The sequence below is a fragment of the Bos indicus x Bos taurus genome, chromosome 7 (assembly GCF_003369695.1).
Source record: "Bos indicus x Bos taurus breed Angus x Brahman F1 hybrid chromosome 7, Bos_hybrid_MaternalHap_v2.0, whole genome shotgun sequence".
Classification (NCBI taxonomy): domain Eukaryota; kingdom Metazoa; phylum Chordata; class Mammalia; order Artiodactyla; family Bovidae; genus Bos; species Bos indicus x Bos taurus.
The window spans coordinates 83,839,808-84,083,600 of NC_040082.1; the positions used below are offsets into that span (position 1 = coordinate 83,839,808).

The window sequence follows — 243,793 nt, forward strand, 5'->3', positions numbered from 1 at the left end:
GTCACGACGGTGTCATGACTATTCCTGCTGTATTTCTTTACCATAATTGCCCTGTAACTTTCTGAAAGAATAGAAGTAAGAATATGTGCTGGGTATGCCATCTTAAAGCATAAGTCTTCATAAGAATATGTATATTCAAGAGCTCAGCAAGCAGTTATTTGGATGTCTTCTCAGATGAAACATTTCTTCAGGGAAAATAAGAAATGTGATCCTGACCTGGGAACAAGCTTTGTGACTCACGTCACCTTTAGCATGTACTTTGGCTTGCTGCAGGGCTTCCCTGATGGCTCAACTGGTAAAGAATCTGCTGGCAATGCGGGAGATCTCAGTTCAATTCCTGGGTTGGGAAGATCTGCTGGAAAAGGGATAGACTACCCACTCCAGTATTCTTGGGCTTCCCTGGTGGCTCAGCAGGTAAAGAATCTGCCTGCAATGTGGAAGATTTGATCCCTAGGTTGGGAAGATTCCCTGGAGAAGGGAAAGACTACCCACTCCAGGATTCTGGCCTAGAGAATTCCATGGACTGTATAGTCCATGGGGTTGCAATGAATCAAACACAACTGAGCGACTTTCACTTTGGCTCTCTGCATTCAGGTTATTTAAGTAAAATTAAATTAATCCCTAAATAAAAGAAAAATGAATAGACTCTCACATATAGTTTCAGGAAGTCCCAAAGATACCTAAGTATTGACATCATATACTAGTTTTAGCCATTTTGTAAGTATTACATAACATGTGGAATGTAGATGGAAATTGTTGTTCAGTCACTCAGTCGTGTCTGACCCCCTGGACTGTAGCACACCAAGCTTCCCTGTCCTTCACCATCTTCTGGAGTTTGCTCAAACTCTTCCACTGAATCACTGATGCCACTAATGGAAGTTACAATTTAACTTTTACTAATGAAGAACCTAAAACAAGGTTACGTGATTTAGATCACCGAGAAATTCAAAAGGGAGCCAAAATGTTGTGTCAAAATCTAGTACAGTGGATATAAAGATACAGAATACGTAGTGCCTCACCTTCACGCCCACTCATTTTTTGAAAGAAATGCTTCATAAAAGGAGAATCAATTTAAAAGCAAAACTAAAACACCAATGTCTCATTCCAACCTATAGATTACTGCTAAGATATCTTTCATTTTTAATCTTTACTTTCTCTTCCTTAAATTATAGGGGGGAGGTGGAGAAGCCCATTAAAATGTTTCGTCTTTGAGTTGCCAATAAAAAAGCTTCCTGCAAACAAAAATCTCTAGTGGATATAGCTGAAGTATCCTTACCATGAGTTCTTGTAGTTAGAATATTCTGGCAATAAGAGCTTTCTATTCTAGAAGGAGGAGGGAAAGGGAATGAGACCATCCCAAGCTTTCAAACATCTCATGAGAGCTTGGTGCCCAGCAGGTCCTGTGTAGGGGAGGGTGGTGAAGCCCTCTCATTTAACCACCTTTTCTTCTGGGTCTTGGCTGTGATCACGTCCCTTGTCCCTCCCGTGGAGTACCTGAACATGTTAAAAGACCTTGGTGTAGGGGTCTCAAGTATTTGACATGGTGAGAAGGCTGACCTTCACCGTGCTAACCCCTGTCGGGGATGCTGTCCCACATGATAAGTGTGCTCTTGATGTGTGATTTTATACAGGTCAGTGATGTTTTGGGTAAAGTGCTAAGCCTAGCTGTGGATTCTAGCCGAGCTGTTACGAATGTCTGTCTGGTTGGAACAGGCAGCTTAACCTTCATATGAGCTGTTTCTTGACCTATATGGAGGGGATTGTAATACCTGCTCTCTTCACATGAAGTAATAGATATACCAGAGTCTCTGTGCCTGAGTTTGAAAAGCAGAAAGCTCTCTGTGCATGTAAGACAATGCTATTGTGGCTTCCCTTACCCCTGCTCCAGTTCAGCGCCTGACCCTGCCCACAAAAACCAGCTGCTCCTGTTTCTTCTGTGACCTGTGATGGCACCTAGAGCACTCATGCGTCATGCATTCAGCTGCCTCACTGTCTGCCAGCAATCACTGGGTAGGTCACTCACCTGTTACGCCCTTCCCACCTGTGGGGCTGGGCGTCCCCGTGGCAGCCTTGGCTCCGGAATTAGGCTCTGCCACTTGGTCTGCCCATTGTCACACGCCAAGGCTTCACAAGAGTACAGTCACCTCTCCCAGGCAGGGTCACAGGCCCTGGGGCCAGCACTCAGCTGGAAAGGAACAAAGAGTTGCAGGTCTCTCAGAATATTCAGGGAGGTGCTGAGTGAGTCTGCGTGTGAGCAGACTAGGGTGAGGCTGAGATGAGCTCACGTTTGAAGAATTTGAAGAATTGGATGTAGGGAGGGGATGTAGAAAGAGGCTGAGGGAATGTGAAGAGTGAGTTGGGTCCGTTTGAAAGCAGCTAATGCTGTGTGAGCGAGGAGGAAGCAGGACCAAGATACGCGATCTGTGAACTACTAGTGTTCCCCCACTGTTCCCGCGGTTGGCGCGCAAGCTTCCCTCCGTTGTGTCTCTTCCCCCAGTGCCATCAGCTGGAAGGGGGATGGGAGGAAATGTGCTCAGCTGCCGGAGGGGAGAGAGAGTTGCACTGCCCTCTAGCTGCCACAGCAGAAACTACAGATATAACTTGGGTTTATGTCTGGTCAGCAAGAAACCTTAAAAAAAAACTTCTCTTTTTTTGCCTGACTCTTGGGGAATTCAATTTTATAGGCTTCTTCCTGAAAGGAAAAAAATGAGCGAATGTGATAAATGAAAAATAGAGGCATAAATTTAAAAATGAGTGTGGGAATTCCCCAGGTGTCCAGTGGTTAAGACTCTGGGCTTTTATGGCTGAGGGGCTAGGTTCAATCCCTGATCAGGGAACTAAGATCCCACAAGCCCCGCGGTGCAGGCAAAAAAAAAAAAAAAAAGATGATGATCATTTATGACTGAATTTTTATTGTGGTTTAAATTTTCGTTTTTGTTAACTAAAAACATGGCGTGGGTATCAGATAAGACCATCATATCCCTTCTTGCAGTGAGTCCATCTTATTGTTTCCCAAGGGTTGAGTAATATGGCCATCAGCAGCAAAAAGGCATACTGGTGGAATTTAAGGGTATGGGATCCCTTTCACTAGCAGCCTGAAGCTTTCCATTACATTTTCTTCTGACCCACCCAGTTCCTGAAGTTCTTCCTGTTTATCAGGAAGCAGATTGGAGCTGGAAGGCAGGGAGAGGTGAATAAGCCAAAGTTAAGCTGGAATGATGAAACTCCAATGTGGACAACTTGGAGTGCAAAGGCTTGGAGCTGGATGAGGTGCCCTCCCTCTTCAGTGCTCAGCTTCCAGGCGGGAAGGCAGAGAGGTCAAGGGTGAGAGACTGCCTCAGGGAAGGACTCAGGTGAAGTTCTCCTCTGGGCATCCCCAATCTTGGAATTAGTTGATCACCAGAAAGAAGAGAAATCATTGAGTCTAGATGTTTACAAAGTGAAGTAGAGGAAAGGAGAGAAGGAACAAGTTTTAAGTCTGTAAGGAGAGGAGAATGTGCAATTAACTGAGCACCATAATATGGGCTGCCATCTATGGGGTCGCACAGAGTCGGACATGACTGAAGCGACTTAGCAGCAGCAGCAGCAGCAGCAGCATTATATTCTAGGAGTCTTAGGTAATCATATTAGTTATCCCTCCCAGCAGTCTGGTAAGCAAGGTAGTTTTATGATGCCATTTTTCAGATGAGGAGGATGAGGCACAGAGCGTTTTTTTTTTTTTGACCAAAGTTGCGTGACTTTATGGGCTTGTGGGAGCTTTATGGGGCTTCTGGCCTCTGTTGTTCCAAAGCTGGTGTTATTCTCCTAATGGGAAGCATATCATAGTCCAATTGTCCAATAGTGCTATGCTGTTTCAGTGCTGAAGAAGTATCTGAGGCCATCTACTCTGCCTCTTTCAGTATCTTCATGTCAAACTTGAAGAGACCAAATTGACCAGGGTCAGGCAAGACAGGCTTGGAATGCTTTCCCATCTCAGTAAGTGGCATCCTCATCAATGAAAGTCTTCAAGCCAAACATCCAGGATCCACCTTGGTGACTTTCTCCCACCTCACACAAGGGATCCATCTTTAAGTCCTGCAAGTTCCAACTCTAAACTATGAAATCCTTCCCCTTCTCTTTCCTGAATTTAGGCAGCAGTTTCTTAATTAGTATTCCTAACTCCAGTCTCCACCCAGTAGACATAGTGATCTTAAAAAAAATGGAATCTGTCGCTCCTCTGCACATCAAATACTTCCTACACTCTTAGATTAAAATCTAAACTCCTCTTGTGACTCCTGGGCCCTCCGTGAACTAATCCTTTTCTACTGAACTCACAGAGGGTCCCTTTCTATCCTGCTGGCTGTCTCTGGCCACACTGTCTTCTGTACCTTAGACATATTGTGCTCTTATTCCTTAGGATGGTTTTGGTGGTATTAGTCGCTAAGTCGTGTCTAACTCTTCATGACCCCATGGACTGTAGCCCACCATGCTCCTCTGTCCATGGGATTCTCCAGGCAAGAATACTGGAGTGGGTTGCCATTTCCTTCTCCAGGGGATCTTATGACCCAGGGATCAAACCCAGGTCTCCTGCTTTGCAGATAGATTCTTACCATCTGAGCTGCGAGGGAAGCCCATCTTAGGATAAGATGCCTGAAATGTCCTTCTTTAGAATTTGTAGTACCTTCTCATCCATCAGGTCTCAAGCTTAAATATCAGGAAAGCCTTCGCTGACAACCATATTCTTTTCTCCTGCTTCAGGTAGTATCTATCAGATTACCCCATTTCTTTCTTTCTTAGCATTTATCATTATCCAAAATCTTCTCGATTATTTGTGTACTTGTTTATTGTTTTTCTCTGTTGGAATGTCTGCTTCCTAAAGGCAGGAAGTCTGCTGTCTTATTCACCATTGATTTCTAAGGCTTAGTTCAATATATGACTCTTAGAAAATGCTTAAAAATACTTATTGAATGAAAAAAAAAATGACCAAATAAGTCTGGGCCTCAAGCCAGTGTTCCTTCCTTCAGGCTTCCCTGGTGGATCAGCTGGTAAAGAATCTGTCTGCAATGCGGGAGACCTGGGTTCAATCCCTGGATTGGGAAAATCCCCTGGAGAAGAGAATGGCCACCTACTCCAGTGTTCTGGTCTGAAGGATTCCGTGGACTGTATAGTCTATAAGGTTGCAGAGAGTCAGAAAGTTTTCAAAGGAAAGAGTCCCTTCCTTCTCTAGCTGACTAAGATAGAGAATTTGTGACATATTTAGGAAATTGAAAACAGAAAGTCTGCCCCCAACAGTTAGAGTCAGGAGAACAGAGAATTGGCAAGGAGAAAGAGAGCCAGAGCACAGGATGAGGAGCGTGGGAAGGGAGATCAGGGGTTGAGTCTCTAAAGCGGCCTGTGCCAAGATCCCCAGTGAACATTTCTTGACTTACCCACAAACATTTGTAATGGAGTCTCATTACACATAACTGCAAATTCCAGAGCAGCAGTGACAGCAGAAAAGAATGAAAGGCTATGGAAACAAGCCCTGAGAAGAGGAAGTAGCTTTTGGACAAGAGTTCCTTCATCTCAGCGTTTTTCATGGATTTCAAATATTTCAAGAATAATATTTTTATTTGCACATTCATCTTGAAAATAAAAGTTATCTAGTCTCAAAATGGAACTGATTAAAGCACACTTGGAAGCTTTTATTACTATTTTATATTTCTAGTAAGTACAGTGGTTACCACCTCCCCAGCCCCCACTACTCAGATATTATAAGCATATTCTGAAGTATTGAAAATTATCTCCCCAACAAAATTATCTTATCCCTTTTGCTAAAATTTCCTCTGACTAGCTGGATGCAGCTTTAAAATCCTAAGAAATGGTATCAAAAAGTACTCACTGCGGATTTATTATGTTCACGTTTGTGAGCATTTGACCGTGCATCATACTCAGACTTGGAGAATCTCAGGGACAGGCTTTATGTTCTGTTTGTTCTGTTTATTGTAGTGTTTCAGGGCTGGGACATAGCAGGCCCTCACAAAGTATTTGCTGCTAATATGGTACTATGCTAGGTAGTTGGGAAACAGTCACTGTCCTCGGAGTACACAGTCGATGTTCCATACATTTTTTAAAAGGTGTGTGTAATGAGAGAGCAGATAGGAGATTGTAGCATGAGGTAGTGCCAGGTGAATACCCCAAGAAGAGAAGAAGTCAGTAATTTGGAGATGAAAAGGAAGAAATTATGACTTACGATTTCAGGATCAAAGAGGGTTTTGTGAAAGGAAAGTGATGATAGAAAAATCTGAACATTCACTTACTAACCCAGTGAATGTAATTTGGCCAAGGGCAGAAAATCTGAGCAAAAAGCCTAGCGAGCATAGGCGGAGAAGGCGATGGCACCCCACTCCAGTACTCTTGCCTGGAGAATCCCAGGGACGGGGGAGCCTGGTGGGCTGCTGTCTATGGGGTCCCACAGAACTGGACACGACTGAAGTGACTTAGCAGCAGCAGCAGCAGCGAGCATAGGATTCACGCAGGAGAAGAGCAGCCAGTGTCTGGGACTACCAGTTCAAGGAGACTGTGCTGTTGAGGCTGAGACACCAGTAGAAGGAATTGGTACTGGTGGTAGGAATAACTCCTAAATCAAAGATGGAGTGTGCACAATACTTCTCCAAGCCTTTATCCCACCTCACCGGAAGTAACTTCCATCTTCTCGTTGGGGATTCTCTTTCCTTCCCTCAATATCTCAGAAACTTTTGTGGTTCCTCAAATAACAGAGGAACTGCCCCTACGTTTTGGCTCATCATGGTAGTCCTCTTGTCAAAGCTGTCACAGCTGCTGAAATGGCATTGGTTCTCTTCCTGTGCTCTTTAGGGGCTGCAGGAATATTTCTTTACGTGGGAACCTGTCATCCAGGGTACGGCCTCCTTCATTCCACCACACAGTCATGCCCCTTGGAGGCCCCATCCTCTCACCCAGGTACTATCAGGAGCATGAGGGGTGCCCACTGTTTGTGGACACCACCGTACTTTTCTGGTACACGGTCCTGTCCTCTCCTTTGCTGTGCCTGCTTTTGCCTCCCTCCCCCAGCTTAGTACACTTGAGGAGTCGAGCTCCACACAGCAGGCAGGAGGAGAAGTGAGTTTACCATCAGGCTTCTACCACAAAACTCCCCTGAAGTACCAACAGGTAACCTTTCTACTTGCTTAGAATAGGGGAGGAAAATACTGGTCATATGAATTAATAGTTCAACAAATTATCTTACATATTATTTTTAAAAATTTATTAAAATTAAAATTTATTTAAATTAAAATTTTTTTTATATTGGAGGATAATTGCTTTATAATGTTGTGTTGGTTTCTGCTATACAACAGTGTGAATCAGCCACAAATATACATATATCCCCTCCCTCTTGAATTTCCCCCGCAGCCCCCATGCCACCTCTCTAGGGTGCCACAGAGAACCAGGCTGAGTTCCCTGTATTATACAGCAACTTCCCCCTATCTTGTGTGTGTGTGTTAAGTTGCTCAGTTGTATCCGACTCTTCAACCCCATGGGCTGTAGCCTGCCAGGCTCCTCTGTCAATGGAATTCTTCAGGCAAGAATAATGGAGTGGATTGCCATTCCCTTCCCCAGGGAATCTTACTGACCCAGGAATCAAACCCAGGTCTCCTGCATTGTAGGTGGATTTTCTACCATTTGAGCAACCAGGGCACTCTCTTACACATTCTTAAGTTGAGTGGACAATGAAAAACCATTGAATGTTAGTAAGAAATAATATTCATATTTATGTTCTTTTTTTTCCCCTTCCACCATGCTAAGGATGAGAGGAAAATGCAAACCAAAAATAAAAACATGGTGTGGAGGGTGTTAGAATTTTGTGATTTAATAGATACAGTCTTAGAGGGAAGCTATTTAACATAGCCTGGCTGCCCACCCCCATTTCCCCTTGCTTTGTATAACCCAATAGTAGGGTTGACAGTCTTCCTATTGTATCTATGTATCTAAAAAATCAACTCTTCATTTTTCCCCCTGGCTTTATATTAACTTACAGGCTGTTTAAGAAGAGATTTTACCTAAGGCCATTTTCAAAAAGGGCTTCTGGGTAGAGAGAAATTACAGTAGACCTCAAGAAATAGAAAATGGTGACAAAAATTAGAGGTTTTATTATTCTTACTTCCATGTGGAAGTAGGACGTCTAGAGCTGATACTGGGGCTCCATGAAGCCCCCAGGGTCATCCTGTATCTCTGCTCGGTGATCCTTACCTTGGGGCCTCAAGGTCCCAACACGGTTACTCCACCTTGAATGAAATGTTTCCGAGCAGGATGAAAGGTAAGGACAAAGCATCCAGGCAGCCGAGTCTATTTACCTTTTAAATAGATTTAAAACACCTTCCCAGAAGTTTCACCTGCTGACGTCTACTTATATTTCACTCACCTGAACAGTGTCGCTTGTCCATTCATAGGTGCAAAGCAAGCTGGGGAATGCAGTTCTCCCCTGGGCACACTAAAACCTTGAGAAAAATTAAGGATCTGTTAGGAAAGAAGTGGGGAAGGATGCTGAGTGGGTAACTAGCAGTGACTGCCACATTCCATACTGTTTTGCCCTTTTATTTAAGTTAATGCGCCTTCTGGAAGAGCAAACCAACTTTCAGCAAACAGAAGTAAATCTTTCGCAAACTCTGCTGTCTTCTGTGTACCCACCCAAAGGCACAGTGATTTTTCTGTTGGTAGTTCATATTATGCATATTACAGTTTCCCTCTATCAGCCTAGATCATCCTGAATTGATAATATTTGTGGATGCATACATGTGGTTATTTATACAACTGCCTCTAATAGATAATTCATTATTGAGCGTCTTTTAGTGCTTTTCTCTGTTCTCACTCTACTTCTGTATGTGTGGTACAGCGCAACTATATAAATACTTCAGCAGCCACTTATTTCTAGCTACCAGATCTTGTAGTTGGAGCCAGTCCTCGCTCATGACTGTGTAGTCTGATATACCTAACTCCATTTAGGAAAAAGACTTAGTTTCACAGGTGCCTTAGTTTCAACATGCCCGAGGTGAATTCATGGTGTTTTCTTCACAAAATTCCACCTCTTCTGTGTTTGTTCATCTTGATGAATGCCCATGTCCAGGCCAGGAACCTGAAAATCATTCGTGTATCCTCCCTCGCATTCCTTTCTCCCCACAGCCATTTGATGTTAGAGTCTTGTCCAGGTAGGGTACTGAAAATTCTCCTCTTTGCCCTCTTTTCTCTAACTCACTGCCACCTCTTGGGGTCACCTAGTTCAGACTCGGAGAAGGCAATGGCACCCCACTCCAGTACTTTTGCCTAGAAAATCCCATGGATGGAGGAGCCTGGTAGGCTGCAGTCCATGGGGTCGCTAAGAGTCGACGACTGAGCGACTTCACTTTTCCTTTTCACTTTCATGCATTGGAGAAGGAAATGGCAACCTACTCCAGTGTTCTTGCGTGGAGAATCCCAGGGATGGGAAGCCTGATGGGCTGCCGTCTATGGGGTCGCACAGAGTCGGACACGACTGAAGCGACTTAGCAGCAGCAGCAGCAGCAGTTCAGACTAGCTGCTTTTAGCTATATTGTTGCCACATTAAATACCTGTTAGATTTCTTCATTAGCCTTCCATGTACTCCAGAATCTGTAGCTCTCTGTGCTATTTTAAAAATTACTTTGATTTTATCTAGATGACATTGAAAAAACATAAGCAATTGTGGATCACCTGAATGGTTGTCTTAGAACTGAGTACTGCCGATAGATTTTAGTGCCTGCATGTGTATTTGTGTTTTTATTGTACCAATGAGCATTACAGTAATTATCAACAACCAACACAAAAAAGAAAGCAGAGGGACTTTGTATCCCAAAATGAAGCTTTTGGGACAGATGAAATTCAATGAAGTCACTGTCTTTTGTTATATTAACAAAGGTTTATCCTAGTTTAAGTATGGAAGACCATCATGTGGTCCAAGTAGTTTAAGTTGCTAAATTCAAAAGAACCTGTACTCAGCAGCCAGTCCCATGTTAGGAGTGGAAATTTGTTTTCATATGAAAGATGTTATCTGTCATATTGAATTAATACCATTCATTTGAATGTCAGTTTTGCATAAATTTAATATGCAAATTTATATAGTTATGTAAGAGCAATAAGTATGAAATGCTTCCAGCTAGTTTTAGGTTTGCACAAATATAAGTATCAATACACTGAAGATATCTGAGTGGCACTTCAGGTCTTTGAGAAGTTTTTTAAAGAAGGTACATACAGCAAAGGAAACCATCAACAAAATGAAGACAACCTACCAAATGGGAGAAAATATTTGCAGATAGCACGACAGATATGAAATTAATATCTAACACATAAAAGCAACTCATACAGCTCAACAGCAAAAAATAACCCAATTAAAAAATGGTCGAAGAACTGAATAGACATTTTTCCAAGGAGGAAATGCAGATGGCTAGCAGGCACATGAAAAGATGATCAACATTGCTAATCATCAGGGAAATGCAAAGCAAAGCTACCAGAAGATATCACCTCACACCTGTCAGATTGGCTATGATCAAAAAGAACACAAATAGTGAATTTTGGTGAGGCTGTGGAGAAAGGGAACTCTCAGATATGGTTGGTGGGAATGTAAATTAATGCAGCCGTGGAGGAAAACAGTATGGAGGATTCTCAGAAAACTAAAAATAGAATTACCACATGATCCAGCAATCCCACTCCTGGGTATATATAAAAAACAAAACAAAACACTAATTTGAAAAGATACATGCACCCCTGTGTTCATACTAGCATTGTTTACAGTTGCCAAGACATGGAAGCAACCTAAGTACCCATCAACAGACGAATGGATGAAGAAGATGTGGTATATCTATACACAATAGAACACCACTCAGCCATAAAAAGAACAAAATCTTGCCGTTTGTATCAACATGGATGGCCTTGGAAGGCATTATGCTAAATGAAATAAAGTCAATCAGGGAAAGACATACTGTATGATACCTCTTATATGGGAAATTTAAAAAATATAACATACTAGTGAATATAATAAAAAAGAATTAAACTCATAGAACAAACTAGTGGCTACCAGTGAGGAGGGAGAGGGGCAGTAAAGGAGTAAGGGTGTAAGAGGTACAAACTATTAGGTATAAAATAAACTACAAGAATATGTTGTACAATATGGGAATATAGTCAATATTTTATAATAACTTTAAATGGAGTTTCAGAATTGTGAAGCACCTCCTCCTCCTGCCTTCAATCTTTCCCCGCATCAGGGTCTTTTCAAATGAGTCAGCTCTTCGCATCAGGTGGCCAAAGTATTGGAGTTTCAACTTCAACATTAGTCCTTCCAGTGAACACTCAGGACTAATCTCCTTTAGGATGGACTGGTTGGATCTCCTTGCAGTCCAAGGGACTCTCAAGAGTCTTCTCCAACACCACAGTTCAAAAGCATCAATTCTTTGGCGCTCGGCTTTCTTCACAGTCCAACTCTCACATCCATACATGACTGCTAGAAAAACCATAGCCTTGATGAGATGGACCTTTGTTGGCAAAGTAATGTCTCTGTACAACAATTAGGCTTCAATAAAAAAAAGAATAAAAATGATGTATACAAAAACAATAAAGAGGATGCATATATTTCTCAAGTGGATTGGAGCAGGGTCAGCAAACCTTTTATGTAAAGGAATGGAAGATAAATATTTTAGGCCCTAAAAAAAAAAAAAATATTTTAGGCCCTGATGGCTGTATGTCATCTATCAGAAGCCCTTGGCTCTGATGGTGTACTATGAAAGCAGCATGAATATTATGTAAAGAAATGAGCATAACTGTGTCCAACCAAACTCTGCTTACAAAACCAGGCATCAGGCCAATGTGGACTTCATGTCCAGTTTGCTGACTCCTGGTTTAGAGAATACAATCCCCATTCCTTGTCTTGAGGTACACCTCTGTTCACCTCTCTAGATTTATCTCTTCCCTCCTCTATCAAACCTTCTTTGTGCTCCAGTCACAGGGAACTGCTTGCCTTTCCCAAGCATGTCACAGTTTCCCTGATTCCACACTTTAATCAATGGTCCCTGTGACTTCCTTCCCCATCTTCTCAAACCAGCTGACTCCTACTTACCCTGATTTAAAAATCGCTTCCTCTCAGAAGCTGTCTGAGTTTTTGTTCTGTCTGCTCCCTTTGTGCTTTTTTATATTCACTCTTCTCCCCTATCACTCTCATTGATCTTGTGGTTGGGCCCTTACTGGACTATTTTACTATCTTCTCTTCTAGGCTGAGCTCCCTCTTCTCTGCAGTATGTGCTGCCCCTCACTTATAGTTATGACCACCTATCCCCACATTGAGAGGATCAATGGAAAGAACAGAAGGAAACAAGAAAGAGTGTATTTATCCAAAGAAACTGAGAAAACCCAGAAATGTCTGCTGCTGCTGCTGCTGCTGCTAAGTCGCTTCAGTTGTGTCCGGCTCTGTGCGACCCCATAGACAGCAGCCCACCAGGTTTCCCCGTCCCTGGGATTCTCCAGGCAAGAACACTGGAGTGGGTTGCCATTTCCTTCTCCAATGCATGAAAATGAAAAGTGAAAGTGAAGTCGCTCAGTCGTATCCGACTCTATCGACCTCATGGACTGCAGCCTACCAGGCTCCTCTGCCCATGGGATTTTCCAGGCAAGAGTACTGGAGTGGGTTGCCATTGCCTTCTCCCAGAAATGTCTGAGTTTTCTTTAAATTGACAAAGTTAGGTATTCTCCCATCTATGGCAATGGAGGCTTGTGAGCTAAGTCAGTTTTGAAGAAGTAAAGGGAGGTTTATGTTTGTACCTTTAGCTTTTGTGACTAAAATTTATGCCTGTGATGGACGTTATTTAACGTTGACAAATGGAGTCAGCTGAAAAAAATCAAAGATAATGAAGAATAAAAAGAAGGCACACTGTATATGTTTGGGGTGTCGGTAAGTGGAGAGGGTTTGAGGTGTAATAGACAGTGGGTAAGTGTGCTGTGGTTGCGTTCCCTAGGCAGAAAAATACCTTGGAAAATTTACAACCAAGTTGTAATTGAAAGGTTTAAGAAGTGATTTCTGAGACTAGGCTGGATCCTTGACTAAATCTCTGAGCAGGCCTTTTTCTAGTTGTGATTTAAATCTTTCCATGGGAGTGTAAATATTACATGTATACTCACTCACCGGACAGATCACATACATATCACTAATGAACAGGAGGTAATAAACTCTTCAGTGGGAAATGTCACTGGACACATTTCACTGTTAAGGTTACCATTTCTTATTTGGGAAATAAAAGAGCTTGTTAGCTGATGGTTAAAAATCAAACTCTTTTGCCCTAAGTAGTTCCCATTAGATGTGATGTTAGTGATTTTACACAAACATGTTGACATTTTGCTATATTATATTTCTAACAGGGTCAAACTTCCAGGCAGTATATATATATATATATATATATTTTTTTTTTTTTTAAGTAAAGAAGACCTAGGTTCTTCCTTGAGTCAGTACAGGGAGTTTAGTGGTCCTGCGTTGGAAGCATCACCATCACACCTCTGAGAGCTTGCTGTGGGTCAGACATTGCATATGTAGCAACTCAGTGCCCACAGCAGTTGTAGAAGATGAGTTCTCTGATCACCCATGTCACAGATGTGGAAGTACATCCATAAAGTGCAGGTCACTTGTCCAAAGTCACACAGGCGGGGAGCAGCATGACCAGATCACATCCCTGACAGTCTGGTTTCTGAGGCCATACACTTCACCTCCACACGTTCCTTCTTCTTAGGATTCCAGCTTCCCAAGTGTGCCGACTTCTAATTTGCTGTGGGATATTCATTCCCAGTTGGTGTCTACTTATGATCTATATTCACCTTCCGTGAATAAAACTGACAAAGCTTTGTCTTTATAAATGACCTATGTTAATGTCTCTTGGCATTAAGATGCTCACAGGGAAATAGAAATTATATTTTGCAGCGCTTGTCTGGTTTCCTCAGTAATGGATTATGTCTACAGGATATGAATTCAACCTGTTGAAAAAGTGAAAGAATCATCATTAATAGTGGTACAACTGACATCATATGGCTCCTGATGTGATACATGGAGAAGGACACAATACCACCTATGTGATGGTACTGCCAAATGTGTCACCTGAATCTAATCATGAAGAAACAGACAAACCCACATTAAAGGACAGCCTGCAAAGTAGCTGGCCTGGATTCTTCAAAGGCATCAGTGTTAAGACAGACAAAAAGGCTGAGGAACTGTTTAAGATTAGAAGATAGAGAAGCAGAGCCATAAAATGCAGTGCATAATCCTTGTTTGGATTCTGGGTCAGGAGTAAAACCAGCTATAGGGGAGGTTATTAGGACAAATAGGATGCTTTTAAAATATGAACTGTATATTAAATGGGTTTCCCTGGTGGCTCCAGGGTAAAGAATACACCTGCCCACGTAGGAGACACAGGTTCCATCTCTGGGTTAGGAAGATCCCTGGAGAAGGAAACGGCAACTCCTGCCAGTATTCTTATCTGGAAAATCCCATGGCCAGAGGAGCTTGATGGGCTATAGTCCATGGGATCACAAAGAGTCAGACACGACTTAGCAACTAAACAACACTACCACCACACATACGTAGAACAAGTTAACAGAATGTTAACAATTAGTGACTCTAGATTAATGATAAATTGGTGTTATACTGTTCTCACAACTTTTCTGAAGGTTTGAAATGTTCATAATTTAAAAAATATATATAGGAGTAGAAAAATGAGTCAGGGTATAGGTCAAAAAAGATTAGCCCGGAGTTGGAGCTAAGTGTTGAGTACAGAGAGGTTCATTATATTATTCTGTCTACTTGTCTTTATATATTTGAAGTCTTCCCTACTGTTTCAGTCAGATTTCATGGTGCTGATTCTCAGTACATGATGAAAGTAAACTGCCATGACAGATTCTGTCTCTGCTTTTCTGTATTTTGACCTCATCCCCACTCTTACCCAGCCCAGCTACCATTTTCCCTTGCCAGCATCCCAACTCCACCTCCCATTTTATCATTCAGCCGGAAGCCAAAACGATTTTTTTTTTAATGCAAAATTGACCTTTCCAGGCTCCACTTAAAACCCTTTAAGTTCTGTCCATTGTTTTAGGAGGAAACTTACCACTCCTACAGACTTCCCTGGTAGCTCAGATGGTAAAGAATCTGCCTACAATATAGGAGACGGGGTTCAATCCCTGGGCTGGGAAAATCCTCTGGAGAAAGAGAATGGCTACCTGCCCACTCCAGTATTCTTGCCTGGAAAATTCCATGCACAGAGGAGCCTGGCATTCTGTAGTCCATGGGGTCAGTAAGAGTTGGACATGACTGAGCGACTAACGCTTTAAACCATTCCTTCTCAGTCTGCCCCTCCTCACTCTTCACCTCTTTCCCCTAGGTTCTGGGTGCACAGTCCTTTCAGCCCTCCGATTTTTACCCTGCCCTTCTGCACTCCTCTGGAGAGGCTCGTCCCTCTCACTGGAATGCCCTGTTCTCTCTTTACCTACTTAGTGCTTGTTCATTCTTCAGATATCACTCCTTCACTAGATCCATCCTTGGTCTGTCTGTTTAGAGTGTTGTCTCCTATGCTGGTAGGCACATTTCTCTGGTAACATTTATCCCAACTGAAATTACAATTCTCTGTGCTTGGACTAATGCTTCCTCTCTCCCTAGGCTGCAAGTTGTCTCATGTACTTCTTTTGTTTACCACTGTGTCCCAAATAGGTGCTTGGTATTGATATATGATTTTAAAATATATTTTTCAAAATAGTTCTCTTCCACTAGGAATATTTAGAAGTTTTTCCTTTTATAGAATTCCATTGTGCTTATCTTCAAAAGGATAGGAGACTGTCTCCTGAAGTTTAATTTCAGTTCTTAATTTCATGTGATCCTTCTGACAGTATAGAAACATTACTTTCACAACGCTCCTTGAGAAATTGGTTAAGTCACTTGGCCCCTGTTTTCTTTCACAGTCAGTATGACTTCATGCAAAATGATGCAGCAGTTCACATCATTCTGTCAGTCCGCATCAAAGAAATACTGTCTTCCAAAATTAAAATTGTGAATCAACTCACAGGAGGATGTTGTCAGATAAACAAAGAATCATCGCTTATATCACACTGCCAAGTTTTTGATAAGCTTAATTCCTCTAAATGCATTTAAATTTAATGAAGAGTAATACAATTTAATAACAACATAAAATGGAATCATTTATCTTCCCAGTCCTAGACATTGGGCACATGTCTTCTCCTTAATACGTTGTTTCAAAACGCAAAAGTTTTTTTTTTTTTTCCCCTATCTCCTTTAGATTTGTCTCTCCTTATTTCTATGTGTATAGCGTGGGGAGTGATCTATATGTACATGTTTAATTAAATCACTCATCAGGCTGTAGTTTTCATGGTTGGAAATCTCAGGAATTTGTTGTTTCAAGTTCCCAAGGCGATGATATTTACATAGCCCAATGGAATTTGATAATTATCAGTATATTAGTCAAGTTTATTTCAATTGCAAGTGATATAAATCCAAATTCGAACTGACTTAAAGAAAAATGAGAATTTACTGGCACATGCAACCGGGGAGACCAAAGGTGACTGCTGGTTGAGGGCTCAGGTGAGGAGGCCTCTCATCTCCTCACTTGCTTTCCTCTCTGCTAGCTTAATTTTCAGGTAGGCATGCCAGTAGGATGTTCATGGAGCAATAGTAGGTTGTTCATTGACGAGGCGGTGATCTTTAAATATTTACAAATGAAGTAAGGAGCTCTGGCTGAGCAGAAACTGGGATCTGGAGTCTGCCTGGGTGTCTGTTTGGGTGACCTCACTTTTTCTTTTTTTTTCCTTTTTCTTTTTTGGTTTAAAGAGATGTTGTGTTCTAAGGCCCTGGGGAGAGGGACAGGTGGTGAGGCATTACTTGGTGCTATCTCCCACATGGCCCAAGGACTAATTTTTGAGCCCTGTGAAAAGCTGAACTATGACTGATGATGAAGTCATTGTTTTTATGAAGACTTTTATAAACTATGAAGGGAATGCAGCACAGTTATTTGGTGTATTAAAAGCGTGATAGCTTTGAATTGCTCCCGGGAGGCAACATTAGTGCAAGACTGGACAGCATCTCAGAGGGAAACCCTGATGATCCCAGAGGCTGTAGTTTCTTTGCTGAACACCTTTTGGAGGCTTCCAGAGACACTTGAGTGTCTGGTACATGGAGGCAGAGCAATGCGGATTACAGTAACAATAAATTTAACCCCCTGTATTGTGGAGGATGATCCTAATACATTTTATATGGATGGATTATTTGACTCCAAAAAGTTTCTTATAGAGAAGAAATAGTGTGAAGACACTGTCAGAGTTAAAAAAAGAGTAGGTGAATGTGAGAATACAAAGAAACAGGGTATTATGTGTTGACAAATATTTCAATTTGATAATTCAAAAAAAATGCAACTTACGTAGAAAGTAGTAAGTCTGTGGCATTATCCTGGGAACGTTTTCACTTATTGCCTCTAGGAAAGTCATGTTATTGCTCTGTATGGGCTTTCAAAGACAGAACCAGTGTTAGAAGAGCCATTTCCAACATGTTGCAAATAACTGAGCAACATCAAGATTCCTCATCGAGAATACCTCTTCCTGTTTAACCTCTTTTCTGGTTAAAAGCATTTCAGACTTTTAAGAAACATATATAATGGAATTGTAGAGATTTATACATTCAAGTGAGTTGTGTGATCTGCAAAAGTTAACTGTAAATTGTAATCTAGGTAAAAGCTTCTCTTATTTTTGTTTGTATGAGCTCGAGTCTTAAATAAAGCAGCTGCCAGCAGAATGCTGATTAAAGTTAAGATTCCAAATGAAAAGTTATTGAATTAAAAATGGATAAACATCACTGCTGCTGCTGCTGCCGCCAAGTCGCTTCAGTCGTGTCCGACCCTGTGCGACCCCATAGACGGCAGCCCACCAGGCTCCTCTGTCCCTGGGATTCTCCATGCAAGAATATTGGAGTGGGATGCCATTTCCTTCTCCAATGCATGCTAGAATCATCTGAAGTTATTAAATACCAGTTTAGTTACTGTTTTCTTTTAACTATATTCTTTATTCAAGTAAACAGTATAAGGTATTATGTTTGAAATGAAACTGAAAGATATCAGTCAATAGTAATTTTCCACAGACATTTAGAAATTAATGATCTGCTGAACAATGGTGATGTGTTTGGGTCTTCGTTGCCCCAGATTCCTTGCCCTCATAAAAAATATAGCCTACCTCATGTCTGTGAGAGGGAAAAAGATTAGGATGAGGTTAGATGATAAATTTTTAGCCACTAGCATCTGGCCAAAAGAGCCTAGGTTGGCCCTATCACATTCCCCATGTATATTTATGTACTGTACCATTTGGGTATTATAATAAAAATTTTTATCTGTCCCTGGAGGCAAAATTGAGTTATATATTAAATGGTTATTTTCTTTGTTTTCTGCTTAGGTATGCATGTAATGTGGTAGCATAATATATATTCCACACTTGTTTCATTCCTGCAGAGAGATAATATTTTTGCAGCTGACAGAGTAAAGACATCCTGTGCTTCCAGAAAAGGAGAGAACATATTGGCAGTATAAAATACAGATGTTCCCAGTGTTTGTCCCACTTCATGGTTGTATTCAGCAGAGGTTAACTTTCATGGACATATTTCCCTATCCTTGTTTAGGCTGTTGCACATAGGAATCCACAGTAAATTCAAGATTGTAAAGACGGTTTCAAGGAAAGCATGTCAAAGTGTTTTCAGTGGGAGGAAAGTCACTTAAAAATGTCTTCCCCCTTCCTCTTCACAAGAGACTCTTTTCATAAGATTGTTGGAAACAGAACAACCTTCTTTCTTGTCTATAAGGAAGGAGCTTGGACTATATCCAACTTTTGTTTTAAAGAATTTTAAGTAGGAAACAAATATAAAATTTTCTTGTCACAGTATAGGAAAATAAATAGAAACTGCTGTGACAAAGATGGTATCCTAATTACATGTTTGCTGTCTTCTTCTTTCCCGTTTCATAAAGAAACAACCCAAGGGATGTAAAAAAAATATAAAAAGATCATTATGTGATATGATCAGAAACTTCTCACCTGAATCTATGAAGCTTAACAGTCAGAGATGGAAATAGCACAGGTAGGAGTGAATGAGGGGATCACTGGTGAACCACTATTCACATTTCGGGTGTACATCTTGGAAAAACTAATTCTTCCTCTCTAAGAGAAAAATTGTCAGGGAAATTGAGATATTCAGTAGTTCAAATGAAGGGAATCAAATGTTGAGCACTCAGATTAAATACCTTCTAGTAAAACAGCGGAGAAGGCAATGGCACCCCACTCCAGTACTTTTGCCTGGAAAATCCCATGGACAGAGGAGCCTGGTAGGCTGTAGTCCATGGGGTTGCTAGAGGTGGACACGACTGGGCAACTTCACTTTCACTTTTCACTTTCATGCATTGGAGAAGGAAATGGCAACCACTCCAGTGTTCTTGCTTGGAGAATCCAGGAACGAGGGAGCCTGGTGGGCTGCTGTCTATGGGGTCGCACAGAGTCAGACACGACTGACGCGACTTAGCAGCAGCAGTAGCAGTAAATCAGAGATGCTGTAGAATAAAGGGAAGAACTTGAGGGTGGGGGAGCTAATTTTCTTAGGTTCAAAAAGCATCATGTATTAATTTTGTTTAAAATTTAAAGTAAAAATAAAGAAATTAAAAAGAAGAGTAACTGGGACTTCCCTGGTGGTCCAGTGGTTAAGAATTCACCTTTTAATAAAGGAGATGTGTGTTCGATCCCTGGTCAGGAAACTAAGATCCCACACACCGCAGAGCAACTAAGCTCGCATTCCACGACTACTGAAGCCCATGTACTCTGGAGCCAGTGAGAAGCAACTTGAGAGCCTGTGTGCCACAACTATTGAGCCCATGTGCCGCACCTAGAGAGTCGGTGAGCCACAATGAGGATTCCACATGCCGCAACCAAGACCTGATGAAGCCAAATAAATAAATGGAAGGAGAAAAGAAAAAGCAACTATGGGACATTCTTCTAGAACTCTGAGAGTTGGAAATTCAAGAGAAAAGTTGACAGTCAGAAAAACTTGAAGCAGGAGAAGCAATATTGTTACAGGAGTTCCAGAAAGAGAAAATAGCATGAATGAATGAAAAACAATAATTAAAAATAATTTCAGAGTTGACGGATTCATTGTTTACATGGAGAAAGCTTACCAAAGACTGGGCAGATATAATGAAAAGGAATCATATTCAGATGGTTTTCCATGTCTTGGATAAAGAGAAAATGCTGGAAACAGCCAACTGTAAAAAAAAAAAAAAAAGAGGGGGAGTCACCAAAAACATGACATTAGTTTTCTTATTTGCAACACTAATGCCAGAAAACCTCAGAGAGAATGTAAAGACTTCTGAAGCAAAAGAATTATGTTCTAAGAATTATAGACTGGACCAAGCTATTATCTAAATGCAAGGCCAAATGAAAGTCTGGTTCAGATTTTTAAGAATTTAGAAATTATATGACTCATGTATGCTTTTCGGAAAAAATGTAACTTAAAGTAAACCTTAAAGAAAAAACTCATCAAAATATAGAATTTAATAAAGATGAAGCTATGTTTTTAGAAAAAAGTGCAGTGAGCAATAAAACCTTAGATTTAAGTCTAAAGAATTGTTTTTAATGTGGTTGTGAAACTAAGTCAATTTATAACAAAGAATTTTAAAAAGACAAATGTACACTATAAAAGAAAATTTCCCTAGAAATATTGGGTGAGGAGAGAGGTGGAAAAGAGAAAGTAAAATATGGTAAAGTTTCAATGTCAAACAAGGAGGATCCATATTTGTAACTGTAAATTTGACATTGATATTGATACAGGATAAATTAAAACATGTTTAAAAGTTTTTTTAAGCAAAATCAATTTTCAATGAGGCTGTGAGAGAAAAAAACCACATAGAAAGCATTATTATTCCAAAAGTGTCAAAGTGTAGGTGTATATGTGAATGTGTTTAGTGGGGTAGTAGCAAAAAATAAAATAAAAAGAACTGATGAAATAAGATGCAAGGAGTAAAACAATGAGTCTCCTCTTTTAGACATGTACTTCCAGGCTGTCATGGGGTAACTGCTGTTGAATTTACTCTTCCATTTTAAAGCTGAACAAAATATGTGGTGGCTCTTTTTATTAATAGGCATTGGATAATAGGCAGTGCAGGACTAGAGTCCTGAAAAGTCCAGACGTCATGAGATAAGCACACATTCAACCTTGTTTTATGGCTATGGGACCTTCCTTGCATGTGGCACAGGGTTGTGAAGCCCAGGTGAAAAACATCAGTCTCACTGAGCTGAGGAGGTAGAAATTAAAACAGAGGGGTTGTAAAGGTTGCTGGAATTAGCAGAATAGGATTTCTGAGAGAAGTAAGCTGTACAGATGAAGGTCTCAGAAGTCAGTGCACAGAGTCTCTATAGCTCTTTGACTAAGAGCTGGTCTGAGACTTACATTAAGATTCTGCAAGAACCCGAGATCCAACAAGACAGCAGCTGATGTGGAGTTAAGAAATGAGTAGAAATGCCAGAGATTATGCAGAGCTAAAAGACATTGAAGTTTTGGTTCAGTCATAGTGGAAAAACTTCACTGAGCACATCAGTCATTAAGCTGAGACCTCAGAAAGGCCACTCTTTAGGAGCCAGGAATAAGACTATATCCTATAGTTAAGTCAAATGAATATATACTTGCCCAAACAAAGCATAAAATGAAGCCCAATGAATCAGGAGAATTATCCAGCTATGTAGTTGCTGGTCAGAAAAAAAGTTGTAGCTTTAAAGGAGAGACAGCATAATCCAGATGCTCTACACTATATTGTCCATAACATGCAATATTCAATAAAAGCACTACTACATGTGCAAAGAAGTAGGAAAATGGGACCCATAATAAAGACAAAAAAAAAAAAAACCAAGCAAAAGAAAGAGATCTTGAGATAACTAAAATTTTGGAGTTAGGATTTAATTTTTTAAATGGTAACTATAAACATGTTCAAGGATTTAAAGGAAAACAGGGACATAATGAGCAAACAAGTTGGAAATCTCAAAAGAGAAATATAAGTTATAAGAAAGTATCAATTAAAAAGTATCGAACTGTGGTGCTGGAGAAGACTCCTGAGAGTCCCTTGGACAGCAAGGAGATCAAACCAGTCAATTTTAAGGGAAATCAACTCTGAATACTCATTGGAAGGATTGATGCTGAAGCTCCAGTGTTTTGGTCACTTGATGCAAACAGCCAGCTCTTTGGAAAAGTCCCTGATGCTAGGAAAGATTTGAGGGCAGAAGGAGAAGAAGCCATCAGAGAACGACATGACTGGATGGCCTCACTGATGCAATGGACATGAATTTGGGCAAACTTTGGGAGATGATGAGGGACAGGGAGGACATATTTTTCAGATGACTCTAAACTGAAAGACTTTGTTTATAGTCGTCACACACTAAAAGAAGTGCTGAAGAAGGTTCACTGGGGTGAGGATAAAACTTAGAATTATAAGAAGAAATAAAGATTGTTGAAAATGGTCAATGAAATATATTTTATTTTTAAAAAATTTTAAAAAGATGATTCAAGCAAAAATAATAACTGTGCTGTAGCATTTCTAACATATGCAATGGTAGATTATGATAGTAGTGTTAAGAATTGGATGGGATAAATGGAGTTCTATTGTTGGAAGATTCTTATATTCTACATGAAATAGTATAGTATTAATTAGAACTAGCCTGTGATAAGTAAAGGATGTGTACTATAATCCTAAGAGCAATCACTAGTATACACATCCATATACAGAAAGAAAGGGAGAGAGAGAAAGAAAAAGAGGCAATAAAATGGAGTAATAAAAGTATTTTATTGGCCTAAGAAAGCAGAAAAGAACCAATAAAGAAGCAAACATGAGATGGGACAAATAAAAAACTAATTGCAAGATGGCAGAATTAAGCCCATTAAACCAAATTAATAATTATGTTCAATGCAAATGCACTAGATGTTCCTGTTAACAAATTTCACAATAGAAAAGTCAGTTTGTCAAGAGGATGCAACAGTCTAAATGTGTATCCATAGCTCTTGGCACATGTAAATACAATTAATTTAAGGATAACTCAACACAAGGAATCCATTACTGAAATTCACTAAGTAGATAGACGAAAAGAGGAAAACTTCATGACATTTCAATATGAGCAAAAATATATTTGTTGAAATACAACAATCACTCTTGATTAAAAACAAGTAAACAATAAGTCTTGGCAAGTGATCAATAGAAGGAAACTTCCTTAAGTTGGTAAAGGTTAGCATGTACGCTCACTTTTCACCGTCCTGCATTGGAGAAGGAAATGGCAACCCACTCCAGTGTTCTTGCCTGGAGAATCCCAGGGATGGGGGAGCCTGGTGGGCTGCCGTCTATGGGGTCGTACAGAGTCAGACACGACTGAAGTGACTTAGCAGCAGCAGCAGCAGCATATACCAAAAGCAAATTTCATACTTAATGTAAAACATAAGAAGCATTTCTGCTAACATTAGAAATAAAGATAAATTAGCTCCTAGCATTGTTACTCTTTAAGTGGAATCAGACTATAATGCAGTAAGGCAAAAAGAATAATATATATATATATATATATATATATATATATATACACATACCCACTATAAGACAAAGACACAAATATAATTATTTGCATAAAAGATTACTTGCAGTAAAGAGTTCAGTGTGATGACTATATACAAAGTTAGCATAGGAAAAAATTAATGCTTTCCTATATATTATTGACAATACATTAAAGAATAAAACAGAGAAAATGGAATCCATTCTCAATAACAATAAAAACTATAAAGTGTCTAACAAAAATATAAGACTCATCTGTTGGAAATTATAAAACTATAGGAAAAAAGATGTAATAAGATTCAATAGATGCAGATAGATAGCCTCTTCCTAAATACACAATATTTTTGAGATATTAATCTTTCCCAAGTTAATTTAGAAATGTAATACAATCCTCATCATTCTTGTTAGACTTAACAAGTTCATTCTGTAGGTCAAATGGTAGTAATTGCCTGGAAAATTCTAAGAAGAAATAAATGGGATAAATTTCTTTTAGAAATTAAAACATTTTTGAAATATAATTGTGAAAATATAGGGTTGGTACAGATACAGACAGAGATATTGATTAATAAGATTGACTAGAACTTAGAAATAGGGGTATACACTGCTGTTTTATATAATAGTTAAAAACTCTGAATCACAAGCCAGGCCACAGAGTAGCTGTGCATTCTTGGGAAAGTTAATTAAACTTTCTATGCCTCGATTTCCTTATTTGTAAAATAAGGACTACTACGTCACCTGTATCTTATTATTGTTGTGAAGATTAAATATGTTGATATACATAAAGCCCTTAGAAGAGTGCTTGGTCAGAACTTAGAAGAATATGGTCAGAACTATGTAAATACTAGCTGCTATCAATGATAAAGATGGTAAATTAGTTGGAAGACATTGAATTACCTTTTAACTCAGGGTGAAGTTCAGTTATTTATTTTGAAAGAAATATAGTTGAGGTAATTAGTTGTCCATTTTGAGAGAAATAGTTAGATACATACCTTATGCTATATACAAAGACAAGATATAAAAGTATCAGACACAGGCATGCATGCATGCTCAGTTATGTCCGACTCTGCGACCCCATGGACTATAACACACCAGGCTCCACTCTCCATGGAATTCTGCAGGCAAGAGTACTAGAGTGGGTTGCCATTTCCTTCTCCAGGGGATCTCCCTGACCCAGGGGTTGAACCCACATCTCCTGCATCTCCTGTACCTCCTGCACTGGCAAGACACCCTTTTCCCACTGTGCCACCCGGGAAGCCCCATGAAATTATCAGATAAAAATGTAGAAGAGACATTAAGACATTCATAAGCTTGAGGTGAAGAAATCGTATCAAAGATATAAAATATTAAAGTCATAAAGGAAAATAGTCACATTTAAATATATAAAAACTAAAACATCTGTACACAAAGAAACAACATTAGTGGACAACCCACAGCCTAGGAATATATCTATATTATATTAATAAAGGATTAATATCAAAATGAGTCAATAGGAAAAACACTCCAGTAGAAAAATTAGCAATAGGTATGAAAAGCAATTTACATAAAAGAAATACAAATGTTCAATAAACTCCACAAAAATGCACAAAGTCATTGGTAAATTAATGATACATTTTAGTCAACCTTCATGCATCAGATTAGTAAACATATAAAAGCTTAATAACACCCAGGGTTGATAAGGATGTGGCAAAGGGGCACTTTGATATTCTATTGATAGGAGAGTAAGAGAGCAAACATTTTTTTGAAGATAAATTTTTCAGTATTGAGTAAGATAAAACTGCCCATTTTTGTTGAGTTGGCAGTCTTTATTCTGAAGACTACTTCTTATGCACATAGACTTGAAGCTTTATGTACAGCAATGATCACAGCGGAATATTTATTATAGTGAAAAATGGGGAAAAGCTAAATATTCATCATCAGAAGAGCAGTTAAATACCATACAGTTATTGACAAGGATATAGTACATGAATTTCATATTTTAATATATATGTGGAAAGTGAAAAAAAGTAAATTTCAGGATCATACCTCCGTTATTTTTACACACATATGCACACACATGTGTGGGAAGTCACAGGAAAAATACTGAAATGGAAGTATTAAACTGTTAATCATGGTTAACTCTGGTTATGGGGTGACAGAGAACCTCGTATTTTTAGTCTTTACACTTACATATAGTTTTAACTTTAATAAAAGCATTGTCACATACATCTTATATAAAAGAACAATGAAACACAATAGAAGAATAATGACTTGAGATGAGAAGTTGCAGAAGCATCAGGATGCAGATTACTTTCTCCTTGAATGCTCTTAATTTAGCAATTAATTCATATAACCTTAAAACTGTTATAGAGCAAACATATGAAATATTTTAATTTAATATGGTTAACATAAAAAAAAACCTGACAAAGATAACATATAACAAAGCTACAGTTCATGCTCATAAGTACAGATGCAAACACTTAAAGTAAAACACTAGGAAATACAGTTAAATACCACTTTGAAGTAATGTTATTATATAAACGTGAAAGTATTGTAATACTATGACAGCTCTTAATGCTTTTCACAGATTAAAAGAGAGAGCATCTGACTGTCTAGAGGTGACCTGCCCATCATTGATCAATTCATTCATTTAACAAATTTCTATTGAGGCAGCCATTCTTTTCAGTTCTGGCATAAGACAAAATGCTGTTCCATACCACTAGGAACATACATTGTAATGAGAAAAATAGATAACTAGACAAAGGCTAAATGATAAATAATAAAGTATGAAGAGGTATTAATATTTAGATAGGGAAAAACTATAAATAGGAGAAATAGATGGTCAAGTGTTTGCTGAAATCAGTAAAAATAATGTTGGAGAAAACTAAGATTATATCCAAGTTGAAAGCAACACAGCCACTCTCTCTTATTTTTAGAGATGTATTTAACAAATTCTAACCAATGTAATGGGATAACTAAAAGAAATATTATACATATAAATTATAATATACAATTATAATTGTGCATTTATATGATTGTCTATCTAAAAAACTGAAGACAGTTGAAAAATATTAGAAATGTTCAGTAAGTTGGCAAGTTATGAGAAAATATAGAAATAAATAATACAAATTTTATAAATAATAAATACAAATAAATATAGAAAAATTGTTATATACTATTAATAGTTATAATACATAATGGAAAAAGATGTCATTATAATAGCAAAGAGTAATATAGCATGCTTTGACACACACAATGGAAAATGCACAGGACATATAACAAGATGATAAAACTCTGAGGACAGAAATAAGTCTTAACCATATTTTTAGAGAGAAATAATTGGAATTATAAAGAAGTCAATTCTTCCTAAGTTGTTTATGTATAAACTCAGTGAAAGTCTAATGAAAATAATGATGGAATTTGGGGGGAATTTAAAAACTATTTGTCTCTAAAATTTTAATCTTTGTTTTTGTCAGAATTACACATACTTTAAATATGATGAGTTCTGCTAGCTTATTATAATAGTTCTCAGCTTTACTCTTTTCAGCTTCTGATTCCAACTCCCAAAGTCAACAGTTTCCAATACTTTGAGCAGTTTTTACTTCTTTCTTTCAGTTTTGAAGATTATCACTTCACTTCCTATTGTGAAAAGTAAGGTTTAGGTTTCTGATCCACTCCTCAACTGCTCCTCCCCCCACACAAATACACACCACATAAACGAGCACACATTTCACCTTCTTCTCACTGACAATATTTTTGAGTCTGTCAGTATCTAATGTCAACATTAGTATGTCTCTGTAAATATTCTTATACAAAGTGCCCTATAATTTCCTCTCATATACAACTTACTTTTGGAGGGAGTTAATAATTGCTCACTTTTAAATTTGCTTTGTGATTGATGCAGTTGATGGGCGGGGGGCGGTGGGAGGGGTGGGGGGAGGGGAAGGAGGAAGGGGAAGATGGTGAGAAATGAGGAAGAGAGAGAGAAAAAAACCAAATGGATGAACCTCTAAATTCAGTCAAGCACTCATAAAAAAGTATAGGAATTCAGTTCTCGAAAATATGCATCCTGGACCATCTTTTCACTTCACACTGGACTTGGTTACTCTCCACACTTGCTGTCACACTTATTCAGGACCTTCTGTTCATTGTCATCCTAGGAACATTCCTTTTCCTCATGTGGGAGCATCCATTTGTGGGCTTCCATGTCTCTTTTATGGTTTATACCCTAGTTTGTGGGGAGCACTTCATCTAGTAGATTCTAGAAAACTGTGACATGGAACTGGCCTAGGAGAAACGCTACTGCCACAGCCCCACCAGACGCTGGAGAGAACTGCCACCGGCTCTGCCACTCCATCTCACACCAACCACTGGCACCTTCTGGGAAGTGCGGACTGCCTCCACTGCCCCCCATGATGCCCAGAAGGCTCATGTGCCTGGAACAGTGCTTTAAAATTAGCTGTCAGAGCCTTTAAATTAATCTTTATAAGCCATGTTTCTAAATGTTAAGAAAGGTTAATGTTAATAAAATCTCCTTCATTCCTTTTGCTCAGGTTGGAATAATTTGAGATAGATCAGGTGGTGTCCAGATGGGTTTAGTCTCATCAAGTTGGTGGGTAACACCAACATGTTAGACAAAATGTAGTTTATAATTTTAAGCAAACATTTACAATAATTTTAAGCAAATATTTTAATTTTAAGCATACATTTCAACAAAGTAATCCATAACACATGGTCTAATTTCAAAGTTGAAAGTCAGCATTTGGTAGAATATTAAAAATAAACCTTCAAATATTTTAATAAAGTTCTGTCCTTAGCCACTAGACTTATGTAGAAACTCAGATTTTCAGTGACAAGATATAGAATGTCCAGTTTTCATTTAAATTTCTTTGTAATAGGTATGTATATAATTACTAAATATCCATTTATAAAGTTGTGATTGCTAGCACAAGGAATAAAAAGAATTTCACCTTTTCACATTTATGAAAAGTTAAAATGTGCTTCTATGCATCAGTAGAATTTTTTATCAATGCTCAACTATAGAATATATTTAACATAGTGGTGAAATATAGAGGTTAAATTATTTTCTGCATATGCAAAGGTTTAACATTTTTTAATAGAAGAATGATAACAGAAATAAGATACAGAACCATCAATCTGATACTCAACTCTGCTTTTCTAGTTGTGTTCAGTATTCGTGATTTGTGTAGTAAATTCGCTTCCCTGTGGAATGAAAATGGAAAATTTTTCTTAATTTCAGGATAGAGACCAAATGACATGAAGAAGAATGATGCAATGAAGAACGTTAAGAAATAAGAAATTATATGATGACAACAGTTGTTTTTAAGCACTGTGCCGCTTAAATTCTACAAGCTCAGCCAGAGAAAAGAGTGGTAAGAACTTTCACATTCCAAGTTAGACCCACTTTGAGTTGCATATTATCCATCAGTAATGATTTAAAATGTATTCTCTTCTTCAGATTTGGAGTGGTGTGACTTTGGAAGACATGTAAGGAAGAAGGCTTAGGGTGGTGGAACAGAATATATAAGCATTTCTCTGAGTTTCTCTTACCTAATTATATATCCATTTTTGATCAGGAAGACAGTGGTAATGGAGTGGTTGAAGGCAAGAGTTCTATACTAAGCCTTCCCATCAGGATTGCACCCATGAGCCTCTAGTAATATAAATTCCATTCATGAGATGGTTTAAGCCTGAACTTTGAACAATTCCAGATGAGAGCAGATTGCAGAGGAGGATTTGACAAGGTGGACTGTGACCCTCCTTGAATACAAGGTTGATAAATATTGGGTGGGCTTGGGAATCAAGATGATCATGCTTACCCTGCCACTCAGGGTAAGAACGAGGCTGAAGAACGAGTTCTGCCTGAGTGGGAGGTACACTCCTTGGGCTATGATTTTCTCCCTCCATAACTTCTTTCATTTTCCCAGAATCCAACAATCTTTATTTTGAACTTCCATTCTGTTTGTTGGTGGGAAATTAATCCTGTCAATTCATCATCCTCCTAACGCTTGAGGGATGTAGGTTGGGGGAAGGGAAGGTATAGCCCAGGTCATCAGCTGTCCTGTGTGGCATCTGCTGGGACGTAGGAGACCATCTGGTTCCTGGTTGTCATTACCCTTCTCTCCTGATGTCTGCATTCCTACCTCATCTCTGGTTTTGTGTAGTTCTTGCCTCGTGCCTTCTCATCCTGGCTGCCAGTCGCCTCCAGGTCCACCAGCCCCAACTTGGCTAAATTTCTCAGTTTTTAGAGGTACCTTTTACATGATATTTCATGCCAGTATGGGAAATTAAGTAGTTATCTCATGCCCTTTCTGCCTGGAGGGCCTCCATTTCAAAGTGGCTCAGGGCATAAATTAAGATGTTTCCAGTGATAACAGGAAAGTTACCTCAAATTGCCTTGAGGCAAGTTATTAGCCCCTTTTAGAAGTCAAGAGGTGAGGTGAGCTTCAGAGTGTCTAGATTCAACAGTTAAAGAATTGGGTTTGCTCTGCTCTGCCTTCTGCCAGTCATCTTCAGTCTAAGGCGGGCTACTGTCTAGGTTATATGACAGCTGCCTGCAGAAACTAGGGTTTTTTCTTTTATATAATTGGTCTTTCATGCTTATTACTTTCTTTTTTTTTTCATACTTCTTTCTTAAGAATGAAGAACATTCCTAGAAGTCTCTGGCAAACCCCTTTTTAGCTTTTGTTTGTATAACTGGGCCACAGGCCTATTTCTAAACCAATTTTTAGTAAGAAGAATGGAATTACCCTTAGACCAAAATCAGGCTGAACCCTGAAGCGGAGGCAGGAAGGGTGGGGGGAGACTCACAGTCTTGTCAGGCATTTGTCTATGCTGGGGAGGAGTGAGGACCTGAATGAAATATGGAACTTGTTAGGAAGAGAACAAGGAGACTGGATGTTCTCTAGGCAATAATAACAGCAAGGGTTTAGTTAGGAAAACAAATCACTCTAGGAATTTCAAGCAGAGCGAGATTTAACCCAGGGAATTAAGCTCCAGTTTTGCTGGAAGGAATGAAAGAGAAAAAAGGAAGGAGAGGAAATTGGTGTTAGTCAGTGTTTAGGGACTCCAGGAAGCTGCTGCAGGCCCTATAGGGGATCATACATGTCTCATCCTGGATTGCTCTGACCTGTGCTCTGGTACCCCTGCAGAGCCAGTGCAGTTGCTAGAGGGGTGCACTGCTCAAGCTCCCTTCTACTTGTGGCCCTGCCTTTCTTCCTCACCTCCTATTTTTAAAAAACAGATTTGCTCAGATACAATTTATATAGCATGCAGTTCAGCCATTTAAAGTGTATAATTCACTAGCTTTAGTATATTCAGAGTTGTGCATCCATCACCACAGTCAATTCTGGAACATTTTCATTATCCTTGAAAGAAATTCCTTCTCCTTAGTTGTCACCCCTCAACACCCCCCTCCCCCCTCCCCCAGGTAAACATCCCTCTAGGTAAACTCTAACTGACTTTTCATCTCTATAGATTTGACTATTCTGAACATTTTGTATAAATAGAATCTTAAAATATATCGTCCTTTGTGGTTGGATTCTTTTGCATAGCCTATTCTCAAGGTTCATGCATGTTTTAGCATGTATCAGTATTTGCTTTTATTGATGAATAATATTTCATTGTATGAATATACCACATTTCATTTATCCATTCATCAGTTAATAGGCATTTGGGTTATTTCAGCTTTTGACTATTATTGATAATGTTGATATTATAACATTATCATTATAATGTTATCATTATAACATTCATGTATAAGTTTCATATATATGTTGGGTATATAGTACCTAGGAACTAAATTGCTGGGTCACATGGTAACATTGGGCTTCCCAAGTGGCTCAGTGGTAAAGAACCTGCCTACTGAGCAAAAGACACTAGTTCTATCCCGGGGTCAAAAAGATGCCCTGGAAAAGGGCATGGCGACCTACTCTAGTATTCTTGCCTGGAGAATTCCATCAACAGAGGAGCCTGGTGGGCTTCAGTCCATAGGATCACAAAGAATTGGACATGACTGAAGTTCCTTATAGTGTATATGATTTACAAATATTTTATCCCATATTGTGAGCTGTCTTTTCACTTTTTGATAATGTCCATTGGCATCTGCAAGTTTTTGATTTTGATAAAGTCTAGTTTATTTGTTAGTTTTTCTTTTGCTGCCTGTATTTTGTTATCCTATTTAAGAATCCATTGCAAAATCACAATTTTATACTTTTACTTCATGGAGTTAGGTCTTAGATCCATTTTGAGCTAATTTTTATATATATGATTTGAGGTAGGGGTCCAAATTCAGTCTTCGCTTGTGACTATCCAGTTGTCCCAGCAGTTCACTTTAATCTTGTACAAGTTCTTTCTACTCACAGGTCTTGAACTGAAACCTGCCCACAAAGCCTAGGTGGGGGTAGGGTGGGGGGGTGGGGGTGGGTGGGGAGATGGTTGGGAAATGTAGCTTTCAGACTTCTAGCCCCTGTGATATAAGGGAGAGCTTAGATGGGTGGGAACCAACCTGTAGTACTCAGCAAACAACTAACACATTAGCCTTCTATGGGGATTTGCTGTGTCTTTATTGTCTAGACAGAAAGCAGGCCACAAGTCCCCTGTGTTTAAAGATTCTATCTAGAATCCATTCATCACCCTCAGGTCTTTGGAGGGCTACAGGATATAGGGCCCCAACTTACTTTATCCTATTTCTCTCCTTTCTGTTCTTCCCTCTCCCTAATTAAAAGAATTCTAAAATTGAGTCTAAGAAAAACTCTGTCACATTTCTTTCGAGGTATTTGTTTTAGGGGCTTCCCTGATAGCTCAGCTGGTAAAGAATCTGCCTGCAATGCAGGAGACCCTGGTTTGATTCCTGGGTTGGGAAGTTCCCCTGGAGAAGGGATAGGCTACCCACTCCAGAATTTTCGGGCTTCCCTGGTAGCTCAGACAGTAAAGAATCTGCCTGCAATGTGGAAGACCTGGGTTTGATTCCTGGGTTGGGAAGATCCCCTGGAGAAGAGCATGGCAACCCACTCCAGTATTCTCCAGTATCCAGAATCCCCATGTACAGAGGAGCCTGGTGGGCTGCAGTCCATGGGGTCGCAAAGAATAGGACACAACTGAGAGACTAAGCATATTTCTGTTTTACATGCTTTTGTTTTCTAACTTTATCTCTTCCCTATCCTAGACTAAGTCTTCAAGCCAAACTGCCTCTACTAAAAAGTAGGGTCTTGATAGAGAAGGGGACAGTATTGGATCAATAGTTCGAAGTATTGTCCTGCAACATATGGTCATGCTGATAATGGGGTGAAAATAGAGATGAGGTGAGTGTGAAGTGGGGCAAATCCTTATTAGCAGTTGCTAAAAATTATAAAGTAAGTGCCATGCTAAGACAAAAGAGCAACAATGAGATTTTTCTACTGCTTTAAGAAATATATATGGTACTAGGGATTGCCTACCTTTAAAGACATATTGCATTGCTTTCCTTAATTTTGAAACAGTTTGAAACATACCATGGTGAGCTTTTTAAAAGAATGAAAAAAATCAAGGTGTATGAGATTATTTTAGATAGATTATTAGACAATAGAAAGTGACATTTTGCCTGACAGGTTGGGATATGGTTCTGTGACTGTGACAGTCCTCCAGAGAGAAGGATGAGACTTTAGGAAAGGAGGAGAGATTCTCAAGGGGGAGGTAAGCAATTACAGATAAGGAGCTGAAACTAAAGAGTAAGTAAGACATTGATGCTTTTGCTAGAGATTTCTAGTTATGACCATGTAGGTAATAGGGGTAACTTGGCAATGCTTTTATCAGTATATTTTATAATAAACCATAACATATTACTATATACTGAACGGTTTAAACATCTTGGGAACTTTAATTTATTCAGCTTAAAGAGCTTAGTTGAAGGGAAAAACAATAATGGAAACTAAGCTGTAGGATTGCTTTTCCTGAATTCTAAATTTAGCTTAAACATATTTCTAATCCTCTGTGCCAGGAATATTTTCCTGAAAATCATTTGAATTGTATGATTTGATCACATTTATTAATACAGAGATTTAGATGGGCACAAACATATTCACTGTATTTTACTGTGTCGATGTTTAGCCTAGGTAATCCTGTAAATGATTAATTATATTCTGTCTGGTTATCAAACTACTTAACTGAAATCCAATATGATCATAAAAGATGAGTAAATCTTTTGTGCCAATAGAGGAGATTCTACACATGGATTATATCTAAGAAGACAAAAGAAACTGTACCATGTGACCAGAACCTGAATAAGATTAAATTCATGTTACACTGAAGACATAAACCAAAAAGGTAGAGACTGTGTGAAGAGCAATACAAATTCACAGCCATCCTTTTGAGTCTGTATTACTGAAGACAAATATGCTTGCTCTCTAATCTGATTCTCTTATGAAGCTAGGTGGGGAACATTGTCTTGCCAGCTGTATGAAATATCTTTCTCCATTTTTAATTTAGGTTTAGATGACTTCACATTATGTATGGGTGTAAATGGAGAACTTTAAAATGAGCAATAGAAAAGGAAAACATTATGTAAGAACTCAAGGGTGTGATATTGGTATAGCTCCCAGGGAAAAGGGAACCCTCCTACAGTGTTGGTGGGAATGTAAATTGGTGCAGCCACTATGGAAAACAGTATGGAGTTTCCTTAAAAAACTAAAAATAGAGCTACTGTATGATCCAGCAATTCTACTCCTGGGCATATGTTCAGAAAAGATGAAAACTTTAATTTGAAAAGATACATGTACCCTAATATTCATGAAAGTGAAACAGGAGAATGAAAAAGCTGGCTTAAGACTCAACATTTAAAAAACTAAGATTATGGCATTGATCCTATCACCTCATGGCAAATAGGTGGGGAAACAATGGACACAGTGAGAGACTTTATTTTCTTGGGCTCCAAATCACTGCAGATGGTGACTGCAGCCATGAAATTAAAATACGCTTGCTCCTGGAAGAAAAGCTATGACCAACCTAGACAGCATTTTAAAAAGCAGAGACATTACTTTGCCAACAAAGGTTCGTCTAGTCAAGGCTATGGTTTTTCCTGTGGTCATGTATGGATGTGAGAGTTGGACTATAAAGAAAGCTGAGCACAGAAGAATTGATGCTTTTGAACTGTGGTGTTGGAGAAGACTCTTGAGAGTCCCTTGGACTACAAGGAGATCCAACCAGTCCATCCTAAAAGAGATCAGTCCTGAATATTCCTTGGAAGGACTGATGCTGAAGCTGGAACTCCAATACTTTGGCCACCTGATGCAAAGAACTGACTCATTTGAAAAGACCCTGATGCTGGGAAAGATTGAAGGCAGGAGGAGAAGGGGATGACAGAGGATGAGATGGTTGGATGGCATCACTGATTCGATGAATGTGAGTTTGAGCAAGTTTTGGAGTTGGTGATGGACAGGGAAGCCTGGTGTGCTGCAATCCATGGGGTTGCAAAGAGTTGGACATGACTGACTGACTGAACTGAACTGATAGATGAATCACTTTGCTATACACTTGAAACACTGTAAATCAACTATACTTCAAAAATATATATATAGCTCATAGGGGAGATTAAAAAAGGGAACCTGTGTATTCAGTGTCTCTCATTTGTAGATAATACTATTTTTTTTGTCTTCATGATGGACCTAATAGGAAGGCATTATTATCTCTTAATGTGGAAGCTAGATCAGAGATCTAATTTGTCTGATTCCAAATTATATGCTCTTGTGGTCATTACATTTTGACAGCATCCTTTTAGGTCCAAAGACAGAAAGAAACACTATTCAAATTAAGTCCGGGAAAATAAGAAATATATTGGCTCATAAAACTGAAAAGTGTAGATATGATCCTCCTCATTCAACCATGCGTGCTACAGGCATGGTTGGATCCAGGGGCCGAATGGGTCTGTGACTCCATTCTACTTCCGTCTTTGTTACACTCACTGTCAAGTGGGCTCTCAGGAGTTTCAGCTTCAATCCCAGGGGAAAAGAGAGCCTCTTTCTAAGTTGGAAGAAAAGTCACAGTATTAAATTTCGTTATCATAGCTTGGTCTACGTAGTCCTAACCACACACTGTAAGCAGTTTGAAAGAAAAGTGAATGATCAGGGCCAGCTATTTCAGAAAATGTGAATTCTAACTCTTAAGCCTTGTGTATATATGTTGAAGATGCAGATATGGACTTCAGAATAACTACACAACTTCTGAGATTTTTTTCGTTTAGGTCATGGAGCTAACCTGATAACTATAGCAACTGCTATGAATCATAAGGATTTCAGAAGTAAACAGTGACGTTTACTTCTCTGCTGTAGGAAAGGTATTAATCACACTGTAAAGTCATACATACAGCTTCATTCCATATTTGTTTATGATAATATGTTGCATAGCATTCTTTAAAAATACATATAAAGGAGAATAGGGTTAACATTTATCCTATAGTATATAGGTGGTACTGTAGTAGTACTAGAGTATACTAGTACTGTATTAAGTAGTATAGTACGTAGTAGTACCTGCTACATACAGGAAGAATGTAGGCACTTTATATCTACTTTTTAAAAAATGTTTTGTTTATTTGCTTAAAAAAATTGGTGTATAATTTCTTTACATTTTGTGTTAGTTTCTGCTGGACATCAACATGAATCAGCTATATATATGTATACATAGATCCCCTCTGTCTTGAGCCTCCCTCCCACCCACTGCCCCGTCTCACCCCTCAAGATCATCGCAGAGCACCAAGCTGAGCTCCCTGTGCCACACAGCAGCTTCCCCCTAGCTATCTGTTTTACCTATAACAGCGTATATATGTCAATGCTACCCTCTCAGTTCGTTCCCCCTTCTCCTTCCCGCTGTCTCCACAAGTCCATTCTCTACATCTGCATCTGTATTCCTGCCCTGCAAATAGGTTATCAGTGCCGTTTTTCTAGATTTCATATATATGTGTTAATATACAATATTTGTTTTTATCTTTCTGACTTAGGTCACTCTATATAACAGGTTCCAGGTGCATCCACATCACTGCAAATGACCAAATTTCATTCATTTTTATGGCTGAGTAATATTCCATTCTATATATGTATCACATCTTCTTTATCCATTCCTCAGCTGATGAACATTTAGGCTGCTTTCATGTCCTGGCTTTTGTAAATAGTGCTGCAGTGAACATTCGGTTGCGTGTGGGGTTTTTTTGAATTTTGGTTTTCTCAGGTTATACACCCAGTAGTGGGATTGCTAGGTCATATGGCAGATTTATTCCTAGTTTTTTAAGGAATCTCCAGACTGTTTTCCATAATGGCTGTGTCAGTTTATATTTACACCAATAGTATAGGAGGGTTCCCTTTTCTCCACATCCTCTCCAACACTTATTGTTTGTAGATTTTTTGATGATGGCCATTCTGACTGGTCAGAGAAGGCAATGGCACCCCATTCCAGTACTCTTACCTGGAAAATCCCATGGACAGAGGAGCCTGGTGGGCTGTGGTCCATGGGGTTGCTAAGAGTCGGACACAACTGAATATCTTCACTTTCACTTTTCACTTTCATGCATTGGAGAAGGAAATGGCAAACCACTCCAGTGTTCTTGCCTGGAGAATCCCAGGGACAGGGGAGCCTGGTGGGTTGCCTTCTGTGGGGTCGCACAGAGTCGGACACGACCGAAGTGACTTAGCAGTAGCAGCAGCATTCTGACTGGTATGAGGTAAATACCTCATTGTAGCTTTGATTCGAACTTCTCTAATAATTAATGGGGCTTCCCTGGTGGCTCAGATGGTAAAGAATCTGCCTGCAATGCAGGAGACCTGGGTTCAATCCCTGGGTTGGGAAGATCCCCTGGAGGAGGGCACGACAATCGACTCCAGTATTCTTGCCTGGAGAATCCTTATGGACAAAGGAAACTGGCAGGCTACATACAGTCCATGGGGTTGCAAAGAGTTGGACACAACTGAGCGGCTAAGCTTTAATAATTAGTGATGTTGAACATCTTTTCATGTGTTTGTTGGCCATCTGGACATCTTCTTTGGAGAAATGTCTGTTTAGGTCTTCCATCCATTTTTTGATTGGGTTTTTTTTTTTTTTTTTTTTATTGTTACTGAGCTGTCTGAGCTCTTTATACATTTTGGAATAATTCCCTTATCTGTTGCTTTGTTTACAAATAGTTTCTCCTGTTCTGAGGGTTGTCTTTTCATCTTGTCTATGGTTTCCTTTGCTGTGCAAAAGCTTTAGGTTTAATTAGGTCCCATTTGTTTATTTTTGGTTTTATTTTCATTACTCTAGGAGGTGGGTGTGATTTATGTCAAAAAGTATTCTTCTTATGTTTTTCCCCAAGAGTTTTATAGTGCCCTGTCCTACATTTTGGTCTTTAATCCATTGGGTCATTTCTTTTAGTATAATTATTTTAACAGTTTGAAATTTGTTCTGGTGTAATATACAAGAAAAAGATTACTTTCATTATTTTTAGGTAGTTAGATTGTAGAGAATGTTTGCCATTTGCTTTGAATTCATTCACCTTTTTTTCTCGAAAGAGCTGTTTATTTTCATTTAGTGATCTATAGTCCTTTCATTTTCTGGTCATGTGTTGTGAGTAATACAGAAGTAAAACATTATAAGCCTGATATTTAAAATTTTCTTCTTGGCTGAAAAAGAACTGGAACAGAAACCATAGTCTTCGTTGGTAGTTTAATGGCAAGTTTAAAGAATGGGAGTTGGCCGAGATGTGAGCAGATAAGCCCTGTTCTAGCCATTATATCCTATTCATAGACAGGGGAAAAAGTTTAGAGTGTTTTCACATACCTGTCCTGTAAAACGAAAGTTAAAGCTGAATGTTTATTACATGTATTATATAAAGAAATGGAGTTTCTATGTCTGTTTCCTGAGAAGACTGTTTCAGTCACAGCTCAGACAAGAATAGAAAATGCACTGTAGTTGTTTCAGGCAGAGGCTTTAATACAATCAATTAGTGCCTGCAGAGCCATTACAGGGGCTGAAGGAGGTGAGACAGAGAAGTACCACTAGCCTTGAGGTGCACCACCACGGAAGTTACAGAGCCTCTGTTGGTAGCGTTAAGATCACGCAAGAAACTCCTATCTGGGAATTCCCCGGTGGTCCGGTGGTTAAGAATCTGCCTTTCAATGCAGGGGATATGGGTTTGATCCCTGGCCAGGGACCTAAGATCTCTGCTTAGGGGCATGATGTGGGGCAGTAAGCCACGTGCCACAACTAGAGAGAAACCCAAGCACTGCAACGAGAGCCTGTGTGTTGCACCTAAGACTTGACACAGCCAAAAATAAATACATAAATATTTAAAAAAAAAGAAAAGAAACTCCTATCCATCTCCTGGTGCTTTGTAGCTTCAAGATGAGTGGAATAGCAGGGGAGAGAGAAGCCACTCCAGAAATTCGCATTTAGAAGGCTCCTGCTATGCCTTTGACTGTTGCCAGAGAGCAAAGAAAAATGACTCCGGCCTTCCTGCTGCCTTTCAAGTATCATACTTGAGTTTTTCTGTAAGATAGAGCCTACATATGCATTCAAAACTTTGCTGCCTAAGGTATCAGAGAAATGTACTTCTCAGGTTTACAGCCTCTGCAATGTAAGGAAGAGATAGAAAGATTTTTCCAGTGGACTGGATGTCAAATAGACAAACCCAACAGAAGGAGTGAGGAGCTTTCCTACAGTATTCAAATACTTATTTTAAAAATCATATACTGACGCATATATATGGAATCTAAAAAGATGGTACTGATGAATTTATTTGCAGGGCAGCAATGCAGAAACAGACATAGAGAACAGACCTATGGACACAGGGGGAGGGGAGGAGGGAGAGGGTGAGATGTATGGAGAAAGTAACATGGAAACTTACAATGCCATATGTAAAAGAGATAGTCAGTGGGAATTTGCTGTATGACTTGGGGCACTCAAACAGGGGCTCTGTGACAATCTAGAAGGGTGGGATGGGGAGGGAGATGGGAGAGAGGTTTGGGAGGGGGGGACACGGATGTACCTAAGGCTGGTTTTTGTTATGTATGACAGAAAACCACAAAATTCTCTAAAGCAATTATCCTTCAATTAAAAAAATAAGTTTAAAGAAAAGGTAGTATTGAAAAAAATTCAAAGCATTGTTGATTTGAAATTTTGAAAGTAGACTATGTAGGAAAACAAATTTGTTAGAATATTTGATGAGGAGAACAATATGACGTTATAAATTACGTTTGTAATAGAGAATTGGTTTCACCCACCAACTGGTAAGAATTAACTTCCTGTAACATCATCTAACCTAGCAAGAGCTTCTTATCGGGTGGGTCAACCAGTCCTGCGGATGCTGCCGAGCAGGGCTAGGTGGCCACAGAAGCCTTGCCAAGGACTCCAATTCCCTTGTGTATCCCAGGATGCTGTATGATCGTAACTGTCATCTTAGTGTATTATGAGAAAGGCTGTAAGGCGCTGCATTTTAGTAAAGCAGTCTTCTGTTGTTTCAATGTGACTGATATTCCTGAATATGAAGGCTCCGAAGTGAATTAATGTACAAGAAGTATAAGCAATGACTCTTTCAGGGCACTTGCTCTTCACTTGTGTGAATACATCATGGCCATATAAGGCTGTAAATCTCTGGATAGAATATTGATATTCCAGGGAGTAATGCTAGGTAAATAACAAAGCAGCTGATAAAAATTCCCTGGGTTTTCAGAAAAGTAAAAGCCTTGATTAATTAATTCTTTATCTCCTCCTCCTTTTCTTGACTTTTATAGCAAGAGTAAGATAATTATTATAGTCTGAGAGATAAGACTAAATCTTCCAAGAGCCGTATTTGTGCAACTCTGTGGTTTGGGCAAATTATTAAATGAATTAAGGAAATTCATGTTCAAAAGCCTCTGATCTTAAAATAATTTCCACTTAGAAGAGATAATTTCCAAGTGGAAAGTAAAAATCCTCTACCAAGTTAAATTTTTTTTTTTTGCTTAAAGTATATTCACTGTTTTTGAGGAGTTAATTATGCACAAAGACTCCACTTGGTGCTTGAAATATATCTGTAAAGAAAATAGACAAAGAGGCCTGTCCTTGAGAAGTTTATATTTGAATACGTAAAATATGAATAAATTATATAGGCTATTAGAAGGTAAAAGCAATATATAAAAAAGAAAAAGTAGAGCATTTTAAAGGAGATTAAATGTGTCAGGGCAGCAGGGATGAGTTATGAGAAGGCACAATTTGGGTTAGACATAAGATGAGGGACCAAGCTACACATGCCAGGCAGAGAGAATAACAAGGGCTCTAATGTGGAAACACGGCTGGGGTTTGAGGTAAAGAAGGGAGGCCAAGGTGTCCAGAGCAAGGTGGGCAAGAAGCAGTAGAGTATATAAAGAACTCCTATAACTTAAAAAACAACTTGATTAAAAAATGAGCACAAAACTTTAATAGACATTTCTCCAAAAGCGAGATACAAATGACCAAGAACCTGAAAAGATGCTCAGTATAACCAATCATTAGGGAAAGGCCAATCAAAACCCCAGAGAGATAGCATCTCACACGTATTAGAATGGCTGCTATTTTTTTGAAACAAGGGAAGAAGTGTCAGCAGGATGTGGAGAAACTGGAACCCTTGGGCACTGTTGGTTGAAATTGTAAAGTGGTACAGCCGCATGGAGAACAGTATGGCAGTTCTTAGAAAAGTAAAAAATAGGACTGTCATATGATCTGGCAATCCCACTTTTGGGTATTTATGCTCCCAAATTGAATGCAGGGTCTCTAAGGTGACTTTTGTCAATCCATGTTCATAGTAGCATTATTTACAAGAGCCCCAAATTGGAAGAAACCGAAGCATCCATCCACAGATGAATGGTTAATGAAATATGGTAGATACCTACAATGCAATATCATTAGCATTAAAAAGGAAGGACATTCTGGCACATCCTATAAACGGATAAACCTTGAAGACATTATGCGAAGTGAAATAAGCCAGTCACAAAAAGACAAATAAATACTGCATGATTCCACTTCCGTGAGATAACTAGAGTAGTCATATTCATAGAGGCAGCCAGGGGCTAGGGGCAAAGAGGAATAGGGAACTATTATTCAATAGGTATAGAATCTTAGTTTTGCAAGATGAAGGCATTACGGCCATGGATGGTGACTGAAATAGCGAGAATGCTCAGAAATAGTGTTGAGTGACAGTGAGCCATTTTCCCACCCACACTGGCTCATTCTCAACAGGATACACAAACATTGTAGTTCCTTCTACCCTAGAAAACCTTCCTTTGATCCTGCATTCCTAAATAATTACTCTCACTTTTCTGCTGCAGTTGAGAGCAAAATTGGAAAGACTTGTCAGTACTCTGTGTCAAATACCTGTCTTTCTATTGTCTTCAATTTCCTACAAATAGACTTTCAATCCATTTCTTCATTGTCAAAACTCCAGACGTAGCATCTGTAAAAAACAACCAACCCAGAGCACTGACTGTACACACACACAGTAAAATCAAGCTGATATAGGAAGGTGTTCTAGTCCAGTCATTTCATTAAATTGCATCTACTTTTCCCCCTCAGTTAGTCAAATGGAATGGTCTGGTCAATTTGTTTGTCTTTACTGTTACTGTTTTCAGGATAAAAATGGGAATAACTTACTAATATTACTTTTAATTTCATAATGCATATTTTGGTAAGATAATTTTTGATGTAAGTATTAAGCAGCTTTAAAATGATATGCACCTTTTCTTTCACAAATACTTGACTGAATTATTGTAGCAATTGTGAACAAATGATGGTTCATTTTAACATGAAAATATAGAAACATTTTCATAAATCTCTGTTTTGTTAAGCATGAGAAAGTTACTTCATGAATGAGGAGGAGAGTTGATGTAAATCTTTATGTAGTGTACTTATTTAAACTTTTAATGGTTCCAAGTAATTCTGTGTGATGACTGGAATGTGCCTACCCTGGGTCATACCTCTGGGTGCCTCCATTCATTGGAGGCCAAATTCCACACGTGGTGCAAGAAGAGAGACTTTCCTACTGATGGTGGTTGTTTCACACTAAGTGATTGTTCAAGAAGGTCCAAGTTTTGCCTAGTTTTTATTCACTTGCCCGGGGTCCATGATAACATTTCTTTACTGGTCTTCATCAAGCTATGTGCTCATTATCTCTTAACCATATTTTCCTCTAAGCTGAACATCTTCCTTTATATTCCTGTCATCTCAGCTGTTGTGTTTGAGAGCAATTCCCCTTATGAGCAGGGTTACTGCATAGAGCTGTATAGCCTGTGCTCTGCACACAGGCTCCCAGCAGAGAGGGCAAGTGAGGCTAAAATCCAGGCGTGCTCTGTCCCCTAAGCCCTGATGGTGGCATGTAGGCAATGGAGAAAGGAAATACTCTTTCTAATTTTGTCAACTGGAGGCATGCATTTTCTTCATTTGCACAAAGCACTGTAGAGGCTAATAGCAATCCTGCTTGTGAGAGTTGATCAGAGGAAGAGCCTTTCTTTTGATATAGAAGCACAAAGGACAAATACTTGCTTCTTCGGACCCCTTTGCCACTGGGTTGTGGTATTTGCCCTGGACTTTGACTCGGTAACTGGGACAAAGGAGAATTCTTCCCCACAGCTCAGGGGACGCAACAGCTTTCCTAGAGGCAGTAGTGATCTCAGTAGATGTCTAGCTCTGGATGCACTGGCGGAAAGACCTCTGGATCCAGCACTGGGGCAGGGCTTCCTGAGACTAATTCCACAAAGTGATTTTAGCTCAGAGTGTGGAATCTCACTATCCCTGGGCACCTTCCCAAGCCAGTCCTCTGACCTGCCTGGCGTCTCACCAGCTCACCCCAGTAGCTTCTCAATAAATTCTTTTTCTGCTTAAATTAGTCAGTTTCTTTCGCCATGTAACCAGTTTACTGGAGAGTCTGAGCTCAGTGGGATCCTAGCATGAAACCGCTTCATTTTCTTTCTCTAGGTGTGCTTTGATGGAGACTTGTTTTCTGTCCTTTCACAGCATCTTGCGCGGCTCCTGTAGCATTTCAGACTTTCAGGTTTTGGAACACCGGGGACAGTATAGTCCACTGTAAGCTCGAATCTCACATCCAGTTTCACACTCCTCCCCTCCCTTGGTGCAGGTGTGACCAGTCGTGCAGATGGTCCCACCCTGGGGGGTTTGGTGTGCTTTGCTTATCTCCCCCTTCCTTCTCTTCCTTCATCTTTCGGGTTCATCTTGGCTGTCTCTTTCCGAGTGTTGGGTCCTGGAGGCAGAACTGAGGAAGGGACTGACATCGGATCGTCAGTCCTCGGCCTGCAGAGGAGACATCTAGATATGGCAGAAGTGGAGTGCATGCATGGGCTCTTCAGGAAGCCTTGCAGAGGCCTCAGTTGCCCAGGCCTCCAACATGAGTGATTCTTCACAACCCAAGTTCTTCTGCCCTCTGTGCTTTCAGCTCCTGCTCCTCCACTGCAGCCTCCCACTAGCAGTCAACCCTTTTAGGCTAGATTGTGACAAAATTGCTTAAGTCTAGCTACCCTCCCGTGGTATCCATTTGGCCCTAAGGGAACCTGAGCATTCTTTTTTAAAGATTAATTATTTCCCTGGCATTCTCATATCATCAAGCAGTGGGAGTGGGAGTTTCACTCTGTTGTCCCTTGACCACACCTTTCCTCCTCTTCTAACACGTGGGGAGAGCTGCTTGCTCTATGTAAGCAGAAGTCTGCCTAGGGGTGGAGATGCCAGCTTCCGCCTCTGGCCAGCACTCCTCATCTTGTGATTGTTTTCCTTGCCTTCCCCTACATCTTCAGTTAACTTGCCATAGGGAGGGAAGAAGTAGTTCCCTTCCCTCTAATATGGGGAGGAGAAAAGTCACCATTTGGGTGGCAACTTCCATACAGCAGGAATTCTGCCAACTCTTCTGGAATTCTTTAGTTTTTTCCTATGGGGGTAAAAGGATAGACATTGTGTGTGTGTGTGTGTGTGTGTGTGTGTGTGGTGGGGAGGGGAGTGTGTTGTAGTACATGATAGTGCTATCAGAGCTTGTCTTTTTTAAATTATTAAGTTTTATGAAGGTTGTGTCTATATGCATCCTTTAAAGTGTGTGTCAGTCAGCCTCTATTCTCTTTGTGTCTGAGACTATAGATTCGATTCCCAAACAAGTGGAAAACCTCCTTCACCATCCTGTTATACTTGCAATAAGTGCCCTTGCTGATTCACAGTGCTCCGTCATGTATAGTTTTTTTTTTTAATTAACTAATTTGACTGTGACGGTCTTCATTTTCGCATGCAGAATTTTTAGTTATGGCGTGTGCACATGGGATCTCGTTCTCCGACCAGGGATGGAACCCAGGCCCCCTGCACTGGGAGCATGGAGTCTTAGCCACTGGACCACCAGGGAAGTCCTTGTCATATGGAGTTTATTTGTGGTTCAGCACCTATTTCCTCTTTACAATGGCACGCTGATTTACTTTTGGGACATTTCCTCTCCCTACCTTTTTATACTCTTAGAGGAATGGTATATCAAATCATCCTTCTCCCATAGAAGGATGTTCATGGGATAATACTTCATTTTATCCCAGGTCTGGCAAGAGGGAATGCAAAACCCAAGTTCAGCCAATGGATGCTCTCTCTGGTGACTGTGATCTTGAGAGTGTGGTGTGAAGACTCAGTAAAAAATTATTCAAGTTCATGAATCCAGGCGGAATATAGCATGACCAGGCTGTTTCTGCTCTGAGTCTTTGGGACCCTCTAGAGGAAGTCCTACTTGAATTCAAGTTTAGCCTCTTCCAATTTTATTTTAATTAAGTTACAGTTGACATTTGTTACTTGAAATAAGAACCTTGACTGATGCATTGAACACTGATAAACTGCAGACTAAAGGAAATCACCCCATACTAGCAAATCACATACACCACAGGGATTTTTTTTTCTTTTTTCCTGGTATTTGTCTCATTGCCATGGTCACTTTTGGTCATCTATGTAATTTTCTTTTCATATACAGTTATGAAGATCCTTATTATGAATAGCAGTTAGATTTATATATTCCCAATTGGAATAGATTTATTTATTGTGTCAAATGTTACAGTTTTAAAAAGCAAGGTCAGGAAGATGTCAATCTCTTTACTTCAGTCACTTTCTGGCCTTACTATATGGAAGATGCTGTTGTTTTCTGTTGAAAGCCTTCCAAGCATGATACCACATCACACATAGACTTTTGCAGGAATATCCTAGATAGCCATGTTGTTGATTCAAGAGCTTCTCCAAGCATAGTGTCACAGCTGGAAATATACCAGCAGTGCTTTTACAGATTGATAGTCCAGATACACTCGAAAGTTTGAAGAGTGATTTAGTACTTAAATAAAACAAAATAAAGTGAAAAAGAGCTTAGCTACTCAAGGTGCACCCAAGAGACATGCATATCACCTTAGGAGTTTGTTAAAATGTAGGCTCCACCCCAGATACCGGATCAGAATTACATGTTAACAAAATCCCTAGCTGTTTAACATGTACATTGACATTTGAGGAGCACTAGAGTATAGAGAATATCAGAGGACATTACATATAGTAAGTGTTGTTTGATGAAACTTGTTCTGATCATATACCTATTAAAATATGAATTTGATTATGATAAAAAATGTACTTCTTCCTGTGGATCACAGTAAAAAAAAAAAGTTGGAGAGAGTGACATAGGGGAGATAGCTCAGTAAGGTTCCCTTTATTATATTCCCACCTCCCAACAACAATTTGGCTCCAGTTCATAGACAAAAGTGGCCGCAGAAGCTGTGGGAGCTATTATCAAACACCAAAGGATCTGGGAGGAGTCTCGCCCACCTGTGCATCAGGTACTAGGCATACCGACCTTGCTCTGGGCTGCCGACTGTAAAGTGGCCCATGAACCAATTCAGTTCCTCTTAGCTGAGGTCCAAGAGCCCCTGGAGAATACTGCCTTTGTCAGTCACCCACTTTTGAGCAAGCTTTTGGAAAATTCCAAGTGTCCAGTGGGGGAAGTTCTAACACACCACTGGAGGAAAAAATAACCCAAGACTGGACTCATTGGAAAAGATAAGAGAAATGTTAAACGTTATCCATGTCACCCTTCCCTCTGCAGCAGCTCAGTGCCAAAGGAGCCCATAATTACTCCCTTGAGAGAGAGAGTTTGTGAGGGAGTGCCCCACTTCCCAGCTGAGAAGGATGCTACCAAAGAGACCCACTTCTCTTTAGCCTCATCCAGAGTATTGAATGGTAACCTATATGGGGTGGGGGGCAGTGAGCAGATAGGAAAATGGCAGCCAAGGCTCGAAACAAATCAGAGGGAAGCAGAAGCTACCAGCCGTCCACTGGGAGGCCTGACTGTCAGCCACTGGGAGGTGTGTTCTGCGAACACAAGTAGATTGTTGTCACTAAGAAAGCTTTTAAATCATAGATTTGAAGACATGATTGAGAGCACTACAGAGAGGAGGCCATGGCTATAAGAAGTCAACCTTGTTCGCTAAGAAGCAGACCTGCTAGGCTGACTTCACTTTCTTTACTGGAAATATTATCAGACAGGTAAACTGAAGGAATGAGAATACATTTGGATTTATGAGATAATTGAAAAAAGTATCCCATGACATCCTTGTGGGTCAGATGAAGAATGTGGGCTGATGTAATAGAGCTGTAGTGTTTGTAAGTGGTTAAATGACTGTACTATGGGATGAAAAGAACTGTAAATGGAAAATGAAGTCCTTGTCAGAATATGCCTTTGACTTTCACCTGCTTCCACATGTTTAATAGGTATTTGCTCAAGAGCTTTGTGGCCTGCTGATCAAACTTCAAATATATTGATTTTGAACTCCCTAGCCAGTATAGTAGGATAAGAATTAGCTCCTCCAAGATATCAACAAGTTCTAAAATGGACTGCATATAGAAAAATAGAATTTCATAGGGCTAAATGAATAGTTCTATAAAATTACTATGAAAGCTACAACTAATTATATAAATAATATTTTAAAAAGTCAGACTTAATAACAACCATGAAGAATAATTGAAGTTTCAGTAGATTCTAAACTCTATAGTATAGTTGACAGAATAGTATAGTCACCAATTAAAAACCCCATTTAATCTTATATGAATAATGCTTATGGTATTCAGAATAAAGGTACTAAAAGTTTCACTCTAATCCAGGTTGTTCAGGCTTTATCTGAAATGCTTTATGTGTTCATTTTGGCTACCACATGTGTATTGCCCAGAGTTCTCAAGCAACAGAAACCAAGTCTATCCACCTCAAGGAAAATAAATAAAAACATACCAAACATGCGAAGTAATTTGTTCAAAGAGTAGCTCCTAGAAATCAAAGGCAAAGAATTTTTCTGTCCTTAAACGGTTAACTAGACTGGTCTTAGGATCCTGCTTTGAACAACTGAAGTGAAAACAGTTCTTTTTAGACACTGGGCAAGAAGATTGTGGTCCCAAAGGAAAAATAAGCAAATGAGGTGAACCCTGGAACCACTCTGGCTTTCTGACCAGAGGTATTTCCTGGAGCACAGTGCAGGTGAGCACAGGAGACAGACACTGGAATTCAGAGGCTGCGGTGGCTGGAATTTGGAGAGCAGTGTACTAAAGAGGAGAGAATTAAACCAAGAGAAACCTCCATAAACTTGCACAGGGTCCTTCTGTTGCTGAATAATAATCCAGGATGATTAGGGTGAGACTGTATAAGACAGGTACACACCCATCAAGAAGCTGTAAGCTGAACAATTCCCAGAGGCCTTGAGGGACTCATAAACAGAGTGAAGGGTGAATGGTCTTCAGTGAACATCTGGGGACATTCAGTAGAGATCCCAGAAAGTTCACACCTTATAATGTACCAAGTGGAAGCGAAAGTTGCTCAGCCATGTCTGACTCTTTGTGACCCCATGGACTGTAGCCTGCCAAGCTCCTCTGTCCATGGAATTCTCTAGGCCAGAATACTGGAGTGAGTAGCTGTTCCCTTCTCTCGGGTATCTTCCCAACCCAGGGATCAAACTCAGGTCTCCCACATGGTAGGTGAATTCTTTACCAACTGAGCCACCAGGGAAGCCCAAGAATACTGGAGTGAGTAGCCTATCCCTTTTCCAGGGGATCTTCCTAACCAAGAAATAGAACTGGGGTCTCCTGCACTGAAGTTGGATTCTTTACCAGCTGAGTTACCAGGTAAGCCCAATAATGTCTGGGTCCAGTTAAGAGATAGAAACCACAGTGGGTTAAACGGAGTTGGGGTAGTTCATGTAACGAATTATTCACTCTGGTAAAAAGTGACTATTAGATACAATTCTGGATGGTGTTCTAGGGCTGACAAAGTGCTTAAGAAAGAACAAAACTGGAAGGGGTTCAGACCTCATTGGAGAAGGTATAGTTCAATCCTCTGGTGAGCACAGAAGTTTGCTGGTTTGCCCAGGCTGGAGCTATTCTACCATCTCTAAGCCATCAGAAGGCAGCCCTCTGCTGTGCTGGTAAAACACTGGTAATTAGTGACAGGTGGGGCTTCCCTGGTGGCTCAGTGGTAAAGAATTCCTGCTAATGCAGGAGATGTCAGTGCTGTACCCTCTACAACTCCCTGCAGTGCTTGCCTGTGAACTAGAAAGCATCTGCTGAGCTGCTGCTCACTCTCCAGGTCCCTATGTGGCTCATTGTGGTCCAAAGTGTTCCCATAGAAATACTACTCTTCCTGCATGCCCATACTGTTGTTGTTTTAGCTGCTAAGTTGTGTCCGACTCTTTTGTGACCCCATGGGCTGTAACCCATGACTAAAGCCCATGACTGTAGTCCATGACGAAAGAGGCAATTGGAGAACCAGTGTGGGCAGGAGGCTTTAGAGGGATGATACAAGCAGAAGACCTTCAGGGCACTATCTTTAACAGAGAGGGCTGCAGGACATTCATCACTATGCTAAAATGGGGCTATGAGGTCCATTGAATAGATAAAAATTTTAATGAATCTCTTGCCTGACAAAGAGTCACAAGAAAATAAAAATATAGACCAATATTCTTTCTGAATATAGACACACCTGAACAAAATGTTAGCAAATCAAATCCAATAGTACACAAAACCTGTCATACACATCGGCCAAGTAGGCTTTAACCCAGCAAGGCAAAGGGCACTTTTGACAATCAATTCAATTAACGAGAAAAAGGAGGAAAACCATACAGTCATTTCAATTAATGCAGAAAAAACATTTGATGAAATTCAACAGTCATTTATGGTAGAAACTTTTAGTGAAGGGATTTTTCAATCAATAAAGGGTGTCTATGAAAAGCCTACAGCTAACATCCTACTTCCTGGTGAAAGACTGTTTATTTTTGCTCTAAGACGGAGAACAAGGCAAAGATTTTAACTTTTATCATCAGTAACATCTTATTCAACATTGTCCTGGGCATCCTATCCAGAGCGATAAAGCAAGAAAGAGAAATAAAAGTAGCAAAATTGTATTTATTTGTATGTAGGAAATCCTAAAGAATTTTAGAAAAACTGCTAGAACTAATCAGTAAACTTAGTCAGGTGGCGACATATGAAGCTATTGTACAAAATTTCATTGTATTTTTCCATGTTAGCAACAAACAGTTAAAAATTGAAATTCAAAAACAAGTCTGTTGACAGTAGCACCAAAAGTTTAAAAATATTTAGGGATAAATTTTTTAAAATATGTGAAAAACTGGCATGCTGAAAACTAAAATATTGCTGAGAGATGTTAAAAATGATCTAAATTAATGGAGCGATACAACATGTTTATAATTGGAAGATTCAACTAACATGTCAGTTCTCCTTGAAGTTATCAGTATATTCAAGGCATTATCAATTAAAGTGAGTTTTTAAACACTGACAAGCTAATTCTGCAATTCACGTAGGAGATTTAAAAAAAAAACCCAAATTTAGGAAAGCGAAGCAAATCTTGGGAAAAAAGCGAAGTTGGAAATCAAAGTCTTATTATGTTGTAGTTGTTCCTTCACTAAGTAGTGTCCAGCTGTCTGTGACCTCATGGACTGCAGTATGCCAGGCTTCCCTGTCCTTTACTGTTTTCTGGAGTTCGTTCAGATTCATGTCCATTAAGTCAGTAATGCTATCTAACGATCTTATCCTTTGCCTCCCCCTTCTGCTTTTGCCTTCAATCTTTCTCAGCATCAGGGTCTTTTCCAATGAGTTGGTTCTTCACATCGGGTGGCCAAAGTAGTAGAGCTTCCGCTTCAGTATCAGTCATTCTAATCAATATTCAGGGGTGATTTCCCTTAGGATGGACTGATTTGATCTCCTTGCAGTCCAAAGGACTCTCAAGAGTCTTTTCCAACACCACAGTTTGAAAGCATCAATTCTTCGGCACTCAGCCTTCTTTATGGTCCAATTCTCACATCTATACATGACTACTGGAAAAAGCATAGCTTTGACTAGATGGACCTTTGTCGGTAAAGTGATGTCTTTGCATTTGAATATTCAGTCTAGGTTTGTCATAGCTTTTCTTCCAAGGAGCAAGTGTCTTTTAATTTAATGGCTGCAGTCACCATCTTCAGTGATTTTGGAGCCCAAGAAAATAAAGTCTCACTGTTTCCATTGTTTCCCCATCTATTTGCCATAAAGTGATAGGACCAGGTGCCCTGATCTTAGTTTTTTGAATATTGAGTTTTAAGCCAGCTTTTTTACTCTCTCACCCTCATCAAGAAGCTCTTCAATTCCTCTTTACTTTCTGACATCAAGGTGGTATCATCTACATATGTGAGGTTGTTGATATTTCTCCTGGCAATCTTGATTCCAGCTTGTGCTTCATTCAGCCTGGCATTTTGCATAATGTACTGTGCATAGAAGTTAAATAAGCAGGGTGACAATATACAGCCTTGATGTACTCCTTTCCCAGTTTTGAATCAGTCCATTGTTCCATGTTTAGCTCTAAATGCTGCTTCTTGACCAACATACAGGTTTCTCAGGAGTCAGGTAAGGTGGTCTGGTGTTCCTGTCTCTTTATGAATTTTCATAGTTTGTTGTGATCCACATAGCCAAAGGCTGTAGGGTAGTCAATGAAGCAGAAGTAGATGGAGCAGACCTAAACATAACAGCTTAAATTATAAATTTTGGAAGAAATAGTGGGAGAAAATCTTCATGACCTTGGGGTAAGCAAAGATCTCTTAGATAAAACATGGAAAACACAGCTGTAAAAAAAAAAACTGATAAATTAGACTTTGTAAAAAAAATTATGTTGCTTGAAAGAAAGATTGAGAAATTAAAAGGCAAGAGACAAACTGAAACAGTATATTTGTTATACACATATGTGACAAATACCTGATTTTCAGAATATGTGAATTCATACAACCCAATAACAAGAAGACAAATGATCTGCTTACAAATTGGACAAGAAACTTTGGATACTTCATCAAAGAACTAATGGAATGCAAGCACATGAAGAGGTGGCAAACATCTTTGTTCACCATCATTAGTCATTTTTTGTTCTTATTTAGTCTCTAAGTCATGTTAGACTCTTTGCGACCCCATGGAATATAGCCTGCCAGGCTCCTCTGTCCATGGGATTTCCCAGGCTAGAATACTGGATTGCATTGCCGTTTCCTACCCCCAGGAGGTCTTTCTGACCCAGGGTTTAAACCCCCCGTCTCTTGCATCTTCTGCATTGGCAGATTCTTTACCACTTTGCCACCTGGGAAGATCATTAGTCATTAGGGAAATGCAAATTAAAGCCGTAATGAGACACTACTATATACTCAATGGAATGGTTAAAATAAAAAGACAGACAATATCAAGTGTTGATGATAATGTGGAGCAACTGTCATACATTGCTATTGGGAACCTTGGAAAACAGTTAATCTCTATTATATATGTAAACACACACTATATAATCCAGTAATTCCACTCCCATGAAAAAGACTTACATGGAAGTTCCTAGCTGCTTTACTTATTATAAACCTAAATTGAAAACATTTGGTGGCTGGGCAAATGGCAGTATATCCATACAATGGAATAATACTCACCAATAAAGAGAAAGCAACCTACTTTTACAAACTGTTTTGATGAATTTCAGAAACATTATGCTGAGTGAAGAAGTCAGACATAAAGGAATACATATTACATGATTCCATTGTAGAAGGATCTTCTACAATGGCAAGAAAGACGAATCTATAGCTACAGAAAGCAGTTGAGTGGGTCAGGGATAAAATGAGGTCGGTAACTGAATTCAAAGGGGGTAAAAGAGAAGTTTCTGGGAATGATTGTTCATTATCTTGACTGTAGTTGTGGTTCCATGGGTGTGTACATTATTCAAAACTTCTCAAACTCTATCTTTGATATGACAGCAATATATTGAATGTAAATCATATCTCAATAAAGTTAATTAAAAAATCAAAGGAAGTGGAGTAACCAGGTTTCATAAAATATAAAGCAGGGAGCTTTGGGGTACAAATGGCATGACCTAATGGCCAGTCTCTAGAACACTGTCATATGGATCAATCAGCACTAGATTTATTCCTCCTTGTGCTGCTCTGGCCAAAGTTAGTATTCCTGGAAGAGAAGGTCTGAGGGGACTAGCTTAGGTCAGGTGCCCATCCTTGGACTCAGAAAAGCTGGACCATCCTGAATGACCTTCCCATCCAGAATGCCCTAAATGTGGCAGGGGTGGTGCCTCAAGAAAAAGGAAGGAAGGTACTGTTAACCAGAAGAAAGGGTGATGTTATCTGGTAAACATACAAACAGAAACAGTCTTCCACTGTTTATTTCCAGGGGTTACCAAGGAGAATAGTGAAGGGCTTCAAATATACATGCTCATTCATTCCATTCAAGTATAACTTTGAGCATGGACTGTTTGCTCTGTACTGTTACTGACTGGGGTTGCATACGCTTTTGAGGTCTCTCTAAAAAGAAAGAGTTTATATTAATGTAAGGAACAGGAGTGCCTCATCTGGTGTGAATATGGAGCACAAGTCTTTTGGGGAGTGGAGAGGATAGAATTCAGCTTAATATTGAAAAAAGAAAAAGCTAACAACTTTCCGTGGATAAGAAGTGTGTATCTTCTCATGTCATTCTCATGCAGGTTAATTGTTTCCTAAGAAAGAGGATGGTGATCAGAGAAGGAGATTCCAAAATTCGTGTCTCCCCAAATACCCAGATAGGGAAAAGCCTTTTCATCCTTATCGCTTTTCGTCTTTGGGTCTCCTGGGGTCTCCCTGGAGAGTCGGCAGAGGGAGCCATTCCCCAAGAAATCTCCGCCCGGGAAGTCTTAGCTGGCCTGGAGGGATTTTGCTGCTGGCTCGTGGAGTTCTCTCTCCGCTCCGCCTCCGTAAATCGGACTCTCTCACCCCACGCCCCACCTCTCCAACCACTTTGTTGCTGCAGCGAACACTTTTGTACCGCTAGGTCACTCCTCCCTTCTATGTCCCGCGGTTGCGCTCCCTCCCTGGCACCGCTGGGGACGTGCCATCCCCTCCTGCTGGTTGCTCGGGTGCTGTCCCCACTCCCCCCAATCTTCACAGGGGCTCCAGAACCTCTGGGGACTTTGACACTGGGGCCCTGAGAGTGAATTGGGACTCAGACGGGCACTCTCTCCGCTACCCCTTGGTAAACCCCACGAGGTAACCCCAAGGTGTGCCAGTTTAGTAGCCAGACTATTGGCGCAGTCTCTTCGGGCGGTGGAAGCCGCTCAGGACAGGGACAACCCGCGATCGGGGCGCAGGAACTGGGCCGGGAGGATCCTGCAGATCACACTAAGGACTGCCCGCCGCGCCCAGAGACCCCCGCCCCCCAGCAGTCTCTGTCCCGGCGGCAGCAGCTGCAGCAGCGGCAACTGCTCGCATCCCGCGCCAGGCTCGGGTTACTCCCCTCCTCCTTCAGCATCTCGGGCCAGACGGAGAAAACCTGACTCAAGTTTGCAGCGAGTACTTTCTCGGTGCGCGAAACCGGGGGTCTGGAAACGCACTCAGACCCGTCTTCGTTCCCGAGCCTCTAAGCCTGAACCAAGACTCCGAAGTATCGCTCTTTTGGGGACGCTGCTCGGAACCGAGCTGCGCCTTTTGGAACAGATTCTGTTTCTCCGCTGGCGCTGCGTCAAAACCCGGGGGAAAGTGTTGGGCTGTGAATCTCAGGATCTCGGGTAAGAGTTGGGCAAACTCCCTTCTGGCAGCCGCCGGACCTTGGCCGGATTGGGGGCAGATTTTCCTTAGCCAGGATACCCCGGGTGCCCCGTGAGGTGGGGCAAGATGGGCTCGGTCTGGCTTGTTTACTGGTTTCCAGGGTTTATTGTTAGTGTTTGGATTTGGTCTTGTACCGGGAGCTGGGTAGAACTTCTTGGAGTATTTTTCGTGAGATGCCCCCCTTACGCATCTTATTTTGCATAATTTCTGCCTTTGTATTTCCTTGTTTGTGTTGGTTCTCTGTTGACCAGTGTCATAGATGTGTGTAGGGAGATTTGGGGAGACTGGGAATGAAACAGTTTTGGCGGGGTCCTTGCTGTCAGGTCCACTTTGCTTGTCCTCTGGGATCTTGTTTTCTAAACTTCTTTTTCTCCAGGACTTGCTATTCAGATTGTGTGGTCGGAGTGGAATGTTCCCTCCTCCTGTGTTCTCACGGTCTTTTAGGGGGCATCAGGATCACAGGCTGGGTGACTGAAGGCCTCTCTTACCTGTTTGAATACCTGGTACCTCAGGGGATGTTGGGAAGGGCGGTTCTTCCAGCCATGTGTGAAAGTGTTAGTGGCTCAGTCGTGTCTGACTCTTTTGCCGCTCCATGAAAGGTAGCCCGCCAGGCTCCTCTGTCCATGGGATTCTTCAGACAAGAGTACTGGAGTGGGATGCCATTTCCTCCTCCAGTATAGTTACTATGCAAAGAGCTATCTCCTGTTGGTCTTTTTAATTCCTTGGATCTAGGACTTTTAGCCCTGGTTTAAGAAAGTATTTTGTCTTTCTTTCTGGAAATGAGTGATACCACGGAGTAAATGAAATGTAGTGACAACTTTGATACTTCTTTAGAAAATATCCCCACAGGAGAATCCAAATTCTTCAGGGAGAGTTAAAGTTTGAGATTTTATTATTCCTAAAATGGGCTTCCCTGGCCTTTCTCCTTTATATTCTGAGCCTCACTTTGTGTATAGTCTTCACTGTATGTGATGTTTCACTTCTTATGGATGAAAAGACCGGATCATTTTTCTGATGTGAACACTCCAAGAGGTCAGCTTGCAGGGTACTTTTTGCTGTGCTGCTCTGAGGTCAGAGTGTTCAATAGAGGGGATGCTCTGGGACCTGGGGGCCTGGGGGAAACCACTAACTCTGCCACTATCCAGTTGTATGATTTGGGGTATTACTTAACCTTTCTCTCCTCAGCTGCAAAGTCAGAAAAATCATAACAATGCTCATACCAGAGGGCAGTTCAAAGGATTAAATAAGTTAATGTGTGTGTGGAATGCTAACATGCCTGGCAATAGTAAGCACATATTAGCTGTTATTAGCATCATCATCATCATTATTATTCTAACAGTGTTAACTCGTATAGTGATGATATAGTTTTTGTTAGTTATCAGTAAGTGTTAGCCATTCTTTCTGTTTGGATGAACTTTGAAAACTGTGCTCATGTAGGCTTCATTCCCACCTAGAATGTGATGCATTGTCAAACTTTGCTCCGACATGGTCTTTGTATTGCTTCCTGCTGGGGCTTGTTTAGAGGAAAGGTGCAAATTGCAGGGCTGGGGTTTGTAGAGGACGGGTCATGGTTGAGTGTCAAAAGGTGCTTGGTACAGGTTAGCAGGTGGGAGGTGTACACTCAGTTTACAACCTGTAAACTATAGTGCCTTAGAAACTTGTTGGATTACTATGCATCCTTAAACCTATTTTTTTTAAGAGTGTCAAATCATTTGTTCAATAAATATTTATCAAGCATCTATTACAGTTCAAGCACTGTTCTAGGTTCTATATTATTTAAATTTGTGTGCTTCATTTTAGAAATGGAAAAGCACAAGTATTTGCTTTATGCCTACCCCCTCCCCAGACACACACACACACAAACACGTTTAGAACTTCATGTGGCATTATTACTCTATAAATTAAGTCTCTAACACTTTTTAGCTCTAATGATTTCAATACCTGTTAAAATGAAAAGCTTATATCACTGAGGGATTGAACAAAATATGCAATATAAACCTCTAGAAGGGCACTTTTCCCATTAGCTTCATCATGTGTGGGGAGATAGGGAAAGAACTGGGTAATCTCTGGTGTTCCTCTGGCTCTAACATCCTTAAATTAGCTGCCTTAGTTCATTGGTGGTTGTTTTTTGAATATCCTCTTTTTCTTTTAACTTTTGTTTTAGGTTCATAAGTTATGTCACTTACTTCATTCCATGTCAGTCAAAGTGAATAATGACACTGCTAATAAAAAAAGAAAAGCATTTGACTCTGCTTGTATTTCATCAGCTATTCTCAGATGTATATCAAAAACATAGAGGAGGACTTGTTAAAAGTATTAGATGGACCTGTGAGAAACTGCTAAAATTTGACCATTTTTGACCCTGGTAAAATTGTGATTTCATGTATTTCTACCGAATATAAATCCGTGCTCCCTCCTCTTGGATTCAGGTGCAGTAAGTCCTGGGTGAGATGTGAAAAGTCTGCAGTTTTACAAGTTCCCCAGATGGTTCTAATACTAACCCAAGCTTGCACGTGCTCATTTAGCAACCGCCGATTTACTTTCCTCATGATTGTTTAATAGAGTATTTGTAAAATACACATCTGATCGTGTCATTTCCTTATTTAATAATCTTTGGCAAGTCCTCAGATGGTGTCGTCAGTGTCACCTGGGTACTTATTGAAAAATGCAGATTCTGGAGCTTCACCCCACATGTAAGGGCCAGAAATCTGCTTTTGAGCAGATCCCCAAATGAATCTTATAGAGGTGACCTCAAATCACATTTGGAGAAACACTGACTTATGGCATAAAGCCTAACCTCTTAATACCATACATAAGACCAACTTGGCATCATCTTCTTAGGTTACTTCTCTGCTACCCTGTGCTTCAGCCTTTCGGCCCCATTGATGTTGATCTTGTTACTATTTCTTAAAGAATGCATTGCCTCATTCACTCCTTGCTGTGTATGCTTTTCCCTCTGCAGGAAATGTCTTTTCTCCTCTTTTTGGTCTAACTAACTTCTTACTACCTACTCATCCTTCAAGATGCAGTTTAATTAAGACGTTTCCTGTGGAGCTTTTCCTAGTTATTTTACATAAACAGTGGTATCTCATGTGATTCATATTCTGCTTTGTGGATAATTTTAATATAGCATCTCTCATACTGTGTCAACTCTGTTACCTGAATTATTTTCCAACTGATTGGTGAGTTTATCATTCCTTATTCTGAGCCTCTATCCAAATGACTGGCACATAGTAATTTCCTAAAAAATACCTAAAGAATGTGGAGGAAGGATGAATGAATGAATGAATGAATGAATGCATTTGACTTTTGATTGACACACCAAGGGTTTGAGTTAGTCAGACTGTGGACAAGCCATTCACGAATTCACAATTTGGCTAGACAGAGTCTACAAAGTTAATAACATAAAGTGGAAAAAGGACAAGATAGAATATCCTAAGAAGATTTATGAAACACCAGATGCCCCTGAATTAATGTTGTAAGTTCAAAACTGTATTCGTATTATGATTCAAGAGCTGAATTTATCACACCTTTGAGATAGTTTTGGTTGTGAATGTCAGGGCGCTGTAGTGGTTTACCCTGTGCTTTTTAGTCTATAGAACACCTTTCCATTGGTTTTAATATTTGACCAGAAACATGGTGACTCATTCAATATTGTTTTTCTTACTTAAGTAGAATAGGATGCAGTCCTAAAAACAGGTTCAAAGGTTGTGCAAAATCTTACGTGTTATAGGGGATGCTGGGCCTAGAGAGAAAAACATATTATAAATTTTTAATTACATCTTGCCACTTAAGACACACTATTCAGTGTTTTCTTCTTTTTCTTTTTCTAAGTGCTCTTTAATTTTGATATTTCCTCCTGTTTGAGTCCCAGTTAACTTGTTCAAATTAAATAAGTACCTGATTCAGACTAAAGATTTGCCATTTGGGGCATGCCTAATAACTCCCATCTTCATTTCACGTATTAAGTTTATGAGACAAAGTCTTCTTATAATTATGATTATGCTTTTAATTTTTTCACTTCCCACTCATTTTTTGTAATAATGGAAATATGTAATACTATTTTAACAAATGAACAAATTGCAGGGTCATGACAAAGATGGTGATGCTTCAAAAACCGAACTTTTAGCTCATGGGCAGCACCACCATAAAATAAACAACAAAGCAATGTTCATTCATAGGTTGATGTAAGAGATTTCCACTGACATAGAGCAGGAAGGTAGGAGCATCAAAGAATTAATTACAAATGTCCAAATTCTTTGGACTTCAAACAAAGCAATATTAAGAACTGCCTTGGCTCTCATTTTGTCAAGGATGTGTACCCAGAATTTCATTAAAAATATTAGCTTTAAGAATTAAAACAGGACTCATTGGCTTCTGTTGATAAGTCTTCTTTTTCAATTGTTTCCAGTATGAACTTTTTCTGCCTTAATTTAAGCTTGCATCTGGCTGTACTTTCATAAGTCTCTTAACTGATCTCCTAATCTCTTTATTTATTCATTCATTCATTTATTCCCTCTCTCTGAATTTCCCAAGATTTTATATTTATCTCAACTCTCTTTTCTTCCCAATTTAAGATTATTTTTCACTATAATCATTCTCCTTTTCAAAATAGTTTTTGCAGAAGATGAATGTATAGAACTTAATAAAAGGATTTCTTATACTATCAGGAAAAACTAAGATGCAAACCAATGTTATTCTCCTTGATACAACTTTATTTGTAAAACTGCAGGTCACCCTGCGGCTTCTATTTGATGACGTATACTTTGTGCCATTAGCCAGTCTGGAAAGTGTGAATGTGATAATATATCCTGTCATTATGGATGTTCATTACTAGTGATTTCCTCTCATTTCATTTCCAATGATTTATACTCCTAGATAAAGAAACTATGTAAAGCATTTTAACCACTTCAATTTCCTATTCAGAGGGCAATAAATGGTACCATCCCCCTCTTCCCAAGACAAAGAAACACAGTATTTCAGTATAGAAAGCCTCATCTTGATACATGTGTGCACAGGATTGGGAGCAAGGAGGCCCCATCTAGAGTGTGACTGCTAAAGCTAAAACTCCAGTACTTTGGCCACCTCATGCGAGAAGACTTGACTCATTGGAAAAGACCCTGATGCTGGGAGGGATTGGGGGCAGGAGGAGAAGGGGATGACAGAGGATGAGATAGCTGGATGGCATCACTGACTCTTTGGACGTGAGTCTGAGTGAACTCTGGGAGCTGGTGATGGACAGGGAGGCCTGGCGTGCTGCGATTCATGGGGTCGCAAAGAGTCAGACATGACTGAGCGACTGAACTGAACTGAACTGAACTGAGCACTTTGTCCTTGACATCCTGTCCGAGCTGGCTGAGCTGCATAGACTGGCTTAGTTCTAGAACCTCACCACAGATGATCATTCCTGTGATGAGTCTTTGAAATACCTTCTAGTAAAGGATCATGCTTGTCTTTTAAAAAAAATATGGCAAATTGAAAATCAAAACCCCACAAATTTAGTTTGTTTCACACAGAACAAAATAAAAGTATGAAATCTTTGTTTTGGGTCTAGAGGATTAATTCTACAATCAAGACAAAAACTTTCGATTATCTACTCCCACTGATATTTTGTGAAGGATACTTCATTTTTTTTCTTTTTTTTTTTGCACAAGGAATCAGTGATAAAATGTGACTTTTGTTCTGTGAGAAAGTAATTAGAGTGAGTTTTATTTTGCCTCCATCAGATGTGTGTTTGGTGTATATAGGACATAGGGATACACACTATGTGTAAGTACCAAGATATTCGCCTTAAAAAATAGATGACAAAACTGCAGTGACGGTTTAAAGCTGGATGTAGCGAGGGCCTGGTGTGCAGTTCTGAGAGCTGCTCTTGAGGGCTTATCCTAGAGAGAGGGCTGTGTGCTCACCAGAGGCATCCTGACAGTGCGGGGCCTTGAAGGAGAGGACTTGAGTGAATGAGGCATTTTAGACAGGGAAGTGTAAACACATGGCCGCAGGGATTTGTAAGACACCTTTAAGCAATAGCGACTAAACCCTCCCATAGGAGTAATGAGTTAACATTTGAGAACTGTTTTATGACGACCACGTCTGGGACTATAGGACTGGATTCTCCCTGCTTCCACAACACTTCTGTGCACTAAAGGGGCCCCTCACATTATACTGCAATTATTTTATTATATAAACCCAGTGTGCGTTAGGGCACCCTATTGAGAGTCAAGTAAAAATTGAGCCCCTGTTCCATGAGAAGGTATGAAATGAGAAAACCGTTCTTTCAGCCATTGTAGAGCTTCTTCGGGGGTGTGGATGGAGACAGGACTTAAGTTTCTTCTAAGATCACCTAGATCTGAACTCATATTTTCCCTTAAGAAGTTTAATTTAGGGATGACCTTGCCACACCACTGGACTTTTAGCATGAGGTCATCAGCCCAACCATGGATATCATTTCATATCTACTTCATTTCATACAATATCACCAAACATTCAACTCTAAGTGGCTGACTTTTAAGGCTGAAAACTATGGAGGAAATTCCCATCTTAAAACTTTGAACTAAATATGCAACATGCTCGCTTGTTGTCATCTGTTCAGCCCACCACTGGAGCTTTCTCACGGCTCATCCTTTGCTGAAGGTGCAGCCTCTGCCAGCTTGCGTCAGCACCTCCTTTTATTCTCCCCTTATCTCCCTCTTCTTCCTCCTACTGTTCCTACCCCCAACTTCCTATTATCTTCTCAACAGTCATTATTATTAGTTTTTAACTTTCCTGTCTCATTCCCCACATTACTTGGTGCCCTCATTTTTCTCATCTCTCTCCTCCCAGTCATTTCTCCTCACATGAAGACTGGATCACCACAGTGTGAAGTACATGCTGTTTCAATATCCGAGCTCCTGTGTGTTCCTTGAACTGATAGGTGTGCAAAATCAGGCCATCAGCGAGGTGAGAAATGCTTGAGGCCTCTGCTTTCAAAGTTTAGGGGCTTAAGAATCACTGGCAGATACTGGCTTACCTCTAATTTTGATTTAGTAGGGGTGCAGTGGAGCCCAGGGCTGGGTATTTTTTAGTACTGTGGACGTCCCCAATGTCTCAGTGGTAAAGAATCTGTCTGCAATGCAGAAGATGCAGGAGATGCGAGTTTGATCCCTGGGTTAGTAAGAAGGAGGAGGAAATGGCAACCCGCTCCAGTATTCTTGCCTGGAGAATCCCATGGACAGAGGACCCTGGCAGACTACAGTCCATAGGGTTGCAAGGAGTCGGACATGACTGAGCACACACTTGCAGGCAGGTGTGCCGTGTGGGGCCCAGGGCTGTGTATTTTTTAGTATATGTGCTGCCGAAGTGAGCACAGGGATGGGTGTTTCTGGCAGGGTCTTCTGACACAGGTGGTCTGTGGGTACGCTAATAATCCTTGTTAGGGCTGTATTGCTCCAAGGGCACAAACGTTCTTTCCTTTTCTTTTCTCTTCATTTCTAATATTTAGTGACTTGGTCAGAGGGGGTCGGAGAGAATAGCTGGTCTGTGAGAACCCGTGCCTCTCCGTCTCTGCTTGGAGGGACAATGGCTGTAATACAACGCCGTTCATGTGACAGCCGGAGAAAGGAGCCCATTGTTCAGGGCTTGGCTGATGCTCCATTCCTCTCTGGCCAGCCATCCAACTGAGCTTGGTAGCCCCAAGGAAACAGACACACTTGAATCAGAGAGACAAAGAAAGGAGGTCAAGGCCTTCCACAGTTAAACTACTTGAAGCAATGTGTCAGATGTAGGATTTGGGAAAGAAGAAAGTGATTTTGTGGAAGCATCATTAATCTGCTGGTTTGGGGGTATGAGACATGGTATTAAGATCATCTCGGGTGGCGCAGTGGTAAAGAATTTGCCTGCCAAGGCAGGAGACACAGGAGATGCAGTTTTGATGCCTGGGTTGGGAAGATCCCCTGGAGAAGGAACTGGCAACTCACTCCAGTATTCTTGCCTGGGAAATCCCATGGACAGAGGAGCCTGGGGAGCTACAGTCCATGGGGTCACAAAGAGTCTGACATGACTGAGCAACTGGGCACACATGATATGGCATTAAAGGGACACAAGTCTGTTAGAAGCCCCAGCTGATATCTGGCCAAAGAAGAGTTGTTTCCTGCTATACCCAGTGACTTCTCTTATGGAAAGATTTTATTATTGATTTTAAAAATGTGAGATGTTCCTCACATCTCACATGATTTGAGGATATCATATAGGCAAAGGTACATTTCTGGGCCTCTTTTCCCCAGCTTCATCAAAGACAAGAATCTGATCTGACCTAAATAAGGCCTCTGATTTCAGAGAATGATTCTTTATTCTGTGGTATGGTCACCATGTGTATGATGTATTAAAATTTTCTCTCTAAATCTAGATTCAAATGTTAGTTTAGAAGCTGAGAATCTTGTGAGATTGAAATGCAGTTAAATGCATTAGAAAATTATTGATATGTTAGGGCAGTTATCGGAGAAGGCAATGGCATACCACTCCAGTACTCTTGCCTGGAAAATCCCATGGACAGAGGAGCCTGCCAGGCTGCAGTCCATTGGGTCGCTAAAAGTCGGACATGACTGAACAACTTCATTTTCACTTTTCACTTTCATGCACTGGAGAAGGAAATGGCAACCCACTCCAGTGTTCTTGCCTGGAGAATCCCAGGAACGGTGGAGCCTGGTGGGCTTCCGTCTATGGGGTTGCACAGAGTCGGACACGACTGAAGCGACTTAGCAGCAGCAGCAGTAGGGCAGTTATGAGGTTGGGGGACTCCCCAGATGTTAGGTAGATACCATTTCTTACCCCCAACTTTCAGACTGGATTCCAGCCCTGAAGGGAAAGGGTTGTAAACTTCCTGTAAAGATCTAATCCAGAGCCTGACAATTGACTACATTCTTTGCATCAGAAAAAGATTCAAATTTAAGGTCAGAGCCTCAGGAAAGGTCATGGACTTTTCACACAGGATTGGTCTTTTAGCCTGATTTATGAAGAAGTATGTCATTCATTCAGCCTTTGCCTCTGGGTTTCTTTTAAAGGGAAACTCAGTCCCTTGTTCCTGTGGATATTTGTAGGTGGCTATTTCCCCGCCCACCCTCACCCCCCCCCCAACCCTCACCACCCCCCCCCCCCCCGCCACCCCCCGCCAGTTAGGCAAAGAGTACAGCTTTGAGTGAGGCCGAATGGCAGAAGCCTTTCTGGTTGTGAAGGGTTGTGGAGAGCCCATTTACACAGTGTTCAGGCAGCTGCTGCTCAGTGGCTGTAGGAATCCTTTCGTGTCTGAGATAAGAGGTTTTCTGACTGGGAGTATCAGGCTAAAAGAGGCAGGTACCCAGGAGAAAGCAATACATGACTCGCTTGAGGTCACTTAGAGCTTCTTGTAATTGAGTCCATCACGGCACCTTGATTACAGACTATCATTGTGAGTCCATTAAAGGAGGAGAAGCCAAGTGGATTGCAGAGAGGCAAGTGGTTTATTTATTCATGTTTCCACTCCCCCACCCCCTTGCAGTTTGTTTATCCTTTACTAAGTGGATATTTGGTTTTTACCAAGGATAGAGATGCCTTTGAAGTGGAGAAGCGGAAGAGGAGACTGTTCTTTGCAGGTGGCAGAAGAATTGTATTCAGCACGCTCCTGATTAGTTAATGAATTCTCAATTCGTTGTCATTAGGCCTGTTAATTTGGCTCCATTCCTGTGATTTAGAGAGGCTCATCCCTCGGTACTGCGAGGGATGCGTACTGTGCTCTGCTTGAAGTTCTGTGTAGATGCTGCTGCTTGTGCTGAAAAAATACAGCAGTGATGGGTTGTCACATTATTGTGCTCATGTCCCAAGGAGCACATTTGATGCTAAATGCACTTTTTAGGCACAGGGTGCTTGCTGGGACTTATTTTTGTGTTAGGATTAAAGCTCTGGCCTAGAAGGGCTTCTGAAATGCTCATATTGTTCTGTTTAATCTGTTGTTCAGTCAATAAGTCATATCTGGCTCTTTGCAACCCCGTGAACTGCAGCACGCCCGGCTTCCGTGTCCTTCACTATCTCTTGGAGTTAGATCAAACTCACTTCTGGTGTCATATCTCTTTGCCTTTTCATACTCTTGATGGGGTTCTCGAGGCAAGAATACTGAAGTGGTTTGCCATTCCCTTCTGCAGTGGACCCTGTTTTGTCAGAACTCTCCATCATGACCCATGCATCTTGGGTGGCCCTGCATGGCCTGGCTCATAGCTTCATTGAGTTATACAAGGTTGTGATCCACGTGATCATTTTGGTTAGCTTTCTGTGGCTGTAGGTTTTGTTCTGGAGATGTGGGATTATAGTTCTTGCTTCTTCTGTCTGCCCTCTGATGCATAAATATAAGAGACTTTTGCAAGTTTCCTAATGGGAGAGACTGGCTGTGGGGAAAACTGGGTCTTGCTTTGGTGGGCACAGCCATGCTCATATGAAAAGTGAGTGTTAGTCACTCAGTTGTGTCTGACTCTTTGTGACCATGGAGCCCACCAGGCTCCTCTATCCATGGAATTCTTCAGACAAGAATATTGGAGTGGATTGCCAGTCTCTTCTCCTGGAGATCTTCCTGACTCAGGGATTGAACCTAGGTCTCCAGCATTGCAGGCAGATTCTTTATCCTCTGAGCCACCTGGAAAGCCCCTTGGGGGCAGGGTAAATGGATGTGTTCAGCTGATGAGAATGTATTGAGCTATTTAATTTTGATTTGTATACATTTGTGATATATATTTTATACTTCAGTAAAAAGTTTGAAAAACTTTTAAAGCATCATGTTTAATACCAAATTATAGCTGTAACAGTGATGGAAAACAATAAACTCAGAATCCCAACTGTCACAAAATTTGGGTCTTGGAGGGGCTAAGGAGGCCTGAAGATTTAAACATCCTTTAATTTGCCCTTACTTCTATAGCCAGAAGAGCTGTGTGTCAGGAAGCAACAGACCAACACCATCATAGTTGATTGTTGTACTTTTCCAGGCAGCAAATCCAGTGCCTAAGAGGTCAGTAATGTCAGCAGAGCCCCACTCTTCAGAATCTAAAACAAAATCACCTCTCCAAGTTGATCGGCTAGCAAACCTTCTCATTCCTGCTTTCCACTCTTCTTCTGTTCATTGTAATCTGTCAGGAGAAATCAGAGAGCAACTCGGGGGCATGGATGTTTTCCTGAATCTTTAGATGATATCTCTCTCAAAGTCTAATATTGAAATGCTTTCATTTATTTCTTTTATTTTCCTAACTGGGACATAGTAAGATGTTGGCTCACCTCTCTCACTTTTTTCAGCCATCACTTCCTGAGCTGCAGTGAGCTCCAGGAGCAATACCTGTGATGGTGGAAAGGCCCTATGAGCAAAATGATGTTTTTAGCATGTGGGTGGCCTGTGGTCCTTTTTCTGTGTAGAAGGCATTATTCATCATCAATGTGGATTGTTCCGTGTACCTATTAGAACATCCTAACTTGCTGTTACCACATACAACTGATAGACTCAGATGGAAAAAATAGTTTGTTTTTTTTTTTTTTTTTCATTCCTGAAGGAGATTTTGGAATTGTTGGCTTTGAAATGGTTTTAGCACATCTGTGAGAGGTTTGAGTATCCATTCTGTACACTTCCTTTGGGCATTGGGCTTAAAGGTTCACTGTTGATTTTACACAAACACGTGTGATTAAAGTCATGAGCAAGGAGACAAGATGTTGATGGTTGGGGTCTACTCCTGGCTGACCTTGTGATTTACTATATGAAATGTGATAACCCTGGTGAGGGTCCGATCTCCAGTCCAAACCCTTGTGACCTTGGCAGTCTACTTATCTTCTCTAAGCCTCTTTTCAACCCCTGTGAAATGCCAAGAGTATATACTTCAAAGGGTGTTACGTAGGTATGTAGTAAGCTCTCAATAAATCTTAGTTATTATTTAACACCAAATAATGTTAAATTAACATGTCTAGGAATCAGGTTTGCTTACGATTTTATGAGAGAATTACCCTTGTGCTTAAGTATGATTATATTAATTAAATACAGAAGTTAGAAAATATGGCCTATGATATACTATGATATAAACAATAAGGAATTCAAAATATTGTGGAATCAGCAACAATTAAATTTGCTTATGGACCTGAATATTTTTTAATGATGATAGTATTTTACTAAGAGAAAAGTTATTTATCTCTACTATAGAACCAGGGGCTTCCCTGGTGGCTCAGACAGTAGAGAATCTGCCTGCAATGCATGAGACCCAGGGTGGATCCCTGGGTCCAGAAGATCCCCTGCAGAAGGAAATGGCAACCCACTCCAGTATCTTGCCTAGAGATTCCATGGACAGAGGAGCCTGGCAGGCTACAGTCCTGGGGTTGCAAAGAGTTGGATATGACTTAGCAACTAGCACTTTTAGTCAATGAATTTGTTATTTCCTAGTAAGATGTGAGCAGACTTCAGAGGGATTTGAACAAAAACATGTGGCAGCATTACTCACGAAAACTAAAAGATGAAAACCCAAATGCCCACCAACTGATGATTGGAGACTGGATACGCAAAATGTCATATCTCTATACAATGGGATATTATTCATCCCTAAAAAGGAATAAAGTATGATACATGCTAGAATATGGATGAATCTTGAAAACATAATGCTCGTGAAAGAAACCAGACATGAAGGCTACATGTTGTATGATTTCATTTGTATGAAATGTCAAGCACAGGCAAATCCATGGAGCTAAAAAGTGGATTAATGCTTACAAGAGGTTTATAGGAGGGGAATGAACAGTGATTGGGTCATGCAGGATTTCTTTTTGGGGTGATGAAATGTTCTGGAAGTAGATGGGGGTGATGGTGGTACAGTGTGGTTAAATGATGAATTTTACATCATGTGGATTTTACTTTAATTATTTTTTTGGCCTTTATTAAAAAGAAATGAGCAAATGTTTTGCCTTTAGATGAGATGTATCTGTATCAGTCAGTCGATCTCTCTTCACGATGTGTCTGAACAGCCAAGTCTTTGCTGCATGTTGGAGAGGATATTCAACATGTCAAGGCCTGGTACCTGCCCTCAGCACACTGCCAGTCTGGGGACAGGAAAGAATAAGGAAGCAGGTGATATGTTCTAAGTGAACCTGTCTTGGAAGAGGGAGAGATTACTGTGGGTTTGTTGAGAAGGCTTCTTAGAAGAGATGGGGCTTTGAAAGATAAGTGAGCATCCTGTAATGGAGAAGAGGGAGAGAGTAACCCAGCTGATAGAAATTCAGGGCTGGGTGAGAGTGGGTGAGGGTAGGAACAGGGGCAGGCAGAGATGAGCAGAGTGGCATGCTTGTTAACAGAGATACCAAGAAATAAAGTTGCAGGAGGTTGGAGCCAAGTTGGGAAATCTTTGAAAGCTACTTACATTTACTAGGCAGTGATTATTAAAGGGTTATCATTGCTGACAGGAGTAGAAAATGATATAAAAATGGGGAAGACAATAAAGAAACTAATATAGTAATTTCACTAAATCTAATACAATCTGTTATTTATTTATTTAATAAATATTCATGGACTACCTGTTATGTTCCATGCAATTTTCTATGCATTACCTAAGAGAAGCAAGGTCCCTGCCTTCTTGGACTTAGATTCTAGTTATACATTTCAAACACTGATCACTCTGTCCAGTGGACAGCTGTAATTGAAAAGCTAAAGCACAGGTTGTGCTATAATGTGGTTTAAAGTGTGGGTTCTAGAACCAGACTACCTGGGTTTGAATTCTGGTCTGCTCCGTGTTTACTAGATGTATAACCATGAGCCAGTTACTCCAGACTTCAGTTTCGTTATCAATTAAGTAGGGAGAATATTAACTTTCTCAGAGAGCTGTCCTGAGGATTAATTGAGATGATAAATGGGGAAGACTTATGACTTATCTGGTATATAGTAAACACTCAGTAAGTTTTACTTGATTGTATTGGATTGATTGATTTCTACTCAAGGATTTGTCTAGGTCATCGCCATTTTTAATTCAGTGAGGCTGTTGTGGAATCCTGGTGTGTTGCACCTCGGGTCTACGCTGTCTTTCATATGCTGTACTATTTTGGATATTGAACGTGTTAAATCAATAAGCATAGAAACTCTTCCTTCAGAACTCAGGAAAACAGTAGAGTTCCTCTCTCTAACAAGCTGCAGTTCTGATCTTGGCTTGGACAAAAGTTTCCAAATAATGTTCCTCTTGCAATCTGAATCACGAAGTCTTTTTGAACATCTTGGCCTGACAGATTCTGCCCTTTCAGTATTAGGAGTCTAGTGATAAGGAATGTGGTTGGTGCCTCAAACCTTATGGTATTGTCTCCCTCTGGAGACAGAGGCACACTTTGAGTTTAATTTCTTTATGTTACCTCATCACAAGTGCCCTGGCCACCTCAGCTCTCTGTGCCTCTGTGACCCTTTCTGTTGAATTAGGGTAAAATAGCCAGCCCCCGCCCCCCATCAGAAGGTACCTTCTTGGAATTTTTCTAGAAGTAATCCTTGGAGCTTGTGGGAAAAGACTGCGTAAAGTTTGAGGGCCCTTCTACTCTTAGCATAAATTAATTCTAGAATATAAATTTCCTGAGCACATGCGATATGTCTGGTTTACCATGCAGTCCCCAAATGGTCAGGCATAATGCCATGGACTTGGTTGTGTCTCCCCAAATTCATCTGTTGAAATCCTGTCCCCTCAGTGTGACTATATATAGAGATGGGACCTGTGAGGAGGTGATGAAGACTAAATGAGGTCATGATGTGGGGCCCTAATCATGTAGAGCTGGTTCCCTTATTAGAAGAGGAGGAGACCCTAGAACTCTCTCTTTCTATCATGTAAGGACACAGTGAGAAGGGGGCCATCTGCAAGTCAGGCAGAGAGTTCTCCGCAAGCCTGAATTGGCCAGCACCTTGATCTTGGACTTCCAGAACTATGAGAAATAACTTTATATTGTTAAGTCACCCAGTCTGTGGTATTTTGATATGGCAGCCTGAGTAAACCAAGACATGTAAACATTTTCTTTTTTTCTTCCCATTCCCTCCCTTACTTTTTTCCTCCCTCCCTTCTTCTTCTTGCCTTCCTTTCCTTCTTTCTTTCATAGAATAGGAACTCAAGCATTTGTGGGCTTGACTAATTTTGAGATTATTCAGAACTATGGGTATAGAAGAATAACATGAAGAAGAGAACCTGACCCGCCATCCTATTGAATGGATAATCTTGACCTTGTCTCCCACTGTACACCAGCGAGGCCACGAGGTAGCATCATTGCTTGATGAGAAACTTTCTCCAAGACCTCATCTTTCCTCTACTGGAGATGCTAATGAGTGGTGAATAGTCAAGAGTGAGTGAGAACCATTGTCTGAAGGATGTGCGGGGAGGGAAGGGGTAGACAATTTGTGCTTTGGACTTTCAGGTTTTGAACAGTTGACTTCCTAGCTATCCTTTCATAGGAGGCAGAGGGATTGAAGTGGTGAGAGTGTAAAGGGAGGGTCAATAATGGAGGCTGTGCCAGCCAGACAGCACCTCACCTGGGCGAGGAGAGGTCAGGTGGATTCTTCCACGTAGGACATCCCCCTTCCAAAAGGGTGCGAACTCTGCCTAAGCCCAGGCAAGGACTCAAGTGCAGAGAGTTCCTGGGGACAGCTAGCCAGATGGTCTACTTTTATTTTGGTGAAGACCCGCCTGGAGCAAAGACACTTTTCTTCCACTATTCAAAAACAAAAGCAAAAAGCTTATGATGTGGAGCTCTGCCAAGGTAGGGCAGGAAAAAAAAAATCCTGGCCTTGTTTTTTCAAGGCAGGATGCAAATGATGCTTTGTAGTTTGGTTTGTGCAGCCACTGGGGATCATTCCGTGGGCCTCCCCGCAGCCCATCACTGCTGTAGAGTAATTTTTATGATTGTGATCATCATCCTATAAGCTAACCCTCTAGGTCCATTTGTCACCTTCCAGAGTAATTGTCTTTGATTGAGGATATTGTATTGTTACAGCATCCAGAGAGCTTCTGAAAGTGATCCCCTAAATTCGCTTTTAGAATTTGAAGTGGGTACTTATGTGCAGTCCCCTCCCTAGAGGACAAAACTCCGTTCTTTCTGAATTTGCAGAGTTCAGGCGGGGCAGACAGGGACTTCTCTCTATCCCTGGAGGATTTCTTAGAGCTTGATCCGAGGAAGCTCTTGTGTAGTTGGGAGAATTTGAAAGAGCCTTTTTCATTTCTTGGCTAGGTTGTACTGTGTGTGTGAAAACGAGGCCGCATCATTAGGGCCCCGGTGGCATGTAGATTCCTCCCCTGGCACAGGAGGAGACTGCGGTGTTTGCATGGGTTGGTGGGTGCTGCACCTCGTCCGTTTCCTTTGTTGGGGAATGTGTCAGGTTCTGCTGCTGAGGAGGGTGGCAACCACAGCCTGGCAGGCAGATTTGCAGAACAAAGTGTCAGTCAGTAAACACAGGGTTTTGGAAGCCAGGCGAGTTTTGTCACAGAGTTCTAAGAACCAGTTCTTTAAAACAAAAACAGCTTCGCCATCTGTCTAGGCATTGGATCCACCGCAAGGAAGACTGGAGGCAGAGCAAACCTATGGGGAACCACGGCGGGCTTTCTTCTGTGGCCTCTTCTCTGAGATGTGAGATGACCTCTGCCAGGCTTTGACTACTGTGCCCACAGAGAAAAAGCCATGTGCAGTGACCGTCCCGCTCGTTCTTTGTGTGCTGCAGTTATTGGCAGCTGAGCAGATGGGAAAGTGAAGATGCCTGTGGGAGGTCAGAGTCAGGCCCCAGGATCATTGTTGAAGGCCCAGCGGGAACCCCATGGTTAGGGGAAAGAAGTCCAGATGAAGCAAAATTGCTTAAAGAGAGGGGGGCTTTTAAGAGTTTCACTTCATTGATTTGGTTCAAGCTTTACCTTAAATGTACTTCCTGCTGAGTTGTGGGAGGTGGTGGGATCACCCAAATTTGAAATTCCAGCATTACTCATGAGTGTAGCTGCCCACTTTTAGAACTGTATCACTTTGAGGTAGTTTTTTGTGCTTTCTCCTCTTGGTGCCAATGAAAAGCATACACGGTAATGTGAATCTCAAGATTAGTGTCACTAATCCGTATCTATCTGTCTGTCTGTCTATCATCACACACACTGGAAAAGGGAATGGCAACCCACTCCAGTATTCTTGCCTGGGAAATCCCAAGGACAGAGGAGCCTGGTGGGCTACAGTCCATGAGGTTGCAAAGAGTCAGACATGACTGAGTGACTAACACACACATATACACACACACTTGCATGGCCTTGAGTGAAATAAGCAAATACTTCTAGAGTACGGGAGCATGCTCAGAGCCCTACTAGGTGGTCCAGAATAGTAGGGTGATCAATGAATGCATCTGGAGCCTGGAGCTCTTGACTTGAGATCTAAATCCGCCACTGTTTGATCTTAGGCACCTAAAAACCTGTCTCGTGCCTGATTTCCTATTTATGAGATGAAGAGGTCAAAAAGGTCCCTTGCAATGCCATGACCTTGACCAGGAAGCCTCGGGGGCGAGTCTGGAGTGCAGGATATGGCTGAACGGGCAGGTGAGACTAAGGTGGGTGAGGCTTAGTGCTGGCAGCGAGCAGAGCTGTCTGAGGGGCTTGGCACCGAATGGAGGAAGCACGATTGTGTGGCTCACAGAGCTTGATCCCCGTCCCTTCTCTGCCCTGGAGGAGCCTGGGATGAGTCTGGGGATGGCTGCCTTCCTGGGGACCCTTCCTCTGTACTGGCTCCTGGTTACTGCAGAGCTGGGCCCGGACATATGGAACTTAAAGCACAACTTTAGCAAAGTCCTCCGTTATGGCTAACATCACACCAAATCTAAACTACCTTCTTCTATCCACGATGGATGTATTTTCTTCTACTTCGTTATGACAGATCTTCAGGAAAAACAGGTACAAATGTGCTTTCTGTTTCTCTTAAAAAAATCTACACATACATTAAAAAAAAAAAAAGAAGAAGAAAAGAAAGTGTTAGCATTTAAAATCTGATATCTGCTACTGTTCCCCAAGAGACTGTGAAGAGAGTGTCTGGTGGCGGCACAGAGCCCTAGTTCAGGAGTGTGGAGTGGAAAGGCCAGTCCTGCCCCTCTGGGTAACAGAGACCCGGGACTGTCTAATCCACGCCACATGCAGTGACCTGAACGGACCCTGCAGAACAGAAGGCTTGCTGTCTCCTTGCCGAGCAGTTGCTCCGAAGCCCCGATACAGCTGTGGCTGGATTTGTGGAGAAGTGCAGTGGGACTTGATCTTTTAATCTCCTCTCTCCCTTATAGGTATTATAAATAACAACTGTTCTGTAGGAGTACCTGCCAGAAGGGATTGAGATGTGCATTCTGCACTCAAAAAAGCATTGTTTTGTGTCATCTTAACTTCATTAGTTATTAGACGAGTTGGCGGGGGTGGAAGGGAATAAAACTCCAAAGCAAAGCTACTTTGTTTTGTTTGACCCAGAAAATCCAAGCGCAGGAATTTAGAATTGAAATTGAGGAAGGTAAGTTACTCGGTTTTAACCTCAAATTCCTGATAACTTCTCCGAGAAAGTAAGACGTGCACACCAGTCCGCATCCCTAAGTCCATTCATTGCGAGTTAAACAAGTGAAATGGAGTTTTGAATTCAGGCAGACAGGGGTCGAGAGCTGGGATTCTGACAGGCACAGGGGCTTCAAAATGTTAGATGCCCTTTGGTTTCCATTTGCTTAAAGTTGAGAGAGAGCGCGCTAAATTGTCTATTTTGGCTTCTGTTGGTGGGTTCCGGAGGAATCGTCTTCTGTTTAGAGCTCTCTAGGAGAGCAGAAAGGGGACATTTTGCACCCCTAATCCTGCAGAGTGGGACTTCCCTGGTGGAATCCTGCAGAGAAGGCAGTGGTGGCACTGAATAGGCACAGGATCACTCTGTTGTTATTGTGTTACTGACGTGTCCCTCCTTCCACCCTTGAGTTCTAGCGACTGGCTTACGGTCCCGTGATCTGTGGAAGAACGCACAATGTGTGTTTAAATCATGCAGACAGGTGAAAAATGAAAGGCAAACAAGAAGTCCCTACCTCTTGGGCAGGTATCTGTTACTCACTCCTTAGAACTTGGCTTAGTTCCTGTTACTTCTTTTTTTAAATTGTGGTAAAAGAGGTGTAACGTTTGCCATTTTTAAGTGTACTGCTCTGTGGCATTAGGTTTACTCCTGTTGTTGTGCAACTATCGCTGTCACCATCTGCAGAACTTTTTCATTTTCCCAGATGGAAACTCTTCACCCATTAGACAGCAAATATCGATGTCCCTGTGACCCCCACCCCTGGCAACCACCGTTCTATACTTTCTGGCTACTGATGTGACTACTTTAGGTATCTCAGTCAGTTCAGTTCAGTTCAGTCACTCAGTCGTGTCTGACTCTTTGCGACCCCATGAATCGCAGCACGCCAGGCCTCCCTGTCCATCACCAACTCCCAGAGTTTACTCAAACTCATGTGCATCAAGTCGGTGATGCCATCCAGCCATCTCATCTTGTCATCCCTTTCTCCTCCTGCCCCCAATCCCTCCCAGCATCAGGGTCTTTTCCAATGAGTCAACTCTTTGCATGAGGTGGCCAAAGTGCTAGAGTTTCAGCTTTAGTATCATTCCTTCCAATGAACACCCAGGACTGATCTCCTTTAGAATGGACTGGTTGGATCTCCTTGCAGTCCTAGTATAAGGGAAATCATACAATATTTATGCGTTTGTGGCTGGTTTGTTTCACTTAGTGTAATGTCTTCATTTCTTTCATGTTGTAGCATGTGTCAGAACGTCCTTTTTTAAGGCTGAATAATAAGGAATGATGCTAAAGCTGAAACTCCAGTACTTTGGCCATCTCATGCGAAGAGTTGACTCATTGGAAAAGACTCTGATGCTGGGAGGGATTGGGGGCAGGAGGAGAAGGGGACGACAGAGGATGAGATGGCTGGATGGCATCACTGATTCGATGGACATGAGTCTGAGTGAACTCTGGGAGTTGGTGATGGACAGGGAGGCCTGGCGTGCTGCGATTCATGGGGTCGCAAAGAGTCGGACACGACTGAGTGACTGAACTGAACTGAACTGAATATTCCGTTGTATAAATATACTGCATTTTGTTTATCCATTTATCCATTAGTAGACATTTGTATTACTCCTACTTTTTGGATATTGTGCATAATTCTGTTATGAACATTGGTGTACAAATCTGTTTGAGCCACTGCTTTCAAACCTTTTAGAGTATTTACCTAGAAGTAGAATTGTATCATATGGCAATTTCATGTTTATTTTTTTAGTTAATTGAAATAGCTATACTGTTTGCCACAGCAGCACAGTGTTTAACCTTCCCACCAAGAATGCACATGTTTCCAAATTCTTCTCATCCTTACCAACACTTGTTATTTTCAATTTTTTTTTTTTAGTTTTGTGTTTTGATAATAGCAATCCTAATGGATGTGGAGGGGTATCTCATTGTTTCAGTCTGCATTTTCCTAGTGATTAGTGATGTTGATCATCTTTTCCTGAGCATATTGGCCAATACTGTATCTTCTTTAAAGAAATATTTATTCAAGTTCTGTGCCCATTTTTAATTAAATTATTTTTTGTTGCTGAGTTGTTAGTCTTTGTTTTTTTAATAGTCTAGATATCGATCCCTTATCAGATATATAATTTGCAAATATTTTTTTCCCATTGGGTGGGTTGCCTTTTCTCTGTTGCTAATGTCCTTTGATTAAAAAATAAAGTTTTTAATTTTTATGAAGTCCAGTTTACCTCGTTTTTCTTTTGTTGCTTGTGCTTTGGTATCATATCTGAGAAATTATTACCAAATTGCTTTTAAGTATTTTAATGTAAAGCTTCTTTCTCTGTAATACCACAAAAACCATTATTTGTATAATTTTATCTTTTGAATGAATATTGCTTTGAAATTGCTCTCTTTTTGTTGTTGCTGTCAGAGTAGACTTTATATAATTTCAGAATTGGTTGATTCCACTTCCACCCTGCTCTACTATCTCTCTTCTTTTCTTAGGGGATCACAAAGGCTCATTGTGGATAAACAGAAAAGAGAATAAGGGAAAGGCTTAGTTTAAAAACGAGCCTCCGTCATTTATATTATAGGGATAGAGGAGAGAAAGGCCACATTTCAGAAGTCGGGGGAACGTGAGAGGGCTCTTCAGCAATCATGACTTGCAGGAAGTGTGTGACACTGAAATGGACTGCCGTTTGTCTGAGAAGCCTGAGATCTGTTTCCTAGAGCCCGTTTCCTCCCTCCCCTCACAAGTTGAAAAAATTGCTGAAAAGTAGGCAGGCGTTATGGGTGAACCTCTAGGGAACTGACAGTCTCCATCCCAAGGCAGAGAAAATGTCATATCTGAGATGCCTCCAAATGTATAGACAGTGACTTTTATACATGTTCATTCCTTTTCAGAGAACCATACATTCCTTTTATTTTTATTAAATGCTGCTCTGATTTTTCTAATAGAGTAGAAAGTCCTTTTCCTGCTTGCCAACTTCTCATGGTTTACTCACTGTTATTTCTGAGTTATAGTCTATGCACAGATCACCATTGAGAGTAACCACATACCCAAAACACCATGGGTATTGCTTGGTATAAAAATGCAAATGGGGAGTGCATCATAAATTTATATAATCTCATCCTCTAAGAGCAAATTAAACACAGAGAGAAGGCCTCAAGGACATTCTTCTTTATACTTGATTGTTCCGGAAGAATATTTAAGAGGTATACACGTTGTAATCTTTTCTCATCTCGTACGTTACAACCATATGTCACAACTTCTCTAGCACTGGGTCATTGTTTACTTTAGACAGCTCTGGTTAGGTGAGTGTGTGTTTGTTTCCCTACCTGGCATGTGTTTGGGTAAGAGGTTTCCTGCTTGTATGTCTGGTCTGAAGAATGGTTTTCTGTGCTAATAATTGTCCCAGTGCTTCTGCCTGCACAGTAATTTGATTTAGAGATATAGAGAGCACTGGGTGTCTGGATTTTTGCAGTTTTAAGTTGAAGGATGGCATATTTTTAAAAGGCAGCTGTTTTCAAATGAATTGCAGTTTAATTAGTAGATGCCCACTTACCGCCATACACAGACTTGGAAGAATCAGTGAGCAGCTTTCCTGGGGACACAGAGAGATGGCTTTAAGTTTCCCTAATATATATGTTAGAAATCCCCAATGGCTCAGATGGTAAAGAAACTGTCTGCAATGCAGGAGACCCGAGTTTGATCCCTGGGTCTGGAAGATACCCTGGAGAAGGACATGGCAACTCACTCCAGTGTTCTTGCCTGGAGAATTCCATGGACAGAGGAACCTGGGGTGGGGGGCGGGAGGTGCAGGGAGGAGGGGGAGTGGCTGCAATCCATGGGCTCGCAAAGATTACAGAATGAGATGATAAGTTCCTAAAATTCAATTTGGTGGTTGGTTTGTAGGGCACAAGGCATCCAAGGATCTAGGGGTCCTGAGAAGACAGCATCCTGGTTTTGCAGATTAGATTCATGTTTTCAAGTCATGACTAGCTCTGCTGCTGCTGCTGCTAAGTCGCTTCAGTTGTGTCCGACTCTGTGCGACCCTATAGACAGCAGCCCACTAGGCTCCTCTGTCCCTGGGATTCTCCAGGCAAGAATACTGGAGAGGGTTGCCATTTCCTTCAAGTGAAAAGTGAAAGTGAAGTCGCTCAGTCCTGCCTGACTCTTCGAGACCCCATGGACTGCAGCCCATCAGGCTTCTCCGTCCATGGGATTTTCCAGGCAAGAGTACTGATTAGCTCGGTAACTAGTAAATGCACTTCATTGGTAGGATCCCATCAGAGCTCCTAATGTGAGTGCCTGCAGGTAGGACCACAACAGAGCCAGAGCTGGGCCCTCCTGGTCTTGCCCTGCTCTGTCCTCTCTCCACTGGGCCTGTTGTTTATCATGGGCCTTGCTGCTGCTGCTGCTGCTAAGTTGCTTCAGTCGTGTCCGACTCTGTGTGACCCCATAGACGGCAGCCCACCAGGCTTCCACGTCCCTGGGATTCTCCAGGCAAGAACACTGGAGTGGGTTGCCATTTCCTTCTCCAATGCATGAAAGTGAAAAGTGCAAGTGAAGTCGCTCCGTCGTGTCCGACTCTTAGCGACCCCATGGACTGCAGCCTACCAGGCTCCTCCATCCATGGGATTTTCCAGGCAAGAGTACTGGAGTGGGGTGCCATCGCCTTCTCCAATCATGGGCCTTAGGTGAGCATGATAGAAATGGAGTCCACAGGAGAGAGAGAAAAAAAGAAGTCAGAGCAAGCAGCCCAGGCCGTGCTTCCAATTTAACTGGCACCAGGGAAAAGTGCCTTCAGCTGGCACAGGGGCTTGTGCACACCAGGCTGTGACTGTTGGCCGTGGAAATCCTGGTTGTAACAGAGGCTGCTGCCATTCAGGCAGCGAGCGAGGAGCTGCTTTCATGGGGAGGCTTTTTTGGCACCGTGTCCGACATACACTCCAGTCAATCACGGTAAAGTGCCTAATAACAGATGTGGTAATTAAGCCTGAAGAACTCCGTCTCTATTTTTTATTGCAGGGAATAACAAAGTGCCTCATTAAGCCTCCAATCCCACTGATTTTTGATTTGGGCATCCTGATGTCGTCAAAAATGACATCTTTGCAAGGGCTTTCTTCCTAAGTCCTTATCAGCCTAGGACGCAGCCAGCACAGGTTGGATCAGTTTTGGGAGGATAGTTCTATCCTTTCTGATCTGCCCTTTGCACTCCAGTACTGAAGCGTATGCAGATTCCTGGGGTACCATCAGATTCCTTAAAGTACCTTGGATATGAATAAACAGTTTTAGCTTTTATGTGCTTGTGTGAATATAAAATGCTCCCTGAATATCTTCAGTTCAAATTATGCTGTTTATAGCAAGAAATTAACTTCAGCTTTCAATCCCAGAAAGGTTTCAAATAACCTGAAACCATGGTAAATTACCATATTTTAATAAGATAAATTATCTTGGAAAATAATTACATCTGAAAAAGTCTGTCTTTGTGGCAGTTTATAAAGCAAATGTCTTCGTTAATGTTATTTTTCCTTCTTTTTTAATGATGAACATGAGTCTGGCACATTATTAGAGAAAATGAATCTAGTAACTAGGGACAGGTAGAAAAAGTGTCCTCAATAGTAAGAAAATGTGGCTTGAAACTTTCTCTGGAGCACTTCCTGAATTATTTAGAGCTGGGTCTATTGGTGCTCTTGGGAAAGACAGCCAAACACCGCTCATTGTTTAAACGTTTCTACATGACTCTTGGATAGTGTAGATTTGAAAACAGCATTTATATCATGGAGATGATTTTTTGTTTCTTTCTAATCCAGGGTGGCCATAAGCTTAGAGATGTTTAAATATTTTGAAAAGGCCCTGGATCCCATTTTATAAAATTATTGGTTCATTTCTGTGTCTCCTAATGCATAATTTTGAGTTTTTCAGGGTATTTCCAAGAGAATTTCTGGTTGACTATATTCTGAAATTCCGCTCTTTTAATCTAACCCTGTGAAGCAGATGATTCATAGCACAAAGTCAGGATTTAATTTAGTTTCAAGCTTGGTATTAATAAAGCATAAACTTGACCTGCTCATCTGATTATGATTAGCCTTGAACCAGCAACTTGTATGTACTTAATATTTGTACACAAACATCTATGGAAAGGGATACCAATGTTAATGGCAGTCCATATTTGTTTACTCAAAATGTGTTAGTCACTCAGTCATGTCTGACTCTGTGTGACTTCATAGACTATAGCCTTCCAGGCTCCTCTGTCCATAGAATTATCCAGGCAAGAATACTGGAGTGGGTTGCCATTCCCTTCTCCAGGGGATCTTCTGGACCCAAGGACTGAACCTGAGTCTCCTGGATTTCACGTGATTCTTTACCATCTGAGCCACCAGGGAAGCCCCTTGTTTCCTCAAATGACATCCAATACTTACTAATCACATTTTACCACCTTTATCCATTTAGAGATTTTCTCCCATTGATGCCAAACATATTTTTGCCAAATATAAAGGTAGGCATGTGCAAACTCAGACCTTACCACATTAAATCTATTTTTAGAAACCATCTCTATGTATGCCTTGCATCAAAAAGTGAGACCTCCTAGCAAAACACTGTTGCTAGGATTATACAGTTGCTGGAAAAGCAAAACTTTTCTTTAAATGAGATTCTAATTTGTTTTCTTATATTTCCCCTAACAGCAAGATCTGGGATGACAGAATTCATGTTTCTATAATTTCCATCGCTGGGTGAATGTTTCTACAGGTTCATAGCGTCACCCTTTGAACGAAGCGGAAACTTGGCCAAGAGTGGTCCTGAGCTAAAGCGCCACCTCCTGGTGGAACGTATCACTTCAGGGATGGTTTCTCAAAACTATTCAGGGGTTTGTTTTCCTCAGGTATGGATCCCATTCTCAGTTTATTAATCTCAAGCCTCAAGCCTCTAGACTCATATCAACTGTCTGGGACTCACAGGATACAATCCCCTGGCTGCCCTTCAGCCTCTCAGATCACTAGTTAATTTAGTGTGAATGCTGTGTGCCCCAAGTTTTGACCTATTTCAATTAACAACCGTTTGTTGAACCTCTGTTGTATTCTGGCAGATGGGGAGAGTAGTAAAAATTAAAGAGGACTGGAATAAAAGACAAGACAGTGACTTGAGCTCTGCATTTCAGGAGTTTGTAGCTAGTTGAGGAGAAGGGGTTGGCTATGTGAAAAGATGACCAGCAGCCCAAGGTAACTTGCTGTACCAGAAGAAGGATGGGGAGAGTTGGTTCCAGCAGAGATTTCTATGCAGTTTTTAGTGAGAAGAGTAAAGAATATTTTTGCTTATGTCCTGGAAACATTGTTAATTAGACGTGGGATGAGAGAATAAATTATTGCAAAGAGAGAAATAAGTTTACAGGAAGCTTATGTAATGGTTTGAATTTCAAACAATTAGGGAGGCGTACATGTTTGCCACAGGAAATCATAGAAATGAATCATAGACCCTTTCAAATTAGCAGGGCAAGAAAAATATAATCCATGCAGGAAACTATTTCCATCCTCCGTAGATTCTTCAATTGAGATAGGCTTCATGTATACTTTAAATTCATTAGATTTTATTTTTCCTTTTAAAATTAAATGATTAGAAAGTTTAAAACCTTGAACAAATGACAGTAATATAGTTTATAGGGATATTGTCATAAGAAGGAAATTAATGTGTTCAGTATGATAGGGTCAACTTAATCTTGAACGCTTTCTGCTGTCTGTAGTTTCAATATTTATGATAAAGTGAAGATACTGCTATTAGAGATTTTGAAATTAAACACAGAGTCAAGGAAGGGTATTTATAATAAAGGCAAAAGGGAAATAACATTTAAAAAACCAAGAACAGAGGAAGGAAAGAGATTAAAGAAAATGTCACAAATTGAAAAGCCTGTAGTCCTGCAGAGTTCAGAACACATGGCTTTAGTTCAGTTACCTTGAGCGTTTTTGGTCCAAATTGCCCTTAAAGAGTTATTAGAATCTGCTTGAAAGTAGAGGTATTATTCACCATGAAACCTGTCTATATCGATGTTAATGTTACAGTTTATTTATTTATTCTTAACATTATATTTGATGTGCGTTCATGTCCACCTGTGCTTCTCACTTTCTTTCCTTATTTGGGTAATGAACAAACACTCATGTGCATTAGGAGTGTTCTGTTGCTTGTAGTCACAATAGGACCTTCATCAGACACTATTGAAGACCTTAGAGAGTTCTCAAAATTAAGCCTAAAAGTATATGGATCCCTATCTTTACTTTCTATATTTCAAGTATATATTTTGAATTACTTTATAATATAAGCTTTCCCCTTTTTTAAGGTTTGATTGGTTTTTAATTTATTTATTTTTAATTGGAGGATAGTTGCTTTACAATATTGTGTTGGTTTCTGCCAAACATCAACATGAATCAACCATAGGTATATGTATGTCCCCTCCCTCTTGAACCTTTCTCCCATGTCCCACCCCATCCCATGCCTCTAGATTGTCACAGAGCACTGGATTTGAGCTTCCTGTGTCATATAGCAAATTACCACCAGCTATCTATTTTACATATGGAAATATATATGTTTCCATGTTACTCTCTCAATTCATGCCACAGTCTCCTTCCCCCACTGTATCACCAAGTCTGTTCACTGTCTGCATCTCCATTGCGCCCTTGCTTATAGGATTATCAGTACCATCTTTCTAGATTCCATATATAATAGGTATATACCGTGAAGAAACCATAATTGAAAAAGACATGTACCCCAGCGTTCATTGCAGTGCTGTTTACAATAACTAGGACACGGAAGCAACCTTGATGTCCATCGACAGATGAATGGATAAAGAAATTGTGGTACATATATACAATGGAATATTACTCAGCTGTAAAAAGACCACATATGAGTCAATTCCAATGAGGTGGATGAACATAGAGCTTATTATACAGTGAAGTAAGTCAGAAAGAGAAAAATAAATATTTTATATTAACCTTTTTCTTTTCTAAACTTTTTATATTTCACTTCATGAACTCATTGAAGTGTGGTGATTTTTCAGTTATTATAGATGTAATAATCTGCTAATTACTGAGGGTTTGTTATAGTGTGTTCCAGATATTGTTTTTCTGGTGAAGTTTGCTAAGATGGATCTCTCTACCAACCCACACAGAAAGGCCCTAGGAATTGTACTCTTCAGCCATAGGGACTCAACTTTTCCCAAGTTCTAGGCACCCTACTCCAGTACTCTTGCCTGGAAAATCCCATGGACAGAGGAGCCTGGTAGGTTGCAGTCCATGGGGTCGCTAAGAGTCGGACAGGACTAAGTGACTTCACTTTCACTTTTCACTTTCATGCATTGGAGAAGGAAATGGCAACCCACTCCAGTGTTCTTGCCTGGAGAATCCCAGGGATGGCGGAGCCTGGTGGGCTGCCGTCTATTGGGTTGTACAGAGTCGGACACAACTGAAGCGACTTAGCAGCAGCAGGCACAGCACAAGGCTCACTGAGAGTTTGATTCCACTGTTCCTCTGTCCCCGACTCCTGTACCTTCCTTCGTTCCTTGTATTGCCTGAATCTCAGCACATCCTGATTTCTCTCTTTACCACTCCCAAATATATGCTCATGGTCACCTCCCTTTGCCCACAGCTGAGATGAATATGGATCCACAACAATCATGACCAAATGCAGCCATGTTTGAGCAGGGCCACATACTGAGAATAAAGGAATGCCAATGAAAAGAAAGCCTTGAGCTTTTAAATGAATTCACAGAATAACTAACTTTAATTAAGTCCTTGATATCTATAAGCTCTCTATAGAAGCAACACTTTTTTTCCTCTAATTAGAGCAAGTATTTTTCTAGTAAAGCTTTCATTGGTTTTCCGTGTTTATATTCACTAGTATTGCAATCATTTTATTTCAACTCCAGGATTTCCTTTTGCAGTAGTCGAGTTTAACAATTAAATGGGATAAAACTTAGACCTTTCATTTGTTTTTTTTTAATATTTGGAAAAATATTTCAAGATCCAGGACAACTGATGTACATATTCTGAGGTTTATTTTTTTCCTATGGGTCATTAATTCATTCAATCAGTGGTTAAGAAACATTATTGAGCCCTGCATATATGGTAAGAACATGTAGAGATGATGTAGAGATGAATATGTAGAGATGAATTCCCTGTCAGGGAATTCACCAGCTAGTGGAGACATGAGTAAGAAAATGGCCAAGAAAATAGTGTGGTTTCCCTCTGACAAAGTCCACATCATCTATTCCCTGATGCCCCAGGGTTATGAGGGCAAAGAAGAAGAATGTTTAGATTGGCCTGGGAGCTCTTCTAAGAGGAAGTACCTTTTGATTCTTGAGGAACTGGTGAGAATTAAGTTGACCAGATAGTTACAGGCATTCCAAGAAGAGAATAACATGGGGAAAGAGAGAGGAGTGAGAACATGTAATATTTGGGGAAATTCAAGTAGCAAGGATTGCTCAAGTGATATTTAGAAGTGATAAATAGCTGTGTGAACTTGCTGGGTGATGGGTCACTCAGATCATGTGGAGTGAATGAAGGCCAGTTTGGACTTGACCACAAAGGTGAGTTCTCAAAAGCTTTAAGTATGAAATTCTGACGTTCTGATTTGTGTTTTGAGAGAATTGGTGACAACATGGAGGACGAATTGGAGGTTAATTGGAAAAAAAGATAAGTTGAAAAGCTTGGCTTTAAAACCTACTTTATCTTTGCAACAAAAGGTCAAACTAAAAGACCAATATTATTGAACTGTTCGTTGTTGTAGTTAGAATGAAGAGAGAAACTAAGTTAATAATAAATGATAGAGGCATATATCTCTCAACTCTTTATTTCAGATATCAATATTAAAATTTAAAAACTTAATGACTCAGGAAGAGCCAAAAAATATTGGCCATTTCCTCATTCCTGATAGTTTTTTGCTAAGATATAAAAGTGATAAAGAATTTAAAGTGCTGGGACCATTCTAAGTATTGAGTTGGCCAAAAAATTTGGTTGAGTTTTTCTGTAAGATGTTAGATACAATTGGCATTACTGACTGAAAATGAATTTTAAAAGTACTTTGGAAAGCCGATAAAATTGCCAAAGATTATGTTAAAAGATAGTTGTAAAATCATCCTAGAATATACAAAGCTTATAAATACTTGAGATAAGAAATGAGAACTCTCGCAATGATTTTGCCATTGGAAAATTGCCTTAAGCCCTAAAAAGTAATGAAAAATAGATTCACAAGAAACATTTCCAATAAGAAGATCAAGCATAATTGGCTGAGAATGAGAGAGAAAAATTAAATACCCATAAGAGTTGTAAAATTATGCCCTATTTCAAAGTAACCAAGTCTTCCACCAGAATTTTTTAAAAATAAAAGGAAGTTAAAGTTATATAAGAGATGCACAATGGCCTCATAGTACATAAACATTATTAGTTCTTGAAAAACCCATGATTTGGAATATATTTGCTTTCAAAAGATTTTGATTTGTTCAGTTCGCCAGTTCCAAATCTTGCTTGAGAAGTCCTACCAGACCCAAACCTTTTTTTTTCAAGCTAGTCTTTTTAAAGTCTTTAGTTAAGTCTACGTACTTGACTCTTCTCTGTACTTTATTATTCTTTGAATTCATTTAGTCACTTGTTCTTCATTCATTCTTTGGCCCTCCTCTCTGTGAGGTGCTGTTCTAGGTACTAAGGATATCACAAAGAACCAAAAAGGCATCATTGTGCTGAGGATTTGGAATGTCCGTTTATCTTTCATCAACTCCTTTGCCTCAGCCAATAGCAAAGCTTTTTTGAGGCTGTGTCTACTCCTCTCCCTCGATGCACAGATTGGGTGGGCATAACCCACTGTGAGTAAACTCCTCCTCCTTGGAATGAAAAAAAGCATTCACTAGTTACCTGATTAAAGTCTTGGCCATTTTGTCAGTATTTTAGTGACAAACTTTTATAGGAACTCTGGAGCCTATAATTTGTGTGTTTCTATTCTGTTAAGACTGGCATCAGTTGCAGGGGAACAAAAATAATTTCATCTTTATTATCTTTATGTGTAGCAAGTCATAATGTTGTACAAGGATCTTGAGAAGCTGTTTATCAAGTAGGTTTGTGACCTTGGGTGTACACAGAATTTCACTTGATCATGGCATCACTGTCCATGACATTAGAGTATTGGACCAACTTCCTGTTAACAGCTATTTTCACACAAAAAGTAGATGAATCTTAGACATTCTGGAGGTTTATAAGAAAGACACATTGGCATTAAAGCTCCTTTCCTGGCTAATATTTCTGAACTGGAAGCAAAGCAAAGTGAGAATGAGTGAATTCATTAGTGATTGAAGTTTGACTCTGGGCCAGATTACAATGTCAGTTGCTATACCTTTCGGTCCCCGTAGCATCCAGATTCTGAATTTCCCTGAAAATGGCAGAGAAAGACAAATAAGGAGATGCCAGGTAATCGGAAGGGATTGTTATGGATAATGTGAATGAAGGAAGTAGTACGGAGAATGGCTCTTAACTTTCCTAACAACATGAGATTGTTTTCCAACTATTATTCCGGATCAGACAGGGTCACTTCTTGAATAATGACCTGTCTAGACACCACGGGAAGCGGTGCTTCTGCTTCAGCATGTGTCACTTTGTCTACTAAAACAAAGTCCTATTTTAAGGGCCATAAAGTTGGGGTTTGGGTTGTGGCTTCTCAGATTTGCATATAGATGCTGTTGGTGAGGAAGTGGAGATGGGAGGGATGACAGCCCCTGCGTTTTCTCCTGAATGTCCTGGCCAAGTACAGCTTTGAGTAATTACCTTCTGCCTACTTGCACTTCCCGGTGGCTCAGACAGTAAAGCATCTGCCTACAATGTGGGAGACCTGGTTTCAATCCTTGATTGGGGAAGATGCCCTGGAGAAGGAAATGGCAACCCACTCCAGTACTCTTGCCTGGAAAATCCCATGGATGGAGGAGCCTGGTAGGCTGCAGTCCATGGGGTCGCAAAGAGTCAGACACGACTGAGAGACTTCACTCACTCACTTGCATTTCCTCAGCAGTTCCCTCACATTTTGTCTGAAAGCTTCAAAGCTTTTCACCATGTGGGTTTAAAACCACGAGGATAAATGTGTCCAGACTTTTTTTTTTGTGGCAATGCCTGCTGCTCGAGATGTCTGTGGTCACTCCACATCCTGGTCTGGATTAGCGGTTCTGAACTGAGTAGTCCAGGGAAGAATGGCCATGGAGTTGTGCTGTCACGGAGTTTTTGAAACATCTGGGCAGTCTAAACATGGAAATACCTTGTATACTTTCTAAATTCACATTTTCAGTTTTGACCAGGAAATAGCTTAGTCACTTAGAAATCTAACTTTGAATGAATTTGCATTTTAAGAGGTTCCAGTGCACAGATAGAGTATTATTTTAGAAAGACTATGACTATTATACCTGATGGAGAGGTAGTTTGACTGGAGTTAAGAAACCTGAGTTCTGGTTTCTAGTTTTGAACCATTCACAAAGTAGCTCTGTGATCATGGTGGAGTCATCCATCATTAGGGCTTCAATTATTCCATCCATAAAATGAAAGAATTTTGATTGGATTCCATAAAGACTTAAACTGTAACTTTCTGTCCCATTTTTTTTTTTTTAGCACAAAAGCTCTGTGGACCCAGGACATATACAGTGCCCTGGAAAATCTGGGGGAGCCAAATAAATGTTAAGAACTTCAATTATATAGCTCGTTATGAAGTATTAAAAGTAGAGCAATACTCTATGTGTGTTTGCCTTAATAGAATCTGCTGCTGCTGCTAAGTCGCGTCAGTCATGTCTGACTCTGTGTGACCCCATAGACGGCAGCCCTCCACGCTCCCCTGTCCCTGGGATTCTCCAGGCAAGAACACTGGAGTGGGTTGCCATTTCCTTCTCCAATGCATGAAAGTGAAAAGTGAAAGTGAAGTCTCTCAGTTGTGTCTGACTCTTCTCGACCCCATGGACTACAGCCCACCAGGTTCCTCTGTCCATGGGATTTTCCAGACAAGAGTACTGGAGTGGGTTGCCATTGCCTTCTCCTAATAGAATCTAGATGTATGCAATTGACAGGGAAATTTTCTAACATCTTCAGTTCAGTTCAGTCGCTCAGTTGTGTCTGATTCTTTGTGGCCCCATGGACTGCAGCACACCAGGCTTCCCTGTTCATCACCAAGCCCCAGAGCTTACTCAGACTCATGTCCATTGAGTCAGTGATGCCATCCAATCATCTCATCCTCTGCCTAACATCTTAATTCCATAGAAACTCTTCTCCTTATGGGGTTTGCATTCCTCTGTATTTTCTATTCTAAGAAATGACCTTGGAGGAAAAGAAGGCTTGTCTTGGATTGCTCAGATGTGCCTAATGGTTGAGTAGCTCAGGAACTGAGGATTAGCGCAATGACCTAGAGTTGGGCAAGCAGGTGACATGTAAGTGTCCCTTTGTCATGCCAGCGATGGTGCAGAATGACCATCATCTATCCTACTATGGGCCACTGAAAAGGACCCTTCTGAGAGAGGGATTGTGCAAATACTATTATCTTTTTCTTTCTCCTACCCCCGGGTGCAAGAAAAGACCTAAGGTTCTGCTGACACTCACGTGTCCAGCTGCACATCAGAGAACTCTATTTCTCCTCTTACCGTCCTAGGTGGCTCAGTTGGTAAAGAATCTGCCTGCTGTGCAGGAGTGAAAGTGAAAGTCGCTCAGTCATGTCCGACTTTTTGCGACCCCATGATCTATACAGTCCATGGAATTCTCCAGGCTGGAATACTGGAGTGTGTAGCCTTTCCCTTCTCCAGGGGATCTTCCCAACCCAGCGATTGAACCCAGGTCTCCCACATTGCAGGTGGATTCCTTACCAGCTGAGCCACTAGAGAAGCCCAAGGATACTGGAGTGGGTAGCCTGTCCCTTCTCCAGGAGTGCAGGAGACCCAGGTTCAATCCCTGTGTGGGGAAGATCCCCTTGAGAGGGAAATGACAACCCACTCCAGTATTCTTGCCTGGAAAATACCTTGGACAGAGGAACCTGGTGAGCTATAGTACATGGAGTCCCCAAAGAGTCGGACATGACTTATCGACTAAACCACCGCCACCCTTTATTTTAATTTGACTTTTCCTTTTTAAAGGAGATTGGCTTCTTTTGTTATTCATTCTGTTTCCATTGGATTTTTTTCCTCTTTGTATTGTGTCAAGGGATTGGTCAAACCTGAAATGTTCAGCTTCTTTAATCAGTGTTGTTGGTTGAAAGAAAACAAAAAGCAGTAAGTCTCCCTTTCTTTCTGGGCTGATCAAATTTTATTTTCTAGTTCATTTTTCTTACACACATTTATTCTTAGACTGCCTGAGGTCTCATGCTGTGTTTGGATATTTTATCTTGAGTGAATCTTAAGCCATAACATTCAGTACCATCCCTGGCCTGTCTCTATAGTTCCTCTTCCGTTCACAAGCTTTTCCACTCTGTGGTCCAGACAGACTTGCCCATTGGCTCTCCCCTCTGGGAATCTGCTTTCTGCTTTTGCACCTCCTAATTCCTTCTGGTGCAACCTCTTCTGTGCCGTCTACCCAGCACAGTCCTCAATATGGCACCTCTTATCCCTGCTCGCCAACTAGAAATACTTTCCAAACTCCCATACTTATTTTGTTAACTTATTTGGACCCTAATCACAGTTTTCATTGTCTTATTATGATACAGCCAACTCAGTGGGATCGCAGAGGGTCAGGCGTGACTTGGCAACTGAACAACAATGATATACCTCTCACATTATGTTGTGAACTCATTGAGGGCAGACATCACCTTCACCACTGTTTGCTGATTGAGACAACCAATGTTTGTTCTTCAGCAAAGGCTTTGAAAAGTGTCTGTGTGAAAGATTGTTAAAATAATTGCATTATTAGGACATAGTGAAATTTGAAATAGGTCTACATATTAGATGGTAGTATGGCATCAGTGTTAAATTTCTTCACTTAGACAATTGGATGATATGGGTGAACATTCTTATTCTTAGGAAATGTAAATTGAAGTATTTAGAAGTATTAGTATATATACTGTTTACTCAATTTACTTTCAAATGGTTAATAAAATCTATATATATTGCCTTTGTATGTGTGGGTTCAGTTCAGTTCAGTTCAGTCGCTTAGTTGTGTCTGACTCTTTGCAACCTCATGAATCGCAGCATGCCAGGCCTTCCTGTCCATTACCAACTCCCGGAGTTCACTCAGACTCACGTCCATCGAGTCAGTGATGCCATCCAGCCATCTCATCCTCTGTCATCCCCTTCTCCTGCCCCCAATCCCTCCCACCATCAGGGTCTTTTCCAATGAGTCAACTCTTCGCATGAGGTGGCCAAAGTACTGGAGTTTCAGCTTTAGCATCATTCCTTCCAAAGAAATCCCAGGGCTGCTCTCCTTCAGAATGGATTGGTCGGGTCTTCTTGCAGTCCAAGGGACTCTCAAGAGTCTTCTCCAACACCACAGTTCAAAAGCATCAATTCTTCAGCACTCAGCTTTCTTCACTGTTCAACTCTCACATCCATACATGACCACAGGAAAAACCATAGCCTTGACTAGACGGACCTTTGTTGGCAAAGTAATGTCTCTGCTTTTGAATATGCTATCTAGGTTGGTCATAACTTTTCTTCCAAGGAGTAAGCACCTTTTAATTTCATGGCTGCAGTCACCATCTGCAGTGATTTTGGAGCCCCCCAAAAATAAAGTCTGACACTGTTTCCACTCTTTTCCCATCTATTTCCCATGAAGTGATGGACCAGATGCCACGATCTTCGTTTTCTGAATGTTGAGTTTTAAGCCAACTTTTTCTCTCCTCTTTCACCTTCATCAAGAGGCTTTTTAGTTCCTCTTCACTTTCTGCCATAAGGGTGGTGTCATCTGCATATCTGAGATTATTGATATTTCTCCCGACAATCTTGATTCCAGCTTGTGCTTCCTTCAGCCCAGCATTTCTCTTGATGTACTCTGCATAGAAGTTAAATAAGCAGGGTGACAATATACAGCCTTGATGTACTTCTTTTCCTATTTGGAACCAGTGTGTTGTTCCATGTCCAGTTCTAACTGTTGCTTCCTGACCTGCATAAAAATTTCTCAAGAGGCAGGTCAGGTGGTCTGGTGTGTGGGTAGATAGTGATAAAGTGAATGTGGAAAAGTGTTAGCAACTGGTGAGTCTCTGTTATATTTTTGTGGCTTTCAAGTACATTTGAAATTTTTTAAAATGAAGTGTTAACAAAATGTAACAAATTTTATATGCCATCTAATCAAAGATAATTATAGAAAACTAGAAATAAAGGAAAATTTATTTGTAGATGAAAAATTACCTAGGGAAGATTCCAAAATCCATTCACTTAATATTTTACGAATGACATTGCCCAGAGCACTTGATAAACTAAGTTATTGTGAAACAGGTCAATTCCTCTGGATAGTCTAATGTTAAATGATTAAGAATAAAAAGCAGGATAATTTGGGACAGTGCTTTGTGTGGAAAAGTCGCAGATGTACCCACTCCAGTGTTCTTGCTTGGAGAATCCCAGGGACGGGGGAGCCTCATGGGCTGCCATCTATGGGGTCGCACAGAGTCAGACATGACTGAAGTGACTCAGCAGCAGCAGTACCTTAAAACACAGGCTTTGTGAGGTCATGCCTCTGGGGACACAGTAAGTTAAACTGCAACTAGAAAATGGTGAGCTCTTGACAGGAGTTTTAATGCAGAGAAAAGATTTCAGAAGCATTGTGGGTGGCTTCTTCCATGGACAACTGATAGTGAAGATGCCAACTAATGGTGGCATTTTTGAGAACTGTTTTGGATGTCAAAATACTTCCTATATTAGCCATATTTGAAATATAGGCATATTGGATATCTATTGCTGCGTAACAAAATACCTCAAAACTTAGTGGCTTAAAACAACAAACATTTATTATCTTGTAGTGTATGTGGGTCAGGAGTTTGAGAGAAGCTTGGTTGGTGGTTCTGGCTCAGGGTCTCATGAGGTTGTGACCAGTATGTCAGCAAGGGCTGCAGTCATCTGAAGGTTGACAGGGGCTGGAGGATCCACTCACATGGCTATTGGCAGGAGGCCTCAGTTGATGCTTGAGTGTCCTACTAACATGGCAGCTGGTTTCCTGCAGAGGTGATCCACGAAGCAAGATGGAAACTGCCGTGCCTTTGATGACCTAAGTGTGGAAGTTATACTGTCAGTTTTATAATATCCAGTTGGTTACATAAGTCTGTTCATTGTAAGAAGAGTTTACACAAGACAGAATTCATTGATGGCCATCTGGGAGGCTGGCTAAAACAATAGGGCGTAACTATTACTACTACTAAGTCGTTTCAGTCGTGTCCAACTCTGTGCGACCCCGTAGATGGCAGCCCACCAGGCTCCCCCATCCATGGGATTCTCCAGGCAAGAACACTGGAGTGGGTTGCCATTTCCTTTTCCAATGCATGAAAGTGAAAAATGAAAGTGAAGTTGCTCAGTCATGTCCGACTCCTAGCGACCCCATGGACTGCAGCCTACCAGGCTCCTCTGTCCATGGGATTTTCCAGGCAAGAGTACTGGAGTGGGGTGCCACACTGCCAAAACATAATTATTGTAAAAGGGAAAGAGTGTGTCTTATAAAAGAGATTACAGGGCTTTTGTTGTTGTTGTTTTTGTACAGGCCAAAAAATTAGTACTTTTCATAGGCAATGCCAAAGAATGCTCAAACTACTGCACAATTGCACTCATCTCACATGCTAGTAAAGTAATGCTCAAAATTCTCCAAGCCAGGCTTCAGCAATACATGGACCATGAACTTCCAGATGTTCAAGCTGGTTTTAGAAAAGGCAGAGGAACCAGAGATCAAATTGCCAACATCCCCTGGATCATTGAAAAAGCAAGAGAGTTCCAGAAAAACATCTATTTCTGCTTTATTGACTATGCCAAAGCCTTTGACTGTGTGGATCACAATAAACTATGGAAAATTCTTCAAGAGATGGGAATACCAGACTACCTGACCTGCCTGTTGAGAAACCTATATGCAGGTCAGGAAGCAACAGTTAGAACTGGACGTGGAACAAGAGACTGGTTCCAAATAGGAAAATCAGTATGTCAAGGCTGTATATTGTCACCCTGCTTATTTAACTTCTATGCAGAGTACATCATGAGAAACACGGGGCTGGATGAAGCACAAGCTGGAATCCAGATTGCCGGGAGAAATACCAATAACCTCAGATATGCAGATGACACCACCCTTATGGCAGAAAGTAAAGAAGAACTAAAGAGCCTCTTGATGAAAGTGAAAGAGGAGAGTGAAAAAGTGGCTTAAAGCTCAACATTCAGAAAACAAAGATCACAGCATCTGGTCCCATCACCTCATGGCAAATAGATGGGGAAACAGTGGAAACAGTGGCTGACTTTATTTTTGGGGGGCTCCAAAATCACTGCAGATGGTGACTGCAGCCATGAAATTAAAAGGTGCTTACTCCTTGGAAGGAAAGTTATGACCAACCTAGATAGCATATTCAAAAGCAGAGACATTACTTTGTCAGCAAAGGGCTGTCTAGTCAAGGCTATGGTTTTTCCAGTAGTCATGTATGGATGTGAGAGTTGGACTGTGAAGAAGGCTGAGCGCCGAAGAATTGATGCTTTTGAACTGTGGTGTTGGAGAAGACTCTTGAGAGTCCCTTGGACTGCAAGGAGATCCAACCAGTCCATCCTAAAGGAGATCAGTCCTGGATGTTAATTGGAAGGACTAATGTTGAAGCTGAAACTCCAATACTTTGGCCACCTGTTGCGAAGAGCTGATTCATTTGAAAAGACTCTGATGCTGGGAAGGATTGAAGGTGGGAGGAGAAGGGGACGACAGAGGATGAGATAGTTGGATGGTATCACCGACTCAATGGACATGGGTTTGGGTGGACTCTGGGAGTTGGTGATGGACAGGGAGACTTGGAGTGATGCGATTCATGGGGTCACAAAGCGTCGGACACAACTGAGCGACTGAACTGAACTGAACTGATACTGGGAAGAATGGGTAGGAATGTTACTGAAGAATGTTAAATTGTGAGATGTTTAGGAAAATAGATATAATTTTATTTAGTAAATTCTGGACTGAGAAGTAGTATTTGAAGTCTTTTTCTATTAAAGAAGAGATGTATTTTTTTTTCCCAAAGGGAGATTAAAATAGACCAGACTGAGAAAATATAACTGGGATTCAAAATGGTTTAAACCCAACATAACTCTCCCTAATATTGACCCTATTTTCTGTTGTTTCTCCCAAATCTGCCAATGCTTTCTTTCATTGGTTTCTCATGTATTTCCTATTCCTTAGACGACCAACAAACCTTGGACAGGCAGTTCCACACTAAACCTGAATGCACCCATTTTCCCTGCAGAAGGCTGATGCCGTTTCCTTGGTTGGATTTTGAACACCTACTCTGTGTTAATGTCTAAAATGCCTCTGTTATCAAATAATGCACCCTGCTCAAAGACTCAAGTGTTTTCCACTGTAGACAGGATACAATCCATCTAAACTCCTTAGCCTAAAGTTCAAGCCCCTTCATCAAAAAGCTCTCCTTCCTTTCTAGCACTGCTGCTCACAGTTCCTTATAAGACCTTCTTTGGTCCACTCTGAGGCTTGGCTCATACTTTTCTCTCTGCCTTATGGGCCCTCCCCATTGTATTCATTTTACCCAAAGTCTTCCTTTAATCCTGAAGTAATGCCTAGGGCAGATAGCAGGCATAGCAGTCACAGCCAGCCCTGTTTATTTTTATTTATTTATTATTATTATTTTTTTTTACTTTACAATATTGTATTGGTTTTGCCATACATCAACATGCATCCGCCACGGGTGTACATGTGTTCCCCATCCTGAACCCCCCTCCCACCTCCCTCCCTATACCATCCCTCTGGGTCATCCTAGTACACCAGCCCCAAGCTTCCTGTATCCTGCATTGAACCTGGACTGGTGACTCGTTTCTTATATGATATTATACATGTTTTAATGCCATTCTCCCAAATCATCCCCCACTCCCTCTCCCACAGAGTCCAAAAGACTGTTCATACATCTGTGTCTCTTATACAGGGTTGTCGTTACCATCTTTCTAAATTCCATATATATGTGTTAGTATACCATATTGGTGTTTTTCTTTCTGGCTTACTTCACTCTGTATAATAGGCTCCAGTTTCATCCACCTCATTAGAACTGATTCAAATGTATTCTTTTTAATGGCTGAGTAATACTCCATTGTGTATATGTACCACAGCTTTCTTATCCATTCATCTGCTGATGGACATCTAGGTTGCTTCCATGTCCTGGCTATTATAAACAGTAGCCAGCCTGTTTAAATCACTGCTTCTGCTGCTGCTAAGTCACTTCAGTCTTGTCCAACTCTGTGCGACCCCACAGACGGCAGCCCACCAGGCTTCCCCGTCCCTGGGATTCTCCAGGCAAGAACGCTGGAGTGGGTTGCCATTTCCTTCTCCAATGCATGAAAGTGAAAAGTGAAAGTGAAGTCGCTCAGTCGTGTCTGACCCTCAGCGACCCCATGGTCTGTAGCCTTCCAGGCTCCTCGTCCATGGGATTTTCCAGGCAAGTACTGGAGTGGTGGGCCATTGCCTTCTCCGGTTTAAATCACTACTCTGTTTTAAATGATGTCAGGTAAAGCATTTAATCTCACCCAATGAAATTACATCTGAGAGGTGTGAGGGGTATATTCAGTGATTTCTAGTTCTTTTCCTTTTGAAAACTTCCTTTTAAGTTTGACCTCTTTCATGAGCCTTCATTGCTTACATTGATTTTTTTTCCTCTTAAAACTCTTGGCATTTTCTTTCTGCAGTGACTCATCTGGCAAATAATTTTATTTATAATCTTTCTCCCTAGTAGATTTTGAACTATTAAAGCTAGAGACCATGCCTTATAAGACGTAATACTCCTCATAGTTGCTTGTGCTTAGATCCTCAGTGAGTATTGTATGTAGATTTCCCCCCATATGTTATAGGACATGGATTTATAGGGATGTTGTAGGATACTTTCCAGAGTTGATGATAAGCAGTGACCATGGCCTCCCCTAAACTCCCCCTGAATGCCACTTAATTACACCTGTGGGGTTGGCTGCTTAAGTAGGTAAGGTTATACCTCTGTGTTCCCCTAGCAGCTCTTTCAGTCTTAATCCTTAATCATGGCTGTTCCTTGAGATGGTCTGTTGTGGCCCCCTCACTGCGTGTGGTGTGAGCCCCCTCAGGTAATTCAGTGGCTGGCATCCTCAGGGGTTTGCCCAGTTTTTGCTTGATGTAAAGTGCTCAGTGAATGCCAGAATACCCAGTTCATGCTAATGTATAGGGGTTTTTATTTATTTGTCTGTTTTCTGGTTGATTATGAAACCTTTTTAAGTGTATAAAATAGGACTTGAGAATATTTTTCTTTTATTAAATGTTAATAGCCACACTCATTTACCTTTTGTTTTTGGAAGCTTCCAAGGAATACTGGGTGGCTGCCATTGCAACGTGATTTAGTTTGACTTAGAAGCATATCTTGGGTGTGGTATTTGATGTTAGCAACATGACGTGAGGATGCCCAGACAAAAATGGATAGCATTGTACTGCCTCCAGTGAATAGTTACGCTTGAGTAAAGTAAAATGTTGTTAAAATAACTAGCTTTGGATGGTGAAAATAGAAATCAGGACAGTGCCTCAAGGATTCCTTTGATCAGTGAAGTAGTATTTCCATGGAAGTTTTCATCTGAGGTTATTCTTGGGGCAACCGGGCAAGCATTACTCTTTTGACATCTTAAATACCCTGAAGCTGGACCTCTGATATGCTATTCACAGGCTCAGAGCTCCAGGAAGAACACAGCTCATCTGTGCAGCCTTTCTGTGTGGTTCAAGGTAAAGTTAGTACATCCTTTATAGATAACATGAGGGCTTCCCTGGTAGCTCAGATGGTAAAGAATCTGCCTGTAATGTGGGAGACCCAGATTCAATCCCTGCATTGGGAAGATCCCCTGGAGAAGGAAATGGCTAACCACACCAATATTCTTGCCTGGAGAATTTCATGGACAGAGGAGCCTGGTGGGCTACAGTCCATGGGGTTTCACAGAGTTGGACACAACTGAGCAGCTAACACTTTTAACACTTGTAGATAACATGATACAGTGATCAGTGGACTAGGTGGCTCTTTGGTACCCTGGGGGAGGAGTGTGAAATTATGAGAATGTGGCTGTTTGTAATAAATCACTTCATCTAGAGAACTACAAGAGCATTTTAGAGTCAGTCAGTTCAGCTCAGTCGTGTCCGACTCTTTGCAACACCATGAACTGCAGCACGCCAGGCCTCCCTGTCCATCACCAACTCCCGGAGTTCACTTAGACTCACATCCATCAAGTCAGTGATGCCATCCAGCCATCTCATCCTCTGTCGTCCCCTTCTCCTCCTGCCCCTAATCCGTCCCAGCATCAGAGACTTTTCCAATGAGTCAACTCTTCGCATGAGGTGGCCAAAGTACTGGAGTTTCAGCTTTGGCATCATTCCTTCCAAAGGACACCCAGGACTGGTCTCCTTCAGAATGGACTGGTTGGATCTTCTTGCAGTAGTGAGCTTGAAAAAACACTGGGTGAGGGCCCCCACATTATTTCTATGTGTGCACTTAATGTTTCTCACAAGGAGATAGATTTTCAAGCCAGAAAGAATTGTTTGGAATCATTTATCCTTCTGTTGTTGCTAAAATAAATTAGCAAGTCAACACCCTGTTATTTATTTCTCCCTAACACACTGATAGAGAAACTGCTCCCTGTCATCACAACGCAGACTCATCCATTGTGATGATTTTATTCAACCTGATTGTTTACTGCGGTTTTTGTATCAGAATGGGCAAAGCCTGCCTTCAGAGTAGGTGGTAAGAGTTAACTCTGCCTGCTGTGTTTCCTCTTTCTAACAGGAGCACTTAGCAATGCTAATCAGTTGTACTGATTTTCTGTTTTGATTTTTCCATCATAATTAAGTGAATGATATGGAATGCAATCAAGTTTGACACTAGGGGGTTCATGCAAATGACTATTTTTTTATGTTTAAAATTTTGTTAAACGTAACCACAAGGAACGTTATTTGAAGGCAAAGCCTGGGTAGGTAGGGGTAGTTTAACACCCAATTTAGAGTTTTGAATATTTTTAAAATGTTTGTTCCAAGAAAACATATCTGTGTTGCCTTTTTTTTTTTTTTCAATTGAACTAATGCAATTTTTAAAGGATTGTATTTTGTTTTCATGCACACCCTAAAGTGGAAAGATTATAGTCTCAGACAAGATGATACAGTTTAAAAGAGAAATGAAGAAAAACGTTCATGGAACTTTCTTCCTTCAGGGTAGACACAAAGACAGAAAGGTACACACATTTACTCCTCAAAGCCTATGAAAGAAAACAAATCAAATAGGGAGAGAGTATATGAGATGCCCTATCCACTTGTTTTGATCGCCTATCAGTGACAAGACAAACAAAAGGAAGGACCGCCCGTGTTTCTGAATACAGGGAAATGTTGCATTTCTACACTCCTTTGTAGCTCATTGGCACATTTGTGAAATGTCTTCTCCCTCTACCATGTATAATATTTGAATTGTTTGCTCAAGTGATTTTAATCACTTTGTGTGAATTTGCACCTTCCCTTCTTGATCTAGCAATTTTTTTGCTTTGAACGTTATATACTTTAATGTAGATTGTTCTAAAACTCAGTTAATTTTCTAATTTTGATTTGGAAAATCCTTCAGGAATAAGGCTGAGCTATATATATTCACTTTTGTTATAAATGTACTGATATTTTCCCTTCCATGAACACCACCAGCAACTTTGCAATGCAGTTTGATTTTTCTCTGTGCTGAATTTCAGAAGCACTAAGGAGATGACCAAATTCTGCTTTTTCTTTTTTTTCTCTGACATCCCTGTAGAAAGGTTAAAGCCTTCACAGGGCAGTGCATCAAGTGCAAAGCAAAAAGAGATACCAAATTAACGCTAACATTTTTTGCATTCAAAGAGAACAGACTCTTCCCTTTTCTTGGCAGTTTGGTTCATTGCTTCCAGCAGTTTCCAACTTTGTACAGACTAAACATTTCTAATTGGGAAATGGATGGGTTGAGGCTGAGATGGTGACTCAGGATATAAACTTTCCAATTTGGGATAATTGTTTGTGAGTGGATGGCAGATTACTGCTGACTGGCTCTTGTTTTGTCTCCGAGAAAAGGATGAAAGTTAAGGTGCATACTTCATACTTCGTTGAAACAGAATATTTACCTGGTATAGATAAGGCAATGAGACAGAGATATTTGCCATGCTTGTTTGTTACAACCAAATCTAGTATATGAAAGGATTACTTTTTTGATGGATGAAGAAAACATTACAATATATGATGTGTCTTCAGCTGTGAAATGGGGATGGTAAAAATGCCTACTTAAGTTACTGCATGGATTAAATAGATAATTCACATGAAAGGTTCAGTACTGTGCCTAGCACACAGTAACCGGTCAGGAAATGTTAACTCTTGTTGTTTATCATCACCATCATTATTACTTTTTATTTATTCCTGTTAAGCAGAATAGCTTCTGTAATTATATAACATTAAGCTTCAGATTTTACAACTTCATGATGATTAGCCTGTGAGAAACATCTGTGATTTGAATTAATTTATAAGCCATATTTTGGCTAGTCATTTATGCTTTGTATGTTGGAATTACTTCGTGATGATTAGAATCCCCCTTTTAAAGATTTTACTGCTTCTCATAGTGGCTTACACTATATTTTAATTATCCTGTGAATTCATGACGTTTATCCATATTCCAAATCAAACATTTTCTTTCATTTTAGCCTTTGTGGATCAGAGATAGATAACCTGTCATAACTGGAGAAGGAAATGGCAACCCACTCCAGTATTCTCGCCTGGGAAATCCCATAGACAGAGGTGCCTGGTGGGCTACAGTACTAATACGCTATATATACTTGTGCTTATAAACAGTTTTGATTTAAAGAATTTAATGTTTCTTCATTGTTCTGTTTTCTTGAATTTGAAGGATAAACTGTTACCTAAGGTTCAGTGTTTGCCTGTATGGTTGTTTATTACTTATTTAAGATAAACTGGCCTTTTAAAACCCCAAGATTATCACTCAATAAATATTGTCCCCAGATACTAAAACCTGGTAACCTCATGGTGTGGAAAGTTAGTCTAACTTTTCAGAATGCCAGCTCTCACCCAGAAAGTAACTGCTGGGCCCATAATCTGGTCCATTTTTACTAGTTTCACTGGTTTACCAACAAGAAGGCTAATGCTTGCTTGCTTTTTAATTTGCAAATGGATCACCTTTTTGGAGGGAGTTGCGTGGCATGTGGGATCTTACGTCCCTGACTAGGAATCAACCCTCCCCTCTCCCCCTGCACTGCCCACCCCTTGCATTGGAAGCGCCGATTCTTAACCACTGAACTGCCAGGGAGGTCCTGGATCAGCTATTTCTAATTCCATGTCTATTTTTATAATTATTATATGAAGCCATTTTATATAGTGAGACAAACTTTTCCTCCTCATTAAGTGCCAAGTTTCCCCCACCATGGCCCTGCCCTGCCTCTCAGGAAGAGAGCTCCTGTGCTTCCATCTCCATGAGTGGCTCACCCGCCACTCAAGGGGCTCTAACAGGCGTCCCTCCTTGCTCTGACTCCCACATTCAGTCACCAAATCCTGTCCATTTCACCTCCTGAAAAACTCCCAGATTCCCTCAGTTCCCTGCAACCCCAGTGTTACTTCCGTATTTCACCCTCAGTTGCCTCTCACCTGACCTCCCTCTAATAGTCTGCACCTGCAGTTCATGCTCCCCCTGCAGCCAGTAAGATTTCTAATGTCACCCTGCACCCTTCCCTAGCTCTCTGTAATCCTTGGATGAGGTTCACATCCTTTGCCATGTCTTATAAAATCCATGGTGATGTGCCCCCCACCCCATATCTTTCTCCAGCTGAGCTAATTTGAGCTCATTAAGTGTGCCTGATCTTCCCTCACCTCTGTCCCCTCTGCCTTGAACATTCTCCTTCCTCTTCTATCTCCTTTGTGGGCCCAACTCTTTTGTAGATGTGTTGCTATTTGTTTTTCCTCTTTTGGTCTTTCCTCCTCTCAACAATAATACCAGGTTCATTTTTTTCTAATACTGACCTCCAAACAGCTTTACACTTTTTATCTGTACACCTATGTAGAAACCTCTATAAAACAACTGGTTTAGTTTCTGTTCAGCAGATGGTGGGACAGAAGCACTAAATATAAGAAATGTGTGTCACGATTACTAAATTATAAAGATCGTAGTGGGCAGGAACAAGAACTAGATCTGTGTTTTATGTGCCGTGTTTGCACGGTGCCTAGGATAGAGTGGCCATTCAGTGAACATCGAATGAATTACTGAATGACCCTCAGTTTAAGCCTGAGGTGCCTCTCTCTTGAGTCAATGGACCTTCTGTTCCATTATTTATCCTCTAGGACAAAGGAGGCCAGATTTCTCTGTGTGCCCTCTCCTTCCAGAAGGGAAATATGCCTGCTGAGAGAATCTGGAAGCCTGTGTTGCCTTGAGTTGTTCTGGTAGATTCCTTTAATGTCGGTTGGCATGGATGAGAAGGTCTTTTGTTATAGTGGCAATTAATGATGATTTGCACTTTTTAGTAATTTACAAAATAGTGGCCATCCTAACAACATAAGAAATACCTCTCTCTCCTGGACCATGAAAGCTGGTGACCCATCTATTTAAATCTAAGACTCATTATTCATGTTTCAGCCCTAGTGACAATTGGCACTTTATAGTTACCGTACTGAAAAGAATTCTTTGGGGGTCATTTTAATGCATTTTTAATTTGAATTTCTTTTTCTCGTAGGTTGTTCTTCAGGAACAATGGTTATTTCCTCGAACTCATGTTCGGGCTTTATCTGTTTATTGTTATGCCACTGGATCAGGATGGCATCATCTCTAAACCTTGAAGATCCCAATGTGTGCAGCCACTGGGAAAGGTAATAGTTTTGAGAAATAATATTTCTCAATATTCTGAGAAATAATTTCTGATAGATTCCTTTGTATGCTATCAATATCAGTACAACATATAAAATTAGAATCTGAGAAGAGATTATAAAATTGATTTCATGTAAAAATCTTTCATTATATGTAATAAATTAGATGGTATAATTCACCTTGGTCTTAGAGAGTATGCTATGCTATGCTATGCTAAGTCACTTCAGTCGTGTCCGACTCTGTGCGACCCCATAGACGGCAGCCCACCAGGCTCCCCCGTCCCTGGGATTCTCCAGGCAAGAACACTGGGGTGGGTTGCCATTTCCTTCTCCAGTGCATGAAAGTGAAAAGTGAAAGTGAAGTCGCTCAGTCATGTCCAACTCTTAGCGACCCCATGGATTGCAGCCTAACAGGCTCCTCCGTCCATGGGATTTTCCAGGCAAGAGTACTGGAGTGGGGTGCCATTGCCTTCTCCGTTAGAGAGTATATGTTATGTATATTAAGCTTGAGATATTAATTCTAACAGAGGTGTATTTGTAAAATAGGGGAAAACATTATAGATTCATAGATCAATTAAAATGATCTCCTTGAGGTCTTACCTCTGCTCTGTATCTATTTGCAATGATTTGGTGGAGCTGAACTTATGGACATATGGATTATGGTGGAGTTCCTACTTACGCATGGGAATCAATGAGAGAGCAGTGAAGATGGTGTGGAATAATGTCCTAGAGCGTTGAAATGGATGGCATAAAAAGTTGTGTGGTAGGTGACCTGAAAGGAAAAACTTGATTTCTGGAGTAACTGGCTAGGCTGCATGGAAGTGGTGTCACTTGAGATGTCCTTGAAGACTTGAATAAGACCAGTGGATGACAGTGATTGGCAGGCGTTCTAGGATGGAAGGTAGTTTGAAACCAGTGCCATGCAGACCACTAAGGACTGTACCCAGTAAGTCTAGCGTTGATACAATACAGGAGGAGGGCAAGATTGACTACATTATATGAAAGCAAATGATGTAGTCTCCAGATCTGGGTAAACTTACAGTCCTTTTTGGAATACAGAAACAGCACAAACTATCTAGTGATACTGAAGTGCAGTCAAATGCAGTTCACTCTGTTACTTATCTTCCTAAAAAAAGTGTGGACATGTTTCTTTATCCAAAATGAACATTGCATTTGCAGATTTTTCAAACAAATAGAAGGTGTCAAGTACTAGAGAGTAGTATGTAGTTGTAATAGCTATAAATGCAGTGACATTAAACTCTTAGCCTCTTTTTCCTGTCACCCTCAGTACCAAGAAGAGTACAGCACACAGCATACATCCCAGTCACTGTGTCACCCACTGGAAGGATGCTCAAAGCTCAGAATTTTTCCAGCATGGCAGCTGAATTATTCTAGGGCACACTGATTCCTCATTCACAGTGTTAGTTTTCAGTGAGGGCTCACCCCCATCTCTGCTGGCAGTATTATGGCAGGGTAACAAAACGTATTCTCCTGATTGATCAATAGAGTCTTCTATCATTATGAAACTTTAAGTGGAAATATGTATATGTAATAAAGTTCTATATATTTGATATTAACTATATTATACAGAATTTAAGGGGAGGGAATGCCTATTATCTTTATAATTTTCATAGACCTTCCCATAAAACATTTCACCAGCAAAGTACATAATAGGTGGGGTTATAATAATAAAAATGAATTGATGAATACATGAATTAGGAACATATCAAATTTAGAAAAGGGAGAGTCCATTGGTAGTTGAGCTTCTTGGAGGATGATAGTTTTGAAATGGGAGAAAAAAATCAAATTTGTTAGGTACTGTGAAATAAAAATCAAGAGATCTTGGTAATACATTAACTATGGATGTGAAAGAGGCAGAAAAGGCTGAGATTTAGAACCTGCTGTGTGGAAGAGTGGGCGTGTCATTGGACACTGTTGTTGAGTTGCTAAGTCGTGTCTGACTCTTCATGACCCCATGAACTGCAGCACGCCAGGTTTCCCTGTCCTTCACTATCTCCTGGAGTTTGCTCAAACTCACGTCTCTTGGGTCAGTGATCACATATGGAAAGATAAAAGGAAGAGAGTTGATGTGACAGGGAAGAGATTCGTGTGGTTTTGTCATGTTGTGTTGATAAGATCAATTTGAAATACGGGCCTAGATGAATGTTTAACTTTTCATTTAAATAAAACATGAAAAATACACTTCCTCTGGTTTGTTTTTTACATTGCCCTATCTTATAATTGTCATGGACAAAAAGGCCTTATTAAATATAAGAAAGGGTACTGGCTTAGAATAACCCTTTTTTTTTTCCCATTGAAGGAGTCCAGTGATCTTGCATGAGTCTTGCATGAGTCTCTTTTTTTAACAAATGAATTTATTTATTTTTGGCTGTTCTGGGTCTTTGTTGCTGCCTGTGGGCTTTCTGTAGTTGTGGTGAGCAGGGGAGACTCTAAACCTAACATAATTTCACTGTTGTACAAGTGATTGGAGTAACTGAGAAAATACTAATGGGAAAGGAAATTCAGTGTGAAACAGTAGGAAAATGATGGAGATTTTTCTCCTGCCTATATTTTTGCTATGTACTACTAAAAAGAAAAAGTTGACAGCTACAATCTTCTCATTGATAAATTTTCTGTTACACGGCTAGATAACGATTCTTTGAAGAAAGGTTAAAGAAGAGTAGGATTTGTTTTATAAGATAAAGGTGCAGGTGACAGATTCTCCTATATTTTCAAAAACTGAAATGAACTTGGACTGTATAGTCCATGGAATTCTCCAGGCCAGAATACTGGAGTGGGTAGCCTTTCCCTTCTCCAGAGGCTCTTCCAACTTGGAGATTGAACCCAGGTCTCCCGCATTGCAGGTGGATTCTTTACCATCTGAGTCACAAGGAAAGCCCAAGAATACTAGAGTGGGTAGCCTATCCCTCTCCAGAGGATCTTCCTGGTACAGGAACCGAAGCAGGGTCTCCTGCATTGCAGGTGGACTCTTTATCAACTGAGATGTCAGGGAAGCCGAAAGTAAAATTAAGGAGAATCAAATCATTTAAAATACATAAGAGATACTTGTTATTAGAGAAATTCTGAATAGCATCCCTTTGGAAAATGAATAACTCCATGAATCATCTGTCCCTTCTCCCCATCTCCTTTCCCTGTTATGTGAGTTTAAGTATTTCCACCTACGAGGGTTTCTTCTAAAGAAGACACAAATGAAGATAAACCATTCTCTGCCCAATCCCTTGGGGGTGGGACACAGGAGTGGTAATAATTGAAGCTGCATTCCTGAAGTGAGCAGAGATAAGAAATGATAATTATTACCATATTTGATTAAAGTAACAGGATAATTTCGGCAGATAAAATGTAATTAACCACTTTGGAATGAGTCCAAGTGATGATGGCTTCCCCTACCCTGTTCTTTGACCTTAAATTAAATCTTGCTGGGGTTCCTCCCCAAATAATACTTAATAGGTTAAAATCATGGTGATGATATGTTTTCAGTGTGTTTGAGAAGATGAAACAAACAAGCAGGAAATAAAAGGTTTTGCATCTTGAGCCTGAAAATAGTGTAGAGTTGGGACCTGCAGTTTTTATACCACAGTTTCACTGCTTGCTTTAGAAGCTTTCGATGTTCTATAATATCTGAGAGGCAGCAGAGGTACAGGATGGTGTCTGGGGGTCTTGGTGTTAAAGTGCCGGCTCTAGACTGATGACTAGTACCAGGAACTCAGTGTGGCTTATTTGTGATGAAAATGGGGTTGGACTAGAACAGGGGTCCCCAAACTCTAGGATCTAAAACCTGATGATCTGAGGTAGAGCTGATGTAATAATAATAGAAATAAAGTGCACAATTAATGTAATGCACTTGAATCACCCCCTAACCTTCCCCCCTCCCCGCCCCCGTCCCGGTCTGTGGAAGAATTGTCTTCCACGAAACTGGTCCCTAGTACCAGAAAGGTTGGGGACCTCTGGACTAGACAATCAAGAAGATCCCTTCCCATTCTGTGACTTTAAGAGCAGCTGCAGATGAACATGGCTGTGTGGACTGTTAGCCGGGGTACTAACTGAGTTCAAACACCAACCCAGGTATTATCCAAAGAAGTAGTGCTAAGGAGCAGGGGATGCCCTCCAGTTCTCAGAGACATTTGCCTTCAAGGTATGAGCACACAGCTTCCAGAAAGTGGCCCCTTGGAAAAGGACAACTTGATTGTCTAATGATAAGTGGGTACTGAGCAAATCAGGTGTAGTCACAAGTATTTGGCAGTCATAATTTGAAGACTATTTACTAACAGGGAAAAATGCTTATGACATACCCTTAAATTCAAAAAGTAGACTTAAAATTATGTGGCTAGCATGAGTATGAAAATAGAAAAGCGAAAAAAGCTAAACTAAAGCTAAAAGCTAAAACCCTCTAGGGATGGTAAGAGAAGTGCAGGAAAATGCTATGGGTAATTAGGTAAGAGTTATTCAGTTTTCTCCCTTTCTTCTTAAAGATTTGTTTTCCAGATTTTCTGGTGTGATTATAATATCATTAAAAATGAGAAATAAAAAGCGGAGATTGTTTCGAAAAGAAAAAGAATGTATGAAAAAGAACAGAAAGGAAATTTGGGGTGAAGAGGCTCAGAATCGTTCTCCTTTAAATTTGAGTGGAAACCTCAGTATCTGATCAATGTGAAAAGTAATTTATATTTAGCCTGTTATTCATTAAGTTTGAGACTATGAATAATTCTAATGAAAAGTGTCAAGACTGAAGAGAAATACTCAACCATGGTAAATTTTATGGTTTGATTTCCCCCGAAATGTATATATTTCTCTGTTAAAGTAAAAGCAGGTTATTTTAGCTTTTACAGGCTGGCCTCTTTTAAGAGCCCTTTGAGAATTACATAGAATTTATTTAATAAATGTTTGTTGAATTGGAACCCTTAATGGTTTAATTACCCTTTTATAGAGAAGAGCTTTTTTGTATCCTAAAAGCAGAGAAACATCCTGCAAATGTAAGCTATTAATGAGCAGTAAATGTCCAGAAGAGGAAATTCATATGCTTTAACATTTTTTCTTATTGAGGAAACTTTCCAGGCTGCAAGAAATTAGTGAAAACACTTTTCACATTTGCTTATGGAGTCAGCTCCTCCATCATATGCAATGGCGAGTGTTTGGGCAAGGTCCTTTAGTTGATTATTGCTTTTGGACTCCAAGGCATTTGGATCTTAACACTATAACATAGCATGTGAAATTATGGGAATACTGCATCAGATCTAGTTCTAACACACTAATTTAGTTCAGTTCAGTTCAGTCGCTCAGTCGTGTCTGACTCTTTGTGACCCCATGAACCGCAGCATGCCAGGCCTCCCTGTCCATCACCAACTCCCAGAGTCCACCCAAACCCATGTCAATCAAGTCGGTGATGCCATCCAACCATCTCATACCCTGTCATCCCCTTCTTCTCTTGCCTTCAGTCTTTCCCAGCATCAGGGTCTTTTCCAATGAGTCAGCTCTCCTCATCAGGTGGCCAAAGTATTGGAGTTTCAGCTTCAATATCAGTCCTTCCAATGAATACCCAGGACTGATATCCTTTAGGATGACTAACAGAAGCAGAAGATATTAAGAAGAGGTGGCAAGAATACACAAAAGAACTATACAAAAAAGATCTTCACGACCCAGATAATCATGATGGTGTGATCACTCACCTAGAGCCAGACATCCTGGAATGTGAAGTCAAGTGGGCCTTAGGAAGCATCACTACAAACAAAGCTAGTGGAGGTGATGGAATTCCAGTTGAGCTATTTCAAATCCTGAAGGATGATGCTGTGAAAATGCTGCACTCAATATGCCAGCAAGTTTGGAAAACTCAGCAGTGGCCACAGGACTGGAAAAGGTCCGTTTTTATTCCAATCCCAAAGAAAGGCAATGCCAAAGAATGCTCAAACCACCGCACAATTGCACTCATCTCACACGCTAGTAAAGTGATGCTCAAAATTCTCCAAGCCAGGCTTCAGCAATACATGAACCATGAAATTCCAGATGTTCAAGCTGGTTTTAGAAAAGGCAGAGGAACCAGAGATCAAATTGCCAACATCCGCTGGATCATCAAAAAAGCAAGAGAGTTCCAGAAAAGCATCTATTTCTGCTTTCTTGACTATGCCAAAGCCTTTGACTGTGTGGATCACAATAAACTGTGGAAAATTGTGAAAGAGATGGGAATACCAGACCACCTGACCTGCCTCTTGAGAAACCTGTATGCAGGTCAGGAAGCAACAGTTAGAACTGGACATGGAACAACAGACTGGTTCCAAATAGGAAAAGGAGTACATCAAGGCTGTATATTGTCACCCTGCTTGTTTAACTTATATGCAGAGTACATCATGAGAAACGCTGGGCTGGAAGAAGCACAAGCTGGAATCAAGACTGCTGGGAGAAATATCAATAACCTCAGATATGCAGATGACACCACCCTTATGGCAGAAAGTGAAGAGGAACTAAAAAGCCTCTTGATGAAAGTGAAAGAGGAGAGTGAAAAAGTTGGCTTAAAGCTCAACATTCAGAAAACAAAGATCATGGCATCTGGTCCCATCACTTCATGGGAAATAGATGGGGAAACAGTGGAAACAGTGTCAGACTTTAGGGCTCCAAAATCACTGCAGATGGTGACTGCAGCCATGAAATTAAAAGACGCTTACTCCTTGGAAGGAAAGTTATGACCAACCTAAATAGCATATTCAAAAGCAGAGATACTACTTTGCCAACAAAGGTCCGTCTAGTCGAGGCTATGTTTTTTCCAGTGGTCATGTATGGATGTGAGAGTTGGACTTTGAAGAAGGCTGAGAGCCAAAGAATTGATGCTTTTGACCTGTGGTGTTGGAGAAGACTCTTGAGAGTCCCTTGGACTGCAAGGAGATCCAACCAGTCCATCCTAAAGGAGATCAGTCCTGGGTGTTCACTGGAAAGACTGATGCTAAAACTGAAACTCCAATACTTTGGTCACCTCATAGAAGAGTTGACTCATTGGAAAAGAAAGACCCTGATGCTGGGAAGGATTGGGGGCAGCAGGAGAAGGGGATGACAAAAGATGAGATGGCTGGATGGCATCACCAACTCAATAGACATGAGTTCGAGTGAACTCCAGGAGTTGGTGATGGACAGGGAGGCCTGGCGTGCTGCAATTCATGGTGTTGCAAAGAGTTGGACACGACTGAGCGACTGAACTGAACTGAATGTGAGACTGCCTAGATGGCAGGTCCACACTCAGAGCACATTCTCTCTGCTAGAAATGAAATGGAGAAATAGCGCTCAGGTCTCAAGATTCATTTATTTGCAAGCTGTTGGTTTGTTGTTCAGTCACTCAGTTGTGTCCGACTCTTTGCCATCCCAAGGACTATGGCACACCAGGCTTCCCTGTCCTTCACCATCTCCTGGAGCTTGCTCAGACTCATCTCCATTGAGTCATTGATGCCATCCAACCACCTCATCCTCTATAATCCCCTTCTCCTCCTGCCTTTTATCTTTCACAGCATCAGGGTCTTTTCCAATGAGTTGGTTCTTCGTATCAGATGGCCAAACTACTGCAGCTTCAGCTTTAGCATCAGTCCTTCCAGTGAATATTCAGGGTTGATTTCCTTTAGGATGGACTCATTTGATCTCCTTGTCATCCAAGGGACTCTGGATTGGGGGGGAAAAGAATTGGTGAAGAAAGGCTTAGAATTTGCATCAACATGAGCTTCAGGATGCTTCCCAGGTGGCTCAGTGGTAAAGAATCTGCCCGCCAATGCAGGAGACACAGGTTTGATCCCTGGGTTGGGAAGATCCCCTGGAAAAGGAAATGGCAACCTACTCCAGTATTGTTGCCTGGGAAATCCCACAGAAATCCCACAGAGCCTGGTGGGTTACAGTCCATGGAGGCACAAAGAGTCAGACACGACTTAGTGACTAAAGCACAACAACCACAGCAAACCTCAGGACACTGCTGGGGGTCTGAAGGAAATCTGAACAGCTTGATGTGATATTTCATTCCAAGACAATTTATATTTTAACAGAGACCTATTGGTTTACCCAAAAGGAGTTATATCAGAGATGTAGGTGATTGCATACTTGATGCTCGTCTGAACCTGTTCTTGTGGGTGTCATCTGCTGGAGTAGAAGGAAGTAGTTATGTGAAATGTATGTTAGAAATGCAGAAGTCAGTGGGAAGGGATCTTCAAGAACATCTCTTAGCCCATTGTTTTACGACGTGATAAATCGAGGGAAGTGAGATTCTCCCCTGAAGGTCAGCCAAGTTCTCAGTATCAGATCAGGAGGCTAATAATCTTGCCTTCTTCTAATCCAGTGGTCTTTTCACAAGGACCTACTACCTTTGCCTCAGACCTGTGGAGGATCCCTAAATTTACCTAGAAATCAAGTTGCAATGTCCCAAATACACAGAGTTCAAACAGTATGATGAGTTCATGGATGTCTCATGATGACTGAGAGAGACCACTTGGAGAAAGAAATAGTACTGTGTGTGAGGCCAGTACAGCTTAGATTTCAAATCAAGAGTCTCTTTTCTTTATCTAACCTGAATTTATTCATGTAGAAATTTTAACCCCATTCCTTCCATACTTTCTGCAGTCCATAGCTCTTTTTAATGAACTTGGCCTATTGATCTGCACCGAGTGAGTCCATGATTGTGGCTTTTGTTGTTATTGTTGTTAGCATGAATTAAAGATTTTAGTGGAAATCTTTATGAGACTGCTAACAAATAGAAAACAGATTGTTTTGGAAAGGGAATTCTCCAGATTTTCCTGTGGGCAAGAAATTTAAGCTCTTGGGCATGCAATAGACTGCTTTGAAATAAAGTAAGGAATTGAACAAGGAATATTCTTTATATTTTTTGGATCTTTTCAGCCACATTCTTAGACCCATCGGATTGCATGTTTTTACTCTTACAAGAATCTATTAATGAAAATACATTGGAAAACAGACTGTTTAAGTAGCGTCTGGTTGTTAGTATGATTATTTCAGGCTAACTGTCTCAGCAGTTTGTTTAGAATCAGGTTTAAAGGCTTCTTTGTAGCTTTTATGTAGAGGCTGCATATATTCTTCCATTACCTGAAGATAGGGCAGGTGCAAGAAAAAAAATCATTCGAAGTTCCAATCAGAGAAATATACTTTCTGATTTTCCAAAATCAGTAGCAAAATGTACTCAGATTTGCTGATTACACTTATTTAATTTTTGAATGGAAAATTGCTCAGTCATGTCCGACTCTTTGTGATCCCATGGACTGTAGTCCATGGAATTCTCCAGGCCAGAATACTGGAGTGGGTAGCCTATCTGTTCTCCACGGGATCTTCTTGACCCAGGTCTCCCGCATTGCAGGCAGATTCTTTACCAGCTCAGCTAGGGGTATTATTTATTGAGGCCTATGATGAAAACTTTTTTTGAAAGGTTTTGATATCCCTGGACTACAGGGTGTGGGATGGAACTGAAAATTACAGGAAAATATGTGGTGATTTTTAAAAAATATTTATTTGGCTGCCTTGGCTCTTAGTTGCAGTACATGGGATCTAGTTCTCTGACTAGCGATTGAACCCAGGCCCCCTGCATTGGGATCATGGAGTCTTGGTCACTGGACCGCCAGGGAAGTCCCTGTAATAGTATGCTTTTAAATTTAGTGATATCGGAGTTTTGGGTGAATAGTAAATGAGAAATTTTTTGAAATTTATAGCATAAACTCTTGTGTTTTAAATATTTTAATGTCGGAACTTTAAGGGTTCAAGTTCAAATAGAAACCCATCAAAACATGGAGATTCTTTTAAAAGTCATTGTGGAGTTGGAAGTACAGATAATTTAGCCAGTGACTGTTTTTTGGTACAGAGTCTATCATTAATGTAAGAGAAATACTGACTGCTTCTCTTTTCTCTTCTTTTCAGCTACTCTGTGACTGTGCAAGAGTCATATCCACATCCCTTTGATCAAATTTACTACACTAGCTGCACCGACATTCTGAACTGGTTTAAATGCACGCGGCACAGGTAATGGACACTCAGAAGTGTTTATTTATTTGGCATAGTGGAATGGAGTCTGACACAGTCAGAGATATTAAACACTTGAGAAAGTGGGCCCATTCATAGAGTGAATAGCTGTTGAGTGTGGGTGGTGGTTGTAGCCATGTTCCAAGCTGCAGGAGATACGGAAACACAAAAAGATTGTCTGTCCCTCGAGGAACTTACACACAAAACATCTACTGGTTACCATCATTTGATTAGCTGAAGTCACCCAGCTGTTGAGCAAAACTGGGGAGACACTCTTAAATATGGATATCACCAGATACCAAAAAACTCTATCTTAGCCTATGTTTCTACTTGAACATCGAATTTAATTTAGACTAACTTAAATTTGAATTAAATTTAAGAAAAATAAGCCGCATGTTTATTTTTTCTATAAATGCGAAAACAGAAAACAAAAACACTGTGTTAAATAATCATGTTAATATGGAAGAAAACTGTCTTGATTTCAGTAGTAAAATACTTGTCATCTGGGTTGTGGGTGGAATGTGGTACCTGCTGATTTATGCTGCACTAAATGATGTCACACTCATTATTATTTCTTAGGACAAACTTTCCTTGACTGCTGTGACTAAACCAGCATTCCTTCATGTCACAATCTATTCCCTTACTCAAGCTTTATTTTTTGACAGCATTTAATCATTACCAGCCATTATTTGATAATATATTTATTTGTTGAGTGTATATCTTAAATTATACAGGTCTGTCTTCCCCAGTAGAATGTAAATTTCTTGAGGGCAAGAGCTTTATATTCTTTCACTCACTGTGAGCTCTTTCCCCAATGCCTGGAATATGGTAAGTGCTCAATAAACATGTGTTATATAAATGGATTGGTAAATGAATGAAGCTTGAGTTATATGTAAAGGTCTTTATTTTTGGTGTCCTATTTTGTAGTAGGGTAAAAATGCACTAACATAGATTTTTAAAGGACTTCTCTAAATTCTTCCTCTAAAACCTATATAGATAAATGATGAGTGATTAGATAAGTAATATATATGAAGCTGATCAATATCTTATAAAATATCTCAAGTGAAGTAGAGAAGACATGAAGCTTCTGATTCCTTGCAAAAAGTGCTGGTGGACTTAAATGTCCATTCAGTATATTCTTAGCAAATTGGTGAGTTAGTACAGTATTGCTCAAAAAATATATCTCATGTTTCTTCTTTATTATTTTGGAGGACCTTGTTTTTTACATCTATATCATGTTTGATAGCTTTTTGTATTAAAATATAAATTTTTGATTTCTAATCAAACTGCAGATCAAAAGATGTAACGATGTGATTGTTTTTTTTTTTTGACCTCTATATAGAATCAGTTATCGGACCGCCTATCGACATGGAGAAAAAACTATGTACAGACGCAAGTCCCAGTGTTGTCCTGGATTTTACGAGAGCAGGGAAATGTGTGTCCGTAAGTAAGACTTAACATTTCTTGGAAGTTCATTTACTTTTCCCAGTGTTGGTTTGCATCTGTTAATGGCAGCCTGCGGAGATGGAGACTGAGGCCTGTGGAGACTGAGGCCTGTGGCATCTTGGATCCTTCCCTTATGCTCACTGCTGCTCTCTTGGCCTGTGTAAGCAGGGAAGCATTCACTATGTCCCTCTGTCCTGTCACAAGTCTCCACATGAAAGTCACTTGAGGAGAAAGCAGAAGTTATAGAAAGATGATTCAAGGTTGGATGCTGCAATGTTTGTTACAATTCTTCAAGAAAAGTCTGTTTGGAAATCAGTCAGGGAGTCATCAGAGAAGAGAAAAGAGATGTAAGCTTCCTGCAGCAACTCACCAGAGTCTTGAGTCAACTTTCAAGGGGCCAGCATGTTCTTTTCTGGTACATAGACTGAAAGGCTTATTAAGGAGCTTTCACAATATGAAATGGCTGTAAGTCTGAATCACAAAGTAGACCTTTTTTCATTGTCATTTCTATCATCCCTCCCCTCCCCACCTCACTGATTCATTTTAAGATGTCTTGAGAGAAGTTTGATGTTTTATGATACACTTTAGGAAATCTTAGAATATCATGTGCAATGTAGTTTGCAATTGTGCTTTCTAACTATTGTGTGTAGGACTCTTAAAGACACTTCAGATCAGATCAGATCAGATCAGATCAGATCAGTTGCTCAGTCGAAGTGGGCCTTAGAAAGCATCACTACGAACAAAGCTAGTGGAGGTGATGAAATTCCAGTTGAGCTATTCCAAATCCTGAAAGATGATGCTGTGAAAGTGCTGCACTCAATATGCCAGCAAATTTGGAAAACTCAGCAGTGGCCACAGGACTGGAAAAGGTCAGTTTTCATTCCAATCCCAAAGAAAGGCAATGCCAAAGAATGCTCAAACTACCGCACAATTGCACTCATCTCACATGCTAGTAAAGTAATGCTCAAAATTCTCCAAGCCAGGCTTCAGCAATATGTGAACTGTGAACTTCCTGATGTTCAAGCTGGTTTTAAAAAAGGCAGAGGAACCAGAGATCAAATTGCCAACATCCGCTGGATCACTGAAAAACACTTAAGATAGGTATTATTAAAAATGATTTTATTCAAATATTTTGGCTCAACAAAAAGCTAGAAGGACATCTTTGCTTTCTGAGATGGGATGCTGGTATTGAGTAGTAAAAAGAGACAGAGTTCTGTTCTAACGTGGAGGCACTAGAAACTTCTGATCATGTCTGGGCTTAAGACTCCACAGAACTGAATGATAGCACTGACTTGGCCACCGCTCAACTGGGTGGGCTTGGATAAACCATTTATAAATGGGTTTATAATTTTATTTGAGGCTGCTGCTGCTGCTGCTAAGTCCCTTCAGTCGTGTCTGACTCTGTGCGACCCCATAGACAGCAGCCCACCAGGCTCCCCCGTCCCTGGGATTCTCCAGGCAAGAACACTGGAGTGGGTTGCCATTTCCTTCTCCAATGCATGAAAGTGAAGTGAAAGTGAAGTCGCTCAGCAAATTTGAGGCTGCTGCTGCTAAGTTGCTTCAGTCGTGTCTGACTCTGTGCTACCCCATAGACGGCAGCCCATCAGGCTCCACCGTCCCTGGGATTCTCCAGGCAAGAATACTGGAGTGGGTTGCCATTTCCTTCTCCAATGCATGAAAGTGAAGTGAAAGTGAAGTCGCTCAGCACATTTGAGGCTAATTTGCTCTAAATAGAGAGAGAGCTTGGACCAGTATATGTATCATCTTCCTTCTACCCTTTGGAGTCTATTCTTCATATAGAAAGGGTGTAGTGTTAGTTACTCAGTCATGTCCAACTCTTTGTGACCCCACAGACTGAAGCCCTCCAGGCTCCTCTGTCCATGGAATTCTCCAGGCAAGAATACTGGAGTGGGTTGCCATTCCATTCTCCAGGGTATATAGAAAGAGTGATATCTCAAATTTGATTCAAAACCAAAGCTATATATGATAATAAATGTTCATTGAAGAGAAATTAGAAAATATAACTAAGCAAAAAGAAGAAAATACAAATATATTGTGACTGTCTTTCCTGGTCAGTAAATATACTTCTGCAACAATTTACAAATGCCAGTGTTTATTGGATTATGCTGCTACTGCTAAGTCACTTCAGTCGTGTCCAACTCTGTGAGACCCCATAGATGGCAGCCCACCAGGCGCCATCCCTGGGATTCTCCAGGCAAGAACACTGGAGTGGGTTGCCATTTCCTTCTCCAATGCATGAAAGTGAAAAGTGAAAGTGAAGTCGCTCGGTCGTGTCCGACTCTTAGCGACCCCATGGACTGCAGCCTACCAGGCTCCTCCATCCATGGAATTTTCTAGGCAAGAGTACTGGAGTGGGGTGCCACTGCCTTCTCCGTTATTGGATTATAGATGTTTGTTTAACTGATCTCAGCTCTTGAATATTTACATGATTTCCAAGTTATAACTATTATGGACTACTTTAGAAGATGTCATTGTGATTAAATCTTTGTTCATCTATATAATTACTAGGTAAGGATACCTTCATAGACGTAGAATTTCTGGGTTAGAGGCATTCACATATTCCTAGAATGTTTGGTGTGTTTTCAATTTATACCCCCACCAGCAGTGTAGAATGTCTTTTTGCTTATATGGTGGTGGTGATTTAGTCGTTAAGTTGTGTCTGACTCTTTGCAACCCCTTGGACTGTAGCCCCCAGGCTACTCTGTCCATGGGATTTCCCAGGCAAGAATACTGGAGTAGGTTGCCCTTTCTTTCTCCAGGGGATCTTCCCAACCCAGGGATTGAACCCAGGTCTCCTGCACTGCGGGTGATTCTTTACCAACTGAACCACCAGGAAAGCCCATCTTTTTGCTTATACCCTGTGCCAATTTTCCTTTTGCTATTTTTCTTAATTTGCATGTGTTTGATTAATAATGGTGTGGAATAAGAAAAATTATGTTTATAATCAAACATCTTTGAGAATAATCATGAACTGATCTCTGTGGCCTAGGCTGATGGGAAATTTTCAAAGGACGGCCTTGAATACACACAGCCTGGAGAGTGGGGAGGCCTGGCTGGTCGGGCTGGCCACTTCCCAGATGCTTCAAGGAGACCTTATCTTGGTGTACTTGCCAGGGTTCAAACCTACAAGCCTAGTTGTCAGCACCCTGAGAAAATAGCTCAATCTATTGTGGATTGTTTTGTTAATCCAAGTCCTAAGAGTCATATAAAGTCGGGGTGCTAATTCATTGTTACACAGAACTTGGAGAGGCGCTGACACAGTATCCTGGTCCTACCTTCTCTCGTTGAAGATCTGGCGTGTGGGAAACGAAATTTTATTGGCAGCTGATGTAGGGATTGTGGATCTGAGCAAGGTTAGTTAGAGAGAAATTTCAGTGCTTCATGGTTCTAGCCTTCCAGAGCCCAGTGCCTCCATCAGTAGTACAGCTAATCTCAGAAAGCAGGGCAATCCCACAGGACCGTCATACCTGGTAAAAATTATTGCCATAATGTGATGGTAAAGATATTATAACTCTTCCTTGAGATAAGTCTCATACCAGCCAATATGACTCCTGAATGCTTGGATGGCCATCTCTAGCATTTGTCACTAAAATTTTCCTTTTCTTGCAGTTTTCCTTTAGATATGTTAATACATTTAATCAGCTCACTGTCTGGTCTCCGAGGCCTGGGAGCTATTTGGTCTCTTTAAGGGTATTTTTGTATCTCTCCACTCTGATGTCTTGATTTCATAGCTTAACCCCAGAGGACAAGCATGCTTCCGTTACTTCCTTGTTCTCAGGGATGCCTCTGGTACATCTTCTGTTCTCTCAACAGCTGGCACTAGTGAGACACCCTTGTGGATAGAGAAGGAAGAGAGAACACATGATTCTTGTTTCTGCTTTCATAATCTTTTTTCTTTCCAACTAGGTTTTGCTGCCAGGCAGCCAGCACAGTCACCATTTTAACTGTTTCCAGCAAGTTATCAAAAAGAATTGAAACACACGAATTGGTTATAATTTTGGTTTAATTTTGTTAATCAGTTTACCTAGAAGGCAAAAAAAGGATGGTTTCACATAACAACCTATATTAGAAAAAATAGTTTCTTTTACGTGGCTAAGGTAGCTCCCCTGGAGAGCAAGTCCCATCTTCCCATCCCTCCCTCCCCCTGCTTCATCCTGCCCAAGATTATTCATTTCTACTAAACTCTCAGGCTGTACAGAAGCTGCTGGTCCACAGAGCACACTTCGGGTAACAAGGCTCTGTGTTCAGAAGACAGATATTTACCATCAGGCAGAAAGAGCCAAAACAAAAAATGTGGGGAGTAGTGTGGTTAGAAGCCTTTCCTAAGAATCTGGCTGGAAAAGAGAATGGATTGGAAAATTCTCCAAGAAGAAAATATTGCGGGACATGAAGATGTCTGTAATTCCTTTGTGAGGTTTTAACCTGTTCATAAAATTACACTTGTACGGTTATTCATTTTTCAAAGTTCCTATTATTGCCTGATTGTGTTTCATTATTTTTAAAAACTGGAATGTCATTTATTTTCTTGACTTAAAAAATTGAAATAGAGTCGACATAAAATATGTTAGTTTCAGGTTAGTGATTTGACATTTGCATATATTAACAAATAATCTCCAGGATAAATCTAATAACTACCTGTTAAAATCATTACAAAGCTATTATAATATTATTAACTGTATTCTTTGTGCTGTATTCGTATTACATCTGTGTGGCTTATTTTATAACTGGAGGGTTTTGCTTCTTAATTCCCTTCACCCATTTCACCCTCAACTCCCAATGCCAGAAACCACTCATTTATTCTCTGTAGCTGTGATTCTGTTTTCATTTTGTTTTTAGATTTCACATACAATTAGAACCAGACAGTATTTGTCCTTTTTATGTCTGATTTATTTCACTTAGGATAATGCCCTCTGCATGCGTGCTAAATTGCTTCAGTCTTATCCAACTCTTTGAGACACTATGGATTGTGTGATGCAAGGCTCCTCTGTCCATGGGGATTCTCTAGGTAAGAATATTGGAGTGGGTTGCCATGCTCTCATTCAGGGGAATCTTGCCAACCCAGGGATTGAACCTACACAACACCCTCTAGACCTATTCATATTGTTGGAAATAGCAAAAGTTCACTCTTTTTATGGCTGAATAGTATCCCACTATATCTGTATATCACATCTTCTTTATCCGTTTATCCACTGGCAGACACCAGGTTGTCTCCATGTGTTCAGTTTTCGCGACCCCATGAATCGCAGCACTCCAGGCCTCCCTGTCCATCACCAACTCCCGGAGTTCACTCAGACTCACGTCCTTCTAGTAAGTGATGCCATCCAGCCATCTCATCCTCTGTCGTCCCCTTCTCCTCCTGCCCCTAATCCCTCCCAGCATCAGAGTCTTTTCCAATGACTCAACTCTTCGCATGAGGTGGCCAAAGTACTGGAGTTTCAGCTTTAGCATCATTCCTTCCAAAGAAATCCCAGGGCTGATCTCCTTCAGAATGGACTGGTTGGATCTCCTTGCAGTCCAAGGGACTCTCAAGAGTCTTCTCCAACACCACAGTTCAAAAGCATCAATTCTTCGGCACTCAGCCTTTTTCACAGTCCAATTCTCACATCCATACATGACTACTGGATAAACCATAGCCTTGACTAGACGGACCTTTGTTGGCAAAGTAATGTCTCTGCTTTTGAATGTGCTATCTAGGTTGGACATAACTTTCCTTCCAAGGAGTAAGCGTCTTTTAATTTCATGGCTGCAGTCACCATCTGCAGTGATTTTGGAGCCCCCCAAAATCCATACATGACCACAGGAAATAATGCTTCAGTGAACATGAGGTGCAGATAATCTTTTTGTGTTAGTGTTTTGTTTCCATCAGATAAATACACAGAAGTGGAATTGCTAGATCATGTGGTAGTTCTATTTTTAATTGTTTTGAGGAACCTCCATACAGTTTTTCATAGTAGCTGTACTATCTTACATTCCCACCAACATTGCACGAGGATTCCCTTTTCCTCACATCCTCACCAACATTTATTGTATCTTGTCTATTTAATGATAGCTATACTAACAAATGTGAGGTGATATCTCATTGTGGTTTTGATTTGCATTTCCCTGATGATTAGGGATGATGAGCACCTTTTCATGTACCTGTTGGCCATCTGTATGTCTTCTTTAGAAAAAGGTATTTTCAAATCTTTTGCCCATGTTTTAATCAGGTTTGTTGTTTGCTTGTTGATAGTCGTGTGGGTCAGAGAAAGCGATGGCACCCCACTCCATTACTCTTGCTTGGAAAATCCCATGGACGGAGGAGACTGTTAGGCTGCAATCCATGGAGTCGCTAAGAGTCGGACACGACTGAGTGACTTCACTTTCACTTTTCACTTTCATGCATTGGAGAAGGAAATGGCAACCCACTCCAGTGTTCTTGCTTGGAGAATCCCAGGGACAGGGGAGCCTGGTGGGCTGCCGTCTATGGGGTCGCACAGAGTCGGACACGACTGAAGTGACTTAGCATAGTCTTGTGGGTATTTGCTTTGCAGTAGTTCTTTAGTTTGATGCAGTCTTGTTTGTTAATTTTTGCTTTTGTAGTCTGCTTTTGGTGTAAATCCAAAGAATCATCACTGAAAGCCATGTCAAGGACTTTACATCTATGTTTTCTTCTAAGAGTTTTACGGTTTCAGGTCTTATGTTCAAGTCTTTAATCCATTTTGAGTAGATTTTTGTGTATGATATAATATATGATCCAGTTTCACTTTTTTGCATAGGGTGGTACAGTTTTCCCAACACCATTGATTGAAAAGATTGTTTTATGTTCTCGACTCTTTTGTCACAAATTAATTGACCATATATGTATGGGTTTGTTTCTGGACTTTATTCTGTTCCACTGATCTATGAGTCTGTTTTTATGCCAGTACTATACTGATTACTACAAGTTTGTAATAAAGTTTGAAATCACAGAGTGTGGATACCTCTAGCTTTGTTCTTTCTCAAGATCACTTTAGCTATCTGGAGTCATTTGTGGTTCCATGCACATTTTAGGATTGTTTTTTCTATTTCTGTGAAAAATACCATTGGCTTTTTGATAGAGATTGAATTGAACCTGTAAATGGTGGCTTTGTTAGTATGGACAATTTGACAATATAAATTCTTTCAACCATGAGCGTGGAATGTATCAAATGTATTTGAGTCAGGCTTTATGTATTTGTATCTTCAATTTCTTTCATCAACTTATTATAGTTTTTAGTGTAAAGGTCTTTCACCTCTTTAGTTAAATTATTCCTAGGTTTTAAATTCTTCTTGATGCCATTATAAATGGGAATTTTTTATTAATTTATTTTCCTGATCACTTTTACAATTAGTATTAGCAATTAATTTTAATTTACTAAAGTTATAAATCCAAAATCTAGTTGTTTCTTGACATAGAAAAAGAACTTATGGTTACCAAAGGGGAAAGGGAAGGTGGAGGGATAAATTAGGAGTATGGGATTAAGAGACACACAGAACTATAAATAAAGTAGATAAACAACAAGGATTTACTGTATAATACAGGGAACTGTATTCAGTATCTTATAATAACCTAAATTGGAAAACAATCTGAAAAATATAACTGAATCACTTTGTTGTACACCTGAAACTATCAAGATATTATATATCAGCTCTACTTCAATTTAAAAAAAACAACAGAAATAACAAAACCTACTTGTTCTTAAGCTAAATTCACCTGACAGATGTTTTACTCATCACTGATTGATTTTTTTGTATCTTTTGCCATTAAGATATATAAATGTGTGTGTGTATATATATATATATATATATATATATATATTTGCCTAACTTTAACCACCATGGTAATTGCTACAATTATGTATTCTTTTCATATAGTTCTTATCTTTCATGACCACACATCCCTTGTAAATATTAGTGTCTGGTTGCATTTTGTAAATGTCATGGCTACATTTGAATTTCAAATCATAACCTCTGAGGTCATCTTGTTCATCCTCTTCCACCTTGCCTTGGTCCATGTGTTCTCTGAAGTCATGAGAGTAGACGTTGTTTGGCTCTTCCTCCACAAGATCAGTAGTCTTAGACACTTCCTATCTTCCATCTTCTCAACCTTGATCCCTCAAGATTTCATATAATTCTTTCCTTTAAAATTTTGATCTTGTTCCTAAAATGAAAAGATGCATAGCTTAAAAACTGGCTTAAATGCAGTGTTCCAAGGTTATCTGTTAACATCTATTTCCTCCTCACTTTTTGACTATCTCACTTACATTTTCTTCCTTTCTTATTTCTTTCCTTCCTGCCTACCTACTCATTCTAATGTTGGACACTTAAATGTTGCTCACTGTAGCCACTAAGCTATTTTGAATTTCTTTGTACATGTGAAAAATTCATGAGACAAATTTAGTAGGATTTCTGGGACAAAGAGTATGTATTTTGTATCAGAAAAGATTAGGTTTGGCTGTGACATAAAAGTTTGTTTCTTTCTCACATGAGTCCAGAGGTTGGTAAACCAATAGGAAACCCAGCAATTTCCACCTTTCTGCTCCACCATCTCTAGGGTGCAGCCTTCATCTTCATGTGCCCTTATTGATTTCCTCACATCAGTCTAGGTCCCCAGCGGTGGGTACTGAGTTACATGACCTCACTGAGCTGCATGGGCATCTTTATTCTGAGTGGTCAGGAGCCCAGTAAAAATATATTTCTATAGGAAGGGAATAATGGAATATTAGGAGAAAGGAGAAATCTGAGTCACATTTTAAGACTTTTTGATACAAACTTCCAAACTGCTATCTAAATTGGTTCTAACAACTTGCCTGCCGGCAAGGAATATATGAGGGTGCCCACTCCCCTGTATTCTCACCAACATTAGATGTGATTATTGCTTTCAGGCTTCTGGGTGGCAAGAGTACCTTGCTTTTCTTTGCATTTCCTTACTTATTAGTGTTGCGGTTCTCTTAAGAAATATGTATTAGTTAGCTACTGGTATTTTGGTTTCAAGGGGGATAAAGTAGACTGCTTTGTTCTTCAAACAGCTATAGAAATGCTGTTTAGAAACAATAGGTGGCAAGTGGAGACAGAAATGGGTGGATTTCCCAGCCGGTAAAGGAGATAGTTTGAGACTGAGACTTGAATAATAAATGCCAGGAGTCAAACCAGCAGGTGCTTCGAGCTCCTTACCCTTACCACTGTCACTGGGATCCATTCTCTCCATCCTAAAGTCCACAGGTCCTCCTCTCCCAAGGCCTCACCTGTTTGTAGCTCCAGGAACGGTTTGGAGCCAGGGTGGCCGCTTGACTTCTCCCACAGCCCCCACCATCAACACCAAGGAGAGAGCCGTGATCTCTTCCCCTGTGGCAGTGAGGGCACCCCCAGCAGTCCTAGACAGCGACACATGAGGCTGTGGGTCAGTGGAAAGGAGTTGAGACCCGGACTTGTGATCACCATGTTCTTGTACTTGAGTAGTGAATAAGGACTTGAGGCTGGCCTAGGCATCTAACCATTATTAGCAACATTAGAACTTTAGGAAGATGCGTTGGGTTTACACACAACTGATTTTCAAACACGTCTTTGGTGCCTGACCTCTTAGCAAGTGGGAATTGCTTGTAAATTTGGTTTCTTGGGACTAGGAAAAGCTCACAGCAAAACAGCAGAATGAGAAGTTAGCAACTGTCCCTCCTTGGGAAGGATTGGCTAATCCAAAGATGAGACCAGAAATTCATTCTCCCTCCCACGTCCTTGACTGGTGGCAGAGAAAGCAGATCACTGGGAGCAGGGCTGCCTGCAGCAGGGTTGTGAGCAGACAAAGGGCATGGCTTGGGGATCTCCTCCAGTGCAGCTCCCGTCCTTAGTCTGTATGCCCTGTCTTCTGTTGCTGGATGCTGCTGCAGAGGAAAGGACTGTTGTGATGACTGTTTCCTCTGTGGTGAGCTTGACTCTGTTACCCTACTTTTGTTAGATGCATATTTGGTGCTAAGTTGCTTCAGTCATGTCCAGCTCTTTGCAGCCCCATGGACTATAGCCCACCAGGCTCCTCTGTCCATGGGATTCTCCAGGCAAGAATACTGCAGTGGGTTGCCATGTCCTCCCCCAGGGGATCTTTCCAACCCAAGGATCAAATCCATGTCCCTTAACATCTCCTACATTGTCAGGTGGGTTCTTTACCACTAGCACCACCTGGGAAGCCCCTTCTATTAGATGGTGGAGGTCAAACACTCACTTCAAGTTAAAGCTGTGATGGGGGCTTTACAGCCCACGTGGCTTGCAAGGAAGACACAGGAAGAGGTTTGGGGACTGAGTTGTCACCCTGTTGTCTTGTAGGCCAGCCCTGGTGGTAGAGGACCAGTTCCCATGGATGTGCCCTGGCTGTCTTTGCACTCAGTAAGAGAACTTTGGAACCGTAGATAAGAAGGCTTCACTCCCACACACTGAACTGTATATGATTTCCTGTGCTTAGCAGAGAGCAGTGTGACAATTGATTACCATAGCACTGAATGAATATTCACAGCTGATTTTTCACTTGGCCAGTTTTGTGAAAAAACTGAACTGGCTGGAGGCAAAGAAGGAGCTAGAACTCTGGTCTGTGTTTATGTAATAAATAATTCCCGCAAATGAGCTTGACTCTTGCTTGAATGTCATGTTTCAGTAAGCAGTGGGTTGTAAACTGAAATTTGGGGTTAAGAGCTTAAAGACATCTGCTGCTCACTTACCCAGGACTGTTTTCCTTCCAGGAGACAGATATGCCATAGGGGTGGCTCTTCAGGGGGCCCAGTTAGGCTGTTTGCCACATAACTCATAGATTTCTTCCTATGTCTTTTATATTGGAATGTTATGTTATATTGAACTGGAATTAACAAAAAGTTTCCCTTTGGAGAGAGAGGGTAACGTCTCTTAGGAGTCACTACCTGGAACATCGTGTTTAGAAGAGAGTGAGACCACGAGAGTGAGAGTGAGAGCATCATGAGACCGTGTCTGTGCTAAGAGGGAGAACAGAGTGACTCATTAATGATTTCTGTCATGGTCATTGGGTGGCCCGAGCGCCCCACATTTGCCGTCCCTGTGTTAGACTCTTTCTGGCCTCCTATGACATTTTGGACCTCTTAAGTCATGGAGATATCAACTGAGGTTCCTGAATTATGCACCTGGCCATAGGTTCATGTTATACCTTCTCCAATTAACCGGGAAGTTATATGTACTATACCTGCCCTTGTCTCCAGGAAGAATGGGTTTCCTCTTTGTGAGCTGGAACATTTGGCAAGCTAACTCAGGATAATATTGTCAGCAATTTTGTTTAAGGAATGGAAAAACATTTTCAGTGGCTACATTTTGCCCCACTGTCAGCCACTCGAGGGGAAACACAGGCTTGGGGAACTGGCCGAATGGGCAAGGATTTTGGAAAGAACTTCCCTGTGGGTTCTTGTTTCCCTCACCTGGAGATGATGGAGTTGCTGTTGTTGTTCAGTCTCTCATGTCAAACTCTTTGCAACCCCATAAACTGCAGCATGTCCGACTTGCCTGTCCTTCACTGTCTCCCTGATTTTGCTCAAACACATGTCCATTGAGTCAGTGATGTCATTCAACCATCTCATCCTGTCACTCCCTTCTCCTCTTGCCCTCAATCTTTCCCAGCATCAGGGTCTTTTCCAATGAGTTGGCTCTTCATATCAGGTTGCCAGAGTTTTGGAGCTTCAGCTGTAGTATCTGTCCTTCCAATAAATATTCAGGGTTGATGTCCTTTCGGATTGACTGGTTTGATCTCTTTGCTGTCCAAGGGAGATGATGGAGGGACACATTTAATTCTTTGTCCAGGCTTCATGTCATTTTGGTCTACTGCTGCTGAAAAGTTTTGGACTCAGAGTTTTCTGGATGAGAAGAACTAGAGTACAGGGCAAAAGCCTTGTTTGGGGCTGTGAAGATTCAGCCTTTGGCAGAGGACTGTTTTGGGGTGAGTGGTGCTTTTCCAGGGCATTCGGGGAACATGGTGAGGATTTAGGGGAGAAGAAGCGTCTCTCTGAAGTTGAAGGCAATCAGAGCTTTCTGTTCCTGATTTGTTTGACTTCCACACTCACAGGCTTGTTTAATAATAAAGTTGTGATCTTGTCAAATATTTCCAAACAACCTTGGTATGTAGACTCTCTTAAGCAGACCCTTTTGAGTACAGATAAAAGTGAGACAATCTTGTTAAGCTATCCAAAGAGACCCTGAACTGACAGCGAAACCAGATGGTATGTTCCTAAGTACACCTACCCATGATGCCCTTTCTGCCACTGGCAGTGGATTTTTTCATGTTTCCATAGGGACCCTGCCTTCTGTTGCCATGGAGCCCGACTTGGTTCAGAGGAATGTACCAGTAACTACTGGGAAAGATTCTTTGTCCGCATACTGCACCAGCAGAAATTCCAATTTTCCCACACATCTATTAGAACCTAACTTATGTTTTCTGATTTAGGTCTTTGGTTTCTGATAGTAGTGAAGATTGGAAATCTGATAAACAATGCAGGAAACCTTTTTTGTTTTATTGCTTGTAATGCATGCTGACTACTTAGGATTTTATAGATAGAAACTCTGAATTTAATAATGATAATAAAACCTCTATGTTTAGCCTCCATCTAAACAGATGGAAATCTTGTCTTCTGCCTGTTTTTTCCTTAAGAAAGTTCGACTTTAGAGTCCCATGGAGACAGGGCCAAAGGAAAACAATGAACAGCTTTACCTTATCTCTAGAAAATTAGTTGCTGCTATTTCAGTCTTTGCAGACAGGGAGAATTTTTACAGTTCCAATCATGTATGCAGTCTCCTTACGGGGATAGATAATAGCTAATATAAATGCTCAGAACTGAGAAGCATTTTTTTTTTATTGCACTATTACTTTTTAGAGAAAACTAATTTAAAAGTAATGGGAAAATTACATTTTGATCTAAGTGACCAACCACAAAATATTGACATGACCAGGTGATGATGAACTTGCATTTTTTAGTCTCGGTTGGCTGCTGTCAGCACTTTCACAGATAATCCAGTGGTAAACTTAGTACATCCCTCCAACCACATACACAGATGCTAAAGGGAGAGACTGACACAGGCAGTGCTCTGTGGGTACTGATCTTTCCTGGTGTGTGTGCTCAGTCCCTCAGTCATGTCCGACTCATTGTGACTCTGTGGACTGCAGCCCACCAGGCTCCTCTGTCCCTGGGATTCCCCAGGTAAGAATACTGGTGCCGTTGCCTCCTCCAGGGGATCATCTTACACAAGCTTGGATGTGTAGTTGCTCAGTTGTGTCCGACTCTTTGTGACCCCATGGACTGCAGCCCACCAAGCTCCTCTGTCCATGGGATTCCCCAGGCAAGAATGCTGGAGTAGGTTGCCATTTCCTTCTCCAGGCGATTTTCCTGACCCAGGGATCGAACCCAGGTCTTCTGCATCGCATGCAGATTCTTTCCCACTGAGCCACTGGAGAAGCCAGTGTTCTTTCCTGAAGCTACAGCAATAGCCCAAGTTCCAGATGTAGTTTTTTCCTTTTTTCCCTTGATGAGTAATTCTTAAAAAGATTGAAAGGAAATTATCTAGAGTTCCAAGAGAACCACCACATAGAAAAGCACCATCTTAGTTAGGTCACAGGGGGCAGCATGGTGTGAAGGTGGGCCTCCCTGACCAGCTGGGCTCATTGGAGAAGCAAAGGCTGTATGGCAAGTCTACAGATATGCCACCCAAACTGAAGTTTAAACTTTAATTTTGTTGTTTGTTTTAGTTGCTGAGTTGTGTTTGACTCCGCAATCCCATGGACCATAGCCCTCTAGGCTCCTCTGTCCATGGGATTTCCCAGGCAGGAATACTGGAGTGGGTTGCTATTCCCTTCTCTAGGCGATCTTCTGATCCATGGATCGAACCTGCATCTCCCGTATTGGCAGGCAGATTCTTTACCACTGAGCCACCAGGGAAGCCCCAAGCTTTAAAACAACTGAATCAGTTGATTGAACTTAGCATGTAATCAAGGGGCAGAAAAGGAAATGTGCTACCTCAGATGAAATCCTTCTGGTGATCGAGAGAATTCCAGAGACTTGGACCCCCTGGGCATTATGTGTAGTTGCATGGCCCTGGGGTGAGCTACTGAGTACTCTTTTTTTGGAACTCACTGTGGCATTTAGCTAGTAAAATTGGAAAATGCCTTGTCCTAGATACCCTTTCTCAACAATTTAAATTTGACTTTTAAATTTTTGTTGGAGTAAAGGCATGTCTCAAACTTGCTGCTGCTACTGCTGCTAAGTCACTCCTACCCTCTCCACCCCTCTTTTCTTCTAAGAACACAATGGGACTGATAGTTTCTAGAGTCTACTTATTTGGGAAACGATGCTGTAAGGCCTTTGGTTTGCTTTGTATAACCTTAGACTGGTAATTATAAATACTTAACTCTACCAGAAACTCTTTAGATGTTTATTTTCTTGTTTTCTTCAACTTTATTGAGATATTATTGACAAATATCATTGTGTAAGTTTAAGGTATACAGTGTGATGATTTGATAGACTTACATATTGCAAAATGATTACCATGAGGGTTAGTTAACACCTCCTTCGTCTAACATAATTACCATTAATTTTTTGTGGTGAGAAAATTTAAAATTTACTCTCTTAACAGCTTTTAAGTATGTAGTACAATGTTGTTATCTATAATCACTCTGCTGTACATTAGCTCCCAAGAAATTATTCATCTTACAACTCAAAGTTTGTGCCCTTGGACAAACATCTCCCCATTCCTCTCACTCCCACCCCCTGGAAACCACCATTCTACTCTCGATTAGTCCATCTTTTTCAGATTACACATATAAATATTATACGGTATTTCTTTTTCTCTGTTGGACTCACTTCACTTAGAATAATGCCTTCAGGGCCATCCATGTTGTCACAAGTGGCAGAATTTCCTTCTTTTTTCATGAATAAGTAATAGTTAGTTGAATATATATGTATATGTATGTAGGTGTGTATGTATACACACAAACACACATATTATATGATCTCACATTTTTTCATCCACTCTCATCAGCCAAAAGAAATTTGGGTTCTTTTCACATCTTGGCTATTACGAATGCTCGTGCATTAAACAGGGTAGTGCAGATGTCTCTTTGAGATACTGACTTTATTTCCTTTGTATATGTACCCAGAAATAGGATTGCTGAATCATATGGAAGTTCAATTTTTTATTTTTTCAGTAGCCTACATACTATTTTCTATAGTGACCATATCAATTTTCATTCCCACTAACAGTGCAAAAGTGTTCCGTTTTCTCTATATCCTTACGGACTCTTGTTATCTCGTTTTTTGATGATAGCCATTCTAACAGGTGTGAGGTAAGGTGATCCCTCCTTGTGGTTTTGATTTGCATTTTCCTGGTAATTGTGATGAAAAGCACCTTTTCATGTACCTGTTTTAGTGTATGATCCTTTTTATATATTATTGAATTCAGTTTGCTAATATTTTGTTGGGGAATTTTGTATATTTATTCATCAGAAATATTGGCCTATAATTTTTTTTTTTTGAGAGTCTTTGTCTGGTTTTGGCAACAAGGTATGATTAGATAGCATCATTGACTCAATGGACATGAAGCTGAGCAAACTCCAGGAGATAGTGAAGGACAGGGAAGTCTGGCATGCTGCAGTCCATGGGGCTGCAAAGAGTCAGACATGACTTAACAACTGAAGAACAAGTGATGGCCTCATAGAATGAGTTTGGGAGTTTTAGCAGAGTTTGAGAAGGATAGGTATTAATTCTTTATATGTTTGGTTATATTATCATGTGAAACTGTCCAGTGCTGGACTTTGTTTGTTGAAAGATTTTTAGTTGCTGATTCAGATTCATTACTCGTAGTTGCTCTGCTCTGATTATCTACTTCTTGACTTGGTCTTGGAAGTTGGTATGTTTCTAGGAATGTTTTCATTTCTTTTAGGCATCCATTGGTGGGCATTTTGTTTATTTCCATATCTTATGTGAATTATTAGTGATATATATATATAATAATAAGTAGTGAATTGGGAGTGCGTGTATCCTGTTTGTATCAGAGTATTCTAAATTTGACTTATATTTGCCTTTACCAGCGTGTTATATATTTTCATATTTTTATGTCAGTAATTTAGTTCACTTCAGTTCAGTCGCTCAGTCGTGTCCGACTCTTTGCGACCCCATGAATCACAGCATGCCAGGCCTTGCTGTCCATCGCCAACTCCCGGAGTTCACCCAAACTCACGTCCATCAAGTCGGTGATGCCATCCAGCCATCTCATCCTCTGTCGTCCCCTTCTCCTCCTGCCCCCAATCCCTCCCAGCATCAGAGTCTTTTCCAATGAGTCAACCCTTCACATGAGGTGGCCAAAGTACTGGAGTTTCAGCTTTAGCATCATTCCTTCCAAAGAAATCCCAGGGCTGATCTCCTTCAGAATGGACTGGTTGGATCTCCTTGCAGTCCAAGGGACTCTCAAGAGTCTTCTCCAACACCACAGTTCAAAAGCAGCAATTCTTCGGTGCTCAGCTTTCTTCACAGTCCAACTCACATCCATACATGACCAGTGGAAAAACCGTAGCCTTGACTAGATGGACCTTTGTTGGCAAAGTAATATCTCTGCTTAACATCCCTTTATTTCAGCTCAAAGAACTCTTTTTAGTATTTTACCCCCAAACTTGAAACTCTTTATTTTGTATTGGAGAGAAATAGCGTATGACATCCTTAAATGTAGAATCTAAAAAGAAATGAAACAAATGAACTTACTAAAAAATCAGAGACTCACAGACTTAGAAAGCTTTTTAGAATTTCTTAAAGGAAGTTATGATGGTGATGAACTCCTTCAGCTTTTGTTTCTCTGGGAGAGTTTTTTATTTCTCCTGCATTTTGAGGGACAACTGCTGGATAGAGTATTCTTGCTTACTTCGTTTGTCTTTTGAAACTTTGAATACATCATTATCTCCAGGCTTTTAAGCTTTCTACTGAGAAATCAGCCCATAGTTTTATGAGGGCTCCTTTGTAAGTTATAAGCTTATTTTCTACTGCTGCTTTTAAGATTCTCTCTTTGTCTTAAATTTTTGACAGTTTTTAAATAATGTGACTTAAAGAAAATCTCTTTAAGTTAAATTTGTTTGGTAACTTATGAGGTTCATGTACTTAAATATCCAAATCTCTCCTACACTTAGGATGTGCTCAGCCATTATTTAAACAAGCTTTCTGCTTCCCTTTCCCTCTCTTTTCTTTCATGATTTGCTGTTTATTCCCTTTATGGTACCCTATAGATAACTAAGCTTTCTTAACTCTTTTTTATTCTTTTTTTCTTTGTTCTCTTCTGACAGGATGATATTAAAATGTCTGTCTTCCTTTTCACAGATTCTTTTTCTGTTTGATAAATTCCTTTGTTGATGCTCTCTATTGTATTTTTTTTTCACTTCATTCATTATAGTCTTCAGATTCAGAATTTGTTTGGTTCTTTTTTTTATGATTTCCTTTGCTTTATTAAGCTTCTTGCTTGTGTATTTATCCTGATCTTATTGAATTATCTTTCCATGTTTTCTTGTAGTTTATTGAGCTTCTTTTTAAAAAGCTGTTTTGAATTCTTTATTAGGTAAATCTCAGGTCTCCATGTCTTTGATGTTGGTTACCAGAGGATTATTATGCTTCTTTGGGGAGGTCATGTCTCCTTGATATTTAATGTTCCTTGAATTCTTTTGTTTCTGTTTTCACTTTTGCAGTGGCAGTCACCTCCTCAGTCTTTCCTAACTGATTGTGGTAGATAAAATGTCTTCTGTCAGCTCTGCAGGGGATTCTGAGACTTTCTGAGACCTATTGATATGCCATCATGGTTATCTGGGTCATGAACATCTTTTTTGTATAATTCTGTGTATTCTTGCCACCTCTTCTTAATATCCTCTGCTTCTGTTAGATCCATACCATTTTTGTCCTTTATTGTGCCTATCTTTGCATGAAATGTTCCTTTAGTATCTCTAATTTTCTTGAAGAGATCTCTAGTCTTTCCCATTCTATTGTTTTCCTCTATTTCTTTGCATTGATCACTGATCAGTAGATGGGGAATAGATGGGGAACTGATCAATAGATGGGGAAACAATGGAAACAGGGACAGACTTTATTTTCTTGGGCTCCAAAATCACTGCAGATGGTGACCACAGCCATGAAATTAAAAGACGCTTACTCCTTGGAAGAAAAACTATGACCACCCTACAGCATATTAAAAAGCAGAGACATTACTTTGCCAACAAAAGTCAATCAAGTCAAAGCTATGGTTTTTCCAGTAGTCATGTGTGGATGTGAGAGTTGGACTATAAAGAAAGCTGAATGCTGAAGAATTGATGCTTTTGAACTGTGGTGTTGGAGAAGACTCTTGAGAGTCCCTTGGACTGCAAGGCAATCCTACCAGTCCATCCTAAAGGAAATCCTTCCTGAATATTCATTGGAAGGACTGATGTTGAAGCTGAAACTCCAATATTTTGGCTACCTGATGCTAAGAACTGACTCATTGGGAAAGGCCCTGATGCTGGGAAAGATTAAAGGCAGGAGGAGAAGGGGACAACAGAGGATGAGATGGTTTGATGGCATCACCGACTCAATGGACATGAGTTTGAGTAAGCTCTGGGTGGTGATGGCCAGGGAAGCCTGGCGTGCTGCAGTCTGTGGGGTTGCAAAGAGTTGGACATGACTGAGCGACTGAACTGAACTGATCGATATGCCTGCTCCATGCTTCTTGCTCCCTCTTATGTGAGAAGTCTTAAACTTGTATGGCTTCTCTACATTCTACAGTGCAGCAGGCTGGGGACTGACACCCTTCCTTTTGCTTTTCCAAGGGGAGAGCTAAATCTCAAATTGGGATCTCTCCCTGGTCCACAGATTGAGGCAAGCGTTCTTCATGCATTCAGTAGCAGTTAGCCAAAACTCTTTCTCACCTGTGTTGGCAGCTTGCACAGCAAGCTGGATAAATAGTAGGGGTTGGTTGTGGTACACAGAGTACTGGAAATGCCCGTGGACCAGTTGGGGGTGTCCACAGGCTCAACATCCGCTTTGGTACATGGGTGGGCTTCTTGATAGACCCTGTGACACGCATAGTTGGATCCACATTTCTTTAATGCCCTCTAAGATTTCTTTCTGCTTTTCTCCCAGTCTTCTTCCCTCCCCCGGGTGATGTAGCTCACAACCCCATACTCTTGAACATAGTAAGAGAGAAAGGGGCCTCTTTGATTGACGAAGTCCTACACAGCGGGGGGGGGGGGGGGGCGGGGAAGCTCCACTCATTCATATGCACTAGCTTGCCCCCACACGAGAAATCACAGGATGAGAAGGACTCTCTCAACATGAGCTCTGGGAGGGGTGGTGTGCGTAAAGTCTAACCACTCCTCTTACCCTCTCCAGTGTGTCCAAACTGATATACCTTTTTGTGTGTGTGTGTGTGCTCCAGTGATGTGCTGGAGCTTCTCCTCTGGACACCTGGTACTTCTCAAAGGCTATCTCATCCAGGTGTTATTGTCTAATACATTGCTCTCTTGGGGGTCCTTGACCATAGCCAGATGGACTGGAGAGTTCACAGGCCACTCAGTGTCCACAGCTGGGAACAGGTCTGTATGTCCATTACTTGATGCACAGTTAGGTGGGACTGCTTCTGGGTCCCTTAGTATATGGTGTTGGATCCCATAGCTCCCACAAAGGCTTTTTTGTCTGTGGGTGAGTGCTGAATTATTGTTCTTGAAGGGGGATACCATGATAGATGTCTTTTTCAGGCATGTTGGCTGTGTCACTCTGTAATTTCCTCTAAGGACAGTGATAATGTCTATTTAAACAATTCAAGAAACAGAAATTTTAGTTGAGTCATGACAGGATATAGCAGACACTTCCTTCCCTTCACCATTGTATAGATAATGCACCTATTTACTATCTTCATCAATTGGTACAGCATTGGCTGGGCCTCCCTTCCAAGTATTTAACTATTATTAATAGAGCTATTTCATGGCAAATGGTTGTTTACCAAAAGTGAAGTTGTCAATGAGTTATCTGCTTCTGCATATGAAGCTGATTTTGATATTAAATCGAAATGGCTGTATAAATCATAGATTTGCAGTTAGTACAAGAGTAAATTCTAAAATTAAGAGAAAAGGATGGATAAGTTTAAAACACAGTGTGTCAAAGAGCTTTACGGCTCTTTATTCCGAACATTTTAAGACCATCACCGCTGTGTTTATAAAGCAGGCCAGTACTCTCTGCTGGAGGTGACAAACTAGCAGGCTGAATGATTTGACACATAATCATGTTTTGTTTGGTCCACTTAGTATTAACCTTTAAAGAACTTTTAACATGAAACCTAGGACTTTTATCTTCTACAGAAAAATCAAGAGATTAGTAACACTGGCCTGATCTTCTTATGTGGCAATAGGCAGGAGACACTACTGCCTATCAGAGCCTACCCTTTTCTTTATTTATTTTTAATTAAGATATAATTGATATTCAGGTATGCAACATAATGATCCAATATTTGTATATATTGTGAGATGTAACTAGCACGACAGTAGGGCTAGTTAATGCTTGTCACCACACATAGTTACAAAATGGTTTTGTCTGGTGATGAGGATTTTTATGGTCTTTTCTCTTAGCGACTTTCAGATATGCTATACAGGATCGTTAACTATAGTTACCATCCTGTACATTACATTCCCATGACTTATTTTTATTTTATAACTGGCAGTTTGTACCTTTTGACCCCCCTGGAGCTGCTCCTTTTTAAATGAGCACATGCTCTCTGGATTTTCCAGGCCTTAACTGACCTACTTACTCTTTTCATTGATCCCCCTGGCTCCTGCAGGCATTTGAGTTTGTGTTCCCTGGTTTTTATGAGCCCTTCTAGTAACAATGATCCTGCTGCCAGCTTTCTTTTCGATGTTTGATCCTCCCCTTTCTGAAGAACTTCTGCTGCTTAATATAGACATCTGGCTTAAAGCTTCCATAGTGAAATGCAAATGTCCCTGACAAGGGAAATAAACTGAGTTGCTATAATTAGTCATTGATTCTTGGCTATGAGAACTCCATTTATTCTCAAGTTAGCCTTGACAGAGAAGGAGAGCAGAAAGGACATGAGGGCACCAGAGTCCAGAAGGAAATGTCCAGGGGCCATCACCAAGGAGGAAAGACACTGGATGGGAAAAGTGGCAACTATGACCGTCACTGCCCTCTTCACTTTCCCCGGAGCTGGCGTTTATTATTAACATGTGATTCAAACGTGTTGGATAGCCAGAAGCAAAGTGTCTGGAAACAAGTATCAGCGCAATGAAATAGGGCAGACAGAGAAATGTCACGGGGGTGCAAAGCAGGCTGTGGGAAGGCATATTTGTCACAGAATTCCATGGCTCCGTAGAAAGTGGTCAGACCAAGAGGAATGCCATTCTAAAAACAGAAGAGCCTGGTGTGGCAGTTCCCACAGAATCACCATGCTTTCCCAGTAGATACAAGCATGACCAGACAGGAAGGAAAATAATTTATCCCAAATGAAGGTACTTTCCTTCTGGTTTCTTCTCTCAACTGTCTCCTGATGATTCTGAAATCCTTCCCAAATTGAATCGGTTTGCAGTTGTGTCATCAAACCAGTTCGTAGGCTGAGTTGTTAGGAATTTGTGCTTAGGAGAATTAGAGTTTATTTCAGCACTTGTTAACTTTTTGAAACTCTGGTCCATTAGGATCATGTTACTTATATTATTCAAATCTGATTTAACATAAGAGACACAATGTGGGAGTTGTGGCCAGAAGAGCTAATGCCTGTGTATGTGTGGAATTAAGCTGAAAACTTTCCATTTTTAAATAAATGAATAGGATTATGTGCTCCACAGATGGTATTACAATCCCTTGTGTGGGATCCATTACAATAGTCAATTTCATTGTTCTCCTTGTATATGTCATTTACTTTGTAGAGAAGCTTAGTGTAGAACATTGCATTGTGAGTTTGTCGTATTGGCATTTCCCAAAATAAATATGTCTTGGGAGGCTCTAAAACAAATATCTTCATAAACATTTGGAGAGCCCACTCTCCAATGACCACACTTACTGAAATTGCAAAGTATGTTTATAGTGTTTCAGTGTTAGCTCGGATTTTTTATTATGTCTTATTTGTATAGCGTGAGGTCTCTTTGCCCCTCTCTGGAAGTTCTTCTCACGTTCTACCGTTCCTTTTTTAAGAACAGCTTTACTGAGGTAAAATTGTCATAAAATAAACTGCACATACTTAAGGGTATGAGTTGATAGGTACTGACATATGTCGAAAATCATGAAACCACATCAATTCTGATAGTGAACTTGTTTATCATGTGTAAATATTTGCTGATGTCCCTTTGTAATTCCTCCCAGCCATTCCTACCCGCACCACCCACCCTGCCCACCCTCAGGTAACCACTGGTCTACTTGCAGTCACATTAGGTTGGTTTTCATCTTCTAGAGCTTTATATTAACACATATGCAATCACAGTATGTTCTTTTTTGCTTCTGGTCTCTTTCTCTGAGCATAATCACTTTGGCATTTATCCATATTGACTGATATATTATTGAGTCATTTCTTTTTAGTGCTGAGTAGTATTCTGTTATATAGATATACCATAATTTATTTATTCTTTCATCTGTTTATGGATACTTGGATTGTTTCTGGGTTTTGGCAATTACAAATAAAGTTCTGAGAATTTATGTGAAAGTCTTGGTATGGATGTATGCCTTCCTTTATTTTGGGTAGTACCTTGGAGTAGGATGGCTGAATCATTTGGTACAGACTTTGTACACAGTGTAGAGATGCTTCGTTTGTAGTAACCAAAAGCTGAAAGTAATACAAATGTCCATAAGCAATGTAGAAACCTGAATAAAATTCCCAGAGTAGTTGTCGACTGGCAATGCAAGGAGAGTTCTAATGCCTCCAATCCTTGGTACAGGCAGTCTTTCTCATTTCAGTCATTTGACTAGATAGGTAGTATTATTTTACTGTAGTTTTAATTCATACTATTCTGGTGCCTAGTGATATTGAGCATCTTTTCAAGACATATGTACTGTTAATACATCTTATTTGGTGAAGTGAGGAAATCTTTTGCCTGTTTATTTATTTGTAATTGAGCTGTTTATCTTTAGTATTTTTTGTATATTCTGAATACAAGTTCTTTATCAGCTAGTTTTTAAATAAATATTTCTTCCCTTCTGTGACTCATCTTTTCAATCTCTTAATGATATTTTTTGAAGAGCAGAATTTTTTAGTTTTGATGGATAAATTTATTAATTTGTTCTTTGCAAGTTGTACTTTTGGTACCATAGCTAAGAAGTCTTTGCCCAACTCAAGGTCACAAAGGTTTTTTCCTATGTTTTTTTCTAGAGCTATATACTTTTAAGTTTTATATTTAGGTTTATGATTCATTTTGAGTTAATATTTGCATGTGGTGCAGAATTATATATCCATGTTTATTTATTTGCGCATAGGTATCCAAATTTTCCAACATCATTGAGAAGACTATTCTTTCTTCACTGAATTATCTTTGTGCCCCTGTCAAAGGATAACTGTCCATATATGTGTGGATTTTTTGACTATCTTCTGTTCCCTTGATCAGTTTGTCTATATATAATACATCAATATTGGAGGAGGAAATGGCAACCTACTCTAGTTTTTTTGCCTGAAAAATCCCATGGACAGAGGGAGCTGGGCGGGCTACAGTCCAAAGGGTCACAAAGAGTTGGGCACAACTGAGTGACTAAGCACACACATCAATATCACACTGGCTTAATTACTGTAGTTTTTGAGTCTTTAAATCAAGTAGTATTAGTCTTTATCTTTTCTGAGTTGCTTTGGCTATTGTAGGTCCTTTGTATCTATATATGAATTTTAAAATCAGCTTGTAGATTTCAACCAAAGAAGCTGTTGGGATTTTAAGCGATATTGCATTGAATCTGTCGATCTATTTGGGAGAAAATTAATCTTAACAGTAGTGAGTCATCTGATTTGTAAGTAATGTCTCTATTTTTATTTGGAGAGAATATCCCGTATATTCTGTTGTTGTTGGGTGAGGCGTTCTGTAAATGTCAAATAGGTCACTTTGCTTGGTAGCTTAATTAATTTCTGTCAGCAATATTGTTAGTTATTAGTGTATAGGTCTTTCACATCTTTGGTCAGATTTATCCCTAAATTTTTCATATTTTTGGTGTTATTATAAATGGCTTTTAAAATTTCCATTGCTGATCGTTTCTCCCTTGTATATGGAGATATAATTAAGTTTTTTATATTGGTTTTTATCAGCAAACTTGTTAAACTCTCTTATTATTTTAGTACCTATTTTGAGTAGATTTCCATTAGATTTTCTGCATACATACATATATTTCAATAATCTGTAAACAAAGACAGTTTTACTTCTTCCTTCCCAATCTTTTATTGGTACTTCTGTTTTCTTGTATTATTACCTTGCTAGAACCTCACTGAATAGCAATTACAGGAGCAGACACCCTTGTTTTGTTCCTGATCTAAGGGGTCAAGTGTCATTCTTTTACTGTTGAGTCTAATCTTAGTGATAGGTTTTTCATATTTGCCCCTTTAGGTCAAGGAAGCTCTTTTTTTTTTTTTTGAGTAATCTCAGTTTGTAGAGAATTTTTTTCAGGAATGGCTGTTGGATTTTGCCAAGTGTTTTGGGGATATTTTTGAGATACTTATTTTCTGCTATTATAGAGTTTTTTTTTTTTAAACTCAGAAACTGACTGATCTGAAAAGTCTTCCAAAGGGCCAGTGTATGTTAGGAATCATGTTTGGCTGCAATAAGTAGATAGTTGAAAAATGGAAACATTTACTGAAGAATTTTTTATTTTTTATGTAATAAAATATCTGGAAGTTAGTGGTTTATGGCATTTGTTCATCGATGCAAGAAATTCAGAGCAAAGAGTTCCATGATTCCCTGGGCCCTTCGCTCAGGGTTTTGTGTGTGTGTATGTGTGTGCGCGCGCTCAGTCATGTCCAGCTCTTTGCAACCCCATGGACTGTAATCCGCCAGGTTTCTCTGTAAAATTTTCCAGGTGAGAATACTGCAGTGGGTTGCCATTTCCTAATGTAGGAGATCTTCCCAACCCAAGGATCGAACCTGTATCTCTTGCGTCTCCTATATTGGCAGGTGGATTCTTTACCACCACACCACCTGGGAAGTCCTTCCCTCAAGGTTGCCTGATGGTATTTTCAGATTCAGCCTTTTTGTCCACATACTGGGCATCAAGAAGAAGAAAGAGACGGGAAATTGCAGTGACCATTGAGCCTATCCCTTTATACTGTTTCCACATGGACACTTCAATCCAGAAAGAGGGCTGGGAATGTGGTTTATTGCTGATCGTGTCATTGTCCTTGGTGGCAGTGGTATTCTGTTAATTAAGGTAGAAAGAAGACTATACATTAAGTATACAAGTAGAGATGTCTGCCAAAGACACTGGCAGTAATTGTTCTTTGTACTTGTCCTTCCAGCTCTGTCATGAAAGCTCAATCAGTAACGGAAGGGAAGGAAGTTTAGGTGTGGATTTTAAAAAATACCTTTACTAACTTCAACTTTCTAGACTCCCCGTGTTTTCTCACTCTCTATGACTGATCAGCCATCAATGCATGTCACGTGTATGAATTTGTGGTGGCTGTGGGGTGAGAGCCCCTTGCCCTGTGCAGTGACTTATGTATCTTTGGGGGTGGGATGAAAAGAGAATGGAGTCTGAGGCAGCTGCTATTAGCATCTCTTTCCTGCAACTTTATTCCAGAGGTATTCACTTCCCCAGATCAGATATTCTCGCTTTCCTGAGACCCTCCTTGTTCTCACTCCAGGTGGGATTAATTGCTCTCTTCAATATTTTTATAACTTTTTTGAGATGTAGTTCAATACCACAATATTCAACCATTAATAATTTAGTGGGTTTTAGCATCTTTACAGAGTTGTACAACCAGCATACAATCAATTTTAGAATATTTTTATTTCCTCAGTAAAACCCTGTACCCATTAGCCATCACTCCACATTCACACTTAGTCCCTCCCATCCCTAGTCAACAACTAATATACTTTCTGTCTCTATAGATTTGCCTATTTGGATTACATATAAATGGAAACATTGAACATGCTTTGCAGTATTTGTTCATGTAGTAGGGTATTGTTAATCGCTCATTTGTGTCTGACTCTTTACCACCCCATAGACTGTAGCCCACCAGGCTCCTCTGTCCAAGGGATTCTCCAGGCAAGAATACTGGAATGGGTTGCCATTTCCCTCTCCAGGGGGTCTTCGCAACCCAGGGACTGAACCTGGTCTCCTGCGTTGCAGGCAGATTCTTTCCCTGTGTTACACCTGCATTCCACTCTCATTTTTTGGCTTTGGGGAGCCTATATTTGACTTCCTTTGCAGACTAAGAGCTCCTGGTCTGCCATTTTTGTGTCCGTAGTAGCGTCCAGGAATGTGCCTGCTACCTCAGTAACCTCCTTGAATTGAAGGAAAAGGGAATCCATTCCTTTTCATAAAAAACACAAGAAGGCAGGCTGCAATGTAAAGTTTGCAAATATGAAAACAAAATGATTCCTCTCTGTAGTGAACACTGTAGCAACAATTTGACTTTTAGAAAGACATTGCATATAATTGGCCACAAACAAAAATATGGAGTGGATAAAATTTATCTTAGAAGTCAATTCTCTACCTTCTCTGTTTTTCTCATCTGAACCTTCTAACTCCAGACTTGCAGCCATCTAGCATACCTGCCCCAGTATCTGACCCAGTGAAGCTGCTATTATCCTTTCTTTCCTGCCTCCCCACTCCCATCAAAACTCATCAGACATTTTGGTCAACTGAGATTCAGACACCTGGAGTAACTCCTGCTGCCTCTAATGTTACTGCAAATATTGGGAAAATCATTCCATTTTCCAGGTCCCAGTTTTCTTATCTATATATAAATCTATATTCCTCTGTAGCAATTCAGAATAAAAAATGAGCAAAATAAGATTTGTCATTTTTTATTCATGACACCAAGATAGACTTCTCAGGAAAGATGGATTAGCTGGAAGGTGTGTGTTTCTCAGTTCAGTCACTGAGCTGTGTCTGACTCTTTGCAACCCATGGACTACAGCATGCCAGGCTTCCCTGTCTATTATCAACTAACTCCCAGAGCTTACTCAAACTCATGTCCATTGAGTCGGTGATGCCATCAAACCATCTCATCCTCTGTTGTCCCCTTCTCCTCCCACCTTCAATCTTTCCCAACATCAGGGCCTTTCCCAATGAGTCAGTTCTTCGCATCAGGTTGCCAAGGTATTGGAGTTTCAGCTACAGCATCAGTCCTTCCAGTGAATATCCAGGACTAATTTCCTTTAGCATTGACTGGTTGGACCTCCTTGCAGTCCAAGGGACTCTCAAGAGTCTTCTCCAACACCACAGTTCAAAGGCATCAATTCTTCAGTGCTCAGCTTTCTTTATAGTCCAACTCTCACATCCATACTTGACTACTGGAAATACTATAGCTTTGACTAGATGGACTTTTGTTGGCAAAGTAATGTCTCTGCTTTTTAATATGTTGTCTAGGTTGGTCATAGCTTTTTTTCCAAGGAGCAAGCATCTTTTAATTTCATGGTTGCAGACACCATCTGCAGTGATTTTAGAGCCCAAGAAAATAAAGTCTGTCACTGTTTCCATTGTTTCCCCATCTATTTGCCATAAAGTGATGGAACTGGATGCCATGGTCTTAGTTTTCTGAATGTTGAGTTTTAAGCCAACTTTTTCACTCTCCTTTTTCACTTTCATCAAGAGGCTCTTTAGTTCTTCTTCGCTTTCTGCCTTAAGGGTGGTATCATCTGCATATCTGAGGTTATTGATAGTTCTCCCAGCAATGTTGATTCCAGCTTGTGCTTCATCCAGCCCAGTGTTTCACATGATGTATTCTGCGTATAAGTTAAGTAAGCAGGGTGACAATATACAGCCTTGACTTACTCCTTTCCCAATTTGGAACCAGTCTGTTGTTCCATGTCCAGTTCTAATGGTTGCTTCCTGACCTGCATACAGATTTCTCAGGAGACAAGTTAGGTGGTCTGGTATTCCCATCTCTAAGAATTTTCCACAGTTTGTTGTGATCCACACAGTCAAAGGCTTTGGCGTAGTCAATAAAGTAGAAGTAAGTGTTTTTCTGGAGCTCTCTTACTTTTTTGATGATCCAACGGATGTTGGCAATTTGATCTCTGGTTCTTCTGCCTTTTCTAAATCCAGATTGAACATCTGCAACTTCTTGGTTCACGTTCTCCAAGCCTGGCTTGGAGAATTTTGAGCATTACTTTGCTAGCGTGTGAGATGAGTACAATTGTGCGGTAGTTTGAACATTCTTTGGCATTGACTTTCTTTGGGATTGAAATGAAAACTGACATTTCTAGTCCTGTGGCCACTGCTTAGTTTTCCAAATTTGCTGGCATATTGAGTGCAACACTTCCACAGCATTATCTTTCAGGATTTGAAATAGCTCAACTGGAATGCCATCACCTCCACTAACTTTGTAGTGATGCTTTCTAAGGCCAACTTGACTTCATGTTCCAAGATGTCTGGCTCTGGGTGAGTGATCACACCATGGTGATTATCTGGGTCATGAAGATCTTTTTTGTACAGTTCTTCTGTGTATTCTTGCCACCTCTTCTTAATATCTTCTGCTTCTGTGAGGTCCATACCATTTCTGTCCTCTATCAAGCCCATCTTTTCATGAAAGATTCCCTTGGTGTCTCTAATTTTCTTGAAGAGATCTCTAGTCTTTCCCATTCTATTGTTTTCCTCTATTTCTTTGCACTGATCACTGAGGAAGGCTTTCTTATCTCTCCTTGCTATTCTTTGAAACTCTGCATTCAAATGGGTGTATCTTTCCTTTTCTCCTTTGCTTTTGGCTTCTCTTCTTGTCTCAGCTATTTGTAAGGCCTCCTCAGACAACCATTTTGCCTTTTTGCATTTCTTTTTCTTGGGGATGGTCTTGATCCCTGTCTCCTGTGCAATGTCATGAACCTCCATCCATAGTTCTTCAGGCACTCTGTCTATCAGATCTAATCCCTTGAATCTTATTTGTCACTTCCACTGTATAATCATAAGGGATTTGATTTAGGTCATACCTGGATGATCTAGTGATTTTCCCTACTTTCTTCAGTTTAAGTCTGAATTTGGGAATAAGGAGTTCATGATCTGAACCACAGTCAGCTCCCGGTTTTGTTTTTGCTGACTGTATAGAGCTTCTCTATCTTTGACTGCAAAGAGTTTAATCAATCGGATTTTGGTATTGACCATCTGGTGTGTTTCTAGTGGACAGTTATTTTCAAGAGATGGATCATGGAAGCATTTTTCAAATGAACTTAAATACATTGATTATAATATATCCTTTTAAGACACAGTAGGTATTCTGTTTAATGATGCAACTGGTTTAAAGGAGTCTCTAGTCTGTCCACTCTTACTTTAACCTTTCTGCCATACCTTAGGTGTAAATCCAAAGGGAAATGTTTGTGGCAGAAGAGAAAGCTATTGAGTGTAGTTAGTGGCTCCCAGTATTAAAAGCAAGTATTTACAAGTGAAAGGAATGAGAACCATGTAACTGGTAATGGGATTTAAATGGATTTAGGAACTAAGGCTGAAACAGGATCCTAATTAGAGAAGATTCCAGGGTCATGAGGTCAGTCCTCACCTGTCCATCAGGCAGACAGGCTGTCCACAGCTTTCACTTCAAAGATAGAGCGTGTTTTTCTCATCAGTGTGTCTTGCCCCCCAGTTCTTGAGGGGGAAGATGCCTTGCCTGTCCCTGGCAACCTGATGTGTCTGCAATGGTATACCAAATGGCTCCACATATTCGGCTTACATCAGTGTCTAAAAGATTACTGAAAACTCAGAATGTGATTCTTTACCATTTTCTTAAAGAGAGATGTGAAAAAGAATCATATTGGGTAGACTGTCTTTGTTAGCATTTTCCTGGTATTAATTGCACTTCTGAAAATAAGAATGGGGCTTCCCTGGTGGCTCAGTGGTCAAGAATTTGCCTGCCAATGCAAGGGTCTCAGGTTTGATCGCTGATCTGGGAAGATGCCACATACTACAGAGCAGCTGAGCCCCTGTGCCACAACTACTGAGGCTGTGCTCCAGAGCCTGGGGGCCGCAACTACTGAAGCCCGAGTGCCCGAGAGCCCAGGCTCTGCAACAGGAGAAGCCACCTCAATGAGAAGCCCACGTACAGCAACTAGAGGGTAGTCCTGTTCTCTGCAACTAGAGAACAGTCAGCAATGAAGACCCAGCACAGGCAAAAATAAATAAAGAAATATTTAAAAGGTAGTAATAGAATAGGGAATAAAATGACAGTTTCCCACGGATGAGAAAGCCATACTTGGGATGGTTCTTTTGTGCGTCTTGAAAGTTAAGCTGTTGAGCATTTGCTACAAGTGACCGCTGTTCCCTGTCTTCTTTTCCAGCTGACTTTGGAATTTCCTATATGACAAATTCATGTCTTTAACTCACCATGGTTTCTCACGTGGAGGTTGTTAGTCCTGAAAGCTCAGCGCCCAGAGTAGGTAGCATTTGAGGCTGAAAGAGGAAAATGAAACTAGGGTAGAGGTCTAGCTCAACCAGTTTCCTAGAGGGAGAGTCTGTGTTTTTCGCCACAGATGCTATGGTTGTTTTCCTGCAACTTGGAGAATTGGTACATCAGAGAACATAAAGTTTTCTAGCTTGCTCTCATCTCCTCCATTGTCTCCCTTTGCTCTCACTGGTCTGTGGGTTCTTGATGAGAAACGTTGCTGGGTGTGGGGAGTCCCAAGCTATGGGACAGGGCATGGAACAGAGATGATGCTTGTGGTGCAGTCTAATGCCATGTGCATTCACATAGCAGTAGAATTTTGTGTTCTTTCTTTTGAGGATCTGTACCAACAATATATTTCATTATTTAGATCATTATTTGACTTTCGGCTTCAGTGCCTTGAGGTGATTCCTTTGACTCTAGCTTTAATGAAGGGAAAAAAAAATCGTTAGGAAAGCAGATTGCGCCTTCCAATTCCTAATTAACTGGCAGTCTAATTTGTTTTCTGCTATCTATTTATGTTTTGCTTTAGACTTTAGCCAAATGTTATTTCAAGGTTTTCATAAAAAAAAAACAACAACAACTAGATTTTAAAATTACCATCATAGGAGTTTTTTTGTCTATTACAATTGACTAGTCTTCTTGGTGTTCATTTCATAAAATACAGTTTGTATCATCAGGAATCAAACATGAGAGCATTTGTGTGAGTATTCAGCAATCTCAAAGCATTCTGAAGCAGATCTTCTTTGATGTTTACATGTAGAAATTCACTTAGTATCCTTTCTTGGAATCCACAAGAGTAACAAAGAACGATCAATTGGTATCCAAGCATACGCAATTCTGATCCCTAACCTTTTGATACCCAGGTTTAACTTACCATGCATTTTTTTTCCCCCATTTTAGTAATATATTAGAGAAAAGGTTCTAGACCGGTTTGCATAGTCCTTTCTCTCTGGTTGATTTAGGTGGGTACAGTGCAAAACCTTTTGATGTCACCCAGGGGCGAAGAGCTAAACTACACCTAAAACCACAGTTTAGTTTGTGGTCTGTATCGTGGCTGTGCGTATCAAAGACATAGTTTGGAGGAGAGAAAGATGTGCAGTAAAAGAAAGCATGAAGGAAGATAAGGAATGAAAAAAATGAGAGAGGAAAAGGGAGAGGAGCAAATCGAGACTTGCCCGTGGAATACCCCCCAAACTCCTCCTCTCCTGGCCACATGCTCTTTGTAGATATAAACCCCCAGGTTACTGTCATCCAATCCAGTGACCTGGGTACCCAGAGATTTTCCAAGTTTCAAGTGGTGGAACTGATTTTTTGATCAAATGAAATTATATGGAGATGCCTAAGATTTAGACAAAGTTGTGTTTTATTAATATAAATTTACCTTGTAAGTTAACATTTATAATGTTCGCTTAGTATACAGTTAATGGGTGAGAACAAGAGTATTTTAAATAGACATAAAAATTGAAATTTGAGAAGATGAATGGTACTTCTTTTCATCTACCACTATATGCAATTTCTGTGTTTTCTTTTAAATGCACAGTAACAGAAAACTCTGGTTTCATATTAAAGAGAAATAGTATCGAATTTTTAAAACTTCTCAAACTTGGGAGTGGAAATAGAATTTTAAGTAGATTTACTATCTTGAAGGAGGAGAAATTGAAAATTGGATGTCTGAAGACTGATCATTAACAATATGTTGCAAACATAGATGTCATCACTGCATTAGCCAAGTTGCACCAAATACTGTCAAATTTGCATGTTTACAAAGGGTGCCAGCATCCTATGTAAGATGTGAGTGTCCTGGGTGTGCATGCTACCATGTAACAGTGTGATTCAGGATCCAGACCATCCCCTGCACAATTAGGGGAAATTATATATTATATTGTTATAAGATACACACACACCTATATATATTGTTGAGCCAAAAGTGATCATCACTTTTAAGGTTTCTATCAAGAAAATTTAGACATGAAGAGATATAAGGGAAAGACATTTTAGGTGAAGAGAAAGCAAAAGCAAGAATAGAAAGAAAAATAAGTGGAAGTGAGAAAATCTGTCTGGGTGCAGTGTTTGGAGCAATATCTTTGGAAAGAGAGAGAGATACTTTGAAAATCAAAGTAAAGTATCAGGACTTGATTCTGAGAATTAGGGGGGAAAGGTTTGTCTAGTCAAGGCTATGGTTTTTCCTGTGGTCATGTATGGATGTGAGAGTTGGACTGTGAAGAATTGATGCTTTTGAACTGTGGTGTTGGAGAAGACTCTTGAGAGTCCCTTGGACTGCAAGGAGATCCAACCAGTCCATTCTGAAGGAGATCAGCCCTGGGATTTCTTTGGAAGGAATGATGCTAAAGCTGAAACTCCAGTACTTTGGCCACCTCATGGGAAGAGTTGACTCATTGGAAAAGACTCTGATGCTGGGAGGGATTGGGGGCAGGAGGAGAAGGGGATGACAGAGGAGGAGATGGCTGGATGGCATTACTGACTCGATGGACGTGAGTCTGAGTGAACTCCGGGAGTCGGTGATGGACAGGGAGGCCTGGCGTGCTGCGATTCATGGGGTTGCAAAGAGTTGGACACGACTGAGTGACTGATCTGATCTGATCTGATTCTAAAGAAAGATATAAATTTGTTACAAGGAATCATCAGTTAGGTCAGCTGATGAGGACACTGCAACAGAATAGAGTGATCAAAATTTCAGGAAATACAAGTTTGCATCCTGTTAAACGTCCTATTACATCTTCTGGGCGTTGTGTGACATTTTGTGGGACCTTACATACTCCATCCAGTTATGGCATTTTTCTGTCTTGTACTTGCATACCTAAAATTTAAAGAAATAATAGTAAGTCCTTTTGAATGAATGACCCATCTACAATATGAAACATGCCTGGAAATGGCAGGAGACACTGAATCCTGAGATTGGCACATATCAACTTAACCTGGCAGCATAAGTCAGCATGTTATAGGGCAGTGTGTTCATATGTTACAGACAGATTTTGCTTTTAATTACAATTACATATGTAATTATGGCTCAGTGGTAAAGAACCCATCTGCCAAAGAAGGAGACATGGGTCAATCCCTGGGTGGGGAAGATTCCCCTGGAGAAGGAAATGGTAATCCACTCCAGTATACCCTTGCCTGGAGAATCCCATGGACAGAGGAGCCTGATAGGCTACAGTCTATGGGGTTTCAAAGTGCTGGACATGACTGAGTGACTGAGCACATACATACAAGCATCTCCTTGGAACTCTAGTGTCAAAATCTCTAGCTCATATGGCTGGTACCCCACGCAAAATTGCTTGGGTATTAAGGAATTATTCTGGTAATAGGATGTAGACTTTTATTTCCTGAAATTTTGATCATTTTATTATGTTGCAGTGTCCTCATCAGCTGACCTACCTGATGGTTTCTTGTAACAAATTTATGTCTTTCATTAGAATATTCTCCACTAATTCTCAGAATCAAGTCCTGATACTTTACTTTGATTTTCAAAGTATCTCTCTTTCCAAAGATATTGCTCCAAACACTGCACCCAGACAGATCTTCTCACTTCCATTTATTTTTCCTTCTACTCTTGCTTTCGCTTTCTCTTTACCTAAAATGTCTTTCCCTTATATCTCTTCATGTCTGAGTTTTCTTGATAAAAACCTTAAAAGTGATGATCACTTTTGGCTCAGCAACATATATATATATATATATATATCTCTCTGATAATCAGATCAAATCAGATCAGTCGCTCAGTCATGTCCGACTCTTTGCAACCCCATGAATCGCAGCACGCCAGGCCTCCCTGTCCATCACCAACTCCCGGAGTTCACTGAGACTCACGTCCATCGAGTCAGTGATGCCATCCAGCCATCTCCTCCTCTGTCATCCCCTTCTCCTCTTGCCCTCAATCCCTCCCAGCATCAGAGTCTTTTCCAATGAGTCAACTCTTCGCATGAGGTGGCCAAAGTACTGGAGTTTCAGCTTTAGCATCATTCCTTCCAAAGAAATCCCAGGGCTGATCTCCTTCAGAATGGACTGGTTGGATCTCCTTGCAGTCCAAGGGACTCTCAAGAGTCTTCTCCAACACCACAGTTCAAAAGCATCAATTCTTTGGTGCTCAGCCTTCTTCACAGTCCAACTCTCACATCCATACATGACCACTGGAAAAACCATAGCCTTGACTAGACGGACCTTTGTTGGAAAAGTAATGTCTCTGCTTTTGAATATGCTATCTAGGTTGGTCATAACTTTCCTTCCAAGGAGTAAGCGTCTTTTAATTTCATGGCTGCAGTCACCATCTGCAGTGATTTTGGAGCCCAGAAAAATAAAGTCAGCCACTGTTTCCACTGTTTCCCCATCTATTTCCCATGAAGTGGTGGGACCGGATGCCATGATCTTCGTTTTCTGAATGTTGAGCTTTAAGCCAACTTTTTCACTCTCCACTTTCACTTTCATCAAGAGGCTTTTTAGTTCCTCTTCACTTTCTGCCATAAGGGTGGTGTCATCTGCATATCTGAGGTTATTGATATTTCTCCCAGCAGTCTTGATTCCAGCTTGTGTTTCTTCCAGTCCAGTGTTTCTCATGATGTACTCTGCATATAAGGTAAATAAACAGGGTGACAATATACAGCCTTGACGAACTCCTTTTCCTATTTGGAACCAGTCTGTTGTTCCATGTCCAGTTCTAATTGTTGCTTCCTGACCTGCATACAAATTTCTCAAGAGGCAGATCAGGTGGTCTAGTATTCCCATCTCTTTCAGAATTTCCCACAGTTTATTGTGATCCACACAGTCAAAGGCTTTAGCATAGTCAAGAAAGCAGAAATAGATGCTTTTCTGGAACTCTCTTGCTTTTTCCATGATCCAGCGGATGTTGGCAATTTGATCTCTGGTTCCTCTGCCTTTTCTAAAACCAGCTTGAACATCAGGAAGTTCACGGTTCACATATTGCTGAAGCCTGGCTTGGAGAATTTTGAGCTTTACTTTACTAGCGTGTGAGATGAGTGCAATTGTGTGGTAGTTTGAGCATTCTTTGGCATTGCCTTTCTTTGGGATTGGAATGAAAACTGACCTTTTCCAGTCCTGTGGCCACTGCTGGGTTTTCCAAATTTGCTGGCATATTGAGCACTTTCACAGCATCATCTTTCAGGATTTGGAATAGCTCAACTGGAATATCTCATAATAATATAATATATAAAAAATATATACACAATGTAGACTTACAACAGTATATAAATCACACTAAAGATATTTAATGACACAAAGTTTTTTCCCATTTTATTGAGGAAATATAAATTGAAAAATATTATGATTATCTTTTTTTCCTTAAGAGACAGGTTTATTTTGCTTGTGGGTAGCTCCATTTTATTTTTATAATAACAAATGAATTAATAAAACTTATCTCTCAAGTGGACAGTTTATACCATCCTTAAGTAGAGTTTTGGAAGATCTTAAATTCAAACTCTTCTGAATTGTTTTCACAATTACTCATATATCCAGATACTTTAAAGAAGGTTTAAGCATGTGAGTGACACTAAGGGTGAGGGTAATACTGATGTTCAACACCACGTCTTTCTGATGTCCCCTTCTATCTTTGTTTTGGAAATCATCAGAATACCCATCTGCTCATGTTTGCAATAATATCCCTATCTTCACAGGTTGGGTCACACCAATGATATGCTGTAATGAAATGGGAACTGAGATTTTCTATTTCCTAAAGACCTGGATGACATTTTTCAGCTCTTCCTCAACAGACAAAGGATATGTAGCTCTGCTGTGTCATAGTTATGAATAACACATGCACAGAGAAATTTGACTTGTTTCTAGTAAAGGTATTATGTGAAAGGAGTACCTTTCGGTCTCCTCTGTTGCCCTGGAGTCCTGAGATCTTGCTTTGTGGTATGTTTGTGCATCCACATATGCATCTGCTGGAACAAAGAGGGTGTATTTGGTAGTCATTGATAATTTTTTTTAAAGTAGATCAGGCAATTTTCCTTGAAACTTCTTTCCTAACTTAGCATGAAGTAGAATTAAATAGTAGAAATGAAGGCATGTATTTGGAGGTATCAAAATAAGAAGTGGAATTGTTTGGTTACACAGAGGACTGCAAGAGGCCTGAGGAACGGAATGAAGAAAATTATCAAGCATGCATGTTGTTTTTAAGCGATACTTGAGACTGATATGTGAAACAGCTGTGTTGTTGGGTTTTTTTTTCTTGTGCCAACTTTCCTTATTTGATTGATTTTTCTCTCTGACAGCCCACTGTGCTGATAAATGTGTCCATGGTCGCTGCATTGCTCCAAACACCTGTCAGTGTGAGCCTGGCTGGGGTGGGACCAACTGCTCCAGTGGTGAGTGTGCACCTGCCCTTGTCTGTCTCGGGGTGTTTTTGCTGTATGAGCCCCTTGTGTCCATGGGTTTCCCTCTGCAGCCCAATGCAGAGTGTGGTGTGGATCCCCAACCCAGCTCACAAATAGTGTTTCTTTGAAATCTCGATATGTATTATACATAGAACTGTTATGAATAGAGTATAAAGAAAGGCACTTGGAAAGCAGGAGATCTCAGTAATCTGATTCTGATACTTCTATGAATATGAATACATATTCCAGAGTAGGATCCAGAATTCAGATTCCTTCATTCAGTAAGGCAGTTGTGGTAACACAGCTATTGTATTCTGACATCTGTTTTTACTTGTTCATATATCTAATATATTTTCTTGGTGATGACAATTTACCACTTGTTGGTTTTAAAGCAGAAGCAAAATTGATATTTTCAATGCTTAACTTGTTTATTTATCTCTGAATTCTGAGGTACCAATAATAACTACTTCCTCAGATAACTGGGGTGAATTACTGGTAGTAAATGAAAATTCATGCCATTTAGTACTAATTCATGATATGTAATTTGTCTCCATTGTATTAGAATTATAATTCTAAGATGATGGTGTTTTGGATGATAAACAAATTGCACTTAAAATCCTGTATTCATGATTATGAGGATTAAATGATGGAATGTCATGTAATACAGTTGCTTTTCTAAATTTCACAGTTAAAACTTAAGTTTTCTGGCTAACTCCTTGCTGCGCGTGTAATTGTGTACTCTTCCTGTTCCTTTATACTTCATTTTGCCTTGAAAAATGTGAGAAAGAGCTCAAGTGCAACTCAATTGTAATGCATGAAATGTTAACATTTAGAGAAAGGGAATAATAGTTTTCAAATTACCAAGCTCTCATGACAAACACAGATTTGTCCTCGTTGCCACCAAAGAATTTCTGAAACCAGGCAAAAAGAACATCAGGCTGTGTATAATAGATAAGCTGGTTTTAGGAATTTTTACTTGCTTCCCTTTGGAATTGGGGACGTTATTCTTTATCTTGTTAGAACTACTTTGTTTTAGGCCTATGATTTCCTGGCTGTCTCTAAAACAGCATCAATCTCCTGTGCTATCTGTGCACAGAACATTCCATATGAGAGAGTCTTTTTATTGTGTCTTAGGGAGTCTGTGTGCATGTGTCTCTGTCCCTGACAGGGTTCCCATTCCAATGGGTAACTGTCTTGCAGGGTTTAGTTTGGCTTCTGCTGGAGATCAGGAGGAGAGTGGGCATTTTGTTCATACTGCTGAGGCAAAATGTTTAGGATGTGGGATCTGGCTCATGTCCATTTTTTTGGCCAACTGACCTCAAATGCAATGTTGCTTTCACTGGCTTTTCCTGCTTAAAGATCAGTTGTGCCTACACATTTAGAAGAAAAATAACATTATTGTATAAACCATTGAGAAAGAGAAGAGTGGCTGTATTCTTCTTCTGAAAAATGAGATTTGTTATTACTAATTTCAGGGGGAAAGTTTTGGAATAATTTTAGTCATAGTCACACTTTGTCCCCTAAAAGCTGCAGCTTGCCTCGTACTAAGAGATCAGGCTGAAGTGTATATAAATGAAAGGAAAGCCAACATGGGTTTGAGACCCTCTAGAACTGATTTAGGCCTTCTAGAAACAACTGTTGCTTTATTTTGGAATTGACCAACTTTTTAATGAAGCCTCTAGAATTCTTCTAGAAAGAAATACATGTTCTTTCAATTCTGGGTGAAGATACTGAGGTGACTTTTAGTTTATTCTCCACAGCTCATGTTTTGGTATTATCATGAACAGAAGCATCAATAAACATGGACAGATATCTGAGAAAACATTTCTGACACCTTTTTTAAGCACCTACATTCTGTTCTGAGTCAGAGCACTGAATTTTGTTACCTGGGTTTTGTCTGTAGTTGTTACCCTAATATGCCTCATTAGGAGGTGTGTGATTTAATACTCTCAGCCAAATAATTCTTTTTTTATATATATATATATATATATATATATATTTATTTTATTTTATTTTTTAACTCTACAATATTGTATTGGTTTTGCCATATATCAACATGAATCCGCCACAGGTATACATGTGTTCCCCATCCTGAACCCTCCTCCCTCCTCCCTCCCCATACCATCCCTCTGGGTCGTCCCAGTGCACCAGCCCCAAGCATCCAGTATCATTCAGCCAAATAATTCTTGAAGCAAATGCATACTCTAGTAACCTATTAAGTAGCAGAGTTAAAATGACCTAGGTCCCAAGGATTTTTCTCTCTCTGTACCCTCCTCTCTGGTTATCATTATTCATATATTTGATACTATATGTTAGATTGAGAAAATTATTTCTTTTTTAGTTAGATCAGTTCCTTGTATTAGTCAGGGTCCAATCAGGAGACAGAAATTGCAATAATTTTTTCAACTAAACCTTTCATTTTGGAACAATTTTAGTAAAGTTACAAGATAGTAGAGGGTTTCCACATACCCACACCTGGTTTTCCCTTTAACATTTTAAGTTAGCATTAGCTTGGCAAAACTAATTGCCAAAAGAAATTGACCTGAATGCACTACTAGTTAGTTCACTACTAGTATATTGCTGTTAAACTCTAGACTTTGTTTGAATTTCATTATTATTATTTTTTTTTATTAAAGTCCTCTTTCTTTTCCAAGATCCAGTCCTGGTCACTATACTGCATTGTCACGTCTCTCCAGCCCTCTCTGGTCTGTGACAATTACTCAGCCTTTGTTTTTCATTACCTTGACAACAACTAGCCAGGTATCCTGCAGAATGTCTCTCAGTTTGTGTTTTCCTCATGACTAGACTAGGGGTACAAGTTTTTAAAAGAATACCACACAGTTGAAGTACCCACCTCATGACATTCTACCAGGGGTATGATGATATTCACATGACATCGATGATGTCATCACTCGGTTAACCTTCATCATTTAGTGATGTGTAGTGTTTGCCAGATTTCTCTACATAAAGTTATTATTTTTCTCTTTCCCATTTCTATTCTCCAGAAATAAGTCACTAAGTCTAGTCTACCCTCAAGGGTGAATGGTAGGGATTAAGCTCCATGGTTTTGGGAGGAGAGATTGTCTATGTATGTTATTTGGAATTCATCTGCAAAGAAGATTTATTTATTCTCTCCCATTTAGTCAGTCATTTATATCAGTGTGGGCTTATATATATTTATATGAAAAATCAATATATTGTTTCGTTGCTTAAATTGCTCTAGATTTGGCAATCGGGCGTTGTTTTAGGTGGCTTCTGTGTCCTTTTGACACGCCCTGGTCCTTTTGTTTGGCTCTTATGTTTTGTTCTGTCTTTTGAGCACTTCCTTACTTTCTGCTACTGTCGGATTCTCCAGTCTCACTTTGTGTTTTTCCTACTTCAGTCCTAGAATGAGCCATTAAAGAATTGTATTTAGAAACCAAGATCTGGATACTGGAGGTGCTTTTTGCTCCTGGAAAATATTGTAACTTGAGCATGAAAGGTTTATTAAAAAGAATTATTAGCTGTAACAAGAAATTGTTGTGGGCATTGGCTAGTAGGAAGTAGACAACACTGAAAGGAATACAAGAATGGCAAATATAAGGAACACCCATACTCCGAGGGCTGAGATGGAACTTTCACGCAAAGAGGAAGCCCCAGTAGGGGTATGGTACAGACCTTATGAGAACACAGCCACAGCCTACTGAATGGCAGAGGCTGCTGTGGTTTACTCCTCATGGGACTTGCTGGAAATCTGCTGTCTGGAACTTGCTAGAAATCTGTTCTACAGGATGCTTGGGAAAGCTGTTCTGGAGACATGTCTTATCAGAAACACTCTGTTACTGCTAGCCCAAGGGAGGTGCCCGGGATGTTGCTAGCTAATAGGTGCTGCTCGTCACAGTGCACTGTAGGAGCTGAATGTTGAAGAAGTTGCCCATGCTGGAGGAGCAGGCACTTCAGGAGTCAGCTGAGCTGGCACACTAGAAACACAACGGGAAACGCCTTCCTCTTGCAGTCTCTGAGCACCCTAGGAAAGTGCTTAACAGTCAGCCAGCTGGCAAGGAAGGCTATTTACACAGCCCATATCCATTTTGTAGATAAAAATGGAGGATAACTTTAGCACTGAGAGGCAATAAAGTACCTCCAATCTACTCCTTTGGGTCCTTAGGTCTCCTGTACACCTTTCTATATGCATTTGAATTCTTGCAGATAAACAAAGCAACTCAGCATTTCCATCTAATAAAACACAGCCTGCCATCTTACAAGTTAGGATGCTGTTTGCTCTTTTCTCAAAATAAAGAGATGCAGGTACCAACAGTTGTAGTATCCTGTGCTGGTTATGTTAAATTTTCCTGAAACTCTTATGAAGTTACACTGAATATTTTGTTGTTGCTGTAGTTTAGTTGCTATGTCCGACTCTTTTGAAACCCCATGGACTGTAGCCTGCCAGGCTCCTCTGTCCATGGGATTTCCCAGGCAGGAATACTAGAATGGATTGCCATTTTCATCTCCAGGGGATCTTCCTAACCCAGGGATCAAACCCACGTCTCCTACATTGGCAGGCAAGTTCTTTATTCCTGAGCCACCAAGGAAGTCAAATATTTTGTTACCTAGATAGTAAAATTACCTTCCAACAACTTTTATTTTATATAAGATAAAATACAAAGAAGCAGAAGAAAAAATAGCTTCTACAAATAAACCTGTAGATGTCACAAGCAAAGAGAACTCTTTTCTGTAATGACTCACAGGCTGTACTTGTGTGTATGGACTCTTTCTTCCCCATTTCAGGTATCTCCCTTCTCAGCCCAGACCTCAGCTGCTTAGGGTTCTTTGCCTGGAGGAATGACTCAAACCTCCACTCCTGAATTCTCAGTTGTCCTGCCTTTTTTTGGTCATTGACCTTTCCATTAAGCTTTACGACTCGGCATGTGAGTTCCAAGAGGTGCCCCACCGAATCCCTTGGGTTCCAGACAGAGTTCAGCTTTCTCCCACTATGTAGCCGCAACCCAATTCCTGTTGATGATTGGGATAAGTCATTCCAACCAGAAGAATAGCTCCTTTAATTTACATTATGAGTTTAAATAAAGAAATTGATAACTGTCACACACAACTATCTGTCTTGTATATTTTTTCCTTCTGGATATATACATGGGAGATTAAGTCTGACAGTTACCTTCCCAAGCACAAGTTTACAAAGGCCGCCTTTGGAGATTTAGTATGACTGTTCACCTTGTCAGCAGATGGACAGATTCCTATATGTAGTATATGGTCAGAGTTTCTGAGTCTCAATGTATCCTCTGTATGAAACACCAGGTATGTGAGAACTGAGCAGAGTTTGTTTGCTTGGAGTGAAATCATGATTTATTCAACTAGACTTAGGCATATTGCTTCTTTTTAAATTTGATTAAATGATTTTTTTAAAAAAGCATATACATATTTTATGTTTATTGGCATCCTGATGTGTACCCTAGCCTATATGATGTTAATCTATCTTACCGCCACTTCTTTCTTTCCTCCTCTTTCCTGTTCTCTCTCTGTTCCTACCCCATCAATATCTTGGGTCTGTTCGTCAATCCTGGATTTCTCTTCTCTCACTGGATGATAACTCCTGGAGGGTAGGGTCTGTGTATTATTAATCTCTTTAGCCTCCACTCTGCTGTCATGTGACTGGAGCACAGTGAATGTTTGTTGCATTTAACGAGATTGAATGTGTGACTCTGAGAAGGTCATTCATGTGTTCATGATGTGAACTTTTTCGTTGATTACGTGTGCAAGGAACTGTGCTGGATGCTGGGGATAGAGAAACCATTGGCAGTTGCTGGACCCACAGAGATCGAAGCCCGTAGGAAAGTAGACAGACATGTAAGTGTCTTGTCCTGGGGAAGAGAACAGCCTCAGGAGAAGAGGTGGATGGAAGGAGCCAGAAATGGTGCTGGGTAGAGCAGTGAGAGATGTTCCGGGTGGACTAAAAAGAAGGACCTGATGTAGTGCTGGAAACAGAAATCAGACTGCTGTGTGGTGACGGGTGATGCAAAGATGCTAAAGCCATAGACTCATCTTCCGAAAGCTTAGCTGGAAGGTCAACAAGAAGGAGCAAAGAGACAGGGAGTTAGTAAAAGACAGATGCAAGCTCAAGAGCAAGTTTTGTGAGTGTTTGTTTGCTTTTGATTGTGTTTGAAGGTTAAAGAGGCTGAGAGGGTAGTAAGAGAGGGAAAGTCTGGAGGTTTAATTGAGAGGTCATTTAAATGAGGGAACATGGCTCCTGAGAAGACAGATGGCATCCTGACTCTGATGGAAGGATTGAAGTACAAAGTATTTCCGGTTCCCAGCAGAGTGAGGGAGGAAAGAGTAGCTGGCAGCATGTGGATAGGTTTCTGGGCTCAGGAGCTCATAGGCAGTGGGGAGGAGGATCTGAGCGAATTCATATTTGATGACCTTTCTTCTTTTGGTGAACTAGAGAAGAGATGACCTGCTGATACCAAGAGGAGCAGAAGTTAGACACGTTAATGATGACAGCATCATCATTAACGGGTGCTTCCTATGTGCCAAGCATTATTGCAAGGGCTTTATAGGAAATAACCTCATTCAATGCTCAACAGGATGAGAGAGTTACGATTCTTGTTCCTATTTTACAGATGAGAAAATGGAGGCACAGAAAAGTTAAGTGTCTGGCCTACGTTTATACTTCTGGTAAAGAATGGAGCTGGACTTGCATCTCATTCAGAGCCAGTAATTTTAACCGCAAGGGTATGGTGCCTTCTGAAGTGGGAAAGGAGGTTTCATGAAGCTGACGAGGTCAGGGATGCCGAGGGGAATGACAGCAGGAGGCAGGACTGACACCACCAGACAAAATAGCGAAGGGAAGTTCCTGAGAGATGTGGAGCATGTACAAACATGGCATTAAAACGACACCAATTTGGTTGGATGCCTTAGTAATTTGTAATTTCCTCATTTGTAACATTAAGGATGTTGGACCAGATTATATGTATCTTCCCTTTCAAACGTATGATTTTGTGTGTGATTTACTCTCATAAATATGTGTCTGCAACCCCCAAGACCTTTCTTTGTTTCAGAAACCCTTTAAACCTTTTGTATGAGTAGCAATAACACATTTGTTCTCTCAGCCCATATAATTCTATTTGTGATTTTCTAAAGGTCTATAGTGAAATTTATTTCTCCTCTGGTAAGAGGGCATATCCAGAAACACACAGAGACACATATCCTAAGTCAGCCAGCAGCCAGCAAATAGTTCTCAAATGCTTGTTCCCCAGACTTTTGACACTAGTACCAAGTAGAAGCAAAAAATGGAAATTAATTTTCATCTAAAATATCCAAACTGAGGTTTATTTAGTCATCAATAGCATTTCTGGTTAAATGTACTTAGAATTAGTGAAAACATGCCTAGGAGGCCAAATTTGCCCAAACATTTCCAATACAGCTTTAATAACACAGATAACCTTTTAGATAAAGCAAACGTGCTGTGCTGCTTGGAGTAAGTAATAAGAATTTGCCTGCAGGATATTCGAATGGGGGAATCCATTTGAAAGATATTACAAACCAGAAATTGTAAGGCACAAAAAGCTGACTTGTTTGCCAGCAAGGTCTGTTGATGTGAAGGTCTATTGACTAGATACAATGGAGGATCGATGTTGTCTGGGGAGAGAAGATACTGGAGCCCAATCCTTGTGGCAAGTTGTTAACATCCCCATTGCACTGTCAGAATTGCTTTAGAAATCAAGTTGATGGAGCAGCAGGAATAAGAGTGGATCATTTGGGTTCACTGGCCTGGGGGCCAGACATTGATGGTAGGTGGGAAAGACTGAGCTCAGAATGAATGTTTCATCAGAGCTACATGAAAGCAATTTCAATGATGGACTGCGTGAATTATCACACATAGAAACTGCTGATTTTGCCTTTGTGAAAGTCTGAAATCTGAGCTGTTGTTGGTTCCTCTTTGGAGAGGCAGACAATCTCTTCCACTTCTACTCACCCAACTCCCTTTTGGAACTGAACGGCAGTAGACTTCATGGTTCTCAATTCTGTACTGTTTCGATGCCTCACTTTGCTAAGCTTAAAAGAAGTTTCAAAGTATCTATGTCATATACTTGTGAAAATTAAATGATACAATACCTGCTGAGTACTCAGCACTCAGCACTGTTCCTGGCAGCATGATAACGGCTCAATAAATGATGTGAACGTGTTAGTCACTCAGTCCTGTCCAACTCTGCGAACCTATGAACAGTAGCCTGCTAGGCTCCTCTGTCCATGGGGATTCTCCAGGCAAGAATACCAGAGTGGGTTGCCATTCCCTTCTCCAGTGGATCTTCCCAACCCAGGGATCGAACCTGGGTCTCCTGCACTGCAGGCAGATTGTTTACCATTTGAACCACCAGAGAAGTCCTACTTACTTAACAATTCCTTGTGTGACAAATGTGCCTCCCACCAGACTTGGAATCAATCCAGTCTGTGGACTAGAGAATAGATGGAGCGGCTCTTTGTGGATATCTCATTTCTAGGTGACGCACTCAGTGGTAAAGAATCCACCAGCCAGTGCAGGAGATACCAGAGATTTGAGTTCGATCCCTGAGTTGGGACGATCCCCTGGAGAAGGAAAATGGCAACACACTCTAGTATTCCTTGCATCGAAAGTCCCATGGACAGAGGAGCCTGGTGGACTGCAGTCCATGGGGTCTCAGAGTCGGACATGACAAAGCGCCCGTGCGCACACACATTTTGCCCTGCAGGCCACACCCTCCTTGAGCAGGAGCCTCTCTTCCTTCACAGTTGCTTGCCAAGAGGCTCCCCAGACAGAGCCTCTGGTGTTGTTTTTCTCCCAACCTCTGACCATGAATGTCCTTACCAGATGAATTCATGTCTGGTTTGTATTGCTCTGGGCGTCCTGAGAACACTATAGATGTTTATGTTACCTGCGCTAGTCAGTTCATAAGCTGTAAATACAAGGCTGGACTGTCATTTTATTTAACTCCACTACACATCATTTATTGATTTTTTTCCTGTGTTTTTTTTTTTTTAGCTTCGAGTAATTGCCCTGTATATCTGTTTATCAGAAAATCCTGGTTCAACCTCAAAAATCTAACCTTTTGCTACTCTTTCCTGGTGCTATTCAAATCCAAGCCACCATCCTCTCTTAACTGTGATCACTATAGTGTCCCTACTGTTGCATCTACTCAAGCCCCATTGGGGTCAGTTCTCTCTTCTGAGACCAGAGTAATCTTGTCAAAATGTACTTCAGAACATGCTGCTCCCCTTCTGCAAACTCCTCAGTATTTCCCATTATTGTTAGAATAAATGCCAAAGCCCTGATGTAGTCCACCAAGCCCTGTTTGATCTGTCCATCCATACCTTCCTGCCCCCTTCTCATCCCACCAATCACTCGGGGTACCACACTGCTTAGCCTCTGCCTGTTTTTCCTGGAACACAGTAGTTCCATTTTTGCGTTTGCACTTGATGTTTTCTCTGACGAAAATGCTCTCCTCCTTGGAACTTTGCGTGGCTGGCTTCTTAAGGCCAGTGGACTTACTAAGTGTCGCCACCAGGAGTGGCTTTCCCTGACTCTATATAAAGAATATTCCCCCATACCTATCTATTACATCTTCTTTTTAATTTTTTGTGGCACTATTTGAAAATATTTCATTTGTTCACTTCTTTTTTTGGTCTGTATCTCCCTCCAGGATATGAGGCCCATAGAAACATGAATTTTGTCTGTTTTCTTCACTGCTGCCTAGCTAATTTATTCACCTAATGTCTAGCATAGTTCTGGGTACCCAATGATTCTCAGTAAATATTTGTGGAAGGAAAGAATGAAGGCATAAATGTTTCAGGAGCAGTAATGGATATAAATAGGAGATTCGAGGGATGAGTAAGGTTCTACCTCTTTTTTCAAACGTTTTCAGTTTAATAGGATTAGAAGTCCATCTACAAATACATAGGCAAAAGGAGTCAAGGAGGAAGTGGTCCAGTGTCTTCTAGAAAAGGGCATGACCTGAGGTCCTGCCTTCCTTCGAAATCACCGAGCTCAGGCTCCAGTGATTTCAGTGCTGGGAGGGATTGGGGGCAAGAGGAGAAGGGGACGACAGAGGATGAGATGGCTGGATGGCATCACTGACTCGATGGACGTGAGTCTGAGTGAACTCCGGGAGTTGGTGATGGACAGGGAGGCCTGGCATGCTGCGATTCATGGGGTCGCAGAGTCGGACACAACTGAGCGACTGAACTGAACTGAACTTTCCTTACTGTTGCAGTTTAAGCAGATTATTTAAGGCCTTTTAGACTCCCACATCTATGATGGAGGTAATAAGTATTTGCACAGTGGTAGTCCTGAGTACATATCCTTCGGTACTCACCTCCAGCCCTCCTCCTCTGGGAGCCTTCTGCCGTTCTTGCTGTCCTCTGCCCAGAGGATATAAGGCCTCTAGATATAAGGCAATGGATTGAAGGCTTCTGTGTTCCTCAAGCATCCTGTGCACTGCAAGGCTTATTGTTGTTTAACTACTCAGTCGTGTCTGACTCTGTGTCCCCATGGATTTCAGTCTGCCAGGCTTCCCTGTCCTTCACCATCTCCAGGAGTTTGCTCAAACTCATGTCCATTGAGTCAGGGATGCCATCCAATCATCTCATCCTCTGTTGTCCCCTTCTCCTCCTGCCCTCAATCTTTCCCAGTATCAGGGTCCTTTCCAATGAGTTGGCTCTTCGCATCAGATGGCCAAAGTATTGGAACTTCAGCTTCAGCATCAGTCCTTCCAGTGAATATTCAGGGTTGATTTCTTTTAGGATGGACTGGTTTGATCTCCTTGCTGTCCAAGGGACTCTCAAGAGTCTTCTCCAACACCAAAGCAAGGCTTATAATATTAGCATGTTCTTTTCTGATAAGTCTCACTGTGGGCCAGTCTCTTCCAGTAGATAAAGAAAGCTATAGGACAGGTCTTAGGAGCAATAGTAAGTGCTCAACAAAAAGAACTTAGGAAAGAATGAATGAGCAAAAGAGCAAAACTATGGCAAGACTTTATAAAGCAAAATATCCTGTAATGGCTCCCGAGGTGGTTATTATGCTTTTGACTTCAGTGAATATAAACGTAATCCCCCCAAATCCCTTACAAATCCAAGCCTACAATGTATATCCTGGAGATTTTCCTGTACCATGAATAGAGTCATCAATATGCTCTCATTGAGAGACATCAGCATTTATATTTAGACACATTAAAGAATAAACATTTCACACCTTTTTCCCTGGTTCATCGCTTGGGATAAGCATCCACTGTAGTCAAAAAATGACAGTTCATGCTTCCAAACTTCATTTAATAAACATTTTTTTTGAAGAAGAAGAATAAAGGTTCTCTCTCAGCCACTGAATAATATTAATATAAACAGCACTGGGTGGCTGTCAACAGCGATTGCTGGCACGCTGTCAGCTCTCCAGCCGGCTTTTTGACATGTGAAGGACGTGAGGTTTTAGTGCTTTCAGAGGATCTGGAAAATACATTTTTATTGTTCTTCTTCATGGATGGAGAAGCTTTACAAACTTGTTTTATTTTTAAAGCACTTGATGTTTTGAATGAGGATCTTTTCTTCTACATTAACAAAAGGGAATGACACAGCATAGCCTTGTTAGCCCGAGGCACAAGGAATGAAATCATAGGGAGATAAAAGACCCCGAGGGAACCACAGCTTGGGAAGAAAGGGTATATGTTTCAGGAAGAATCGTGTTTTTCTATCCTTTGAGACAGCAGAAAATTATTTTGGTCTCTTCTAAAAGCTACTCACTCTATAGAGACGCTTTCTTGAAAATGACTTATTGGTGCTTTGTTTACATATGAGACTACGAAAGGCTGAATTTTCTTTCCTGCTAATTTCTCTAATAATCACAGATTATCCTGTGCTTAAAGTCAATGGAGAACATCACACTGAAACTCCATGTAAAAATATATTTTTAAGTCCGTATAGCTGACTGATATAACCTAATAGATGCTTGACATTTAGATGTTAAGGGCACTTATAGTTACTTCAAACAGCAACCCTGGTGAGGGTAGTTATGTATTATAAACTGACGTCACTTTCCCTATGATAAACATGAGTTCTAAGATTCAATACATTATCCCGTGTTAAGTGTCTGGTAGAGATGGGTCGCACAGAGTTGGACATGACTGAAATGACAGCAGCAGCAGCAGAGATGTATCCACAAGGTTCTTGAACTCCAGGTAATTCCACAATTTTACTTCTTTGATTCCAAAAGTATTAAACTAAGACAAAAGAAAAACACAGAATAAAAAATGGACTACTTAGTTCATCTAAGGTTTGTTTAGCCCTATTTCACTTTCTCTTTTCACTTTCATGCATTGGAGAAGGAAATGGCAACCCACTCCAATGTTCTTGCCTGGAGAATCCCAGGGACGGGGAAGCCTGGTGGGCTGCCGTCTATGGGGTCACACAGAGTCAGACACGACTGAAGTGACTTAGCATAGCATAGCATAACACAAGTACACAGAATTGAGCCCTTTTGTTGTTCTCTATCATTCAGAACCAATTGTTTTAAGAAAGTATATTATACTTCAATATGTGTCTCAAGGCTGTTTCTGTGGTCTTGGTGGATGTAGATAAGCTGGGAAAAAATCAAGTCCTGGGATTGACACCTTCTAATATGGCAGATCCTCCAGATTCTATTTATCACCATCTACCTCTTTACTCCAAGAGGATGATTTCTAAGAAGTTCACATATTTGTTTCTAAGTTTATCCTTTTACATTTCTGAGCTCCATTTATGAGCCTGCACCTCTGGACACATTAATCATCAGCAAATGAGAAATTTCTAAATCCAGTTTTTAATTGACAATTAAGAATAGGATGTAAATTAACACTGGGTTTCATCCCAGGCCTGAGCTTTTTCCAATTAGCTTTATTAAAAAAAAAAAAAAGTGGATGAAAAGAGGGATACCAGGGCTTATTTTTTACTTTATGGAGTTACTGGGCAAGTTGTTTTTTGGAATTCACATTGTGAGAACCAACTTGTCCTTTTTGGCATGAATGATTCATGCAAGACAAACAAATAATACAAACCAACGACAGGCCTGTTATTCCGGCCTCATATACAGCTGGAGGATGTTTTTTTCAGGGTTGGGACATTTCACTGAGCCAACCACAGAATAAAATTGCTGCTGCCACCAGATCTATGCTGTGTCACACATACCAACAAGTATTTTAGATGTAATTAGTATGTTTCACCATCCCCATTTGACAGAAAATTAAGTATAATAAAAGTCAGAAACTTGTTCAAATTTCATGGCTAAGAAGTTGCAGTGTCCCCGTGAAGGTCCAGGCCTGTCCAGTGTTAAGTGATTGTACCCCAGCTAAGTGATTGATGAATTTTATAACAAGGTGAATGTGATGGTAAACATTACTCTTTTCTCTCAGGGAAAAATGATTTCATCCTTTTTTTTCCCCCTGATGAGGGAGTCCTTTGGGTAAGGCAGTATAGTAATGTGCCCTTGATCCTTCCTCCAGGAGTCTCTCTCCATTTAGTATGTCTCTGTATCTCTAATTGTTCTCCTTTCTTTATTCTTGGTCTATACAAAAACAAGAGATTTACTAAACCATCTCTCATTTGTTCAAAGATTTTTTCCTGCGGCCTTGGTTTTGTCAATACGTGTGTGGCTGTGGACATGTTGGAACATTCCTTATCAAATGGTTCTGATGAGCCTGCTACTAACACTTTGGAACCTGGGAACTGTCATTTAGGCAAACAAGTATTACATCTCAAAACACCTGTGTGCCTTTGGTTCTACACTGTTCCCCCTTGAAAAGCTGGCAAAAGCCAGTAACGTGCACTGGTAGCAGGTCCTGTAATTGTGTTGGTGACATGGGATGGTCTGCAGGGCATGTGCAAGATCACAGCTTGGGAGGCCTTGCTGGGTTTGGGTTGAACTCTTGCTTTTGCTACTTGAACGCTAAGTGACTTTGAGCAAATTATCATCTAAGTCCATTTTTCACATGGTATGTTGGAATAATTATACCTAGCTCATTGAGTTATTATGACGATAAAATGAAATAGCTGCATATGCTGACATATCTTCAAAACTCAATGCATCTTGAAATCTCTTCTCTCTTTCCCTGTTTTTTGCATGGAAAGCTAAACTAAGGGTTTGAAGTAGGTTCAGTTCAGTTGCTCAGTCGTGTCCGACTCTGTGACCCCATGAATCGCAGCACGCCAGGCCTCCCTGTCCATCACCAACTACCAGAGTTCACTCAAACTCATGTCCATCGAGTTGGTGATGCCGTCCAGCCCTCTCATCCTCCGTTGTCCCCTCCTTCTCCTGCCCCCAATCCCTCCCAGCATCAGGGTCTTTTCCAATGAGTCAACTCTTCGCATGAGGTGGCCAAAGTACTGGAGCTTTAGCCTCAGCATCAGTCCCTCCAATGAACAACCAGGACTGATCTTTAGGATGGACTATGTGGATTTCCTTGCAGTCCAAGAGACTCTCAAGAGTCTTCTCCAACACCACAGTTCAAAAGCATCAATTCTTCGGTGCTCAGCTTTCTTCACAGTCCAACTCTCACATTCATACGTGACCACTGGAAAAACCATAGCCTTGACTAGATGGACCTGAAGTAGGTTAGGAGGAGAGAATGTACCTAGAATTGTGATGATGGTTTTGCAGGTTTCTCTGCTTGTCCTAGTTAGTTACCCTGTTCTGTGTGTGCTCTTTCACTCACTCACCACCTGCATCTTGAGAGCAGCCACGTACCACGTACTGTGTGGACCTAGTTTTCCAGTCAGAGTACTCAGCTAATGGCATCAGTATTGTTTTCACAGTGAGCTCACTGGCTCTTTTGTTTGCAGAGAATCATTTTCAACTTACAGAAGCTCTTCAGATCTGACCATCCCCTTCATTTTATTTTCTCTTTGAGAAACACCCTATGTTTTCACTACTGAGATATTTTCCTATTTTCAGTGCCCCTCATTGTTGAGTCACTGGCTGACCCTATAAGCTTGCTCAGTGGAAGGTCTTATCATTGGCTGCTCCATCTTAATGGATCATATTAGATGAAACACATCATTGTGAGGTATTATGTTTAACCAAAATACTTAATTTCACTGCCTCAGGAGCAGAATGGCCTTGTGAAAAGCGTCTGGACTTTTGTTTGTGGACAACCTTGGGTTTGGATACTGATGCCACAGCTGAGTGTTTTTGGATGTTTTACCTAAATGTTCTCATCCTAAATATCCTCTGTGTGCTAAAGGTGGTAATTATACCACTTTGTTGGTGCTGTAAGGACTAGAGGGAGGTGGGTAAAGCATGGAGCATAGAGCATGACACAATACAAATGCTTAGCAGATCCAACTATTTAAAAACATAACTTTTCGCTTGCTTTTCTCCTCCCACCAGAAGGATACATTCAATTGCAGAGAATTTAGAAAATCTAGTTAATTCAGATGAATTAGAGAAAAATCACACAATCTTAAGATCCAGAATAACCAAGTGGTCCCATATGACCACAGAGCTTTTCAGTATCTGTCTCTGTGTCTCTTTCATTTTCTCTCTTCTCCTCTCTCCCCTGCACATTAGGGTCAGTCACATACAGTTGCTGACGTGAGGTCATTTATAACCTAAATTAATGACAGTTTCACTTTCACTTTTCACTTTCATGCATTGGAGAAGGATATGGCAACCCACTCCAGTGTTCTTGCCTGGAGAATCCCAGGGATGGAGGAGCCTGGCGGGCTGCCATCCATGGGGTCGCACAGAGTCGGACACGACTGAAGCGACTTAGCTTTTAGCTTTTCATGTAGTTGATTCTAGTCTGTTGCTAAAGTTGAATCATGTGATACATATTTTTAGTCTACTTTTTACAGTTATGATATTTACAAACATTTCAAGTTCACTGGGACTTCACTTGTGGCTCAGCTGGTAAAGAATCCACCTGCAATGTGGAGACTTGGGTTTGATCCCTGGGTTGTGAAGATCCCCTGGAGAAGGGAAAGGCTACCCACTCCAGTATTTTGGCACGGGGAATTCCATGGACTGTATAATCCATGGGGTCTCAAAGAGTCAGACACAACTGAGCAATTTTCACTTTCACTTTTCAAGTTCACTAAGTATTCTTCTACAATATCACTTTCAATTGATGCATGGTATTCCATTGCATGATTATACCAATTTTTTTTTTACCAGTCTTCTATTTCTAGAAAATTAGGTTGTTTCTAATTTTGTTATTATTATAAAAACATCCTTATAGCTTTGGAGAGGGTAGAATATTGTGGTTTGGAAAACAGACAAGAGATCTGTTCTTCACTCCTTTTAACCTGTATGACTTTAAGCATATCAGCTGTTATCAGTTTTTTCAATAAAATAAGGGTGACTGTAGTCCCTGCTTCATAGGGACACTGTGGTCGTTCATCTGTCTCAGGTGCTTTCAACAGTATCGGTGGCACAATTTGTAAACATTATTAATGGTTAACTATTGTGAATTGATGTTGTCTTTATATACTTATGTTTGTTTCCTTTGGAAAAATCCACAAAGATGAATTTATGAGTCAGGGGCTTCTGATACACTTTCCCAGGCTAATCTCTAAACTGGATATAGTATCTGAACTCCCACAGTACTGCATAGAGTGCTGGTGTTCCCAGAAAGGGAGTTATTATCATCCTCCCTGTGAGGATCAAGCTCATTGTCATTATTATACTACTTCATGACTCAGGGGCACAGTTTTTCACAGCTTAATATCTCTGACTCATTGGAAAAGACCCTGATACTGGGAAAGATTGAAGGCAAAAGGAGCAGAGGATGAGATGTTTAGATAGCATCACCAACTCAATGGACATGAACTTGAGCAAACTCCGGGAAATAGTGAAGGATAGGGAAGCCTGGTGTGTTGCGGTCCATGGGGTCACAAAGAGCCAGACACGACTTCGCGACTGAACAACAACAGCAACATCTCCGAATCAGAATGTTTCTCATTATCATTGTCAGCACGGTGACTGCCAGGACATGGTTGTATGAAACCTTCTGCTGACATTTGATAAGATGTAGAAGGAGAAGGAAATGGCAACCCACTCCAGTGTTCTTGCCTGGAGAATCCCAGGGACGGGGAGCCTCATGGGCTGCCGTCTATGGGGTCGCACAGAGTCGGACACGACTGAAGCGACTTAGCAGCAGCAGCAGAAGGGTATCTATGTGTCTTAAGATCTGTGAAATTCAGTTTGAGAGATATGAAAAAAGGCAAACATATATAAAAACTGTGATCTAAAGTGCAGAGTTAGTGTCATGGAAAATACACAATGCCTTTTTCAGAGAGCATCTCAGATTGGGTCTGTAGAATGTACCTGAAGCTCAGAGGTTCTGGACTGAGTGGCAGGCTGGGGAGGACTGATGGAGAGGACATGTCTAATATCTCTTCCTCTCTGCTTATTTCTGTTCTTCATTTTGTTATGCACACAGCTAAGAAAGATGATGAGGGCCATGATGTAATAGTGTAGAACCCCAAGAGAGCATTCATGATTGTCTTTTCAAAACCTTTTGGCTGTTGCATGTATCATTCTTTCTGAATGTAAAACTGCCTGCAGCCTCCCTCTTCTTGCAGTTCCTCCTTTTTCTACATACAAATCCTTCGCACTTTACCTATATATGATTCACTATGCCATTAGGTCTCATCTTACACATCATTTTATTACGGAAGCCTTTCCCTATTCACCAACACTAGTTAATGTCATCCTTGCATTTTCCATTGTACCCAGTCCATATGCTTACCTTACCGCTTATCACAGGGTATTTATGCTCTTGCCTACTAACTTGACACCTTGTCATTAAACTGTAAGCTTGTAGAAACATGAGCTTTATTATTCTTATTTGAAGTCAAGGTCTAGTACCATGCCTGGCAGAAGGCATGTACTTAAAAGATACAGCTTGAATCAATTTCAGTCCCTAGCCCATGAGTCTACCTCTGGTCATTAGAAATTACAGCCATAACGGCCCAGGGGTAATTCCATTCTCTTCAGTGCTCTACTAGTTGTCCTTAAGGGTTTGTAGCATGGACTGTACACTTCTGATATTGCATAGTAGTTTAAAATTCCTTTTATTTCCTTTTATTTGTTTAACTTATTATGAGAGCTTCTTAGAGTAAGCTGTCTGTACTGAGACCCTCGGTAAGCTGTCTCCTGAAATACCTGCATGAATCTGGGCACATGGCATCTGACAGCCTGTTCCTAGCTGTTAGCACAATAAGAGCTGAAACCAGGAGCTGTAAAGGAAGCATCACCCCCTTCTTTAATTGGAAACGAAATTTTGTTCATTTACCTTTTCCTGTTAGGCTATTCAAGCTATTTCCGTGTTAACTACATTGTTTTTTTTAAAAAATGTATTTTATTGAAGTATAATTGATTTACAATGTTGTCTTAATTTCTGATGTACAGCACAGTGGTTCAGTTATACATATATTTTTAAAAAGGTTGTCAGTGGGAGAAACCAACCTAGTCCCTTTTTCTTGAGGAGTGAAACATTTGCCCCTTGAAATTTGTGTGAAATGTTAACTAAAAGATGCCAGATAATTTGAGTTCACCCTCTTCAAACTGTCTTTCCAAATGCAGTAGTTGAATTCAGGATAATTGTCCAAGCTTGGCACTAAACATAAGGAACAAATTCTGCCTCTTGTCGGGACACTCAACATACTCTTGTGTATGTAGTAATCAGGGAAGAAAGCTGGCTTTTGTGCGATAAACTGTGTAACTCACTGGGGTACATTTAACAGTGAATGTACTGAAGCAGTTAAATCTGACAAATGAAAAAAGGAAGTCGCAGTGACGCCTACATTCAAGCCAGGCTTCTGTATCTTACTTACTCTACTTCCTGTCTGTTTTTCTGTAGACTTCTGTCTGTGGATTTTCCTCCCAACGGAGTCCATATTGGTGCCTCGTATTCACATTGTGAGGCATATGTATCAATGGCTTTTTTAGGGAAATACAACCCCGAGGGGAGAAGCTGTCACTTCAAAGCATGCCACAACGCTTAGACACAGCCAGAAAATTAACCATGTCGGCACGATAATATTTCTTTGATGCTTTAACCCTTTCTTTGATGCTGATGTGTGTGTGTGCTCAGTCGTGTCTGACTCTTTGCGACCCCGACTGTAGCCCGCCAGCCTCCTCTGTCCATGGGATTTTCCAGCAAGATTACTGGAGTGGGTTGCCATTTCCTTCTCCAGGGGATCTTCCCAACCCAGGGATTGAACTCATGTCTCTTGACTACTGTGTTACATGGGTGGATGGATTGATGCTGATAGTCATCAATTTCTGCTATAAACTTGTTTCTGCCACAAGGAGATATCTTAAGAGTTTTGTTTTTGTCTGATCATAATAGAACTGATATCTGCCTGACTGCTGTGCTGGAAGAGAAGCTGTTGAAGGGGGTGGGCAAATAAATGAATTATGAGGAGAAGAGAGACCAGTTCTGTCCCCTCAGTACTTGGCTTCTTCCTACCACTCACCTCTTATTGTAAAATATACTCTATAAAATGTATATGCTCCAGCCCACCTTAATCCAGTTTCACAGTGAGGGGAAAGGACTCTAACCCTTCATGAGTTGTTATTTTGTTTGTTTGTTTTAATTCTTTTAACATGATCATGATATCCTTATCAAGGTAGATTTATTAGCTACATTGTTTTCTTGTGTCAATTAATTAATTCTCCATTATACATAAGGAAAAATGGATCTTTAATTTAATATGAAGTTCCCAGAAGTTGAAAGGAATATGGACATTTTGGAGAGGATTCAGCAGAGAAAATGTGTGAAATTGAATAAACCTTTAAAAAATACATCAAAGTATTGAAGTTGTAGTATTTAGTATATATTTGGGCTATACTGGCATCAAGGATGTATTTACATTTAAGGAGTAAAATCATTTATAATATAGAGAACAATGCTATACTAGATTGACTATACTGTGAAAAAGATGTGGGGGGACGGGAGGATCAAATTATAGAATAATGGCTTTGACTTACATAGAATGAAGATTTTCCTTACTCTTAGGACTGATGAACCAGGGCCTAGTTACAAAGGACTTGTTTACTTTGGGGGACCTTCAGAACAAGATAGATTCCTTTCCAACTGAGATAGCTTGGAGGATTTCAAGAAACACACCATGTAATTTTTTAAAGAATGGATCTTAGATTGAAAGAATTAAAACTGAAAGAAAAAGGAGTGTTGTCCATATCCACAGGCAATAAAAAAAAACTATTCATATGAATAATAGTTAGGCTGAAATCTCATCTTGGAACCATCACCTTATCTTATTTTGTGAAAGAAGATTGTTCTTAGGTAATTGCTTTCTTGATCTGCTTTAGGTTCAATAATTCTTTCTCATTGCTTTTATTTAATTGTGTTAAATTATGTTTATTAAAGTACTAATAAGACTAAAGCCATACTTATTAGAAACAGAATTATTCATTTAAATTTCTTGATATTATGAAATGAAAGGTAGGTTCTAATACTGGGAGATGAATCCTGCAAGTCTAAAAAGTTGTTTTCTGTGTGCCTAGTTTTGTTTTTTTCAATAGTTTATTCTGTATCTGACATTACAAAATTTTTATGAAATGAAATTTTGTTTTATCATAAAGGCAATTTATCCTAGGAACTCTAGGCAGGGTACTTCCTCCCCAGTGATTTTTATAGCATCTAATTAATAAATGGATGACTGACTAGGCAATGCATGTTAAGAGTAGACTTTGCTTATTGTCACCCTTGATAAATTTTAGAATGTTTGCGACTGAAGTTTTTTTCTTCTCTGCTTTTTCCTGCTCGTTGACTTGAATCAAAGCCAGTATTCCTTTCCTTGGGAAATGCACCTTAAAGTTTTTTAAATGCTTTTTTATTGCCTTTATCTTTCCTGGTTTTATCTATCTCTTATCTGTTTATTTGCTGTCCACTTTCAAGTTCCGGCTTGTTATATTTTTAAAATAAGTCAATGACTTAAACATTTTAGTCAGTTTTTTTTTTTTTTTTCCCTGCCTTTTCTGGTTACCTCCCAATCACACATATTTTGACTGATTTATCGTGAAAGCACATCAATTTCCTTTTCAGGAGCTCGGCCCAGGCCCATAGCTAGCAGGATCAGCCCACTCCACAGTGGACTGCATGTGGGTCATTTCTTTATCCCTCTGGTCACTGCGTGAGTCGCTAAGCCGCTGACTGCCATGCTTCTTGCCCGGTTTCCTGTCTCTTGTCAGCTCCTTCCTGCCCCTTCTTCATGCTGTAGGCAGCTGATCTTACTAGAAGACAAATCTCCATTGATCCTCAGTGCTTAAAATCCTTTATTACCAATCCTCTGTCAACTAGATACAATCCAAACTTCTTGATGTGTATAAAACCCTTGCATAAGCTGACCATTCCCACCTGCCTAGTCAGCCTCCTCTTTGCCCACAACTGCTCACACCCTCCCCTAGCCAGTGACTCTGCCCACATCACACACAACACTCCAGGTGTAGGGAGCAGACTGAGCACAGGCCTCAAGCGATGCTTGAGTAATGGAGTGATAGAAAGTGGTCCAGTGCTGAGCACCAGTGAAATATTGCCATAGGTGTGTACCCAAGCCCTGCTGCTCAGTGGAGAAATGGTGATGAAGGGGTCATCCAGCCACTCTCTCCAAGGGGAGAGGAAAGCTGGTACTGAAGAGCTTGCCATTATCCACACCCACACTCTGATGCCCTCCACTGTTTCTTTCCCCAACCTCAGCCTGCGACGGTGATCACTGGGGACCTCACTGCAGCAGCCGGTGCCAGTGCAAAAATGGGGCACTGTGCAACCCCATCACAGGGGCTTGCCACTGCGCTGCGGGCTTCCGGGGCTGGCGCTGTGAGGAGCGCTGTGAGCAGGGCACCTACGGTAATGATTGTCACCAGAGATGCCAGTGCCAGAATGGAGCAACCTGCGATCATGTCACGGGGGAGTGCCGCTGCCCACCTGGATACACTGGAGCCTTGTAAGTGATCGCCACTGGGCAGCAGAGCCCGCCCACCCTCTCTGTTCCTGCTGCCGCCAGCCTCATATTCCTGTACTTCTGTCTCTCTGGCTGCCTAAGGAGTTACTGAGGGGACAGGACTCCAGGCAGTGATGGCCGCTAGGTGCTCCTGCTGTTTGTTGAGCATTAGAGCCCAGTCAGGGTCTTAGAACCAGCTTCCATGCCTTCCTTTGGCAGAGCAGAGATAGAGGGCCTGGATGTTGTGTTGAATATCAATATTTGGGGTTGCTGGGGCAGATTTGGGTTCCACTTTGACACTCCCTCAATTGCATTCATTTCACACTTTGATAACTCCCTCGATTGCATTCATTTTACACTTTTGGCTATTAACGGTCCATGTCGTTCTGCTCTGTGTGGCAGTTAATAAGATGGATAAAAGAGGATGAGTTCAGTGCCTTAGAGAAGGAAATAGATGTTAGAAATAGTTTATGCTCAAAGGTCAGCTGGGTTATTTAATGCTCATAGATATGTATGTGTTGTTTTGTGAATATAAAAGGACTTGTACCACATTCGTGTAGTATATGTGCACATGGTTTAATTCTTTCTGGAAAACATAGAAGCAAGTACTTAATCTCTACTGTGTTGTGCTTAGTTGCTCAGTTGTGTCCGACTCTTGGTGACACCATGAACTGTAGCCCACCAGGCTCCTCTGTCTATGGGGATTCTCCAGGCAAGAATACTAGAGTGGGTTATCATGACCTCCTCCAGGGAATCTTCCCAACCCAGGGATGGAACCCAGGCCTCCTGCATTGGAGGCAGATTCTTTACTGTCTGAGCCACCAGGGAATCTCAAGAATACTGGAGTGGGTAGCCTATACCTTCTCCTGGGGATCTTCCCAACCCAGAAATTGAACTGAGGTCTCCTGCATTGCAGGTGGATTCTTTACCAGCTGAGCGCCCAGGGAAGCCCTTGTCTCTACTACTTTCTTTATTTTGTGGGAAGGGCATTCTTGGTTTGCTTGTATTAGCAAACAGACTAAGAGGCAGAATTTGCCCAAAAAAGTGAGATTAAAAAAAATCTTGTTCCCTTACTGAGAAAATTTTTACACCTGTAAATCACAGAACTAAAACTTGAAAAAATGTGGCTCATGAGGTAGCTGTTTCCTGCTGACAGAGTTAAGGCTGTAAAGTAAAGCTAAAGAAAAAACTGAATTAGCCAAGAAAGCCCTGATTTTCAGAAAAATGGATGAGCATCTCAGACTATTTAATTGTTAATGTTGCTTTTATGGGTTTTTATCAAGGTCCTAGTTGAATAAGGCTTTGAGAAATTTGGAGCAATTTTATAGGAGCGTAAAAAAGACAAAGGCTTAAAGTAGGAGGTATATTCATATAATATGGAGGAGGTTCATCATTTTGCAGAAGAGAATGCTAAAAATTGAGTACAAGGAATATGTACTAATTAGGTGATGTGAAGATGTTTCATTCTTCTTTGAGATTAGAACAAACACACCAAGTACACTCCCAGTGTAACCCATGGGCTTTTTGAGAGTTGCATGGATAGTCCCTGTAACTAAGAGTGTGTGGCCAGTGAGAGTCATCTCTCTGATAGGACGGATTCTCCTCAAATCGAAATGGTTTCAGTAGAAAATATCCCCCCAAAAGGGAAGGAGTAGGTGACCCCTTGACCCTTCCAGTCAATATGATTGGTGCTCTTGTTGTTAATGAAATGAACAATATTGAACAGAGGAGCTTGTCTATTTTAGGGTCCTGGGTGCTGCTGTGTTTGTGAACCTAAGGGTTGTAGGTTGGGATAAACTATGGTGTCCTTTGTCACATGTTAATCCCTCAGCTGTGAGGATCTTTGTCCCCCTGGCAAGCATGGACCACAGTGTGAGCAGAGATGCCCCTGCCAGAACGGAGGCGTATGTCATCACGTCACTGGAGAGTGCTCTTGTCCTCCTGGTTGGCTGGTAAGCATCCCTCCCCACCTGCCAAAGACCCTTGTTCCAGGATACCTGAGTGAAAATGCATGGGGAGAACTTTAATACAAAAGAATGTCACATCAATGGATAAAAATTTCAAAATTGGAAATATCTGACCATTTCAAAGCAGGAATTTTTTAGTCCAGAGAAGGCAGAAGGTGATTAAATCCTGAACTTGAAGTTTACTGAGGGTTCTCATGGAAAAGTTAGTAGGCCATCTGTCCTGCATCTCCCTTCAGGATATAAAAGGGAAATATCTCGCCTTTCACATGACAACAAAAGCTGTTAATTACTGTAAGTATTCAAATAAGCATTTTCATAATTATGTTATATGGATCATTATTATTCTTTGGGAGCATTATTCTCAACAGGTTAAGTGTTGTGTGAAAAAGTTATTTGGTCTTTGAATCTGGAGACTCATTGAGGTCAATCAAGTTTTCCAAGTATTGAAGAACTCAGAGCCTTTAGTGTAATGATCTGTACCTTACTATACTTCCCAACTTTTGACTATGGTATTCTTTCTTTGTGTAGTATCTCACAGGCTTAATCTTATGTGGAATACCCAATGTCAAAGCTGGTTTACTAGGTAGATTAAAATCAGGCAATAATATTGGCTCATGTTTCTCTGAGTTGGTTTCTGTAAAAGTCTGCTTGAAGACAGGAGAGTGAATGACCAATGTCTGTTTCCTTCGTTAACATACAGAAAACAAAACAGCAGTTTACTTCATGACTACCTTCCATCTCCATGAGCTGTAGTGAAGTTGCTCTTGCAGGGGTACAAGTGATGTAATTACCAGATTCAATAACAATTCCTCCATCTTCATTCTACTTCATTCCTCCAAAGCTTTTGACTCTGTTGCTCATCTACCTCCCTTTCCTAATCTCTTTCTCCACTTCTCCCCTTCTCCTACCTCTCTTATTAAAGATCTCTTTTCCTAATCCCTCTTTTTTTATATACCATTTTATTTCCTGTGTTTCATGCCAGTCTTTCTCTTTTCTCACAATACATCTTTCCTGGAAATCTCATTAAGATCCATTGCTTTAACAATCATCAGCTGATTTTTCTCAGCCTTGACCTTCTCTGACCTGAACACAGATGTGTATTTGTCACTGTGCTGTTAGACTCTCCACCCTAGTTTCACCTAAAGACATGTGTCACTATCTGCCTGAACTATGCCTAGGCTGGAGCCTTAGGAGGCAGACATGGGATTGCCCTTGCTGTAGGAATAGAGCAAAGAAGACTTGGAGTCCACTTCCAGTCAGAATCATGGGAAGTAAGATTGGGTTCAAGATGGTAAGACCACTGGGAGAAGTGAAAAAGAAATGTAAGACCGAAGGCAAGAATTGGAAATAATAAGCAGACAAGACAAGGAAGCAGAGCCTGGAGAAACTCCATGGAGCAATAGAGTCAGTGCAAGGGGGCCTTTTATTGAGTGCCTGATGGTGAGGCAAATAGAGAAGCTATTGAAGAACTACTGACCTGGAAGCAGGCCTGTCAAAGTCAGTGTTCATAGAACCAAATTTGTCATACACCTAAACCTTTCTTAAGGTGATTCTCTTTTTACTTTTTTTTTTGTCTTCATGCAAACCAACACTTGTCTCTTAGTTGCCCAAAGTAGAAATGCTGAAATATCTTTGATTCCTTCTCTTCTTTTATTTCTTATAGTCAGCCTTTTGCAAACACTGGTCATTACTTAGTTCTTGGCAAGGGATGGATTTTGCTGAAGTAGCGGAGTGTCCAGGGAGCTCCATGTTCTTTGGATGAGGAGCCATAGAAAAATTACTTGCAGAATTTTTGTGTAGACATTGTCTGTAGAGTTGCCTCATCTTGAGGTTGAAGCCTTCTTCTTCTTCTGGGTTGGAGTGGTCATGAGGTAGGATGCTGGTGACCATGAGTTTGGACCGTGAGTCCCAGGAGGTGGACATATGGCCCTCTCCATCACCCAAGCAGAGCCTCCCGTATACTCTGCACCCCTACCCTGATGGATGTTTCTTACTGAATGTTTCAGGTTATTTTTCTCTAAGTGCAGCTGAGCTTCCAAGTTACACTTCTCTTTGCAGCATTTTATTTGGGCAGTAATCCTAAGTGCTTTTCATAGGTGGCTATGTATTCCTATTCCACATACACAAGTATATATTTCAACTAATAATGTCCTGTGTGCATACCAAGTCACTTCATTCGTATCGGGCTCTCTGCTACTGTATAGACTGTGGCCCACCAGGCTCCTCTCTCCATGGTTCTCCAGGCATGAATACTTGAGTGGGTTGCCCTGCCCTCCTCCAGGGGATCTTTCAGACCCAGGGGTCAAACCCATGTATCCTGTATCTCCTGCATTGGCAGGAGGGTTCTTTCTTTCTTTTTTTTTTGTTTTTGGCAGGCAGCTTCTTTAGCACTAGAGCCACCTGGGAAGTCCAATAATATTCTACTTAAAGCTATTGACTCACATTAATCTTTCTTTGCAAACAGTATTTCAACAGCATCTCTAAAGCTTATGTGGGACCATTACAAAATGTAAGTAGTTCCTGAGAGAGTGAGAATTTTCACCAGAACCCTGGCTTACCATGGATTGACCCTTGGCATATTTATTTCATCTAGTCATGTTAATATGTTGTGCTAGAATGAGGGGTTAGAGCTATTTTTATATATGTCTCCCTCATCATATTGTGAGCTAATTAAAGGTTGTGACTTTATCTTTGATTCTCAGAGCTTAGCACGATGCCTGGCACATAGATGATTCTCACTTAAGCACTGATTTGAATCATCTCTCAAAGGCTTTTTCAGTTCCAAGATTCTGGAAGAACTTTTCTCATTGGTAGATAGCTAGAAACCACCAGAGGAGACTTAATTAGCACACCAACTGCCTTTGTGGGTAGCCAGAAGTTAGAGGAAATGCATTTTCTTATGCTATCCAGAATAAACATTTACAAAACCATCTGGTGTTCGCCAGCCTCCAATTTCAGAGTGCCCACAGTCTGTCTTTTTTTATAGAGAAGGAGGACAAAGCAACAGCTTCCAACAGTTAAAAACATTGTAAAAATCCCTGTTATTTGGGGTTATTTTGTTTGATGTAATAGTAACTCCAATACATGATAAACTACAAAGCCAAGTTATGTAGCCAAAGGAAGTAGAAAATAGTAGAGTATTCCATTGACTTATTGGTAAAGTATCTTATGCTTCTCTACATAGGGCTGGAATAAATATGACAATATCTGACAAGACAGACAGCCTCTAGGGTGAGAAGATGTGTCCAAGTTACTCTCTTGATTCCTCTCCCAGGAAATTAGTTTTCCTATTGATCTTGGCCCAGCAATGTTTGTTGAACCTGCTGAAAAGTAAAAGTGTCTTTTCTTCCAAAATAAAATGTCTAGAATTGTTTCTGTTGAAGTATTTCTTAGGCAATGTTAATGTTAATTCAGATACACAAAATGTCCATCCTTTTTCTAATGCTTGCTTATAAGAAATATAACCAACGATAAGGTGTATTTTCTCTAGAACATATGGTAAAGTATTTGAATATTCCATTTGGGCCAGATGTTATCATTTATGTAATGGATGCTCAATAAGTGCTGTTCACTTACTGTACATGTAAGACACAGGAAGAACACTTAGGAGGATTTCTAAATTCCTTAGGTTCCCATAATCATTTGAGGTGACTGTATTTTTTTTTTTTAACATAGGTATCTCTTATGATTACTATGCTGCCACCTATGCATGTATCTTGAGATTTAGGCTTACTAAGAAAATAAGTCAATTTAGAATTTCTAACATCTTTGAGGTGATAAACAGTTTATGTGTTCTAAAATCTCCTTTGTCTAATCTTTGTGCAGCCCCGTTCCCATACCCTGCCTTTCCTCTCTTTTCTCCCTTCTCTCTCTCTTTGACCCTTCCCCGACTGGAGGCCCATCTAATTTTCCAAGTCTCTTTGAATGCAGGGCACAGTGTGTGGTCAGCCTTGCCCCGAGGGTCGCTTTGGAAAGAACTGTTCGCAAGAATGTCAGTGCCATAATGGAGGGACCTGCGATGCTGCCACAGGCCAATGTCACTGCAGTCCCGGCTACACAGGGGAAAGGTAAGGGCAGCCGTGTGCCTCTCTGACTATTGCATGGAAGCGAAGCTGGGAAGGTCCAGGGAGCACATTTACGACCATTTGTCTGTGACTATTCTATAATCTTCCCAGAAGCATCTCTAAGGTATCAGTGTATTTGACAGATTCCTTCCCAACTCAGTGCATAGCAACTGGACCGCTGACAACAATGGTGAATTGAAGATGCAGAGAAAGCATTTTTTTTTTAAATGAGAAAATATCAGAAACCCATGATGGATCAGTTCTACACAGTTAAGTGATTAGGGCAGCCACTTCAAACCCCAACACTTCTAACATTTTAAAGATTTCTGGATAGATTTATTATCTTTAAAAAATATGTCAGGCATAAAGTTACCTTCCTATGACACTGTGTACTCTTAAGAATATGTGTCGTTTCACTGTGTGGTGGTGATAGGAGTAAGACCCAGTGGGACTTACAGGTCTCTCCTGATGCTTGTGTGGAGTGTGGTTTTATATCCACAGCTTGTCCGTTTTGTGTGTTAGGTGGTAAGGTGTTACCCAGAGTGCTTTGTTCAGCCTACAGCTTCTAATTTGCTCTTTAATCCATTGTATCCTGAAAGATTTGATAACCAAGCTTGTTAGCTGTGCCTGTAAAATTAGAGAAAGAGGCTTGAGAGGCAGAAAAGTATACAAACAAAGAATTTGAAACCTCTGTCCTTGGAAATATGCTCATCTATAATGTTCAAACAATAATTGTACTTTCTTCTAGGGTTGTTGTTAAGAATTAAATGAGTACATTAACGCTTTTAGAACAGTGCTAAATCTTCCAAATATTAGCTATTATTGTAGTTGAGTGATTCTATGAACTGTATAAATACTAGTGATTATTAACTTGAATGATATCTAGAAACTGTATAAATATTAGCTATCATTATTTTTTATATCTGTGAATTAAAAATTCCTTTAACCTTCCTCTCTAATTTTTTTATTTCTAAAATTCTGGTCTATGACTTTTGATAAGTTACTGTAGGGTGTTTTCCCCCTCCAATTTAGGCTTCACACTTTCTTAGGAAATTTATTTATAAGTATTTTATAGTTTTTGAAGAATCCCATTTAAGTTTTAATTGGATATTTCTGGATAAAGAAAGTCTTGCCTTTGAATATTTATTTTTTATTTAGTCACTCTACCAAACTTCTTATTTAATTCTCATGTTATTTTTAGCAAACCCTAAGGTTATTTTATTATCTACAGATAAAGATAAATTAGTCTCTTCTTTTCAGTGTTTGTAATGTGTCATTTACTTGAGTGATTGCATTAATTTAAACTTATAAATAGTACAGTGGAATAGTGAAAGTTGCTCAGTGGTGTCTGACTCTTTGCGACCACATGGACTATACAGTCCATGGAATTCTCCAGGCCAGAATACCGGAGTGGGTAGCCTTTCCCTTCTCCAAGGGATCTTCCCAACCCAGGGATCTAACCCAGGTCCTTTGTATTGCAGGCAGATTCTTTACCAGCTGAGCCACAAGGGAAGCCCAAGAATACTGAAGTGGGTAGCCTATCCCTTCTCCAGCAGATCTTCCTGACCCAGAAATCAAACCAGGGTCTCCTGCATTGCAGGTGGATTCTTTACCAACTGAGCTATGAGGGAAGCCCAAACTTCTAAATGAATGTTGACAAATATAGATAAAAGTGGGAATTCCTATCTTCTTCCTAATTTTATTGAAAATGGCTCCAGTATAGTTTCCTGTTTGTTACTGGTTTCTAGTAGATGATCTTTTTCATCTTTGAGTAGTTTTTTAAAAATCCCTGTTTTTGTTAGAAACTTTTTAAGTAATATCTGTTTAGTTTCATTAATACAATTGTGTATTTTCCTTAATTTTTGATGTTATGAATTACTGGCACCTTTAGCACATGGTTTCTATAACATGTAATTGGGGTACTCAGAAAGTTTTTGTGCCCTGCTTCCTGGTTTATGATTGTATTTTGGAAAATGAGGTTGTTAGATGAATTCTGGATCCATGTTGTATTAAAGTCTTAATATAAAAAGATGAATCAGGGCAAGAGAGGCATGGGACCAAGCAGAACCCTAAGTAATAACTCTGTGTAATATTTTTGGACACTAAAAATTTAAATATAATAGTTTTCTTGCCCTGTCTGGATTTGTCTCAAATTCAAGGAACATAAAATCAGCAAACATACAGGCAGGCTTATACTCATTTAGAACACAGGGAAAGGGGATAACAGCTAATTTTCAGGTGAATTTTTGATTTAAGGCCAGGCAGGCAAAGAGCCAGAGTAAGAGAGGAAAGTGAAGAAGGAACTTGCTTCTTAACTTGTTTTTATAACAGTTGTGGTTTTTTTTTTGATGAACTGATGACATGACTCCTGTTTCCAATTCTTCTCTGATACACGGAAACACACATACTCACAACACAATGACATCAAGCACATTTGTCAGCGTGAAAGAAACAGTGGTTATGCAACCATTTGTGGCAGGAGGTGTGGGGAAAGCAGTCCGAGGGCCAAGGGTCCTTGCCCTTTCCCCTGTTTTGAGAAGTCAGCGAAACATGACCCCTGAGGTCAGGCCAGAGGGGAGCAGGTACCACCACAGGCAGCTGGCCCAGAGTGCGCCCCGGATGTGGGGATGGCTCTCCCAGCCAGAGAGGACGCAGAACAAACGAAACAGGCACCTCGTAGGCAGACAGAGCAGCTCATGGGCTGCCCACATAATAGGCTGTAGGGTTTGTGGGATGGTTTCAGAGGACGGTGTGGTGAGGAAGGGTCATGTGGCACAGCCGAGTATGATGGCTCTCAGATCCTCACAGCACTCCTGAAGGGGCTGAAAGAGTGTTCTTAATGCTAATGGGTTGTCGTGGCATCACTGCACTGGGGCTTTTGATGGCCTAGCGTGGATCCATGTACATGATTGTTGCCTCTTACGTGTTAGCTGGGTGGAGAGGTCTGTGGATCAGTCATGCACTCTGTTAAAGGAAAGCCCCAGAATGTTACGCTATGCTGTGCTCTGTACCACCCTCACAGTGAAGAAGAATGTGGGCCAAGGGAGGGGAAGTCCAGAGTTATAGACAGGAATTGGGGGGATGCAGAATTGGTCTTCAACAGAGGCAGTCTTTTCTGCTTCCAGTATGGAGGAAAAGCTGACTCTTTCCCAGTGTTCTTTATATAAATATTTTCCCAAGAGCAGCGGTTTCAGGGGTTTGAAAGGCAGGCAGCCGATCTATTGATCCCAGTCTGATGAGGAATGTGATTCTTTCACAGTAAATCATGGTTTGGCCCAATTATTCTGGTCATTCTGGAAGGTCATACGTAAAAGGACAAAGGAGAAAATGGGACCTGGCACCCCTTCCATGCTAACGCACTTTCTTTTCTATAAGTTCACAGTGAGATGCAATAAGATAATCAAAATGATAGTCAAACAAGTCTGTGACCCTCATTGGTTTGGGCATTAGTGTCATGTCTTACCAGATTATCACAGCTTAATGTGTGTCCGTTTTTCCAAACTCCAGGGTATTATTTCAAAAAATCTAAAAAAAAGTAAAATAAAATAGGAACTTCATATTTTCATATTTCTACTGTGGCCAGTATTTATTGCTGTATTTTTATCTTCCTCTCTGCCATCTCTTAAGAAAGAAAGTATTTCTTTTAGTGACTTCTAAGATTACTTTTCTTATTCCACGTGGGGCCACAAAAGCAACACTGAGGGCATAAAACTTGTTGGGAAATGATGCTTCTTTCAGAAAAATGAGCCCAAAAGGGAGGTAAGACTGCTTGACAAAGACTTTTAATCCAGCCAATGAGAAGGGTGTGATCTACTTCACCACTGGGTTTATTCTCAAGATGGAAAAGATCTACTTCTAGAAAGATATCCTACCACTTTGGTGTGGTAGGTGGCAACTAACAGGATTCCTCTTACAAGCGCAACACTGATGGAAAAGAAGCAGGATGGTGAACCAAGCTTTACTGACTACTTTCGTAAGAAAAATTCGAATGGCTTTTTGCCGTTTAAAACACAAACTTAGTAGTGTGTTTAATTATAGGTTAGAAAGGTAAATCTGGGTCATGCCCAGCTATTACGGATTTTGTTTGCTCAGAGAGAAGGAAGTCTCTGCCAAGATAGGATAGAATAGTCACACGCTCCCCTGTCTTTGGTGGCAGACGTTTTCCCGTGCTTCCCATTACTCTCCTGTTCCCCATTTTTAGAGCTGTGCTTTTCCCCAAGTTAAAATCCTGGAGTCCAGAATGTAGCATTTGGGTTTCTTTTAGTAATATGATTTACCTTAAGCATAACTTTTTCTTTTTTTCTGGTATTGCCTTGCAAGGACAGATAGGTTGCCAAACCGTCTTGCCAACCTTTGGCGGAGCCATGAAGAGGCCCGATGATTGACCGACAGCATTTCTTCCTCTAAAGTTTACATTTTGGGGAGTAAACTAAGTGACTTGGCTTAGTAAAGCTGCTTAGAAGTTAAAAATAGAGTGCCTTTAAAAAACACTCTGGTCTAAAAATAGGTATACTCCTGTGTAACTTTGCAACACACATCTGATTTTATGCTAAATGAACTTAGTTCAATTACTCCAGAACTCTAATTCATTGTTGAGTGAGTGATTTGAAGACTTTGCCTATTGAAAAAAGTCTACAGTCTGTGAAACCAAATTTGCAAGAGTCCCTTTTCCCTAAATATGTCAGAGCCAGAGTTAACCAGAAAAATATCAAAGAGTTCTCAAGATTTATCCTCTGCTCTAAACTAGAATCCTATCCAGCCCTGGTATTGTTAGTCCCCACACCCTATCATTAAAAATATGCAAAGCCTTGTGGAAAATGTTTGCTTTTCAGCCCCTTTCCTGTTGCTTTGAAGTCTGCTTGGATTCATTATCGTGCACTTGCTGCTTGCCTTGTACCCATCTGAAAAAATGCAGTGCTGACCTACATTTTTGACTCTGGGTCTGGCATGACTTGAGAGCCACATGGGAAGTGGCTGCTGAGACTCACAAAGAGTACTCTGCTTGTGGCAGCACTCTGGCTAAGCAAGACTCCGGCTGCCTTTCCCTTGGCAGAAAGCACTCCTTCTGCTGCAGAAAATCCTATCAAGTCACCTTGCCTGGTCAGAAAGAAAAAGCTGGCCCAGTAGCAGGGCATACGCTCCATGGAGCCATGAGGATTTTCTCTTCTTGAGTCCCTCCAGCAACTCGGCTTCCCACCCGATCTGACTTACCCACAGCATATCCTCCTGCCACAATCTAAGGCCATTTTTTAAAAGAAAATAAGGTGGATTTTTGAGATATGATTTTTTTTTCCCTTGCTGTTTGGTAGCCCTTCTTCCCAAAAGGACAAAACCCCACTTAATAAAAATGTTGTGTTCGGGGAACTCACAGTCTCTCTACCGCCTCCTGGCAGGAGTTCCCCAGGTTGAAATTGAGGACACCTGATTTCAACAGCTCAGATTTTCCCAAAGTCCTCCCAAAGGAGGACTTTCTTTGTCAAGTTGCAAAACTTTCTGAATAAGGAGCAGTTATTGCCATTCAGCTTTGAAAAGATAGACACGTGGCTGAGGTTAAAAATTAACACCAACATAAAAGCCAAGAGAATTAACATTTTGTTTCGAATTTGCTCCAAAGTTTTCACTTTGAAATGGGGAAAGCATGTATTTTATTTAAGAATAGTTAATTTACAATGTTGTGTTAGTTTCAAGTGAACAACAAAGTGATGCAGTTATACATACATATTCTTTTTCAGATTCTTTTCCATTTTAGGTTATTAAAAGATACTGAGTATAGTTCCCCATGCTGTATATAGTAGGTCCTGTTGTTTACATATATTGACTATAGTAGTGTGTATCTGTTAACACCAAACTCCTAATTTATCTCCCTCTACCCACGACCCACTTTGGTAACCATAAGTTTGTTTTTTGTGTGTATGAGTCAGTTCCTGTTTTGTAAATAAATTCATTTATGTCATTTGTTTAGATTCCATATGTAGGTGGTATTATATGATGTTTGTCTTTCTCTGACTTACTTTACTCAACATGATAATATCCAGGTCCATCCATGTTTGCTGCAAATGGCATTATTTCATTTTTTGAGAGAGAGCATATGTTTTAATTCTCTAATAATGGGCTGGGGCTCACACTTGGGCAATTCATTTTCTCTCTTTCCTGGTATCTACTAAAGGGCTATGTATACCTTTAGCAAGGACTAGGTATAAAACATGCTTCCCATCCCAAATTCATATTTTGTTTTTGATTTTACTATTTCTTTAAACAGGTTATATGACTGTTACCATTATAATTTTTCTTAATGCTTTTCATATCTGTGATGGGACAATCACTAAGTAAATATGAAATCCAAAAAGGATCTAAGTGTGTTATACAACAAAATGTGTTTATTTTCACAAGGCACTGACTAATCTTACACTCCCATCTCCTGCATGACAGGTGCCAGGATGAGTGTCCCGTTGGCACCTACGGAGTTCACTGTGCGGAGACCTGCCAGTGTGTCAATGGAGGAAAGTGTTACCATGTGAGTGGCTCCTGCCTCTGCGAAGCAGGTTTTTCTGGTGACCGCTGTGAAGCACGCCTGTGTCCAGAAGGACTCTATGGCATCAGATGTGACAAGCGGTGTCCCTGCCATGTGGACAACACTCTCAGGTGAGGGTCAGCTGCCCCTGGAGTGATGTGTTCTGTTAAAGTTTTCACTACAGGATCCCTGATGATTCAGATGGTAAAGAATCCACCTGCAATGCAAGAGACTCAGGTTCGATCCTTGGGTTAGGATGATCTCCTGGAGGAGGAAATGGCAACCCACTCCAATATTCTTGCCTGGAGAATTTCATGGACAGAGCAGCCTATCAGGCTACAGTCCATGGGGTCACAAACAGTCGGACACGACTGAGTGACTAACACACACTATCCACTATTTAGAAGGAGAGATCGGCAGAGATATTCCCATCCTGAGATGCTTCCTGCCTCTGGATCATCCTGGGCAGGAACCACTCAGTATATGGAAGACTTTTATACCCAGTGGTCCAAGTCAAAAGTGCTGAAGTTGTTATGGCTGTGCATATGAAATCCTATTCTCTGTTAATGACCACTGGAAAAAATTAAACTTGCTGAGGTTAGTACAATGTTTCCCTAAGAGAGGGATTCTGTGACATTCCCTTAGCAGCCAAGACGCAATGAGAGACATAGGTTAAGCCCAGTTGGGTATGTATAACCATCACAGAATGATTCTCATGGCGGCCTCTTTACTCAAAGTCTGTATAGGCAGGAAGTGTGGAAGTTTTGAGAAAGTGCTTCACTTGTGGTTGTCACATGTGAGATGTGTGTTCAGAACTGATTACTTGAACACAGAACTCACAGGGGTCTTTTAAAGGCGCAAAAATCTCTTGAAGAACTTAAGAACAGGAAACCAAAATCCCACCCACTTTACTGTACTTTGTCTGCCCCTGAAAATGTCTTTCCAACCATTTCTTCCTCTGCCTCCCCCAAGGACCAGATACACATCACTTAGAATTCTGGGCCTCGCTTACATACTGCTGGAAAAGTTGAGTTTGACTATAATGTGGTACATTATATAGCAGTTCGGATGATACCAGGATTACTTTTATTTGCATTCAGCACAACTGTTACTTCATTTATGCTTCTGAAAGATAACTTGTGGTCACATTAAATCTCAAATGCACTAAAGTTAAAAGTAAATAGAAGGCTGTGGTTGGTCTCTTCTTTAAACCATTGTTGGGAGCAAAAAAAAAAAAAAAAAGACTTTGCAGTGTGTACATGCACTGAAATACATTTTAGTGGGCATATTAAAGAAGTGCATTCTTAATGTGTCTCCAGCAGTTAGCAAGCTTCTTTAGTCAATTTCTGGCCTTCTTCATTGGGAAATATCACCATCTTTACAGGACAGGTTAAATAAACATTTGGGAGAGTAAAAATGAATAGTCTCTACAGGATTTTGGTTGTTTTTCAACTCTCCAGCATTGAATTTTGGCTGCCTTTCCTGCAATGTAAGGTTTGTCCCAACGAAAGGTAATTCTCATTAGAAATAGCTAAGGATTTTTTAATGCCAGTGTGCTCTTTCATTGAATGTAGATACAGTCTGAAATCAAATAGATTAATAAACCTATACAAAGGATCTCTGCTTTGAGAAGAATTGGAGAAGCAGAGGAAATGTTGATTTTGCGGAAATTAGTTATCATAATAGTAGATGCAGGGTACAAGTTGACAGTTATTTGATTGATGTCAATACTGTATAATTTTGACATAGGTCATGTGTACCTAAACACATATGCTTTAACAAAGAAGTAAATGAACTTATTTGTTAGGTACATAGATCAAAATAACACTAAAATCTGTCTAATAATATAACAGATAATCAGAAGATCAAAGACCGTTAGCCTATGAAGTGCTTCCCTAAATAATAAAAGCTATTTTAAAAGATTAACTTGTACAAATTCCTATTAAAACCAATTGACAATTGATTATATGACTCTTGTCTTCTTGAATTCATAGTTGGAGCCACCCTTCTACTCTTAAATCTAGGACTTCTATGTAAAATTCCTGAAAACACAAAGTTCCTTTGAACCAAAAGGCATAGTATCTTTGTATTAATTCAAAGTTTAGTCTACCATTTAGTCAGACAAGAGTGTAGCTTGCTATTGCATAATACATGATGTCTATCCTAAAATCCTTTGTTATAATTAATGAGATAACTAATGAAATGAGAACTATTAATTTATAGTATCTTTAGGTAAATTTTGAGTTCTATGAATGTTCACATATTGACATATATGGAAGCCATATATTTGAGTAAGGGTTTGTATCAGTTAGTTTTGCTGTATAAAACATCAACAACAAACAAGCCTATCCCAAACTTAGGGATTTAAAACAACATTTATTTATTAGCTGATGATTTCTTGCTTGACTCCTTGGGTTGGGCTCAGCTTGGTGGTTCTTCTGGTGGTCTGTGTGTATTCAGTTGGCAGATCAACTAGAGGCTGGAATTCCTGTGTTGCTCACATGTCTAGCATTTGGCTGAGTGATGGGAGTGACTGAGCCATATGTCCCCAGTAATCTAGCACATTAGCCTGAGCTTCTGTACATGGTAACTGGCTTCTCAACAACTGTAAGAGACAGGGCAAGCTCCAACATGCAAATGCTTTTCAAACCTTTGGTTATACCACATTTGCTAATGTCTCTCCAGACAGAGAAGGCATCATAACCAAGTCCAGCTTCCTTATACTCTACCTCTTAGGGGGTGGAGTTACAATGCATCTGTAACCATTTTTATTTTTCAAGCTATCATAAGGTTGAAATGAATTTAAATATATTTATAAGTGATGTTAGTATTTTGAATTACAGTACTATTATAGAGCCTAAGGGCATTCTCTGTGACCAGGAATTCTTAAAACTGACTTTTGTAGTGGAAATAATTTTGAATAGGAAAACAAAGTTTAAGATTCACTGAGATTCCACATGAGATATGTATATTAGCTCTTGTTAATAAGGACATTTAATAGCTGTGGGCAATCAGGATGTGCATACTTGCAAATGCCACCTAATTGTCATATATTTGAGCATTAATAATATCTAAGGAAATGAATACAAGGAAGTTCAGTGACTCTTTCTATTTTTGCCAACATTATATTGGATACCTGTAATAATTGAACTGTTAAGTTGAAAACTTTACTAGAATGTTTTAATCTAGTTATATATATAAATGTATAAAATGGTAGGTATTCCTATCTGTGTATAATCCAATTTCCATATTACACAAAGCAATCTGTTGTTTAGAAAGAAATCAGGTAGGAGGATATTGCCCTTCCACCTCCACTCTGCTCCTCTAACAACGACACGTAAATCTCATTACCAATTAAGCTGCCTGCATGAGAGCCCATCAAATGCCTCCAAAGTGCTCTAGTTTCCTACATGTAATTACAAATTGCAGAATACTAATTTTGGTGTCAATCAATCTGAGAACCAGTGTGCTGCACTAATACTCACCGGGGGGCATTGAATATCAATTTCTCTGTCTGCCTCTAGCTTAGGTCAATTCCCTATCCCTGAATTGTCTATTCTGTTTAACATTTATATCTATACCATGTATGTTGTTTTTGGACTTTTATTATTGAGTAACATTTCCTACCAAAATATGTCCTTTTTAAAAACAGTATCTATCTTAAGGTAAGCTACTTTAACCAGTTCACCATTTGGAATATTTCTTTTTTGTAATATGTAGGGCCTTGCTAAAATAAATTAAATTTGTCCCTGCTTTTTGCACAATTTAGGCTTCTATTGGTCCTAATAATAATCCTTTTATCTGTGCAAAATCCTAAGTTTTAACAATTCCTTTTCATATCTAGCCCTCCTATCAGACTGCTATCAAATTTCCTTTTCCTTTGGTGTGGAGACAAAGAAAGAAATCGGGGTTCAAGTTTGATTCTGCCATTACCTGCGCGAGACTTGGAATAATTAGTACCTCTTTCCAGGTCTCTGTTCCCTCATTTAAAAAATAGAGTCATACCTAACGTTGTGAGCATTAAATGAAATCATCCACAGGGATTGCTTAGCATGGTGTTAGCATACATTCAGCGCTGGTCTGTACATCCGCTTGCAGTGTCATCATAAATGTCACTTAAATGACTGTTCCCTGCAATTAATGGTGATTCCTTTTAAGCTATAAAGTTGAGATTTTAAAAACTAATTTTAGGGGACATCTGGCCTTTGTATACAGACATACAGACTATATTTTAACAAGGCTGGATGATTTGGAGAGATCAGGGGAGGCAGATTCTGCGCCCTGCCCCCCACCCCGCCGACACACACAATCAACTCTGATGTTTTCACCTGTTCACTCAATCTGTGTTTACCATGGGCCTACTGTATGATAACGAAACACAATTCTCATTCTTCTGGAGCTCGAAGCCTAGAGGGGAAGGGAGACAAGGGAAGGACTGTAAGAACAAGCATAAGATTACAGTTGACAAGTGAGATGAGCAGAGGGCAATGAAAGAGAATAACAGGAGATTCCTAACTGAAATGTGCTTGGTCGGGGAAGGCCTATCTAAGGAAGAGAGATTTAAACTGGGCCTGGAAGGATAAGATTGAGAGATGGAGGCCAGGAGTTGGGAGATGGCATTCCTGGCACATGAAATAGCCCATGTGAAGCCCTTAACTTTGAAAAAGTTCAATGCTTTTACAAAATAAAAGAAATCTATTGCAGTTGAACATAGTAATAAAGAAAGAGAATAATGATGAAAGAAAAGATTGAAAAGTAAGCAGTGACCAGTTGATGAAGGCCTGTGGGCTGGGTTTCAGTTCAATTCAGTTGCTCAGTCATGTCCAACTCATTGCAACCTCATGCACTGCAGCACGCCAGGCTTCCCTGTCCATCACCAGCTCCTAAGGTCATCATTTATCCGATGTCTCAGATATATGTCTCAGAACTGTTTGGTTTAGGTCTGTTGTCCCAATGTAATTATTAGTAACTTTCTCTTCATTCTTAAAAATGCCTTGGTTTAGACAGTAAATAATTTTCACTCTAGCTATATTAAACAGTATGCATTTTACTCTGAGTGTAGGCTTCTAAGGGAGCCTTTGAAGAATTTTAAGGAAGGTGATACCATATGATCTGTTTTTTAGTTGATGATTCATGAGTGAACACAGGGAGGAAGATTGAAAAGCTCTTCAGGAGTGGAGCAGACAGATGCCCTTGCCTTGGAGTAGGATGGTGACTCTGAAGATGGAGAGATATGGATAGAGTCAAGATATATTGTGGAGTTAGAATGGTTAGGTCCTAGTGATGAAGGCAATATAGGAGGTGAGAGAGAGAGTTATTAAGAATAACTGAGGTTTTTAACTTAAACTACTGAGTGGCTGGTTGGTTCCATTGCTTTTGTGGAAAGAGGGCTTCCCTAGTGGCTCAGATGGTAAAGTGTCTGTCTGCAATGCAGGAGACCCGGGTTTGATCCCTGGGTTGGGAAGGTCCCCTGGAGAAGGAAATGGCAGCCCACTCCAGTATTCTTGCCTGGAAAATCCCACGGACCCGGAGCCTGGTAGGCTACTGTCCATGGGGTTGCAAAGAGTCGGACACGACTGAGTGACTTCACTTTCACTTTCAATGGAGAGGAAACACTGAGTGAGGAATGAAGAAAGGGGAGAGCCAGGGCTCCATGTTTAATGGGTTAAGTTTGAGAAGCCATGGAGATGTTGGGTGTTTTGCCCAATGATAAATACCAGATAGATACATCTCAGCAATTCTAAGAAGATTTGAGATTCAGACCTTGTTTTTGGAATCCAAATCTTCTGTACCCAAGAAACCATCTTATATATAGGGTTGTGCTTGGATATTCCTTCATTCCATGTTTCCCGAGTCATGCTTGTGATGGAAGCCTAAGCCTTTGTTTATGGGCACTTGGTGGCAACAGGGGTCCAAAAGCATATTTAAATAAATTTCTGAAAATGAGTAGCAAGCTATCTAACCCACAGCCAATTTCTTTAAGAAAAAGATAGGAAATGAGATAAGGTGTGGCGAGACCCTCATTTGACAGATTAGGATGTCAGGCCCAGGGAGGTTATGTGCTTTCACTGTGGTTGGCCAGGCTGTGGGAGAGCTGGAATTTACAGCCTCAGTCCTTATCCCTTCCAGGTCATGGTTCTTTGCAGAAAATCTGTGAACAGTCCTCTGGTGAGAGGTCATTTAGCAGATGTCTAGATGAGACAGTGGGTTTTATTACGGCCCAAGTTAAGGGGAGGGTTTTATCTCCATTAGGGGAGGAAGACCATCTTCAACAGTCTTCCAGTTGTGAGCAGAGCTGGTTTGATTGTTCAGATTTTCCTTTGGCGAGAAGCACATGTGTTTTGAGCCATACAGAGCACCCTATTGTGTGAGCCTCGTTAACCCGTGCCTCAGCGCAGCTGATGTGTCCATTTGCTGTGGAATGACAGCTGGCTGCCTGGCCCATCAATGTGGCTGCCGTTTCAGGTAGAGACAGCTGCTCCGCCACCAGGTATGGGGACCTGAGAGAAGTAGGCTAGGCTGGAAAGTCACTGCTTCTGGGGTTCCTTGGACATGACCCTTGCTAACTGACTTGGTGGTGTTCGTTGGATGGAGTTCTTCAGATCGTCTTATCTAGTTGACCTCTTATTGTATTAGTGCTTTCACTTGACAAAAATTAAAATGAGTTTCAGACAAAGGGACACAGTTACAAGAGTCATCCTGCTAGAGCATGATGCTGATTTCATGCAACATTTGTGGTACCAGTCAGGTTTCAGCCGATTAATTAAACCATATCAAGCCTGAGAATGAAGTTTAAATTGTTATGTATGGAATTACCAACACATTTCGTGATCATGGCTAGAGCAACATTTGTACAAGCCTTGGGTGTCATGTTTACCCATGAGTGACTTGCTCTTTTCATCCACATCCCTCAGCTGTCACCCCATGTCTGGAGAGTGTGCCTGCAAGCCAGGCTGGTCGGGACTCTACTGTAATGAGACGTGTTCTCCTGGATTCTATGGGGAAGCTTGCCAACAGATCTGCAGCTGCCAGAATGGGGCTGACTGTGACAGCGTGACAGGAAAGTGCATCTGTGCCCCAGGATTCAAAGTGAGTGGCTTGGGCTACTTCCAGAGAAGGAGGAGAGGAGGGGTGCAGCTTGGAGCACATCGATACCATGATTTATATGACCTTTCTCTGAAGTCCAGTGAATGTGCTAAAAACCAATTGCATCATTAACAAGGAAGAAAATAAAGAGAAAAAAAATAATAAGAGGTATAAGTAATTACTTGAGAATGATGCCTGGGCAAGCTGGTGAAACTCTAAAGTGGCATTAATATTTAATAATTTAATTAATATGTATCATGAAGTAAGATGTAATTATTCCTTATGTAACTATGTAATTATCTCATCATGTAGATAATTTATAGGCAGCAAAGAAATTACTTTTCCAAATAGGATATGTTTTATTGTCCACAGTTTATGTTTTAATTCCATGCAATTTGAAGGCATAGTTAGCATTTATTATGTATTAACAGCCAAGGATTAGTAGTATGTAAATTTTTCAGTCCCTTTGAGAATCCAGACCTTTCAAATATGCCTATAAGCTCATAGAGCAGAATTTTGCTAGTTTTCAGGATTTCTTAGCCACAGATTAGTAATTTTTGTTTTAAAGGAAAATGGGCTGCTGTTGAATTATTTTCTCCCATTTTAAAGAGAACATTAAATTGTGAAGAATGTTGATGACTATTCCAGAGCATATAATATAGAACAAGTGGGTCACAAAGTCTCAGAGCTGAGATCTTTACAGGGTTTTCTAAGCTGGGTCACAGTGCTTTGGTTGAGCCCTTGAATTAGCCTTAAGAGTCTCTTTGTCTCTTCTGCTTTTAAAGGAGGTGACCTCCAGTCACCTTCGGTGACCAACTTCTGTGTTTAATGCTCCCTGTCAGATAATAAATTGAATCATGCTGCAGGCTAAATGTGTTCTGTTTCTTTGCCTTACCTACTGATCATATTACATATTATATAAAGCAGTCTAGGAATCATTGCAATTTAATGTATAGTTCATATTTATGTTTATTTATAGACAATAATTTTACAGCTGCAGTTTGTTGTTCTATATCTACTTGTATGAGCAAGGACAGAGGATTTTGTGTTTGCTACCTAGGGAAAGTAATGAAGGCAGCAGGGTTTTGGGGTCATATTCAATACTTGTATCCTAAATATAGGCCAGGTGGCACTGCCCTTGAATCTGTACAGTTTGTACATCTGAATAGTTATAAAACTCTTTAAAAAAATACAGTGTGTTAAAATGAGAGAGAGAGTATAATCAGCACAGCCAAGATATATTTTTGTGTATTTGTGTTGGCCCTATTTCAGGTGGTCAAACCACACGCATTTTCCTATTTGCGCTTGTCTAGGGAATTGACTGCTCCATCCCATGCCCTCTGGGGACCTATGGGATAAACTGTTCCTCGCTCTGCAGCTGTAAAAATGATGCTGTCTGCTCTCCTGTGGATGGATCTTGTACTTGCAATGCAGGTGAGTGGGTGAATGAGTCTGTTATCTGATCCCGGTCCTGTTAGCTCCTAAAGACACAGGAAAGAAACCTTAACCAGGATTCCAGCTCCAGCTTTGCCAAAATACAGTGACTGAACTCAGCAAAGACCCTTACCCAGGAAGGGCTCTCCTGCTTTCCAGAGTCAAGGGGAGAGGCTTCTGTGAGATGATCTCTGAAGTTGCTGCCAGCTCCAAAATCTATGAGTCTCTGTGATTTGGGGAAGAGTAAGCAAGCAGAACTGTGTCGGTGCCCCTAAATCCATTGGCCTGGAGTCCTGACAAGAGATGCAGTCAAGCACCTGATTGTACATGGGGGCCAGAGCATCTTTATCCATAGTTTCTGCAGCAGCCAGCGTTGTGGACACTCACTGTTCATGGTTCATGGGGTCCTGCTTTAAAGATGGGGATGTTCTTTCAAACGCACTTTCCTTTTCCTTCCCATATAAATATTTTATTTCCTGACCTGCACAAAACTCTGCACCCCACAGTGTGCATGACCGCATGTTAGACAGTGAGGTACCCCCAACTTGATCTCTCTTCCCCCAGTAGCCCAATGGTGCTTCTCTCTTGACAGCCGTGTTGGTGCTCTGGTTCAGTTCTGAGAAAGGCTTTACGCGGCAGAGCCATGCTCCCTGCGCTAGGGCAGGGGCCCTGCTGCCCACCTCCAAGGTGTTTCTAAAGGGAAGTGTGGCTGGGAGAGGCTGGCCAGCTCCGTGCTGCCTTTGTTTGTTCACGTGCCCTGGCACTCTTGTCACGGCAGGCTGGCACGGGGTGGACTGCTCCATCAGCTGCCCCAGTGGCACCTGGGGCTTTGGCTGCAACTTAACATGCCAGTGTCTCAACGGCGGAGCCTGCAACACCCTGGACGGGACCTGCACCTGTGCACCTGGATGGCGTGGGGAGAAATGTGAATTTCCCTGCCAGGTATGACTCCGCTGGGAGGGCCGGGAGAATCCGATGGCAGAGGGTTAGCTTATTTTCTGCAGACTTCATGATTTAAAGTCCTTTATTGTGAACCAAACTAGAGTCACTGTAGAAGAATTGAGATGTTTGAACTCAGAGTGGATACAGGGTGAGAAGAGGGAAAGATGCAGAAATTGGTTAGGCAGCTTTGTGAGAATCCTTTTTATCCTCTCTCTCCTAGTTCCTCCCACCTCTCCCCTCTGTTTTCTCTGTTCTAATATACCCATCTCTTCATGGCAACCAGTCATCAGTATTTGTCAAACATCCAGTGTATGCCTGTCAACTCTCCAAACATTGTGTTTCCATTATAATGGAAATCCCCCAGCCTTTGGGGTGGAAAGTGGCAGGGCATTGAAAGGAGGGTGGTGATGGTGTCACAGAAGGGTTCAATGAGGTGGTGAAAGGTTTGGAAACAGCCGTCTTTTAGCACAAATATCTCTGGAGTCACCCAGATCTCCATAGATTTCCATGGTTCAGTGCCGACTCCCTCCCCTTCACCTACTTTGGAAATACGCCCCCAACCCCATACTGAGTCTGCTGCAGGCCAACAAGAGTGGGCAATGGACAGTGCATTCTGTAGTGACGGCCCATTTCACTCTCTCCCTCTAAAGTACGGGGCCAGTGTGGCCAGTTTCCTTCCCTCTATTCCGTAGCTTTCTCTCCCTAGGCAGTTATTTTCTCCCAAGCCATTAAGCATTCTCTCAGTGGTGTGTATGCTGTGCCTCCTGGGGATCACGTGATGATGAAGTGACACCATGGCCCCCTGAACTGGACAGCTCCAGGGGGCCCTTCCACAGAGCGCTTTTCTCCCTGGGCTTCCTCCTCATTAAGTCCAACCCATTTCCCAGCTAAAGAGCCTGGGGTGCTACTCCATGCCCTCCAAACCCCTAGGACACAGTTTTGTTAGTTTTGCCTCCTGTTATCTGCCAGTGAGCAGATTATCAGTGCTCTGAGATGGGCTTAAAGATCACTTTTCACTTATACAAGTCTAAGTGTAGACAAAGCAAATCTACACCATCTTGTCTGTTTTTTTGGTATGTTATTAGATGCATTAGTAAATCAGCCAAGGCTGGAAATTGGTTTTAGTGGCTCATATTATGGCAAAACTAAATCCTATATGCCTGGGCAAACATTAGTAGAACTTAATTTAAAAAAATGTTTTACCTTAATAATCACTAGACAAATGAATATGCCATTTAACACCTACTAAAATGGCAACCCACTCCAGTATTCTTGCCTGGAAAATCCCACGGACAGAGAAAACTGGCGGGCTACAGTCCATGAGTTGCAAAAAGCTGGACACAACTGAGTGACTGAGCGTGCAGGCACCTGTTGAATGCTGGTGCTGGGTGCCTCCCTGTTGGTAATTTCACAGCCCCTGTTTTGCTTAGTGCTTGGTGCTGTGGGAGGTTTGCAGTGCCCTCCCTCAGTTCCTCAGGACCTGGCATGAAGGATCAGGGCTTGTAAATGTGGAGCTTTCATTCCTCTCCCACAAACTAAATGATCACATCCGTGAAGAGTCTCATCTCCGCTGGACCAGCAACGCGGATGTGCATGTGAAAACATTAAGGCCTGGGAGGGGATGAAAGGGAGGGTGTGCCAGCACACAGCTCACCCCTGCCTAGGAGCTTGCATCAGAATGCTTCGTGATGTCCAGATGTCATCATGGGAGAGAGGATGCTAATTAGGAAAAAGTGACAAAAGGTATTCATTTCTCCTTATAGTTCTGTGTATCTCACGGACAATTTATGGACATGATCTTAATTTAATTAGAACTATGTTGTTTTTTAAATTTTAGGGCTTCTTTTAAAAAAACGTTATTGGAGTATAGATAATTTACAACATTGTGTTAATTTCAGGTCTATAGCAAAGTGAATCAGTTATACACATACATATATCCACTCTTTTTTTTTTTTTTTTTAGATTCTTTGCCATATAGGTCATTACAGAGTGCTAAGTAGAGTTCCCTGTGGTAAATAGTAGGTCCTTGTTAGTTATCGGGTTTATATTTAGAAGTATGTATTTGTCAGTCCCAATCTCCCAATTTATCCCTCCCCTGTCCCCTTACCCCCTGGTAACCACAAGTTTGTTTTCTATGTCTGTGATTCTACTTCTGTTTTGTAAAAAAGTTGATTTGTACCACTTTTTTTTTTTTTAAGATTCCACATATAGGGCTTCTTTATGTGGATCGGAGTCTTCTTTTTCCACTAACAAATAGAACGTTCTGTAGGAGAAAAAAAAAATTCTGGGATTGTGTGTGGGGACGGATATTAACTAAACTTATTGTGGTAATCATTTCACAATATATATAAATATCAAATCATTTTGTTTTACCTCTAAAACTAATGTAACATATGTGAATTATACATCAGTGGGGGGAAAAATACCCTGTAAGGAGTACTGAACTATTTTATAAAAATCTTTAGGAACAAAAGGACAATATTTTTACGAGTTATGGCTCACAATAAGATAAAGATTCTTTTAATTAATTGGCATGTTTACCTATCTTTGCACATATGCACACCAGCATATTGACATAGTTGGTTTCACAATTTGTATGCTAGATGTAAACCTAGGTTTGAGCGTTTTGAAAACACTAACCCCTTGCAGCCAATATTTTAGGAGCCAAGAAGACATGGGAAGAGGTGATTGTAATGCATGCTGCTGAGAGGTGTTTTGGAGGGGAGGGTGCTGTGTGTTAAATGGCTGACTGAGGTCGCCCGCTGCAGGATTCCCATCCCTCACCGCTGTCTTCCATGTAGGATGGCACTTATGGGCTGAACTGTGCTGAGCGTTGTGACTGCAGCCATGCAGATGGCTGCCACTCCACCACGGGTCACTGCCGCTGCCTCCCCGGATGGTCAGGTGAGAGCCACGGGCCACTACTTGAAGTGAGAAACATGCCAATTTGTGCCTAGTGCTGTTCCTTGCTACCTCAGAGAAACACTCACAGGTCAGTTTTTCAAAAAAAGAAAATATGGTAATATCTCCAGTAAGGTGATAAATTTTTACCCTCACAATATTACTCCTAGGCCTAATTAGTCTGTGGGCTTCCCTGGTAGCTCAGTGGTAAAGAATCTGTCTGTCAATGCAGGAGACATGGGTTCAATCCCTGATCCAGGAAGATCCCCTGGAGGAGGAAATGGCAACCCACTCCAGTATTCTTGCCTGGGAAATCTGATGGACAGAGGAGCCTGGTGGGCTACAGTCCATGGGATCGCTAAGAGTCAGATATGACTTAGTGACTGAACAACAACAACAATTAATCTATAATCCAGGGATGACTTCTTGTTGAATCATGCAATGGCAGTTCTCTTGAGTCTTTAGGTAAGGTCTAACTATCAGTGCAGATAACTAGCAACTTCTTTATAGATAGGTAGATAGGTATATAGACAGGTAAATATAGATAGACTCTCATATCATAGAATTCACCTATTTAAAGTGTAGAATTCAATGTTTTAGTATAGTCAAAGAATTGTACAGTTATCACCACTATCAACTTTAGAAAATTTTCATTGCCCTCTCCCAAAACCCCATTAGTACTTATTAGCAGTCATTCTTCATTTACTCCCAATTCACGGCCCCACCCCCTTTGCCCTACCCTAGGCAACCACTTTCTGTTTCTGTAAACTTGCCTATATGTGATGTTTTGTATCTGGATTCCTTCTGTTAGTGTATGTTTTTAAGGTTCTTCCACATTGGAGTGTATATCAGTACTTCATTCCTTTTGACTGCCAAATAATATTCCATTACTTGGATAGACCACATTTTATTTACCCATTCGTCTGTTAATAAATACTGGAATTGTTTCCACCTTATTGAATATTATGAAAAATGCTGTTATTCATGTACAATTTTTGTGTGGATGTATATATTTTTGGTATATACTTAGGCGTGAAATTGCTGGGTTGTATGGTAACTCTAAGCTTAACCTTTTCGAGAACTACTACACTTGTTTTCCAAAGCATCTGCACCATTTTGCATTCCTACCAGCAATGTATGAGATTTCTACTCCCCACCACACTTGTTATTTATCTATCTTTTTTGATTACAGCCATCCTGGTGGGTGTGAAATCTTATCTCATTGTGTTCTTGATTTCCATTCCCTCAATAAGTAATGATGTTGAGCATCTTTTTGTGTGTTTATTGATCATCTGTGTATCTTGTTTGTAGAAATGTCTTCAGATACTTTGCTCATTTTTTAACTTGGCTTATTTGTCTTATTATTACTGAGTTGTAATGTCTCTTTGTCCCCTAGCTCCATGTCCTTTTCATATATGTAAGTTGCAAATATTTTTCCTCTGTGAGTTATTTTTAACTTTCTTAATGATGTCTTTTGCCACCAAAAAGGTTTTATATTTATAAAGTTCAGTTTATCTACTTTTTCTTTTGTTGCTTGTACTTTTGGTGTCTAAGAAATCATTGCCCAGTCCTAGATAACAGATTTATGCCTCTGTATTCTTCTTAGAGTTTTATAATTTTAGCTTTTACATTTAAGTCTTTAACACATTTTGAGTTTGTTTTTGCATATGGTATACATAAGGGTCCAAATTCATCCACTGTTTATGTCAAAATCCTGCTGTCCCAGCACTATCTTATGAGAAGAGCATTCTTTCACCCCCTGTATTGTCTTGATAACCTTGTCAGAAATCAGTTGACCATAAATGTGACTTATTTATTTCTGGGCTCTCAGTTTTATTCCAGTGACAAATATGTCTATCCTTATGTAAGTAGCATACTGTTTTGATTGCTGTAACTTTGTAGAAAATTTTAAAATTGGGAAGTATGAGTCTTTCAACTTTTGTTTTTTTCAAGATTGTTTGGCTATCCTGGGTTCCTTGAATTTCCCTTTGTGTTTCTGGATCAGCATGTTAATTTCTGCAAAGAAACGGTGGAAATTTAAAGAGGGTTGAGTCTATATATCCATGGCAGGAATAGTGCTAGCTGGGAGGGATTGGGGGCAAGAGGAGAAGGGGACGACAGAGGATGAGATGGCTGGATGGCATCACTGACTCGATGGACGTGAGTCGGTGATGGACAGGGAGGCCTGGCGTGCTGTGATTCATGGGGTTGCAAAGAGTTGGATGTGACTGAGCGACTGATCTGATCTGATCTGAACAATATTAAGTCTTCAGATCTTTGAACATAGGATGCCATCAGTAACCTCTGGAGTGGTGTCTCTCAGCTCTTTGCAATTTGCTGAGAGCTTCTTAGGCTTCTGACAAACGGAGACAAACTGTCTTGTGTTTGATTCCTAGTGTCTGAGAGCTACGTTGGGAACAGGTCAAGGCTTGTGTAATAGACTTTATTTTCTGTCACTAGGAGCTACCCACTGAAACACAGACTCCATAGTCCTCCAGTTCCTCCTTGACTTGCAAAGACTGAGATAACTGTGACTCTACAGTATGAAATTCCACTTTTCCGTGTTTCTACTTGGTTCTCAGTTACTACATGTTACAACTATTAATACGTAGGAATTAAACCAGATTTTGTGACTTTGCAAGGGTTCCTGAAGCTTTCAAATGGAGTGACCACTACTAAGTTCTCAATGACCACAGTGAAGCAAATAGTGTTTTAACCCCCCTGGCGTATTCAGGGCTTTTCTAATAGAGAAGTCACATCATTTGTTTTGGGCCATACGCCACCAAGGCTACTTTTGTCTTATGAATGTAGAGGAAATGTGACATGTTCCTGGACCCACCAGTCATTGATCAAGTATCCACCTGCTTGGATGGTTTAGAACCAGCTTGTGAAAAGCATGCTCTTGTATACATGAGAAAACCAGGAGATATGATTTGGCCTGAAGCCAGCCAGAAAATGTGCTAGTTGCATTCCATAGTCTGGGTCATGGGGTAAGACAAATGATCCCATCTGGCCTTAGACCTGTGGAGCTCCTGCGGGAGTGCAGTGGCTTTGTCACACGGCATAATCTTGTAATCCTCTGTCCATCTGTGACTGGTCTGCTTCTCCAAAGGGGAGGAAGTTTTGCTGCCTCATTGTTCTATCACTTGGTGCTCACCGTCTCTTTGCTTCATGGCTCCAGTGTCTTACTTCTCTGGGTCTTCTGTGTGGACTCTTGGTATGTTAAGTATCTAAGGCTGCCGGGAGACATTGTTTAGAGAGGTCATCCCCCACACTCACAGAACACACTTGTATAAGCAAATGTGTATACAGGAAAAGAAAATCCCTGAAGTTTTGAAAAACACCCTACAATTGGATCAAGAATTGCCTTGTTTTTCTAAAAGAAAAGTAGACTCTGTATTATTTCATTGTCAACATTGGGTAGACTTATCATTTTTCACCACAAACTTACTTTGAATGGGTACCTCATACGGACATTTTGAAATAAAAAACTTTGCTTTTCATTTAGATATCAGGTTTGGGGCAAAATAAATAACCTTAATTCAGGGAAGCAAGTGATTCTGTCTCCTTTCTCCTTGCTGTGGAGTTTGCTCTCAGTGATATGTAGAGAATTGCCAGAGAGGGTAGCAAATATGTGGCATAAAAGCAAGGCCTTTGCGAAAGAATCAGTGACATCTAACTTGGGAACCTGGACTCTTCCCTTGAGCAAATTATCGAGATTTGATCTGTAGAGACACCAACAGTGCTCGGCCGCTGAGGACACTGAGGAGAGACGGATCTGGCCTCGGAGTGTGGAGATTAAAGAAAAAGGGTCAGGAGAGCTCTATCCCTCCTTACGAAGAAATGGACGTACCTACACTCAGGAAGTCAGGCTCTAACGTGATAGACAGAGGAAGTCAGCTTGCTGTCTCACCAAGGTGCTCATTCACCACCCTTGTAACTTCATTCTCTTTTCTGATGTTTGACGGTCTTTTTTTTTTTCTTAAAGGAAATGAGACTCTTATTTATTTGTACTATAATTGATTGTCTCATTTCACCTAGTCATAAAATAAGTCTTCAATATGTACTGCCATAAATACTAACCAAAAATTGCATCTGACATCCCAGATACTATTTCCAAAAGAAATGTACCATTTTTCAAAAGAAGAGACATACACTTTTATTATATGCTGTTAATTAAAACTTTAATTTATTGATGTGTTTAGCCAATAGGTTACTTTATCAAACAGAGGCAGATTGCAGTAAAAAAAAAAAAAGAGAGAGAGAAAGAGAAGAATGCCTGGGCTTTGTCTCCCACACCTCTGTTACACACACACACACACACACACACACACACACACATATATAAGTGAGACGACTTTTCAAAATCATTATCCTGAAATTCCAGAAATATAATTAGGTCAATGTGTATGTGTATTTCCAGAGTAGTGGAGTGATATGCTTTGTAAAGTACTTCCCCAAAACACTAGAAACATGCCACTGTTTTTTTCTCCTTCCTTTCCTCTCTGACTTCAGTCAGCCAGATCACCTCTTTGCTGAGTGTTACAGCTAATCAAGATTTCTTTCCAGCTGTCTGGGAGGATAAGTAGCCTCCAGCCTGGTTCCCAACCCTGGCTAAGATCATTGTCACCTGGGAGCTCCTTTAACTTGTATATTCTTGGTCCCACTTCAGACCTACTGAATGACAATCTAGAGGGTGCCTGAGAAGGATGGAGCCATTGCCAGCCCATAACGTACCTTTTGTATAAATTTAGAAAAGGTTTGAAATGCCTCTGAGTGTGCTTCTTGGTAGTAGAAAGTAACAAGGTAGATTTATGCTCTGACTTAGCCCTTTAGCCAAAGGCTTTTGTGCAGTGTGCAACCGGCCCAGCCTTACTTGGTGGCTTTGTCTGTTACTTGAAAAGTAACCCCAGTAACTGTAGTGGCGATTACCCATCTGTGGGCTGGCCTCTGCTCTACCTTGCTATTCTAATGATTGAAGAAGTTGAAGTCCAGGGGAGCATTTCTGCTGCAGAAACCCTCATAGCCAGTGGCAGAAGACTAGAGGAAGCTTAGAGATTCCTTTCTAAGTGGCTCTACACACACCAACTTTGACCAGTTGAGTAAGGGAGCTGCAACTCCGGGTACTGATCTGTGACGCCTGAATTGTCATAGTAAGCAAATGAATGACTCACTATTTGGCCCTTCAAGGTATTGGGAGTGGACAGGGGAGTGGGAAAATGTAGCACATGCTTTGTTACATGTCTGTTTGTTACCTGGGCTTGGGAGAGGCAGTAACTTAAAAGCAGAACATGGGGTCCCTAAAGTGAGGGTGAAGGGAGGGACTCACCTTCCTAAACGAAAGGCTGCAGAAAAAGCCAGGCTTCCAGCTTTACCAATCTGCCCAGCATCCTGTCCTGTTTGCTTTTATCTGGGTCCAGACTAAGGCAGACCATGATTTCTGGTGTTGCCACTGCAAATGCAAACATCTCTGATTTACATTACTTATTTATCAAGATTGTTTTCAACGTGGTGACCAATAGCAGATCCTTTTTAATGGACCTTTACCATTTATGTTAATAGTATGCAAAGAGAAAACTTTGATTTAACAACCATTTGCTGAGTGTCTCCACCTTGTATGCAACTGCAGCGTTTGGTGCTGGGAGCAGGAAGATGAGGTGGTACCAGCTCCTGGGGGCAGGAAGGTGCTGACAGCTCCCAGGGAAGGCAGTGGGCGGGCAGAGGTGGATACGCTGGGGAGTTGCTTGTCTACACTACTGTATGCCTTGGGTGTCCAGAGGATTAGAAAAGCAGAGACAGTGTTATGACCAAGTATTCAGTTGCAGAGTGTCTTTGGTTCCTCTCTCCTATAATCACCAAATCCAGTGATTATTAACAAATCACACTCTTCAGTGTAATAGATACTTAGTAGTTGGTTGCTTGGGAACAGGACATCGAATTGAAATCATTTCCTTCATTCATTGATGCCCAAATATTGCAATACTGGCATAAGGAATATAAACAATTAAGCAAGACCAGGAGTTTGGGTTAGATCTCTGAGAGGGAGAAATAATAACACCCCAAATGATTTATTTACTGCATTCACATAATCACAAACGCCTAGTGAATGCTGATTTCACGTGAAGGCCACAGGCATAATGCATCATGCATTAAATGCATGAGCATTTCTTTAGAGCTGCTTAGCTGAAGTTTATCACGATCACTCAGCCATTGCCTAGCAACTCTTGAGGGCTATCAAAGAGCTCTTTGTCCTTGGTCCTGGCAAAAGCAGTCCCTCACAGATCTCCTTATCAGCGTTAGAACATTTATCAGGAAAAAATACTTCCATTGAACCAGAGAATCCTACAAATTTAAAGATATCCCCTTTGTATTTTGTCCCTTCTTCCAAATAGTGTAGGAAATTGTTTCCCAAAGTAACTCATATTAAAGCCTCTATCTGTACTTTGATAAACATTCCAAAGGAATTTCCTCAAGATATCCTTTAGATCTCCAGTTGCTTTATAATCTGGACTAACATTTAAAATCACAGACCTGAGCTAATAAAAGTCTGTCTTGCCCCAAATAAGTAAGGCAGACATTTCCACTCCCTTAGTTAGCAAGGGTCCTCATTTTAGGTATACAGAATATTAACATGTTGGGCTTCCTGGTTTGAATGTTCTTCTCATATCTTCTTCAGAGAAACAAAGAATGGTATGGTTGCTCCATCCAATTAGAAAATGGTCCTGAATATTATGTTGGAAAGAGGAACTGTGCTTATTGACTCATTCAAGAAACATTTATTTAGCATCCTTCATGTACTGGGCTCTGCAGTGACAATCATAGGCACCAACTCTCATGGGACTGTAAGAATTCTTATATTACCCTGGATGGAGTATGGACCAGAGAGTGGTTTTTCATCTGCATTCTCTTCTGTACTTCTCTGGAATTCATCTCCCTCAGGTGCCATTGATTTAGTTCAAGACCTTGCCATTTTTTCCACTGTTAACCCAGGAGGAAAGCTCATACTCCATAGAATGGCATCCTTGGCGCTTCCTTTTGTGACCACTGCCTGGCTGCCCCACTGTCTTTCCTGCTTTTTCCAGTGCCAATTTCAGCCGTCCCCAACACTGTTGACTTCTGAAGGATAGACACATACTTCTTAGGGCCTGAGCCTTGCACCACCATACTATTAGCCTGGGACCCTTCTCCACCTTCACAAGCTACTTCCTTCCCTGATCATGATCTCCAGACAGGATTGGATATGTCTTTCTGGGGCCATTGTCACTCTAGAGTTGGAGGTCTTTCTCCGAGAACCTGTCATTAGCAAGCCAGCAGTGTCTAGACCCCTTGAATATTTATTGAGCTGAATTATCTTTTCTGTCTTTGACAAATAAGAAACAAAAAGGTGTCTTATAGGACTCCAGCAAGGTTGGCAAAGAGTAAGATGAGATCAGTGGAAATAAGTAAGGCATAAAACACACACTCACACACAAAACCCAGCCGCCTACCTTACCCCATAAAATAGTTAAAGCAAACTTACAGTTCCCTATCCTGGAGAAAGTTTCACTGTAGGGTTAGCCTTATATGGAGGGCACATCAGTGTCCATACACTAACTGTGACCTAGAAAAGCACTTATCCCAGGGCTACTTCCTGAATTTCAGTCAGCCTTATAGATTTAAATTTCACAGTGATTTATTTCTTAGGCTTCTAACAGGTATGCTTTCTAAAATATTAATTTTCTAGAGGTGATAACCCCTCAGTAATAATAAATTTATCTTATCCCTTTCTGACTATAAGATGAAGCAAAAGATAACAGAAGGGCACAGAGGTCTGAAAGGGATGAATAGCAACAGGAGAAAAAGGTGAAGCAAGAAGGAAAAAGACAGCTTCCTGCCTTTTTCCTGGAATTGCCACCTGACTGAGACATGCTTTATATTTGTGTCCAAATAGACTTGGCATTAATATCTGCAAAATGATGACTGACTGTTACTAGTGATAGAGAAAAAGAAAAGGAATTGAATTTTCAGGGTGAGTTGGTAATAGAATTGTTAAAATTTACTTGCCAAAAAAAGACTTCTTTGTAGCCCTAAAATAAATTATTTAAACGTAAGCTTGATTCTGTTGAAATATACTCATATGATTAGAGAAAGAAGTCTTGATAGGTGATCTCTAGAATTACCTGATTCTCCAGAAATGAAATGATGGGTAAATTACGTGAAAAAAAAGCTTATCTTTGCTATGGATCTCCTTGCTATATCAGGGACCTTGTTACATCTATGAAAATTACCTTGATAAAGTTCATTTTAACTGATTGTTATGCTAACCAGCTGGACAAACTTATTACTGAGGAGGAAATAGGTATAAACAAAGGATCCCTTTATTCTGATTTGTCAATCTGCCCTAGAGTTATTTTTCTTAACGTGCTCTAATTGAGAATGTGCTAATTAATATGTAAATCATGATAATCTGTAATGTGGAAAAGCAGCATATACTTTTTGATCTAGAGTGTATTCCATTTCATTTTAACTGCAATTTATTAAGTGTCATGTAAAAATCTGTTAAGTAGCTGATAAATTAGACCATGTAAATGGCTGTATCTCTACCTCCCCCAAACTCCTACCCCAGAAAAACAGTGTCAAAACTCAGGATTAATTTTCAGGGTGATTGTCAGATTATCCAAATATTCACTGAGTTTCCACTTCTCTAAAATCCTAAGTGGAATTTGCCCAGGTAGCTCCAGACCAAAATGGCCAGGGTTGTCTGGGTCTTTATGAAGCTAGTGTCTCATTTTACCTGCTGTAACACAGGAGTCCTGGCTCATGATCAGAACCTGAACTTGAATTAGAGAATGAAACAGGTTACCTTTGTGGGTACTTCTTTCAAGTTTGCAAAACCAACTTTAGATGTACAGCCTCTTTCTAAGTGGTTTGGTCCTCAGTCCATTTGCTGCTTCTGCCTAGTAATTGTGTCAGAACACTAGCTTAGACTTTGGGACTGTTTTAGCGTGCTTAGAGAGTAGAGCATTTGCAATCCCATCTCAGTTTGCAAGAAAGATCAAATATTTGTGAGCTCAAGGGGAAAAAAATCATAGTAGACCAGAATTCTGCATTTTATTCTATGGGGAACACTTAAACCCCAGTTGGCTTCTAACAGGCCTGCTCGCCTTTCTTCAGCCAGCAGTCCAGGCTGAAATAACAGTCTGTTGTCAATTCCAGCGAGACACAATGAGGCCTGTGCTTTTTCATGCCTGCTTAACAGCCTTTACCACGCGGAAGACTTTCAGATGGAGAAAACCAGGAAGAGTGAAAAGTGGAGTTATTTCAGTAGAAATGACTGGCCACCAATTAACAGTGTTCACGTTAGGGTTTGGAACTGCTTCTGTGTTAAGGTTCAGGCCATGGTAACTTTTCTCCTAATCAATTTAAGAGCAAAAACTGTAATTCAAAACATGGACTTGTCAGCCTCCTCAGTGCAAGCAGAATTCGCATTCTGGAATCGTCGGAGTGGGAGTGGGCTGGTTCTTACCGTGTTTTCACTTGGTCGGAGGCCAGCAGTCGCTGGTTCACTCCTAATTATAACTCATTCTTATTGCCTCTCAATAAAGAGAGCATTTCTTTGAGTTGTGAAGTACTGTGACTTACAAGAAAGAGGCCCCTATGGTATTTTGAATACGAATTTACAAAGGAGACTTCCATTTATCTGAAATAAAACCTGGTTTTATTTTTTGCAACTTTGGATTTTCTGTATGTTTCTTTTAGGCATTTGTTCACTGGTGACTGACTCTAAAGTTTCTCTGTTTCCAGACTAAGATTTAAATACCTGCATATGGGTTCTCAATAATCAATCACTTAGACAACAGCTATGAGTAACATCATTTGTGATATCCTGCCTGTGCTGGATTAAATGTTTAAAGAGGAATTTGGTGGCACAGATTAGTATATCTTTCTGTCTTGCATAATGTATTTTCAAAATATTTTAAGATTATGTTTGTTTGCTCCAGGGGAAGATTTTCTTTATGTAAAATTATTTAACCACCTTTTTCTTACTTTATCTTTCCATGCTTTGCCTACTTTTCTATAAAAAATAAAGAATGGGGAAGGAAGGAAGGCCCTGACGGCTAAATCATATAGTATTTTTGATAAATTTTGCCTTCAATTGACAGAGCCCTTGGGCTTCTTCTCTGCTTTCTCCTTCCAAGGAAGAAAAATCAGTATAACAAAGATGTTGTATTCCTTCTCCTTCATGATGCTATAGAGAATAGTCCTGGGGTTATTTTAATGTTATGATGATATGATATATGATACAATATATGATGATGAACTGCTGTGTATAAGTGGATTTTAAGTTTTAGATCATCCCTGCTCACTGCTACCCATGATAACTCAGGTGTGATATGGTGACCTTGGTCCTGGTCTCTGACTTAGCATCCGAGGCGTCCACCCTCACAGCGTCTCACCCAGCCTTGCCTGTGTTCCTCGTTTCAGGTGTCCACTGTGACAGCGTGTGTGCTGAGGGGCGCTGGGGCCCCAACTGCTCCCTGACCTGCTACTGTAAAAATGGGGCTTCCTGCTCCCCCGATGACGGCATCTGTGAGTGTGCACCAGGGTTCCGAGGCACCAGTTGTCAGAGAAGTAAGTGTCTCGTTAGCCCGCACCTCCCGTCTTCCCTTCTCAGATCACCGTGTACACAATTTTGATCTCTCAGTTCATAGAGATGATCTGTTGCAGTCGAGGGCAGAGGAGTGGCATAGGTCATCCTGTCCTTTACAGAGCTGTCCTTGCTCCATAGCCCTGCCCCAAAGGCTTCATTTTTTCCATCCTTCAGGACTAACCTAACAGATGGGGCTCTAGCCATTTCTTCTCAGTAATGATTTCATTGCCTCATTGGCACCATCGTCAGTTTCCTGATCCTGCCTTAAACCTTGCAAATGGTGTTCCAGAAATCCATTGACCTGTAACTATTTTATTCAGCCGTTTTGGCATTGGCCTTACCTCAATTACCAGAAGTCAACATCAGCCAAACCTACTGGCAAATTATACATCCTGCTAGTAATCTGAAAGCCAGTGCTCTGGGGGAAAAGGATTGCAGAATTAAAAATGGGGACTGATGACATGGGTTAATAGAATTTTTGAGTTAGAGAGTATGAATCCATAAGATTTCCCTAGTCTTTTAGTAAATGTAATAAAAAATGAATATATGACTAATTATAAGATACATTATTCTATTTTTTAATGATTAGTTTTTGTACTAAGAGTTCTATGCTGTCTTTCTATACTTAAATACAAATAATGTCTTGTGAAGAACCTAATTATGAAGCATTTTGCTTTTTCACTTTTCAATCACAATCATTAACCTGAACCATTTTGAGGAGGGACAATCTTTTGATTCTGACTGTAGATCTATTTATTGCCAGTAATGACTCTTAAAGAATAAAGGATTAACATGTGAGTATTTATTTGGTCCTTGTTGGTATTTAGAATTTTCTTTCTCTCATTTATTTGCTCAATGAAAATTCTCCAGGCCCTTGCTCTATGCCAAGCTTCAAGCTAATTGGGGCCATAAATGGGAAAATAAAGAGAACTAAGACATTTGCTTGCCCTCAAGCAATTCAGAGTTTCCTAGCTTCTTTTCATTATTAAAAACTGCCCTTATTCCTTTTGTCGTTGATTTATGCTTGGAAAATTCTCAATATCACTAAAAATAAATTTTTTTTATCCCAAACTTGAACCAGATCCTTATGTGGAATACAGGAGAAACATGTCTCAGGGAAGATAACTATTTCCTTTCTGTTTTCAGTCTGCTCCCCTGGTTTTTATGGGCATCGCTGCAGCCAGACGTGCCCGCAGTGTGTGCACAGCAGTGGGCCCTGCCACCACATCACAGGCCTGTGTGACTGCTTGCCTGGCTTCACAGGCGCCCTCTGCAATGAAGGTAGGGTGCGCAGACTTTGGCAGAAATATGTGGTGGTGAGCACACCCCATACAGTCTGTCCTCAGGCTTCCCAAAGGACGCATTTGCAGCTAGCGGCGGCTCCTGGTATGCTGTGTCTGCAGCTTCTGTAAATATGGCTTTGAGCTTTGGGAAAGCTGGCTTGCCAGTCCAGCACAATCTCTTTATTCTTTGAGCTGTGCTACTCTTCAGTTTTAATTGGAAACAGCCTTCCATGAAAAATCAATATGAGGGAGGATTTTGATTCCCTGAGCGAGAAGCCAACAGAGATTTCTAAAAGTGTGGTGATGTCTCCTGGTTTGTGATGCCTTCATGAGGGTCTTTGGCTTCAGATGTTTGCAAAAATGAGCCCATTTAGGATGAGGGATGCTCTGGAGTGGAAGCACCTTCCCAGAGGGACAGCTGGATTGATGACCTTTAAAGTCGTTTCCTATCCTAAGAGTCTAGGCTTCTGTGAGATGAGATGTCATTATGAGTTTCTGACCTATAATTTATTCACAGTGTGTCCCAGTGGCAGATTTGGGAAAAACTGTGCAGGAATTTGTACCTGTACCAACAATGGAACCTGTAACCCCATTGATCGATCTTGTCAGTGCTACCCAGGGTGGATCGGCAGTGACTGCTCTCAACGTAAGTCTTGTTTGGGAACAACCGGTCGGCCATGTATTTCCATTTGTTTTCAGTTTCTTTAGGATCAAAATATGAGTATTTAAATAATCAAGAAATAATATATGAATAGTTAGAAGATTTTTTTAAAATTTTAAGTAGCTTTTCCCCCCTCATTAAGAGTTCTCTGCAATGATCCTGTGTTTAAATCTTTTTTTGCATTATTTTATTTTATTACTATTTTTTATAAATTTATTTATTTTAATTGGGGGTTGCTTACAGTATTTAAATCTAACTCATGCCTTGGAAAGAACCTAAACAGCTAGCACTTTGCTTATTCACTGAAATGATTTTCCTTTGCAAAATGAGGGTCTTGTACTCAGAAGCCATTCAAAGCTTCATTCCAGACTTCAAGTGTCATATTGTTTTCCCTTTGCTCTTGGGCAAAAACGGTACACACAATTATGGGAGAAATTTTTTTCTTTTTTTAAATTAATTCACATTTATGTATTATCTTTTGGGGGCCATGTTCCCTACTGGATAACCGTATAGAAATTGTAAGTGTTCCTTCTTTTAAGTAGTTATGTTCTTGAAGCATTGGTATGAATATAAAGCAAATCATTTTACCCCCATAATCTTATGTTACTTTATCTGAGGTTCTCATTGCTCTTTGATAGGCGATGACCCCTGATAATTTAGTTTGATTATGTTCTGCTTCGTCCAGTTAAGAGTGTTTATAGTAAATCTGTTCTCACATGAAAATAGGAGCCTTCGTGTTTAAAACAAGCCTCTCGGGACAAGTCTAGAGTGGAGTGACAAGTGCAGGTTTAGAGACCACAGACAAGAATTATGTGACCTTGAGTACTTACCTCAAGTCACACCATATTGCCCATCTAATCTCTACTCAAATGTCCTCTCCTCAGAGATACCTTCCATAAAGGAATAGCTCCCATCATTTTGTCCCCATTTCCCTATTTTATTTTTTCTTATAGTCCTTACTGCCCTTATGTTTTAGCTGACTGGCTGGGTGACTAGCTGGCTGGGTGGCTGGCTGATTGGTTTGCCTGCCTCCCCTACAAAAATGTAAGCTTTCAGAGGATGCTGTGGACCCTGCCTTGTTATCTGCCGTCTCCCCTGGACCTAGCACAGCGCTGGGCATATCTAGGTGCTCAGTGTGGGTTTGTTAAATAGCTAACTCTGTAAGCTTGGGATGATGTTTGCTCTGCCCACCTCGGTCTGCAGCATGTGAATGAATATCATATCATAGTGATGGCCACCGTTGGCACCAGCATCGCCATCTGGGTTTGAGCCCTGTGTGGAGCACGGTCGTTCTCAGTCCTGATGCTCACTGCTGACCCGTCCACTGAAGGAGCTGTGGACAGGTGGGATCAGGTGGGTGGGATCCTCTCTGTGGGGTGCTGGCCTAGGGACTCGCACTGAACTCTCCACGCTGTGCTGTGCTTTCAGCTTGTCCCCCTGCGCACTGGGGCCCGAACTGCATCCATACATGCAACTGCCACAACGGGGCCTTCTGCAGCGCCTACGACGGGGAATGCAAATGCACTCCGGGCTGGACAGGGCTCTACTGCACTCAGAGTAAGTGGCACGCCTTCTGAGGCTCACCAAAAGTCGGGGCTGGGGGGAGGCACTCCTGGGGACACGGCCCTACCCTGCACATGGATGAGCTGAGCTCATCAGGGTTCCTGGTATTGGAGGGTTTCTTCACCCAGTGACCTCTAGACGTCTGAATTCCTCTGGGTGATTAAGAGCTGCCACGTTCCAGGCTTGCTGTCCCCGGGTCATATCAGGACGCTGAGGTGGAACAGTGCCGTAAGTGACAGCGTGCAGCTTCTTTCTCTTCTCTCCTTTCACCAGGCCCTAGTTATACGGCTCAGTTGTTCTAGTAGCACAAAGATTGAGATAAGTGACAGTTACTAGAAATGAAGTGAACACAGCAAGCCTCACTGCCTGACCTAATGTGCGCTCTGGGAGAAGACCGATTCAGAGGTTCTAGAATTTTAGGGAGCTTCAGAGTCACCAGGCTGACTGGACTAGTACAACTGCTGACCCTGCTCCCAGAGTGTCTGATTCAGCTGGTCTTGGTGGGACCTGAGAATCCACATTGCTAACGCCCTTCCAGGAGGTGATATCAGTCAGGGATCATGCTTCAAGAACCACGCATTCTTTCTTCCATTTTATATCCCATAATGTCCTCACCACCTCTTCTTCTAGGAGACTTTTAGCATTATAGGGTATAATGTACAAAGGAATTCACAGCTCAGTGCTGTGGGGAAAAAAAAAAAGACTGATCTCTGCCCTTTTGTCTGCAATGCAATAAAGGAGGCAAGACAAGAGAGCACGCATTATGGTGATCATTGACAATAATATATAATTTCAAATCACGAAAATGAGCTAAGGAAGAAAGATGGGTCAGAAGTTAAGCAATTCTTATTTAATACTAATTAGAGAACAAAATTAGAGAATACGTTGAACATGTCTTTGGGAAGTTTCTAGAAGGAGATGTAGACCTTGAGCTGTGATGGTGTCTCAAACATATTCTGCCAAGATTGTATATGTAGGAAGTTTTTCAGCTCTTCAGGGGAAAGTACTTAAAACTTACAGTGTGTAATTCTAAAATTGGGACCTGCTTCAATCAGAGGGCCTTTTAAAGTAAAAGTAGCACAACTCAGTGGGAGGCACGTGGGGTCTGGAGCCAGACCTCCCTGTGTTTGTATCGTGGCCCTGCTATCCTGCCATTTGCTGGCTGTGTCACATGGACGCGATTCCCTTCTATAGAGGGAGACTATCCCTGTGTTTCTGGGCTACTGTAAAGATTTCATGAGAAGATGTAGGAAAATAATCTGGCACAGGGTAGGTGCTAAATGGATATGTAGCAGTGATGTCACTTGCTGGCATCCTTACTCTGCCTCTGTTTCTTGAAACATGAACTTTCTTTAAAACCACTATAAGAAAAAGCACATGTGATGCATGGAAACAGCCTGCACTGAAGCTTTCTTGATGGCGGAGAGCCCTGAGCTCTCCTGCAGGGCCACTCTGGCCCAGGAAAGCCAGGAGGGCTTGTGCATGTCCTCGGCCCAGTGGTCTTTGTCTTGAAAATTGTGCAGCAGTAAGAAGGCTCATTGCCTTTTTTTTTTTTTTTTAACAACGCACCCATGAAGTACAGTTTTGTTTTTTTTTTTTAAGTTCAGAATTCTACTATATATCTTTGCAGAAGAAGATGCTATTATCTAAATTAGTAACAGATACAGAAGACAGGCCTAGTAGCAGACTTGGAGACATTCTGTATTGTAAGTAGAAGCATGTAGGCAATTTTAGCATAAAGTACTCAGTTCAATTCATGGAATTTGAATCCAAGATTCTAATAGTTGAGTGAAAAAAAAACTAAAAGAAATGTTCCCAGACATCCAGGGGTTGATGGGATGCTTTTTTTAAGAAGACACCAAACCTTTTATGTGTTACCTGAAAAGAAATAATACAAATGAACTTACAAAACAGAAAGTGACTCAAAGACTTAGAGAATGAACTTATGGTTGCTGACGGGAAGGGATAGTTAGGGAGTTTGTAATGGACATGTACACACTGCTGTATTTAAAATGGATAACCAACAAGGACCTACTGTATAGCACATGGAAATCTGCCCAAGGTTATGTGGCAGCCTGGATGGGAAGGGAGTTTGAGGGAGAGTGGATATATAGATGTGTATGACTGGTCCCTTTGCTGTTCACCTGAAACTCTCATAAAACTGGAATCGGCTATACCCCAATATAAAGTAAATGGTTTAAAAAAAAAAAAAGAAGAAGAAGAAGATAGCAGCCTGCCTCCTGGGATACAAGTGATGGTTAAACTGCCCCAGGCATGGAACTGTTCTGCCTTCTGCTCAGGAAGCTTCCTCCAAAGAGCTCCAACTTGGGACTTCACAAAAGCTGTTGTAAGAAGCTTTGACTGTATTACTATCTTTATTCTCTCTCTACTGGCTCAGCATCCTTCAGATTCAAACACGTTGGAGGCAGAGCTGAGTTTCTCCTCGATGGCCTCTTGACTCTGCTGTCCTTCCTTCCCGCACAGGATGTCCCCTGGGCTTCTATGGAAAGGACTGTGCGTTGGTATGCCAGTGTCAAAACGGAGCCGACTGCGACCACATCTCCGGGCAGTGTACTTGCCGCACTGGCTTCATGGGGAAGCATTGCGAACAGAGTGAGTGTGAGAGCGTAGCATCTCTGGGTGCTGCTGTTTCCCTAGAGTCGGTGTTCCTACATAGCTGGCGATGTGAAGGAAGGACCCACAGCTCTGAGGGTGTTTGAGCTGATGGTTGGTCACTTCCCAGCACCATTGATTTCCCCTCCCAGAGACCTGGCCACCTTGGGATTCTTGCTGGCTGTCTTTGTCCTCAGAATTCTTCTGAGGAACTGACAGTGATCTGGGTGGAGGGGGTGTGGCTACGAGGATGAAGACAGTATTCAAATTTTCCATCTGTTCATCCTGGCTCTCTCTTCCTCCCCTTCTTGTTTTTGAAACGTGGCTGCTCAGAGCTTTAAAAGAGCCAGTCAAGTGTTCTTCATGGCAGAGGCAGAACCTGATCTCACGATGGAGGAATGTGCATTCAGGGGGGCTGGGCACCCAGGTGTGTGTGTTAGTTATTCAGTCGTGTCCTTTTTGTGACCCCATGGATGTAGCCCACCAGGCTCCTCTGTCCATGGAATTCTTCAGGCAAGAATACTGGAGTGGGTTGCCATGCCTCCTCCAGGGGATCTTCTTGACGCAGGGATCGAACCTGGGTCTCCCGCATTAGCAGGCAGATTCTTTACCATCCAAGCCACCAAAGAAGCCCACAGGAACCCAAGAGGAGTATGCACTCAAAGGGGCTGGGAACCCAGAGCCAGATCCACTATAGGGGCGGGGGTGAGTCTGTGCAAACATGGCTACGCTTTTGACAACTTTCTCTTGATAGTGGTTTTATACTGTTTCCACTAACTACTCCTCATCTTAATCTTAACAACCCTCCAGACAATATATTGCCTTCATTTTTTTGTTCTTGTAAAAAATCCCACTCAAGGAGAGTATGCTCCGTAGGAATCCCCCATCCTCATGTTTCCATTTCTATTCCATCAGCTATGCAGCTGCTCCCAGGGCTGTAAGAACATTAGCCTTAGACTTAATGTTTCAGAGTAGTTTATTATTCCTTTCTCTGTGACTTTCATTCAGCGTTCACACTGAATAAATCAGGCAATGGCACCCCACTCCAGTACTCTTGCCTGGAAAATCCCATAGACGGAGGAGCCTGGTAGGCTGCAGTCCATGGGGTCGATAAGAGTCGGACACGACTGAGCGACTTCACTTTCACTTTTCACTTTCATGTATTGGAGAAGGAAATGGCAACCCACTCCATGTTCTTGCCTGGAGAATCCCAGGGGCGGGGGAGCCTGGTGGGCTGCCACCTATGGGGTCGCACAGAGTTGGACACGACTGAAGTGACTTAGCAGCAGCAGCAGCAGTAGAGCTTATGAGGCTCACTCTCTTATTATAAATGACAGGAAAGGTGCAGCACGCTTCCTGCTTACAGAGGGTGTGCTCTTGAGAAAGACGTACCAGAGATTACATGGCTGTAGGGGCATTGTTGCCTGGAAAGGTCGGCAGGGCTTTGGCAATAAAGCATCATGCTCCCTCCATCAGGCTCCCTCCCCAGATCCTCATATCACCACTGGACAGTCAGGTTGTCTCAATCTTATTTGCTAAACTCTAGAATTGTGCTTGTACTAAGTTGCTTTAGTGGTGTCTGACTCTTTGCAACCCTATGGGCTGTAGCCTGCCAGGCTCCTCTGCCCATGGGATTCTCAAGGCAAGAATACTGTAGTGGGTTGCCGTTTCCTTCTCCAGGGAATCTTCCTGACCTAGGGATCGCGCACGCATCTCTGTCTCTGGCAGTGGCAAGCAGGTTCTTTACCACTGGAGCCACCTAGGAAGCCCAAACCCTAAACTCTAGAATATATTTGCATATCCTTGCATCTAGTAAATACCAAGAGTGATATTCAGGAGTCAGCCTGGACAAAGATAGCCCCATTTTAGTTTTGCACTGCTAGTTCATTTAACCATGAAACAGGTACTTGGTCGCACAGTTGCCTGCACACCACTTTGTGTATGCAATATAATTATGTGTGTACATGTCTACACATGTAATTATGTGTGTACATGTCTAAACATATAAGTAAGTAAGTAAGTGAAAGTCGCTCAGAGGTGTCCAACTCTTTGTGACACCATGGAATTCTCTGGGCCAAAATACTGGAGTGGGTAGCCTTTCCCTTCCCCAGGGGATCTTCCCAACTCAGGGATGGAAACCAGGTGTCCTGCGTTGCAGGTGGATTCTTTACCAGCTGAGCCATGAGGGAAGCCCAAGAATATTGGAGTGGGTAGCCTATCCCTTCTCCAGTGGATCTTCCTGACCCAAGAATTGAACTGGGGTCTTCTGCATTGCAGGTGGATTCTTTACCAACTGAGCTATCAGGGAAGCCCCCCTAAACATGTATGCACGTGTATATATACTTGGAAACCAGAATAGGCTTTAAACTGACTTTCACTTAAATGCTAGACTATTTATAGTCTTATTAAATAAGCACATCTTAAAGTACTTCCATGATTACTCTGAACATCAAATTAAAACGTCCCGATTTTTGGAGACTTCTCCTAATGCTCCTATGTAAACAGAAACCCTGTGTCTGACAGAGAACTCTGATAATAATTGTGCATCGCCCCCTGCTGCTCATTTTACAAAAAACATCTTTATTTTGTCATGAGGATTTTTACATTTAACATGCCTAGCCTATTCTTTGAAATTCATGCCTAACTCTTACACAACTATATCATAAAAATCCCATTATTTTAGTGTCTCAGACTTCAACCTGCAAATCCAAATTTTGAGGCTTTCTGTGGTAAATAAGAGCTTCCCTGGTGGCTCAGACGGTAAAGAATCCACCGGTAATGTGGGAGAACTCAGTGGGATCCCTAGGTTGGAAAGAATCCCTTGGAGAAGGGTTTGGTAACCCACTCCAGTATTCTTGCCTGGAGAATCTCCATGGACAGAGGAGCCCATGGGGTACCAAAAAGTCAGACATGGCTGAGCGACCAAGCACACACATGGTAAATGAAGTTCTTACCTAGAAAATTAACCAACTTGCCCTCTCCCTCTTTCCCAGTTCCCAGCTGAACTGAAGGCAGAATATGCCTTTAGGCAGATCTTAAAGCTTACAGTAAAATATGCATCTTCCCAAGGAAGCATCTCCGGTTTGTATTTTTCAGTGTAGTCCCCTTTTATCCCATAGTTTTGCCTGGTGGCATCATCTCAGGTTGCCCTTAATGATGATCTTCATCAGGTCTATTGGGATTCCTCGTACTCTCTACAAACCTCCATCAAGGAGGGCATGTAGACTCGGAAAGAGCCAAGAGCTGTGATGAGAGTCTCAGTCTCCAGTCCGTTGCCGCCTGGCCTCTAGAGTCCCAGCGTGACTCAGAGGATGCCAGCCAGCTGGAGGCCACCCTGGATGGTTCAGGTCTCCCTGGACAGGGATCCCCTGAAAGGGCTGGCCTCCAGGCACACCAGATCATACAGTGAGACCCTTACCCCAGGTTCCCAAGGCTGGAGAGCTACATTGGACTCTCATCTCCTTCTCAGAGTGCCCTGCAGGAACGTATGGCTATGGCTGTCGCCAGATATGTGACTGTCTGAACAACTCTACCTGTGACCACATCACCGGAACCTGTTACTGCAGCCCAGGATGGAAGGGGGCACGATGTGATCAAGGTAAGGATGCACAGATGATTACTCAGGTGGAGACACTGCAGCTCAAAGAAGCTGAGTGATTCGCCCGAGGTTACCTATGTTAATATCTGTAGTAGAATATATTAGGATTTCCAAAGCTCATGACTTTTCCACTGTGCCTTCAATTTTTTCAGCTTTATTGAGATATAATTAGCTGTAAAAAAGCAACACACATATATATAATTATACTTTGTACACACACACACACACACACACACACAAATTGGGTTGGCCAAAAAGTTCATAACGGTATACAGAGAAACCTGAATGAACTTTTTGGCCAGCGCAATACAACACATATGTTAAAAAACAAAGAATACCACTTGATGAAATCTGACATATCTAGACATCCATGAAACTATCACCACAATAAAAATAATGAATATATCGCCACCCCCCAAAATTTCCTCATGCTGTTCCCGACCACCGCTGTCCTCTAGGTCTCAGGTGAAAAGTGATCTACTTTCTGTCGCTAGAGATTAGTTTGCATTTCTTAGAATTTTGTATATGTAGAACCATACTCTCCTCTTTTTCATCTGATTTTGTTTGCTTAGCATAATTATTTTGAGATTGAACCATGTTGTTGGGTATCTCCATACTTCAATTCCTTCTGTTGCTGAATAATATTCTATTACGTGGTTATACCATAATTTGTTTACCCATCCGTTCACCTGTTAATGGACATTTGGACTGCTTCCAGTTTGGGCTACTGCAGATAAAACTATTGTGAACAATAGTGTTTCAAGTCTCTGTGGCATCATAGGGTTTCTTTTCTCTTGGGCAAGTTCATAGGAGTAGAAGGATTGGGTTGTATGGTGGTTGCATGTCTAGCTTTTTAAGAACCTTGTGCCCGTGGTTCTTAACTAGGATGCGTGGTACAGTCATCTGGAAATGACAGTCATCAGTAATCAGTCCTACTTGGGCAATTCTGATTCTGGGATAGATGGCGCCCTTGAGAAAGATGGTTCTGAAGCATGAGAGCTCCTAGTGCAGGTGGTCTTAAATATACGGGTGATAAAGGCTTTTAAAAATTCATATAGAAATTTCATAAAATTCTTGTAAGTGGAGTTATCTTAAACTGTACACTATGTGGGTATTTGTATTTAACTTTCTTTCATAAAATAACTTTGACATGTTCATGATTTGTACTTGGCCATCATAAAAATCTGACATCATATTCCACAGTCACATCATTGTTACAATGCATTGTGCATTGTGATCACACTACATTGGCCTTGGTTCCTTTCGAGGCAGGTTGTCTTATAAGAAGTTCCAGCATTTAGAATCATATAGTCATAGGGACACTTGAGCTGGAAGAACCTTCATGAAGGCCAGTTTCCTCTTTTACAGATGATGAAACTGCAGCCTAGGAGCTTAAGGGAAAGTTCAAAATGTATGAATCAGTTTTTTTTAGATGCCAGGTTTCTTGACTCTCAACTCATATCACTTGTGTCTTCACTTGATGGAACTTGAGGGAGAACCATGTAAAGCGAAATTTTGAATTTTAATAAGTAAGGTTTTAGGTGAGGTGATGTTACCTGGTATTGGGACAGATCTTTCTGTCATAGAAAATTCTGCATAGAATATATTTTCTGATCTTAGGACCTTTCTGAAATTAGGACCAGACAGATCCTGATCTTGGACTAGATTTATAATGGCTGCTGCTGCTGCTACTAAGTCAGTTCAGTCGTGGCTGACTCTGTACGACCCCATAGACAGCAGCCCACCAGGCTCCCCCGTCCCTGGGATTCTCCAGGCAGGAACATGGAGTGGGTTGCCATTTCCTTCTTCAATGCATGAAAGTGAAAAGTGAAAGTGAAGTCGCTCAGTCGTGTCCAACTCTTCGCGACCCCATGGACTGCAGCCTACCAGGCTCCTCCGTCCATGGGATTTTCCAGGCAAGAGTATTGGAGTGGGTTGCCATTGCCTTCTCTGAGATTTATAATAGACTTATTCTTAATTGGAAGGAAAATTACTTTCCTCTTAGAAATGCTAAAGAGAGACATACTATTAAGTTAGGGACTTGAGTTAGCCATTCATAAACTTAATGCTGGATAATAAACAAAAAACAATAAAAATTAGATAAATTGTTATCTCCATCTCATTTCTGGTCTAAGCATTTAATCAGAAATCGGGGAGATGCTCCCAAACCCTACTGTTGAATCTTTGGGTTCTCTTTTTTTTTTTTTGAGCCTTAGAGAATCCTTCTTCTGGACACAGACAAACCAACAACGTCCGGTTTGTGTCCGAAAATGAAGAATGTTTGTTCTTCCTTCCTGCTCTGTTTTCAGAAGTTTCCAAATGAAAATTTCATGTACTGAAAATACCCAGGCTTTATTAGCACTGTGGGAGATTTTTGTAAATAGAGATCAAATATCTGTCCGGCACATTGTCGTCCTTGCTCACATCTCTTTTCTTCCGTTTCTAGCTGGTGTTATCATCGTGGGGAATCTGAACAGCCTCAGCAGGACCAGTACGGCTCTCCCCGCTGACTCCTACCAGATCGGGGCCATCGCGGGCATCATCATTCTCGTCCTAGTTGTTCTGTTCCTCCTGGCGCTGTTCATTATTTATAGACACAAGCAGAAGGGGAAGGAGTCGAGCATGCCAGCGGTTACCTACACCCCTGCCATGAGGGTCATGAATGCAGACTATGCCATTTCAGGTGAGACTGGACTCGCTAGAGGCATTTCACTCATGAAAAGCGAGACTTCATCCTGGTTCTTTGAAACCGAGTGTTAGGCTGTGCTGCCCGTTGGTACTGTCCATTAGCCTTGAGCAGCTTTTATGTTTGGAGACGACGCATTGTTAGAGATGTGTTTTATGTGTCAACAGTGGTAAAATCATCACTGTTTTCTCTTATGAGAGATTTAAAATTGGGTTCATTATATGGTTGCTTTAAATGTGGGGAATGTCAACCTAGAAGGAGCTTTGCTGGACGCCTGATCCCAAGCTGTTGCCATATGTGGGGGACAGGGACGGGAGAGGACGAGGTGCCATAACTTCACCAAGGTCATGGAGCAGATCAGGGAAAAAAAAACAGGTCTTCTGTCTTTGGCCTTGGGTTCTTCCCAGGTACCCTCTAGCCTGTCCTGGAGCCCATGTACATTATTAGTCACACAGCAACCAAGTCACATAAACAGTTCAGGGGGATTAGCAAGAACCAAGGCTGTTTTTTTAATAAAACCCCTGAATCTTCCTTTTTGTCACAAGACCCCATAAAAGTAAATTTTTAAGTAATGCATTCAGTCTTCAGAAGATTCATATAAGTGAAGAATTTGCAAACTTAAGGTATTTGTTAATTTGGGGGCAATCAGTGAAGGGTTTCAGGTTTATAAATAAAGTGATTCTGGGGGAATTCATAAAGTAGCTGATTTACTTAGTGGTGTGTTTCTAGTGCAGAGTATTGTCTGGACTTCCCTGGTATTCCAGTGGCTAAGACTCCATGCTCCCAATGCAGGGGGTCTGCCTTCAATCCCTGATCAGGGAACTAGATCCTACATGCCTCAACTAAAACCCAGCACAGTTAGATAGATAGAAATATGGATGGATGGATGGATGGATTGATAGGTAGGTAGGTAGATAGATTGATTTACAAGTAGATAGAGAAATAGAAAGAATATTGTGTCAAGAGCTCAAGTGTTTAAACACAGAGAAAAGTTACAGTGGAAGAAGCTTCAAAGCAATGCCTTCCCAGCTTGTACAAGCCCCAGAGCAGAGAGCAGTTGTTGGTGGATGCTTTCAGACTTTTCCAGGAGGTGGGCAGAAAGGCAGGCGCCTGCTGCTTCCACAGGCTTCTCTGAGCATGCCGGGCAGGAGGGGATTCTGCCCGCTTGTGATCTGGAATCAGTCCAAACATTTGTTCTTGTTGCTTCACTTCCCTCTTTCCCACACACGTTTAAGGAGCCTGCCATCTTAACCATTTCCTTCTTTGTTGTCAGAAACCCTTCCTCATGGCAACGGTGGAAATGCTAACAGCCATTACTTCACCAATCCCAGTTACCACACGCTCACTCAGTGTGCCACATCCCCTCACGTCAACAACAGGGACAGGATTGCCAAGGTGAGGGGAGATGGTCCAGGTCACTGGGCGGGGTAGGGGGGGAGAGGGGGAGAGGGATGGTGGGGGGGGGGGGGGGGTGGCAAGAGCAAGGAAGCAAGGAACAGGCATGCCTGAGGGCTGCAGTTGGCCAGCTGCCATTCCACATACGTACATCAATTACCTCATTTATTCCTCCAAACAATCCCGTGGGTGTGTATTAGTATCTCAAGTTTACTGACAAAAAACCCTAAGGAACAGGGAACTTAAGTCACTTCCAAACATAGCTTGTGAGAGAGGCTGCAGCGAGGTGAGTCAATCTCTCTGTCTCTGCAACTTGTACTGTTTCCATTGCACTTCTTTTGGAAAATGTTTCTAATATTGCATGTGGTTTTAAAATAATGTCTCATAGCAGACCTATAGCAGACTCTGGTCTGGGTAAAATTGGCAGGTTTGTCTTTTGTGATCCCCTTCTGGTACCCTTTCCTGGCCACCTGTACTTGGGTAATGACAACAATAATATGCATTTATTTATTTTGATTGAACCATACGAAATTGCAGTTTTGTGGGTAAAAAGTTACCAAACAAAACAACCTAATACTATGTGCCAGGCATTTCTAATCATTTTACAAATATAAATTTGTTTAATCTTTATGCCAATCCTATAACTTGAGTGATTATCCCATTTTACAGAGGCCCAGAAAGATTGGAGGCCCAGGGCTGTCTAGAAGCTGGAGCAGCTCCTCTGGACCCATCCAGCTCACCACCAGGCCTCTTCCAGAGTGCTCCAAAATCCCAAACATTTCTCTCTTCCAACTGTGCTCGAGTTATATTTTCAATCTCCATTGTCTAATTCCAGCTCTCTATTAGAAGAAAACCAAGCTAATTAAATTATTCAGTTGCAGTTAAATTAATGCAGCTAGATTTTAATTATAGTACCTCATAGTTAAATAGCATTTCATATTCTCCAGAGACTTTGGTATTTATCATACGATTTGTTCTCATTCCCATTCAGGGAGGGACCAAAGTTGATCATATTACCTTCATGCTTATAGCTAAGAAAACTGCTAAGAATGACTCCTACATGATTATACAGTGTTTGATGGGAAGGCTCAGGAATTGGGTTTTTTTTTTTTTTTCAGTTCAAAGTTCCATGTATGTAAATCCAAGTGAGGCCTAATTGGCACAGAGCACCAACTTAAAATGAAGAAGTAAGGTGATGGAGGGAATGGTTGGGGCTGAGGGGCACCTACTCCTGCTGCCTCTAAGTCCCACCAGGTCAGAAGCTTCACCTCTGTCCCTTGGTGCCTCCTCATGTAAGGACCAGTCCTTGATATGCTCCATGGACCTGCTTTCCTTAGATGGGTAACACTGCACTGCGCCATATTGTATTTTCTTTTTTAAATCTATTTGTTGTTTATATTTTTAACAGTCAAAAAATAATCAACTGTTTGTGAATCTGAAAAATGTGAATCCCGGGAAGAGAGGCCCTGTGGTAGATTATACAGGCACGCTGCCTGCAGACTGGAAACACGGCGGCTACCTCAACGAGCTTGGCAAGTTCCCCATCCCCCAACCTCCACCAGCATCTTTATCTTTTAGTCACTTCAAACACTCAGAGATTCACGACAGTGCCAAAGCAACTATTGAAAATATGCACAGGAAAAGAAAGACATAGCATTACACCTAATCCCTGTGTGGGGCTTTTACCGTCCCAAGTGCTTTATTTACTCAGCATGTATTGAGTTCTTACTGTGAACAAGGAATCAATAAAGAGGCAAGGATCACTGCCTGTTTGTGGCTTACACTCCACCTTTCCATGTATCAACTCAATTCTCACAAGTACTGCTGTAGGTACCATTATTAGCATCATCATCTCCCTGCTCCCGTTGTGACACTGCGTCATAACGAAGTTAAGTCAGTTGTGGAAGTCCTCAAAGCCTGTGACATGGTAGAGCTGGGATTTGAACCCCGTCAGCTTGGTTCCAGCATGTGTGCTTCTCTTGGCTCTCTGCTACACAGGTTCGATCCCTGGGTTGGGAAGATCCCCTGGAGGAGAGCATGGCAGCCCACTCCAGTATTCTTGCTGGAAAATCCATGGACAGAGGAGCCTGCTGGGCTACAGTCCATAGGGTTGCAAAGAGTCAGACACAACTGAAGCAACTTAGCACACATGCACAAGCTGAGGTACCCTTACTTGAGGCCCTTTCCTCTTTTAGGTGGGAAAATGGAGATATCTTTGGGAATATAGTGAGTCAGAGGTTCTCAAACATCTGGGAATCAGAACACTTTCATGTAGTACCCGTGGCTGATTCATGATGTATGGTAAAAACCACCACAATGTTGTTAAGTAATTAGCTTCCAATTAAAATAAGTTAATTTTTTAAAAAAGTAATCAAGGATCCCCAAGAGGCCCTACTAACATGGGTTATATTTATTGATATTTGCCATAGTAGAAATAAAATCTGAGGGCTATTTATTAATTTATTGATGATAACAAGTCTTATTTCCTGATAATATAAAATGCATTTTTGTGAAAAATGACTTCTTTTTTTCAAAATGAAACAACAAAAAAATTACTGAGAAGGATGGCCACTGTTTAACACTTTTATGACATCTGGCTTAATAGAGGTCAGCTGAATTTTCATAGCTGCTCTGCGTCCAGTCAAGAGTGATGTCACACTTGGTGTGGCTCCTGGAAAACTCCACCGTCCACCTGAGAGGATAAGAGTGGAAAGGACAAACAGTGCTGTACTAGGACAAGAATTGTTTTAACCTCAGGGCCCTCCTGCAGAGGGCGTGGGGGGACTCCACTTAAATAACTGCTGTGACTCCACATTGAGAGTGTGGTATATTCTTATTCTCAGGGAGGAGCTCCACGTAGTAACTAACATGAGTGCAGTGTCTTATGGGCACTTTCCCATGTATTGAAAGCAAACCCTTTCATAGGTATTTATTTAATGATAAGGTTGGAAGGAAGTCTCATTAATTTGGAATTTCAGGTAAGAAACAAATAATTTTGGGGTAAGTATATCCCAAGTATCGCACAAGGCACACTTATTCAAAAAATGATTTGTTGTTTCTCTAAAATTCAAATTTCACTGAACTTGCTATGTTTTTGTTTGCTAAATCTGGCACCCCTCACTGTGTGGGCCCTTCCACATATCTTGTTTTATAAAGGAAGAAACAGGTTAACTCTTGTCTTAAGATTTCATGGAAGGAAGATGGTAAAACCGGGTCTCATAGTTGATCTTCTGCCCACTCCCTCTCTGATCCTTCTGTGAACACCTTAGATGTCAATTCATCTAAGCCACTTGCAGGAGCCATGGGTGGGCTCTGGAATCCCCTATTACTATGGAAATAGAAAATAAGTTCAAATGCTTAGCTTTTATCTGAATTCTTCACTAACATTATCAATAGGATGAGTATTTCCACACACTTACAGTAAAATTATTTATATACCAGATTTACATTATAGTTATTGGTGAAATCATTTAAGTTTAGGGAGGTTAATAATCTAGCTCAAAGAAGTCCATGAATTGTGTGGTCGTGTGTGTTAGTCGCTCAGTCGTGTCCAACTCTTTTCGACTTCATGGACTGTAGCCCACCAGGCTCCTTTGTCCGTGGGATTCTCCAGGCAAGACTACTGGAGTGGGTTGCCATTTCCTTCTCCAAAAAGGCTGATGAAAATGTGTAAAACCAAGATGATAACTTAGTTCTTAGTAAAATACCACCCAGCACTAATGAGGGAAAAGTTCTCTCATTCCATCTCCACTTAATGCAGTTTGTCCTGATTCCAGGATACACAGTTACTGTAATGGTCACATATAAATTTCTCTGCTTTCTGTCTCAGTGAGACCCAAGGGACTGATTATTAGGAACATAAAATCTTCATTGGAAATTCTGGATCTCCTTGGTTTGTTCCCATCCAAAAGTAATTCTGCATTTAATATCCCTGTGAAGTTGTGGCATAGAAAAATTCTTCTCTTACAAAGAACAGAATATGGCTCATTACGGATAATGAAGTGTGCAGTGTTTTAAATGATGGAAAAGTTGTGATGCTGTCTGAAAGAGCCCAGAATTTGACGCAAAAGCCCTGAAATCAATTCCTAGTTCTGTGGTATGACACTTGCAGTCACCCTCTCAAGGCTGATTTGTTCATTTGTAAAATAGAGATCCAGTCCCATCACTTCATGGCAAATGGAAGGGGAGAAAATGGAAACAGTGACAGATTTTATTTTCTTGGGCTCCCAAATCACTGCAAATTGTCTCTGCAGTCATGAACTTAAAAAACCCTTGCTCCTTAGAAGAAAATGTATGGCAAACCTAGACAGAGTATTAAAAAGCAGAGACATCCCTTTACTGATTAAGGTCTGTATAGTTAAAGCTATGGTTTTTGTAGTAGTCATGTACAGATGTGAGAGTTGGACCATAAAGAAGGCTGAGTGCTGAAGAACTGATGCTTTTGAACTGTGGTGCTGGAAAAGACTCTTGAGAGTCCCTTGGGCCACAAGGAGATCATACCAGTCAATCCTAAAGGAAATCAACCCTGAATATTCATTGGAAGGACTGTTGCTGAAGCTAAAGCTCTAATACTTTGGCCACCTGATGCAAAGAGCTGATTCACTGGAAAAGACCCTGATATTGGGAAAAATTGAAGGCAGAAGGAAAAGGGGACAGCAGAGGTTAAGATGATTGGATAGCTTCACTGACTCAATGGACATGAATTTAAGCAAACTCCAGGAGATGTTGGAGGACAGAGTAGGCTGGCGTGCTGCAGTCCATGGAGTTGCAAAGAGTCAGACACAACTGAACAACAAAAACACAAAAAAATAGAGATAAGGATCATGTTCTGGCTTATTATATTAATTTGATTAATTTGAGCATTTGAAAAAAGTAGATTAATTTGAGCATTTGAAAAAAGTAGATTAATTTGAGCATTTGAAAACACCTGTCCAGACACTGAGACAGATGGGAGTTTATGAGAAAGCCCACTTGCTCCCTTGTTAAAACTGCGCCCTGATCAACCAGGGCAGAGGGGAGGGAATCTGCCAAGCATGGCTAATCTCGTAGCCCCACTCTTATTCCCTAAGTTGTTATCCACCCCATGTTGCTTTCATCCCTTGGGGAAGGCTAGATCTTGCATAGCTAAGATCAAGATGGACATTTAAAAAGACTTTGCCACAGCTTGGAGGTGGCCAAGAGAATTAGGCAAAGGGTAGTGTAGACTTCTGGAGAAGGCAATGGCACCCCACTCCAGTACTCTTGCCTGGAAAACCCCATGGATGGAGGGGCCTGGTGGGCTGCAGTCCATGGGGTCGCTAGGAGTTGGACACAACTGAGTGACTTCACTTTCACTTTTCACTTTCATGCATTGGAGAAGGAAATGGCAACCCACTCCAGTGTTCTTGCCTGGAGAATCCCAGGGACGGGGGAGCCTTTTATCCTGTCTTCCTGAACAACTTGGTGCCTTTCCCACCATCTGGGAGCCTGCCTGGCTATTCTTCACATACCAGACTCAAGAGAGCATGCCTGAGAGGGAAACATCCCTGTTTCCTGTCCTCTAACAGTTGACAGTAGACACACACTCTCTCCTTCAGGGATCCTCCCTCTTTCTCCACAAATGTGTACCCCCAGGGAATATCACCTTCTGAACTTGAGTTTAATATCACTCTAAGAAAATTATACACAGACCTGCCATGCAGGGAAATAATTTCCTTACCCTTCTCATGCTATGCTATGCTATGCTAAGTCGCTTCAGTCATGTCCGACTCTGTGCGACCCCATAGACACAGCCCACCAGGCCCCGCTGTCCCTGGGATTCTCCAGGCAAGAATACTGGACTGGGTTGCCATTTCCTTCTCCAATGCATGAAAGAGAAAAGTGAAAGTGAAGTTGCTCAGTCGTGTCTGACTCTTAGTGACCCCACGGACTGCAGTCTACCAGGCTCCTCTGTCCATGGATTTTCCAGGCAAGAGTACTGGAGTCGGGTGCCATTGCCTTCTCTGACCCTTCTCATAGTTATTTGAATATTCATCACAAGTTACTACTTTACTTTCTGTTTTTAGCCTAAATCCATAACATTCTATTAAAGAATAATTGCAGATACCTTGGATTGCCTACAGATAGACTGCATCTGAGGGTGTTGTGACACACAAAGTGTTACAGTAATTGATTGGTGCAGCCACTGTGGAAAGCAGTATGGAAGTTCCTTAAAAAACTAAAAATAGAGCTACCATATGGTCTAACAGGGCTTCCCCAGTGGCTCAGTGGTAAAGAACCTGCCCACCAATACAGGAGATGTGGGTTAAATCCCTTGGTTGGGAAGAATGCCCTGGAAAAGGGCATGGCAACCCACTCCAGTATTCTTACCTGTGAAATCCCAAGGACAGAGGAGTCTGATGGGATACAATCCATGGGGTCACAGAGAGTCAGACACGACTGAAGTAACTGCACATATGCATGCACATATGATCTAACAATCCCACTCTTGGATATATATCCAGATAAAATTATAATTCAACAAGATACATGCACCCCATGTTCATAGAAGCACTATTCAAATAGTTAAGACATGGAAGAGACTTAAATGTCCATCGACAGATGAATGGATAAAGATGTGGTATGTGTGTATATACTACATATGGAATACCACTCAACCAGCAAAAGGATGAAATAATGCATTTTCAGCCACATGGGTGGACCTAGAAATTATCATACCATATGAAGTAAATCAATCAGAGAAAGACAAATACCATGTGATGTCACTTATATGTGGAATCTTTAAAAATGATACACGTGAACTTATTTACAAAACAGAAATATACCACAGACATAGAAAACAAATTTATGGTTGCCAAAGGGGGAAGAGGGTGGGGCGGGAAATAAATCAGGAGTCTGGGATTAGCAGATATAAACTACTATGTAGACTACAACGCCCTACTCTATAGGGAAAGTGCAAGTGTTAATCACGTAGTTGTGTCTGATTCTTTGTGACTCCAAGGACTGTAGCCCACCAGGCTCCCTCTCCATGGAATTCTCCAGGCAGGAATACTGGAATAGATAGATATCCATTCCCTTTTCCAGGGAATCTTCCCAACCCAGGGATCGAAACTGGGTCTTCTGCATTGCAGGCAGATTCTTGAGGAAACTATATTTAATATCTTAACCTATAATGAAAAAATATTTGTATAACTGAACCACTTTGCTCTACCACAAAAACTGACACATTGTAAATCAGGTATATGTCAGCAAAATCAATTTTTTAAAAAGGTATTACGGTAACTGAAATACTGTTCATCTATATGACACCTCAGCGTTTACAATGCCTTTCCTTATGGTCGATTCACTTTATGTTCACAACAACCCTGTGAGGTTTAGAAGGTGAGTTGTGTTTTCCCTGTTTTAGAGATATGAAAATTGAGGCTCAGCAAGTTGAACGTCTTGCGTAAAGTCATGCAGCTAACAAGTGATGAAGTCCCAGTCCGTTGTCTCAGGTCTGCCTGGCTGTGTCCTTTCCACTGAGCAACCTTGAATCAAGGCAACCTTCTTGGTTCGTTGGTTCCTCGGTGTCTACCCCATGGTGACCAGCCTTTCCCAAAGCCACGAAACAGGCAGGAGAATGCTCAGGATGATACATAACATTTGGTTAACTCTGAAGTACTGACACATCTGGCCCAAGTGATCCAGTGTCAAGGTTTGGAAAATAGAAACCTTGTTTATTTCCTGCAGTAGGGAGACTGTGGGTGCCCAAACCATCATACTCCAGTGACCTGAGAATATTAGATGGGTTTTCCCTTCCTTTCTTTTTTTTTTTTTTCTCTTCCTTTCAGTTCTCACTGGATTTTTTTTTTTCTTCCTTTGTCACAGGTGCTTTTGGACTTGACAGAAGTTATATGGGAAAATCCTTGAAAGGTATTGCCAGAATTTGTAGAAGAAATACATTTATCAGAATCACAATTTAAAATATTTTTTAATATCAGAGACAAAAATAATTTGTTAAACCAGCAAAATTGGCACTCCAGAGAAAAGGTAGCATTGTTACTGTGGTGTGTGCCTGCTAAGTTGCTTCCGTCGTGTCTGACTCTTTTGTGACCCCATGGACGATAGCTTGCCAGGCTCCTCTGTCCATGATATTCTCCAGGCAAGGGCACTGGAGTGGGTTACCATTCCCTTCTCCAGGGTATCTTCCTGACCCAGGGATCGAACCTGCGTCTCTTATGTCTTCTGCATTAGCAGGTGGATTCTTTACCACTAGTGCCACCTGGGAAGGCAGTTAGTGTGGTAAATTACTCCAACAAACCCACAGCCAGGTTTGACTGCCAGCAAGAGTGTGAACGTAAGTGGATCCTGTTAGACCAGAAGTTTTAGAGCACCAATATCTCAGTTTGCTGGGAAAACACACATAATTCGCCTCAAAGAAATATGGCTTATGGAGAGAGAGAAATATGAAGAAAGAAAAAGCAGGGAAAAGAAGAGGTCAGCCTGGTTACATGTTCACTGAAGCCAGCTTTTTGAGAAGAGTTTGAATAATAACTTCATATGCCCAGACCTGAGGTTTTACGAGGAAGCCGTACAGCACAGGTGCCTTCCTCACCATCAAAATAGAACCTCCTTGTGCTCCTGGAGCCAGCAACATGTGGGGTCTTGATCGAAGCCTTTGAGGATTCAGAGACTATTAGTAAAATAGAGTGGAGTTAATTTTATTTGAGTGTGATAATAAAAGGGGCTTTCCTGGTGACTCAACTGGTAAAGAATCCAGCTGCAATGTGAGAGACCTGGGTTTGCTCCTTGGGTTGGGAAGATTCCCTGGAGAAGGAAATGGTTACCCACTTCAGTATTCTGGCCTGGAGAATTCCATGGACTGTATAATCCATGGGGTCGCAAAGAGTCGGAAAATGAAATCAAATCCATGATGTTTACACTGATCCTCACCTTAGGAGCCACGATTACTTTATGGATGGGTAATTTTATAGCTGATTTTCTCCAAATAAGTGGAGAATGAATAGTATTCTTTTCCTTGTTAAAAATGATAGAAAACTAGATGCAAAGGAAAAGAAATAATTTGCCCAAGTCAATTAATCGCCAAGAAAATAAATGTTGTTGCCCATGAAATAGCATTTGCTTTTCACCCCTCTGTCTCTCTTCACAGACCTGGGGAAGCATTCTGAATATAATTCAAGTAACTGCTCCCTAAGCAGTTCTGAAAACCCATACGCCACTATTAAAGACCCGCCTGTCCTTATTCCCAAACACTCAGAGTGTGGTTATGTGGAGATGAAGTCACCAGCGCGGAGAGATTCCCCATATGCAGAGATCAATAACTCAGCCTCTGCCAACAAGAATGTCTATGAAGTTGGTAAGTTTTCTTAACCAAAGAAAGAATCTAGTGAATGAGACTATTCTTTTGAAACAATTTTAAAGTCCTTGAGAATACAGTAGTTGCAGTTCATATACATTTTATTGTAAATAATAATCTGTATTTTAAACTCAGCCTGTGTTTGTGGTGATCATATTAGTTGGTGTCAAATGAACTTTCCAGGAAAAATACTATTTCAAAAAGTCAAAGTAGGTTTTTTCTTACCTCCCTAGTTATCCATCTTTTGTTTTGTAACCATAGTGAATATTTTAGCACGCATGTGGAACAGCATATGTATCATATTAGCTAACATGTTGAGTTAGCCAAAACAAATGGTTCAAGTGGATTAAACAGATGGTTCCATTTCCTGGTTGCATCCATTATACCAATATAATGCTTTTAGCAGAATTTTAACATTTTACTTTTATATTTGTCTAATAGATCAGTAATATTCCCAGCTGTGAATCTGATACAAATTAATAAGAATTCAATTAATATTAGAGTTATTTTGATTGCCCCTTGCACATCCATTTGAGGAAGCTAAAACATACCAGAGCAATCCTGGGCTAGATAGTAGAGCTTTATATTGTCATTTTTCTTTCTCCATATCTTTCCCAGTATTTATGATTTGAACCTAAAAAAATTCTCTATTCTAGTTGATCCTTGAACAACATAGGTTGGAACTGCACAAATCCACTTACACACGGACTTTTTCCACTTAGTAAATGCTACACTGCTACACACTCTTCTGTTGGTTCAATCCAAGGATGTGAGATGGTAAATAGTGGGGCCAATTTTAAAACTGACTATGGATTTTAAATTGTGGTGGGTTGGGGTTATGTGTGGAGCACCCCTAACCCTGAGTTGTTCAAGGGTCAACTGTAGTGACTTATTTAACTCTAGTCACTAGTCATTCATTTTATGCCATAGATGTGACCGAAAGATATGTAACTCTTTTTAAAGTATTAAGACAGCTTTGTAAAATGGAAACCAGGATGAACTAAATTTAGTTTTGGAAGTGAGCAGCAGTTCCCTTTTGAATTGTCCCCTAAGCCTACCACTGTGAGATGGGAACACAGCTGAAAACCTGAGTCCGGAATCCTAAAGCTATGAACTTGTTACATGTTTCCATGAATCAAGTGATCGCCAGAGGACCTTGTTGTTGTTACCTGTACAGGAAGGGGCTTGGACTAGATTATCTCCCAGGTTTTACAGACAGTGATTCATGTCCAGGGTTTCTTTATATTCCCTTGATGTCTTCATCCCAACCACACAGTCACCCTTTGTTCTGAACATCATTTGTAAGTGTCAGTGGGTTACCAACCACAGAGTAGTCACCTCTATGGGATTATACAAGGATTGTTTGTTTTTAAAAATACTTTCTTATATTTTTACGAATGTTCCTCTGGCGTGTTTGATACTTGCATGAAATGCCATATTGTATATTTTTAAAACGTCCTTGTTTATCAATTAATGTGTCCCTGGTTGTCACAGAACCTACAGTGAGTGTTGTCCAAGGAATATTCAGCAATAATGGGCATCGCACCCAGGATCCATATGACCTCCCAAAGAACAGTCACATCCCTTGCCATTATGACCTGTTGCCAGTCCGAGACAGTTCATCCTCCCCCAAGCAAGAGGATGGCGGCAGCAGCAGCAGCAGCAGCAGCAGTGAATGACACCAAAGACCACTGGGTAGCCACTGGACCCCTTTCCAGAACTGCAGTTCGGTTCTTCTCCATCCTCAAGTTTGCCACCCTATGTGAATGTTAATCTACTTCATAGGCAATTGTTGGACATGAACCCGAAAGCTCAAAGCTGAGGCTAACTGACCATAGGTCCTCCTTATACAGGTGGCTCAGAAGGAGGTATCAATGTGATTTCCCATTTTTGTTAGTATTAGAACTGCACCCATGAAGCATGACTTACTGTAAAATCTTGGCTAAAAGCATGACCGTGCAGGACTCGTTCAGAGACACGGGTTGCAGCGGATGTTGGTATTGTTGCTTGAAAAATTAAAATTTAAATATTTTCTTTCTCATTTGCATCATAGAACTGTACCTAGGATTGTGCATTTTACCATGAAATTTACTTCATTAAAGTGTCACATGCTCAACACATAGAAGAAAAGGGCCATCTCATTGAGTCCTTATTGTTTACCTTTTTTCAGCGGGACTCATTATTGTAAGGATAATAGGACCCCAGCAGGAAACATTCTGTCAAGTACTGCACTGACTCCTCATAAACTCTAGAGGTGCAGAGCAAATTTACATATGAACACTTTAGACTTTTTTTTGTAGGATGAGGAAATGTACATTTAGAATTACTTTAGAAGTAATAGAATTACTGCAGCAATGAATACACAGATGTGACAGACAGAGATGCTTCTCTGTTTTTCGGCCCATTTTAGATCCACGACATTATTCTGATCACTGTCCCAATCATACACATTCACCACTTGAGATCCATAACATATCAATAATTATTTCATACATACAGAAATGAAATAATTTTATTTTTGACAGCTTGGATTGAATGAGTGTCTAATGATTGGAAAAGGTTGTAAATGTTAGGTGTAAGATGATGCTTAAGTTTTGTAAGCCATTAGTAATACATGCTGTAATACAGAATTAGCAGAAAGTTTTGATTAATTTTTCCCTAGAAGTGACCGAAATATTTTTGTGCATATTTGAGAAAAGGGCACTTTGCTTTTATTAATTGTTGATTTAGAGAAACTATGCTTAAGCTGGTCTTTTGCATTGCTAATATGACATGTACCCCATTTTTCATTAATTTGTATTTCCGTTTTTAAGTTGTATATTCTATGTTTTGTAGTGTTTGGATTGTTAATGAAAAAAAATATTATATGTTTATTGTTTCTTGTGTTATGGCCGCTTTTCTTTTTGCTTCAGAAAAATGCATTGGTCTTGTTTCTTTTGGAGGGAAGAGAAGAAGATATATAAATCGAATCCATTAAAATGGGGCATTACTAAAATAGTGTAGTAACAAGTAAATGGTTTATAATGGAAATGGAGAAGCATTTAAATATTCCAAAATGGAGTTCCTCTTGATCTGTGGGTCCTGAGTTTTGGTTAAACCAAAGGGAAGAGGAACGGGGAGTCATTGTCCCTGAGCGAGTACCACAGACTGATCTTACTGAAGACCTTCATTAGGGTGATCATATAATCAATTATCCAAACTGGGACACTTGTGAAAGTAAATGAAGGCATTATGAATAATTATCCTGCAGTGGGCTTAAATGTGCACTTTAACAGGCAAACCAGAAGATATACTCATCTTGTGTATTCTGAATGTAGTTAACATTTTTCACTCCAAGGGAGTTACCTCAGGAGAATGCCAACTCCATGCAAGGAAACCAGTTTCTCTTTGACCTACCTGGGCAACCTGAAGAGCTGAAAGCTGAATGAGGAAGCAGTTTTGTAAGAGAAAACAGTGGCCATCCATCTTTTAAAGACATGAAAACCTATGTGGTGTCCTGTGCCAGTGAGTCAACTCACAAATACGTATTGTACTTCCATTCTGCCAATAGTATACAGAAGGCACTGTCCTTGCCAGTCACCCAGTGGGGTATCCTGTGCTTTCATATCACACACCTGCACCTCTGATGTTGGTTTGATCAGGTGGATGAGAGAACAAATATACTTCTTTGATGGCTGTTTCTTTCAGGGAACTCCAAAGTTAATTCAAGGAAATGGGAAATGCCCGGAACACACCTTAGAAACAATTGATTTATTTCAACAGTGTCCTGCTGGTTGGCCCTTGATTCTAGGGAATAGAGATCTAATTGAGACAATTGGGTTCATAACCATGTAAGAGTCCTTTTTGGTTAGAAAAAAGAAGACAGCTTTCCACTTCTAAGATTCATCTCTTCAGAGCTCCATGGTAAGTTGAAATTTCCCATTACTCCCTGGCTGCTGCTGCTGCTGCTGCTAAGTCACTTCAGTTGCATCCGACTCTGTGCGACCCCATAGACGGAAGCCCACCAGGCTCCCCCGTCCCTGGGATTCTTCAGGCAAGAACACTGGAGTGGGTTGCCATTGCCTTCTCCAATGCATAAAAGTGAAAAGTGAATGTGAAGTCGCTCAGTCGTGTCCAACCCCTAGCGACCCCATGGACTACAGCCCACCAGGCTCCTCCATCCATGGGACTTTCCAGGCAAGAGTACTGGAGTGGGGTGCCATTGCCTTCTCCAAGATAAGTTAAAAAAAAAAGACATCTTTTTTTTTTTCCTAATTCCCCTATTTTTAAAAAATGAAGGCTTCATGTCCCAAGGCAACAGCAATGTAAATAGAAAACCTAGGAAACAGAGGTGGGTCCAGAGGGGCACTGATATCCCTCCCTGTGCGATCTTTCTGACAGATCGCCTCCTCAGGATGGCTGGTGTCCTAAAACGACATTTGGACCGGAGGCAACTCTTACACATAGCATTGTGGATATTGTAAAACTACACACTATATTTAAAGAGATCTAGTTGAAAAGTAAAAAATTTCTAGATACTTTGATAAAGACTTGGGTAAAGATACTTTAGAAAAACAATTTTGGCAGAAGGAGAATTGGAGACAAAAGAATCTGACAGTTTTTCCCTTGAAATTACAGTGTTTTGGGCTTTTTCAGATATATCAAATTCGATTTAATGGTAATGTTCTGCTTTGTACACAGTGAATCTGTTTTCATAACGTTTGAAAGTAAAGTCACTCAGTTGTGTTCGACTCTTTGCAACCCCATGGACTGTGTAGCCTGTTAGGCTCCTCTGTCCATGGGATTTTCCAGGCAAGAATACTGGATTGGATTGCCATTTCCTTCTCCAGGGGATCTTTCCAACCCAGGGATCTAACCCAGATCTCCTGCATTACAAGCAGACTCTTTACCATCTGAGCCACCAGGGAACCCATTTTAATTTAGAACCTTAAAAATAATCTCTACTCAATATCCTATAGTGGTCAAAGCAGTGAATGAGCTTGGTGACATGTAGCAAAAACCATTCATGTAGGGATGTCAGCCAAACTATTATACTTTCTCTAGAGGTTGATGTGTCAGAAAATTTATAACCTATTTGTATTTCTATATAAATACATGAAAACTGGCCCAAATTATAGTTTGTATGCTTGCTTTAATACAGAGAAAATTATTTGTAGTTCAGTTCAGTTCAGTCGCTCAATCATGTCCAACTCTTTGAGACCCCATGAATTGCAGCACGCCAGGCCTCCCTGTCCATCACCAACTCCCGGAGTTCACCCAAACTCACATCCATCGAGTCGGTGATGCCATCCAGCCATCTCATCCTCTGTCGTCTCCTTCTCATCCTGCCCCCAATCCCTCCCAGCATCAGAGTCTTTTCCAATGAGTCAACTCTTCGCATGAGGTGGCTAAAGTACTGGAGTTTCAGCTTTAGCATCATTCCTTCCAAAGAACACCCAGGACTGATCTCCTTTAGAATGGACTGGTTGGATCTCCTTGCAGTCCAAGGGACTCTCAAGTCTTCTCCAACACTGCAGTTCAAAAGCATCAATTCTTTGGCGCTCAGCTTTCTTCACAGTCCAACTCTCACATCCATACATGACCACTGAAAAAACCATAGCCTTGACTAAACGGACCTTTGTTGGCAAGTAATGTCTCTGCTTTTGAATATGCTATCCAGGTTGGTCATAACTTTCCTTCCAAGGAGTAAGCATCTTTTAATTTCATGGCTGCAGTCACCATCTGCAGTGATTTTGGAGCCTCCAAAATGAAGTCTGACACTGTTTCCACTGTTTCCCCATCTATTTCCCATGAAGTGATGGGACCAGATGCCATGATCTTTGTTTTCTGAAGTTAATTATATGATGAAGAATATTTCATAATTATTTACAATGTTTGATTTGAATTTCTCTCCTATGCTAGGGAGCTTATGTGTTTTTATTATCTCTGTGGAAAATTATTCACCAAATTCAGGAAAACCAATGTGGAATTTTATAATAGGACAGTTATCACTTCCAAACAAATCCATTAGCACAATGACTACATGTTGTGAGAAATGCAAACAACTTCATGAAAATGTAACCATTTTGACCTCAAAGAATCACAATAATAGTTATCAATTATTGGGATTTTAAACTATAAATATTATAAGAGTTGCAAAGAGTATTATGATACCATTTAGGGTTCATGTCAATGTTAGTTCGTTTATCACTTAAAATGAGATGTAATCATTTAAAAAATTGAGTTTTAAGGTTATGTCCTTTAAATAATAGATTTTCTGTCTTTAAGTAACATGTCCTAATTATTCATATTAAGTATTTAAGAGTGAATCACATGGTTTAGATGGGTGTTTGTCTAGTAACTAAAGATGTACGACCAGTTGCTGCTTTAGGGTCCCCTTAATACTGATGCCTAACACTAGTCTGTCTATTCTAGTTCAGTATTTAGTCTAGGCTTCCTTTTGATATGAACAAATCACAATATATATTTTTAAAAGGAAGATAATTAAAACATATTAGGACGTATGTGCTTGTAGCAAACAAAAAATTCTTTCAGTGTTAAAATATCTCTTTTCCCAAAGATGATTAAATTTTCATCAGTATTAGCTAACATTCTTATATATATGACCAAATGAGTTTGTAGATTAATGTAATAAACTTTCTAATAAAAACTAAAGTAGTGTTTATTGCTATGTTTGATTCTATTGTTAATTAAAGAGGAGAAAAATTATGCTACTGGAAAAAAAATTAATATTTTTTCATATGTGATCCCTTAGCACTATATATACATTTTTAAAAAAACAACTATATTTTATTATATTTAATTGCTTATATACCTGCTTTTTCTCCAGATCACTTGTTCTTTAAAGACAGAAGCAACATTTTTGTTCATATTTGGATCCCTGGAACCCAGGTTAGTGCCTGAGATTCAGGTCTCTATAAAAAACTTCAGGTTATCTTATATGGATTTGCTTTTTAAATCTCAGTAACCTGTTAATGCTCCATTTTAAAATTTAAAATTTTTTGGAGGTCTCACTTTATAGCTGGAGAAGGAAATGGCAACCCACTCTAGTATTCTTGCCTGGAGAATCCTGTGGACAGAGGAGCCTGGTGGGCTGCCATCTATGGGGTCGCACAGAGTCAGACACGACTGAAGCAACTTAGCAGCAGCAGCATCACTTTATAGCCCTGTGTTCTAGGGCTCAGATATGAATAAAGCATTGCTGCTTCTCTCAATCACTACTGAGGGCTTGAGTGCCAAGACCAGTTGGGGCTGCAGAGATGTAGAAGATGTGAGCTCAAGTAGCTCATTATTTCATGAAAGGAATAAAGCATCTACTTTAGCTGCATGACTTTGGTAAGTTACTTAACTTCTCAGGACCTTGGTTTCTATATTATATGTTGGAAATAATAGTACAAAGGGTTTTGTGAGAATTTAATAACTTTAATTATATCTACAAACACTTACTTCTCCAGGGGATCTTCCCAACCCAGGGATCAAACCTGAATCTCTTGTATTGACAGGCAGATTCTTTATCGCTGAACTACCAGGGAAGCGGGGCATATAATTATAGGACCAGAGTGAGTTTCCTAGAACTGGAGATAAGGATTTCTCAATTTGGAAATTTAATCAGTTCAGTTCAGTTGCTCAGTCATATCTGACTCTTTGCAACCCCATGGACTGCAGCATGCCAGGCTTCCCTGTACATCACCAACTCCAAAATCTTGCTCAAACTTATGTCCATTGAGTCAGTGATGCCATCCAACCATCTCATCCTCTGTCGTCCCCTTCTCTTCCCGCCTTCAGTCTTTCCCAGCATCATGGTCTTTTTCCAGTGAGTCAGTTCTTTGCATCAGGTGGCCAAAGTATTGGAGTTTCAACTTCAGCATCAGTCTTTCCAATGAATATTCAGGATTGATTTCCTTTAGGATGGACTGGTTCGATCACCTTGCAATCCAAGGGACTCCCAATAGTCTTCTCCAACACCAGAGTTCAAAACCGTCAATTCTTCAGTGCTCAGCTTTCTTTATAGTCCATCTCTCACATCCATACATGACTACTGGAAAAGCCATAGCTTTGACTAGACAGACCTTTGTTGGCAAAGTAATGTCTCTGCTTTTTAATATGCTGTCTATGTTGGTCATAACTTTTCTCCAAGGAGCAAGCATCTATTAATTTCATGGCTGCAGTCACCACCTGCAGTGATTTTGGAGCCCCTCAAAATAAAGTGTGTCACTATTTCCATTGTTTCCCCATCAATTTGCCATGAATGATGGGAACAGATGCCATGATCTTATTTTGAATGTTGAGTTTTAAGCCAACTTTTTCACTCTCCTCTTTCATTTTCATCAAGAGGTGCTTTAGTTACTGTTCACTTTCTGCCATAAGGGTGGTGTCATCTGCGTATCTGAGATTATTGATATTTCTCCCAGCAATCTTGATTTCAGCTTGTGCTTCTTCCAGCCTAGTGTTTCTCATGATGTACTCTGCATAGAAGTTAAATAAGCAGGGTGACAATATACAGCCTTGACATACTCCTTTCCCTGTTTGGAACCAGTCTGTTGTTCCATGTCCAGTTCTAACTGTTGCTTCCTGACCTGCATACAGATTTCTCAGGAGGCAGGTCAGGTGGTCTGGTATTCCCATCTCTTTCAGAATTTTCCACAGTTTATTGTGATCCACACAGTCAAGGGCTTTGGCATAGTCAGTAAAGCAGAAATAGATGTTTTTCTGGAACTCTCTTGCTTTTTCCATGATCCAGCGGATGTTGACAATTTGATCTCTGGTTCCTCTGCCTTTTCCAAAACCAGCTTGAACATCTGGGAGTTCACCATTTATGTACTGTTGAAGCCTGGCTTGGAGAATTTTGAGCATTACTTTGCTACCGTGAGAGATGAGTACAGTTGTGTGGTAGTTTGAGCATTCTTTGGTGTTGCCCTTCTTTGGGATTGGAATGAAAAACTGACCTTTTCCAGTCCTGTGGCCACTGCTGAGTTTTCTAAATTTGCTGGCATATTGAGTGCAGCTCTTTAACAGCATCATCTTTTAGGAATTGAAATAGCTCAACTAGAATTCCATCACCTCCACTAGCTTTGTTCATAGTGATGCTTCCTAGGGCCCACTTGAAAATTTAATATAAGAATGTAAAAACAAAAAATATGGTAACTACTGAGAAATGCAATCAAGAGAAAATTTCTAAAATGGTAAGTATGAGTAAGAGAATCAGGAAAGACTCATCCAAGAGACCCAATAGTGAGAAGGGAAAACAATTGAAGTAGTAACCAAAGAAATATAGAACAAAAATTCCATAATCTATACTCTTGTGTACTGTGAATCTTTCAGGTTTTTAGATCTTTATTTCAGTTATGAAAGGATCTACTGGACAAATGAAAGATAATTAATGAAAAAAACATGGAAACAGATAACTCCTGATGAGTTTTCTGAACTCTAAGACTAGAAAAAATTAAAATGGTACAAGTAGAATTAACAGAGTGCTTACAAAGTTAAGATATAATGAATAGAGAGAGTGTAGGGTGGAAGCAAGAAAGGGGAGGATACCAAGGTGGGAAAGGGTATAAGACTGCCTGACGTGTTCTCCTGCCTACTATGCTTCTGCAGCAGCAGCTCCTCTCTTCCTAGGACAGCACGGCTACTTGACAGGAGATTGCCAAATAGCCCCCATTTCATTCTACTTGAAATCTCTGATCCAGTTGGCATAGATCAGGAAGAGACTGTGGCAACAGGAAGAGAAAAAGGACTCTATGTGCCAGACTGGCACAGGAGAAGCTAGAAATACCAAACCACCAGCCAGTCATCCTTTGGTGGTAATGGTTTAGTCACTAAGTCATGTCTGACTCTTGCAACCCCATGGACTGTAGCCCACCACGCTCCTCTGTCTGTGGGATTCTCCAGGCAAGAATACTGGAGTCGTTTGCCATTTCCTTCTCCAGGTTATCTTCCTAAACCAGGGATCGAACCCCAGTCTCCTGCATTGCAGGCAGATTCTTCACTGACTGAACTATCAGGGAAGCCCAATCATCCCTTACTGAATTGCTTTTAAAGAATCAGTGAATGTGTACATGGCTGTCGGCTTATGGTGGGTTGTGCTTCCTCCTATACTGATGGCCTGGACTTGTTTACTGATGATAAAGTGATAGAAAAATCCACATATGCCTTGAAGAAGCCAACCTGCCACAGTGTATTTGATGATTGGCATATGATTGAGAAGTTTACGGAGCAAGTGATCTTTCAATATGTAAGAGCAGAACTTGAAGTCCATTAATTTCTTAAAAACCTCCACTAAATACTTCACAGAGAAAATACTGCTAGACTGATGCTTGAGCCTTTCCCTTTTCTAGGCTCCTACCTAACCATACAGGTTAGTTCTGCCTGTAAACAGGCTAGTTTAGCTGCATCTTGTATATTAGGACAATCAAGAGAAGATAGGAACACTAACTTCTCTGAAGGTCCAGCCATGATCGGAGACTTGAGACATTGCATCCCAAGGGTTTAGAATAGAATGTTAGATGCCATATTGACATCAAGGTGAAGAATTGAGTGCTTGTGGATGAAAGCCAAAGTTCATTTACATAGAAGTCATTTTATATCCCATGCAGATTTGGAGGTTCATGCTAGCATTCATGCTTGAGTTCTACCAAGCATGCCACACCACAAAGATTTATGAAGAAAGTGGTGCTAGTATGTGTCATCACTTTCCAATATTCGGAATCATGTTTTAAGATTGATTTTATGGTTAAAGAAGAAGAGACTTTTTTATAACCTATTTCTTATAGATGACCTGGCTTGATAATAATATAGTATTTTATATTATATAATAGTCAATAACCTCAGATACGCAGATGACACCACCTTTATGGCAGAAAATGAAGAGGAACTAAAAAGCCTCTTGATGAAAGTGAAAGAGGAGAGTGAAAAAGTTGGCTTAAAGTTCAACATTCAGAAAACGAAGATCATGGCATCTGGTCCCATCGCTTCATGGGAAATAGATGGGGAAACAGTGGAAACAGTGTCAGACTTTATTTTTTTGGGCTCCAAAATCACTGCAGATGGTGATTACAGCCATGAAATTAAAAGATGCTTACTCCCTGGAAGGAATGTTATGACTAACCTAGATAGCATATTCAAAAGCAGAGACATTACTTTGCCAACAAAGGTCTGTCTAGTCAAGGCTATGGTTTTTTCAGTGGTCATGTATGGATGTCAGAGTTGGACTGTGAAGAAAGCTGAGTGCTGAAGAATTGATGCTTTTGAACTGTGGTGTTGGAGAAGACTCTTGAGAGCCCCTTGGACTGTGAAGAGATCCAACTAGTCCATTCTGAAGGAGATCAGCCCTGGGTGTTCTTTGGAAGGAATGATGCTAAAGCTGAAACTCCAGTACTTTGGCTACCTCATGCGAAGAGTTGACTCATTGGAAAAGACTCTGATGCTGGGAGGGATTGGGGGCAGGAGGAGAAGGGGATGACAGAGGATGAGATGGCTGGATGGCATCACCGACTTGATGGACGTGAGTCTGAGTGAACTCCAGGAGTTGGTGATGGACAGGGAGGCCTGGCGTGCTGCGATTCATGGGGTCGCAAAGAGTCAGACACGACTGAGCGACTGAACTGAATGGAATAATATAGTCAATATATCCACATGCAACTGTAGAGGAAAGTTACAATGATTACGTAATGAATGAATGAATAATGGCTTCTGCTTACTTTGGCAATGCCAGGTTTAACTTTGTTATTCCTCAGCATTTTTTTCAGATGATTTGGAAATATTGCTCCTTCTGTCCCATTCTATAATTGGCAATAATTCATGATGAGAGCTAAAGGTTCAGGAAGCTAGTAACATAAAGGGCTATAGGATAACTACAACCTGTCTAGCAAAATATTTTACAATTTTATTTCAAAGCTTAAGTCAGGTCTTTGATATTTTACCCACAAAGCTGAGAGCCCCAGTTCCAGAGGTTTTGGATGTCAAGAGCAGTTCCATTGAATTTTCTGGCAGGTATTGGTAGGGAGTTTATTTTAGTGGGAAATGTTACACTCAACTTCTCCCAATCTTTACATCCACGAACCTTCTATTACAGCTCAGTTGTGCCATATGCTGGTCTTCATTCCATGCCCAGACCCTCCCTCATCTTCTTCTTCCTGGCACTTCTCCCCATCTCTCCCTCTGTCCCCATGTCTGCCTGTACAACATTTGCTCCGAGGCCTTGCTTTCCATGGGCTGCTCTCAGGTGATGATTGAGTGCAGGAAGGAAACCAAGGAAAGCCCTTAACTTTGAAATGAGGAACTCCTTTGATGGGTGACTTTGGCTCAAAGACTCCCCACTGGCCTGACCTGACCTTTCTTGAAACTGTGCTGGTACTCCAGGATCTTCCTTCTGTCTCTGCTTCACAGGACTGGGCTTGCATCAGCCTAAGGAGAGTATAGACCCAAGCATTCTGAGGTAAAAATACATGTTGTGAAATCGGCCCTGTGCAAACACATCTGACTGCTCTGCTTTATGATGGCAGTCAGTTCTGTTACTTAAATTCAATGGCTCTTTCTTTCCTTGGTCTCAGCCTAGTGACCCCAGTGGTAACGCTGGTAAATGTTTAACAGTCAGCTCTCTGAAAAGAATGAAAAAGCAGGGATTTGTAGCATTCTCCCAATTTCATTTTCCTAATGAAAATACATTGGTTTAAAATTAAAATAATTCTAAGCTTAAAAAGATTCACTTTAATAGTTCTACTCACTAAGTAGCTGGGCATTGCTAAGTATCAATTGCTGTCCTTTATGTTTGAATTGTGGCCATATGTTTATTAAATTTAAAATTTTTACGAATATTTCATTTGTGCTGTAGGTAGATTTTCTTTTCTGGTAAAAAACAAACTAGAGTGGAGTCACTTGACCAAGGTAATTTTAAATCATCAGAATGAAAGGCAGGATTTTTCTTACCTGCCTGAGATGTTGAAAGAGAATCTGGAGGGGCTAAACTGAAATGTTGATCTCCAGAAAGAAGGTATTATTTTAAAAGGATACAAAGAGGGGAGAAAGCTGGGGAAACATGCCGAGGCTGAAAATACTGCTATTTTCCCTCACAGTGAAAAGTATAAGGTGATTACCAATGGATACCCTTAAACCTAGAATGGGGAACCATGGGGCCATATTAATCACTAGAAAATGTCTTTTGGATATGAAAAGAGCACTGTTTCATTTAGTAGGGTAACCAGTTCTTCTATGAGCTGAGCACCTGGTATAAATAAAATAGGGTTTCATAAGGTAATTTTGATTGAACAAACACATGTAAGAACACGATGTGCTTCATTAATGCTTTCAAGTGTGCGTGCTCATGCACGCAGTCATGTCCGACTCTTAACTTCATGGACTATAGCCTGCCAAGTTTCTCTGTCCATGGGGATTCCCAGGCAAGAATACTGGAGTAGGTTGCCGTGTCTTCCTCCAGAGACTCTTCCTGACCTAGGGATCGAACCCAAGTCTCCTACTTGGCTGTGTTTTAAAATGTTATGCTTAGTAAAAATTTCTTCTTTGGCAGTTACTGGTTAAAGGCAGACTAATTTAAGTCAAGACACCATCTCTAAAAAAAATTTGTCACAGCCCAAGGTGATTATTTCAAGGAAAATTTTGCTTA

At 40.7% G+C, this 243,793-nt stretch overlaps 1 protein-coding gene across 2 annotated transcripts; it reads left to right on the forward strand.

Annotated features, from left to right (window-relative positions):
• Positions 1-54,412: 54,412 nt before the first annotated feature.
• MEGF10 (multiple EGF like domains 10) lies at positions 54,413-233,060 on the forward strand. Of its 2 annotated transcripts, none has more exons than XM_027547016.1 (25): positions 54,413-54,654; positions 101,062-101,194; positions 111,092-111,193; positions 112,536-112,636; positions 149,446-149,538; positions 171,261-171,507; positions 173,336-173,456; positions 177,402-177,538; positions 183,965-184,177; positions 190,961-191,135; positions 192,446-192,566; positions 193,345-193,508; positions 196,310-196,412; positions 206,874-207,020; positions 208,186-208,320; positions 208,840-208,968; positions 210,412-210,540; positions 213,031-213,159; positions 216,629-216,757; positions 219,204-219,440; positions 220,717-220,838; positions 222,247-222,370; positions 228,684-228,728; positions 229,966-230,172; positions 231,667-233,060. In XM_027547016.1, the coding sequence occupies exons 2-25, from the start codon at positions 101,079-101,081 to the stop codon at positions 231,849-231,851; spliced, it is 3,411 nt and encodes a 1,136-aa protein (XP_027402817.1). In that variant the 5' UTR covers positions 54,413-54,654; positions 101,062-101,078; the 3' UTR covers positions 231,852-233,060. The 2 variants fall into 2 exon arrangements, with proteins under 2 accessions (XP_027402817.1, XP_027402818.1); XM_027547017.1 differs by lacking the exon at positions 54,413-54,654 and adding an exon at positions 83,560-83,763.
• Positions 233,061-243,793: the final 10,733 nt, after the last annotated feature.

Excerpts from the sequence above, each read along its gene's own strand:
- MEGF10 (XM_027547016.1), top strand. The coding sequence starts at position 101,079 with ATGGTTATTTCCTCGAACTCATGTTCGGGCTTTATCTGTTTATTGTTA. Across the intron at positions 207,021-208,185 it reads AGGCACCAGTTGTCAGAGAA|TCTGCTCCCCTGGTTTTTAT; the intron begins GTAAGTGTCTCG and ends TTCTGTTTTCAG. Across the intron at positions 213,160-216,628 it reads GGGGAAGCATTGCGAACAGA|AGTGCCCTGCAGGAACGTAT; the intron begins GTGAGTGTGAGA and ends TCTCCTTCTCAG.